At 42.1% G+C, this 285,769-nt stretch overlaps 6 protein-coding genes, 1 long non-coding RNA gene and 2 other non-coding genes across 15 annotated transcripts; 5 read left to right on the top strand and 4 right to left on the bottom strand.

The window, feature by feature from the left end:
- The first annotated feature begins 8,411 nt into the window (after positions 1 to 8,411).
- On the top strand, positions 8,412 to 31,709 carry Noct (nocturnin). The gene is made up of 3 exons (XM_034501383.2): positions 8,412 to 9,165; positions 27,825 to 28,094; positions 29,771 to 31,709. The coding sequence occupies exons 1-3, from the start codon at positions 8,982 to 8,984 to the stop codon at positions 30,604 to 30,606; spliced, it is 1,290 nt and encodes a 429-aa protein (XP_034357274.1). The 5' UTR covers positions 8,412 to 8,981; the 3' UTR covers positions 30,607 to 31,709.
- A 2,567-nt stretch (positions 31,710 to 34,276) lies between these two features.
- Elf2 (E74 like ETS transcription factor 2) lies at positions 34,277 to 119,651 on the bottom strand. 7 transcript variants are annotated; one of them, XM_034500116.2, is made up of 11 exons: positions 119,507 to 119,651; positions 105,424 to 105,510; positions 103,950 to 104,166; positions 86,715 to 86,880; positions 78,699 to 78,801; positions 44,757 to 44,870; positions 42,862 to 42,999; positions 40,241 to 40,327; positions 38,350 to 38,542; positions 36,492 to 36,842; positions 34,277 to 36,000 (listed from the first exon to the last, which is right to left on the bottom strand). In XM_034500116.2, the coding sequence occupies exons 6-11, from the start codon at positions 44,794 to 44,796 to the stop codon at positions 35,382 to 35,384; spliced, it is 1,428 nt and encodes a 475-aa protein (XP_034356007.1). In that variant the 5' UTR covers positions 44,797 to 44,870; positions 78,699 to 78,801; positions 86,715 to 86,880; positions 103,950 to 104,166; positions 105,424 to 105,510; positions 119,507 to 119,651; the 3' UTR covers positions 34,277 to 35,381. The 7 variants fall into 7 exon arrangements, with proteins under 7 accessions (XP_034356007.1, XP_034356006.1, XP_034356002.1 ...); XM_034500115.2 differs by having other exon boundaries at positions 42,862 to 43,035; XM_034500111.2 differs by lacking the exon at positions 78,699 to 78,801.
- Positions 119,652 to 134,690: 15,039 nt separating this feature from the next.
- On the top strand, positions 134,691 to 134,762 carry Trnap-ugg (transfer RNA proline (anticodon UGG)). The gene has a single exon. It is a non-coding gene; the product is annotated as a tRNA-Pro (tRNA).
- Positions 134,763 to 135,713: 951 nt separating this feature from the next.
- Positions 135,714 to 135,785, top strand: Trnap-agg (transfer RNA proline (anticodon AGG)). Its single transcript has one exon. It is a non-coding gene; the product is annotated as a tRNA-Pro (tRNA).
- A 19,408-nt stretch (positions 135,786 to 155,193) lies between these two features.
- On the bottom strand, positions 155,194 to 159,884 carry LOC117706906 (uncharacterized). The gene is made up of 2 exons (XR_004606616.2): positions 158,633 to 159,884; positions 155,194 to 155,535 (listed from the first exon to the last, which is right to left on the bottom strand). It is a non-coding gene; the product is annotated as an uncharacterized LOC117706906 (long non-coding RNA).
- A 179-nt stretch (positions 159,885 to 160,063) lies between these two features.
- Positions 160,064 to 169,250, bottom strand: Mgarp (mitochondria localized glutamic acid rich protein). The gene is made up of 4 exons (XM_034500066.2): positions 167,582 to 169,250; positions 163,563 to 163,666; positions 162,909 to 163,002; positions 160,064 to 160,955 (listed from the first exon to the last, which is right to left on the bottom strand). The coding sequence occupies exons 1-4, from the start codon at positions 167,763 to 167,765 to the stop codon at positions 160,399 to 160,401; spliced, it is 939 nt and encodes a 312-aa protein (XP_034355957.1). The 5' UTR covers positions 167,766 to 169,250; the 3' UTR covers positions 160,064 to 160,398.
- Positions 169,251 to 175,470: 6,220 nt separating this feature from the next.
- Ndufc1 (NADH:ubiquinone oxidoreductase subunit C1) lies at positions 175,471 to 178,563 on the bottom strand. Its single transcript, XM_034500067.2, has 4 exons — positions 178,432 to 178,563; positions 177,720 to 177,823; positions 176,924 to 177,000; positions 175,471 to 175,608 (listed from the first exon to the last, which is right to left on the bottom strand). Exons 1-3 carry the CDS (start codon positions 178,496 to 178,498, stop codon positions 176,941 to 176,943), a joined length of 231 nt encoding a protein of 76 aa, XP_034355958.1. The 5' UTR covers positions 178,499 to 178,563; the 3' UTR covers positions 175,471 to 175,608; positions 176,924 to 176,940.
- A 6,181-nt stretch (positions 178,564 to 184,744) lies between these two features.
- Naa15 (N-alpha-acetyltransferase 15, NatA auxiliary subunit) lies at positions 184,745 to 250,934 on the top strand. The gene is made up of 20 exons (XM_034499872.2): positions 184,745 to 185,151; positions 204,176 to 204,260; positions 206,608 to 206,712; positions 209,123 to 209,280; positions 210,105 to 210,239; positions 211,481 to 211,634; positions 214,539 to 214,658; positions 217,854 to 217,949; positions 218,060 to 218,166; positions 220,632 to 220,704; positions 224,853 to 225,022; positions 226,306 to 226,458; positions 227,376 to 227,504; positions 228,825 to 229,038; positions 232,747 to 232,940; positions 234,997 to 235,105; positions 237,560 to 237,658; positions 245,633 to 245,776; positions 247,039 to 247,136; positions 248,236 to 250,934. Exons 1-20 carry the CDS (start codon positions 185,098 to 185,100, stop codon positions 248,434 to 248,436), a joined length of 2,598 nt encoding a protein of 865 aa, XP_034355763.1. The 5' UTR covers positions 184,745 to 185,097; the 3' UTR covers positions 248,437 to 250,934.
- Positions 250,935 to 260,936: 10,002 nt separating this feature from the next.
- Positions 260,937 to 270,603, top strand: Rab33b (RAB33B, member RAS oncogene family). The gene is made up of 3 exons (XM_034501187.2): positions 260,937 to 261,071; positions 261,272 to 261,539; positions 269,128 to 270,603. The coding sequence occupies exons 2-3, from the start codon at positions 261,291 to 261,293 to the stop codon at positions 269,566 to 269,568; spliced, it is 690 nt and encodes a 229-aa protein (XP_034357078.1). The 5' UTR covers positions 260,937 to 261,071; positions 261,272 to 261,290; the 3' UTR covers positions 269,569 to 270,603.
- The last annotated feature ends 15,166 nt before the right edge of the window (positions 270,604 to 285,769 follow it).

Here is a 285,769-nt window from a genome sequence, read left to right on the forward strand (position 1 = left end):
GGATCCCAGTTTCTTCAGGTCCTCAATGATGTCATCCATGATACATTTTATGAGAATTTGCTTCCCCACGACACCAAGGCAAACAACCTCCATCCTGCCTGGAGCCAAAGTTGCAAGTTCTCCAACATGAAACAGGAAGTAGTAAGAACAAGCCATAGCAGAGGCAGATGCCACTTAAGTCCAGCCAGCCTTCAGCCTATTTTTATTCTGTAGTTTTTGGAGACAGGGTCTTATGTAGGCTATCTTTAAACTTCTGATCTTGTCTCTGCCTCTCCAGTGCTGGGATTACAGTTATACACCAGCATGCTGCCTTAAGAGGCACTGGGGATGGAACCCAGACTTCATGCATGTTAGGCAAGCATTCCGAACGTTTTAAAGAACAATTCTTTCCAGATCGGACAGAGAAGTGCATGAGATGGCTTAAGGGGAAGTATCCTTTAGCAATCCTGGTTACTTAAAGTTAGAGAAGCCGAGATAGGAGATCCAATGGCAACCAACAGAACACATGGGATTCCTAACTTTCAGAGGCTTTCGGGAAGGAGCATCTAAGTTTAGAGGGAGGGATGTCTGAGTGTGGCGGATTGGTACAGGTACTAGAAAGAATAGGAAGCCACAATTTAGGGGCTAACCGTACTGTTCTGCCCTACTCTGTGGCTGCTACAGGCTTTAGCAGTTTAGGGAAGTTACTAAATACGTAGGCTATCAGGTGTGCCCCTAGTAGGGACGACATGTGACCAACTGAGCTAAGTCTGAGCTCTTTTTGTTGTTTAATTTTTAGATAGAGTTTTACTCCATAGCCCACTCCATAGCCCACATTGGCCCAGCCTCAAACTCAGGTCATTTTGCACGTGCCATCACGGTCAGGCTTAAGTTTGTTGACATGGTCTTTTATAGCCCTGGCTGACCTTGACTTGTTGGTGAAGAACTTGTTGGTGAAGAATTTCCATGACTTCTTAATCCTCCTGCCTCTACAGGAGTGAGGGAATGCCAGGCCAGGAGGGTCTTTTTATCCAGAGCCTATCTCCCCTTCCAGATAATCATTTGAATCCGGAGCAGTATCTGTATTTCTTTTTAGACAAACTAATTCATATGCATGGGAGGGGAAGAGGTGAAGTGGAAACTTAAGGGATCTTTGGAGAGTCAGTCATATTGGATGGTGTTTTGCTGGGGCAAATACATGAAGAAGTGTTTTCCTGAAGTGGACACAGGTGAAAGGTTAAGGCAGACTCGTGAAGGAACACACTGGAGCACACATAGGAGAGACGATGTTCTGCTAAAGCAAACACATGAAAGGACACATGATGAAGGATTCTTTGCTAACACGCATGTATTGGTCCACCTTACATTACGTACTTGAGCTGCACGTGTCTGGATTCTGAGGACTTGGACCAATAGGATGCACGTGCTGAGGCAAGGCACGTGGAGGACATGATGTCTGGAGGGTATAAGTAGGACTCCACGGAGTGACAGAGACAGAGCTTGGTTGTGGATCCTGTGTCATTGCTGATCCCAGAGAGGCGAGGCACAGTCGAGAATTTGTCTGGTGTTCCTGTTGGTCCCACCTGCTGACTTGAGCCAAGGCTGAGGCCTGGTTGTCTCTGCTAGGTCGTGCCACCACTGCTGCTAACCTGACTACACTGAACTGGACTGCTGGTGTATCCATGAAGTGGTCATGTGTAGACCGCTGCCTGCTGACCTGTGAACTGAACTGCGGATTTCCAGACAACACAGACAGGAGTTGTTCCAAAGAACCTTTCTTAACAGGTCCACTTCCCCCCTCCCCGCCCCCATCCTTTCCTTTCCACTACCTATGGTGAGTGGAAGGCTCACCAGAGTGAGTAGTGAGGGCTACAAGGGAGGTTAATGCGTTTAAGAACTATCATTAAGGAGAAATGGCTCAGTGGTTAAGAGCACTGACTGCTCTTCCAGAGGTCCTGAGTTCAATTCCCAGCAGCCACATGGTGGCTCACAACCATCTGTAATGGAATCTGATGCCCTCTTCTGGTGTGTCTGAAGAAAGTGACAGTGTACTCATATACATAAGTAAATCTTAAAAAAGAACTATCATGCTGGGCAGTCGTGGCGCACGCCTTTAATCCTAACACTTAAGGGGCAGAGGCAGGCAGATTTCTGAGTTCGAGGCCAGCCTGGTAGCCCCTGGTCTACAGAGTGAGTTCCAGGACATCCAGAACTACACAGAGAAACCCTGTCTCGAAAAACAAAAACAACAACAAAAAAGAACTATCATTAAAGATTTGATGGGAGTGGGTGGGTGGGGGCACACCCTCAAAGACTCAGGAGGAGTGGGGAGGGGATAAGGGGTTTCTGGGGGGGGGTTGGAAATGGGGAGAGGGGATAACATCTGAAATGTAAATAAATAAAATATCCAATTAAAAAATCTAAATAAATAAATAGAATAAAATAATTAAGATTTAAAAAAAATTAAAGTTACAAAGAGAGGCTTTACAGAAAACCTCAGTGAAAAACTACATTATTAATGATTAATGGTAGCACCCATCTTTAGTTGAAGCATTTGGGAGGTAGAGACAGGCAGGTCTTTCTGCCTTCAAAGTCAACTTGGTCTACATCATGAGTTCCAAGCCAGCCAAAAGCTACGGAGCAAGACCCTTCTCAAACAAAACTAACAAGCAAAAAAGATCAGACAAAGGACTGAGAGAAGGGACAAACTAAAAGGAGAAAACAAAACAGAACAAAACAAAAACAAGCAAACAGTCATCATTTCACCTCCCAATTTCTGAGCAAAGTTGTTCTGGACATTTTTTTTTACCTCCTGCCCCAATGCACAGGGTCTCATCGTGTAGCTCCACCTGCTCAGGAATTCAATGTAGGCCTCGGAAGCCTCAAACTCACAGCTGGTATTAAAGGCATAACAACTATCCCTTCCTACACCCACGCTGCTCTGGAACTCAGAGCTTCACACTTGCTCCTGAGCTACACACTCAGCCTCCTATAGCTTGAAATGTCTCCTATTAGTTTTCAGAGTTTGTCTTGCTACATCATGTTTCAAAAAAGCAACGCTGAGCCAGGCTTGGTGGCATGGGCCTTTAATCACCAGCACTCTGGGAGCAGAGGCAGTCAAACCTCGGGTGCTTGGAGGCTAGCCTGGTCTACATAGATAGTTCTAGGTCTGCCGCAAAGCAACTCTGAGCTCTGAAAGTACAACCTGAACTGCCCTCTAAATTTACGTGCTTTAGTCACCACCCCTTCTTAGACTCTCCACACCCTGCTGCAGAACCCAAGGCACTAATTAGCCCAAGGTAAGCCTATGCTTCACCACCCAGCTCTGGCTGTGATGCCCACACTTCTTCCCAGTTTTCCCTATGGACACCCTGTCCTCAAGTCTTATTGACGTTACGTTCTTGCAGTCCTGAAATGTCAGGCCTTCTTTCCTCTTTCTGTTGTTTGTTCTCTTTCTGTGAATATCCTCTCTAGTCCCTTTACACTCCAAACGTACCACACCAGTACAAAAAGCTTCTCCTGCTTCCCCAGTCAGTTAGGTACTTCCTCTTCTGCTTCCGTGATATTGTCTCCATATCTGGATGCTGCACTTATCGGATAAGTAAAACCATTTGTGATAAAATACTACAAAAATAAATACTGTATGTATCCAATGTGTCCTCTACTAAACAAATTTTGTTCATTTTTCACATGCACGATCAGAGGAGGTAGCGCATATTATGTCTAAGCAAATAATTGCTGAAGTGTATGTGCATGTGTGTGTTGCTCTGTGTAAAACTTACCTGTAACACGTTACAGAAGCAAGGAGTCTGCCACTCATCTACTTCCCCGGTCCCTGAATATAGTTTTGAAGTATATGCCTTTTAATTTCTAGCTTTCTGACTGCTTAAAGAAGTTAGTGTTTAATACTACAGTTAGGATATCATCTTCTTTGAAACCCTTTGTGGGAGTGGGTGCTGGGGTATCAAACCTAGTGCCTTGCACATGCGAAATATATGTTTTTCTACTTATACACTTTTGTTTATTGAGACAGGGTCTTACTATGTAGCCTTGGATGGCCTGAACTTGCTAAGTAGACCAGGCTATCTTGAAGTCACAGAGATACACCTACCTCTGCCTGTTCAAGGGCTGTAATTAAAGGTATGCACCACCGTGACAGATCTAAACCTTGATTGCATTGTGAATTTTGTCAACCTAAAAAGACAACTGTCATCTCAAAGGGGATAAGAGATGGCTTTATTCTTGAGCCAACTGTAAGTGATCATGACACAGGAACACAGACTTAGCTTCCCCACGCTTTCCATGTTCTATGGAAACATGGAAATGGACCATGTGTTACCATATGGACCATGTGGTAACAGTCAGTCCAGTGAAGTTTTACAGTAAAAAAAAAAAAAAAAAAAAAAAAAAAGCAAAAAAAAAAAGGCATTGGCAATCAAGCCACTTTTCAAATACAATGGTGAGAATATCTGGTAGGTGGATCACAGAAAGGAAGGGACATTAGAGGCACTGGCTCAGATGTTCTCTGAATGGCATTCTTAGCCTTTTGGCTGTTCTTTGCCAGGAATGTGTCTGTACATTCCAGAGGACATAATGGTCACATAGAGATTAGGTCATAGAAGAAGGTACTAAGAAGGCTGAAACTGACTTGAGGTGATTGGCTCTGGACCTGCATTCCTCCCTCTCCACACCACGGAAGCTCTGGCCAGTCAACCGGGCTTGCAGATGGTTCCTGTAAACTGACGTTCTCTCCAGGAACTTCTGTTCTCGCTATGCCTATTTTGGGGTGTGATATTCAGGGTCTTGTTTATGCTTCAATAGTACTCATTTTCAGAGCATCCTTCCCAATATGTGACTATGAACAGTCACAAACACATGGGCTAGACAAATCAGTACAGGCAGTTGCCTCTCTTCACTCTGGAGGCTGCTGATACAATGGTTTCTTTATGACATGGTGATATGTTAATATATGTACGTGATGTATTCCATCATATCCACACATGCACACTTCCTCTGTTATCTCTCCCCTCCTAATAATTACTCCTTCTCCTGCCATGTTTGTGTGCCTTTGTGGGTTCCATTGAACCTCACTGGGGTTGTTTACAGAAGCAACAGTTGGCTTGTTGCTGGAGCACAGGTGGGTGCCTTGCCAGGATCCTCCTCTGAGGAAAATGTCACTCCCTCCCCCATCAACAACTAACTGCCTTCAGTCCTGAAGGAGGACTGGGACCCCCCCAAATCCCTGCTCCTTCCATGAGAGTTTGAGAGTGTTGACTGGCCCTACCTTCTGTAATTAATCTGTGAGTTCCAAAGTGGAACAACTATGTCATTCAAGGTGAGTTCCCAATGCCCTCTTTTCCCACCCCATCCCCTTTTTTTGAGACAAGGTTTCTCTGTGTAGTCCTGGCTGTCCTGGAGCTTACTCTGTAAGCCAAGTAGTCTCAAATTCACAGATTTGTCTGCCTCTGCCTCCAAAGTGCTAGGATCAAAGGTGTGTGCCACCATGCCTGGCTACTCTTTGTTCTCTTTCCATCTACTAATGTCCCCTGGATGTTGGAGGGCATGCGACAGCTGTCCTGTTTATGACTGGGCTCTCAATAGTCACTTACCCTCTGTACTTTGATTAGTTATGAGTCTCGGAAGTCACCGCTGACTACTGCAAAAAGAACCTTCTCTCAGCAAAGCTGACGGCAGCAGTAACAGGCAGGGACATTGTTATTTAGAAGGGAATTCGAAAGGCACATCATGTCCACTTATCAAAACAGCGGAAGTAGCTTTCCCTCTGGAGTCTACCTCGGGCTTTATAACAGGTTCACAACAGCAGAAATGCATTCCCTCCTATAGGGTGGGCCTCAACGCCAATCAGAAAGTGGTTGGTTACCCCTGTAAGTCCTGACACATTGTACCAAGAGGTCTGGCCAGTTGGTATTGTCACACACAGGGTCCACAGCAGAGGCTGTTGAGGACAAAAACCCCACTCAGCCCTGCTCCAGCAGCCTGTATAATACCTTGTGTGGGCTAACTGGGAGGAACCTTCTAGTCGAATTCCAGCTGGATTTCTCCATGTTCTGTGACTAACACATATGTTGACTTCAGGGTCTTATCATTTATTTCTGGAAGGCAGCCAATAGCAGTGGCAATTGAATGGCTTTAGGAGCTTCCAGAAGCTCTGGGTGTACAGGAGCCCATAGCTGGCACTGGGAGTCCAATAACCTGTGGCTTTGGGGGGGAGGGGGGAGCAGCCGTACCCATGTAGCCGCCCTCAGCCACAAGTAAACTGGGTACACCTGAAAGGGGGGCTGGGAATTGAAGGGGGAAGGAGGGCGAGAAGAGTTGAGGCCAAGACAAAGTTCTCTGATCAAGGCCCCAAGCTTTAATGTTCAGCTCTCAATTTAAAGGGGAAGACCCAACCCACAACCCCTCCTGGTTTCAGATGGCTGGGATAATCCATAGTCCGTTCCAGGTCACGGCCGGCCGGAGACGTCTCAAGGCAAGCCCAGGGGCAGTTCTGCTTCTGTGTTCTGGGCAGCCAAGGTGGGTAACTCCACCTAGATCCTGTCACTTGACCTTGTTGTGGTAAACAAGGTCTCTCAGGCTTGCTCATGGTGGGGGGGAAGGGTACATACCCACACAGGAAACTTCCACTCCAGCTTTTAAATTTTTGTTAATTAGCTCGTTGGAGTATCTAATTTTCTTAAGGCTATCTCATTCATTACAAGTTTAGGCTGACCCTCTCTGATCCCTTTGCCATGCTTTCACTTTCTTGGCTACTAACAAGCTTTGCTTGTAGGAGTAAGAAAGGGAAGGGAAGAGAGAACGTGGTGGTGGTGGTGGTGGTGGTGGTGTGAAGAAATACATATATTATATATTACATATAATATATTATTAATATATTATATTATATATAATAATGTATAGTATTATTATATTATATATAATAATATAATATATTAATAATATATTATATAATATATTATATTTAATATAATATATAATATATAATAATATGTTATATTATATATGATATATTATATATAATCTATGTGGTATATATCTCCATTACCTAAACTGTAAACCAACTGTTACATTTTGTCATATCTGCAAAGCACTTGCTACCTTTTTATGACCCTTCGCCTTGTCTAATGACTCATGTGTGATTGCTGTACAGATAAGAAAACAGCCTCAGACTCTAATGACCAGCTAAGGAGTTCCTGTCCCAGGTGCTGTCATCGGCTTGACAGCTGACTCATCCATATCCTGTGGGTGTTAGATTTTTAAGCCAGGTCTGGAAAACATTTGTTTCTTTTCCATTCCTGTTTAGTCATTTCTTACACAACCTACCTGAGTTGTTTCTTCAACTCATTCTTTCAAAGTGAACACTCCCTGCCGTTCTCTCTCCTGCTTCCTTCCCTCTCCATACCTCCTCAGGTGAGAGTGTGAGTCTTGGGCCTCTCACGCTGTGTAAGTGCTCCACCACCGAACAACATCCCCAGCCCTTCCTGCCCTTTCCTGGGACACATGACATCCAACTGAAACAGCTCTGACCGTATCCTAGCATCCCTGCAACAGATCTGACAAAAATAAAGGTTTTCTCAAGAGGTTGAGATAGTCTGACTCTCAGACTGTTGAAACAATGAATCCCCAAGAAATGGGAATTTCCCTCAGGAAATTCCTGTTGGGAAAAGGAAATGGCCTCAGCTTGAAGGGGAATTTGTCTTTCAGGAAGAGAGTTCACACAATTCTATCTAGTCAGATCGCCTTACAGGATGAGATGGCATCCAATGGTGGGTGAATGGTGGGGGGACCACACTTTGACCCGGACTGCTTAGATGTGCATACCCCTGGCCTTCTATTTAAACTTCAATCTCATTTCGGGATCTCAGAGAGAGGTTAACTCGTTGTCCCTCTTTCTAATGTGGGCATATTAAGTACATCTCCTTTTTCATTTTTGTTCGTTTGTATTCTTGTTATTTTGTTTTTTGTTTGTCTTTTGTTTTTGTTTTGAGACAGAGATTCACTGTGTAGGTCTAGCCGGCCAGAACTCTCCATACCATGCTGAAGGTCCACCGGCCACACTGCCTCCCCAATGCTGGGATTAAAGGCGGTCGCCACAGCTGCCGCACCTACTTTCCACTTTTAATTTGGCCTTTTCTGTGGTCAATTGGATGGATAATCCTCTAAATTCGGTAACAGTCCAAACTACGTCTGGACCATCCCGAGCAGTCCCCCTAACCCCTAATTCCTTTAGCCTTCATTTTCCATAACTAAAGAGCCCCAAAGACTGGAAGGAAGGTGTGACTTCCAGTCCTCCAATCGTGGTCCATCTCCAAGGCCAACTCGAACAGATCTTCTGGCGGTACAGACGCTCTGCGCCCTGTACTTCGTTTCCACATCTCGTGCCGGAAGAGCGGATGCTTGTCGCAGCCGCCACAGAAGTAGCCAGAGCTTCCCGGTGACTAATCTCCATTACCGCCGTGGAGCGTGAAGCAGACGGTCCAGGGAGGACGTTCTCACAGACACGAGCTCGCACACACTCGGCGCTGGAACCAACCCGGGATTCCCAGCCTGTGGGCGCTTCCATTACAGCCGGCGGGAGGGGGCGCCGGATCACGGAACGCCTCTCTAACCAATTCCTACGGCGTCAGCCATCCCCCAGCCTCCACCCAGTGAACGATAAACTGTCGCTCTCTCTAGTTCAGAGGGTTCATTCCCGGCCGGAGCTGTTCCCGTCTGACTTCGCCTGGGTCCTGCGCGCGGATCCTCCCCCCCGCCGCCGCCGCGTGGTAGCGCCCGCCCCGCCGCCGCTCGCCGGTTGCTCCCCGGCGTTAGCCTGCTCGCCTCAGTGAGCCGCCGCTGCCGCCGCCGCGTCTGCCTCGCGGCACAGCTCGCCCGGTCGGCGCCGAGGGACGAGGAGGAAGGAGCACCCCGCAGCGCAGCGGACCCCGAAACCCCACCGCCGCCCGCCCAGCTCGGCCCGGCTCGTCAGCGCGGCGGCGCCCGGCATGTATCAGAGCCCGCGGCGGCTCTGCTCGGCCCTGCTGCTCAGGGACGCCCCCGGCCTGCGCCGCACACTCGTGCCCGGCCCGCGCCGAACGCTCGCCCCGCCGGTGCTCGGATCCCGGCCCGCGTCCCCGCAACTGCAGGCGGCGGCGGCCTCGGGCGCCGCGAGGTCGCGTCCCCGAACAGGTGAGCGGGAGCGCGGAATGAATGGGCGCCTCGGGCTGATCCCCGGCGCTCGCCGCGGCGGCGGGTCCGGAGGGAGCGGACGCCGCTCAGGGGGCCTTGCTTTCCGCCTTCGTGTCTGATCTACCTGAAGCCCCGGGGGCCACGGTGACCCCAGTAGCTAATATTCTTTCGTTTTACACCCTCGGGTGCAGGGCGGTTACGCTTTGATTGCAGACTGCCCGTGGACATCTTCATGAGGGGGGGAAATACCCAAAAATGACATAGTCGTAGGTTAACTGGGCCTACGAGCGCTGAACCTTCTCGAAGCCCTATTAATAATAGGACATGTTAACTCTTTACGTTTATTTATTTATTTATTTATTTATTTATGTTTCGGGGGTGGTGGTCTTCCACTTCGTCTTAAATCCATGCGTGAAGCTGGCAAATCAGCCTTTCATCAAGAGTCAGTTCTGTACATCGTCTTGCTTTTTTTAAGTGTCCCCTTTCTGCCTAGAAGCAGATTTCAACGGTCACAAACTACATACAAATCAAGTACGGCTTTTAAATGAGTACTTTCTCCCTCGAATCTAGCAATTACTTTATGTAGGCTCTCCTTCAAAACCAGCAATTATTCCATAATACTCTTCTAGAAAGTGTAATTTGGTTGTTACCACAAATAGGTTATTGCCATCTAACATACGGATGCTGGAACTATCCTTATTTTACTAGAGCACATTTTGATAGAGTGTTGGATTAATTTAAGGACAGATGCACATTAGGAAGTATAGGTTTCCCGCGGCTGTCTTTTGTTGCTTTTTTTCAAGCCATGGTTGTGGCTCTCCCAGACCTTAACTATGTAGACCAGGCTGGGTTCAAATTTATAGAGATCCACCTGCCTCAGTCTATCGAATGATGGGGTTAAAGGCTGGCTTGCTAGTGGTGCCAAGCTGTGTGAGGCTTTCTTTAACAAGTTATCATCTGAGTCTGGTTGAAGCCAAAACCTTAAGCCATACACAATCACATTATTGGCAGATATTTAGACTGGGGTTTTTTGGTTGGTTGGTTTTAGTTAACCAGTTAAAATGGGTGTGGTGGCATGCGCCTGTAATTCCAGCACTCCGGAGGCTAAGGCTGAAGGATCAACATTTGGAGTGCCCCCAACCCCAGTACCAGAGAGTCTGTTTTGGATGCACTTTTTTGCTGGATGGTGGTGGCACTTTATCCCAGCACTCTGAAGTCAGAGAAGGCAGATCTCTTGATTTTGAGGCCAACCTGGTTTACAGATGAGTTCTAAGATAGCCAGGGCTCTTCAGAGGCACCCTGTCTCAAAAAGGTAGGTAGGAAGGAAGGACTTTTGAAAATCCAGGGTTATGCCCCCACCTCTGGGTCTATAGAACTTTGGTTAGAAATAACTGTTGGGACAGATAGCATCCCAATAACACCAGCAGTAGCTGCTAGTGGTGTTTTCCTATTGCTTGTTTTTAGGAGGAACATTGTTAGGTTTGAAGGTGGAGGTTGGCTAGTGCCAGCTCATTTTAAATTCTCTTCCAACTCCTTCAGAAATTGGATTTGTCATTAAGCACATCTGTGAATGCAGTTAGCCTGTGTAATACAGATCAAGGACAGCTGTGGTAATGGAGTCGAAGTTTACAGTGTGAGGCTTCTGACTGATGTCTAATGCATTCCTTTAAACGTTATTTGAAACCCCTTGGATTTCTGGGTAAAAACTCATAAATGGAAGGACATAGGGTAGGAGAGGGAAGTGGTAGACTGTGGGCTTTAACATGCAACAGGCCCTAGCAACAAAGGAAGAGATTGTGAAGACCCCCATACTCGGGGGAGACCCTTCCTCAAGCCTCCGGAATCGCGACCACCCAAAAATCACAAGAAACCATACCTGGATGCAATCAGCAGAGGTTTATTAGGGGAGGAGCCGGCGGTCAAAAACGACAAGCTCTTTAGCTCCAAGAGCAGGGTTTTTGGCCCCATGTGGTAGGTTAAAGGGTCTTTTATAGCATGGGGTGGGGGAAGGAAGGCATTTTCGCGTGCTTACACATGATTGGTTGTTTTACAAATTTTGAACATAGCACTGGGAAGACCAAGGGAGAGGTAACCAAGAACAGTGGAACATTTCAGAGAATCTAGCCCAAATGATCTAGAGTCATGTGAGATCACTCTGCACACTCATTCTTCCACAAAAATGTGGTTTTCACCATGCTATTGTGTCCTATTCTGCCATTTCAGATTACTATCTTTACTTTTTCCAGCTATAGGGCTATGGCCCTACCTAGGTGATAGCATCTTTATCTGTAGTCAGGAATGCCTTCCTGCCTTGAGCGAGGCTTGGGGAATGTAATCCAGCAAGTGTCCTTCACCTGGAATGTGAAGGCCTGAAATCTTATTTTCAGTTCCGAGTTCTGTAAGGCAAAAAATCTACACATATTTCATAAAATGGCCTTTATAATTTTTCACTCTGCAATTGCAGGATTTTAATGGTACTTAAACTATCTTAGACAGTACAAGGTGTAGACAACTTTCCTGTTTCCTGTATCTTGGGGGAAAGATACAGTCATTGATTTGTCACTCATTCTTACACCATGTCACTCCCCATAGGTGCTTTCATATAGAAGAGTCTGTGGTATAGTATATTGACAACTCTAAGCTGTAGGTTATTCAGAAGAGCTTACTCTCCATAAAGAGATGGGATTTGGGGCTAAGGAGATGATGCAAATGGTGAAGCTGCTACCAAACCTGAAGACCTAAGTTCAGGCCACACTGAGGACTGAGGACCAAGTCCTTCACGGTGTTCCCCGGCATCCACACGAGCCCACACATACATGCAACAAATGGGTATCATTTTTAGATTTTTTTTTAAGAGGTGAAATTTAAGCAGATTTGGTGATTCAGGCTGGAACATTGCTTTTTTTGTTTTATTTTTGAGAGCATCTCAATGTAGCCTTTGCTGTCCTGGAACCCTGCACCCAAGTGCTGGAATTAAAAGTGTTGGCCTGGCCAGGAACAGATCTTGAATTCAAGGCAAGCCTGGGGTGCAGGTTCCAGTACTGTGTTCTGTAGGGGGAGAGGAAGGTCTGTTTAATTAAATGAAACACCTTTTAGTCTCATAGGGACATTTTTGCTGTGACAAGGTGAAGGCAACCTCTAAGGATAACTCTTGATACTTTCAGGGGTGAGAAGGTGACAGCATTCAGAGCTAGACTTGAAAAAGAGAAAATGCTGCCTGTAGTGCTGGCACACCTCTATCCCAGCACTCGGGAGGCAGAGGCAGGCAGGTCTCTGGCCAGCCTGGTCTACAGAGTTCCAGAAACCCAAACTTAAAAAAACCAAAAAGGAGAAAATGGTTAGGGTTGAAGGTGAAACATTTGAGGAAACAAAGTGGAAAGGAGAGGTAAGAAGAACCTCTAAGGCATTAAAGAAGGGCAGAGAAGAAGCGTTGTGCAGAATGGGTAACATTCTCCAAAGTATCTTAGAAACGTTTGATTTCTGTTTAAGAACTCAGAGTCTTAAAAAAAAAAAAAAAAGAACTCAGAGTCTTGAATTTGGTAAATTGAATTTGGTAAATCAAAATACCCAGATTCCACATTATGAAAAAGAAATAATGACTCCAGGTCCCTTTTATTACTTCCTTCTCACTTGATTCACTTTTTAAAAATTTTTTGTGTGCTTCTTATGCCATGGGTGTGGAGTACCTGAGAAGGCCAGAAGAGGGCATCAGATCCTGGGGATGTTTGTCAGGAATGCTCCAGATGGTGGCAGGGTCCTCCTGAAGAGCAGCTGTGCTCTTGACTACTGGGCGTCTCCAGTCCCCGCACCTTCCCTTTTCTTTGTTAGGATTAAACCTAGATCTTTTCTCATGTTAAGCAGGGTGGTAGTGTTCTTTCTTTTGAGAAAAGGATCTCCTGTTACCCAGCCTGGCCTTAAACGGTATGTGGCTATAGATAACCTCAAACTCACTGATTCTTCTCCCTTTGTTATAGAATGCAAGGATTATAGGCATGGGCCACTAGGCCAAGCAAGCTGATTGTCCCTAAAAAGCCCCAACCTTGTTCAGAGGTCTTGAAGAAGCTGAGAGCTGCTCCACCTCGTTTGTGAGGTTGTGAGTGCCCGCACATTCACAATCTAACCTGCATCTTGCAGTTAAGTACTTAGAGGGTGAGCACCTTCAGAGTTATTACATACTATATGGGCATAAAAGGGAACCTTGGGGGCCCATCTCAGCATTTTGCTTTCCTCTTTAAAGCAAAGACAGCAGCCCACAGTAAGGCAACAGTTGCCACAGTTACGGTGCCGCAGGGATGCAGAGTTGTCTGTGGGCTGGGAAATGCTATTCTCCAAATCCTCCTCCTCAGTTAATGAAGAGTTGGCTACATCTCTGCTCTCCACCACTGGAACACGGTGCTTTTTTCTTGGAACAATTTTAAAGGCAAATACCAGCTCAGTAGAAAAGACATCTTTATTTAGTAGTCCCCTTAACTTGTGAGTAAGCTGTTTATGAGAAAGAAGAGATGGGAAAGCTTGTAATTATCAAGCTTCTCCAGAATACATTCTTTTCCTTATGGAGAACTAAGCTGTCATTTTCCTGTAGAGCTCAATGGTAATAGTTAAAATGCAGAGGGAGACTGGGAGTGGTGGTTAGGTTAATAACCAGGGCTCCAGAATGGAAATCAGTGGATGGACATTTGCAAATCTTTTGACCTTGCTTGCTTTGTTTTTTTTGTTTGTTTGTTTGTTTGTTTTGTTTTGTTTTTGTTGTTTTTTGGTTTTGGTTTTTTGGTTTTTTGAGACTGTTTCTCTGTATAGCCCTGGCTTGTCTTGGAACTCAGTCTCTAAACCAGGCTGGCCTCAAACTCAGAAATCCGCCTGCCTCTGCCTCCCAAGTGCTGGGATTAAAGGCGGGCGCCACCACCGCCGGCCTGCTTGCTTTGTCTTAATGCCAGATGCCATCTAGAAGAAATTAACACATCAACTGATAAAGGCATGTCCACAAACTTTAGCAGTATACTCAACCAAGTGTTACAACGTTCCATATGCTAATTACAGCAGGAATTGAGAAGAACTATCCAGATTGGTTTGGCCAGATTGGTTGGGGGAAAGCTTTGAAAGAGTGGGAGGTAAAGGGCACACTTGAGAAGGGGGCAGTAGTGGGGCAGGGAGAACAGTGTCATTAAAAATGCAAATTCACAGATTTGATTTCCTCAAGAGAAACCTGATAAATTCTGTCCAGCAAGTGCCTCTGGTATTTCTGTAGGTATTGGGAATATTCTATAAGCCTGAGCCTGCTTTTCCAATGATGCCCCCCCCTTTTTTTTTAAACCCCTAATTTTATGTTTATGGGTATTTTGCTTGCATATATGTCCGTCTATCCTGTGCATGCCTAGTACCTGAAGAGGTCAGAAGAAAGTAGTAGATTCCCTGGAACTGGAGTCACTGGGTGGATGTAAGCCCTGGGGAAGAGTAGGGAGGACTCTTAACTGCTGAGCCAGCTGCTGCTTATAACTGAGGCGCTACAGAGAGGATTCTGAAAGAATGGGCTTTACTTGAAGGAGAATTAGGCAGTGTCCTGGTGTCTTGGAAAAAGGAGGAAGGGAAACTGACAGCCACGTGTTAGGAGTTACTCTTTACCCATCAGAAGTGGCATGGCCTCAGTGGTTACCACGTACTCCAGGAAATACTCAGAACTTGGGAGTGATGCGCCTGCTGAAACATCTGGTTGGCTAAGATGTCCTGGTTATCTTTGGTTTGTGCTGAGAATTGACCTGGGATCCTCCCTTACACATGCTAAACAAGTCTTGAGACACTGGCTACATCCCTAACCCTTATATTTATTATATATATTTGAATATATACTATATTTTATAGTGGGGGAAAGCAGCCTTTCTGAAGAAAGAAGAAAACTACATGGCCTCAAGTAAGGCTTAAAGCACTCCTAGGATGAGTGAGCATGTCAGATATAGGCTAGAGTGCTCAGGAGAAAGAGAGATAAAGGATGCAGATGTCTCTAAACTTTTTCTCTTTCCACTATCAAAAATTGTCAGGGCCCCACTCTGGTTTTCTAAAGTTTGATACCAATAAGTTGAGCCTGGACATTTTGTATTCTGGCATGCCCAGGTAGATGGTGTAAGGAGACACACTTCACTTAGGGCTTTAGAAGTCTGCCCTAATTTTTTTTATTGATGTATTTATTACACCTTCAAAAATTAGAGATTGGTATTAGATCGTAAGGTTTGTGCAAAGGGGGGCAATTTTGATGTCACTTTCTTCCCCAGGGCTTACATCATGAGAACAGTGTAGCATGAGAAGTCCGTGAAAGGGGGATCAGTGTTCATTTTCTCTGCGCAGAAAGTTTGAGGCCAGCCTGGGAGGCAATAAGATCCTGCCTCAAATAGTAAATAATACAGTAAAGTCAGGGAATGTAACTTGGTGGTAGAACTCTCCATTCAGTCCCCAGTGCCAGCAAGAAGTGGTGTGATCATGGGTCTAGGAAGTCCCTCAGTCCTAGATAGGACTGTTTTCTCAGTCTTCCTGTGTCTCCCATAACTGCCCTTCCTAAACCTAAATCCAGTGCTGGGCTTCTTGGTGGATGCTGCCACTGAACTACATTCCCAATTTCCGTGGCTCTAGTTTGGGAGGGGATTTGGAAAGTGGCAGCTAGGCCTCTCTGTAGAATGAGGAAGCCAGTGGAGACCACTCTTTGCCAAAGGTGCTCTCCTTCCCGCCTCAGAAATACCCTTGAAAAGCGAGCAAGATAGCACAAGCTTGTAGTGCCAGCCCACCCTCCCTCAAGAGGCTAGTGCCAGAGGATTTCAAGTTTGAAGCCTGCCTGGTCTGCACAACAAGGTCTTGTCTCGAAAACAACAGCAAGGAGAATCAAAGGGGAAAATCTTAAGTAAACATGCCCTGGAAGTTTGTTCATGATCTGGTCTGCCTCACTTTGAGGACAGGCCTCTCAAGGCCTAAGTTGCGTGTCCACTTTCTTTATAGAGCTTTATCTGATTCTGTCCTGCAAGCAGTGAGGAGGGCAGGCTGAAACTAGTGTAGCTGTTTGAAATATCTTTTTTATGTATATTGTTTGTTTGCTTATGTGTCTGTACACGCGTGTAGGTTCCTGTGAGGTTATAAGAGGGTATGGGATTACACTGAGCTGGAGTTGTAGGAGATTGTGAGAAAACCAATATGGGTGCCAAGAATTTGCCCTATTGATGGCATAACTTCTGGCGTTCTGATTAATTCTTTAATTTTTTTTTTTTAAGTTTTATTTATGTGTACAAATGTTTTGCCTGCATATATGTATGTACATGTAATACATGTGTGCCTGGTACCTTGGGAAGTCAAGTGTCTGTTCTTCTGCCACAGGAGTTACAGATGCCTGAGAGTCACAGCCTGTGTGCTAGGAACCAAATCCAGGCCCTCTGTAAGAGCCACAACCACTCTTAACCACAGAGACATCTCTCCAGCCCTAAGTTTTTTGGAATGTAGGTGCTTTATTCTCAGAAGATCTTAGGAAGGAAAGAAAGTATATTCCATTTTGCTAACTCGATCTAGAACCAACAGACCCAGTGACTTATTATGGTACACCAGATATAACCAGTTTCCATTTTTAAAAATAATTTACAGATTGTGTTTTATTGTTTGTGACAGGTCTCATCAAATAGCCCAGTGGAATTTACTGTGAAGCCTAGGCTGTCTTCAAACTCAATATGTAGTAAAGATTGAACTTGAACCCCTTGTCATCCTGGCCTCCCCTCCCAAGTGATTACAGGCATGTGCTACCACTCCCAGAAGGCTCTGGAAATTCTTGTATGAAAATTGTCTTTTCTTGTTTTTTAAGCCACAGAAAACTTGGTTGATTTCATCATGTATGTGCAAACTCTGCAGGAGCTGTGTGTGAAAGCAGGTGAGGAGACAGACTTATAGGTCTGTCTTAAGGTCTCTTAAGACCAGATAGGTCTTAACTAAGTAGCCCTGTCTGGCCTGGAACTTACTAGATAGACGAGCCCAGCCTTGAATTCACAGAGATCCAGCTGCATCTGCCTTCCTGGTGCTGAGATTAAAGATACGAACCACCATTTCCAGTAACAGTTACCTTTTAATAAAGGTTAAAACCTGAGTTGGCAAACTCTCTGTAGAACCATCTAGTAACTGCTGAGGCTTCTGGCCCATGTCTAACCCCTGACGTTGCAGTGTATGTGTATCCACGGGCGGTATATAAGATATATACTTTTTATGGACATTGAAATTTGAATTTTGTGGGTTTTTTCACATGTCCTGGAATATTAGTGCTAATATTTTCTCAATACTTATCACTATAGAAGAAACTAATGATGTTTCATAGATTAGCAGCAGCACAATGCAGGGCACCAGTAGATTTGGACCCTGTTCTAGAGAACTCTGAGTTTTCAGCAGAATGTTCTTTTGGGCTTTTTCACAGCTGTAAAAACAGGTCATTTTTAAAAAGCATCTCAGGTCTTATTAATATAGGGATGAGATGGCACCAGACTACTTGTGCTGTGCTTTTCCACATACTTCAGAGTATTATTCTAGAACCCAGCTTAGGGAAGCAGTTGGTCAGTTGCTGAGCAATTGAGCACCAAACATGTTAAAGTAAGTTTAATTTGTTTGCTTTTGAGAGTGTGTACCAGTATGTGTAAAAGGGTTTCTTTAGAGATATTTTCTAATAAGGCTGTCATGACTGAAAACATGGCTCAACCTTTTCTGGAACATGCTTTGGCTGTCTCATCTAGTCTCTGACTTTCTGCCTGCTGTTCATGGATTATGACACTGTGTTTGTATTTTTAGACACATTAGATTGAGAGTCATGACCTTCACTGGCTATCTCCGAAAATGCCACTTGGGTCATGACACTGCTTTCTTTGTACACTCTGTGCTGTACCAGTGTGTGTGCCTTAATGGCAGTGACGTCGACAGATGGAGGAGGTGAAACTTGACCTCTGACTATTCCTGGCACAAAGTCTGGGCTGCCTTGTGTGCCTGGCCTCTTCCCTGCAGTAGTCAGTGCTGCTGGAGATGCTGACACTCAGCAGTCCAAGGTGCAGGCAACTTTCTTCAGGGCCCCAACTCCAGTCTCCTACATCAGTATCCACGTATGGAATGGTGCATATGGGATTGCTGGAAGAGTAATGAGAACACATAATCTGACGTTGTAACAGCCTGCTCTTTAAATGTTAGAGAACTGCTAATCATTCAGATATGCTGGGTGCATCTATCCAGTCTTAGCTATAATTGACTTACGCATAGTGCTAGAGACTGAACTCTGGCTCCTGCTCATACTCCCCTGGACTACATACATAGCATTTAAACTTGCAAAACCGTGGCCTCGTGTGTAAAGTTAAGCTGCAGGCAGCCTGCCAAAGACTATCAGCAAAGTACTTAGCTGATAAAAAATTATTTATTTTGCCATTATGGGTAAATGTTCTACCACCCTATGTCTCCAGCCCTGTTAACATTTTCTAAAGCACCATACTGGGTGTACTATCGCTGTCCCATGCCCAGGACATAGTGGAACACACTGCTAATCCCAGTACTTAGGATGTGAAAGGAGAATTGGTTCAAATATCCAAGGACAACTAAAGTTAAGAAAAGCACGTCCGGTAAAAAAGAAGAAAAGCTATTAGTGTATGTGCATAGACCTTAGACGTGGGTGCTTGAATATTTGATTCCTTCAAAGTATACTAAATATGTAGTATAGTTAACATCCAATTGTCTCATGTCATTTTGTGTGAACTTTCACTTATTTGCACTAAAGGTGGCCACATTTGTTCTGGAACCCATTCTAATAAGCCAATGAGGGAATGAGCTAATTAGCTGTCTTAACCTCTTGAGGTAGTTGAGTGCATGGCCAGCAGATGGCAGCATTGGGCTACTGGTGCAGCATGTTGGTGTGTACTTCCTTGTCCCAGGTTTCCCTAGGCCTAAGTCTGATCAGCTTCCAAATCTCCCTAGGCGTGTGCCTAAGACATTCCTGGACTTGGCTTATTATTTAAGCTGGGTCATGTTTCCAAACTCAAACTGGAAAACATCCACTGACCAGGTAGTTGGGTATGGGTAGTTGCAGGATGACTAGAAGAGAGAACAGGGTGAGGAGCGGTGTCTTCTAACCGCTAGTTTGGGAACTAGGTAGGACCAGTTTGAGTCTTACTATTGAGATTGCCTCCAGTGATCTAATTAGAAATGTAAAGCTGCTTTATTTAAAGTCAGAGTCACAGCCCGGAGCTGTGACAGCTCAGTCCAACACTTACCTAGCAGATACAAAACCCTGGGTTCAGTCTCTAGCTCTGAAGAGAAAGGTCTGGGTAAAGCTAGATATGGTCTTTTATTTAATGTAGTGTGGGACGATGGAGGCTGGGTCTGTGTAACCCCAGCTGATCCAGGACTGTAAGTAAAGACCAGGTTAGCCTGGCACTTGAAGCAATCTTGCCTCTGCTCTTAGTGCTATGATCACAAGTACTAAGGTGTCTATAGAGCTAGTTCCAGGACACCCAAGCCTACACAAAGAAATCCTGTCAACAAAAACAAAGCTCTCTGAATTTCTTTGAGACAACCCAAGTTGGCTTTGAACTCATATCCAGGAATGCAAAATGGGTTGTTGTTGAGCTTATGTTCACTTGTGGAGAGTCGTTTCTTCTGAGGAACAATAATTAGATGATGCACCAAGACAAGAGAGGTGAATTCCATCCACTGCCTCCCTGCCACTTCCCACCCCCTAAACTATATACTGGCTGGTTTGTGTGTCACCTGGACACAAGCTAAAGTCATCAGAGAGGAAGGATCCTCCATTAAGGAAACGCCTCCAGGAGACCCAGCTGGAAGGCATTTTCTCAGTTAGTGATCAGTGGGAGAGGGGCCAGCCCATGGTGGGCCGTGCCACTCCTGGGTTCTTTGAGAAAGCAGGCTGAACAAGCCATGTGAAGTAGACCAGTAAGCAGCACATGACTTTCCATGGTCTCTGCTCCAGGTTCAAGCCCTGCTTGAATTTCCTGTTGTGACTTCCTCCAACGATAGACTGTAATCTGGAAGTGTAAGCTGAATAAACCTTTTCCTCCATAACTTGCTTTTTAGTCACAGCAATAGAAACTAGGACAAAATGTAAACAAAAAATTTAGGCACTGTTTAGATCTAAGTCATTTTTTATCTTTATAATAATCCTTCCTGAACTTATAAAAATATGAGATGTAGCATATAAAATGTAGTTAAATGGTAGTATAAACTAGATTATGTAATGACAGACAGCCATTAGAAAAACGTATTTGTAAAATTGGTTGTTAACTAGTTGAGAAGGTAGGAGAAAGGGCAGGCTTTCGTTAGGATTTGCATAGCCTTGCTTGTAGAGTATTGTGAAGAGTTTTAGGTGCTCCCCAAACTAGCCCACACTCTTGGGTTATATCAGGAATGCTAGGCTTAACACCCGGGAATATTCTTGACTCTCCCCATGAGTGCAGTGAGCCAGGCTGGAGACTCATTGGTTCTTGATGTCAGTTGTGTTTAGGGCTAGGGATATACACACTGCTGTAAGGTGTTATATATGTGCTTAGGCGTTGATGTATTGCAAGGGATGGCTACTGTTGGGCTACTCATTCTGCAGCAGGCTCCTTAAAGTTAAGCTGATTCTTCACTATGTTGGTTGATGACTAAAATGAAAACTGGCATTTTCCTTTCATGGTGAGCCACTTAAGAGCCAGGTGAAACTGTAAAACTTCCCTGTTGTTCACTTTGAATATTCTATATAACTCTGGAAATACATAGCACATGGCTGCTAGAAGTATTTATAGTCCAAAGGAGAAAATGGCAGAGAATACTTTTCAATTCAAATACAAGCAGTGCCATCTGTCAGCCCTTTATGTGTCTTGGAGTGTAGCTCAGTGGTGGGGCACTGGCTTAGTGTGACAAGGCCCGTATTTTATAAACACAATGGTTTGTATTTCATAACAGCCTGTGACATACTTAACCTATATTCAGATGATGATTCCGAGATGCTCTTTTTAATCTTGGAGTTTTCATTTCTCTTGAATTGAAAGTAAAATTACTGTGCCAACCCGATTTTCACTTTTTAAAATAATAAACTGTTCAAAGGAGCAATACCACTTTAAATTTGCACTGTCCATAGGTACTTCAGGCTCTAATTAGTTTGTTAGGGCTCATGCTTTTTGAGTATTGAGCTTAAGAACTCTGCCTAACTCACAGACACAAGATTTCTCCTGCACTTTTCTTAGAAGTTTAATTTTTAGCTGAACAAGGTGCTCAGACGTGTAACAGCCCTTGGGAGCCTAGTACTAGGCAGGTGTGGGCTCCAGTGTAAGGCTTGCCTCTCATTTGAGTTGTTTGTTCTTGTACTGGGGGATTGAACCAAGGGCTTTGGACATGCATGCTAGATACATGCTCCATCACTGAGTTATATTCCCTGCCTGATTAATTTTACTGAGGTGGGGTCTCACTAAATTGCCTTGGCTGGTCTTGAACTTACTGTGTTGGCTACTCAGATATACAACTCACTATCCCCCTGCCTCAACTTCTAGAGTAACTGGAATTACAGTTCTGTGCTAGCAGGCCTTTTCCTCTTGGGTGGGCTGGGGTAATAGTTTTGGGAGAAGTCCACAAAGATAGAGTTGTTCCTGTCACACATGGGAGTGCATGCACTTGACTTAGTCACTGACATGGCTGTGATCATCTGCCCAGTGTAAGGTTTGCCAGGTTCTCCAAGAACCCAGTGTCTCTTTCTTAAATTATTTGGAATTTTCTATAGGACCAGCTGCCCTACATTCCCTCCCATTTGTTTATTTATCTTATTATAGTTTCATCAAGGTTTGTTTTAGCCCTTAGTGTGTGCTTTGTTATTTATTTATGTATTTATTTATTGAGGCAGTTTCTTCATGTAGTCTTGGCTGTTCTGAACCTCACTCTGGTTGGACCAGGCCTCTGAGTGCTGAGCGGCACTCCGGGTCTGTTTGCTAACGTTATATCTGTTCCACTATGGGCTTTGGCCATTGAGGTCTCTTTCAAGTTGGCTCTTGTCTTTGGTTCAGTTATTTGTCCCAGTCATTTTTTTTTCAAGGACTCCAGATTCCACTTGTGAGTTTATTTCTCATTTTCTATTCATGTGTATGTGTCTGTATGAGTGTATGCCACTTGTGTGGAGGTGCCCAAGGAGGCTAAGGGGTGGTATCAGATCATTTGGAACTATTTACAGGTAATCGTGAGCTAGCTGCCTGGTGTGGATACTGGTACTGAACCTTCTTTCCAACCCCAGTTATTTGTTTGCGTTGTTTTGTTTTACTGATTTATTTATTCTACATGTATGGGTATTTTGCCTATATGTTGTATGTGGACCACATGCATACCTGGTGCCCATGGAAGTCAGCAGAGGGTGCTGGATACCCTGGTACTAGAGCTGTGGTTGTGAACATAATAGGTCTGGGAACTGAACCCAGGTCCTTTCCAAGAGCAACAGGTAATCCTAACTGCTAATCAAATCTCCTAACACTACATACCTCACACCCCAGGTTGGTTGGATTTTGAGACTAGCATTAAACACCAAGATACGTGTGCCACAGTGCTATATGCAGTGTGTCTTAGCTTTCAGGAATGTATGTCTGTGAATGAGAGCCTGCACACACGCACACATGTACACACCCTGTATTACATCCATGTTTGTACATCACAGGAAGATAAGCATGAATTCCCACTGCTGTTACATGCTCATGTTACAGCGTCCCTCTCAGTCTCTCTTCCTTTAACTAGCGTGTCCTAACCAGGGACACTTGCACCCACTTACCCGTTTTGTTTGTTTGTTCACAAGCCAGTGATTTTTGGATTGTTAGGTCCTTCCCTCTGAGAAAGGACTTCACCAAGTAGAATGCAGTGTGTGTGACCACAGTTCCTCTTTTTTAATCCCTATACTTTGCTGTTGAACATTGTTTTCCAGAGATAATAACCCCTTTTCCTAGGCTGCTCTGAGAGCTGGTCCGATTCCTTGGTCAAGTACTCTTGAAGTCTCCCAACTGCCAGTTAATATTTAAATTTACATGAATTGAATTCCTTCTTTATAGCTGCCTCTGTGGATTTTGATATGTATAATCATTTTCTTGGTTTTCCTTTCTATTGTTATGATAAAAAACCATGACCAAAGCAACTTATAAAAGAAAGTGTTTAACTGGGATTACAGTTTTCAAAGGGCTAGAGCTCATGATGGTGGAGCAAAGGCACAGGGGCAGAACAGCTGAGTACTCGATCCCAAACCTCAAACAAGAGGCAGATAGAGCACCCTGGGAATGGAGGGGGGGGGTGTTTGTTTTTTGAAACCTCCAAAGCCCTGCCCCAGTGGTATACCCCTCCCAATAACTTCCCACCTAATTCTTCCTGATTCCACCAATTCAAGCCTGGGAGGCTCTGGATGCCATTCTCATTCAAACCCCAACCCTGCATCCACGTTCTCTTACTGCATTGTTCTTCCCTGAGTGCCCTGTCTGCCCTGCCCTAGCAGCCACCACTCCTACAGACTCTAGTTTCCTGTCCTGTGGTTCCTCCAGGGGGTCTCACAGTCAGTCAACTGTAGGACCTGGCTTCTGTCACTTAGAGAATGCGTCTGAGGTATTCCTCTTAGGAGTCACTCATGCTTCTTTCTACTAATAATGTTTTGTTTTATGGACATTCTACTCTTAACTGTTCACATACTGAAGGGCATCATGTTTGTTAGTTACTAAATATGGTAAGTCTATTAAATTAACATCTATAAGCCCTACCAAGCCCCATATCTTTCAGAATAGTCAGCTACACATAAATGATCAAATAATAAAATCCACGGTGAAGCCATCAGGACTGAGTTACGTGTGGGCACTGTTTAATTAACTTTGCTTCCCTGTGCAACAGTGTCCACCACTGTCCTTACCGGAACTTCAGTAGCTTTTATGAATAAAAGCTTAGTTTATTGTATGCTCTTTGTCTTTGTTGAACATCAAAAATAACTTTTTCATATTTTGTCACCATTTTTAGTGTCTTGGGAAGAAAAGCATGTTTTATAAGCTTCCTCAGGCTGTTGTACCAGAAGCCAGAGAGAATGTTCCTTAAAGTTTACAAACTCACCCGCACTCACAAACACAGCATCTCAAAAACATCTCAAAAACAAAATGTTCATACTAGTTGTACATTTTTCTCCTTTTTAGGCAAAATTTTTTCAAAATAGCTTCTTGTATTTCCTCCTCCCCTCTTTCTGACACCAAAAATAAGAAGTGTCTGTTGTCACTAAAGTTTGCTGTGTTACTAATTCCAGATCTTTCTCCCTTCATCTGGCTTCAGATGTCAGCAGTATGGGTGCAGGTCCTCAGTTCCTCATGAAACACCTCTCTCCCCGGGCTTGCCTTTGTGGATTTTTAGCTTTCACAGGCCGTGCCTCACCCCATCCATCTCAGTCAGTGGAGTACCAGGCCTTGCACATTCCAGGCAGACCTGTCTCTGAGCTTCCTGATTCTACAGTTACACTAAGTCTAACCGCTCTCACATGTCAGGCCAGCTCTGCCCTGAGTTAGCCACGCTGGCCGTAAACTTACTTTGTATCCAGACAAACCTAGAACTCTGGATCCTGCTGCATCAGCCTCCCAAGTACCTGGGATTGCATACATGTACCACATGGTGTGTGTGCATGTACCACTGTCCTTCTGTCCTCTCATGTTTCTCTTCTGGCTGTCCGTATTGCCCTACAATATACTGGGGTTTCTGTTTTGCTTTTGAGATAGTGTCTCACTGTGTAACCCTGGCTGGTCTGGAAATAATTGTATACACCAGACTAGCAAACTCAGAAATCTGTCTGCCACTGCCTCCTGAGTGCTGGGATTAAATCAAATAATCAACTCTGAGTTCTGTTTTGCACTTCTCTCCCTCTGTCCAGACTGCCCTTCAGTAGATCCATTGGGCTTATTTTTGTACCACTTGTATCTTTGAAGACCCATCCTGGACCGTCACAGATAAGCAAGATTTCTCTGCTACCCAGATTCCTACCTCACCTCTCCTGTTTTTCTCCTTTGCAGTTTTCACCAAATGTACACTCTGTGGTCCTTTGGTCTTTCCACTACAAGATATGCTGCCTGAGAACAAGGGTTTGGTCTGTTTGTTCACCGGTGTGTCTACAGGAAGCTAGGGTAGCGTCTGATACACAGTGGGCATTTGTGTATCAGATGTATGATGTATGAGATAGATGTTCATTTGCAGATTGGGCTGTGCTTGTATGAGTGAGGCAGGGGTTGATGGAGATTTCTATGATGGGCTCAGTAAGTGGTGTGTATTCACAATGAGTGTTGTATCTCTAAGTCCCTCTTAAGTTATTTTTTGTTTATTTTTGAGATAAAGTCTTACTACATAGCTCTGGCTGCCTAGAACTTGGCCATGTAGACCAACCAGGCTGACCTGGAACTACCAGAGAGCTGCTTGCCTCTGCCTGGAGCACTGGGGTTAAAGTTTTGAGTGTTTCAACCATGCCGGCATTTTAAAAAGACTTTTCTGGGCTTTTTTTTGGCACTTTGAGTCTGGGTCTCAGGTAACTTAACCTCAAATTTACCTTGTATGCTAGTATGTGATAAGCTGGTGTCTTAATTAAGGTTTTACTGCTGTGAACAAACACCATGACCAATACAGGTCTTATAAAGGACACCATTTAATAGGGGCTGGCTTACAGGTTCAGAGGTTCAATCCATTATCATCAAGGCAGGAGCATGGCAGCATCCAGGCAGGCATGATGCAGGAGGAGCTGAGAGTTCAACATCTTCATCTGAAGACTGCTAACAGAACACTCACTTCAGGCAGCTAGGATGATTCCTACTCCAACAAGGCCACACCTCCTAATAGTGCTACTCCCTGGGCCAAGCATATACAAACCATCATGGCTGGCTTTTTTAAATAAGAAATGTAGCCCAAACTGACTGTGCTAACTTAGAAACAGGAGGTTTTTTGTTTTTTGTTTTTTTTGGTTTTTTTATATTTATTTATATGTGTTTTCTGTGTATGTGTGCATGCATGGAAGCCAGAGTACAGTTTCTGGGAATCAGTCCTCTTCTATCATGTGGATTCCAAGGATCAGACTCAGATTGTCAAATTATATGAGAGCAGGGGCTTTTCCCACTGGGCCATCCTGCCAGCCTCTGCTTTTAAGATGGAGTATTCTCTTTATCTGCCCTCCTTTGTGTTGTGTTTGATCTTGATATATCCCTTGTTGAGCGGTGTAGCTTTTGCATGAAGAATTCTTTCTTTAGACTTGAATATCTAGGTGGGGAGGACCAGTTTGAGTTAAGGAAAATTAGCAAAAAGAGGATACTTGGATACACCAGTTGATTTTGATACACAGGGACATTTGTGACCTGCCAGGGCCGTAACTGCTTGTTATCAGCCAGCCAATTTTTTTATAAAGATAACTTGGTCTTTGTCTCTCAAGAGACAGTAAGTTGAGATTGGAGAGATGGCTTAGTAAGTAAGAGTGCACACTGTTACAGAAGACCTAGTTCAGTTCACAGCAGCTGTGTTAGCCAGCTCATAAACCACCAGTAACTGCAGCTCCAGGGGGCCCAGACCCTCTGCCCCCTCAGTTACCTGCACACACTGGTACACTTACAACTAAAATTAAAACTGAGAGGGCAAGATGTCAAATATAGTAGTGAAACCCAGGGTCTTCCGCGACTTTAGGAAAACTAACCACTTTAGTTTCTCATGTTAATTGGTTAAAGATCTTTCTTGGGTGTTAAAAAATGAAGTTAGGAGGCTGGAGAGGTGGCTGAAATAGTAAACTTCCTACTACATAAACAGACATCCAAGCTCAGGTCCCTAGCACCAACATAGAAGTCACATTTATCCATAATACTAGCCTAGGGTGAGCAGAGATCTCGGAGGTGCCCAGAGCTTCCCAGACAGCTAGGCTGACCAGCTGGTGAGTCTAGGCTCAGTGAAAGCCTCTTTAAAGACAAGGTAGAAAGAGATGAGGGAGGACAGCAGCTAATGGCCTTGTGTGAGGACTTGTACACCTGTCTTGTCTGTCTGTTCTGTCGAACGTCAGGGTTTATTCTGGCTTACAGTTCAGAGGGATGCAGGTCAGCAAGCATGGTGACAGTCAGGAAACAACGTATGAGCCGCAGGGGCTGGAAGCCGCCTGATTATTTCTTCACTCCACCCTTCAAAACCATTCTGGCGTTTACTTCTGCTGTTTGTTTTTTGAGACAGGGTCTCTCTGTGTAGGTCCATCTGTTGATTGTCCTGGAACGCCCTTTGTAGCCCAGGCTGGCCTAAAACTCGTAGAGATCTGCCTGCCTTTCCCTCTGTGGGAGTAAAGGCGTGCAGTGTGCACCACAGCTGCCTGGCACAGAAACCCTTCTTAAAGATAAAAACTTGGGGGAAGAATGTGTATTTGTTAAAGAATGCTTGTGTAAGACCGAGTGGGTGTGTAAAGACGAAGAGGTTATTGAGATTACATGAATAAGCTCAGTTTTGCAGAGATTAGTTATATGCAATACTTAAATTACCTGTCCTTGTGAGACGCTGGAGGCCAGAAGCTCCACTACTCTCCCTTAGAGATGGCTTGATGCCTGCAGGCAGTGCTGCCCTGACTCAGCCCTGCAGTGGGATGGTGAAGGTGCTGACTGACAGCTGGCTGTGTCTCTGTGCTTCTCCCGCAGTGAGTTCCATGGGAACCGGCACCAGTCGACTCTACAGCGCTCTCGCCAAGACAGTCAACAGCAGCGCAGCTGCTCAGCACCCGGAGTACTTGGTGTCAGCTGACCCAGAACATCTGGAGCCCATTGATCCTAAGGAACTTCTCGAGGAATGCAGGGCTGTTCTGCACACTCGGCCACCCCGATACCAGAGGGACTTTGTGGCCCTGAGGACAGATTGCTCCAGTAGCCACTCTCCCATTAGAGTCATGCAGTGGAACATCCTGGCCCAAGGTATGTCAGGTGCTGAGCAGTGAGGTCTGCAGCAGCTTCCTTTCTGCTTCTGTGCATTCCCAACCCTCCTGTGTGTGCGGAGGGAGGAGTTATGTATGGGCGGTTTCTGTTCAGCAACTGTGGGATAAGCTTAGGCATTCTGTTGCCAACAGCTTGAGTCTGTGACAGCATTTACAGGCAACAAACTGAATGGGTAGTAGGGGCAGTGTGTGGGGCAGCAGTGGAGATTAGCTGTAGATGGCCTTGGTGACATTGGTACCATGATGACTGCCAGAGTTTGAGGCCAACTTGAGCTGTGGTGTGAGGCCTTGTCTCAAAACAAAACCAGAGAGAGATATGCTTGACCAGTTCCTAGCACTTAAATATTTTTATTTGTGGCAGCTGGCTAGAAGTGACCTACACCTTTAGTGCCAGCCCTCAGGAGGCAGAGGCAGGCGAAGTCTCAGAGTTCCAGGAACAGCCAGGGCTATTCAGAGAAAGAAACACTATCTCAAGGGAAGGGCGGATTAAAGAAATTTGTGGCATTAAAGGGCCCCTTTTATTATACTTGCTGAATTAAAAACTAGGTTTATCAATCATTTTTATGTAGTAATACTGTTTATCTAGTAGTTGAATTGTAAGCAAAGGTATCTTTGCAGGTGAAGGGGGGCTCCATAGTTAAGAGCCAGATGGCTCCAGAGGATGCTCCACCTCTGGCCTCTGCAGGTACCTGTACTCAAGTGCTTACTCCCCTCACCCCAAAGTTAGACATAGTTGTTTTTTTTCTTTTTTGGGGGGGTGGTTTTTGTTGTTGATGTTGTTGTTTTGTTGTTGTTGTTTTTCTGAGACAGGGTTTCTCTGTGTAGTTCTGGCTGACTTAAAACTAGCTCTTTGGACCAGGCTGGACTCGAACTCAGGGATCTGCTAGCCTCTGACTCCAAGTACTGGAATTAAAGGTGTGTGCCCTCCACCACCCGACTCACCAACTTTCTTTTAAAAAAGTATTTGTATTTATTCTTTGGCAATTTCATATATAAATACCATGGATGTTGGCCTGTATCTACCCACACCCACCCTGAGCAGCCGCCCTTTGATTCTGTTCCCTGGAGAATGAGTCCATTCATTCGTAAGGAGAAAAAGCTGCTCATTTGTCCCATTCATTCTGAGTGGTATCTATATATCCATTCATCTGGCTTTCTTATAGTCAGTGTTAAAACTAGTGTTTATTTAAATTGACAAATTTTTAATATCCCCAGGACTGTGAAGAATGGTTTCTCTAAACCTAAAAGCAAGTCTTATGTCCTAGAATACAGCTATATGAAATATTTTTTGTATATAAAAACCCTACTGCTTGCTTCAACAGATGATAGCATGAGGTTATTTTGTCTGGGTGTGTTAGCACAGCTACACAGACCTGCTCCAGCATCAGAGGAAAATGTCAGATTTCCAAGCCTCTTCCCACTAGATTTCTTTTTCTTTCTGTTTTCTCTTTTCCTTTTTAGTCAGGGGCTCAGTATGTAGCCTTAGCTGGCTTGAAGCTCAATTAAATATCCCGCAATGGCCTTGAACTCAGGGAGATCCACCTGTCTCAGCCTTCTCAGTACTGAAATTAAGAATGTACCACCACACCAAGCTTCCACATTTTCTTTGAGGTTATGGTCTGTAGAAGCTGACAGATGTTTGGCTTTTCTTTTCAGCTCTTGGAGAAGGCAAAGACAACTTTGTGCAATGCCCTGTGGAAGCACTCAAATGGGAAGAAAGGAAATGCCTTATCCTGGAGGAAATCTTGGCTTACCAGCCAGATATATTGTGCCTCCAAGAAGTGGACCACTATTTTGACACCTTCCAACCACTCCTTAGTAGACTGGGTTACCAAGGCACATTTTTCCCCAAGCCCTGGTCACCATGTCTAGATGTGGAACACAACAACGGTCCAGATGGCTGTGCCTTATTTTTTCTCCAAAGCCGATTCAAGCTCATCAACAGCACCAATATTAGGCTGACAGCCATGACCCTAAAAACCAATCAGGTGGCCATTGCACAGACCCTGGAGTGCAAGGAATCTGGACGACAGTTCTGCATTGCTGTCACCCACTTAAAAGCACGTACTGGCTGGGAGCGGTTCCGATCAGCTCAGGGCTGTGACCTCCTCCAGAACCTGCAAAACATCACACAGGGAGCAAAGATCCCCCTGATAGTGTGTGGGGACTTCAACGCAGAGCCGACTGAAGAGGTCTACAAACACTTTGCTTCCTCCAGCCTCAACCTCAACAGCGCCTACAAGCTGCTGAGTCCTGACGGACAGTCAGAGCCTCCGTACACAACCTGGAAGATCCGGACCTCAGGGGAGTGTCGACACACACTGGACTACATCTGGTACTCCAGACATGCTCTGAGTGTTACATCCGCTCTGGACCTCCTCACTGAAGAACAGATTGGGCCTAACCGGCTCCCGTCCTTCCATTACCCTTCAGACCACCTGTCACTAGTCTGTGACTTCAGCTTTAACGAGGAGCCTGAGGAGCTTTTATAGACACCATTGTTTTAATCACAAGAGTCAACCAGGGATGTTTTGGGAACTGAAATAGGATAGGAAATTGCCTGGAAAAGGACACTCAGTTTCTGCCACTTACTCTCCATCATTTCCAGCATGCCCTTGAAAAAGAAATTGTACACAAACCTTTCCAGTTAAAACCTGCATTGAAGAGGTGTTTGCACTCCAGTTTGAGCTTGTTTCATCTGTGTACCATCCTCTACCATTTAGGGGCATTAGTAGCATAGGCTTTCTTGGTTTTTAGTTGAGGATATTGTAAAAACCCAGTTTGTGAGCCCTTCGGAATTAAAGTAAGATGTAGGAAGTTTTCTAGGCATCATTTCAAGTTATTTATTTGTGGGATTTTTAAATGTCAGTGGGAAGTGCATGGTAATATTTATTTTTTTATATCTTCATGTAAAATTAAGTGGATTATATAGCATTGTGGACATTTTAGAACCATGCAGGTATAGTCTTAATTCCTTAAAATTTAAAAATGTTTTTATTTGATGATCTAACAGAATGTACACTAAGGAACTATTTAGCCCTGGGGTTTGTGACTTTATATGTGCATTCTTCACAAACCCCGTTTGCTTTGCCTCCAACTCATCCGTTGTGTTTTCAAGGAATTCAGTAGCGTTGAGTTCTTCAGCTTCCACTGTTTCGTCATCGTTTGGTGTTTGTGCCTTTTCTGTCGTGATGACACTGGTGGGCATGGACATTACCCAGCCACGTCTCCTGGAATGTGCTGTTTCCTAGTCGCTCCAGGGACAGTTCCCGAACAGCTGCTAAGAAGATTAGTGAGAAGTTTTATCAAGACGCCAGATGCGATCCCAACATTCACCTGAGACGAGAAAGTCCATGTCTTGGAGGCCAGCTTGGGCCATCTATCAAGACCCTTTCTTGAAAAAAAAATCCCAAAGACAGCCAGATGATTGGGTTCAAATTTTGTAGGAAAAAATGTAAGAGTCAAAAAGATAACCCTTCTCTTTCAATTGTTGAAGCCTCTTCCAAACAAAATAACCTACCAGTGGTAAGATGGTAAATATCGTAATGTGTGAGTTCTCAATATTACTTAAGATTAATAAATGGACTTACAAAGAGTGCTTTTAATAACTTGTCTCCTTAGTGTAAGAGTTACCTGGGAGTTTGTTTGGATCTTGTAATAATATATGGTGTTACACACTATCCATTTATACACCGAATTTTCATCTCAACAGAAGTAACTACACAAGCTTCTGGGTATCTTGGTCCCAAGGATGGAGCCCTCCAAAGTGGCTTGCTTACCCCTGCATTCCACCTCCAGGTCCTCAAGTAATATAGTGGTCAAGTTAGTCTCCCCATTGTACAAGAGCACTTCAGGCTTAATGCAGACACAGATACTTACCAGCGGCCAACAGTACTTTACCACAGGCCTGACTTGGTTATGGGGGACACAATCAAGTCACAGCCTCAGGATTCAAGGCCATTTAGAACTGAGGTGGCTCAGTGGTGGAACACTTTCCTAGCTCATGTAAGGCTCCAAGTTTATCCCCCCAACACCAGGAAAACCACACAACCACCAGCAGGACATGGTAGTGCTCTAGGAGAGTAGAAGTAGGGTGATCAGGAGCTCATGGCCATTCTCAACCACAAAGCAAGTTCAAGGCCAGCCGAGGTTACTTGAAACCCTGTTCTAAAAGCCAAAATAAGAGATAGGGGTTCAACAGAGACTTGCAGTTAGCGGCCCAGCCACTAGGATGCCCTTGTTCCTCACCCTTTGGGCATGTTTGCTTTATCCTTCTTGCTTAACCTTTTTTGATACACTTTGTAGCCCAGGCTGGCCTCTATGAGCATCTGTGAAGCCCAAGATGACCTCAGACTTGTAGCAGTGCTCCTGCCTCAGTGTCCCAGTGCTAGGATTACTATGTGAGCTTCCACACCCAGCTTTGCCCATCATCCTGATTCTCTTAAGACCAGACTTTGTTCTTTGGCTTCCCAACATGCCAGTCCCCAGCCTCAGACCTTTTACCAAGTAAGGCTTCCAATGCCTACTGTGGGAGTATCTGTTTTGATGCTTAACTCCAACTCAGTAAGTAAAAATGAGGTGGAGGAGATGTCATAGGTATGTCTCAATGAGGAAATTTATTGACACTAGCAAAGAGACAGCTGGGCAGGATGCTATTGAATTTAAAGAAATCACAATGGTGTATGTAATGAAATCCACTTTTATTTATTTTGGCACACTAGCTTCCTTTACTCTCAGCATTCCAGAGTCTGAGGTAGGATAACGTGTTTTCTGACAATCTGGGCTACATAGCCAGACCTTATTGGAGGGAAGGCAGACATGCACAAGATGCCATCACCAGGACTTGGAGAATGGCTAGATGTGAATGACCTAAGGTGTCTGAGATAAGCTTACAGATCCCTGGCAGAAGGAAAGGGCTGTTAATACTAAAGGGAATGGGAGTTCAATCCAGCACTCGGAAGAGCTGTGTGATGTGGCAATTAGATAAAATGAGCTCAAAATCCAGTCTGGACCAAGATTTGGTAGGAAAAAAACATGGGCAACTACCTGAAAAACGGCTCTCACAACAAAGTCACTAAAGAAACATTCAGTAGTGGCTGCTTGTGTAGCACACACTAACTCCTTTCACCCCTTCTACATTAGTAAGCCCTAACAAAACCTTGGCCTAAAGTCAAAAATCAGATCTGAAGATAGCCATTCAGGCTGAGAATAAGCCAGAGGCGTGTCATGGGAAACCAAACTGACTTTGGGAAGCAAACTAAGGCAAGATATGATGGGGGAGGGGAGGGTGGAGATAGGGCTCATGGGTTTAGGACTCAGGTTTGATTCCCTGCACCTACATGGCAGCTCTTAACTCCAGTTCCAGGAGCTCCAACTCCTCCTGGCCTCCATGGGCACCTTATACATGTGGTACACAATCATATATGCAGGCACATAAAAGTAAATTATGTGTAAAAATGTATGTAGTATGTGGCATTTGAGATGACTAGGTTAAGGTGCTTGTGACTAAGTCTCATGACTTGAGAATAACTGACTTCTGAACCTTGTCCTCTCCTTCATGCATGTACACACCATAACTTTAAAAACGTTTTCAAAATTGGGTTTCACTTGGAAACTAAGCTATTGGTGAACTTCAGTGAGCACTGTGAGGCTGGCTCCCCACTGAGGAAAAAAAATGGTCTGGTAGAAAACACTGAATGACTGTTAACTGTTGAGCCAGGGAGAGAGATGCTGATGGATAGGAGGCGCCTCTTCCTGAGGCACACAAGGACGGATGCTCAAGTGAGATCCTGACTGGCAGAAACAAATGGTCCGACAGATTGGAGGCGACTCAGTACCTGTGAGGCTAAGACAGACCCAGGGGCCTGCACACGCCAGGCACACCGTTTACCGCTAGTGCTGAAAGTGGTTCACATGTACAAATCCATTACACGTGACCAACTAGAACACGGTATTTGTTAAGTACGTGCCTATAGTTATAAAGAAAGTGGGAATGTGCAGATAGTTGACAAATATTCCTATAATGGGACAAAGGCAAAGCTGGAGTAGCAGTTCTTCAGGTAGTCGTTAAGAAAACATCAGACTTCCGTTGCGTAACTGAAACGACACCCTGGACTGGCTTGAGCATTGTGAAAAATATCACCAGAGACCAAAACCACAAGATAAATTTCACTTCTATATTTCAAAACCTACTTGAATACACTTTGAAACAAGAGTACAACAAAATAGAATATACTTCAAATGTTGAATATACAAACTATTATAGTTCAAATCTGAACACTGGTACTTTCCCTCTTAAATGTCAACTAAAAAAGAAAAAGAGAAAAAAAAAAAGGAGAAAAGGAAAAAGACTGAGAAAGGAAACAAAGGCCAGGTCCTGGAGCTACCTGGCGAGTTCATGCGAGCCTGAATGTCGAATGACAGAAGAACTGATACCGATGTCTGCAGACGGTAGGTAGGGTGACTTGAGCGACGCAGGTGTGGTACAGTAAAGGGCCAGAGCCAACTGTTCATCTCTTCACAATTAAGAAACCGACAGACTTAATCTACCATAGAAAATGTTACATGTAAATTCTATAACAATACTGTGCTAGGTACAAGATTTTTAAAATTTTTCTTTTAATAAAAAAGCTTTACACAAACAAGCCATTAGCTTATTTCAAGAAAGGAAACCGAAAATTAGTCTAAGGCCTTTGTTTTAAAACAGCTTAAGCTATGATATATATATTCAAAATCAAAAAATAAAACAAAACAAACGAACAAAAGCGCACTAGATCTTGCTCTCCTCTCTCTGTGAAGCTTTTGGATCCACGCAGTTCACATTCTAGAATACCTGTATTAGCAGAGTCTTCACATAGCACCAGTTAAGTGAGCACTGCACGAGCACAGTGCTAATTGCTGGTATGCATATAAAATGCATCAAAAAATGCTATTTGTAACAATGACATCACCCATCCCAACCCCGCCCCACTGAAAACTATGTAACCTCTTACAGGTGTTAGTGTTCCAACTCTTAGTGTAACGTGATATTGTAGTGAGCTGCTTGGTCCCTTTCAGTCTTTTTTCTTATTGAGGGTTCAGTTGTTCTTACTTTAAGAGGCAGTTTTCTGTCAGCATCTCGATGTGTAGTTCACTTCCCACTGAAACATGGGATAGGTAATTTATTTCCAGTAAGTCTGATTGCTTTCTTATATGCACAGTTGTTTGAAAGTCCTCCTCTGACTTTTCTTGATGACTTCCCTTGCAAATGTCTGCAATCCCTGGGAGCTTATTTCTCACATGTCACTAGCCCTTCGGTTTTCATAGTCACAGGAAGAGCAATAGCAGAGGGCGCACTGACAACCACTACATGGGTTACTGTCTTGTTCCCATCTGCCCCCTTTTCTTCTACCAGCTGCAAGGTTTTCACATCGTGCTCCTGCTTTTTGGCTTCTGATTTAACCTCCGGCCCTTTTATGACCGCACTGATAACTCGAGGAGGAGTCTGGCCAGAAGCCTGCTGAGCAGGCACGGATAGTCTCATTACAGGTGTACCATGGGCTATTGAAACAGGGGTGAGCGCTCTCACAGCCAGTGGGGTTCCAACAATGTTAATGCTTCCTGATCCAGTCAGATTTGACTTTGTCTGCAGTTGACACTGTGCAAGCTGAGTAGCAGGGATGGTGATAATCTTGGCAGGCTGCATGGTGATTCTGTCTCCATTTTCATTGGAGGCTGGCATCACAGTCGGGACTGTCTGGATGACTACTTTTGGAGAGCTTGCTGTAGCTGGACTGGTGCTGGTTATTAATGGTGTGCCTGCATTGACTGACTGAACTGCCACAGTTGAAATCTTCTGACCCAGTGATGTCATTACCACGGGGACTTGCATTGCCACACGAACTGTCCTGGTAGATTAGAAACAAGTTGGTTATATTTAACACTAAATGGGAAAATGAGTCTCATGTTCAAAAGGAATCACAAATCCTAACACCCGAAACCGGTGTTCCCAACTCTTACAGTTGCACTGAAGTTATAACAAAAAATCTTCCGCTCCCCCAGGGACTGGACCTAGGGTCCGGCATGCTGATCAAGTGTGCACCACTGAGCCACGGCCCTGGCTTTCTGGGCAAGGTCTTGCTAACTTACTGCTAGCTTAGAACCCATACTCTGCAGAACAGGCATGCCTTGAACTTGTGATTCTCCTGCCTCAACGTCCACAGTACTTAGGCCTCCAGGTGTGTGCCACTATAAATAGCTAAAAGTATACTTGAAAAGATCCAGCCCTTGAAAAGTGTTCCTACAGTGCTGTCCGATACAGCTTCAAACAAGGACGGTTCATTTGTTCCAAGGAGCATCCAAACACAAACCCTATGTTACAGTTCACCGTCTCCCTCACCTTGGAGCTGCTGCTGCCGACACAGGTGCTGTGGTGGTAGGAGACCTGGAGGAAGCATCATGAGCAGGGGAAGTGATATTCACAACCCTAGCCACACCCTTCTCTGCTCGGGAGCAGTTCAGAGGAGAGGAGGTTTTCCCCCCTCGGACGGCAGTCGCTGCCTTCAGGAGACTTTCTGCAGATAGTGACACTCGTTCTAAAGACTTGTCATCAGCAGCTGCTGCTAAGTCTTCGGGGCAGGTCTCACTTTTGTCATCATCGATGACCACTATGTTTTTGGGCATGTCCTTGAACTGATATACAAGCCTTTGTCCTTCAACCTTTGCAAGAATTCCCCTTTGGTAGTAGTATCTGTAACAAAAATAAAATGACTAAATTTATCAAATGTACTATCATCTTCTCCAATAAAACCACACACAGCAAACACATAACATTCACTTCTTCCTGTAGACGAGAGCTCCTCACACTTGGACTACACCTAAGATTACAGATTGGTGACAATGAAGTTGGCATGCCATACCACAGGTTAATGCTGTCAATCTGACGAGCTCTAGAAGCACGCAGGGTTGACTAGAGTCAGCGGAAGTAGGAAGAGCCACCATAACTGCGGGCAGCGCTCCATGACTCAGAGTCTCAGACCAACTAGAAAGGGAGGCTAAGTACGGCGCTCACTGCTGCTGTCTGGCTGGGGACGGCCCGAGTCCTACCACTATATGCCCTTCCTTAAACTGCCACTGTCACATCAGTGAGAAGTAGCCAGCACAGCTCTGTGACCTTGGTATGTCCACAAAAGTTGCAGTGTCGATGACTGAACCTAGAGACTCTCTATTGGGGGAAGTGCTACCACCCAGCGTCATCCTGCACCCTGTGGCCTCTTCTCCCATAGACCAGGCCAGCTTCCAACTCTAGACTGACCCTCCTTTCTCCACCTCCCAAGTGATGAGATCATAGTACATTCCACCGTGAATACCTTGTTCTGTCTCTTAAGAAAAGCTTAACGTACAGAGAAACTGTCTCGAAAAACAAAACAAACAAAAAAAGCTTAGCGTAGACACAGAATACTTTATTGGTAATATAAGCAGCTCTGATTTGTTATAAAAAACAATCTGACTTTCTATGGGATAATCAGAAATCTGTGGAATATGTGAACACTGTCACATAACACTAGTAGCTCACGCCCGAAGTAACAGCATTGAGAAGCTGTGAGAATCGATGCAAGTTCAAAGCCAGCTTGTTTACATAAGCTCCAGGCCAGCCTGGGCTACGTAGCAAGACCTGTCTCAAATAAATGAATACTATAATGTGTTCATTGGAGATTTAATGGATTTCTCACACTGACCAAAGTCAACAAATTTTTTTTTTCATTTTCAAGATAAAGTCATTTACATCATTTGCAGGGACTAAAAGTAAATTAACGCTGGAAAATGTATTTCATTTAAGGTTCTTTCAGATCATCATAGCCCAGGCTGGCTTCAAACTTACTATGTAAAAGAGGGTGACTTTGAACTTATCCTTCTCTCTTTAATTTTCAACCACTACAACTGACTGCGAGGCCTGGGCACTACACCCAGTCTTAAGGCCTACAAGGTTAACAATTCCTATTTTGGAACAGTCCTAAATGCAGAGCCACCTCCTGTAAGTAAGGATTTTTCCAACATTGACATTTTAGGCATATAGACCAAACTTCTCTTTTCCTATCTATTTCCAAATCTAGAAAAGTCTTCTAGATTATCTTCAAAGTTTTAGTTACATCAAGGGATCTATTTTCAAGCTTTTCTTTAAACCACTGTAACAACTAACAGACAATCTAAAGAGACAAGTAAGTTCTACTTAGGAACTAGCCTATGGTCATTCTCACCTCAAAGCTCGCCCCATGGTTTCATAGTTCATATCTGGTTTGTTCTTATGCTTTCCCCAGAGCTTCGAGACAGCCTTTGAGTCCACAAGTTTGAATATGCCCTTTTCTCTCTGAGTCCATTTAATATACCTGGGACAAGTATTTTTATCTTGAAGCAGATCTAAAAGAAACTCCCACAGATAGGTTGTGTTTCCTTTAAAAAACAAAGTAAAAACAATGACAGACATTAACTTAAAATTCATCAACATGATTAAAGGCAGATAAAATATTCTTATTTACAACTATCTATGTGCTGATTCTTTCTGAGACAGGTCTGACTATGCAGCCTCTCCAGATCTGAAACTTGCTACATAGATCAAGCTGGCCTCAAATTCAAGAGATCTACCTGCCTCTGCCTCTGCCTCTGCCTCTGCCTCTGCCTCTGCCTCTGCCTCTGCCTCCTGAGAACTGGATTAAAAGTACGTGCCATGCCTGGTTCTTAAGCTGTAAGGCTGTGATGTGATTCTATACTGTCACGTCTCCTGTGCCCAGGTTTCAGGTTTGTTAATGGCAGTGGCTCAGTGCTCTACTCAGGCTGGACAATGTGTGCTCTAGGGATCTACTAGACAGGTAGGTATTCCTGCTGGCTGCGTTCCATCCTCTAGCCTCTCAATCTGCACTGAAAGACAGAATCTAACACGGTAGAAATGTAAAAAGACCAAGGGCAGAAAAGGAAATCAATGTCTGAAACCAGTTCCCGTCCAGATCCAAAAGAAAAGAACAGCGAATTTGCAGTTACTTCTTTTTCCTTCGGATATAACTGATACCAAATTTTTCTGTGGACTTATCAGACAGTTTTCAGTACATTTACATAATAAACTTATTAAAAATAGGACAAACTTAAACATATCAATAAAAAATTTAAGATTATCTGTCTGAAAACATTTACCTATTAACTAGTGACAATTTGTTTATGGGATCATCAGACACATATACCTAATGTTACTGGAAATCATCAAACACAACAAATTAGAAACCAGAGAGGCTGGAAAGATGGCTGAGTAGTTAAAAACACTGAATGCTTCTTGCAGAGGCCCTGGGTTTAATTCTTAGCACTCATAACTGCTTGTAATTCCAGTGTCAGGTCAAAAGAAAGAAAAAGAGAGAGAGAGAGAGAAGGAGGAATGAGGGAGGGAGAGAAGAAGGGAGGGAGGGAGGGAGAGAGAGAGAGAGAGAGGGAGGGAGGGAGGGAGGGAAGGACGGAGGGAGGGAAGGAGGAAGGAAGGGAGAAAGGGAGGGAGGGAGAAGAAGAAAAAGAAAAGAAACACACACCGTTTAAAAAAAAAAAATCAACCAGGTAATGGTGGTGGTGGCCTTTAATCCCAGCACTTGGGAGGCAGAGGCAGGTGGATTTCTGAATTCGGGTCCAGCCTGGTCTACAGAGTGAGTTCTAGGACAGCCAGGGCTACATAGAGAAACCCTGTCTTGAAAAACAGAAAATATGTAGCAGAAGTCCAGAGGCAGCTTAAATAACAGCGCCTGGTGCCAAGACTGACACTGACCAGCCCCAGGACCAGGCCCCAGCTCAGAGATGCCGAGTCTCAGACACTGACTCACACACACTGGCAGATGAGTGAGTGCAGCCTCTTCTAGTCAAGTGGCTAAATGTGAGGAGGAGTGCATATACAACTATCCTCTAAAACATGGTCCCAAAAACAATGGTTTGCACTGCCCTATGGACAGTACCAAATACAATGGCTATCCCACCTCTTTGAGGCATAGCTATTTTGATAAGAGATTCCCATAATGCTGGTCCATCCCTAATTAACAAATACTAAGAGATCGTACTCCCATATAATATGTACATCTACTAGAAATAATCCTGCAAAAATGTCACCTAAAAGATAATTACCTTTTCCTTCTCTGGCTTTCTTCTTGATTCCTAACTCAGGAGACCCATTGGAAACTGGTGACTGCTGGGTCTTTGGTTTACGGCCAACTGAAAAAGTAAGATAAAGAAATCAGAAACTGAAAACAGAGATAAGCAGACTCTTCAAAAAGACATTCCTCACTAAACTAGATACTAATATGCAGATGAAAACTCTTAAGTGCTAAGGTGGTACAATCCTATGAAAAGCCAGAAAGGAAGACTGAAGTCAGCAGGGGCCACCTAGTGAGTTCCAAGGGCAGCCCAGACCTCGGGGCTGGAGGCGTAGCTCAGCACAGGCAGAGAGGTTGCCTAGCATGCATGAAGCGCAGTCCCTCACCCAAGAAGACTCAGAACATATGAAAGCTGCTTGCAAAAGAAGCATTAAACACTTCTAAATTTTTAAATAAAACAGGTGGTAGAAATTTGACTGTACAAAGCAAGTCAAAAACTTCTATAACTTTTATTTTATGGTCAGGGACAGCATCAATCCTCTAAACTTTGGATTGATATCCTGGAACTCACAATGTAAACTGGGCTGGCTTTGTGCTCAGAAATCCCCCTGCCTCTGCCTCCCAGGAGCTGGGAATAAAGGTGTGAGTCACCATACACTGCTGTTAGAACTTCACACATGCACAGACACTGACTCTGTTCATGCTCCCCTCTCCTCCTCCAGTCAGCAACAATCCCACCTATGTGCTGCAGAGGATCTCAGCATCGGAAGCCTCTCTGAGCTCAAATGAACACAGATATTAAACACTGGCTCACACTGGGAGCCAAAGAGTTCTCCAGAATTTTAAGCAAGTGTTGAAATTTCCTTGTCAACTTGCAGATTCACTGTAAAGTTTTTAAAAATAAAATAACACACTTTCCAAGTGATTATGTCTAATAAATGCCTTGGTCATTCTCGTTTGTCCTTATTTCTCCCATGAGGCAGACAGATTAGCAAGGGGGAGTATGAAGTAAGTTACATTGCTTATCAGTACAAACAAGGTTTGGGGCTGGAGAGATGGCTCAGCTCTATGTGCAGTTTCCCTCTGCCCTCCAGCACACACACATCACACAATAAAAAATACCTTTAAAAAAAGGATTCTCTGCTTCAAACATACAGTCACAAATCACACAGATGATGGTATTCTGACTGTCTCCCAAACAGCAGTAACCACAGAATGACGTGAATTTGTACATATTAACTGCACCCAGTAATGGGTTTTCTTATTATGTTCTCAGACATATAGTATGCTTTGATCATAGTCCCCCTTAGACTTCCATGGTCCAGCCTAGCCTAAAATTAATCATCTTCCTGCCTCAACCACCTGATCTGAATAGGAAAGTATGTGTGCACTGTGACATGGAGATATGCTGGCCCTTTCACTGTGGAAATGAGGCTTAGAAATCAGAAATTTTCTTTACCCACTGCTAAGTTTATACTGGCAATCTTAAAATGTTTGTGTTTGTGCAATGTGTATAGGTGTTGTCTGCTTGCATATCTCCGTCTCATTTTTGCAAGTCTGGTACCCAGAAGAGGGCATCAGACTCTATGAAACTGGAGGCAGCTGTGCCTCAGATCAATGGAGCTGTATTTACAGACAGCTATGAACAGTCATGTGGGTGCTGGGAATAGGATCTAAAGACCAACCAGTGCTCTGAACTTCTGTGCCCTCTTTCCAGCCCTCACCCTTGGTCTTTTAAAGAAGAACATCAGAACTTTAATCCTGGCACTTGGGAGGCAGAGGCAGTTAAATCTCTGTGGGAAGTCACAGGAATGAAAAGGGGAAGGGAGAAGGAAGAGAAGAAAACAGAAAATGGTATGAGGAGGAGGTTGTAGCTTGGGGAGGAAGAAAGGACCAAGGGCAAGGGAGGGAGAAAGAGGAAATATAAGGAAGAGAGTCTTTGGCTTAAGAAAAAGATTTGTAGTCCTTGTGATCCTCCAACTTCATCTTCCTCAACAATCCGCCCACCTTTTTTCAACCATAGTCCAGGGCAGGTCAAGCCTATGCCCAGGAGTAGTTGGCCAATACAAAACAGACTTCATAGTTTTTTGTGACCTTGTTACCTTAGTTTTTATTTGTTTGTTTTGTCTTACTGGTTTTTTGTTTTGATTGACAGGTTTTGGAAAGAGAATAAAGTTGGGTTAGTAGAGAGGCAAAAAGAATCTGGGAAGAGTTGCTTGTTTTTCTTAAAACACTATCCACAAAAAGAAGAAAACACTAAGACCATGAATGTTACTTGGTAGCCGTGTGTGTGTGTGTGTGTGTGTGTGTGTGTGTGTGTGTCTGTGTGTGTGTGTGTCTGTGTCTGTGTCTGTGTTTTAATAGGCTATTACAGTGGCAAATGTTTGCATTCATCACAAAACTGGGGAGGCTGAGGTAGGAGAATGACAAATTTAAGGACAGCCTGAGCTATATAGAGATAAGACCTTATCCCAAAATAATTAAAAAAGCACTAGAGGCAGGCAGACCTCAGAGTTTGAAAACAGCCTGGTTAGTTCCAGGACAGTCAGGCCTACACAGAGAAACCCTGTCTTGGAAAACCAAAACCAACCAAACCAACCAACAAAACCATGAGATGGGAAAGATGTATCACAAGTGATACATATACTCAACCTTTTTTCTTTTTCATTGGTTCGTGGCTGTCTGGTGAAGTAGGAATAGGCGAGGCATCCATTGGTTCAGACTCTTCTGTTGACACCTCCACTACAGTCTCTGTAATGACATCTGGCCTCATCGCAGCATGGATAAACTCTGGAGTTGATATACAAGGAGGGACAAACACTTCCACTATAAAAAAAAGTTGAAAAATTATAATTTCCTACCCCTATTACAGTTTCCTATGTGGATGGTTCAATATTAGAAGAGGCGAGGTTTACAAAAGAATTGTTCAAAGTAAGAAAGATGAGAACTTGTGCCTGAAGAAATCAAGTTACTGATTATCCAAAACTATACAAGTAAGTAAGTATTAGGACAATCATCTTGACAGCCAACCTCTTTTTCATACTTTTAGGTACTTAAAAAAAAAAAAAAGTATTTTATGTGTGTGAACATTTTTGGCTGGCGTGTACTTGTGTGCCTAGTGCCTGTGATGGCCAGAGAGGGCATCGGATCATCCTGAACTGGAGTCACCACGTGGATGGGGGCTGAAAACCAAACCTAGGTCCTCTGCTACAGAGTATGCAGTGCTCTCAACCCTGGAACTATCTCTCCAACTCCCTTTAAACTTTAGTTAATCGTAGCAACATTGTACATATTTTCACAGAGAAAATGTGAAAAGAATAGTCCTTTAGTAATTACTTTTGTTGCATATATCTGCCATTATTCATTAACTGAGGAATACAAGGACATGATATAAAATGTAAAAGTTTATAAATATATGTTCAATGCAAAGTACACAGTTATATTTCATTTTAAAATATAAAAAAGAATGACTAATTTTAGGCCATTAAATATCATTTTAAGTCACTAAAATAGTACATACAGATTGTCACCTGGTATTCTATTACATACAATAATGTTGCTTCAGTTTCTATCACATATGCATGAATAATAAGGATACCACACCTTGAAGAATGCATTGGATTCCTAATCCAATTAAAAAGATGGTTGCAGGGCTGGGAAGATAGCTCAGTGTTTAAGAGCACTGGCTGCCCTTCCAGGACTGGAATACAATTCCCAACATCCACATGGCAGCTCACAACCATCTGTAACTCCAGTCCCAGAGGATCCGATCCTTTTCTGGCACCCATGGATATCAGGCATGCACACGGTACACAGACATGTAGGCAGGAAAAGACCTATACACATAAAATAACCTTTTAAAGATGGCTACTCTTAGCAACGTATTCTAAATTCCTGCACACTGAATTAAAATTAGGACAAAATCAAATTAGTACACCACCACTATTAAAATTAGCCTGCCAAAAAATAAAATTATAAAAGCAACCTTATCTCACAAGCTGAAAGGAATATAAAATAAATTAATAAACTCCTTTTCTTCTCTACCATAGGCTCCATGCAATTTTGCCTGTTGATCAGGATGAAGGCCTGGAAGGGTTGTAAGGAGCAGATGGCCCAACTTGTCCAACCCGAAAGGACAACAACTACCTCTGAGTTCCCCCGAATCAAGAAAAGCAACATAACCACAGATAGCATTGAAGGTTTTCAAACCTTCCTATCAGTTACTGATGCCAGGTGTGTATGTACAAACCCTGGCAAGGGCTCCTCTGCCCTAACAGCTTCTTTCTATCTCCATAGTCCATCTGTCCGTCTGTCTGTCTGTCTGTCTTTTTTGGTTTTTTGAGACAGAGTTTTTCCTCTATATAGCCCTGGCTGTCCTGGAACTCACTCTGTAGACCAGGCTGGCCTCAAACTCGAGAGCTCTGCCTGCCTCTGCCTCCCCAGTGCTTGGATCTAAAGGTGTGCACTGCCACCACCACCCAGTTAACATCTTCAATCTAATAGGAAACAGTCACCCAACAATAGAGAAAACTGGACGGCTCACATACCAGGACTTCTGGAATCCCTCAAGCAGGTAGGAGATTCCATGTGAAGCAGGGCTTCAGCAGCTTCAAAGGTCTTATCCGTACAGTGTGCATTACTGCTGTGAACTGATGCTTCCACTGTGAAAAAAGCAAAGTTCTTAAGTAAAAATGAAAACACCAGCAATTAAAAATATATTACTGAATATATATGAACTGATGTCCATGTGAACAACTCTATACAAGCCACTGAGTATTTATTAACTACTTACTAAAATATTTATTATTTATTATAAAGCTAATGTCTATGTTCTCTACAGTGAATGCTGATTTTAAAAGCAACCAATGAGCCAGGAATAAGCCACACACTTTTCATCCCAGTACTTGCAAGGTTAAGGCAGGGACTGGAATTTGGAGCTACTCTGGGGTATACAGCAGACCCTATCTCAAATCCAAAACCCCAACAAAGCTGACAAGAAATTAGCAAGGAGTTCCCAGATCTTTTTAAAAAGGAAAAAAACAAAACAAAACAAAAACAAAAACAAAACACCAAACTTGAAATATGAAGCCTGCATCCATTTTAGACCAAAATTAAAAAAAAAAAAAAAAAAAAAAAAAAAAAAAAAAAAAAACTGAGGGACTTTTCCACAGGGGTTAGGGAACAGAGAGAGAGAGGTTGGGTGAAGAACAATAACCCTATAGGAGGACAATTATGTAATCTGATGTGTTGTCACTAATCTGAGAGTAACATAATAGCCAACAGAAATCAGGAAGAAACACTTTTGTCTAAGCTAGCCTAAGGAATAACTTCAATTTTTATATAGTCCCCTGTGAGCAGACAACCTCCAGACGAGGATTGGTTTTAATGTCACAATACTTTGGAACTTTCCTTATAGTAAACTCATTCTTTTCTGAGACTCACTTCGATAGGTTTCACATAAGAGAAGTACATATGTGGGTAGGTCCATAAAAAGATGGGTGGTTTATATTTCTTTTATGCTGTGCTATCAAATGACTTGTCAAACAGTCAAGTACACAAGAAGAGGTTTGCACTTTCAGGTCTAACAGCTTGAGTTCTTAGTCTCTGCCACTAAGGCAATCCACTCACTCTCTTCTGCCTCAGTTTCCACTTACGGAGCAGGACACTGCCAAAATAGATGTGAAAATCTCATACAGTTCCTGACATGAAATAGGAATTCAGTGTGACTACTGCTCACCCCTTTCAATAGTGTAAGTCCCTTTCAATAAGGGAGCTATCTTAACCCAACTGTGGAATCACAGCTGGGTTTGTTTAGTTCTGAGATGTTGGGGATCATACCCAACACCTCCCATTACTGAGCAAGTGTTCCACCTCTACGCTTCATATCTAGCCCTAGGTTTCCTTAGAGTAAGGCAAATATGCATTTATTTTATGTATCAAACTAAGGACAACCCCATGATCTTAATAGAATTGTCAAGAACTCATTATCTTAGTCATACATTTATTTTACACTCTGACTTAATTATACTGACTGATTTATATGGTTAGATGTTCTGAAACATAAATACTAGATTTTAATTTGACTGATTTTTCTTCCGATGTTCCCCTTAAGGAGCTTGTTGTGAATGTTCATAAAATTTCATAAAACCATGACAAATCCACAAGTATAGACATGAATCTTCTGGCCTGTCTCAGGAAATTTTAATTGTGAAAAGAAAAACGGTTACAGCCTCCAAATTCACCAAATGGCTCAGCCTTAAAACCGAAGTCATTTGGGGAGCATTTGTTTTAAAGCGTCAGGCCTGTTCCAGCACCTGTTACACACCGTCCCCGCTCCCAAGCAAGGTGCTCGGCTCTGCAGCTGCCCTTCCCATTTATGGAAATCTGCTCACAGCTAACTGGATCCGGACAGGCAGCCAAACCTCTAAGTAAATCTATCTTTAGGTGACCCTGCTTACTCTTATCTGCAGCTTCAGGGAGGCAAAGGATTCACTCAGCCCTGCTAGTTCAACTTTTAAAAACTTAGTATTAAGTATAAAAGACACCACCATTCTTAAGACTGTTTTTCAGAGGGGCACCCTGTAAGACTCACACATACTAACAACCCTCGGGAAGCAAACTCTCAGGTTTTAAACATCATCTTGGGAGCCATCCTCTTTAAGGCAGGATTGGTGTTGTAATTTAGCTGTTGTCTTAGGCGCTATTAATAAACTATCCTGGGTAAGCTAATTCCTTATGTAATATTATGAAGATATACTCCAAAAACTGTACTGTACTACAATTAGCTTCAAGTATTTAAAAGTCATAGGGCAATAAAACTACAGATTTTAAAATATAAGTTATAAACAACAAAAATACTTGCCTAACAGTTACACACCGTGTGCCGTAAATTCTTAAGAAGTTTGAGATGCACTGTTAAGTTTGTTAGTACAAACGAATCTTCGTTGTGTTCTGCTTGTTTTTTAAGGCAGAATCTCATGTAGCCAGGATAGCCTGGAACTCTAGACACAGCAGAAATCTTTAACTACCAATCCTCCTGCCTCTGCTCCCTAAGCATGAGATTACAAGGGTCTACTACCACACCCAATTCCAATTAGTTTTTTAAAGCATATTTTCTTGCTTCTACTTCTGACCTCAAACTTAGCATCCCAAATTTAACAAATTATAACCCCAAAATATTTACTATTACTTTAAATACCCACAATTTATAAGTTGCCAACTAGAAAATGAAATACGTTAAGTACAATCAGCCAGTGTCAACCGAGTATTTATCACATGCCCAGTGCTGCGTGGAGCCCGGGGTCTGCATAGCTCTCTGGCCTCCTGCTGCTTCAAGTTCAGAGAGTACCATCAGACTCAATGAGATGTAAAATAATCTCCTGTTACTCTGAAATCTAACAGCTTGTTAAAGAGCAGTGATTTCTATTTTGGGAGCTACTGTGTTCAGTTCAATGCTAAACATAAATAAAAATCTAAAAGCCAAGTGTCTGATAAATTAAAATGTAATGAGAGTTTCCAAGACTATGTTACCCATTTTATAGACCATTTTATAGAGTCTCTTTCTTTATACTTTGTTGACCTAAGTCAACAGGTAATTTTCTAAAACAATCTTTGATAACAGAAACTTAATACCTTTCCATTTCTGTAATTTTTAAAAACTTCAGTGTTTTGTTCAGCTCAGTAATTCAAATGAAATGTAAAAGTACACATTTGTAAAGATAAATACCAATTTAATAGTATACTGCCGACCAAAGTAAGCAAAGTAAGCAGCGTCTGCAAATAAACTCCTTCTCACTGCTTTCTAGACAATGTATGAAATTCATGGTAGAAACTGAACAACTTGATTTAAAAACAGAAACCAACTAATAGGTCAGTTGACCTCACTGGCCCAGTCTCCTTGAAAATGATTTCAATTCTGACCACAACACCATCAATAAATGTGGCCTGTGCTGCCATTTACTGTGGATAAATATGTCCACTCCATGTCCACCTCCATTCAGCTGGTATTTGTATGTGCACTGCTCCAGACTCACTCAACAGCTGTTACAAAATACCAAACTTGGTAATTAAGGCTGACAAGAGGCATACCTCCCAGCTTTGCAAAGAGAATGCTGGCAATGGATCTAGTTCTTAACAGTGTTCTCAAGTCAGAAATAAACTTTACTAGCAATGGAGTTTGAGAGCAATGGAAAAATGAGAAATACTTCATTAGGTGTCAGTGGTTTCTCCTAAACAGTGTCGTAAACTCGTATTTCCTAGGTCACCACAAGTTCTGAGGACTGACCACACCCTCTAATGCCTCCAGACAGAGTAGTGACAGAGGCCCCAAACCACTGCAGTAAAGAAGGGAGACTGGAATCTTTCATCTTCACCATCAACCAATACAGCTTTATAAAATATAACAAGACAATTAAAATAACTTTCTAATCCAAAGTTAGCCAATTAAGTAAAAGCCGTAATTTTAAATTCTCTTATCCACATTTAAAAAGTACAAAAGGGTATTAGTAGCTTTAAAAGGGAAAAAAATTAATACCTTTTGAAATTAACCCTTTTGTTTAGTATATTCAAAATATTGTCATTACATTATAGCGTGTAATCAATATAAAAACTTTCAAAATTAAATTTCTCAGTCAAATCTCAAATATTCAATACCCACAGGTGGCTAGCAATTATACCAAATGACAGCCTAAGCCAATCGTTGGACTTAACTTTTGTCAGAAGACACTTCTGCATTCAAATTATTGAGAATCTTAAAAAGACTTTGAATATATGTTATCTACAGCTAATTATTGTATTGGAAAACTAAAACTTAGCTGGGCACAGTTAATTCACACCTGAAACCCCAATATTCTGGAGTTTTAGGTTAGACAGCCTGGGCTAGCACGAAGAAGCCTTGCCTCAATAAACACAAACTTTGCTTTTTAACTTCAAAAATATTTACTCATTTACAATAACACACAGTTAATTAAATATGCATAAGATAAATAACTAGAATAACTAGACTAACCCAGCGGCTTTACAATTGTATGTGTTACACGTGCATGCATGTATAGGAGTAGAGATTCACGGGGATTGAACCCAGGGCCTCGTCCACATCAGGCAAGCAGTCTACCACTAAGCTATATCCTCAGCGCTTTTTTAGTTTTAGTTTTAGTTTTTAATTTCAGATAGGGTATCACTAAGCTTGCACAGGCTGCCTCTGAATTCACTCCTCAGCCTATATAAGCCATGAATTTGCAAAAAGCCTGCCTCAGTCTCCAGAGTAGCTGGGATTACAGACCTATGCTACTAAATACAGCATGTTTTACATATTCTAGGACTCTTTTTAAATTTTTGTTTCCATGCACTCGTAAAATTCAAAGGCAAATAATATAATGCTATGAAAAACAGTTTAACTTTTTAGATTCCCCTGAAAGCCTCCTGGGGTCTCTAGATCAGTGTGCTGCCTGCCTTTCACTACCATTATTTGTTCCTAAAGAAAACTCTTGACTTTATGCCCTGACATACTTTGTAACTTGCTGACACATAAATCTGAGTACTCATATTGCAATGAATTCAACTGTTAATTTCTTCAACACATTTTCACAATGAATTTTTTCCTATACTGGAGAGCATATACAGAGCCTTACCACTAAATTATACAATCCATCCCCAAATAGGTTTCTTCCTATGTGTATGTATAAAAGTGTGTGAGTGTGAGTGTGAGTGTGTGTCTGTCTGTCTGTCTGTCTGTCTGTCTGTCTAGGTCAGAGGACAACTCCGTTCAATCAGTTCTCTCCATCCACCTTCATCTGGCTCCTAGGGGTCGAACTTAGGTTTCCAGGCCTGCCTGGCAAGTGTGTCTTTACCACAGTCAGCTCGCCAATAACGTGGTTAAGTCTCTGGACAAAAAAAAAAAAAAAAAAAAAAAAAAAAAAACACATATTATAATAATAATAATGCTATTCCTTATCTCTTTCTTTCTCTCTTTCGTTCTCTTTTTTTGCTTTTTGTGATAGAGTTTCTCTGTGTAGACCTGGCTGTCCTGGAACTCACTCTGTATATCAGACTGGTTTTGAATTCAGAGATCTGCCTCCTCTACCTCTGGAGTTCTAGGGTTAAAGGCAAGCACCGCCACCAATACTACCCAGCCAGACTTTTTCCTGTAATTCTACCTTTTGATTGTTTTCAAGAGTGACACAATCACACCCACCTCTGAAATTCTGAACTGCTGTGGAGTGTGCATATGCAAATATCCCAAGTACCTGGGATATAGACAGAGTACCAAGTATACAGATTGTTTTGTCAATCACTCGACTTGTACTGTTTTGGGAAGGTGCCTCAGTTAGTAAAGTGCTTGCTTTGCAAGCAGGAAGATCTCAATTTGATACTTAGCACCCAAATAAAGAGCTGGGTGCTCAAGCCCCAGTGCCCTGCTGGTTGCCAGGCAACTGGAACAGTAATAGTAAGGAGGCAGCGAATGACAGAAGGATCGATCTCAGGGACTTCCTGGACAGCCAATCTAGCTGAATCTGTAGGCTAAATGAGAAATTTTCTCTGGATAAAGTAAGGCAGAGCAATTGAGGAAGATACCTAATGTCAACTTCTGGCCTCTGTATGCACGTGCACATACAGAGACTATCCTGTATTTCCAGAGAAAAATGTCCTCTTCTCAAAAGAAAAAAAAAAAATGTCAGCACTCAGAAGCCAGAGGCAGGTGGATCTCCGTGAGTTTGAGGACAGCCTGAGCCACAAAGCAGGTTGCAGGACAGCCAGGACTATATAGTGAAACCGGTCGTAAGGAAAAAAAGAAAAAGGAGGGAGAGAGGAAGGGGGAGAGGAGAAAAGAAGGAGTAGTAGTCAAGGATTGTACACTGTGGGAAAAGAAAGCAAATACTTTAAACGGAAAATCGTCCCTCAAATCCAGACAGTGTAATATGGTCACATAAATTATTAAGAAAGTAACTGTCAGACATTTATTAATACACACACACACACACCAGAACTAAGCCTCAGGTATTAAACTATATCAAATACTTATGTTTTCAAAGACTGCCTAAAGGCGGTCAAGCTCCAGCATACACATACAGTATACTTCCTAAATTTTCTTTTAAAAGCAAGCCTTACCTTTGCATTAAATGTGCTGAACCACTTGTAATTTTAAAGCATCAAATGTTCTTAGAGATCATCTAGTCATATGCTAAAGAGGTTAAGTGGTTAAGTTAAGGTTAACCAGGACAAAGTTTTATCCATAGCTAACTAACACTTCAGTCCTCAATTCCATGATTCCTTAAGTTTGTGAGTACCTAGTCCTGGCAAGTCTGCCTGCCTCTGCCTCCTCAGTGCTGGGACATCACCATGTCCAACCCAAGTGAAACTTTAGTAAGAATATTAAGTCTTGACTACAAAAATTTTGAATCTTACGATGATACTGATTTGTTATAAAGAAGTTATTTCACCCTTCACTCAAACTCCTAATAGCATAAATGTCAATAACGAAAGGACTACACACATACACGTGTGTGTGTGTGTGTGTGTGTGTGTGTGTGTGTAGGATACTTAAGTTATAAAGAGACAAGATGAAGCAGCATATCCTGTAGTGATATAGCAGTGGCACTACTCGATGATCTATAGTTGCTTAGAATCAAGTGATATTAACATCCTCAACTTAAAGCTTATTCTCCAAGTTGTTCCCAAGTGTCACTCATTTTGCACAATCATCAAGTAATTACTGCAATCATTACAGCTACTTTTTTACTTGCACATTATATAGATTTTTTTTTCATCTGCTTGCTTGTGAAGAGATCATTGCATCCACTTTTTAATAAAATGTACAGACACTGGGGTTGGAGATGCAGCTCAGATGGCTAAGTGCATGTTGAATCCCCTAGCACCACATAAACTGGGAGCAGTAGTATATACCTCTAATACTAGCATTCAGGTGGTGGAGGCAAGGATCAGAAGTTCAAGGCCAGTCTCGAATATATGAAAAGTTTGAGGCCAGTAGTACATGAGACTTATCTCAAAAACATAAACACAGAAAAAAAATTGAAATCATTACTCTCCATTTCCCACTAAAAATTATCAACAATAAAAAACTTAGAACTTTTAATTTATTAAACTAGCTTTGAGTATATCAGCACATCCTTTTCAATTTTCTTCAAAGAATCTGTAAAGATTCTTCAGATTACATGAACACAAAAAAAGAAATAACAGCATGTAGAAGTCTTTCCTGGCACACTGTGATTTTAAAAAACAGTAATTATAAGATTTCTGTAAGCAGTATTCAAAAATCAAGTAAATCTGGAAAATGGCATCTAAGATCTTAGAACACCAGTGTCAGAGGAGGTGTAGCCCTGTGGTAAAGCACTTGCCCAGCATGCTGGCGGCCCTGGTTCAGGTCCCCAGCCCCACAAGCAAGAATGCCTATAAAAATGTAAAAACATTGCTTTTCAATGTGCATTTCCAGCAAATTATCTACAGGCCACATTCAGTTTTACTGGTAATTCCTATCGCTCAGGCAGAGAAAAGAAACCTTTCACTTGTAAAATTAAGGCCTCTTACTTGGCAGTGTTTTTCAAGGTTCTGGCTGCAGAAACTGTGCAGTTCTCTTAAGTATTCACATGCATTGGAAATAACATCTTTACGTTTATTAAGTTTTTGTCTGTAAGTATTTATGAGCACCACATGTGTGTCAATGGAGTTTAGAAGAGGAGTTGTACCCCCAGGAACTGGAGTTACAGGTGGTTGTGAACATGGCTATTGAGAACTGAACCCAGGTCCTCTGCGAGAGCAACTCTGCAAGAGCAACAAGTGGTCTTAACCAATGAGCATTTCTCCTGCCCCAAACAGCTATCTCTTTATACACACTCAAACCACCACTAACCCAACATAAAACCGTACACTAATTCATACTGATCAACGGACTAAATATAACAAGGACCCAAGTGCCATTATGTTTCTGTCCTTCACTAAAAGTTCCTATCCAAAAAGGCATTTAAACACTGCTCAGTAAATTGTGATTTCTCTACTTTTAAAATGTGTAAAATATGCTACAGACTAAACACACTATTCACTGTTATGTTATATAGCAATACAGTTCTGTTAGTCCAGATTTTATTTATATTTAAAGTTCCATTAAATTTAGGAATAAACATATTGATAATTTTTCTTCCAAACCAAACCGAGTCGGTTTTGTCCACCAAACTACCAATTTCAAGATCCCTAAAAACAATAGATGCAAAAAGACTTCAGATCTTCTACAGCACTACTGTTTGGTTACTATTTCTCATCTTCCAATTCCACAGCGATGGAGATGTGAAACAGGACCAGAGAAGGGACTGCATGCGTTTATTATTTCGGTAAGCAACAGTGTTCAAGCAGTGCCACATCGACCTGAGGCCCTCGCTGTGCTGTCTGCTAGCAAGTAAAGCTGCTTTTTCTATGTAACTTAAGTCCGTGCCCTTCCGCTGCAGCAGTGGCGCAGCACATCCCCCACCCCCGCGGCCACTTCCGTGTTTACACTCCTCTTCCCTCCAATTCCATGCGTACATTGTCAGCTTCACTCCCGCCCAATCTTCATTGGCCCGGCTCGGACCCATGGTCCCGCCCCCAGAAATCAACGTTCTTATTTGGAACATCTCAGAGCGCAGATTGGAACCGCGGGCCTGTCAATCGCGCGCGTTCTGTCCTCTCCCAGGCGCTTCCGCTATGGTGGGAGGTTTGGGGGAGGGGAAAGGGGGTAATGCCGAGCCGAGACTTCCCTGGGGCCAGGACGCCCTCCCGCCCGCACGGCTCCTCGCTTTCATCTACTGTTGACCAAAATAAACGTTCCCCTCCGCTGTCCCAAAGCCCCGGGTCGGCTGCACGGAATACACCCGATGTCCTTCTCGTCCCCCCTGAAACACCCGCCCCACGAGGGAAGGAAGGGCAGCAGCCCAGTTTCCCCACCGCCGCCGTTAGCCGGGGCGGGGAGGTGCCGGGTCGGCGTCCCACTCAGCACCGGGAAGTGGCCTCAGGACCGTTACTCCGTCGCTGCTCCGGGAGGGATGAGGCAGGAGGCCGGGCGCGTTTTGGCGGGTAGCGCCGGGGGGCCGCGGCGTCCATGCGGAAGTGGCGGCTGTGTGAAGTGTGAGGCGAGGGCGGCGGGCAGCCAGCGCCCCCGGCCGTGGGCAGGGGCGGCCTCTCGGCCGGACAGCGTGGCAGGCGGCGGGGACAACAGCTCCGCTCACTTCCTGGTTCCCCGGCAACTGGGGTGAAGCGCGCAACTCGCCCGCGCCGACTCCCCAACTTAGCCGCGGCTCCGTGCCCGGCCCCCGCCGCTGCCGCGCTCCCCGGAGCGACAGCCCGGATCCGAGGCAGGTTACTCTCCAAGGTGATCACTTCCTGATTTGTCGCCTCCATTACTTCATTCACTCCCCCCTCTTCGCGGCCGCCCCGCTGCCGGAGACGGACACCGGACCCGGGCGCTGACCGCCCCGGGGGACGCTCCCCGCCCGCCGGGCGCCCCCTCGGCCGCTGCACGGATGCACCGGAGAAAAGTTCCCCTGTGCTTACCGGCCCGGATGAGCAGATCCAGCTGGTTCGTGGGTCCCTCATGCAGAGACGTCGCCATGTTTATCCCGGGGCTGGAACTGCTGCTTCACATTGACTTACACCCTGAGCAGCGGCGACAGGGGAGAAGGCGGAACCCGCGGCCGGAGACACACGCCGTGCGGGCGGCACACACTCACGCACTCGCACACACTCCGACGCCCGGATCCTTGCGCGTCCTCCGACAGGAAGCGGCGGCCGGCCCGCCTCCCGCCGCCGGGCTGAGCAGCCCCACCACCTAACGGCAGGGGCGGCGGCGGCCCCGGCTGGCAACGCGATCCTTCCGCCCCGCGCCCAGACAGGAAGTCCCGGGCGCCGGCAGCCAGCGGCCGCACGGACACCTGAGGCTGGGGAGCCGCAGGCCGCCCTCGGGGACGCGGGCCTCGGCAGGAAGAGGCGCGCTTCACGTTCTGCGGAAGCGAAGTCTGCAAATGTCCCCTCTGGAAAAGAGCCATGAATCAAATTTTTCTTCCTAGAAAAGACCTAATACTTAGTCCCGCAGCTGTGCATGAAGGTGGCTTTTTAACTTATTTTGGCCTTCCCAGCGCTTATGCAACAATCAGTTCAGTTGAAAGAACTGCACTTTTAAAAACTTGTACCTAGAAAATATTCTAGAAACATCACTAGGCAAGTCAGGAGTCTCCCAACTACTTCAAAAACGACTTGGTCCTGTCTTCTCTACAGAAGTCAGAGTACACTAGACAGGTAATTAGTAAACAGAAAAGAGCCGCCGGGCAACCTCGGGGAGACTGAATTAGAGTCGCTCGGTTTGCTGGTCATGAAATTCGTGTGCCCTTACTTGTATTTGGTTGACTTGGACAAATGAACGTATTCGTTCATAGCTTAAAGATATCTTAAGTCATCTTTTAAAAAATCGTTTTCCTTGAAACTGACCTTACAAATACATACTATAACAGGAAAGGAAAATAATGGCCAATTAGTGGCTATAAATTAGTGGAAATATAGGGGACAAGACCTAATTAAATGCCTTGCCTGTTTCAGAATTTCTTAACATAAAAACTGAAACAAAATGTTATTCTGAAACTCTTCGCCACACATTTTATGTAACATGCACCTCCAATAAGTTTTATTCGTTCAATAAAAGTTACTGAATACAAAATAATCATCTATAATGGTAGGGTTACAAACTTTATCTCAACTAACTGTGTATAAATAAAATTTGACAGTAATATAACACGATATGGTTTTATAAGTTTACCCAGCACCTCTGCAGCAACAAATGGGTTTACTTAAGACTGCCATGCAGAGGACAAAAGGGATCGGCTACTGACAGCTCTTATTTTTCATTGCTATCATTTTGAAATAAGAATCTCCCATTGACAGGCAGCATCTTTAACAGTTTCTGTATCAAGAAAGATAAGGAATACCAAAGGGTAATTTGATGACTTTAGGCAGATCATTGAAACTGATAACAAATCAGAATTTCTGCTTCAGTAACACATTTTCCATGTATTCTATTTAGTAGGGAAATGGAAACCAAAGGGGGGTGTGCCATGTGTAAGTGACAAGTCCATGTGACTTGAAAACAATAACATAGATTTCTCAATATAGGACCAGCTTTAAGTCTGACACAACTTTTAGCTTACTATATTTCAGATATATCTGAAGCAATGTGTATGTGTGTAAGCATGTATGTGCTTTGCTGAATGTACACCCTGATTATCTGCATCAATTTATGACTTACATTTTAAGCACCTAGAGAATAGAAGCTGCATATATCCTTGTATAATAATTTAATAATATTTATGCATATGTACAGAGAAAATAATGCAAAGACTAGAAAACACGATATTTCTATACATTCAGAACGTAAGAAAGCAGAATGCTTCCACTGTTAAGGCAAGTCTACCCTGCTTTAAAAACAGGCTTTCAAAAGTCACCAACACTTTCCTGAGAAAAATTACTAGAATGACCTGCTACTACTAGAGTGTATACAAGCACAAACTAGCAATATGGCATTTAATATGTATACCTTTATGAATATACAAACACAGTTGCATTTTTCAAGTCTTCATGATCAAACAGTTATAAGCAGAATTTTAACTATGAACACACAGGCTTATATAATATATACCTTAAATAAACTCATATTCTGCTAATAAAACTATAGAAGGACAATGCTGTATAAGAATTACTTATAAGTCCTCACAGAGAGGAAAAAAAGGTAAAACCAGTCTTCCTGCTAAGTACTTTTACCTTCGTTTTTTATGGATTCTGTCTACATCCCTATACAGCAGATATTACTACTCTAGTCACTGAGTGATGTCCAGTTCTTGCTTAAAAAAATTACAAAAGGGTCAAGATTGACTTGACCAACTACTCTGACGCTAGCACCTTTACTCTTAACCTCTCCCCAGGAGCAAGAGTAAGAACCTACTTATGCCACACAAATTTGCTCATTACAGCTTCCTTTTTATAGCTCCTCCTCAAGGATACGCAGCTTAATCACTCTCTCCCTGGACGTAAATCCTCTCTCCCAACAAACAGACTAAAGCTGAAGTGACTGGTAATGGACCCTAGGAGGAGGCCAGATACTACTGTGTCACAAGCAACTCCAACAAGTCTGCAAAGCCAGACAGTGGGCGGGAATAAAGGTAACCCTCCTACCAGCACCATGTGCAGTGAGCTGTGTGGGAGACAGCTCTAAGCAAGTCTTCAGATGATAACCCAACTAACAAGACCCTGAACCAGGACCATGCATCAAAACCACACACCTCAAAATCTGTGTGGGAGGGCTGGAGAGATGGCTCAGTGGTTAAGAGCACTCACTGCTCTTCCAGAGGTCCTGAGTTCAATTCCCAGCAACCACATGGTGGCTCACAACCATCTGTAATGGGACCTGATGCCCTCTTCTGGTGTGTCTGAAGACAGTGATAGTGTACTCATATACATGAAATAAATAAATCTTTTTTAAAAAATCTGTGTGGGATAGTAAATAGTTGGCTTTTCTATTTTGAGTTTTTTGTTTTGTTTCTCAAGACAGATTTCTCTTTGTGGCCTTGACTGTCCAGGATTCGCTTTGTAGGCCGGGCTGGACTTGAACTCACAGAGATATCCACCTGCTTCTCCCTCCTGTGTACTAGGATTAAACATGCACCACCACACCCGGCAAAAGTTGGCATTTTAAAAATGCAAAATTGGGGGGTAGCTTGTTAATCACTTAAAAGTAATAATGCAAGGGCTGGGTTAATATTATATTCTTCAAATCAATTCTTTGAATCAAGTCTTTATACTGTTGCATGACTATATTCACTTATTTGTGTGAACATACTTGACATTAATGTAATTAAATACATAGTTTGTTTAAAAAAATAAAGACAGGGTTTCTTTTTGTAACCTTGGCTGTCCTGGAACTAGCTCTGTAAACTACGGCCTCCTGAATGCTGGTGTTAAAGGTGTGAGCCACCACCACCAGGCTGCTTTGTAAATTCTACAAGGCATTTCAGTGCATAAATTTACCCAATTGTATTCACCAAATTTCTCTTATTAGACAAGTTGTTTATGCTTTAAATTTTTTAGTGATATCTTTTTATTATTTTAAATTATGACTGTGTATGGCATGTGCTTGTGAGTGCAGGTGCTCAAAGAGTTGGGGGTTACAGGTGGGTGTGAAGCACCTGCCATGGTTGCTGGGAATTGAACCTGGGTTCTGCCAAAGAGCAGTACATGCTCTTAACTGCTGAGCCACCTCTCCAGCCCAGTTCCCTTTCTCTAAAAGGGTTTTTCATTTGTTTTTCAGTGGTGGTGACTGAACCCAGAGCCTCACACATGCTCAGAGAACTCTGCCACTAGCTAGACTTTGGGGGCTATGGGGAGACAAGGTCTTGTGTAACTCTAGCCAGCCACAAACTTGCTTTGTAGTTTAGGATGACCTTGAACTCCTGACTCCACTGAAATTACAGGTATGGGATGGGGGGGTGGGGGGTGAGGGGAGTTGTCAAACTTGGGGGCTTTTTCCTCAAGTGAGTCTTTCACTTTTTTTTCTATTGAGACCAGGTCCTGTCAATGGCCTGGGCTGGCTGGGTAGGCTAGACTGTCTTTTCTGGTCTGTAGAATGGTAACATATTCTAGATTGCAAGACATATGTTTCAGGTATCTTCCGCCAGCTGGTTGTAATATATAACTCAAATTGGTCATCCTATAAAATTTCAAATTTTTTTGTTTTGTTTGTTTGTTTGTTTTTTGGTTTTTCGAGACAGGGTTTCTCTGTGTAGCCATGGCTGTCCTGGAGCTCACTCTCTAGACCAGGCTGGCCTCAAACTCAGAAATCCACCTGCCTCTGCCTCCCAAGTGCTGGGATTAAAGGCATGCGCCACCACTGCCTGGCAAAATTTCAATTTTTGATGTCAAATTATACCTATCTTCCCATTAAGACATATTAAATAATATTTCACATAAGAAGTAAATTACAGAAGAATTAAGAAATATTTAGGAGCCGGGCAGCCTGGTCTACAGAGTGAGTTCCAGGACAGCCAAGGCTATACAGAAAAACCCTGTCTCGAAAAACAAAAAAAACAAACAAAGAAACAAAAAGAAGTATTTAGGAGCTAACAAAGTTGGCTCAGTTGATAAAGAACTGAGTCTATACACTCGCCTGTGTGGTGCACACACACATAAATTTTAAACTTTTAAAGAAATATTCAGAAGTTAATTATAAAATGAAAAACATCAAACTATGTGTGACACAGCTAAACCAGTACTGAACAGTCAGGAAAGTAATTAATAAAAAAGTTATTAATCAATAATCCACAGTGTGTCATGGTGTGCACAGTTAATCCCAGCACTGAAGGACTGAGGCAGGCAGATCTTTGTGAGTTTAAGGCCAGCCTGGTCTACACAATGAGCTCCAGGACAGCCAGGAATATATACAGAGATGCTATCTCAAAAAATTAAAAATAAACTAAGCATTCTATTCAGAAAGATGGAAAAACTGATTAAAAGAAAAAAAGAGGGAAGAAGGCAAGTAGAATAGGTAAAATGAAATAGTTCAACTGCAAACAGGAAGTTCATAAAGCCAAGGGGATTAACTCAGTAAGATCATAGGAGAAAATGTAGTATGGACGATTATACATACATGTGTCATAATATATACATATGTGGATATCGAATACAGAATACTGAATTGATAGCCACTATCCAATAACATGCTTTAGGAAACTTTATGCTAATAAACATGGCACATGAATAAAGTCTGTAAATCACCAGAAAATATACATGTGCTTCAGCTGAATAGTAAACTTCATGAAAAGAAACAGTGTTAAGAAAAAAAAAAAAAAACTTAAAATATTGTCCAAAATCTTCTCTACTCAAAAAACCTCTAGACTTGAATACCTTTCTCATCAATTTTAATTAACATACAAATTTATGCCGGGCGGTGGTGGCGCACGCCTTTAATCCCAGCACTTGGGAGGCAGAGGCAGGCGGATTTCTGAGTTTGAGGCCAGCCTGGTCTACAGAGTGAGTTCCAGGACAGCCAGGGCTACACAGAGAAACCCTGTCTCGAAAAAAACAAACAAACAAACAAACAAAACATACAATTCTTTGCTGAAAACAGGGAAACATAAGTGAGAGCCACCTGTATTTTTGAGGCCAGTGTAATCTTATTCTAAAACTACTTAAGGACAATGTAAGAAAATAAAGCATGCATGAATATACATACAAAACTTAAAGACCTTCCTAAGACAAGGATGAGTAACATTCACTGTAACTGCAATGAGGCTCGCACGTGACCATGTCCACAGAGGGAAACATGACTTAGCACAATGACCGTGTGCCACAGCTGAAATAATTGGTTACATGTATGCTAAGTGACGTGCAAGCATATTAACAACAGTGCTTACTAAGAAATATAGGCAACCGAGACATCTAATAGCATTTAATCAGGATATAAAAATATATAATTGAGTATAAACATAAAAAGTACACTAATCAAATTAAATTGGATGTTTACATGGGAGCTAGACATAAGTATATATAAAAAAGATAAGGACTAAATCCCTTAAACATAAAACAAATGCAAGTTTACAACCTCTATTTATCCTTATGTATATATGTATGTCTGTGTATGTACACATATATAAAGCACATATATGCTTTAATAAATAGTCCGTCTTTACTCCTAATTTTCCACATGTATGTCTAATATAACTACATATGGACATATACATTCTGTTTCTAAACCCTCAAAGTATCTCGCAAAATGCCCTGCAGTACATTTTAAGTCTCCTCCCTCCATTTAATATTTTAGTTTTGGTTTGGTTTTTCAAGACAAGGTTTCTCTGAGCAGCCCTGTCCACCCGCCTCTGCCTCCTGAGTGCTAGGATTAAAGGTGTCCACGACCACCTCAGCCCCTCTTTAGTTTTTAAACACTTGACTCTGTGTGGGGGGGTCTGCTTCTAGGCTCTACTCTGTTCTACAGATCTTATGATAACACTTCATCATTGAAGTCAAAAAGGATATAACTTTGCAAGAAACATGTCAAATGATTTACTTTAAAAAAAAAAAAAAAACAAGCTTTAATTACTTTGTTTTTAAATTTTAGGTGTATGGAGGGAATGTTTTGCTTGAATGTAAATCTACATCACACGCATGCCTGATATCCACAGACCCCAGAAGAGGGTGTTGGATCCCCTGGAACAGGAATTAGAAATTGTTGAGAACCACCATGGGAACGGGGCCCTGGTCCGCTGGCAGTGCTCTTAACTGCTGAGCCATCTCTCCAGCCCCTCTTCTCTCTTCTTACACAGGAGCTCTCTAGCTCCATCTTTGAACTTGCTGTGACCTCTCAAGTACTGAGATTATTGGCACACCCACCCGCTATGCCCATATTTTATATTTTCCACAGCTTCATTTTCTTTTCTCCTTCCTTTCCTTTCCTTCTGGGGTTTAAATAGAGAACCTATGTATACTAAGCACACACCCTTCTTCCTGCCCAGAAATCATTCTTTGTGGACAGATGACAAGTACACAGGCCCTTCTTCTTTTGAAGAATTGTCTAGAGCAGTGGTTCTCAACCTTCCTGATGCTGTGACACTTCAATACAGTTCCTCATGTTGTGGTGACCCTCAACCATAAAGTTATTTTTGTTGCTGCTTCATAGCTGTAATTTTACTTTTATGAATCATAATGTAAATATTTATGAAGACAGAGGTTCACCAAAGGTGTCACTACCCACAGGTTGAGAACCACTGGCCTAGACTTAAAAGGTCTTTTAAAAGGAGCTTGTCAAATTCTTCCAAAAGCAAATCCTCATGGTTTTTGACAAGAAGGAAACTGGGTTTTACATTAGCTGGAGAAAGAAGACTAGATTTATCATACTTAGTTTTCTTATGTGTTTTTAGAATAAAGACTAAAAGAATAAATAATTCAGATCTCCTAGATTTACAGTGAGTGAGTCATCACTGTGGTAAACAGGTCGAGTGTTGTCCTGTCAGATTTATTCCTACATACTTAATGAAGACTGTTCTATTGGTTTGGATTTTACTGTGAGATTATATTTCATTTTCTTAATGATTATTGCTCTTGTATACAGCAATCCTCATACTTTTTCTTTTTTGTATGATGAACCTCCATAGCAACTTTAATGGTAGATATGAGTGAATCAGTGCCTGGCCCAATTGTCAGAAGTGTCACCCAGCAACTGATGGACACAGATGCAGAGAGCCACAGCCAAACTCTAGGCGGAGCCAAGAGAAGCCTGCAGAAGAGGGAGGGGAAGGACTACAGAAGCCAGAGGGGTGGATGACACAAGAACACAGCCAGCAGGATCAACTATGCAGGGCTCATAGGGGCTCACACTGAGGCAACAATCATGGACCCTGTATGGGTCTGAGTTAGGTCCTCTGAGTATGTCATAGTTGTGTAGCGTGGTGTTCTTATGGGACTCCCAATAGTGGGAATGAGGGTGTCTGAATCTTGCCTGCTCTTGGAACCCTTTTCCTCCTGCTGGGTTGCCTTGTTCAGCCTCGATATGAGAGGGTCTGTACCTAGCAGCCTCACTATGATTTCTTATGCCATGTTCAGCTGATATCCCTGGAGGCCTGCTTTTTTTTTTTTTTTTTTTTTTTTTAAGGGGAAACAGAGGAGTGGATCTGGAGGAGAGGGGCAGTGGGACTGGGAGTTGGGAAGGGAGGGGATGTAATGTATGAGGGAATTTTTTTTAAGTATATATTAATAGTCTTTTATATTCTAAATGCTAATCCATTTGCAAAGAATGACATTTGTTTTAATGTGTCTGCATGGTACTAGCAATTGAACTCAGGGCTTTGTGCATACAAGGAAGGAGTTTACAGCTGAGCCATACTCAACACTCTCTATTCTCATCTTTAAAGACTTTCCCTCCTGTGCTGGCTAGTTTTAACATCAAGTTAACATAGGTCAAGAAGAGTGATCAATTGAGAAAATGCCCCTACCAGACTGTCCGGTGGACAGGCCTGTAAGACAGTGTCTTAATTGGTGATTGGTTTGGGAGGGCCCAGATCATTGCAGGTAGTGCCACCAACGAGGTGGTCCTGGAATTGTAAGAAACCAAGCTAAGCCATAGAAAGCAAGCAGTGCTCTGCTTCAGTTCCTGCCCTGCTTGAGTCCTTGTCCTGACTTCCCTCAGTGATGAACATTACCTGGTACTGTAGATGAAATAAGCCCTTCCCTACCCAAGTTGCCTTTGGTCACAGCAAAAGAAACTCCCTTTGTGTTACTGCATTGGCTAGGACCTCCAGTAACACTAACGTGTAAAGATATTACCTGACAAATGATATTTACTGTGTAATGTAAATGGTATTTACTATACTGAGTATGGGCCACCATACTCAATTTACTGTACATTTTTGGTAACAGCCCTTATGAGGTTTCAATTAAGTATTGTCAGTAGACAATACATTTTAACAAATGTGTGTTGGATCTATTGAAACTGTTGCATGTATTTTTCCCTCAGTCTAATCACACAGTGATCTCAGCACTAACAGTTTTTCTAACATCAACTGCCCTTGCAATCTTACTGTGAATTCACTATATTTTAAGATGGACTTCACCTGCCTGTCTTTATTTGGAATAAATGAAGCTATGGTCATGGAAGAGTGTCACCAAATTTTTGTTTCTTTTTATTACATTTTAATTTTTTTATTGTGGGGAGAGGTAGGCACGCACCACCACACATGTGTGGAGGTCAGAGAACAACTGGGGAGACTCATCCCCCTCAAGCTCCGACGGTGTGAGGGAGTGAACATAGGATGTCGGGCTTGACGGCATGTGCTTTTACCCACTCAACACCTCACAGCCCAAAGGTATTCTCTTATTTGTCAATATTTCACACATGTATAAACTGCACTCTAATTATACTTCCTTTCTACTCCTGTTACCCCTCTCCTCCTTAGAAATGCCTTTCCCACATTAATGATGTTTCGTTTTGTGAACCACTGAATTTAATTATCAAGGGCCATCTGTGTGATCATGGGTCTGGAGCTATCCATTGGAGCACGGTGGGCTCACCAATAGGTTCACAACCAAAAGCAAAGACTCTCCCCGCCTAGAATGTTTCGGCATCCAGCAGTTCAGCATGAAGGGGTAGGGACCCTTAAGCCTGTCCCCCACCCGCAACTGTCTGTTGACAGGTATAGTCATGTACAGTGCCTAGTGCAGGTAACTAATCTTCCTAAGTTCAAGACATCTAGCGCTGTGTCGGGCCCACAGTGGCATCTGGCACACAGCCCTTCTCCTTATTTTCCAGCGCTTGCATTCTTCCCACCTCACCTTCTGAGGTGCTTCCTGAGCCTCAGAGGTGGTGATGGAAATGTCTTGTTTGGGGCTGAACACTCATTCATCCTTTATTCTCAGCACCTAAGGCAGCTGTGGGGCTCTATGTTCACCACAGTTCACAGAGAAGAGAAGCTTCTGTCATTGACAGTAAGTGTGGCGTCTGTCTGTGGGTGTGAGCCTACATGCTCGTACGGCACTTAGAGCCCCTTATCAATTTAAAGAGCAGTGCTAAGTTCGCCACTCGGGAGGGCCTGTGACTCCCCAGCCATGTGTTTTTGATGAGGTTTAAAGTTCCATGCATGGTTTCCCATCAGCCTCAAATGCAAGCAGCATTTGATCATTGAAATTGCATCAGCCTCAAATGCAAGCAGAGACAGTGAACACACTTTCCTAGCAGGTTGGTTTGGAAGTTCACAGTATTCATAGCTGTATAAAACTACCAAAGCCTTTCTCTCCTAGCAACCTGCATGGCGCGCTCCAACTCTAAGAAAGCTAGCTAGCAGACAAGATGTTTCTAACTCAGTTCCAATTACTCTCTGGGTTTTGCAACTAAAGTATATAGGTCATCAGCTACAGGGTCTCACCACCTGGTGCAGACAGGTAGTGAACAGGAATGGAGAGAGCCGATCCTGTTCTAGGGACTCTGCGGACTGCCAACCAACCAACAACTCCACAGAGGCACCCACTCCTGACCAGGGACTTTAGTTTGTTTTGTTTTGTTTTGTTTTCAAGACAGAGTTTCCCTGTGTAACCCTGGGTGTCCTGGAACTCACTCTGTAGACCAGGCTGGCCTGGAACTCAGAGATCCGCCTGCCTCTACCTCCCAAGTGCTGGAATTAAATATATGTGCGACCACCAACCAGCTTTGACTTAATGCCTTTTTGTTACTGGAAAGAAGACAAGTTGATTAAAAGAGAAACAAATGAACGTGAAATAGCATCAGAGTTAAACCCAAGTTGCACTCCAAAATGGTGCTGCTAAGATTTTTTTTTTTAAAACTCTGGCATACACTCTTGTTCTTATTCTTCTTAAAATTTTAGAATAATTCATCCTTTTTCTGGTTTGTCTTTGGCTAATGTTGATGTTGTTGTTTGAAGTTTTCACAATTACATGTATTTGACCTTCCGGCTTGCTGTAATCCCAGCACTTAAGATGTGGCAGGCAGGGAAGGTCAGGACTTCAAAGTCAGCCTCTAGTGCACAAAAAGCTTGAGGCCAGCCTAAACTACTTGAAACCCCATCTCAAATAGAACAAATGAAAGAAAAAAACATATAACTGGTTCCTACTGGCTACTGTATCTGGTTTTATTCTGTTAGTACTTTATTAATATTGAAGTATGAAACACGGCTAATACTAATCTTTATTTCCAAAAATTAATTCTTCTTAGATTTATTTTTATATGTATGTATGTTTTGACTATATGTGCATATGTGTGCCATGTACATGCCTGGGTCCTGCTGAGGTCAGACATGACCATCAAATGCTCTGGAACTGGAGTTATGCACGGTTGTGAGTCTCCATCTGTATGCTCCATTTTAAATGCTAAACCATCTTCCCAGCACCACAGAATATACTGAGAGATAGGTTCTATTTTAAGTCTTTTTTAAAATTGTTATATTCACTTTATTGTGTGTGTTGTACATACTCACATGTGTGACCATGCTCAGGCCATGGTGTACCTGTGGAGGGCAGAAGTCAAGTTAAGGGTGTCAATTTGAAGGGGTTCTCTCCTGCCACGTGGGTCCTGGGCACCAAACTAGAATGCAACGTGGTGGTGCAAGTACCTTTATTCCAGTCTTTATTTTTAAAGATTTATATATATCTCTCTCTCTCTCTCTCTCTCTCTCTCTCTCTCTCTCTCTCTCTCTCTCATTTGTTGTTGTTGCTGTATTATTGTTGTTTGGTTTTTTGTTAGTTTGTCTGTCTGTTTGTTTTTCAAGAAAGGGTGTAGCCATGGCTGTCATGGAAAGGGTGTCCTGGAACTTGCTCTGTAGACCAGGCTGGCCTCAAACTCAGAGATCCACCTGCCTCTGCCTCCCTGAGTCCAGGGATAAAGGCATGTGCTGCTACCAACCAGCCAGATTCTTTTTTAAGTTCACGTGTCTATGTGAGTATATGCTGTATGCATGTAGATTTCTGTCAAGGCTAACGGTGTCAGATTCCCTAGAACAGGGGTTACAGGCAACTCTGAGCCACCTGATGTGGAACCATGCTGAAAACGGAACCTGGGTCCTCTGGAAAAGCAGCAAGTGCTCCTAACCATTAGACTGTCTCTGCACACTCCTTCCCCAATACTGTTATTTAATCACAACAACTGTTTTACACCTTGGATTTTCATTTCTGCTTCACAGCTGTTGTTAAATCCAAATAAATTAGTAGTTACATTTCAGAACTCTTTCTTGTCAATGTGTCAAAGAGCCCCTTTGTCTCAATCCAAGATATTAACCCTAAACTCTTTTTATTACTGCCATTTCCTTCAGTTATTATTTTTTGAAATAATTACCCATTTTATAAATTTTATTTTGTTTCTTTTTAATCTGTTATATGTCACCTGTTTCTACTTTTTGGTCTACTTTGCTGAGTTTATTATAAAGAACAGATTGTTTAAGATCACAGTGAATGGCTGATAGAATCTGACAGTTTGGGACTTCTATTATGCTGGCTTATGATTTTGACACCTATCATTTTCCCCATTTGTTGGATGAAAATTAATTTATTCCCTAATCTGACCCCCAGTTTAGGATTTTACAAGCTGTATTTCTTGGATTTGGGTTGGTTTAGATTTGATCTTGTCCCGTAGCCCCCACTGGCTCAAACTCATGATCATCTTAATTTTTTTTACCTCAACCTCCAGACAGTGAGGACCACAGGCACGTGCGACCTCACTGGCTATCGAAGCTACAACTTGTCTTGCTCACACTGTTTGACTTAATCCCTTTTAGCCTTCTCTCTACACCTACTGCAGCAGCTGAAGAACAAGAACTTCACCTGCATGGCTTGTCGGTCCCTAAATAAACCACAAAGCTCTCAGTGCTCTGTCCTGGTTCATGATGTCTTATAAATTAAATAAATAAGTAAATGAATGAATGAATGAATGAATGAATGAATGAATAGCCTATTGTAACTTTATGGAGCCCATCATGAAAACCCAATCAAATATATGCAAACATAATAGAGTTGGGTAAAAGTTCATGAATTCACTAAGTCAACTGTTCCCTCTGAATCCAATGAGTTCCACATCCTGGAGTTCCCCACCTATGAGCTGAAACTACCTGAGGGGTCAGGCCTGAGGGTACTGACCATGACAGCCCTCTTCCCTGTAACAGCAGTTTGCCAGCTGTTAGAATGTACATGATGCCAGGTACAAAGAGTGGCGAAAGCTATTCAGAAAACACTGCTGTTTCATAAGGAACCCAAGTGACAGTGAGGTGTGTTTGTTAAAACAAGATCTCACTGTGTAGCCCAGGCTGGTCTTGAATTCACAATCATCTGTCTCAGCCTCCCAAGTGCTGGGATTACAGGTTCCCCATAGATGTTGTTACTGAGGGAGAGAGAGCTTCTTAGAGCCAATGCATTCAAGAGCTGAGCAGAGTGGCTCTGCCTGTAATCCACACTTGAGAAGTGAAAGGGAGGCAGAGTGAGAAGTTTAAATAATCCTCTACTCTACAGGCTAGCTACTGAGGCTAGCCTGAGCTACATGGGACCCTAGCTCAAAAAGAAAAAGAAAAACAAAAAGCTGCAATTGTTTCCCATCTGCTACTCCAGACAACACAGACCATAAGCACCACCAGATGGCACCAAACCACAGCCAGACTGAATCAATTTGGCTAACTTACAGCGACTCAAATCTCATTCACAGTCTCCACACTTTTCTTTCTCCTCTGCACAAAACCAACAAATTTACACTAACTTCACATTTCCAAAAATCTGAACCATTTCTCATGGTTTGAATTTTTGGAAAGTATTTACTACCTAGTTTATCTCAAAGCTGTAGATACTAGCCTATGAAAAAAATGTCAAAAGAGAAACTGAAAAATGAAAGGCAATCTGTTCCAGGAACAGATTATGTTGGGGCTAAGAAATGGCTCAACCATTAAGGACAATTCCTGCTCTTCCAAAGGACCCCACTTTGGTTCCCAGCACACAAATCCAGTGGCTCACAATCATCTGTGTGCACTCCTAGCTCCAGGAGATCCAATGCTCTCTTCTGGCCTCCAAAGTAACCTTTACACATGTGGCTTACACTCATACACATAAAATAAATACTTAAAAAATTAGCATGTATCATGACCTAATAGAACTTTTAAAGATTGCTTTTTTTAATCTGTGTGTGTGCATAAATTATTTCATGTATGTGAGACGTGTTTTGCCTGCATGTCTGTGCACCAACTTTCAAGCAGTGCATGTGGAGATCAAAGGTGGCACTGGATGCCCTGGAACTGGAGTTAAAATGTTTGAGCCACCATACAAGTGCTGAATCAAACCTGGGTCTGCTGAAAGAACAAGCAAGGATCTTAACCATTGGGCAATGTCTCCAACTCCCAACAGAACACAGATTAATAGAAGCAGTTAAAAGTCAGTATGCATGCCGGGTGGTGGTGGTGCACGCCTTTAATCCCAGCACTTGGGAAGCAGAGGCAGGTGGATTTCTGAGTTCGAGGCCAGCCTGGTCTACAGAGTGAGTTCCAGGACAGCCAGGCTTATACAGAGAAACCCTGTCTCGAAAAACAAACAAACAAAAAAATCCTCAGACCTATTCCTAGCAATATAATAATGAGACTTTGTATGTATTTTGTTGGGGGGTTTGTTATTATTTTTGTTGTTGTTTTTTGGTTTTGTTTGCCCTTATTACTTCTAAATATATGAAAGGAGGCAAATTTCAGTGTCTTCAATCCCCAAAGTAATTCCAGGCAATCGTGCCACATAATCCAAGCACTTGGAAGGCAGAAAACAACAACAAAACAGGTTGGCTTAGCTGTAGAATGCTTGCATCGCATTTGATGGGGCCCGAGTTTAACTCCCAGCCAGCACTGCAAAAATAAATAATATAATCTACTGAATTTCGTCCTATGTACAATTAGAACTCACCTGAATGATTTTAAAGGGAAAAAAGGAGGGAGGAAGGTAAGAGAAAGGTAGGGAGACAGGCACATGGTTTTTTACACACACACATACACACACATTGATGGTAGTTAGGATGTACAGCTTATCTGATTTGACTTACTAGCTTCTCTGACCCTAAAGCAATTACCTGTCAACCATGTTTTCAATAATGAAATTTACTCATTTTTCTTTTCTTTTCTTTTCTTTTCTTTTCTTTTCTTTTCTTTTCTTTTCTTTTCTTTTTTTTAAAGACCTTTGTTCCCCTGTCTCTTTATATAGCCCTGGCTGTCCTGGAACTCAATTTGTAGACCATGCTAGCCTCAAACTCATGGAGATTCTCCTGCTTCTGTCTCCCAAATGCTGCAATTAAAGGCATGCATGCATCCCCATGCCTGGCTTGAATGATGAAATTTAATGTGGCCTACACTAAGATTAAGCATCTCAACTGTAAGGGAACAGGACAGGGCATTTGGCCTCCATTGCTTGAGAACAATGACCCACCAGCTTACTTCTGCCTGTTTCCAAATGTTATCTAAAGAAGACTGTCAGTTGTTACATAATCTGATTTATGACACAAAGCTTTGAAATATACTGAACTTAACATGTTCTCTATATTAAGTTCCAAAATGTAGAAATTGCTTATCTTGTCCGTCACTGTAGCCCACACCTTAAGTAGTACCTGACATAGTAGGTAATCAACTTTATTACTTACTTTGCATGTATTTATTGTATGTTAGAAAAGTGCCCCTGCCACAGACCAAGTGTAGGGGTCAATGTTCAGGGACAGTTCTTTCCTTCTACCATGTGAGTTCCACAGACCAAACTCGCATCTCCAAGTGTGAGGTCAAGCACCTTTAGTCACTGAGCCATTGATCCAACAGCCCTTCTTCAAGAATTAAGGTTAATAATGCATTGTACTCTTTCCAGGACATAAATGAGCTGTAATATCTTTACACACACCACATTACTATTGTAGTAATTGTGTCAGAGGAAGAAAAGACAATGATCACTGGATTTTCAGAGCAACAGCATCTCCCTTGTCAGTCCCTCGACAAGTTCCCAGCAGTCAAGGGAGATTATCAAAACCAACAACATTACTAACACCTAAAGACTTATTAGACTGAAAATCATCAAATCAAACCACAACCATCAAACCAGAAACATGCATGCCAGATATGATGGTGACCAGCTATGGCCCAATGTACTAAGAAGGCTGAGGCAGGAGGATCATTTGATCTTACAAGTTAGAAGCCAGCCTAAGTAACAAACATAACAAGAACCCATCTTGAAAAACAAAAAATTCTATCCCAGCAGTCTGTAATTTTACAAACCCTTCAAATAATTCTAATATATGCTCAGATTTGAAAAGCAATGTTTTTCAAAAGAGATGTTCTGTCATACAGATAGGGGGAAAAAAACCAAATCAATATAAGATTCAATGAAACTAATTAACGTGAAAAACTAGCACAATGCATTTGAGAGGTGGGTTTTTTTCACCACTTAAAGCAGAGCTGGGAGCTGGGTGTTGTAACTTTAGTGCAGAACACTTGCTTAAATGCCTGAGACAGTGCAATGCCAAGTGCTGCAGAGGGAGGGAGGGAGGTAGATGGAGGCTGGAAAGATGGTCAAATGGTTAAAAGTACTTGCCATACAAGTGTGGCAAGTACTTTTACCACCCTCTGACCTCCACACTCGCTTTATGGCACATGTGTGCTCACATACATATCACAGACACACAACAGTAATAAAGGGTTTTTAAATGCCAGGCGGTGGTGGCGCACACCTTTAATCCCAGCACTTGGGAGGCAGAGGCAGGTGGATTTCTGAGTTCGAGGCCAGCCTGAACTACAGAGTGAGCTCCAGGACAGCCAGGGCTACACAGAGAAACCCTGTCTCGAAAAACCAAAAAATAAAAAATAAAAAAGGTTTTTAAATGAAAGAAGAGGGCAGAAGAATGGTTTAGGCAGGGGTTAAAGGTGCAGACCACCAAGCCTGAGCTCCACCCTGGAGCCTGCATGGTAGAAAGAAAGAACTGGAGCCTACAAGTTGTCCTGTTTGGCAAACCACACTGAGAGAGAGAGAGAGAGAGAGAGAGAGAGAGAGAGAGAGAGAGAGAGAGTATGTGTGTGTGTGTCAAAAAAAAAAAACCTGGATCAAGCATCATAAAGATGCATTTAATGTATAATTAATATACGACACAATTAACTTAGTACATATCACATTTTAATGTTTATTTTATGCCTATGACATATTTTTAATGATTATTCTATGTGTATGGGTATTCTGCCTGCATGTGTGTCTGTTCACCACATTCAATGCGTGCTGTTCGTGAGGCAGAAGACCACATTGGATCTCCTGAAGCTGAAGTTACAGATGGCTGTTAGCTACCATGTGGGTGCTGGAAATCCAACACGGATCCTTTGGAAGGGTATGGTCAACACTGCTAAGCCATCTCTCCAGCACCTACAGGACATATTTTAAATGACTGCCAGACCTCTACTTAGTAGAGAAAAGATGAGATACACAGTAGAATACAGCGCCTCTTCCTAATGCTTCAACCCTTTAATCAGTCCCTCATGTTGTGGTGACGCTACAGGCATAATTCACAACTATAATTTTGCTACTACTGTTATGAATCATAACGTAAGTATCTGCTTTACTATGCTCTTAGGCAACCTCAGTGAACTGGTGGAAACCTACAGGTTGAGAACGTCTGATATAGAGGAAGAGGCAGTTAAAATAACAAACCCGGCCAGCAAGACAGCTTGGTAGATAGAGGCACTTAAGACAAAGTCTGAGAACCAGAGTTTCATCTCCCAGATTTACACAGTGGAAAGATAGTCCTCTACCCTCCACACATGCACCATGATGGGGGCATAAGCACTCCCATAAATAGATTTAAAAAATAAATGAATAAACACATGGATGAGAATTAAGAACAATACTCCACTGGCTTCTAAATGAAGTTCAACATGTCTTTTATTGTTATATTTTTTGCTTTCAAAACAGGGTTTCCCTATGTAGTTCTGACCGGTCCTTGAACTCACTCTGTCGACCAGGCTGACCTCGAACTCAGAGATACACCGGCCTCTACCTCCCAAATGCTGGGACTAAAGGTGTGTACCATGACATCCAGCTTGTCCATGTGTGACTTTCTGAGCAATAATAAATGCGTATTTTCACACTATGCTACATTTGTTATAGATATCCTGAAGTGGAAGTTACAGTGAGCGCTACTTTGTAACAACAGCAGTAAAACAGAGCCTACCCAGGAGTTTGAGGCCCATAGTGAGTTCCAGGCCAAACTGAGACAGGTAGTCAAGGTCCTTACATACATACACACATACATTCATGCATACATACATACATACATATACATACATACACACACATACACACACATACATACATACATACATACATACATACATACAAACAAAAACCGTTCACAGAATTCTAAAGAGTAACTAATAAGCATACCCCCAAATGCCAGGACAGGGTGAGAGAGAGAGGAGGTGCAGCAAACACAGAGAGGACAAAATGGACACTGATCTGAAAACAAGCTTGGCTTTCTTAAACAGGTGAATGTCTTCACACCGTGAGAGCCCATGGAACTCATAACTGCTTGCTTAAAGAAGATCCCCGAAAACTCACGAGTGAGTAGGACGGAATAGTCACACTCATTCTTCCAAACACATTAACAGACATAACAGGGCCAATCAGGCAGCAAGCATGAAGCATGCTTCATGTCCCAGTCCTCACAGCTGTTTCAATAACATAGATGCAATGACTGAAAACGAATGAATCACGGCAATTTGTCTTTATTCAAAGAAAAGCTTAATGGGAAACATCTTGTGTGGGGTGCTGGTACCTGCCTGCACTTAAAGGGAGTGCCTTAGTCATTTCCTGTTGCTGTGATAAGACACTGACCAAAACAACATCGTATAGTTTCAGAGGTTAGAGTCTATGACCATCACAGTGGGGAGCACGGCAGCAGGCCTGGCCCTGAAACAGCTGGGCACTCACATCAGACAGAACCACATAGCAGAGAGAGATTCAGAATGGCTAGAGTTGTCTGAAACCTCAAAGCACCCCCAATGACACTCCTTCTCCAACAAAGCCACACCTTCTAATCCTTCCCAAGCAGTATCACCAACTGGGTGCCAAGTATTCCAATGTATGAGCTTACTGAAGTCACTGTAATTCACAGCTCCACAGTGAGCATCCCAAACAAGTCTCGCGTGTGCAGGCACGCACACTACCACACTACCACGCACACTACCACACTACCACCGAGCTACATCTGCCTCCAGTGCTGCTATTCTTTCTAGTGAGCACTGTTTGCACCAGCCACTTCAACTACTAAGAACAAACTTACAGCCAGAGAAATACCACTTTAATAATGGAAGAAAAAGCTACCCCAGTCAGTAAAACTACTTCTTCAGGTGCCAAAATAAAATGAACCTTTTAACCATCAACCAAGAACATACTTAAGTCCTAACTTTAGTCCCAAATAGGGCCTCACACGGCATGTGTAGCCCAGTATCTGTTATGAGCAAAGACAGACATATGTAAGGTAGATGCCACGAACATCTGCATATGCTAACAAAGAAAGTTAACATGCAGTTAAGCCTGAATACAATGACAACTGGCCCTTCATTTTCATAGAACAGTATCCTAGTCAGGAGAAAGAACAAATACACATGCAGGCATGCTAGCTCACACTTCTATAATTACTTTAAACAGGATATATGTCACAAGTCCCTGTTCATTTTGGTACTGCCCTGCTTCAAGTTATCATTTTTATCATATATATATATATATATATATATATATATATACATATTATATATAATATGAATGATATCCCTATAAAAATGACAAGTGGGACACTACATGTACCACCGTTACATTACCTGAGTGAATGATATCAGGTGTCTCATGCAGCTTCTTGTATTTTTTAGCAAGCACTGTTTTTACCACACAGGCACATTGCTTGGCAGCCTTCTTATCGGTTACTTTAAGCTGATGCATATATGGTTACTGTGCTAAATCACTTTTTCCCCATCCTTGTAAGCAATTACAAGTAATTTAGTAAGAAATAAAAGCTCACTTCTTTTTGGCAACTAAAAAAACCATGTAGGATCTCCCACAAGTGCAGCAGTGACTCCACCCCACAGTTACTATGGGACCCACGGTGCAAAAGTAATCAGGAGAATGCACCAGCTGGGTGGTTAGCTTACACCGGTGTCAAGGTTTACAATACCCGTAACAACTCAACTGGCACTTGATAATATTTTTGTTTACGTTTTAAATTTTGTATGCTACTTTTTCTTTAATTCCACCATATGCCAGGCAGTGGTGGCACACACCTTTAATCCCAGCACTCAGGAAGCAGAGGCAGGCTAATCTCTGTGAGTTTGAGGCCAGCCTGGTCTACAGAGCTAGTTCTAGGACAGCCAAGACTACACAGAGAAACCCTGTCTCCCCAAAAAACAAAACAAAACAAAGCAAAACAAAAATCCGTCATAAACATTTTTACATATTTTATTGTAAGCATAACCTTTTCATATATAATTATGCTTGTAGCATATAGGACATACGGCCCCGTTCCCTGACTCTCCGTGATGCCTGTGAAAATGTAAACAAGTACATGGAGAGTATAAAGTGGTGAAAAGCAAGGAAAGCGTCCCCAGATAACTTTCATGTATAGATAATCAGAACCAAAAGAAAAACATTAACTCGGGCTTCCTAGCCCAAACGATTAAAATAATGTTTCTCCATAATCCCTTCAATTCAGCAAACAGAATGGTACTCAATCAGGCAGATGCTGTGTGTCATCCACACTCAGCATGCACATGGAGGACAGTGAGGGCCAATGACGCCTCCTCTTCTGCATGAGCACTGTACTCGGTGCCCAGCTTCTTCACTCCTAAGGAAAGGATGCCTATCCAACTATGTATCTTAATTGCTACAACTTTTACCTCAACCCAGAGTGGAAGGTGGAAGGTGTTTCTTTGTCTGACTCTCTTTTCATTTATAGTACTCAACATTTTGGAAACAACGAAATATATTGTTTTAATTATCTTAAAACTTACAGATGGTTCTTTACTTCCCAAAGCTTCAAAAGCATTTTACTCCCCTTTCTCCCCACACTGAATCTCCTTTGGCAACTCAGAGAAGCCTCGTTCTAGTCCTTTCCATTTCTACCTGGATGATTACTCCAAACCTTTCACAAATAGCTTTCTTGGAGAGGCATTCTCTGATCTCTGTGGGACTCCCATGTTCTCTATTGCCATATATGGCGTTAAACTTGTTTCATCTTTTTCTACAAAGCTGAAGGCCTACTGAGAGCAAAGGTTCTTGTCTGCCACATGAAAAGCCAGCTCTGACCTGGCACACAGCAGGCCCTCAGGGAGTGCAGACAGATTCCCTAAACGGATGCCTGGCCCTGCCTACAAGTATGTTTGGTAAAACATTCTTAGTTATAACCTAGGACACTGCAACCTTCCTTCCTCAGCAAGGCCTGTAAAGCCGTGAGCTGGTCAGAGAAAAGATAAAAGAGACGAGACGGGGGCCCCATTAGGTCCCATTAGGGACCACAGTTAATAAAACTGGTTTGTGCTAGGGATGTTCATGAAAAAGCAGACTTTATCTTCTCGTCACAGAACCAAACATGTTTCATCGTTATTCTTCTTCATCTCCTGCCCACAGTGCTTGTGTCACATAGCATCCTGTTGTGAACTCCAAAAAGTAGGCAATAATTTTTAGAGTGTAGATCATTCTATTAAAGCCTCTCCTCAATTAATTAGAAATATTTGTAACAGATACACTGTTATCTAGAAAAATGTGAAATGTTTAATAGTTTTGTCTTCATGAGCACTCTGTTTTGTGTCTGTGTATGATGTGTAAGTGTCTGTATGTGTATGATGTATGTAATGAATGTATGTGTGCACATTCACATGTGTGCATGTGTACCACACGGTGTGTGGAGTCAGAAGACAACTTCAGGTGTTGGTCTTCATCTTCCATGTTGTTTTCAAGACAGATTCTCTATTGTGGGTTTTTTGTTTCATGAGCCACTTCTCCAGCCCCTCCTTAAACTAGTCTGTCTGTCTGTCTGTCTGTCTGTCTGTCTTTCTTTTTCTTTCTTTGTTTTTACTTTTTCTTTCTTTTTTTGGTTTCAAAACAACGTTTCTCTGTGTAGCCTTGGTTGTCCTAGAACTTGCTCTGTAGACCAAGTTGGTCTCAAACTCACAGAGATCTGCCCTGCCTCTACTTGGTGAGTGCTGAGATAAAAGGTGGATGCCACCACCACCCAGTGTTAGTGTTTCTTCTTTCAAAAACTGAAGAAGGAAGGAAGGAAGGAAGGAAGGAAGGAAGGAAGGAAGGAAGGAAGGAAGGAAGGAAGGAAGGAGAGAGAAAGAAAGGAAGAAAGAAAATCTTCAGTACAAAAGAACTAATATTATAGTTTCTAAAACAAACAACAAAAAATCCTTCCTAGTGACCTATTTTTAACATATTCTTCATTTTCTCTATATAAAACACATGTTGAGGGGCAGTAATGGCATACACCTTTGCTCCCAGCACATGTGAGGCAGAGACAGATGGATCTCTGAGTTTGAGGCCAACCTGCTCTGAGATCCAGGACAGCCAAGGCTACATAGGGAAAAAACAACAACAACAACAACAAAAAAAAAAAAAAAAAAAAAAAACACATACAAACAAACCCACAACTAAAACACTGATGTTTATATAAATAGTACTTTAAATGGTTCAGTTTTATTTTTGCTTATCAATTGGTAGAAAAACTTTTATGATGACCTTTAACTAATGATCCTCCTGCCTCAACCTCACAAGTGCTGGTAGTGCAGGTGTGAGCCATCACACTTAACAAATGTTTGGGGTTTTAGAATCTTGTCTTGAGAGGCAGTGAAGGAGTTTGAAAGCTAAGTAAGCACACATAAGGACTCTCCACTGCAGTCCTCTCCACACTGCAGCCCTCTCCACGCTGCAGCCCTCTCCACGCTGCAGCCCTCTCCACGCTGCAGCCCTCTCCACGCTGCAGCCCTCTCCACGCTGCAGCCCTCTCCACGCTGCAGCCCTCTCCACGCTGCAGCCCTCTCCACACAACAGCCCTCTCTACACTGCAGCCCTCTCCACACTGCAGCCCTCTCCACACTGCAGTCCTCTCCACACTGCAGTCCTCTCCACACTGCAGCCCTCTCTACACAGCAGCCCTCCACACTGCAGCCCTCTCCACACAGCAGCCCTCTCTACACAGCAGCCCTCCACACTGCAGCCTTCTATACTGTGGCTCATCCCCATTTATCACAAACTAGACATTTTAATGTCTAATTCCAAGTAAATGGAAATTGGATATTTGGAGAAGATTCATAATTATAAAATATCGTATTTCACTAATTCTGTGATGCAGGTATTCACACTGTGGAATCTCTGAATTGGGATGTGCCTTAGATAGTCTCTTACTGTGTGTAGTAAACTGGAAGCACCTTCTTCCTCTACTGGTATAAAAGTAATGGTTTTTAACTACTGATGGCCTCTTAGACTAAATGAAACATAGATATTAAAATATTAAAGCTTTTCTCCAATAATGCTTTCTAGATAACTTTAGTCACAGTAATATTATACAGTTAGTTCCAGAAAGAAAACTCAGTACCTTGAGATTTATGTTTTACCAACCCCAAGAAAACAGACAATTGAAAGAAAACATTTTAAAGGACTTAGAAACTGTCTGTATTGGAAGAATATGCAAACAACAACTGCAAGAGAAGAGGTCTTTCTTGAATGCAGCTTCAAGGCCTCAGACCATCCTGGAACTTACCACAGGGTTAGTTACAGGGCAAGGTGAGGAACAATGTGGGAAAGGAAACTGCGCAGATGAAAAAATACTACTTTATTATTTCTTCTTAAAGAGGAATTTTTGTCATTCTTTAAACACAAATATGATAAAGTAGATGAAACAACTGTAATAAAATATAACACCGTAAACATTCTTAATAAATTAAAAGCCAACCTACCAGCATTGTCTTCCTCCTGGCTCAATCTGTCTCACCTTCAGGTGATCCTAGGACTGGGGCTCCTTTCCAGGTCCCCAGTTTCTCAAGTCGATCTTCTACCTCCCTGTGGCAACAATATTTTCTAATTAAAAGAGTCCTTTTGTGCCACAGGGAGGATTTCTGATGGTATAACAAATACGGAAGTTATCACAGCTCATCATAGAGTCAGACTCATCATAAGAGTCCTCAAGACAGAAATCCGGCTTCTGATAGTTCAATAAAGAAATCTGACCTTATTTTTTCAAACTGTGCTTATAAACCTTTACTTTCATTTATTAAAAAGTAACCATTGCTTTCTCATTAAATTACATTAAAAAAATCTTATTCTTCTAAATTTCAACTAACCTTTAAATATAGTTTTTTTGTTGCTCACTAAAACTGTTTTAAATATATTTGTTGTACATTTGTGAGTGGGCATGTGTATGTCAGGACAAGCTATGGAAGTCAGATTGTTAACCTTCAAGGGTCTATTCTTTCACTCCACCATGTGGGTCCCAGGGATCAAACTCAGGTCGTCAGGCTTGTGGTGGCAAGCACCTTTACCCACTGAGCCATCATGCCAGCCCATAAAAACAGATTTTTTAAAGCTTCTTGGTAATTAAGTACGAGGATAACTTTTTATGCCTTGGTGGCTGAATACAAAGCAAAGTCTCTCCATGACTACTCAAAGGAGAGATGCAGGAGCCTTAAAGAGACTGAAGATTAACATATCTACTCGTGATGCATTCAAAGAATAACTAGAAGAAAATAACACGACAACTTCAAACAGCAGCACTCTGCTGAGCACGGCAGCACAGGCAAGTGTTCAAGCTGCATGGGAAGCTGGGGCAGGACTGCCGGGTGCCATGGTTTGGAGCCAACCTGGGCAGCATAAGACATATCAAATAATAATGTTAATTTTTAAAAGATTAATCCATGCCAATACTAAAATTGTATTATTTAGAGCTTTAAAAGTAGCAGTGTGTCTCACTGATAGTGATTACTTTCAGTTTATTCTTTGTAATATTTCCTAATTTTTCCATTGCTCTTACTGTAAAAAAAAAAAAATCAAACTTAGGTATGATCAAAAATTATTGAAAATCAATGGTACATATATATGATTATGTTCAGGTATTTTTGGATGACTTTCAAAATTAGGTCATTCAACAAAGAAATAATGAAGACTATATATAAAATTATTTATATGTGTGTGTGTGTGTGTGTGTGTGTGTATATATATATATATATATATATATATATATATATATACACACACACACATATATAAATTTCCCCTTTTTCTTTCTTTCCTTCATTTACTTGTCTGAAACTGGGTCTGGCTCCATGTAGTCCAGGCTGGACTCAGTCACCATCCTCCTGCCTCAGCTTCCCATGTCCTGAGACTGCAGGCAAGTTTCATCACACCTGGCCATAAAATGGTTCTTCACTAAGATACTACAAACTATAGTGCTTTGTATTTTCTGACTATCTTTCACATGTTCAACACACGCACACACAAAACCCAACAGACACACAGAAAAACCCACCACACACAATTTCAAGGTTACTTTTACCTTCACATACAAGAACATAAGAAAGCAACTGAATCCGGGTAGCATAATGGAAGGTCAGAAGAGTGTGATGTAGAAAATATTAACTATGCAAAGTCTCAGGTACATGGGCCTAGAACAGAGAGTGCTAAGGACATTACAGGTGAGGAAACAGAAGTGGAAACTCTGTATGTTTTGAAAAAGTCCTTGTGAAAGGCAGGAAGGAAGAGAGCAGGGAGAGTAGAGTTTCCACAAAGGATGCACTTCTGGATGACTTGAAGGCCACTGAGCTTGGCAGAAGACTGGCCTTTGAAATCTAGCAAACAAAGAGCAGTACAGTGGCTGACAAGCAAAGTGAGCTGTAGTTGGATGGCTGTCCAATGCAGTGAGTTGCAGGCTGACTGACAAGTGCAGTGAGCTGTAGGCTGACTGACAAGCGCAGTGAGCTGTAGGCTGACTGACAAGTGCAGTGAGCTGTAGGCTGACTGACAAGCGCAGTGAGCTGTAGGCTGACTAAGAAACGCAGTGAGCTGTAGGCTGACTGACAAGTGCAATGAGCTGTAGGCTGACTGACAAGTACAGTGAGTTGTAGGCTGACTGACAAGCACAGTGAGCTGTAGGCTGACTGACAAGCGCAGTGAGCTGTAGGCTGACTGACAAGCGCAGTAAGCCAAGGAAGAATGACAAGGAAAAATGCTTGCTGAAGTATGTGTTTCTTTGGGTTTTTTTTTCTTTTTCTTTTTCCTTTTCTTTTTAAATGTGGAAATGAAAGGAAATACAACAGATGTAAGCAAAGTTAAATGTTCTGACTGAATACACTGTAGACCTGTCAAACTTGGAGACATAAAAAAAGCTGCTAATGAAGTCAAAGGAAGACTTGTTCAAGAATAGTCCTGTAAGCATTTCTTTCATGAGGTCCTTACAGTCTTAAATTCCTATTTTATAACAGTGAAACACTCTGAAAAGTTTAAACATTGCCAAGTGAGTGGTATAGAGGAAGACTGAAGGCAGAGGTAGGCAAGTACTCCTTCCTGCCAAAGAAAGATACTTCGACCCCGTCACCCAGGATGCTCTCTCGTATTTGCTTTTAGAATTCTTCACGCTTTTCAAATTACAAACATTTCTAAAAGTAATTATTTAATTGTATGTCATTTTTTCTTTTTTTTTTTTAAAGCTTTTTTTATTTTTTTATGTAGCAAGAGTACATTGCTGCTGTCTTCAGACATAACAAAAGAGGGCATCAGATCCCATTACAGACAGTTGTGAGCCACCATATGGTTTCTGGGAATTGAACTCAGAATCTTTATGAGAGCAGTCAGTGCTCTTAACCACTGAGTCATCTCTCCAGCCCTGTATGTCATTTTCTTATCCATGCCCACGGGGACATTCTGCAATGCCTTTTCCCTCGGTCTAACAGGCTTCAGTGAAGATGACTCCCAAGTCTGTCTCTATCCTTTGGTCACTGGGCAGCAGTTACACTAGGCAGCTTCCATCCGCCCTAGCTCTTTCCCACTCCAGGAGAGCAGCTGCATCAATGGGGCTGACACAGCTTCAGACTGGGCTTGTTCGGTGGAGAGACTGGGCAGGGACTAGAAAAGGGGAGAGTAGACTAGGAGATATAACCTGGCCCCTCAGCACTGTGGCACTGACATGCGACCGGGTGCATCCTTCACCAAGGTCCCAGCTTTTGCCAAGGTGACTCCTCCACATTTGAGTTAGTTGTCTAGCTTGGCCCTCCCCTGAGCCCTGGAGCCAAGAACAGAAACAGTTCCACTGTAGCGCACTGAGCACTGCCCCCTCCCCCTCTTCCATACTACGCTTTCTTTTACTAAGACTTCCCTTAAGTTAGCCATTTTCTTTGTGATGAAATTTTGGTACTCCTGTGTACATCTGTAAATACCTACATATTTCTTCTTAGATACTTTACCTCAACTCAAAATCAAACCTGATGATAAGATCATCTGCTTCTTAAAACCATCTTTCCTTCATCTCTCCAGGATGTCACCATCTCTTGTTGTTGTGAGTATGCCCGCCCCTCCCTTGTCTGGGATCAGGTTACATTTGACTGGGATGAGTATATGGAGCCCACTGTTCCTATGGCCACTACTTAATTACTCAAGTCACCTTTCAAGTCACAACAGCCGGCTTTCCTGCCTCTTCCCCGACATCCTATCCAAATGGTACTTGTTTATTTACATATGGTATTTGAGACTGAACAGGCCTTGCGCACAATAGATAAACACTTTGCCACCAGGCTACACCCAGCATATATTCAGAATCCGTCCTATATCCAGAGATGTGAGGTCCATGGTAGTGCTTCCTCCCCAAGAGCCTGTAAAAGAGCTGGCAGCTGCTTCATCTGCTTAATTTCTAACTCTTGTCAATAAAACTTACTTCATATCTATATATTTTCAGGTAAACATTAAAAGTCTCTGTAGAGAATCCAATAAGCGCCTCCCTCTCATCATCATGCCCACCTGTCAGCAGACCATGCTACGAAAGTGAATGGTCCTGAGAATTATTTCAAGGCCTTCCCCGGACAAGCCCAGCCCCAGACAAGCCCACCCCCCACAGCCTACTGCTGCTCCCAAAGACTCTGTCATTACTAATCTTTAGCATCCTCACAGGCGCTTGTGATCAAATGAGATGAATACACCTCTGCTAGAAGTTTTACAGTTCTCAGTTTTCCCTACAACATTTAAGAGGATATTAGTATCACCACTAAGCTCAGAGAGAAGAATGGAGATTTCTAAAATGGAAAGATAAGCAAAATAGACCAAAATTATGATCAAAAGGAGAGTCCTGTTACATACAAAATAATGAAGGGCCATGAACCTACCCACTCCAACCTGCTTAACAGTGAGGACAGTGTTTCTGGCACAGACATGTAAGGGTATAGAGGAATAAAAGAAAAACTTCAATGTGACCACCAGACCTGAAAGAACAAGTTCAATTAACTATGATTTTAGGCTGATAAAATATGAATCATAATCCAGGTGTAGTGGCACACTTTAATCCCGAGACTCAGGAGGCAGAGGCAGGAGGATCTCTGTGACCTGGAGGCCAGGTGGTCTTCTAAGACAGCCAGGACTACATAAAGAGATTCTGTCTCAAAACACACACACACACTCACAGAGACAGACAGAGACAGAGGGAGAGAGACAGAGATGGAGAGACAAGAGAATGAATGAATTATAGTTTAAAAGAAGTCTAGAAAATATTTCCAAAACTTGTACAAGGAAATCCTATTCTATATATTTTTTTTTAACTTGTATGTGATCATGATGTGTGTTTGCATATTCTCCTGTGCCGTGGTGCACATCTGGAGGTCAGAGAACAACTGTGTGGAGCCAGGCCTTTCCTTCCAACTCACCACAGGTTCTGGGATCAGAGTGCCAGGCTTGACAAGCCCCAGTGCCCACAAAGCCAACTCAGTGGCTCTTATTCTATAGTCTTAATTCCCTCAAGTCACACAGAAACACGGAGACCTTGCGTTCCTTTCCATTTCCTTTCAGTTGGTTTCTTTTCAAATATCTACGTTTAGAATTTCAGTTACAAACTTTTAATACTACAAGAAATAACCCTCCCATCCTAATCCACAGCAAATGGAAACAGACTCAGCTAAGCCATGGCGACCCTTACCCTCCTGTCCATGCTCTGGAAGAAGTACAATCCACTTAAAGTGTGGGGTTCTTTTTAAAAAAAAAAAAAAAAAAAAAACTCAAGCTCAGATTCTCTAATTTTAAAAAAAAACACTATTTGGGGGAACATGGTGGGTGCATAAAACAAAAATAACCTACGGTCACTAATCTTTGTAAAGTCATTAAAACTCATGATCAAGAAAGCAAATGAGGGCTGGAGAGGTGGCTCAGTGGTTAAGAGCACTGACTGCTCTTCCACTCAGGTCCTGAGTTCAATTCCCAGCAACCACATGGTGGCTCACAACCATCTGTAATGGGATCTGAGGCCCTCTTCTGGTGTGTCTGAAGACAGCGACAGCGTACTCACATAAATAAAAATTTAAGAAAAAAATTTAAAGCAAATGAACATGTAAAGTGATGTTCTGAAGAACCTTTACCATTTTAGAGTAATATAAGTGACTGGACTAGCATTTCCTTCTACTGTTTAAAAAAAATCGATCTAAAGAATAGTATTGAGAGCATGCAGGATAGAGTGGAGCATGTGGGTCATCCCAGCTCTCAGGAGACAGAAGCAACACACCTGTACCAAGTTCAAGGCCTGGGGAGGGTGCCAGGGAGACCCTCAAAATAAGATAGTATTAAATATTAAAATACAACTTGTCAAAAATAATTGCAAGAGCAACTGGTTTTTCTCCATGCCTGGCATCCTAAGCCCAGACTGACCTTTAATCTGCAGCCCCTAGCGTGGCAGCCTCTGGAGTAGTCCGGTTACACACGTGCACCACACCCGGCCCGCCTCCCAGCCTCCAATTCAACATCACAGCCATTAGCATCTCTGTCCTCTGAATGGAATCATCACCCTCAGGACTCCTTAACTGGGTTACATTCATTTCTTATTCAAAATTATTTTAACTGAATGAATTTAAATTAATGAAGAATTAATTATCAATCACACAGTGACATTTGTCAAGCTGCTCTGCCATCGTAGACACTGAGAGCCCTGATGCCACTACGTGTGCAAATCCTATATGGTTGTTTGCATTTTTTCAAGTTTTCAACTTGATACAAAAATCAATCGTTTGAGGGAAAACTCGGGTCTAGACAGATGACTTAATGTGCTTCCTGTTCCTCCAGAAGACCCAGGTTCAAGTCCCAACACTCACATACCAGCTCACAACCATCTGTAATGTGGGCATCCATCAGTTCCAGGGCATCCAATGCCCACTTCTAGCTTCTGCAGGCAAAACAGCCTACACATAAAATTAATACACATAGTAATAAAGACTTAATTTTTTTAAAGAAGAAAAGACATCCTTGGACCAACACTTCTCCCTTCAGCCTGGAAAACGCTTTAAAAAAAAAAAAAAAAAAAAAAAAAAGGTGTCATCCCCTCGAGCAAGGCATCACTCCACACACATCATCAAGTCTTTAGGAAGTGCTTGGCTCCCTGTCATCAGATGAACCAGTCTGCACTTCCCCGGAGTTTTGCTGGCACATCATCCTTGCTTGGAAGAACAAGAGCTCCTAATCTCTAAGTTCAATAAAAGAATGAAACTGGAGAACAACTTGAGACTAACAGCTAGCAGAATTTAAGAGGACACCACTCCACTGGGGTCCTCGGAACCAAAAGATGTCAGACACTGAAAAGCAACTGGGAGAGTTTGCTACATTTGTAAAAATACATCTAAATATATAAGAATTTTCCAGTCCATTAGAAGTCTCAATGTGTAAAAGCACTAATGAACTACTGACTTCCATGAGACTCACATGACCGAAGGAAAACAGAACTGATTCCCCACAAGCTGGCTTCTGAACTACACACATGAAAGGAAGAAAGAAGGAAAGAAGGAAGGAAGGAAGGAAGGAAGGAAGGAAGGAAGGAAGGAAGGAAGGAAAGAAGGAAGGAAGGAAAGAAGGAAGGAAGGAATTAATTAATTTCACTAGGATTGCAAACCTGTAAGAATTTTGCCAAAACATTACCAGATTATGATTTTTTGTTTACTACTATGTAAGTCACTAAAATGATTTAGGGAAATTTTTCTTCATGGTCATAGCAAAACCAAAAAGATTGCCCGAAGAATTACATGAACTAATTCCTAAATGCACACACAGATGACAAAATACACACTAAAGGAAACACCAGGATGTCTAAGAAGAGAAAAAAAGAAGAGGAATCCGACAGGCAAAGATGCTTCAAAAAACGGGGCTGCTCCAGTAGTGCTGATTCAAAGAAGGGCTAAACCAGTTAGAGAGAATACTATCCTCATTTTTTTTAATTAGAAAATAGCATTCTTGTATACTAACCTACTGATTTTTATAAGTAAATAATAACTAGCAAGTATCTATAGTTACAGAAAAATAAAGCAATTTAAGGCTGTTGTATAGTGAAGAATTGTAACATAGACCTCTATTACACTTATGTAAACTCTCTTGAAACAAATATTTTTACACCAATATCCACTCTATGCTAAGTGGCATTTTAAAACTGGTTCTTCAGTAAAAGATTCCTCAACAATAAATAGTAATACTGAAACTTATAAAACAACTTAGGGGCTGGAGAGATGGCTCAGCAGTTAAGAATGCTGGCTGCTCTTCCAAAAGGACCTGGGTTGGGTTTCCAGCACCCACATGGTGGTTCACAACCATCTTTTAACTTGGTCCAGGGGATCCGACACCCTCTTTTAGCTGCCGTGGGCACTGCAGCACACACAGTACAGACACACATGCAGGCAAAACATCTTTACACATAAAATAGCTAACTTGTTAAAGTGTAAGAGCTATGGTAACAAAGACTCTGCGACGTCTACCTGTTTCTGAGTTCTCCGTCTCAACTTCTTGTTCTTCCGCCACATCCTGCATCATGTAAGTCTCGTCGTCATACACCAGCACCTGGGCAGCGTAGCCCTGCTCTAACCTCGCACTGGGGACTGGCTCCACAATCACTGCTGGATATTCAGGGACAGTGTCGCCTCCCTACAAGAGCAAAGTGAAAGAACAATCAAGTTTTTTGTTGGACAATTCTGGGTTTAGTTCTGAATTGGATTCACACAATGTCATTCGGTCCACACAGTGTCTTTCATGTGCTGTGTGTGTGTGTGTGTGTGTGTGTGTGTGTGTGTGTGTGTGTGTGTGTGTGTGTGTGTGTGTATGGATGTATATGGATGTATAAAACAAAGAAATGGAGAGGCTGGCTGTGATCGTCTTCTAAAGTCTTAAGAGACAGATAATCAGGGGTCGTAGGTTAAGAAACAAATTCAAAGCATGCATACTTCATTTTTTTTGTGAAAGCTCACTAAAACAAAGGTCAGAGATTTCATTTTAAGTTTTACACTAAGGACCATAGATACTGCAACAAACAAAAAGAGCCAAGAACAACAAACCCTGGGAAGAAGGAAAGAAAGGTGTGTGAATGGGTATCAGATGGGTTAGCAGACACAGGAAAGTCCCAGCCTAACAGCAAGTCAAGAGTCGAGAAGCAGGATACTGCGCAGTGGCAAGGCCACAGACAGCACCAGACACTTCGAAAAGAACAAGTTAGAACAACAGAGCAATCACAGGAGCTGGAAGAAACACCCTGAGTTAATCAAAGTATAAAACATGTTTCAGACTAGAAGCTTTTGTTTTATTATAGTTCTGGGATCAAACTCACAGCCTTGAGCCATTAAAAAAGCAAATATATAAACTTAAGGAAGAGTTTACGGTACAAGCCAGAGCCAACCCAACACAAGAGGAGACACGAGCAAGTTTTTAGAAGGCTAGGATAATCTCCAGGATGTCTGCTGTACCGAACTTAAAAATCAACAGGTCAGGACTACATCAATCTTGATTGTCAACTTGACTGGACTGAGGGACATGTAAAAGACTATTAATAAGTCTCATCCCTAGCTGTATCTGTAAGGGTGTTTCCAGAAAGTTTGATCATGAGGGCCCTGGCACAGAAAATGGCTTGCCCTACAGTTCGATTCAAACTTTGAATAGACTACATCGGAAAGGTGTGACTTGGGAAGTAGAGCCTAGTCAAGGGAAGAGGGTCACTGCAGGCACACACCCTTGAATAGTAAACACCTCTTGATCCCCTCTCCTGTCTGAAAGTCCTCTGTGTCCTGGTCACCCAGAGACAAACAATTCTGCTCTCAAACCTTTCCACTATGACATTCTACCTCCCCACAGGCCGCTGCTGTCAATGACTGAAAAGGCTGACTACAGAAAATGTACAGGGCCATATGTGAAGTGTCTCCTCTGACGAGTGGCGTTCTTCCTGAGGACACAATGCCGAGGAGAGCCTGGTCCAGACTGCTACCACATTGGCCTTGCATTAATACATGTGTACTCACTCCACCTTGCCCTGATGCCTGAGATGAGTGATCAACCTCACAGAGGGGAAGCCACCATGATCCTATGCACACAAACAACAAACAGAACCCTTTATCTGACCATGTGTCTGCAGAACCAACAGGCCCACGTTGAAGCACTTCCTGCTGACCTCAGGCTGCCCTGTGAAGATACTAACTCGGCCTGGAACTGAGTTCCAGTTTGAATGCTTTACAAAATAAACAATTCACTGCTCGGGAGCATTATCATAGATGCTAAACTATAAAGAAAGGTATAGAAATGACAACGTATGTAATGATGACACTTCTGAAAACAAAGATGGGATACAGGAGAGGGGCACAGTCTACTTCTAAAACACTTGGAATTTTCACTCAACATGGTGATATATAATCCCAGTGCATAACGGTGGGGAAGGATAAGGTCAAAGGCATCGGCACATACACATCGCATTCTAGACCACCCTAGGAAAACAAACAAACAAATTGTCAGCAATTACTCCATCGAACCTGAATGATAGTAATGTACTGGGGGCAGGTTTCTTAGCTTTTACTAGTGTCTGGGTGATGGGGGTTTCTGTGTCATTTTTTGAGACATGGTCATGATATATATCTCAAGTTGGCCTTGAACTCATGATCATACTGCCTCATACTCCCAATGTTATTCTTAAAATACATATATATATTTGTGTGTGCTTCATTGCCTTTAAAACACTTCACCAAGCCGGGCAGTGGTGGCGCACTCCTTTAATCCCAGCACTTGGGAGGCAGAGGCAGGTGGATTTCTGAGTTCGAGGCCAGCCTGGTCTACAGAGTGAGTTCCAGGACAGCCAGGGCTACACAGAGAAACCCTGTCTCGAAAAACCAAAAAACTACTTCACCAAAAATTTAATTTGTGAAATACACTGAAAAATAATTTTAAGGAAATATCCATTGACTAACAATTTCCTGTTTGGGATAGGACAGAATATGAGTCCAGCTTTTTAACTGAACTCCTAAAGAGAGAAGAGAGAAAGAAAGGAAACAGAAAGCGCTGCTCCCAACCGTGTAAACTAACAGCTGTGCCATCTGCACTCCCAGCTGAACCTTACAGCCACCGCAACATCCTCTAAACATACTGAGGAGCATGGACCAGGAACTGAACCTTACAGCCACCGAAACATCCTCTAAACGCACTGAGGAGCATGGACCAGGAACTGAACCTTACAGCCACCGCAGCATCCTCTAAACGCACTGAGGAGCATGGACCAGAAAAGACTCCTCTATTCAGAGTTCTCTATTCACCAGCAAGAGACAGCAACACACTAAGCAGCACTGAGCTTATGCTGACCCAAGCACTGGTTATTTATACAAGGGAGTTAGAATTACTTCCTTCCTCTGAAATTTTTACAGTATTTTTTTCCCTTTCAGAGAACAGGCTCACTATGTTGCCCAGGCTGGTCTCAAACTCCTGAACTTAAGCAATCTTCCTCCAAAGAGCTAGGACTACAGACACATACTTGCCATGGTCCCAACTATACTGTATTTTAGAAGCACCAGATGGCTTTAGACTGTGAACTTCCATCAATTCACGCTAGAGAAAGGAAAAACAAGTTCACACTTGTCATGGCACAAAAAATACTCAAGGACAGAATTCTGCACCACCCCTCTGTCCGAACGCTCCTCCTGTCAGGACTCTAGCCAGCCCCATCCTCTCAGATCCTGCCTAAGTTATTTAACAGTTCCTTTCTTGGACCACTGGGGAGGGGCTTAAATGTGCTTGTATTAGAATTGTAGATAAAAGCTAAGTTTTCACAGATCCTTACTTTTTATGCTTCTCTAAAAGATGCTCTAGTGGGGCCCATGAGCACACTCAGTACTTAGGAGACTGAGGCAGGCAGGTCCCTTGGAACTCCAGGACAGCCAGGGCTACACTGACATAGGCTTCTCTATGTGCCACACACTGGCCTTGAACTATGTGGCCCAGATGACTTCTGTTAAGTCTCAGGAAGTCCATCCGCCCAGGAATGAGCTCCAGCTGAACAACAGGAGGATTTCTGGTGGTCAGATAGCAGCCAGCATTCCACCTTGGGAACTTGTGAAACTGCCAAAGGAGTCCTTTCCCTTATGGCTGACAGAATGAACATATGGCCACTTGTGGTTGCATATCAAAGGCTGCAGTCCCTACTCACAAACACTGTCACCACTTCAAAGTCCACGCTGGCCTCCTGGCCCTTCCCTGCCTGAAGCTATGCACCCTCCCTTATACCTGTTCTCTCCTGCTGTTCACTCCCTCCCTCCACCCCTTGCTAGGCTCTAGTCTCCACCCTCTCCCTGTCTCCTTGTTACACTCTGCTCCCTGCTCTCCACTGTCACTGGCTGTCTCCACTGTCCCCCGCAGCTATTCTCTCTCCTGCTCTTCTGCCTCAAGCCCTGGCCTGTCCAGTCTGCTTCCTTTTCCCTCGGCTCTCCACTCTCTGAGTTACCTCTGGACGCTCACAACAAAAACCTTACCTCTTTGGAGCAGTCATGTCTGTAGTTTCTTTACCCAGGCCCTCACAAAGAACCTCAACTTTGTGGCAATCTACTACTGCCTCAGTACCTCCAGTGCTGGGATTACAGATGAGTTCCAGCAAATCTGGATTACAATTCTGAAACTTCAAATCTCTTACAAATAGTACTCCACCAGTTTTAAAATGTCTACGCCACTGAATTAAGTTATTTTACCTAATAAACAAAAAGTCATACATGCACAGACATACAGAGAGACGCACAAACATGTACAGAGATTTTACATACAACTTTTAAGCCAGGCGGTGATGATGCACACCTTTGAGCCAGCAGATGTCTGAGTTTGAGGCCAGCCTGGTCTACACAATAAGTTCCAGGACAGCCAAGGCTATATAGAAAAACCCTGTCTTGAAATAAACAAACAAACAAAATAAATCTTTAATAGAGCCAAGCACAATATATAATAGGGCACCTAGACTATTATGTAGTCCTGTATGCAGCCCCCTCCCTCCCTTCGCTCCTCTTCCTTCTCCTCCTCCTCGCTTTTCGGATCAGGGTCTGTCTGTGCAGGCCAGGCTAACCACAAACTCAGATATCACCTGCTCTGCCTCCTGAGAGCTGGGACTAAAGGTGAGCACCTCCACTGTCGCCAGCATCTCCTGCTGTCACCCTCCCTCCCACCTCTCCTTCCTTCTACCTTCCGGTTTACCCTCTGACTCCTCCCTAAATACTCACCATTTCTCTAAGCACTGGCTTTCACTTTCACCCTCCTCAGGCAGCCCCCCCCCTTCCTCCTCAATGCCTCCATGCTGGTGCTGACGGTGCTCACCAAGTCTGTCCTTCATCTAGCGCTATGCTCAACTTCCATTTTCAACTTATCACAAATAAAACACTAACATCATGAAACAAACGATCAGTATGTCTTCCTGTTCTCACATTTTGTTTTCCTCTAAATCTGTTTCTTATATTTAGATAATAAGTCAATAATATCTCTTAGGTCTTTGAAATTAACTATGCACAAAGCACATATCTCAGGAAGACTGGGGTTCGACTGGGGTTCTGGCAGCTTCCATTATTCCACAACAGCAGTACTGGTCTTGAGATCTACTTTTGGAGGCACCTTGTCAAATGGTCTATGTCACTTTAATAATGATCCTGTATTGTCTGAAAGGTTAAAACACAAAACAATGATTTTCACACTTGTTATGGGTTGAATTATATCTTCTAAAGTGTAGATGTTTTTAACCATGTCGGTTGTGAGTGTGACCTTATTTGGAAATGGCTCTTGGTAGAGATATACAAGTTAGGATATGATCAGTAGGGCAAGCCCGAGCCCAATCTCACCAGTCTTTACAGGAAAGTGCAATTTGGACACACGGGTGGGGATAGAGGGAAGCCCACTTAAAGACACAGGCGAATTCTATCTCCGCACTGAGGTCGGTGCTACCACAAGCTAATGGGGCATAAGGGAGACTCCCAAATCTCTTGGAAGACAACTCACCAATCAATGCTGGAATTTCAAAAGTCTAGATTCTAGAACCATGAGATTTAAGTTTGTTTTGTGAAGCCACACATTATGGGATTTTTTTTCCTTAATTACAGCCCCATCAAAAACAAAACAACAACAAAAGAACCACCTGCCACCTTTACTAGCTTCGTTCTTACATTACTACACACGAGCTGTGTGTGTGTGTGTGTGTGTGTGTGTGTGTGTGTGTGTGTGTGTGTGTGTGTGGCTTAGTTACCAAACGTAAACCTTCCCAGGGCGTGTCCTCATGTCATTTTGTAGCTTCCACATCTGTCCAAATCCTTTTCCTCTGCTAAAGGCTTTTCATTTTTTAATCCCTGAAAAGGACATTTTCTATTCAAAGTCCTCCTGACACAAGGTGTTTGCCTGACATCAATGCTGTCCATATGCAGCATTCTACCATAAGTACATATCCAAAGTGCCTGCTGGACAGTGAGAGTGTTAGCAAACGCTACACCTCAAGTCCTCAAAGACACCGGTGGTGGTGGCGCACGCCTTTAATCCCAGCACTTGGGAGGCAGAGGCAGGCGGATTTCTGAGTTCGAGGCCAGCCTGGTCTACAGAGTGAGTTCCAGGACAGCCAGGGCTACACAGAGAAACCCTGTCTCTGAAAAAAAAAAAAAAAAAGTCCTCAAAGACATCACATAATGCAGAATTTAGGTTACCTGCTGCTTAGAAAGCAACACGACAGATTCTAACTTAGCAGTTATTCACATACTGAACACATCTGATAGCAACTGACTTCTTGAGTTCTCGCCACCAAATGACGGAGAATTCAGAGTAAGTGTGCTATCTATCTACTGTTTTGAGGAGATATTTATTACTGGAGAAAGGAAGGTGAGAAATAGTTAACACATTCACTATCTTCTCAGGACTTCTCAGCAATTCACTATAGCAAACAGTAAAATAGATGAAACTCCAACTCAGTGGGTCTTGATACAGCCTGCCTAATTCTCTGTAGGCTAGGGTTGCAAGACTTAGCAAAGAAAAACACAGGATATCCAATTATGACTAAATTCAGTTAGCCATACATATATGACCTGTATGTGTGTTAACATATGAACAACCCACATAATGTTCGGGAAGATGTTGCTTATCTGAAGTTCAAGCCTAATCAGCTTTCCTGCAGGGGGGTGCATGTACATGCACAGGTTTCTGTATGCATTCGTGCACATGGAGGCCAGAAGTCCACACTGGGTGCCTTCATCCATCTCCACCTTACTTGTGTTTGTGTATCTGTGTGTGCACATCGTTCACACATGGAGGTCTGAACACAACCTCAGCTATTGGTCCCTGTTTTCACTTTGTTTGACAGGGTTTTTTTTTTTTTTTTTTTTTTTTTTTTGGTCTGGGTATCCTAAGTCTCTGATTCGAATTTCACCTCGGAAACAGAATTAGTCACACCATACTGTGCCAGCTTTAGGTGAGAGCTGAAGATTCAAATTCAGGGTCTCAAGCTTACATGCTAACACCTTACCCACTGACCCAGATCTCCAGCCTCCAACCTCCTCATTTCCTGAGACGGGGTCCCCCACTGAACCTAGAACTAACAGATGCAACAAGGTCCACTTTATCTCTGCTATCTCCCCAGGAGACTGTACTGTTTGTTCTAAGAGTGAAAGCTGCAAGGCAGCAGTATTTTCCTCGAAAAAGGTTTAGACACTTGTCGCTGCCCTCTGTAAATCTAACTTTTATTTCCCAGATATAATTGTAGTCTCCAAGGCTTACTGTCTCTATCTGAGCCTAGTCCTGGAAGCTTCTAGCCTCCATATAATCTAATCTAGCCACAAAATGTTTTCAGCCTCTGAGACTACCTCCTGAATAAGCTCACCCTTTCTAGTTCTTTTTGAACTCTGGCTGGCTGGTTCAACTCAGCTCTTCTGGCTCAAACTCCTCTCCAAGCTGACTGATTCAATCTGGCTTCTCTCAGTTTCTTTCTGAATTGCTCTGCCTGGCCTCATACTAACTTTAGAAATCTAATCTAATCTCCTGACTCCTTCTCTTTGCCTGGCTCATCCTGTGTCTAGCTTGGTCTTTCTGCAACCTGCCTCTGTAAAACTCTCCTAGTAAAGCTGCCTCCTCCTGTTTCTCTGCACTGCCCCCAAGTAGCTTTCCTTTCCTCTCTTCTGAGAGTTGGGTATATTCCTGTCTATCCTACTGTTAAATCTTTCTCTGATTCGTCACTCTGTCACTCAATTAGAATTCACTTTCAACATGGGTGCTTCCTTCTACAAATTAACTTTACCTTCATTTGCGATTAAAAGTGTGTACTAAGAGCTGAGCCACACAACTAGAAACAGCTTTTTCAATAAATAACACAATCTCAGAGTTCACAGTGTGATCAAATATCCTGTAACATCCTTCAAATTAGAAGCCCACAAAGACAAACATTTTTAAAAGCCTATCGGCATTACCACTGAACTTGGTGTAGAAAACATGACATTAAATAGTACACAAGAAGCGCTTACAGTTTCCCGTATTTTCTTTCCGGTGTTAAGTAGGAGTACCTTCACGCCTTAGCAAACTGAAACATGAATCAGACATGGCAGTGCAACATGATCCTAGCACTCACTACACTTGTGAAACGGGCTGGCCTGGAACTGGCCTTGTAAAACAGGGTGGCCTCACACTCAGAGATGCTCCTGCCTCCACCTTCCTAGTGCTGAACGTGAAGAATGAAACACCAAACTCGGCAGTGCATAACAATTTTGTTTTCATATTTGCTTCTAATGGTCTTCATGAAGGTAATATGCTTGTTATAGTATATAATTCCTGGACTTTCATAAACATGTATCTTTGTAACAACAGCCAACAGAGTGTTCAAACAACTTCCCTTGTCCCTCAACAACAGTCCACCCCGCTCACACACAGATCCAGGCAACCATCAACCCACCCCTCCAAATTACCTCTCTCTCTGTTTCTCTGTCTCTCTCTCTCTGTCTCTCTCTCTCTCTCTCTCTCTCTCTCTCTCTCTCTGTCTCTCACACACACACACACACACACACACACACACACACACACACGTGGTCAGAGGACAACTTGAGGGAGCTGATTCTCATCTCCCTTTGTGGGTCCAAGAGACTGAGGTCAGCAAGCACCTTTACCTGCTGAGCCACCTCACTAATCTATGCCTTTTCTATAATTTTACGTGAAAATCTACACACTGTGGGGAGGGGTTGTTAACTTTTGTTTTCATGTATTTTGCCTGTATGTACATCTGTGCACTACCAGTGTGCCTTGTGGAATTAGAAATGGTTGTGAGCCATCGCATGGGTGCTGGGAATTGAACCTGATCTTCTGAAAGACCTCTGAGCCATCTCTCCAGCCGCTATACTGGGGTGTGTGTGTGTGGGTGTGTGTGTGTGTGGGTGTGTGTGTGGGGGGTGTGGGTGTGTGAGATTAATTTTGTGTTGATGTTTACACACAAGCATGAGAATCAGAGTTTGTGTCCCCAGCATCCACGTGGTAACTCTAGTGTTCAGGAGGCAGATGGGATCCTGAGACCAGCTAGCTAGCTAGTCTAGCTGAACTGACAAACTCTATACTCACATGAAAGACCCTGCCTCAATATGTAAAGTGGGGGTCTGCCAAATAAGACAAATAATGATCTACAATTAAATCTAAGTTGTCAAATTCTTTTTTTAAACTGGTTCTTATGGCATTCCCATTAGAAATGTCTGAGCACCCAACTGTCCATCCTCCCCAAAACGGACACCACACTACAGTTAGCCCCAGTGTGTCAGGATCTTTGACCACTTAATGTGCATTTCTTTTCTTCTTTTTAAAGGTTTATTTATTCGTTTATTTTACGTGTATGAGTACTCTCTGTCTTCAGACACACCAGAAGAGGCAATCAGATCCCATTACAGATGATTGTGGGTCACCATGTGTTGCTAGGAATTGAACTCAACCTCTCGAAGAGGAGTCAAGTGCTCTTAACAGCTGAGCCACTTCTCCAGCCCTAATTTGCATTTCCTCAGTGGTAAAAAATGTTGCACCAAGCCAGGCAGTGGTGGCGCACGCCTTTAGTCCCAGCACTTGGGAGGCAGAGGCAGGCAGATTTCTGAGTTCCAGGCCAGCCTGGTCTACAGAGTGAGTTCCAGGACAGCCAGGGCTACACAGAGAAACCCTGTCTCTAAAAAAAAAAAAAAAAAAACAGAAACAAAACAAAAAACAATAAAAATGTTGCACCATTTATTTTTTGTTGTATTTTTTTTGTTTATTGGGCCAGTCGTACAATTATTCAAATTATCTGTTTTTATTTCTTATGTGTGCATCATACAATTATTCAAATTATCTTTTTTTTTTTATTTATTTCTTATGTGTGCACACACACATAGAGCAGGGTCGTTCCCAGAATCTGGAGCTCATGTTCTCTCAGCTAGTCTGGAAGCCGACAGGCAGCAGTTAGCCTCTCTCCTCACCTCCCTATGTGCTAGGCGTGTTAAGTGGGTGCTGGGATCTGAATACCAGTCCTCAGGATTGTACAGCAAGCCTTCCAAGCCACTGGGCCATCTCCCCAGGCCCTGTTCTTCCTATTTTAAAAGGTCACCTTCGTCTTGCTGTTCTTATATTTTCTGAAGATGTCTGAGGCTTCACTCAGGTTGACGTGTATCCTCTGTGGGTTCAAGTGATGGAAGATGGACTCCGTGGCAGAGGAGTCAACTGAAATGCTGTCATATCATTAAAAGTGCCACTCTTGAAAAGCAGTGTGACAGTGATAGAATTGTAAGTGATGAGCCTTGCCTGGCCTGGCCACAGAGTGTTCCTGTCTTGCCAGGTTCCTTGATTATGACACCACCCATCCTGATGCCTTCATCAGAGCTGAAGCTGGTCCTGTGTACTTGAGCCTCCAGAACTGTGAGACAAACCAACTCTTCAGTTTATAAAGTGTGCAGGCTCAGATATCTCACCGCAGTCACTGGGAATGGATAGCACAGGCTTTTGTCGATATATGTATTGTAGTTTTCTTTTTTTTTAATTTATTTCTTAATTTTGGTTTTTGTTATTTTTATTGTTGATTTTTCAAGACAAGGTCTCTCTACACAGCCCTGGGCTGTCCCTAGAACTCAAGAGATGCACCTGCCTCTGTCTCCCGAGGGTTGGGATTCAAGGAATATGCCACCACTGCCCAGCTGCCTTTAAACTCTTTGATGCAACTATTGGAACAGCAGTTGGTTTTGGTTTGTTGAGACAACCTCACTATGTGACCCAGAACTAATGATCCTCTTGCCTTGGCTTCCCAAGGCAAGCATCAGCTATACATGTTTGTTTCTATTGTTTTCACACATATTTGTTTTTTATTTATTGTGTACATGTGGCACATTTAATATCAAAAAACTAGGTTTAATTAGCCAGGCAGTGGTACACACCTTTAATCCCAGAACTCTGGAAGCAGAGACATGTAGATCTTTGAGTTCAAGGCCACCCTAATCTACATAGCTCAAGGCCAGCCAACCAGAGATATGCAAAGAGATTCTGTCTCAAACAAACAAAATGTATATATCTAAGCACATTAGGAAATCTATATCACATGTTAAGTGTTTACAATAAGCTTTACTCTTCAAAAAAAAAAAAATTTGTATTCACCACACACTAACCATTTCTCCAGGTCTCTTCATTTTACATAAAACCAAGTTTCCAAATGGAATCATTAATTTCTGCCTTAAAAATTACTTGTAATATTTTTATAGTGCATGCATATTTGTGACAAAATTTCTCAGCCTTTGTCTCAGGTGGAAAACTCACTTTAAAATTTTTAGTTATTATGACTCTGTGTGTATGCATGTGTGTGTGCACACCTGCTCATGACACAATCTGCAAGAGTTGGTCCTTTCTTTCTACTTTACGGGTTCCAGGAACTAAACATCATCGGGTTTGGGAGCCAACCACCAAGCTACTAGATATGTAACAGGATATAAACAGGAGTTTTACCCTGTCAGCATTTTTTTTTTTTTTTTTTTTTGAAGATTTGACTTTATGTGTACGTGGGTTTTGCCTGCATGTTTGCAGGTGTGTGCCTGGTATCCTGAGATGCCATCCTGGGGTGGCACTGGATCCTGTAGAACTGTAGTTACAGACAGTTGTGAGCCACCACACAGGTGCTAGGACCCATATCCAGGTCATCTTAAAGGCCCTGAGGATCTCTCCAGCACTTTGAAGGTACTCTTGTCCTCTGATCTGTAAGGTTTCAATTCACGTATTGCACACTTGTCTTCGATTTACCTGAAATTCACCTTTGGCTACTCTTAAGACTTTTCCTCTGGGCTGGTGAGATGGCTCAGTGGTTAAGAGCACTGACTGCTCTTCCGGAGGTCATGAGTTCAAATCCCAGTAACCACATGGTGGCTCACAACCATCTGTAGTGAGATCTGATACCCTCTTATGGGGTGTCTGAAGACAGCAGTGTACTTACATATAAATAAATAAATAGTTTTTTTTTAAAAAAAAAAAAAAAAAAAAAAGACTTTTCCTCTGAATTTGGCTTTGAGCAATTTTATTACGATGTTCTTGCTACCTACCTTCTGGTTTATCTTACATAATATTTAGAATTATTGCACCTATAGGTTTATTTATCAAATTTACAAAATATATGGTTGTTATTTCTTTACATCTTTTTTTCTGTTGCTCTCTGCTCTACTCATTCTGAGAGCTAGGCAGGAAGCCAGGGTGTGCGCTCACCTTCACCCAGCACTCAGCATGGACACAAGAGGATGGTGCTCTCAAGGCGGCCCTGCACTCTACAGAGAAACGCCATCTCAGAAAGGAGATGGTCAGCAATGGTACAACCTGCTAGGGTAGGCATAAAGCAAGCTAGGCCGGCACGGCGGGACAAACTGTGCTCTCTGCCCTTCTTGCTTCCTTCCTTTCCTCTGTGCTTGTTAAGATTCTCCCTCCCACTGCTGTCTGCAGATTCTGATGCCTTACTTCTAAAGTAACTACACCATCATTTAACAAACTCTTTGGGTGGTACACATTTCAGTGCTGTATGTTTCATAAAGTTTACATAGATTTTCCATTAATAGATGATACATTTCACTTTCTTGTCTTAAGAGTATTATAGTGAACAGGTACGTATGGATCAAGTTTTTCAGGTAGAGAGCAGAGAACAACACCAGGAATCTTGCCCAGGGTCTTGTACAGGCTAGACACCTACACCCCTACCCCCTGAACCAATTTTTAAGGTTAAAGTCCAACTATCCTTAATTCTAGAGCTGATTTAGCCCTACTATGTAAGATGGGTTTTGTTTTGTTTTGTTTTCAAATAAGATCTATTTATGTGTTTATTTATTTGAGTGCTCAATCTGCTTGTACACGCCAGAAGAAGTCATTAGATCCCATTACAGATGGTTGTGAGCCACCACATCGTTGCTGGGAATTGAACTCAGGATCTCTGGAAGAGCAGCCAATGTTCTTAAACACTGAGCCATTTTTCCAGCCCCCTTATGACTTTTTTTTTAAAAATGAATGTCCTGAACTTTCCACAAGTACCCTTCCACCTGTCTGACTCGGATGCAAGTGTCTCCCAGCAGAACAGTCTGTGCCTTTCTAGCCAGCCTTTGCTTGGCTTCATGGAGTCTGGTAAGCCTCAACTGCTGGGAGTTCCAGCCAGACACAATGGAACCCCAGCAATATGTGCAGCTCTTTTCTGGGAAGGGGGCTTCCCTGCGATTTGGATACTGTATCCCTCATAAGAGCTCTTGTGAGCCTTGGCTAGTTTTGTTCCCTTGATTCCAGCTACTTCCCTGGAGCTCTCTCCAGGCAGCACACCAATGCAGGACGCCCCTTGTTATCATGCGCTCTGTCTGTTTTCCTGTTTGTTTACACTGGCAGTGTAAAGCTGGTCTCCATTATTCCACCACAGTCTTAAGTGGAAAAACTCCCAATCTGTTTCTCTGGAAGCGGATGTCATCTAGAAACTTCTATTCCAAGTTTTTTAAGAATGACTTAACCACACACTAAACATAACTTGTAGCCCAAGTGTAAATTCGCTCACCATGAGCAAACTATCAGCACGGCATCAGTGAGTACAGACCCGGGATGAGAGGATGCAGATGGCTCTCCCTCCCTGCACTCCCGGCATCCTAAAGAAAGAAGCCAACTGCAGGTAACTAATTCCTTTTGTCCCATAGAATTTACTGTCTTTCTATTCCTGCTCTCAACACTATAGAATGCAAAGTAAATGGCGCTCATCCTCCTTACAAATCCTCTGATTTAAATTTCTAAAGTTCAGCTGCTCAGGACTGAATAGTTGGCTCTGTGATTAAGAGCACTTGTTGCTCCTGCAAAGAACCCTGGTTCAATTCCCAGCACCAACATGACAGCTCACAATTGTCTAGTATCTGCATACACACAATAGACAGACAGACAGACAGACAGACAGACAGACAAAAGATTCGTACACCAGATTCATAAAAACCAGATGCTGGAACTGAGGGTGTGGCTCAGTTCCCAAGCATACAGAAAACCCTGAGTTCTATGCCCAGCTCCACACGAGTAGTGGTACACACCTTTATCCCAGCATGCAGAAGTAGAGGTAAGAATCGGGAAGTTAACATCATTCTTGGCTACACAATGAGATCAAGGCCAGACTGATCTACATAAAAACCTGTCTCAAAAAACAAAAGCTAGCATAGGTTCTCAAAAAACAAAAGCTAGCGTAGCGGATTCCAGTATGTGCATACAAATAGCTGTCTAGCCTATACTTTTTAAATTTACATTTATTTAGTTATATGGGGAAACCAGAAGACAGCTCACCAGGTACACATATGGCACACACACATGCAGGCAAGACACTCATGCACATAAAATGTATTCATAAAGCTTTAATGAGGAAGCTTCTCTACCATATTAATAATTTCCTTAATTCTGAACTCTTCCCTCCTATTTGGTGACTGATCTTAAGTACATCAGATCTTATTACATCATTCTATTTGTCTTCAAAATGGTTTTTGTTTTTTTTGTTTGTTTGTTTGTTTGGTTGGTTGGTTGGTTGGTTTGGTTTGGTTGTTGTTTTTTGAGATAGGGTTTCTCTGTGTAGCCCTGGCTGTCCAGGAACTCACTCTGTAGACCAGGCTGGCCTCGAAATAAGAAATCCGCCTGCATCTGCCTCCCAAGTGCTGGGATTAAATGCGTGCGCCACCACCGCCCGGCCTTTTGAAACATCCTAATCTTGTTCAATGTATTAATTTTATAATCAAGAAAAACATGATTTTTCTTTCTTAAAACAGATTTATTTTATGTATGTAAGCACACTGTTGCTCCCTTCAGACCCACCAGAAAAGGGCATCAGATCCCATTACAGATGGTTGTGAGCCACTATGTGGTTGCTGGAAATTGAACTCAGGACCTCTGGAAAAGCAGTCAGTGCTCTTAACCATTGAGCCATCTCTCTAGCTCTGAAAACATTATTTGTAAAGTATCTAATGCTCTACCTTTTGTATGTTTATAATCAGTCTGTGTTGTGGTATGTGTGTGAGGTCAGAGGACCACTGGATGGAGATAGTTCTCTCTTCCGTGCTTTTTTTTTTTTTAAACTGCATGGGTCTTTGCCTGCATGAGTGTCTGGGCACCACATGCAAGCCTGGTGCCACAGGTCAGGGGAGGGCATTGGGTGCCTGGAATTAGAGTTACAGATGGTTGTAAGCTGCCACATGGGTACTAGAAACCAAACCTGGGTCCTCTGCAAGTGCAAGTGCTTTTAACTGGTGAGCCAGCCCTGGCACTACGTTTTAAATCGTACCTTTTTCCTCTGACTCAGGGACCATGATTATAAAGGTCCTTGGCACCTGCCATTCTCAATTGTAGATATTCCCTTATACTGGAAGCACATTACAGGACAACAGCTCACAGGCAAACTCCATCTCTGCATTCTCTTCAGATTACCCTTAGGACATCAAGTATTTCCAACACTAGTGGCTCTTTTCTCTTCCTGGAATTTTTCCCAGTTAGGTATGTCTGTGACCATTTCTCTCTAATAACCCTAAACTGTCACCTCTTCAGAGAACCCTTAATATCAATTAACCACTGTCTCCACCCATCTCTGCCCCAAAACACTTTTAACTGCTCCGTGAAGTACTTTAACCTCAGTGCCTATAAAGTACTTGATCCATATTAAGTAGCTGACATCTGTTAAAAGGACAAACGAAGGGATTGGGACTGGAACAAGAAGTTGTCCCCACACTGGTGCCACAGCACTGTAAATATCTACTGAGCCCGCTGCCTTCTTCCGACCTCCTTCCATAGAGAACAACTCTCCTCTTACACTACATGAATCAATAACTTTCATTGATCTAAAAATGTTTCCCTTCATGATAAGTTCTGACCACGAATCCTTGTGATTCCATGTAAAAGAGGAGAAATTAAAGAAGGCTTCCAGAAATAAATCTTAATAATCCCCTTTTCCTCCATACCATATAATCAATCAAATGTAAATATACTCTGTAAATATACTGTTCATGGCAGCTCTCTTCACATAATAAAACACCAACACTACAAACCTATAGAGCACAGGAAATATACAGAAAGGGAATCTTTTTTTTTTTTTTTTTTTTTTTTTGGTTTTTCCAGAAAGGGTTTCTCTGTGTAACCCTGGCTGTTCTGGAACTCACTCTGTAGACCAGGCTGGCCTTGAACTCAGAAATATGCCTGCCTCTGCCTCCCAAGTGCTAGGATTAAAGTCGTGCACCACCACTGCCAGGCCAGAAAGGGAATCTTAAAGAAAGAAGTTGCCCTGAGAAGCATGTTCTTCTATTGTGGTTGCTTCTTTCAATGGACTCTGCACCCATTTTAGAAGCAGTCTTTAATTACAAAGGAACATGGAGGAGTCTGACAAATGAAAAGTACATCCCGTAAGTCTGCCACAGCAGATCTGGGTCTCAGAGACTGAAAAGACACCAAGCAAGCAAGGAAAACCATCCGGACCCCAGAACTCAACACTGAGTCGTCCCTGTCCTTGGACATGCCACTGTGCCATTACCCCGACACCAACTCCAGCGACAGCTTTCGCAAAGAGACTTCCAAGGTGTCTCTAAGCAAACATCTGCACGTAGCACGTGACAATTCTCAGTCTCTAAGGAGTGGGGGCCAGAAACCCGGACCAGAAAACCTCTTTTCTTCTTTTCCTACCTCTTACTCTTACTCTTCAGTGCTTTCTTTCTATAACAAGAAAATGACCAAATACGCTAAAGATTCAAAAAAATCCTACCTGCGTAAAATTTCAAAACTTCATTTTCTAATTATACAAATAACTGCACATATTAAATTAAATATGACAGATCAATCCTGAATTAGACATAACAGAGTAACAAAAAAATTAAAATTACAAAGAAAGCAAACATAAGCTTCTATGTCTTTAAGACAACTGCAATTTAGGTATTCACATACAATGAATCTCTCATTCTCCATAATCTAAGAAAATGAATACCCTCAGAAACTTAAGTTGTATCTAAGCTAATGTGCCCTCGCCCCCCCCCCAGCCTGCTCCTCCTCCTCACTCACTAACACACACCTCACATCACTCAATGGAACACTTTTCTCGCCATCTCTAAGTTACATGCAAATACACCCATGACCGTTACACGTTTATGCACAGTACATGTCTACTCTCGAATGCCTGTTTCCCTCATTATTTCAAGATCGACTCCTGTGTTGATTTCTATTAGCAAAACAGAGAGAAGATATATTAAATGCCTAACCTCTTGACTCTCGACTCCATTGCTGGAAAGCTCCAGAACAGAAGCTCCACTGTCAACCACTGCCGATGCCATTGCGTGTCCCCGAGGAAGTTCCAATGCTATGGATCAATGTAACTAAGGCTCACAGGTGACGGCCACGGTTATGGGTTTCATTTTCATGTTTCAACTCAACAGACATCCAGAAGTCCAGTCTTCTAAAGATGATTAACCAGAGGGTCTAAAAAGTGAGAAAATGAGGAATTGTTAAAGATATATAGGAACGCTATAATGCATTTTAGTGTTTAATAGTTTAATTAAACAAGATATCAGCTTTTACATGTGTCAAAAGACAGTAAATAACATTCTACTTAAGAACTGAATATTCAAATGCATTAACTTATTGAATAATATTTTACCAAGCTATTGTATACAGTGACTGTTATAGAAGGCATTATGTCAAAACTTCCTTGGGCTTTAGAGATTGATCAGCAGGTAAGAGCACTGACTGCTCTTCCACAGGACCCAGTATCAGTTCCCAGCACCCACATGGCAGCTCACAACTGTCTGTAACTCAATTTCCAAGGGATCCAGCGCCTTCTTCTGGTCTACACACCAGGTACACGCGGTGCACAGACATACATGCAGGCAAAGCACCCATACGCATATTTAATGTTATAACTTCTTTCTTTTATGGAGCTGCAATATTATACCTAATATTATACCTGGAATATTTTCATGGATTTTTTTAAAAATCTGGGCTGGAGAGTGTTGGCTCAGTGGTTAAGAGTACTGAGCTCAGCAGGGCAGTGGTGGCACAATGCTTTTGATCCCAACAACTGGGAGACAGAGGCAAGTGGATCTCTATATGATCAAGGCCAGCCTGGTCTACAGAGCAAGTTCCAGGACATCCAAGGCTACACAAAGAGACCCTGTCTTGAAAAAACAAAATCCCAGACAGTTTTGTGAGCACCATGTGGGTTCTGGGAATTGAACCCAGATCCACTGGAAGAGCAATCAGTGCTTTTAACCATTGAGTCATCTCTCCAGCCCCATAATCTAATACTTTTAAGTCTCCTCCTGCATATTTTAAAAAACAATTTGTTTGTTATTTAATGTGTGTGTATGTGTGTGTGCCTGAGTATATATATAGGTACCATATATGTGCAAATACATGCAGAGGCCAGAAGAGGGAGATACCCTGGACCTGGAGGATAAGCAGTTGCCAGCTGTGGGCAGTGGGTGCTAGGAACCAAACCCAGGTCCTCTGAAAGAACAGCAAGCGCTCTGAGCCACTGGACTATATTTCCAGCCCCTTCTTTTACATCTTAGACAGAAAGTTAAACAGAAGTGTTTATGACTCCGGAAAATTGAGGAAAAGCCCACAATCCCAGCACATCAAAGCTCCCTGCTACTGTAAGTATTCTAAAATCTAAATCATATATATATATATTTTTATATATATATATGTATAAAAACAGAAATAAATTTTACTTACAGTTTGAATGTTAAGTAGTCTAAGCATCCTTCACTGTTTTCACAAGTCCCAAGAGCTAAACTCTAAACCAGCAACTCTCTGGAACTACTAATGGAAAGGAAAGAAGAAAGTATTAACACAACTCTATTAAAAAAAAATTTTTGCTCTAATTAGATATGACTCAGACAGTAAATACTTAATCAAATAAATCATTTCCAAAGGTTGATGGCACACGCTTACACAAATGTAGAATCATTATTTCTAGATGCCCAAGGAATCAAAAACTTTACATACGAAGTAATTTTAAGTTACCACCAAATGATAGTTATTAAGGAAGGTCAGGTCCAGCATGCAGACTGAAGGTCAGATCCAGCACACATTCTAAGCCCCATATTATGGAGTACATTACAATCAGCGAACAGGCTGTTTTATTTTTATGTTTAAAAAGCAGGAGAAGATGCTTCCCCTGGAAATAGTCACAGGAGGTCGTGAGGAACTACGTGTGTGCCAGAGTCAAAGAGGAGGTAATGCCCCTAGCCCCTACCTGCTGAGTTAGCTCTGCAGCCCCAACCAAAAGGGTCACAAGTGGTAGCAATCTAACTCCTTGTGCTGGCTAGTTGTTGGGTTTCTTTTTTTTTTTTTTAAATCCTTTAAAAACTTGATTTTTAATGTAGAAGTGCTCTGTCTGCATGTACAAAAGCCAGAAGAGGACGAGATCCTTTTTTTTAATAGATGGCTGTGAGCCACCATGTGATTGCTGGAAACTGAACTCAGGACCTCTGGAAGAGCAGCCAGTGCTCTTGACCACTGAGCCATCTCACCATCCTGTGCTAGCTAGTTTTATGTCAACTTGACAAAAGCTACAGTCACTGTAGATGAATTGCCTCGATAAGATCTAGGCAGGTTTTTTAGGGTATTTTCTTAATTAGTGATTGACAGGGGAGGACAGCCCCTTGTGGGTGGGGCTATCCTTGGGCAGGTGATGGGAGTTCTATAAGAAAGCAGGCTGAGCAAGCCATGGGAAGCAAGCCAGCAAAGCAGGACTCCTCCAGGCTTCTGTGTCAGCTCCTACCTCCAGGCTCCTGCTCTGTTTCAATTCCTGACTTCCTTCATGATGAACAGCAATATGGAAATGAACAACAAACAAACCCATCCCTCCACAGCTTGTTTTTTGGTCATGGTGTTTTATCACAGCAATAGAAACCCAAACTAAGACACTCCCCTTCAGGAGTATAAGGTCTGAAAAAAATAAAACTACGGTTGGGCGGGCTGACACACACCTTTAACCTAAAATCCAAGAGCCAGAGAGAGGTAGATCTGAGTTTCAGATCAGCCAGGACTATGTATCTCAGACAGACAGACAGACATTGAGCTAAGGGTGGATATGGTGGCACATGCCTATAATCCCAGCATCCAGGAGTGGCCTATTCTAAACAGCTCAGACCCTGTCTCAAAAGCAGTTAAAAAAAAAAAATCAATAGTCAATGAGCCTCATGTAAATTGAACTCAAAGAGAACCACATGGTAGCACATAATATAGTGATACTTAAAAAAAACTACAGACAGGGGCTGGAGAGATGAGGTTCTGAGTTCAATTCCCAGCAACCACATGGTGGCTCACAACCATCTGTAATGAGATCCGATGCCCTCTTCTGGTGTGTCTGAAGACAGCGACCCTGTACTCACGGACATAAAATATATAGATATAGATATAGATATAGATATAGATATAGATATAGATATAGATAGATAGATAGATAGATAGATATAGATATAGATAGATATATATAGATATATAAATAAATGTGCCGGGCGGTGGTGGCGCACGCCTTTAATCCCAACACTTGAGAGGCAGAGGCAGGTAGATTTCTGAGTTCGAGGCCAGCCTGGTCTACAGAGTGAGTTCCAGGATGGCCAGGGCTACACAAAGAAAAACCCTGTCTCAAAAAAACAAAGAAAAAGAAAAAAGAAAAACCAAAAACCTACAGACAGAAAAACCTACAGACAGGGCAGGAAAGATGGCCTCGATTCTGAATGCACTCACTGCTCCTGTATAGGACCAAGATTTAGTTTCCAACACCTACATGGTGAGTCACAAGAATCAACGCCATCTTCTGGCCTTAGCAGGCATTACACATAGGATACTGCTGCAGCATATACATAGAGGCAAACACTGAGACATTGACATTTTAAAATAATAAATCTTCTTTTAAAATCAAAGACAAAGAAACTTAGAAACAAGAGAAAAACGATCTGATTGTCACACGAGCAATTCTCAACAGGATCACCGGGAAACCCTGCGTCAGCAGCATCTGCTGGTCAGAAGACTGGCAAACATATTCAAAGAACTAAAAAAAACAAAACACAAAACACAAAACTATCAACAAAGAACCCTATGTTCTGCAGAAGTGGCCTTCAAAAGCAGAGGTACGAAAACAGCCTCAGAAAAGTCTTAAGAGTTCGTTAAAAGCAGAGGCAGGCTTCAAGGCATGCTTAGATGAGCCCAGAGACAGCGAGAGGCCCTGGGCTCCAGGCTATGTGAGGAAATCAAGGCCAGGATTCAGACAGCAGTGATGTGTTGCTATTAATGGTTTTTATTCACTTTCGTTTCTCTATGTGCTTTAAAAGACTAACAAACTTGCTCAAAACACTTTTTGTCTAAAAGCCAATATATTCATATAAACTTGGTTTAACTACACGTTTTGCTTATTTTATTTAATGAAGAAATCATTTTAAAATTAGTTTATTTGGGGAACACATGCATGAAGGCAAAAATCTTGTGACATCTGAAAGAGATGGAGGACCATAAAGGAGTTTTTGTTCTGCTGGTGCTGGAGATGAACGCAGGGTTCTGTGCACGCACGGCAAGTCACTGAGCCGCATTACCAGTACAGAAGTGGAGTTTTACAGTATTAAAATCACACTACCCAAATTCAAATTAGTGTTCAAACGGAGTGTTACTGCAGGTTGGTAAATGTAATTCCAATAGCAAACAAACAAACAAAAAAAAATAGCTACAGGATAATAACAGGAAATGAGAAATGTAAAGATTCTACTAAAAAAAAAAAATCAATTACATGAAAAAGAAAATGATACCAAAAAATAAAGGCCAAAATTCCTGGTGCTACATAGGAAATATGTAAGAAAGTTACAGAAGTCTCTTTTTCTTATTAATCACTGTTACAGGTTAAAGACGCAGTGAGCACAGAGACAAGTGAAGCTTAAGCTGACATGGCTGCCAGCATTTACCAGCAGAACTAAAGATGAAACTGCTGCCTGGCATTCAGCCTCCTAACCTTTCACGTACGCTCAGACTCTGGAACAGCAGGGCAGAGCCAGAAGTGTGTACAGACAACGCACCGGCTACTGTAACTGTACTAAACATTACAGCTTTATACCTACTGATGTTCGATTTTTAGATAAACTTTAAGAAAGAAATTTCCAGGAGGAAACTTATTTTTCCTGTTACTGTTTCTAAGATCAAACATCATTTACATGAAAGCCTATATAAAACATTTACCCAAACTCTGATTTAAAAGAAAACAAATCCTGCTGTAAGTTAATTCTCTAGCTGGGAATGAAAGCACTACACTACCTTTCCTGTGGCTCTCTGCTCACGTGGAAAAAAACAAACAAACAAACAAACAGATGTTCCTTCTGGCCAGCTGACCTCTGACCTCACACTTCTCCCCTACCTGGGCTTGCTGAACTCCAGCACATGGGCACTCACAGCAGGACGGACAGCATCCCTCCTGAAGGCTCAGGCCCTTCACTTCCCCCTCAGCCACCGTTCCCTTGCACAATCACACTTCACTGGCACACAGGCCCCCTATCATTCCCTATTTAAAATCATAGTTTCATTCACTTGCTGTATTTATCACTCTCTAAAATTACCTTGTTTGGCTTTTTAATGACTGTATCCTCTCCCAAAACATAAAAGTCAAGAGAGCAGTACGACAGCAGCTACTGTGTCTGTTGTATCGTCCAAAAAACCTAAAATACTATTAACGGTTTATTTTATTTTTAGTGACTTATTTGTATGTGTGGAAGTAAGCATCTGTGAGCAGAGACCTGGAGGCCAGAAAGGGGCACTGGACCCCCAGCACCAGCCGCGCCCTAACAAGTGCACTTAGAACCATCCCAACTCAGTGCACTGTCTGTCAGCTGCTTCCGTCTCACTGCACTCTGGCTTGTTCCCAGCGGCAGCACCTAACTCAACACCTAACTCGGGAACCAAGCAACAGCAGGAAGTACAGACAAGCAAGTACCTATCTAGACTTTATTTCCATTTCAAAGACTGAGGAGACTGCAAAATGATTTATCTTCTGTTTTTAGATTTTTTCTATTTATGTGAATGAGTATTTTGCCTGAATACATTTGTGCACCATGTGCATAAGTGCCTGGTGCCCACGAAGGCATCGGATCTCTTGGAACCAGAGTTAATGAAGACTGTGAGCCACCATGTGGATGCTGAGAACTAAACCTGGGTCCACTGCAAGAGTCACAAATGCACTTAACAGCCAAACCTGGGTGAAGGACATGTCTCATCTGCCATGTCTGGCTAGCTGAGTCGGGTCCCCAGGACCTGCACAGCAGCACAGAAGAAGCAATGGCTGTTGTTCTCTGGTCTCCACATCAGTGCACATTTGTCCAATATAAATAAATGTAACTAAAACTTCAGTTGATATTTTGAAAATAGATATGGCTCCTAACTATCAATAACCATTAGTTAATTAAAGTTGCAAACTGTCTAAATAAAAACTATTACATAAAATTCAACAATCAAAAGTAATACATTACTATGCATATCTTGAAATACAAAACTGACAAGCATCTTAAGTAAACATTTTGCCATTCAATAAATGACTTGGATGTTACCTTATATCTAAAGTTGAGAGTGAGAAGGCTCAGAGAGTTAAGACACTTGTTGCCAAGACTGAAACTTCAACTCAATCCTCAGGACCTAAATGGCAGGAGAACTTGCTCAAACCAGGCATGGTGAACTCAGGAGGCAGAGGCAAGTAGATCTCTGTGAGTTCAAAGCCAGCCTAACCTGGTCAACATAGCAAGTTCCAGGCCAGCCAGGACTATATAGTAAGACCCTGATTCAAAGGAGGAAGAGAGAATAAAAAAATAAGTAAAATTCCGTTTCATTTCCAAATAAATAAAATGTAATGTTAAGTATGTTTAAGTAATCAAGGCAGAGTAAGACAGCTATGAATCAAAATTTGGACGATCTCAATGAAGGTTTCAAAGTCGCAAAAATGAATGAAATTAAAATTATAATGCTGAAAAGCAGTACACTAAAATTAAAAATCCATGCCCACATGGTGGTACATGCCTTTAATCCCAGCACTCAGGAAGCAGAAGCAGGCAGATCTCTGTGAGTTTGAGGGCAGTCCTGGTCCTGTGAGTTCCAGGAAATACAGGACTACACAGAGAAGCCTTGTCACAAAAACAAACAAACAAAACAAAACAAAATGCCACCAGCAAAGGAACTGAACAGATGGTTCAGGAATTAACAGCAACTGTTACTATTACCAGGACCCAGGTTAGGGTCCCAGCATACAAATGGTGCCTCACAATTATCCATTTCCAGGGGATGCAATACTATCTTCTGCCTTCCGAGGGCACCAGGCACACACATGGTACACATAAATATCAGGTAAAACATTTATATACATAAATTAAATCTAAAACTAATTGAAAGAAAGTCATCAAGATTTATTAAGTTAGCCAGGGACAGTGTGGTACATGCCTGTAACCCCAACTCCCGTGCTAGGTTAAGGGTTAAGGCACTTTTTGCCAAGATCTACATTCAATCTCCAAATAGTAGGCAGGCATGATCTGGGTGAGTTTGAAGCCAGCCTTGTCTTCAGAGTGAATTCCAAGACAATCGGGGCTTCACAGAGAAACCCTGTCTCGAAAAACCATACTCACACCCATACACACACACACACCAAAAACAAACAAACAAACAAACAAACAAAAAAAAAAAAACCCGAACAAATTCATGAAAGGATGTTAGCCATCAAGAGGGTAGAGTGAGTAAAGTGGCTTGGTGCGGCTTGCTGTCAAAGTGTAGTGTGACCTGAGTTCAATCCCAGGAACACATGTAAAGGCAGAAGGAGAGAATGAGCTCCAAAGTGGTCCCCTGTCCCCCACATGAACACACTAGCATGCTTGCCCCACAACATACACACTAAGCACTGGAGAGATGGCTCAGTGGTTAAGAGCACAGGCTGCTCTCCCAGAGGACTAGGGTTCAATCCCCAGAAACCACATAGCACCTTACAATTGTCTCTTAACTGCAGTTTCAGAGGATCTGACACCCTCACACAGAAATACATTCAGGCAAATCACCAATGCACATAAAAATAAGTCTTAAAAAAAAGAAAAAAGAAAAAAAGAACAGACGCAATAATAAAAGACTGGGACCTCTTGGAATGATCTCAAAGGAATTACTGATCACTGCAGAAAGGACAAAGTGATGGTATACAATAAATATATGTAATTATTATATCTACTCTTAAGCATTTTAAAAACTAAATGAATACAATATACAAAGAAAAAGAGATTCATACTAGGCACATCATAAAAAGCCTGTTAAAAGTCAAAAACAGCCAGGCAGTGGTGGCTCACGCCTTTAATCCCAGCACTTGGGAGGCAGAGGCAGAGGCAGGCAGATTTGAGTTTGAGGCCAGCCTGGTCTACAGAGTGAGTTCCAGGATAGCCAGGGCTACACAGAGAAACCCTGTCTCAAGAAAACAAAACAAACAAACAAACAAACAAGTCAAAAACAAAAAATCTTCAAAGCAGAAAAATAACTTAGGAGAGACCAGGGGAGAGCAGAGTGGCAGAATGAGTATTAAAGGTCCTGAAAGGAGGGGACACCTGAGCCTCAGGAGCTCTGCACCCAGCAAAGCTACTGCTCAAAACTGAAGGAAAACACAAAGATCTCAGAAAAGCGAAGGCTCAAAGACCTGCTCTCCAAGCAACCCTACAGCAGCTCCTTCAGGCTGAACAACTCACACCCATGACCAGAAACGCATGCAAAGAAACAGATAAACCTACACAAAGAGATAAATATGCACGAAACAGATATAATCTTATATAAAGAAATAAATATGTAACAAATATAAAATGCTCTTTTAGAAGACACAAAACTGGGAAAAAAAAAAGGGGGGGGTGGGGCGGTGGGAGTCCTGAAGTGAGTTACAGAGCTGGCAGCACCTGACTGCCCACTCAGCTGCTTGGAGGCTGACTCGAGGGTCACATGCAATAGTTCCGGACTAACACGGGCCCCACACTATGGTCCCATGTCTAGACAACGAAGAAGAAATAAATGCAGAAGACTGCACTGCTGAACCCTAACTACTACTAACTGGCAGGACTGGAGGCGTGTGGCTGGACTGAAGCCATGTTTCTGTTACAATGAGTTGTTCTTGACCTGAAATAGATTTAATAAATTAAAAACTACATTTTGCTGGGTATGCCGACATATACTTGAAGTCCCAGCACCAGCACACTGAGGCAGGAGGATTGGGTTGAATTCAAAGCCAGCCTGGGCTACACAGTGAGCAATAGGCCAGTAAGGAGACCCTTTTTTTATCTTTAAATAAATAAATAAATAACAGGAAAAGAATTCAAATTGCACACTGGGAAGTCTGTTAGGTATAAAAGAGGCAGCAGAGAGTAAGCGAGTTATTTTTAATGGAACATACGAAAAGTAGTAAATCTGCAGGCATAAATCTCTCAGTGACTACACTAGGAACACATGAAACCCTATAATCAAAAGCCAGTTGTGGCATTTTCTTATAGACAGCATTTAACTAGATGCTGTTTACAAGACACGCTTTACACCAATAAAACAAACAGGCTGAAAGAAAAAGGACAAAAAAAGATGCTATTAAAATAGTGAACATGAGGAGAAAGAAAAAGGATACTTTGTAATGATGAAAAGACTGAGTCCGCAGAAGCTAAGACAGCCCTACACGGAGCCTGACCACATGGACCAGCATGGAGTAAGATCAACGGGTCCTCTGATTACGTGTGCTCTGTAACACAGGTGTGTGTGTGTGTGTGTGTGTGTGTGTGTGTGTGTGTGTACACTCGCGCCTGCACACACACACCTTGATTACTGAGCAATGGAGTAGGACCTGCCCGCTGTGGATGGAACCATTTCTCAGGCAAGTAGTTCTAGACAGCATAAAAAAGCTATCCAGGGGGCTGGAGATAGCTCAGCAGTAAGAGTAAAAACTGTTCCTGCTAGGCCATAGTGGCGCACACCTTTTAGTCCCAGCACTTGGGAGGCAGAGGCAGGCGGATTTCTGAATTCGAGGCCAGCCTGGTCTACAGAGTGAGTTCCAGGACAGCTAGGGCTACACAGAGAAACCCTGTCTTGAAAAAAAAAAAAAACAAAAAAGCAAAACAAAACAAAACAAAACACAAACAAACAAACAAACAAACAAACAAACAAAAAAAGGACCTGAGTTTTGTTCCCAGAACCTATGTCAAGTGGCTTCAACTGCCTGCAACACCAACTCCAGGGTACTCTCAATCGGGGACACAGAAAAGGGGAAGGGAAAGGAAGAGGAGGGGGAGGAGGGAGGACTGGATAGACAGACTTAAAAGTAAAATCGTAAAAGAAATCAAGCTAAGTAGGAGCCAGCCAGAAGAACAAGCCAGTGAGCAGCAGTCCACTATGATTTCTGCTTGGAAGCCCTGCCTTGGCTTCCCTCCTTGATGAACTGTAACAGAGTAAGAACAAGCCTGAAATTACTTATCAAAGAGAAAATCCAGGCCAGACACTTTCACTGGTAAATTCTATCAAAAGTAATTCAAGAATCATACCAACCCTTCACAAACCGCACAGAAAACAGGAGGCAAAAATAGTCAACACCTCCCTTAGGGTTTATACTACTTTAGTCCTTAACAGAGGGTGCATCACTTCTTCTTTTGGCTAAAATTCAGATTAAATCAAAATACATATAACAAGAAAAGAAATTTACGCCAATATCCCTTATAAATACAGACATGAATTAAGTCAAATACCACTACAGCAAAGTCTATCAATGTATAATTGTTTACGCTGAGCAAGGGGGTGGGGCTATCCTGGAAGCCTGCTTCATACCTGAAGTCAAATGACATAACACAGCATATTACTGGAATAAAGGTCAAACCATATGTCATCTCATAATGACCAATCCTACTGATTTGTGTAGGACTGAAGGACTTCCCAAGATGCAAGACTTCTGATGCTAAACAAGGCAGGCCCAGGTAGAGTCACAGCTGGTGATGACAAGAGACATGGGAAGAGCATGTGACGGTCCAGTACCCACTCATGAGTAAAAACAACACAACTGTTAGCACCATCTGCTAACACTGTACCTTATGATAAAAAGCTCAATGGACTCTCTCCTTCCTACCAACCTGGAGAGCAGCAGGCAGGTTCATGCCCACTTCTTATCAGCCTTTACTTCCTGGTGGTTCTACTCAAGAAAGGAGAGAAATGAATTCTGATAATGAAAATGCAAAGGCAACTCCATTATAGGATATATGGTGCTGTGTGTAAAAACCACTCAAGTTCACCCAAAATACTGTAAGAATAATTATTTCAGTGAGATACAAGTATACAATACTAATCTGAAAAGAAAAAAAGAAAAATCAATGCAGCTTCTGAATACCACCAACAAAACTGGCACACTGTAAAAGACCATGGGATGGCTCAGGAGTAAGGGCACTTTCTGCCAAACCTGACTCCCTAAGATCCATCCCTAGGACCCGCATCGGGAAGGGACAGAACTCACTCCCAAAAGTTGTCCTCTGGCCTTCACACCCATAGTACGTGCACACACACTAAGAAAACAAACAAATATAAAGAAAAAAATGATGATTCCATTCACAGTACCATCATAAAGAATAAAATAATCAGAAAATAAACTGGAAAAGAAAAACTATAAATCTGGTATAGTCATGTAACTGAGCTAGCCAACAAGCCTTTAAGAAATTCATCTGGGCATTGGTGGGGCACCCTTTTAATCCCAGTACGTGAGAGGCAGACAGATCTCTGAGGCCAGCCTGCTCTACAGAGTAAGTTCGAGGACAGCCAGGGCTACACAGAAAAACCCTGTCTCAAAAAAAATAAACTAAAATAAAGGAAATTCTGCAACGTGGATGAACGCTGAGAACATTATACTACGTGGACTAAGGCAGACACAGACAGCAGGTACACTTATATGAGCGACTGAAAACAGCCAAACTCAGAAGCAGAGAACAGCAGTCTCCAGGAGCTTCCAAGAGCCCAGCTGCCCATCAACAGACATAGTTTCGGTTGCACAAAACGTACAATAAATGTACAAATAGAATAAATTCTAGAGATTTGCTATGTCACATTTGAGTATAAAAACAATACTACTTACTATAGTATACACCTAAATACAGTTTTGTTTTTTTTTTTTTTTAAGTTTAAGGCTTATTCACTCATGTTCAATGTGGTAAGACAGGAATTCACCACAAATTGATGTATTGATTCAAAATAATCTTTACCAAAACTCAAGAGACCTTTTTTTCAGACGCGGAGTCCAGTCCCTAAATTTATCTGTAAATAATAAAAACGGACCAAAAAGTTGACTGAAAGAGACAAATGAACAGGCTGTGGATGTAACTCTGTGGTGGAGGAACAGGCTGTGGATGTAACTCTGTGGTGGAGGAACAGGCTGTGGATGTAACTCTGTGGTGGGGTACTTGCATGGCATGTTTAACTACGACCTTAAGAACCACAGGAGAGGGCCATTACAGTTACCGCCTATCTGAAAAGATAACACTAAGAATCATGAGGAAACTCCAAACTCCAATGAGCAAGCCAGTTCCTATCCACTAACACGACTCTTCATACCCATCCTGAGTGAAAATAACAGACAGAAACAAGCACTGACAAGGGCATGAAGGAAACTAGACTCCTCCAGTCCATGACTGATAAAGATGGTACTCCCACTCGGAGAAACAGTTTGGAAGCTTCTCTGAAAGTTAAACATATAATACAGTAAAGTATATTTCCATGTGCTTACCCAGGAAAAGGAAACCATACATTCACATAAGGGCTTGTAATCAAACCTTCAAGGTGTATCATTTTAAACTGTCTGAAACTGGAAACAATTCAAATACCTATCATAAGGGGTCGGCTGGATATCCATAAAATACCATTTATCAGAATAAAGTCCTGATACATGCTACAGTGTAGAAAAAAAAATCTTTAAAGTGTGCTAAATGAAAGATGTCAAACCTAAAATATGTGTATTACAATTCCATTATGCAGAATAGCCAGAGGGAACAAACATAGGGAAATGAAACAAAATGGCTATTGCCTACAGCTGGGCCTTTAGAGAGTGACAGTTAATTAACCACAAACAGGTTACAGCAAATTTTAGGGGTGGACCAAAAAAAGTATTATAAAGCAAGCCTGGAATATTCTCAATCTTATCCATTTGTTTATAAATACTGGATTAGCCAGGTGGTGGTAGTGCACACTTTAATCCCAGCATTCAGGAGGCAGAGGCATGTGGATCTCTGTGAGTTCAAGGCCAGCGTGGTCTACAGAGTGAGTTGCAGGACAGCCAGGGCTACACAGAGGAGGAAGAGGAAGAAGAAAAGGAGAGGGTGATGGGGGGGAAGAGGAAGAAGAGGAGGAAGAAGAAGAAGAGGAAGAGGAGGAGGAGGAGGAAGAGAAGAAAACCAAAAAATTGGATTATACACTCAAAATGGAGGAACTATTTTTGATATCATGCCAAAAGGCTGATTTCTTTAAAAATATCACTCCAAGGAGAAATGAAAGCATGTTCACACAAAAGCTTACATACAAACATTACAATAGCCAAGGGTAGAAGCTCAAATCCCTATCAACTCATGAATGGATAAATATAAGGAAGCGTATCCATGCAAAGGAGCATTACTCAGCAAAATAACAATAATGTACTGACACATGCTACAACATGCACAAACTTTAAAAACTTTATGCTATGCAAAAGAGGCAATCACAAAAGCCTACATATTGTACACTTGCATATGAAATACACAGACAAGAAAATACATAAGAGATACAAAAGACCAGAAGGATGGGGCAAAATGAGTGACTGCTAACTGGTGTGGGCACTGGGTGGTTGGTGTCGCCTTTGGTAGTACTGGGGATTGAACTCAGAGCCTCCCCCAAGCAAAGCAAGCACTTTGCCTCTGGGCTATGTTGCAGACCCATAGGATCTTTTTTTAGGGGTTAAAAACATGCTTTAAAATTGAGTTCAGTAATTGTGCAACTCAGTGACTATGCCTCAAAAATTGAACTTGTACATTTATACCTGAATGGCATGTGGTTAGTATTTCAATAATACTGCAACCTCTCCCCAGGCCAACCCATGCACACACACACACACACACACACACACACACACACACACACACACAAAGATACACACAACCTGTGAACAGGTAAAACCATCAACCCTGATTTGGTAAACTCACCATTGAAGAAATTTGAGATTTAAAAAAAAAAATCCACAAAGTTTTCAACTCTTTCAAAAACATTTTGCAACTATTTGTGTCTAGGAAGGTACAATGATTAATTTAAGTAATCAAGTTTAAATAGGGAGATAACACTGCCAGGGGGTGGTGGCCTACACCTTGAAACCAAAGCACTCGGGAAGCAGCGGCAGGCTGATCTCCTTGAGTTCGAGGCCACCCTGGTCTACAGTGCAAGTTCCTGAACAATAAAGGCTACACGGAGATTCTACTCTGTCTCGAGAAACAAAAAGCAAGCAAACAAACAACAACAACAGGATAACGTTAAATACTGAAACATGGAAGACACTTCAAATTTCTACATCTTGTATTTACTGGATATATCAACTACAGCCACATGAATTAACTCCGTAAACTGCATTGCCTTCTATAAACCTTACTCCTAAATCCCTTTAAACATAATTCAACAGTTCTCAGTCTAATATGAAGTAATTCAACACTCTGAAGAAACTGTAAACCACAAATATACAATCTTATCTCAGTCAGGCCCGGATGGACATTGTTCTGACGCTGGCACTAGAGAAAGTGGGCAATTTGCCTCTCAACAGAGACTTGGAGAAAAGAAAAGCAAAAGTCTTTAGCTCAAAGGCGCAGTTTTTATTATACTTTCTCACTGCCGGATTAAGCATAAACCACAGAGTAATGTCATGAACACGAAAGATGTTCTACGGTTACAATGACGCGTCCCCCATCTTATTGATAGAGTACTAAGAACTTAAAGAAAGGGTATTCAGCTGAGAACGTGGCTCCCATAAGGACAGCCCACCAAGCTGGCCCGTGGGGGGCATCGGAAGCGGCACAGAGCTCTCACTCTCCGCACAGTGGGTTATTTTTCCGTCCTTTGCTGACAGAGTGAAAATGTCCCACTAGAGCCTTGAGTGGGTCCGGCCGCCGCGCGCAGCGCCGCTGAGGCAGAGTCGGTACCGAGGCGCGCGGGGCGCCCACGACACTCTCCGCGAGGTGCCCTTAGAGCCAGCACCGCGGGCAAGGGACCCGGGAGGAGACACAGGACCAAGGCGCTTCGAAGAGCCCCGGTTTTTGTTGTTGTTGTTTCGTTGCAAACACAGATTGTGATCGCAGCACGGCTCCCCGGGGGACCCGGAGGAGGCGACGGCGGAGGGCCGGCGGAGAGTGAGAATAAAAGAACCGCGGAGTACAACCTGTCGTGTCCGCCCGGGCGGCGGCGAGCAGGCCCGACGGCGACGGAAACTGCCGCCCGGGACGCGCTTCCCCGACTGCCTGGCCGCCGCGCGATGACTGGCGCCGCGAGGTAAACAGCGCGCGCCGCGGTCCCTCGGCGCCACGACCGTTGCCCCGGGCCGCTCCGATGCGGGCTCCCGCCCTGCCCCCAGCTCCGCCGGTGTCACCGCCCCAGCCTCCGGAAAGCCCCTCGGCCGCCGCCGGAGCAAACAACACAGGCGCGGGGCGGGGGCGCCCGGGAGGAGGCGACACTCGGGACGGCCGGGCTGGCTCGCCGCGCCCTCCCTCTCCCTCCCGCTCGCTCCCGCCGGCCTCCGCCGTCCCCGCGCTCTTACCTGCTCTCCCCTCCACGTCGCCGTGTCCCTTGCCCTTCCCCTCAGGGCCGCAGACCGGCCGAGCCGCCGCAGCCGCCCGCCGTTGGCCCGGCGTCCTGCGGGAAGCCGAGGGGGCCTCCCCGGGCCACTGCGCGAGCCGCTCCGCAACACAGGACGAGACAAAACCGCGCTGCGCCCCCAGCGCGCGCCACCCTACGGATCCCCCCAACCGCCGAGGCGACGGCGGCGACACAGCCGGGCGCGGGGAAGCTGCGGCCGGCCCCCGCCCTCCGCACCCGCCTCGGCTCCTCCCCCTCGGCCTCCTGCCGCCGCCACCAGGACACTGGAGTCCGCCTCCCCCACCCGGCCGCTCCGCGCGCTCCTCCCTCCCCGCGCGCCGCCGGGGGAGGCGACACCGCCAGTCACCGCAGCGCCTGTCAAACCGGGCCGGCTATTTATACTCCCCACCGCCCTCGGGCCCCCCGCAGCCCGCCTCCTGCGCTCTCGAATCCCGCCCTCTCCTCCGCGCCCAACTTCGCCCGAACCCGCCTGCTCAGGTGGAGACGCTCGCCACTCGTCCCGCTCCGCGTCCCCGGGGCTTCCCAACTCCCCCCACGTCGCGCGCTGCACTGCGCTGCGGCCGCGGGACGAGCGCGTGGGGACGGCGGGGCCGCGCGTGCACCTGCAGCCCGGCCGGGACGACACGCGCACCTCTTGGGCCACTCTCGGGTCTTCGCTGTCACCCCTCATCCCCTTCCAACTCGGGAATCCCCTCCCAGGACCTCGAGGGACCGCTCTGCACTCGAAAACTACGCGTTAGGGAAGTGAGGGATTGCAAAATAAAACTTGTCAGCCCGGGTGTTCAGAGTCCCCGCGCGTCTCCCGGGCTCGGTGGATGGTGGCGGCGCTGGCGGGCAGAAGCGCGCGGCCCGCCCCGCCCGGCCACTGACGCACGTGGCGCCCCGCCCCGCCCGTTTCGCGGCCCGGGGCGCCGCCCGCTCCGCCTCCCAGCTCGTCCACCCCGGACCCCGCCCCGTTCCCAGAAATTACCACCGCCCAACGGCCCGGCAGCGCGGCGGTTGGTGCCCGCGGTGGCCGGCGGGCGGGCGGCCCAGCGCGCAGCTGCGGAGCGCGGCGGGCGGCCCCCGTTCGGGGGGGGGGGGTCCCGGGGAGCCGCGACCGCCCGCCCCAGCCTTTGTCGCTCCTAGCCCTGTCCGCGGCCGAGAAGTAACTCAAGTCCCGAGATCTTCCGAGCCAGGGTGAAGGAGCGCGTGTGTGTAGAGGAAGAGTATCTTGTTCCAAGTGTCCACGAATTGGAAAAAAAAAAAAAAAAAAAAAGGAGGGGGGGCGAAGCCAGCGGGAACTGCAGGCTTCTGGTTTGCACACTTTCACACAAAGGGGAGCCTCTGAGCAGGGCACTCTCACGCGCTTTCCAGGGCACAAAAGCCAATGACACGGTGCCCGGGATGTCCTGCGTTTGCAGCGGCTCGCTCATGGTCTTTCTTAGGCGCAGCTTTGCATGCCTATGTCTCTTCCCCCAACCACCACCACCATTCCCCGCCGCCGCGGCTTGTATTTGTTTCTTTAACAAAGAACATCGGCTGTCCCGGTGCGCGCGGGGGCCGATCCTGCTGGGCTCAGACTCCTGCAGGCTCCCTGTGGGAGACCCGGCACTTGGAACAGCATATACTGGGTTAATTTCTGGGCTCCAGCCTGACTGTTTTTGATGTTCTACAAAATGTAGATGATGTAAAAACTGGCTAGTTTTTACAAAAAAGAAAAAAGAGAAAGAAAGAAAGAAAGAAAGAAAGAAAGAAAGAAAGAAAGAAAGAAAGAAAGAAAGAAAGAAAGAAAGAAAGACTGAGCGGTGTGATGGCTGTGGAGATGAACGTGGGAACCGTGGAAATGACCCTAGAATGGGACTCAAAGGCTTGCCAGAGGTTGCTGTGTTGTTTTAAGTCCCTGACGAACATTAGAATTTAGCCTCATTTTTAAAAGCTTTACTGCCTAGTTGGAGGTGCTTCTTTCGTATCTTAAAAAGCAACTTTTTTAAAAAAATACATTTTCACTCTGAAATGTATTAAAAATTTGCATTGGCAGAATGGTTAATCAATGATCCTCTTAACTCTAGGAAAGTTTTCGGGATTGGCATCCCTCTGAACTACAAAAATGGAGTCTTGATAACTTTAAGACCTTAATACATAGCAGGGTACTTACTGCACGCACAGCATTCATTATAGAAGATGGTGTTTATCTCCTTTTCTTATAAACTACTGCTTATGAGAGTCACTGCCGGCTTTGACACTTTCTGAATAAGAATACTGAGTCTCTCACATGGCTGGAGCTTGCTTTCTTTAGTTAAGGACAAATGTTACAATGGGGAACTTCCTATTCCTATTAGCTACTTTGAGAAGAAATGTTTTGCCTCATTTCCCGTCTAGAGTAAGATGGAAAGTCCCGGCCAAAGCACTTACTGCTCTCGGCTTTCTTCCCTGTTCTGTGCGAGCTTTTTCCCTTTGAAATGTAGGTCTGGGCTAGAAAGACAGCTCAGCAGCTGAAGAGTACCTACTGATGTTGCAAAGGACTTGGGTTTGATTCCCAGCACCCAAATTACGGCTCACAACCATCTGTAACTCCAGTTCCAGGGCATCCAGTGTCATTTTTTTCAGGCCCCCGTGGGTACAAGGCATGCACATGGTGCTTAGAAACATGTAGGCAAAACACTCATACACATAAACTAGTAAAACTGATTCTTTTAAAAATGTAGATCTTGGGGGCTGGAGAGATGGCTCAGAAGTTAAGATCAGTGGTTGCTCTTCCTGAGTTCAATTGTCAGCAACCACACGGTGGCTTATAGCCATTTCTAAAGCGATTCAAAGCCTTCTTCTGGTGTGTAGACAGTGACAGAGTACTCACATACATAAAATAAATCTTTTTTTTTTTTAAGATTTATTTATTTTATGTAAGTACACTGTTGCTGTCTTCAGACACACCAGAAGAGGTCATCGGATCCCATTATAGATGGTTGTGAGCCACCATGTGGTTGCTGGGAATTGAACTCAGGACCTCTGGAAGAGCAGTCAATGCTCTTAACCACTGAGCCATCTCTCCAGCCCCAAAATAAATCTTTTTTAAAAAGAGTTTTAATGTAGATCAGTCATAACTCAGGAGTAAGAACACTTCTCCACCCTGTTGCTGTTGAATTCAGATAATTGTATTTGCTTCTGGGCAAAACAACATGGACAGAAGTTACAATGTAAAGACTGAAGGTCCTGGCCTCAAGAGGTATTGCGTGTTTCTGCTTGCCTCTCTAGCACTCCTGCCTTAAACAATTTGGAGAACATGTCTGGAGAGTCAGCTGGTCCAAGAAAGATGACACAGGCACACTGGAGGAGAAACCCGCCTGGAACCATTCCTAGTTTATATAGCCAGGGACCTGTATGTTGTGCAACAGTTTCCTCCAAGATTGAAACATTGCATTCTTTAGGGAAGCTCCTTAAGTAGGAAGATAACTTAAAAGAAACTCAGGAAGTCCCTGAAACTGACCATATTTACTAAGCTCCTCCTTGCTATAGTAAGCAGTAAAAACTGGGAATCCCTCTCAGAAGAGCAAAGCCAAACAGCAAAGACGACTCTGATACCAGCCCAATGGCCTAGAAGAAGCAAAAAGCAACTGAACTACCTAGAAGAGGGTTAGATCAACTGAAGCACCAGGTTAGGACACTCTCTAACCTTTTGAGCTGCTTACAGGCTGTGCAGTGTTTTCCAGGTTCCCAGCCTTCCCAAACTGTCATCCATGCTGAGTGGGGTCTTGGTGATGCAGCTGTCTTTGAGTCATTTCTGCTTTCATAAGGAACCTCTCACCCTTACTCCTATAAGTAACCTCAATAAAACTCACAGGTTCACCAAAATGGACTTTGGTGGTATCTGTCCTTGGTCTGTATGGGTCATCTAACTGGGGTGAACAGATAGATGTGTGTATGGAGTCTCCCCAGAAAAAGTTTTGTTCACAACATTCTAGAAAACAAGAGTTTGTTTGTTTGAAGGGGTTCTCCTGGTTGTGCATCTTAGTGTGTCTTAGATTTACATCCAATACAAGATTCTCCTGCCTCACCATTGAAGCCTAAGATTATTATACACATGCCCAGCAACATTATTGCTTTTTGCTCTGCATTTTTGGTATATTTGCTTCCCAGATGAAATGATCTGGTCTCTTGGTCTTAGCCAATATTGTGCAGAATGAGAGTTTCTGAGAGAGCTCGTTGAAAGCAGGCCTTCAGAAAGCATATCCATTCTTTGTAGAGGAAAGCCTAGTAAGAAACCAGAAAGCTTTACCACAAAGTATCTTAAAGACCAGGATCAGGAGGAAAGGTCATCTGATGAAGCCAGAAATCCTAGCAGCAAACTAAAGATCATGTAATAGGTATCTGTGTTATAATTGCATTGCTTTTATTTTTTTATAATTCATAATTATATATATGATCCATCATTGATGTATTGCTATCATTTTTCAAATAGTATAAAATAGATCTTAAGGATCCAGGTCTAGCTGAGTGGTGGTGCACACCTTTCATCCCAACACTTGGGAGGCAGAAACAGGTGGATCTCTGAGTTCAAGGCCAGCCTGGTCAACAGCGTGAGTTTCAAGACAGCCAAGGCTACACAGAGAAATCCTGTCTCAAAAAAAAAAAAAAAAAAAAAAAAGAAAGAAAGAAAGAAAGAAAGAAAGAAAGAAAGAAAGAAAGAAAACTGTAAGCACGCCTTCTTTAATCCTAGCACTGGGAAAGCAGAGGCAGGCAGATCTCTGTGAGTTCAAGGCCAGCCTGTCTAGGCCAGCCAAGGTTACATGGTGAGACCCTGTCTAACACAAAAATATCTGGCATGGTGATGTGTAATTCTAACACAAGTAAAGACTTAGTCTAGGGCTCCTGAGGGCAACCACCTGTGGTTGGCCTCTGATTGGTTCAATGTACACAACTCCAAAAAAAAAAAAAAAAAAGTTAAATCCAAGTCCCTCCATCTTTAACCTTGCTTACTTTCCCAGACATTCCATACCTCTCTTCCTTCACAAATACCCATAACAATAGCTATACCTGGGTCCTCTGCAAGAGGAAAAGGTGCTCTTAACCAATGAGCCATCTCTGCACATATATACATATGCATATATGAAGGCAAATTAAGTATACATGAGATTATGTAATGTGTGTTGGTAGAATATTTTTGTACATCTTTTCTCTGTTTATTTCCCCTCTGTTGTCTTTAATTACACAGAAAGTGTTAGTAAATTTTAGCCTGTCTTCCGTTGGACAAGCTGAGCAAAGGAAGAGGTTTTCCTGCTTTGACATCAGAGTGTTAAACAGGAGAACTCTTCAGGGCCCATTATGGGGGTGGCAGTGACAACCACCATGAAAACACAAGAGGAAACGAAATCCTCAGAGTTGGCCAAGCAATAGTTCCTTTTGCAGGATATTTCCTTTTGGAGGATCAAAGTTATTCTTAACTAAATAAAGCTGTATTACTTACAACCTATCAGTCATCTAAGAACAAGGTATAAGCTACTCTGACCTAGCCTGGGAACCCATACACCATTCACTTCCGACACATCAGTTAGTGACTTGATTCAGTGTGAGAGACCACTACTCGATATTAGTACCAAGAGCTGATAGTGGCCAGGTCCATAAGTGACCGAACCAGTGTCTAAATTTATGTAAAACTCATCTCAGGCTGGCATAGTCATGGTTGTCAATGACTATATGAGATCAACCAGAAAACAAAAACTCTTCTTTGGTCCTTTCTTAAGCAAGTAGTTCTGAGCAACCATCCAAATGAATTCTGGTGTTGACCTACCTTGACTATCTATGGACCAGTATAGCTACCTTCCCACCCTCCCTTCTAAGCTTCTACAGAGAAAATCAGTCATGCTTCTACTCTGGACCTTGCAAAGGAACTCAGTCCCTAAACTCATGTTTTGCTTTAGTTAGTGATTCTCAACCTGTGGGTCAAGACCCCTTTGGAGAGCAAAAGACCCTTTTACAGAGGTTGTCTAACACCATTAGAAAGCACAGATACTTACATTAGGATTTATAACAGTTATGAAGTAGCAACAAGAATAATTTTATGGTTGGGAATCGCCACAACATGAGGAACTGTAATTACATTAGGAGGGTTAAGAACCAGGGGTTTAAGTATTAGTTTGCCTCTTCCTTCCTCTCTTCCTTCCTTCCTTCCTTCCTTCCTCCCTCCCTCTCTAATGTATAAAAGTATTTTGCCTGTATATATGTCTATGTACCAGCTGCATGTCTGTTGCTCAAGAAAGCCAGAAGACCGCATCAGATCCCCTGGGACTGGAGTTACAAACAGTTGTAGGAATTGAACCCAGGTCCTCTGGAAGAGCAGCCAGTTCTCTTAACTGCTGAGCCATCTCTCCAGCTGTTTGTCTTTTATGGGGCAGAACCTTTTAAAAGCTATGTAGCAATGATCAAGTTACAAAAGAACTGTCTTGCCAGGGTAGTGGTGGCCCACACCTTTAATCCCAGCACTTGGGAGGCAGAGGCAGGCAGATTTCTGAGTTCGAGGCCAGCCTGATCTACAGAGGGAGTTCCAGGACAGCCAAGGCTATACAGAGAAACCATGTCTCGAAAAAAACAAAACAAAAAACAAACAAAACAAAAGAGCTGTCTTAGAGAGGCACAAAACCAAATTGATTTGAAGAGGACGAGTTAAATTTTGAAAGTCCAAGGAAGCAAAAAAAAAAAAAAAAAAAAAAAAAAAAAAAAAAAAAAAAAAAAAAAAAAAAAGTTTTACATTTACTTATTGTGTGTGCACCTGTTGTGTTCATACAGATGCCAGGACACACTTAAGGAGGTCAGAGGACAGCTTGAGAGAGTCAATTCCCTCCTTCCACCATGTGAGATCTTCAGATTGAACTGAAGTCATTAGCTTTAACAGGAAATGCCTTTATTAGCAAAGTTATCTCACTGGCCTTAATGAGGTAATTTTTGTTATTTTATGTCATAGCTTTAGCCAACCTAAAATTTCTTATGCAAACCAGGCCTGCTTTCCCCAATTCATAGAGATTTTCCTGCCTCTACCTCCCTAAATGCTAGGATGTGCCACCCCACCTGTCTCCCAATTAACTAATGTTTTCAGATGAAATTTGTACTATCTAATATGATCGGATAGAATAAGCAAAAAGTATAAAGTTTTTAACATACAAAAGAAGTTAGATCCTCATGATTGTATGTCTACATAATGTTTTATACTAAAAGACACTATTGTTTTATAATTCAAGGTAGGTGTGTGTGTGTGTGTGTGTGTGTGTGTATGTGGTGTGTTTATGTGTATCTCCTTCCCCTTTGGTGTTTTGAGACATAATCTTACTCTATGTCCCAGGGCGGCCTGAACTCACAGTTCAGCCCAGGCTTTCTGACCACAAACTCTTGGCAATCCTACTTCAGCCTCCTTCCAGAGTCCTGGGATTAAAGGCTTGTTTTATCTGTTCACGTCAACCACCAAGGACTGTTCTCTGCCTCAGCCTTGACACCAGCATCGTGTTCCACTCTCCCAAACTCATGAGTCGTGCTTCAGGACTCACTTCTACCTTTTCATGCTCTGCCTGACAAACCAGGGTCTACCACAGAGCCAGGCTCCCTGTCTCCAGACACCCCTACACCAGAGCTTGCCAACAGATCCCTCTGCTTTAGCCTGTGGCTTCTGTATCTTGCCCTTCCCTCTCCCCTTCCTGACTGAGCACATGTCCCTTTCTGTATCTGCTGGTAACAATGACTTCATACTAAAGAGAGTGGGGGAGGAGAGGGAGTGTCAGGGAGAGACAAGATAAGCCACTCAACATGGAAGTTAACTGTGCTTCCTGGAGGCCCAGAATCAAGCATGAATAGGAAAAAACAGTTGGAATACATGAGAAGAAGACTTGAGAGTTGTAAAATATTATGAGGGCCAATGAGATGGTTCAGCAGATGAAGGCATTTGCCACCAAACCTAAAGACCTTAGTCCCATATGTCGGCAGGAGAGAACCAAATTGTACTCTGATCTTCATATATACATAGTATCATACACTCCCTTCCCCACACATAGAATAAACGAATGAATGAATGAGTGTATGTGTGTACCTGGTGCCCACAGAAGGAAGAAGGGTGTGCCACATTCTCTGAAATTAGAGTTACAGGAGGTTGTGAGCCACTAGGTGTATGCTGGGAATTGAACCCAGGTCCCATACCAAAGCAACCAATGCTACCATTGTGTAATGATTCTACAGTAGTATTTTCTAGACAGACTAAAAGGATAGCTGATTTTACCTTTGGCATAGATTAAAATTTGTTTTCTGTTACTGTTAGTCTAGAAAAGTTTGTATCAGCATCATAATTTGTAGTCAATAATGTCATATGAACTCTTAGGTTTGTTTTTAATTTAAGGAAACCTTTGTCACACTTCTTTCATATAGAAGTATTTGGGGGCTGGTGAGGTGGCTCGCCAATATCACTGGCTACTCTTTGAGGAGCAGGGTTCAATTCCCAGAACTGATGTCACAGCTCACAGCCGTCTATAACTCCAGCCTTAAGTCTGATGCCCTAATCTGGCCCCGAGGATGCCTGTATGTATACAACATACTCCCATACAGACACACAGTTGGACAGACACACACACACATGCACTTGCATACGCGCGTGCGCACGCACACACAAAATTTTATTAATCTTTTTTGTTTGTTTTGTTTTTCCAGACAGGGTTTCTCTGTGCAGCTCTGGCTGCCCTGGAACTCAAGAGATTAACCTGCCTTTCCCTTCCAAATGCTGGAATTAAAATTATGTGCTGCTGCCCAAAGTCTGACTTTGTTAACCATTGAGTTTTATTGGGGTTACTTACAGAAATTTGGGTGAGGGGTTCCTTACAGGAGCAGAAATGACTCAAAGACACCTGCATCACCACAGCCCACCCCAGCATGGGTGACAACTCACAAAAGCTGGGAACCTGAAGCACACTGCAGGCAGCCCAACAGGTTGGAGGGTGTCCTTTCCTGGTGCCTCAGTTTGTCTGAATCTCTTTCAAATAGCCCAGTTGCCTTCTGCTTCTTCCAGGCAGCTGGACTGGCCTCAGAGTCATTGCAGTTTTATTACTTATTCTGATACAGAGGCCCCTGAATCTGGTCAGTTTCAGGGACTTCCTGAAGCTCTTTTGAGTTGTCTGCCTTCCTGCATTGTCACAGAACATTGGTGCAAAATACCTCAAGCATTGTAGAAGCAGTTTTTCTCACTTCAAATTCCCTCCCAAGAGAAAAAAAAAAAGTCTGTGTGTGATGTTAACTTTTCCTGGGGATGAGTCAACAAATATCTGTTCCTGCCAGTTAGGGAGCCAATTACTGCGGTAATTCCACTAAAGTTCAGCTCCATAACCAATTAGTTTATTGGGCTTTACTTCTCAATGCATGTGTGAGGGTTTACTTAGAGCCTCATGGGTGACCCTAGAACAACTACATCATCAACAAAGTCTCACATTATCATAACGGTGACCTCAGGGGAGTTGTATTCCTGGAAGCTGGCAGGAGGCAGGAGAGCAGTAAATGGCAGTGGGTGGGGCTGTAACAGCTGGAATTCCAGAGGAGAGACCTGTGAACCTCCCTCTCCCAACTAAGGAATGTCAGCAGCTCCTTAACATTGTCACAGGTTTACCTGTCTCCTTTGATGTGCTTATTTCTCTGCCAGGATTACAAGGCAACCTTGTAGTTCAAAATGACAATGGGATGCCAGAGTTAAGCGACAGAAAAAGGCTATATTAGCATAATTTCTAGCACAGACTTTAGGAATGTGCAAGTGGAGAGACAGAAGTCTCGACCCACCGCGGTTAAAATGCCTTACTTTACTAAGTTTATGAAAACACTTGGCCACTTGAGTAGATAAATTTCAAGGGCCCACCCCATTCTTTCCCTAAAGCCATTAGTTTTCAAGGCCCTGAAACTCAGGTTCATTGATCTGAGACTCACCTGTCCCCCAAGAGTTCTCTGGGTCACCGGGCGGTGGTGGTGCACACCTTTAATCCCAGCACTTGGGAGGCAGAGGCAGGCGGATTTCTGAGTTCGAGGCCAGCCTGGTCTACAGAGTGAGTTCCTATATTGCAGCTGTCTTCACACACAACTCACTTTGTAGACCAGGCTGGCCTTGAACTCAGAAATCTGCCTGCCTCTGCCTCCCAAAACAAACTTTGCTCAAAACAAACTTTGTTAAAACATTTTTTTTCTAGATTAGATAAGATTTTCTCATTTTACTTTATGTGTGCATTGCCTGTGTGTGTGTGTGTGTGTGTGTGTGTGTGTGTGTGTGTGTGTGTGTGTATGTGTACCACATTTGTGCTTGGTGCCCACTGAGATCTGAAGATGGCTTTAACTGGAGGTACAGATGGTTGAGAACCACATGGTTGCTGGGTATCAAATCTAGCTCCTTTCTCTCCAAGAGAAGCAAGTGTTCTTAACTGATGCTCCATCTCTCTAGCCTGACTATGTATTTCTTATTTATGGTGCCTGTGTGAATTTTTGAGTGCTACGTGAGTGCAGAGGGCCATAGAGTTTGGAATAGAATATTGAATCTCCTGGAAATGGAGAAGAGAGACCTTTGTTTTCTGCCCTGTCGGTGCTAGAACCAAACCCTGGCCCTCTGTGCTAGCAGTAGGTGCTGTTAACTGCTGAGCCATTGCTCCAGCCCTTTTAAATACCTTGGTGGAAACATTAAGTGTGCACAGAGCAAAGAAATCTCAGCTGTAAACACCAGACGCTATCTGATAACATTCTTAACTTTTAGTTTGGTAGAAGCTTGCATCTGCTAAAAGAACACATTCCAAAAGGTCCTTATCTGTTAGTCACAGGATGTTAGGTCCATCACAGAGGTGAGTTAAAAAGGTCTCTTTAGTCTTTAGAGACTGAAGATAGTCCAAGATGAATAGTCATTAGGTTCTGGACCTGCAACATTCCAACCTCGCTGTATTACTGCAGTTCTAAACAGTCAGTCAGCCTTTGCAGACACGGCTTCTTTCCAAGAGCCGTCACTCATTGCAGGATGCCTTAGTAAGAACTGATTCTGGCACTGAAAACCTCTATGCACAGTCCAAGTCAGCCCCACCCTTCCAGATAAACTTCCAAGACTTCCATCTCGCCCTCCCTTCCTTCTGTCCTCTCCTTTTCTGAGACTCACCATGAGCTCTCACCATATAGCACTGGCTGGCCTTGAACTTAGAGAGAACCTGTCTGCCTCTGCCTCCCAAGTGCTGCTGAGCTGCAGAGATGGTTAAGAGCACTGGCTTCTGTTGCTCAGCACCAGAGCTCAGACCCCCAGGATCTGGGTGGCTGCCTACAATTGGAACTCCAGTTCCAGAGAATGCAGCGCCCTCTGTTGTTCTCTCTGGGCACTTGCATGCATGTGCTACATGGACACATGGATAAAAATAAATCGTTTTTTAAAAAGTGGAATGCTATAACTGACTCATTCTTTCTCTCCTTCCTTCCTTCCTCCCTCCCTCCCTGCCTCCCTCCCTGCCTCCCTCCCTCTCTTCCTTCCTTCTTTCCTTTCTTAATAATTTATTGAGCACAGGAGAGCAATGAGCTGGTAGTAATTAGAGTACCTACATGATACCCCAAAGCTTTTCTTTTTATTATTACAAGTACTATTACTGTTTTTATTATGTATATGGGTCTTTTACCTGTAGGCATATCTGTGCACCACTAGTATGCTTGATGCCCAAGGAGAACAGAAGAAGATATCAGAGTCCCTGGAACTAGAGTTATAGACTGTGTTGAGCCGCCATGTGGGTGCTGGGACTTGAACCAACAGAGCCATCTTTTAGCCCTCGAGAATTTTCTTGATGGAGTCTGGGCACAAATGGCTCCTCATTGGTCACACTTTGAGCCTCTGCACCCAGCTGCCCTTGTGGAGGACAATCTTCCTCCCTTGTCCTGTCTGTCAGAGGTACTTGTTCTATAGAGTCAAATACCTCAAATACTACATCCACAAAGTATTTCTGAGTTCCCAACACATCCCTCAAACTCTCTTGGACTTACCACAGCTTTTGGGTTTTGCTTACCCACCGACACTGTGTTTTAACACAGTTTGTAATTGTTGAAATCAGTAGCCTTAAATCTCAGACTCCAAAGTCAGCAAGCCATGGGGGGGTGGAGTGGGGGTTATGTTCAAAACAATGCCTGGAAATGTCTTAAGAAGGTACTAATTTACTGGCCTATACTCTCCTGCAGGATTGAAGGCATCACTGTCACAGCCCATATGAAAAGTTCTGACTCCAGAGGCCTGGAGAGATAGTTTAGCAGTTAAGAACCCTAACTGTACTTATGGGGTACCTGCGTTGGTTGCCAGCACCCACATGGTGGCTGCAACTGTCTGTAACTCTAGTTCCAGAGGATTCTAGATGCTCTTCTGATCTCTTTAGGCATCAGGCACATACATGGTACACAGATATATATGCAAGAAAAATAGTCATATACTCATACTGTGTGTGTGTGTGTGTGTGTGTGTGTGTGTGTGTGTGTGTGTGTACTGGAGGGACCCTGTTTACTGCAAAATCTTCAAAGCAGAGTCACAAGGTCAATACACCTTAATCCAAGACACAGGATAAGATTGCTGATGCATTTAAATTCTTCTCTCCTTCTCTGAGAGCATGCAACTGAGTCCACGCATCCTAAAAGCATTTATAATGAGATTTTACAGTACATAAAGTAGGTTTAAGGGCCATTAAGATGCAGGCTCTGACGATAAACGAAGTTGTTCCGTTCTCAGCTTCACCACTTACTAAGATGTCTACAACCTTGCTGAGGTACTTAATCATCTGTTTTCTTCCATCTCCACTTATGTCTACAAAAAGGGAATAATAACGAAGCCAAGGTAGTAAGCTTGTTTGGACGATGAAGTTAGCTAATCTGTGAAGTCATAGTACTGACTGTCTAAGCCTGGCCTGTGCCTGTTGTCTTTTGTTGTTAGTAAAGCTGTCTTTACTGTAGATCTGGCTGTAGTCTGGAACACTCACCCTGCAGCCCACTCAGGCTGACCTCAGACTTTCCGTAAGCATCCTGAGTGCCGAGATTCATAGGCCTACACCATGCCTTGCTATGCCCTTTAGATTTGGAGTGTAAGTTAAATGAATTAATGTGTACATATTTTATACACTTCATGCATGTGTTGAAGCCCAGTAGATGTGAGCTGGCATTATTTGCCCTGTCTATGTCTCCGTGTTCTCATCTGCAAAAGAAGGATAGTAATGGGACCTCTCTCATTTGCTTATGAAGGATTGAATAAGGAGTACTACATAGGTCAGGCTGACCTCGAACTCTTGACAGTCTACCCATCTCAGCCTCCTGAATGCTAGGATTACCATAATACCTTTTCAGTTCTCAATAATCCTGATTTAGGGGCGTGTGTGTGTGTGTGTGTGTGTGTGTACGCACATGTATGTGTGAGAGACAGACAGACAGACAGACAGACAGAGACAGGTATCCATGGGTGCCTTCTCCCATGCATAGCATATAAGTCTTCCACAGTCTGTTCTTTTCTCTCTTTCTCTTTCTCTCTTAAGAACAGGCCTGGGTGTGGGGTATGCACGTCTTTGTTGTTTTGTTTGTTTTAAGACTAGGTTTCTCTGTGTAGCACTGGCTGTCTTGGAACTCACTCTGTAGACCTGGCTGGCCTTGAACTCAGAGACCCGCCTACCTCTATGCTGGTATTAAAAGCGAGCCACCATCTCCCCTCTCCACAGTTTGTTTCTATACCTTCTTTTCTGAGACATGGTCTGTCACTCAACCTGACACTTGCTAATTTTGTCTAGGCTGATTGACCATTGAGCCTAGAGGATCCATCTGCCTGTTTCCAGCCCCTGCTGTCAGTACGGGGACAGATGTGTCCTGCTCTGCCTATCATTTATGCAGATGCTGGGGATTGACTGTAAATCTTCATGTTTGTACAGCGGAGCCATCTCTCTAGCCCTCAATGTCCTTTTCTAGGTCAAAAAAAAAAAAAATCAGGTTTGCTTGCTTTCTAATTAGAGCGTATCACCTGTTTTATTATATAATTGTTGCCACCTTTTTATATTTGTTTATTTGTTCGATGGTAGACTGTGACTGTGTACCACAGCCTGTGTGGAGGTCAGTTCCCTTTCACAATAGGAGTCCTGGAAGTCTTACTCCGGCTTGGAGGAAAGCGCCTTTCCCGACTGAGCCATAGCATCTCATGTTCTGGGGGAGATAATGTTTTGTTCAGATAAGCCTGAGGAATGCAGTGCGCGTTCAACAATAGGCAAGCACGGTGAGCTGGTTTCTGCTCTTAACTTCCTTCCTGTGCCAACAGGATGAATGAGAGTCAGGGGCACAGGTGACTAGCCAGGTTTCCTCTGTGGCCTTGGTTTCCCTGGTGGACGCGCCTGCCTCTTGTTCACCAAGCCAGCTTCCAGACACCCTCCACCACCGCGTATGCTACTATGTTACAGGCTGGCCTAGGGGATGACCTTGACGTCCTATGTCCTCCTTGTCCTAACTTTGCAAGTGCCAACATGCCCATCACAAACTACACATATATAATTTCATTTAGAAACTTTTATTATAATAATAATTAGTGTGCGGTGTGTTTGTGTGTATGTGTGTGTGTGTGTGCGTGCGTGCGCGCCCGCGCGAGACAGAGAGCGCGAGAGAGCGAGCTTCAGAGGAAAACTTTCAGGAGTCAGATCGCTTCTTCAACTCTGACTTCTAGGGATTGCGGGCAGTGAGACTTCAGCCTTCACGAGCGCTGAGCAAGTGATTTAAGCAGCTGTCCCTTTTTCCTCACCTTCCCCAAACCTTATATTTTTAATGGTTCTTTTGAATTCTACACAGCTAGGGTAGTTATGGGTCCTTGGTGTACTTTGTTTAGATAGCCATTTATCATTTTGAAACATGGTAAATTCTGCACTTCCCTTTGTGCCCTCTAACATAAGCATACTCAGAAAGTTCAGACAAACGTGTCTGTACTTCACACAGGTAGGCCATTGAGGAACGGAAAAATCGTGGGCTCAGCAGCTCTTTCGTTTATGCAGCCGAACTAACACACCCTGGAAGTCCAGCACGAATTGTTGTAAATACGTTGTAACAACGATGCATTAACACGATTAGAACCGTAGTTCTTTGTTCTCACTGCTGAGGAGGAAGCAAAGCCTACTATGCTCAGCGGCTCGTTGGTCTAGGGGTATGATTCTCGCTTTGGGTGCGAGAGGTCCCGGGTTCAAATCCCGGACGAGCCCAAGTGCTTTTAAATTTTTCTATTACTCTCTTCTCCGTCTTCTCAAAGTAGTTGACAAATTCCTCCTGTTAAGGCCACAGAAAATAAAGACGAGAAGAGCGAAAAATCCTTCCGTGGAGCTAGGCAGAACGGAGGTCTCGGTACCTCACTAGCCAAGCCCTAGGAACTTGTCCACAAAAGAGGGAGGGAACTGGCGGCTTTGATCCGGAGAACCCAGAGACCCAGGTGAAGAAAGCCTGTTTTGGAGAGGGATTCCCAACTCTGTACAGAGGCCCAGGTGTCCTAGAGGTGGCTGGGACACTGCGACTGTCCCGGGGGAGGGAGGAGCATCGCAGGCCCGGCCCAGGGGTGCGATCTGCTGGGTGGTCGAACTACACCATCTGTGTGCACCCTTTCTTCGCGCCCGAGGCCACGGGCTGGCGATGGTTCTCGCACCTGCCTCCGGTCCACACAGATAATCGCAGGCTCTCAATGTGGTTTTGTCACGCTGGCGAACGAGGCACAACACACAAGCGGGAAATGCTACACCAGGCACGCTATACCCCAGGGTGCCGCACCGTAGACTGGTGGCCCTGTCTGAGATTCTAGGGGTGTCGCCCCAAGGAACCTCCACGCAGCCCCGTGGGACCTTTGGAGGACCGTCTGTCCTGCACAGTGACTGTGACCTTCAGAACGCGGGTTTCCACAAGGGCAGTGTGAATCGCCAACCAAGCACCGAGTGGCTCCTTGGGACAAGATCAAGGGAACGCGACACTGGCGGGCCTACGGCTGCTCCTCACTATGCTGATGGTGGAGAGGGACCAGAACAGTGGAGTCCCTCTGTAATTACAGTCTTCGAATTCACCCTAGCAGGGCGGCTCTGAAATTCGACTCTTCTTCCAGCTCAGACTTTCAGGTCCCGCCTCAAGACGCCTCAACGGTCATAAAGTGGACCAGATACTGTAACCTACGTGGCTCGTTGGTCTAGGGGTATGATTCTCGCTTAGGGTGCGAGAGGTCCCGGGTTCAAATCCCGGACGAGCCCATCTTTTCGTTCCATACAACGTAAATCTGTTCCCGGAGATTTTTCTGGCAACAAACTATCTTTTAAGAGAACTAAGACTCTGCCGCCCACCGCTGCTCTTAGAAAGAGTTGAATCTCCAGTCACCGGTGCTTCAGACTTCTGCTTGCACTCCCACCCACAGCACTTGGCTCAGGAGGCCAGAGTTTTAACATTTTTGAAAATTAAATTATGTTTTATTTTATTATTTATTCGGGGTTGGGGCGACGCCGCCACTGGGGAGATCAAAGAACACCTCGAGGAAGTCAGTTTTTCCATTACCACCATATGCGCCCCTGGGGATGGAACTCAGGTGGTCTTCCCAAGGAGCCAGACTTGGTGGAGGGAGCCTGGAACCTGAAGAGAAAAAGTGACATGTTGTAACGACAGAGTGGAGGACTCCATCCAGCCCCACAAAAAAAGTTTATTTAGATTTAGTTATAGCAGTAAAAACAGGCTGGAAAACGCCCATTGGCTGTTAGTTTACTTTTTTATTTTGCTGTTGGAGCTCAAGTGAGCTAGTTAAGCACTACCGACTCTGGCAATTTATTTAATTACATTTGTCTATCTGTCTGTCTGTCTATTGTCTGTCTATCTATCTATCTATCTATCTATCTATCTATCTATCTATCTATCTAGTGTGTGTAAGAATTGGCTTTCTCTTTCCAGCCCACTATATAGAGCCTGGGACTTGGTGGCAAATGCCTCTAACCACAGAGCCATCTCCAAGGCCCTGCTCTGCTTTTGTTTTGCTTGCTTGTTTTGTTTATTTTTAGTTTTGTTTTGAGACAGAGTTTCTCTGTGTAACCCTGGCTGACCTGAAACTTGCTCTGTATAAAAGGCTGGCCTGGAATTTACAGAGATCTGTCCTGCCTCTGTCTCTCCGGTGCTGGGAATCAAAAGTGTGCATTACTACTTAGGCCTTTTTTTTTTGTTTTTTGTTTTTTTATGAATTGAAATATCGTCTGGTACATTTGGGAGTCAGAAAAGTGATTAACTAAGTCATTAATTTCTATTTTCTTGAAGGAAGAAAAAGGCTTTTTAGAATGGAAAGCTTTTGCCCAATAGGCTAGCTATGTAATTTGTGGGGTATGAAATGAAAATACAGGGCCCTTCATAGCTGACATGAGCCAGTTCAAGCCACATTAGAGTATATTAAAGGCAGATTTATTGAAATGCTGCTCTCTGCTGAGTTCACTGGCCCCAAGAATCACCATGGGGAGAGAGGTGGTGGTAGGAGAGAGAGAGAGAGAGAGAGAGAGAGAGAGAGAGAGAGAGAGACTGTGCACAGAGAGAAGGGAAGCAGAAAGAAAAGGAGAGAGGGGAAGAGAGAGAGGGGGAGAGGGAGGGAGGGAGAGAGAGAGAGAAAGAGAGAGAGAGAGAGAGAGAGAGAGAGAGAGAGAGAGAGAGAGAGAGAACCAAAATGTCTGCCTCAGGGGGAAGGGCTGGAAAGTTCAGGGTTGGGGGCAGGGTGTGCTAGGTAAGGACTGAGGGATGCTGGGAGAACCTGGAGGCCAGGTCTGCTTTGGTATGTAAAATATGCACCTAAGCCCCTTGCCCTGGGATCTAAACCCAAACAATAATAATTTAGAAATTAGTAGAAACTTTATGGTTTTTTGGTGAGGTTTGTTTTTTTTGGAGACAGGATTTCTCTGTGTATCCCTGTCTATCCTGGAACTCCCTTTGTAGACCAGGCTGGCCTTGAACTCAGAGATCTGTCTGCCTCTGTCTTCTGAGTGCTTAGAATTAAAGAGTTCCCTTTACTTATTTGTGTGTATCTGCTGGGGTGTGTGTGCAGGTGGCTCCAGAAGTCAGACGAACCTGGCTTGATTCCCTGGAACTGGCTGACCTTACATGTGGTTCTGAGTCACCCCAGTGATGCTACAAACTGAACTCACATCTTCTGCAAGAGAAGAAGCATTGTGAGCAGACTGAGAGCACTGAACCATCTCTCCAGCCGGTTAGATGTTAGGGTTGGTCTGGAGCTGCTATGTATTCTCTTGTTAAACATTGTATCCCAAGACCTGGTTGCCCCAGGATGAGTGAATTCTCCTGTGTTCACATTCACAGCTTTTGTTGTGCTCCCCGTTAATTGGTTAATAAAAAGGCTAAAGCCTGTGATTGGGCAGTAGATAGAGGTAGGTGAGTTTTCAGTTACCTGGGTGGAGGTGGCAAGTAGAGAGGAAAAGAGGAGGAAAAGAGAGGAGGGGGAAGGAGAGGGGAGGAGGGGGGAGGAGGGGGGAGGAGGGGGGAGGAGGGGGCTGTAGAAGAGTTGGACCATGAGCTTGTGGCCAGGAGAAACAGCAAATAACAAGGAACATATGACATATATGACATACAAGTTAGACAGCTCCAAACCTGCCCAATCCAGGCTTAGAGCTTATAAATAAAATACCTGGGTTGTGTGTCTTTTATATAGGCTAATGGAATTTATAATTCCATTTACAATGAGAAGTTTTCAACTACTGCAGAGTAGTAAGCTAGTCACCAAGCCCTTCCAAGCACGAAAACCTTTGCAACTGTGCAGGCAGGCTGCATACCTGAGTCAAGCTGACTCTGCAAGGGAGTGATGTCAAGTTGGCATCTGAAGCAGCATGCCAGTCTTTGGTAAAAATGGTTTGCAGGTGCAGTTTCCTTGCCATTTGTTCCATAGCTATTTCCTCTGGGTTGGATTCCTTACTACATAAAGGAAGGTTAGGGGAGAGTCATAAGACTCAGGAAACAGAAAACCTATAAGGCACAGAAGCTTACAAAACTTAAGCTTCCTGAAGCCCTGTGTTGAGATTACCAAGGAGTAAAGAATCAATGAAGAAATTAAGACCCCTCTGTGAAGCTGTTGGCAACACGTGTTAAGAAAGTCCCATGATGGGGCTGGAGAGATGGTTCTGTGGTTAAGAGCACGGTCGGCTCTTCCAGAGGTTCTGAGTTCAATTGCCAGGAACCACATGGTGGCTCACAACCATCTGTATGGGGATCTGATGCCCTCTTCTGGTGTGTCTGAAGACAACGACACTGTATTCACATACATAAAATAAATAAATCTTTAAGAAAAAAAATTAAAAGCAAGTCCCATGATGAACAGGACATTACTTGTACTGAGATGCTTTTGAGTGACACATCTGCCTGAGGCTCCAACTCTCCTATAACCTTCACCTGTTCTCCTGAATGTAACCCAGAAAAACTCTTAGTTCTAGACTTCGGTGAAATGTTCTCTTCAGTCCATCTTCAGTACCTTGTCTGGGGTAATAGGTAATTGTTTACACATCCTCAGGCAAAGTCAAGTGTGATGGTTTGTATATGCTTAGCCTAGGGAGTGGCACTATCAGGAGGTGTATCTGTGTTGGAGTAGGTGTGTCACTGTGGATGTGAGCTTTAAGACCCTCATCCTAACTGCCTGGAAGTCAGTCTTCTCCTAGTAGTATTCAGATGAAGATGTAGAACTCTCAGCTCCTCTGTACCATGCCTTCCTGGATGATGCATTTTCCCACCTTAACGATAATGGACTAAATTAAACCTCTGAACCTGTGAGCCAGACCCAATTAAATGTTGACTGCATAAGAGTTGCCTTGGTCATGGTGTCTGTTCACAGAAGTAAAACCCTAACTAAGACACCATGCAACACAGTGAGTGTCTAGAGACCAAGAAAACCAAAGAGGAACTTGAGAAAGCTGTTGTAGGTCTCCAGCTATGGGTGATAGGACAGGTGACTGTCTTCCCTTAAGTGGTGTAAGTGGTATGTTTGCTTGATGAGTGAGACCTACTATAAAAGTTCATGGATGCCTCCTGAGTGACTGATGCCTGGAGAACAGATTGAAGTCTCTGAATGCAGCATGTATGGGCCAAGACAGTGGGACGGTAGGTAGCAGTTGCCTGGCCTTTGGTATGGGTGGAAAGGCACGTGACTGAGGCTCAACTGAGGCCCACAAACGTTGCTTGTGTGTGGAAGGAATTAGACTGGAAAGGCACCCCAGTGCTATTCTCTGCATTAGCCTCTTATTTGGGGCAGGAAAATCAGAAGAAAAAAAGCATGTGTTATGGTGGTATTGGCTTTCTGTCTCTTATAGCTCCATGAGATAGAGAGACAGAGAGAGATGCTAAGGAACCCTCCTTGGATTGTAAAACCTTGTCACCTTTTGTGATTTGAGTGTGGAATGTGCTCCTCCCAATAGGCTCATATGTTTGAACATTTGGTCTCCAGCTCGTGATACTGTTTGGGAAGGTTGTGGAACATTTAGGGAGTGGCTTCGTGCGGGGCAGGCCTTGAGGTTTCATGGGCCTCTCTCTGCTTCCCGACTGCAGATGCAGTGTAAGCAGTCAAATGATGCTTTGGCTCCCATGTGTCTCACAGTTTAAGGCTCCATCCTCTCAATACTTCAGCTGCTTCTTGTCAGATGTTTGCTCATAACTACAAACAAACAAACAACAACAACAAAAACCAAACAACAACAACAAAAAACTAGTGCAGAAGTCAAGGGAAGTATCAGACAGCAAAGGGGAAGAGCGTATCGAGCAAGTAATGAAAACTATACCCCTTCGTTCCACCCTTTGTTTCAGAGAGAGGGAAGATACATGATTCATCACTTACAGGGCCCCAAACAATGGCCCTAGACTGAAACTGTGACAATTAGAGACTAGCCAGAGGATTAAAGGGGTGAGAGATAGGAAGTCACGGGTGAAAACCCCTGTACTGTACCGCCTGTCTTAGGGTTATTGCTGTGACAAGAAACCATGAACAAGGCAACTCTTGTAAAAGAAAACACTTAACTGGAGCCAGCTTACTGTTCAGAGGTTCAGTCCATTATCATCATGGAGAAACGCGTGGCCATGTGCAGACAGACTTGGTGCTAAAGAAAAAGCTGAGAGTAAGTTATGTACGAGGTGCTGAGATGTAGATCTGGATCCAAAGGCAGCCAGGAGGAGACTGGATTCCACACTGGGCACAGTTTGAGCATTTAAGACCTCAAAGCCAGCCTTCACAGTGACTGACTTCCTCTCATAAGGCCACACCTCCTCCACGGGCCAAGCATCCACATACATGAACCTATGGTGCCAAACCTATTCAAAACACCACACCCCTTTTATGGACAAAGGGGCAATCTCCAGTATCCCTTTGCTTTTGGTCAAGGCTGCCTGCCACAGAGCCCACATGGTGAGTAGACACTCCATGTAGAATTGCAGGTTTGTTGGCTCAGTGGCTATTGGAGCATTGTGGTAACCCCAAAGTGCCAAGAGCAGTGGCAGAAGTTGATAGTTATGGATCGTGGAATGGAGCAAGGGGAAAGGACTAAGCCTATATCTCAGTTAGGGTTTCCATTGCTGCAGTGAAACATAATAACCAGAAAGCAAGTTGGGAGGACTTATGCTTCCATACACTGTTCATCTTTGAAGGAAGTCAGGACAGGAACCCAAACAGGACAGGATCCTAGAGGCAGGAGCTGAAGCAGAGACCATGGAGGGCTGCTTGTCTTGGTTAAGGTTTCTATTGTTATAAAGAGACCCCATGATTGTGGCAACTCTTATAAAGGAAAACATTTAATTGAGGCTGACTTACAGTTCAGAAATTTAGTGTCATTATTGTCATGGCAGGAAGCATGATGGCGTGTCGGCAGACACAGTGCTGGAGAAGGAGCTGAGAGTTCTACATCTGGATAGGCAGCTAGCAGGAAGGGACAGTGAACCACTAGGCCTTGCTTGAGCTTCTGAAACTTCAAAGCCCACCCATCAGTGACTTACTTCCTCCAACAGGGCCACACCTCCCAATAGTGCCAGTCCCTATGAGTCTATGGGGGCCATTTTTAATCAGACCACCATGGTGCTGTTTACTGACTCATTTCTCATGACCTGCTCAGCCTGCTCTCTTATAAAACCCAGGACCACCGGCCCAAGCATGGAACCACCCACAAAGGGCTGGGCCCTCTTCCATCAACAACTAATAAAGAAAATATCTTACAGCCGGATCATATGGAGGCATTTTTCTCAATTAAGTGTCCCTCCTTCAGATAACTCTCTTCTGTGTGTCAAGTTGGCATAAGGTTACACAGTATGTCCCAGTGATGGCAGCTATCTCTCTCAAAGGGCAAACCCTGTGTGTACTTCTTCTCAGCAAGAGAAGATACTGGGGGTGGACACACTGCTGGTGCATACCCTGCACATCGCCATTGCAGAGTTTCACCTGAGAGTGCAAAATGTAAATAAAGGCCACCATTTATGAATGGGCCAGATGGGAGCCTAGGAAGTTCCTGCCCTGAGTCGACCTACAAATATCAAATTGTACTGACTGCCTGGGAGTCTATGCTGAAATTACAGAAACTTTAAAGGAGCTAGAAAGATTAGAGGTTGCTTGCTCAACCCAAAGGCCTTTCTTCAGCTTGGTGTGTGGTCTGTGAAGACGCCAGACAAGACTTCAGATGTAGAGAGCGAAGTGAGGTAGACCGGACACCGCCCCCCCATCACTGTGCCCAATGCTGCTCTTATGCCAGAATAACAGAATCAAGTAATCGGATCTTTCCATGTAGTGTTGGAGCCTGCTATCACACCTTTTTTCTTCTTTCTCTTTCCTTTTTTCTTCTTCCTCCTTCTCTTCCTTCTTTTTCTTCTTCCTCCTCCTCCTCCTCCTCCTTTTTTTTAATTTATTTTTTATTTTTTTTATTCTCTTGGTTGCTGAATCCCCAGGGAAAATTTACATTCAGAGGAGCCTCTAAGTACTCAAGCAAAATTACCTCCACACACTGTCCATTTGGTAAGGGAAGGAGGCTGGAGACCTTGCTCTCTCCTCCCGCTCTCTCCTCTTTGTGAAAAAGTTTCACGACACTGCTGGAGAAACAGTTGTGGCCTTCAGTTGGATAAACAGCTTTCACTGTTACTGGGGTGCTGTGCCCCACCTGTTGGAACGTTTCCCATTCATCCAGCAGTTGCTGTTCTAGCACTGTGTGCCAGCTTCCCTCCCTTTCTATGACTAGGACTCAAACACTATTAGAACTGTTTGCTCAGGCTGTTTGTTTGTTTGTTTTTTTCCATAGTCCCCTGAACATCTGGTGACTTCTAACACAAAGTGATGCAGCCAACCAATAAGGTTATCTTGAGAGGATCTTAGCTTACTCAGGGACTTCTTGAGTCATCTATTTATTTTGGTACCAACAGCACGTGATACATTTTTACTAAGTTGTTGGGTGTGATGTTGATGTGCCTCTTACTGGACACCCAACTGTTTTTGGTTTTTTTTTTTTTTTTTTTTTTTTTTGGTTTTTCAAGACAGGGTTTCTCTGTATAGCCTTGGCTGTCATGGAACTCACTCAGTAGACCAGGCTGGCCTCGAACTCAGAAATCCGCCTGCCTCTGCCTCCCAAGTGCACTGGACACCCAACTGAAGGCCACGCCTCTTTCTCCAGCAACTCGGAATCAAACTTGCCGAAGGCGGCTCGCACATTTATAGCAGTGTGATGCCGTGTTTGCAAGTCCCATCGCCAATGCCACGCCGGCTGTGTTGGCACCAGTGTTCTTTCAAGCTTCTAAGCCTCCCCCTTAAGTTAACCAAGAGCTAAGAGAGATAAAGAGTTGAGAGGAACACACCATCTGTCTGCAGAAGGAAGGACACCTGGGTGGCTGTTGAAATGCAAATGAACACTGACACCGTGTGGCTGGAGAAAGAAAGCAAGAAATCCAGAAAGCATAGCCAGTGGACTAAGATAAGAGTAGAGTGGATAGTACTAACTCATGAGGTTTACCCTGTGACAATACACATGAACAGTTATCAGTTGTGGGGCTGTATTCGGAGGTCTGACTTTATGGATGGCCCAATGGTGTGGATGCTCTTTCCACCACTGTGGGGCAGCAGATCCTGAAGGAAGTATCTAACAGAGTTCAGCAGGAATCAGTGGTTTTCCACATGGCTGCCCATAGCTCATTGAGGTTTGGAAATGCACTTACCAAACTACGAGCCATCTGCCTCTAGAGATCGCTAGAGGCTCTTATCTACAGCCTGGCCACAGTGAGTTGACACACACACACTGGAAAGTCAGTAAAGCTATCAACAGTCCCATGAAATATTCTGATATTCTGCCAGAATGGTGAAAATAAGTGTGAGGCATGCTACAAATTAGGACACGGAGAGATGATACAGGGTTCGTATGTGTCAGTGAGAATACAGATAGGTGCTCACCTGTGTGGACACTGCCACAAGCACATTGAAAACTGTAAAAGTAACTTACATTCACCTGAGGTAATTATTGTCTCCAAGCCTTAAAGCCTCAGTCTGCTGACCTAGGCCTAGTCTTGGAAGCTTCTAGCCTCTATACAATCTAATCTAGGCCTAGGATGTTTTCAGCCTCTGAGACTTGCTGCTGGATAAGCTCACCCTTTCGGCTTCCTTCTGAACTCTGGCTGGCTGGTTCAACTCAGCTCTTCCGGCTCAAACTCCTTTCCAAGCTGACTAACTCAATCTGGCCTCAGCCAGAGAAGTGAATCAATTCTCTCAGCCCCCTAAATTGCTCTGCTTTGCTTCAAATAAACAGTATTAATGTTCAAACCTTCTAGCTTCTTCTCATTCTCTGACTCATTCTGTCTTCACTTGCAACCTTCTCTGCAAACTGTCTCTGTACTACTGGCCTGGTAAAACTGTGTCTTAGAGTTTCCACTGCTGTGAGGAGACACCATGACCAGGGCATGTCTTATAAAGGCAAACATTTAATTGGGGCTGGCTTACAGGTTCAGAGGTTTAGTCCACTATCATCATAGCAGTAATCACGGCAACATCCAGGCAGGCATGGTGCTAGAGAAGCAGCTGAGAGTTCTGCATCTTGATTAGAAGGCAACCAGTGGAGACTGGCCCCCAGGCAGCTAGGAGGAGGGTCTCAAACCCATCCCACAGTGACTCGCTTCCTTCAACAAGGCTCCACCTATTCCAACAAGTCTACACTTATTCCAAGGCCACACCTTTTAATAGTGTCAATCCCTGGACCAAGTATATTCAAACCACAACAAACTGCCTCCTTCCCCTTTCTCTTGCTCTGTGCTGCTCTCCTCTCCTCTCTACTCTACTGTACCACTCTCCACAAACTCTACTGTATTCCTGTACTGTACAATCCTCTTCCTTTTTGCACTGTCTGTCTCTCCAATAAGTAGCTTCCCTTTCGTCTCCTTGTGAGAGTTGGGTGTATCCTATTCTGTCAAATCTTTCTCTGATTCACCACTTTTTCTGCCACTCAACTAGACTTTCAAACATGGCTGCTTCCTTCTACAAACAAACTTTGCCTTCATTGTTTGGATTAAAGGTGAGCATGAAGGTCGGGTCTATATTCTAGCCAGAGGAATCAAAGGTGTGTGCTAAGGGCTGAGCCACAATCTAACTAGAAACAAGTTCAAATATTCTGTAACAGAAAACTTTTTAATTAATTAATTTGTTGTGAAGCACAATTTAATTAATTAATTTGTTTTTGGTCTTATCCAACTCAGTGTTACACACAGGCACGTCCCAGAGAATTGATAATGATTGGGGCACTCGATTCACAATCACTGGTGCAAGGAACTAAGGGGACCAGGACTAATTGTACTTCCATTTGTTTTACAATTATACCCAAGCAGTATTGACTGAAATAATTACCAGGTTATTAAAATAGAAGTATTGGGGGCCGAATAGATGGCTCAGCAATTAAGGGCATTGGCTGCTCTTTCAGAGGACCTGGGACACTTCATAAAACCAGCCTCATGCAGCTCACAACTGCTTGTAACTCCAGCTCCATGGGTCCAATGCTTTCTTCTGGCCTATGCAGACACCAAATGCACATGGTACACACACACACACACACACACACACACACACACACACTTTTTTAAAAAATGTATTTATTTATTATATATGAATACAATGTAGTTGTCTTCAGACACACCAGAAGAGGACATCAGTTCCCATTACAGATGGTTGTGAGCCACCATGTGATTGCTGGGAATTGAACTCAGGACCTCTGGAAGATCAGACCATGTTCTTAACCACAGACCCATCTTTCCAGCCCCCCATACACATATTAAATAAAGAAATATTTACAAAACACCAACAATTAGAGTTTGAGCAAAGGTATGCTGCACCAGAGGGAAAGAACACTTCTCAGGGCTGGTGAGATGGTTCAGTAGCTTAGAACACTTGTCACTAGTCTTGATGATCTGAGTTTGGCCTCTAGGATCCATATGATGGAAAGAGAGAATTGTCTCTTACAAGTTGTCCTCTGATCTCCACCCTCGTGCATAAAAATAAAGAAATGTCTTGTCTTTTTTGAAGACAAGATCTCACTATGTAGTCCTGGCTAGCCTGAAATTCTCTTTATAGACCAGAATGGCTTCAAACTTACAGATATCCATCTGCCCCTGCCACCTGGATGCTAGGATTAAAGGCATGAGCCCCACTATATCTACCTAATGTCTTTTTTTTTTTTTTTTTTTTTGTGAGGAGGGGCAGGGTCTTACTATATAGCCCTGGGTGGCCTGGAACTAGCTAGGTAGACTAGGCTAGCTTTGAACTGGAGTTCTGCCCGTCTCTGCCTCTCCAATGCTAGGATGAAAGGTATGCAGGATCAGAATGCTCTCTTAACTGTCAAATCATCTCACCACTCCTAGACAGAAGTAGTTTTTAAAAGAAGGCACTTTCAGAAGCTAGAAGGCTACTGAATGAAAAAAAAAAAAAATCCCATATCAAAGTGAATTGCTTCTGTGAGTTGTTGACCCCCGAGGCTCTACGTGCTGCAAAGATTATGGTCACTGATATTGGTTGTGTGCCAGAACTAGATGTTAAGTTCCCATTGCAAAAGACAGTACATGCTTTTGTCGCAGAGTATGGAGAAACGGAGCTGAGACTGAGCTGGAGGCTCCTTCTCCACTGATTGGTTTCCTAGTCCTGGAAGACACTGGCTGCTGAGCAAAGCCGGTTGTTGACAGTCCAGCTCAGTAAGGATCCTGTGTGCTACACCACTGTCTTACATAGGGTTTCTATACCACTATGATAAAAACATCATGACCAAAAAATGATCTGGGAGGAAAGGGTTGATTTCCTCATACAGCTTGTATAGTCCCTCATCCAGGGAAGTCTGGGCAGGAACTGAAACCAGGAGCTGATGCCGAGGTCATGGAGGGTATTGCTTACTGACTTGCATCTCATGGCTTGTGAAGCCTGATTTCTTGCCAGGCACTGGTGGCACACACCTTTAATCCCAGCACTTGGGAAGTAGAGGCGATTCCAGTTCCAGTGGATACAGCGCCCCCTTCTGGTCATCACTGGAATTGTACCTACCTGGTGAACATAGAGACAAGCAGACGCATTATATATACACATACACATACATATACATAAGGTGAAAACAAATCAAATAAAATAAAGGAGGGTAGAAAAAAGAAGAACATCTCTCTCTTTTTTTCATACACTGTTGAATTATTTGTACTGTTTACATGGTGCATGTACACAGCATTTTTGAGGGCTATCAAAGTAGCCTACTAGGTAAAAGTGCCACCAAACCTGATGACATGAATTTTGTCCCTGGGACCCAAATGGTAGATGGAAAGAAAAGACACCCATACGTTGTCCTCTGACCTCCACACAAGCAGGTGGGGCAGGCACCCTCTCCACCCACTCATGTAATACAAAATCTGCTGGGCATCCTGGCTCATGCCTTTAATCTCAGTAGTGGGGAGCCAGAGTCAGGTAGATTTATAAGTTCAAGGCCAACCTGGTCTACAGAGTGAGTTTCAGGACAACCAGGGCTACATTAGGGAGACCCCCATCTTCACGAAATGAAGCAAGCAGACAAAAGTTTTCAAAATCATTTTTAAAAAAGATATTCCTATTTTTGCAGTGAAAAGAAGAAGAAAGCAGTATTTCAGGAGTACTTACAGTTATGACTGGAAAGGGCTGGAAGCTGTGGCCTCAGGCTTCCTGGCTAACCACTGGGAACCACTCCGTTCACTACTGTGAACCCAGAGCAGTGCCCCAGTTCACAGAGGGCCTGCACTAGAATTTGATTCATGTAAGTGCTCTCTTCCAGTCATTAGATGTCTGTCTGCTTACTGTACCTCGCTTAGCTTCTCCTCTGTGTATACATGGAGAGAAGAGTGGAGGGGGGGGGAGGGGAAGGGAGGAAGGAGAGAGAGGGAGACAGAGAGGGAGAGAGAGAAAGAGAGTGAGAGGGGAAATATTTTGATGACTCTTCTTTTTAGCAAAACATCATCAGGTTAGGGCCCTGCCCTGCTTTAGGGCCTCCTGGTTCAATCTTAGTTACTTCCCTGAAGATCTTGTCTCCAATATCATGTAGTCATACTGGGGGTTAGGACTTCAATGTATGAATTTGGGGCTGGGCACAATCCAAACCTTTTGTTGAATTGCATTTAAGGAGTATTATACCAACTTACACTCTGTTTGTTTGTGTTCCTGGTGACTGAGAGCACTTACTTTGCCCTGCCCTGTCACCAATTTTTTGTTCTTCTTCTTCTTCTTCTTCTTTTTTTTTTTTTTTTGGTTTTTCGAGACAGGGTTTCTCTGTGTAGCCCTGGCTGTCCTGGAACTCACTCTGTAGACCAGGCTGGCCTCGAACTCAGAAATCTGCCTGCCTCTGCTTCCCAAGTGCTGGGATCAAAGGCGTGCACCACCACTGCCCGGCACCAATTTTTAACATTCCAATCCCAACAGCAGTAGCAGTAGTGTGACCCTTCCTGTCGTTTTAGGCAGGTCTCACATCCCACATGGGTCTCAGACTCGCTCTCTGATGACCTTAAACTTCTGATCCTCTGCCTCCACCTCCTGAGTGCTGGGATTGCTGGAGATTGGACCCAAGGTTTTGTGCAAGTTGACAAGCACCCTTTATCACCTTAGCTACCTCCCCAGTCAAAAGCCTAAATTATTTTTGAAAAAGGACCTTCTAACTGAGTGACAGAAGTCTTGGCTTGACTGGGTGATTTAGTTGGCTGACTAAAGGTTGGTTTGGTTTGGATTTTGAGACACGCTGTCTCTGTGTTTCCTGGAACTTGATTTGTAGACCAGGCTGGCCTTGGAGTCAGAGATTTATTTGCCTGCTTCAGCTGGGTTTAAAGCTGGGTACATATGTCGATGTTAACTATATCCTAGATTCACATTAATTTCTGCCTCTGGGTTATTTAACACCTTCAATCCTTGGTGCATCCACAGGCCTGGGAGGCACCCAAACCTCACAAACCAGAAATAGCATTTTCTGCATTTGATATGTTGTTTGAACCTTGATGGAAGCAACGCCTTACTGTCCAGTCCCAGAAAGATGGGAATGAATTGCTGAGAATAAACTAGAAAGCATTCAGATGAGCCATGGGGGAACTGGAAAAACAACTGCAGCGTGAGAGTCATCGTGATAGAGGGGCAGAGAGTTCTCCAATACAGATGTCAAAGTTTCCCATGTTTCCCCAGAGTCTCAACTGTAGATGCTGTCTGATCCCAGACAAGTGCCTTAGAAGGCATCGTCTCAGCAGGCAAATCAGGGAATTAATGGCCCTGCCATTGCATATCTCTTTATCAAACAGAAATAGATTGTATATTCCTAACTTCCAGGCAAGAACTATCAGCTAAGAAGGGAGTCTCAATTGAAGGACTACCCTGATCAGATGGGCAGGTGGGCATGTCTGTAAGGAATTGTCCTAATTGTTAAATGATGTGGGAGGGGCCAGCCCACTGTGGGCAGCATCATTCCCCAGGCAGTCGGTCTGTTGCTTTGGACTTACAGCAATACAACACATCACAACACATCGTAGCAAGGGAAACATGCCTTGAAACATGAAGAGCAAGCCTCTTCATGGTGGGAAGAAAAGAGAAGAGTGGGGGCTGGGTTTCACTATCATCTTCAAGTGCACAAACTAACCAAAAGGCCCCATTGTTCAACTCCCACATCCTAACGCTTCTAAGTAGCATCAAGTTAGAGACAAAGCCTGAAGACCATGTATTAGTACATGGGCTTTCAGGATTGTCAGTATCCAAACAATAGCTGTGGGCTCGAGGTATGTGATGGTGCTTCTTTACTCTGCTGGATGGCAGCTCTTAGGCAGCATGAGATCAAGTTAATGACTGATTCTCTGAGCATGCTGTGTTGACAAACTCTGAGGTGGGTGGGTGTGTACAGTGAATTTTTAAAGTTTTATTTTTATGTTAAATATGCAAGTCTTTTGCCCGTTTGCTTGTGTGGCCATGTACCAAGTGCATGCAGTGCCTGTGATGGCCAGAAGAGGGCATTAGATCATCTAAAACTGAAATCATAAACTGTGGGTTCTGGGAAACAAACCCAGGTGCTCTTAGATGCTGAGCTCCTGCTGCCCAAGCACTGGGATTAAAGGCATGCTACCACAGCAAGACTATTTATTTATTTATTTATTTACCATCATCAACATCATACAAACAGTATTTCCAGTGCACAGTCGGTTTTTTAGGATACTGCTCTCATCATAACTTGAGCATACATAAGCAACACTGAGATAAATACTCTCTTGCATAAACATGCTCCCAGGTAAGCATTAGGGGAACCAAGAATGTTAAGCACACAGGTTGTCCCTTCAGAGGAAGAAATGCATAACCTGCTATCTGCCCAGAAGACTGGGAGTAGATGCTGACTAAGCCTGGTGACCTCTGCCCTCTCTGGGTCAATAGAGACTTTTCTGGTACCAGATCATTGGATCATTCTCCAGATCCTTACTGTAATTTCTTTTTCCCCTCAATCTGAAGAACCGATATTTATGGATTTTGCAAGTTTTGATAAAGTCAAATCCGATTTGATTTAGCTTTCTTTGTTCCTCAAAGAGATTTATGTATGCTTTGTTGTGAACATGGAGTGTGTGTGTGTGTGTATGTGTGTGTGTGTGTAGTGAGATAGGATCCGAGTGTTTGAGAAGTCTGCATGAAGCCCTGAGTTTGATCCCCAGTATCAGATAAACCCAGGTATGGAGGAGCTCGGCACTCAGGATGAGGAAAATGGAGGATCAGAAGAAGTTTGTTGTCATCCTCACAGACACAGTGTCTGAGGCCAGCTTGATACATGATATTTTCTTTTTAAAAATATTTATTTATTTATTTATTTATTTATTTATTTATAGAAAAGCCAGCATAAAGCACTTTTATTGCAATAATAAAACTTGAGCCGGGTGGTGGTGGCTCACGCCTTTAATCTCAGCACTTGGGAGGCAGAGGCAGGAGGATTTCTGAGTTCGAAGCCAGCCTGGTCTACAGAGTGAGTTCCAGGACAGCCAGGGGCTACACAGAGAAACCCTGTCTCAAAAAAAACAAACAAACAAAAAAACTTGAATCACATATGTAGTGCAGAGGGCAGGGGACATAAGCTTTTTCTCTCACCAAATCACTACACAGGACAGTAGAGGGTGAGAAGGAACTGAAGGAGGAAAATCCAGGAAGCCAAGGTCAGCAGAGAGAGCCAAGCATCAGAGCCCATGAGATGCTGAAGCTGTGATGGCCAGCATCATTTTCTTAGAGAACGAACACGCAAGGACTTGTCGTGGTGGTGGCTGGGCATCCACTGGGTCAGGGAGTCTACAAACAGCACCTTCAATTTAAACTTTCCATCGAAGTTCTTAAAATTTAGGAAGTGGAGCTTGGATAGTTACAAGATTACAAAAGTCCAGAAAATCCATTAGAAAAATCATAGGATGAAAAACAAATTAAGCCAGGTCATAAAGAAGGCTTCCGAGGTCCCTGCCAACCACGGACAGATATTGTAGTGTCCAACACAGCAGTGAAGGGACCTGCTTTATAAGGCAGCCAGTTTCAGGTAGGAGGACTGTCAGAAGCAAAGGCTCTCTCCTTCCTTCCCCACTTCAGTTTGGGTAGGGCTTTCAGTTTAACAGGACCTTCCTCACTAAAGAAAAATCCTGCCCTCAACATCGTGAATACACTGCCATTCTTTTCAGACACACCAGAAGAGGGCATCAGATCCCATTACAGATGGTTGTGAGCCACCATGTGGTTGCTGGGAATTGAACTCAGGACCTTTGGAAGAGCAGTCAGTGCTCTTAAATGCTAAACCATGTCTCCAGCCCAAAACAGAAAGATTTTTTTGTTTTGTTTTGTTTTTTTTTTTTTTCGAGACAAGGTTTCTCCGTGTAGTCCTGGCTGTCCTGGAACTCACTCTGTAGACCAGGCCGGCCTCGAACTCAGAAATCCGCCTGCCTCTGCCTCCCAAGTGCTGGGATTAAAGGCGAGCGCCACCACTGCCCGGCCAGAAAGATTTTTAAAGAAAAAAAAATTCTTTTAAGAGCTGGAGATCTGACTGTTGCAGTAACTATCTGGCCTCAGATCCTAGCACTGACAACCATCTTAACTCTGGCTCTAGAGAATTCCACAACCTTTTTTGGCCTCCAAGGCATGCACATACATATATTTTTTTAATGGTCTTAAAATTATGGGGCTGATATGGTGTGATGGTTTGAATATGCTTGGCCCAGGGAGTGGAGAAAGAGTCAATGGAGCTATTTATTTACCTTGTCTACTTTTTAAGGTCAGAACATTAAAAATCTCTTTCAGCAATTTAGTCTTGGCCACTAGAGGGAAGCGCGGAACAACAGAAACTTGAGATGTCTTCCAGAGACTTGCCCCGTGTGCTGTAACTAACCGCGGTTAGACTCTTCTGTAATATTAGCATCTTACAGAAGTTCTCTGCTTCTTATCATGAAAGATCGTTTTCAAATGACGTTCATTCATCGTGCCTACACATTCCTTTCTAAACATAATGTTTCATGCTGAACCACAAAAGACGTGGACAGAAGGGATCATAGAGGGTGTGATTTTTGTTTACGTGAAACTTCCAGGGACAACAAAACTGTTCCGACAGAAAGCCGAATAATGAATGACGGTTGGAAGGGCCAGAGGCTCAGGAACTGGGGTTCACAGTACCCGCTTTTGAGGGGATCTCACTGAGAGATGAAAATGTCCTGAAACTGGTTAACAGTGATGGTTGTTTGCACGTGGAACACTGTGAACATAAATGTATAAAAGTCATCGAATTGTGCAATTGACGTGAGTGTGCGTTATGGACCGTAAAACAAGCTCCAGTAAAGTTGATGGGGAGATGCATGGAGCAACACAAGGATTTCTTCTCTGATGCTGGCCTGTAGTCCAGCGGGAGGCACGAAGATAACCCCACGCCACCTCGGCTGTGTTAATACCCGTGAGAACCCATGGGCTTGGACTCCAGATTGGTTTTCACCAGGACCATCCTCTTACCTTGAGGAGATGGCTCTGACCTCACTGCCCTGCCCCACTCTGTGAGCCTGTCGGGACACTTCATGTTCTTCAAAGCACCAACAGCAACACCTAGATGTTCTGAGATAGCCTCTGGGGGCCAAAAGGCAGGGCAGTGAGGTCTGGAAGTCAGTGACCTGCCATCAGCAAAACAGGCCTTACTTTGTTATCTTGATATTTAAAGTTTAATGATTTGCTTTTTTGTGTGTACAGGTGTTTGGCCTGCGGGCCTGTGTCTATGCACCGCTTGCGCGTCTGGTGCCTAAGGAAGTCGGAAGAGGATGTCTGATTTCCTGGAACTGGAGTTACAGACAGTTGTGACCTGCTATGTGGGTGCAGGGAATTGAAACCAGGTCCTCTGGAAGAGCAGCCACTTACTCTTAAGTACTGAGCCATCTTTCCAGCTCCTAGACTTAATGCTTAAAAAAAAAAATGTGCGCGTGGGTGCCTATAGGAGGGATGTAGGCGGATATAGAGGGATGGCTCAGCAACTAACTTTTTCCTTTGGCAAAGACCTCAAGTTCAATTCCACCACCCATGTGTTAGCACATAACCATCTGCAACTGAATTTCAGGAGATCCAGCATCCTATTCTGGCCTCCACAAAATGATATTTGAACATGAAATGTCTCCCGCAAAGCTTATGAGTCTGAATGCTTGGTCTTCACCTAGTGGAGCACTTGGGGAAAATTGTAAATCTGTTTGTAGCTGAGAGAAGTGCATCCTAGGGCCCGGCCTCAAGGTCTTATAGCTCAGGCCCACTTCCTGTTCTTTTTTAAAAATTATTTGATTATTGATTTTCTGCACATTGGTGTTCTGCCTGCTTGGATCCTGTGTGTGAAGGTGTCAGATCCCCTGAAACTGGATGTGAGCTAGGAATTGAACCCCAGTCCTTCAGAAGAACAGCCTTTGCTCTTAACTGCTGAGCCATCCCTCCAGACCTCACTTCCTGTAGTTTGCATGGCTTGCTGACTGCTGATACAATGTGACAAGCTGGCGTGGTGTGGATAGACCGTTGCCCTCAGGGTCTGTAAGGCAAAATAAATCCTCTCTCCCTTACACGGCTTTGGCTAGAATATTTTTATCACAACAACGGAAACTAAGACACAAGTGTATTATTCATCCTAAACCCAGATAGATCTTTCTTTATCCCTACCCCATATTTTACATTCCTGATAATAAAACAGGAAATTACTTCAAGGAAATCCCTGGAATGAAAACAGAGAATGTGTCTAAACCATTCAAAGAAATGTGATTTTTAAAATTTTAATTAAAACGGGGAATGAAATCAAGTACTATCTGATTCTTTTAAAAACCAAATAAGGAAGAAAAAGGAAATATTATTCAGCTGTTCATCATGTCTGGACACCTTGCAGAACTATTATTTGTATCTGGGAGAACAACCAGGCTTCCTCTGACCTCCTGTGTCCCAGGAGACCCACGAGAGGGAAAGCTGACTGCTTCCTCTGGTTTTTATTTTATTTTTTTAAAAAAGGTCACAGTTGGACTTAGACCTGAGTGCTTGGCTTGCTGGGAGAGCATTCCACTACTGAACAGGAGCCCCTGCGCTCTTTGCACGTTTTATTCTGGGTCAGGGTCTCACTAGATTGTGCAGGCCAGCCTTGAACTTAGAATCCTCTGGCCTCAGCCTACTGAGTAACTGGTTGACTAGCCTGTAATATCAGGCCAGCTTCCTTGTTTCTCTCTGATCCGACTGTGGAGCCTGTGTTAGTGTTAGCATGCTTCCAAGTATCAATGCTGTCCAGGCTGACTACACTGTAGTGGTGGCAGGCCTTGCTGGCTTAATCCTTTCTGGATGTGGAGAGAGTGCAATAGGAAGTTGGAGATGCCTCTAATCATATTTTCAGAGTCTCTCTCTCTCTCTCTCTCTCTCTCTCTCTCTCTCTGAATCAGAAAAGGATTCTCTTTATGATTTTTTTTTTTTGAGATGGTCTCACTGTGTTGGCTTGGAACGTAGACCAGACTGGCCTCAAACTATAGAGTTCTGCCTGCCTCTGCCTCCTGAGTGCTGGGATTAAAACTACAGACTATCACATCCAGTCTCCTTGATAATATTTACCAAGTACTAAGATTTTAGACTACGATAGCTAGCGGGACTTGTTCTCATTTTGTAGAACGAATTCTTGCTCAGTGTTAAGGAGATTGAATATGCATAGTTCTTTATTTTTAAGTTATTGTTGTGGATATGGGGTTTGCAGACGTGGAGATCAGAGGATAACGTTCAAGAGTCGGCAGTACCTTCCTTCTTCTTGAGTTCTTGGTCCTCTCCTTAGATTATGTGGGACCCTGGGTGCAAACTCAGCTCATTATCATGAAAGCAACTGCCCTCTGCTGAGCCATCTTGGCAGCCCCTTTATTTTTAACCATGTATCTTTAGCTAGGGATTTCTTTCACAGGAAAAAAAAATTGCAGAGTTGAGGTGATGGCCAGGTTTGAGTCTGAAGAAGGACCCAAGAAACTGCTTCCAGTTAACAGCTGCAAGGAAACAGGAAATTAAGTTTTAGAGAAGCAGGAAATGCTTCCATAACTGAAAACAGTCACTAGGTTAGAAAGGATGAAGACGCCTCAGACATCAGGGTTCATTACTGTTCTCATGAATACCTCTTCTGAAGCTACCACACCACTGGACAAAAACCAAGGTCCTTGCCAAAACTTACGTAAGTTCTCATAGAAACTTTCTTTGACTGACTTTTCTTGAAGGAATTTTAAGAAATATTATGAGGCAGGGCACTAGGCAGTCAGCTTAGGACAGAGCTAGTCACTCTGATATGAAGAGTCAGGTTTGAAAATAGCTGGGAACGTCTCTTGAGGAACAGTGAGGCTTCACTGATTTGAAGCGGCAGATGTATTCACACTGGGATGCGTCTGGCCTGCAGTGGCAGCTCTTATGTAAGCTGATTAGGTTTGAGCTGCTTGGTGGACCGTTCAGAAAGCCTCACAGCACAGCCAAGCCCACACCCTGCATTTGCCCTCTCTGGCTTGTGGAAGAGATGTGAAGGACAGTGGACTATGGGGAAATCAGAGTACTAGATCAATAAATATCATGCTTCTTAAAATCAGTGAAAAATTCCACTTAGAATAACAGACAGGCTTTGTACAGAGAGGGAAAACAGGCTCGCATTCTATAGGCCAAACGTTTGTTTGTTTTATTTTTTATTTTTTTGTTTTTTTGTTTTTTTGTTTTTTTCGAGACAGGGTTTCTCTGTGTAGCCCCTGGCTGTCCTGGAACTCTGTAAACAAGGCTGGCCTCAAACTCAGAAATCCACCTGCCTCTGCCTCCCAAGTGCTGGGATTAAAGGCGTGTGCCACCACCACCCGGCAGGCCAAACATTTGTAGTTGTATTTGAGAACGTATTTAATTGAGTACCTGTAGAATCTGAGGGAAGTTTATATCAGAAGTTATAATTATTTTAGGGAAGTTATAATAACGTATCAGCTTGTTTTCAGAACTCGGGACAAGGGACTGAGGTACATATGCTAAATATCAAAGCAGACCAGCTGTTCTAGTTTGGTTTCTGTCACAGTGATGAAACACTCTGCACAAAAGCAACTGGGGGAGGAAAGGTTTATTTAGCTTGCAGGTTATAGTCCATCACCTAGGGAAGCTGGCTCAAGAACTCAAGGCAGAAACCTGGAGGCAGGAACTGAGGCAGAGCCCAGAATGGGGCTCTCCTTTCTGCTTTCTGGCTTTCTTCAGGCTCACTTTCAGCAGACGTCGACTTCTTCCTTCTCCTTCTCTCTGTTTGGTTTTTTTTTTTTTTTTTTTTTTTTTTTTTTTTTTTTTTTTTTTTTTTTTTTTTTTTTTTTTTGATTTTGTTTGAGACAGGGTTTTTCTGTGTAGTCCTGGTTGTTCTAGAACTCACTCTGTAGACCATGCTGGCCTCGAACTCAGAAATCCACCTGCCTCTGCCTCCCAAGTGCTGGGATTAAAGGCCTGTGCCACCACCTGAACTTTCATGCTCCACATGAGCTTTTTATTACACTGTTCTACTTTTGTTTTAGGTTCTTCTACACTAGGATGTTGAAAAGAGAAGTCTGCATCTAAGATGAAAGAACCTTTTTGTGGCTGAACTATGACACAGACACTAGATGTAGGTGCTGGGAATCAAGTCCAGGTCCTCTGTAAGAACAACGTATACTCTCAACCACTGAGCCAAGTCTCCAGGCCCAGCTACCGAGCCTGCTTGATTGACATCATGATATTAAACATTCCAGCTCTGGATGACTGAGTCACAGAACCAGCCCTGGATACCCTAGTTGTGTGATATCTGCCTCCGTTCTTGAATCATTTTTAATTAGTTTCTGTTCTTTACAGCAGAAACTATCTCAACTAAAACAATGACCAGAAGCCAGGTGGTGGTAGCACAAGCTGTTTATCCCAGCACTTGGGAGGTGGAGCTTGGTCTACAGAGTGAGGTCCAGGACAGCCAGGGCTACATAGAGGAAACCCTGTCTCTGAAACCAAATTAATTGAAAAATCTCTCTCTCTCTCTCTCTCTCTCTCTCTCTCTCTCTCTCTCTCTCTCTCTCCTTTTTTGCTTGTTTGTTTTTTCAGACAGGGTTTCTCTGTATAGCCCTGGCTGTCCTGGAACTCATTCTGTAGACCAGGCTCGCCTCAAACTCAGAAATCTGCCTGCCTCTGCCTCCCAAGTGCTGGGATTAAAGGCATGGGCCACCACTGCTCGGCATGTATGTATCTTCAGTTCCATCTCATGTATGTATGTATGTATGTATGTATGTATGTATGTATATGGGTACTCAGTCTGCGTGTACATCTGCAAACCAGAAGACAACATCAGAGAAATTGTGTGTTGCCACTGTGTGTGCTGGGAATTGAACTCAAGACCTTCAGAAGAACAGTGAGTTCTTTCAGCCACTGAGCCATCTCTCCATCTCCAAATGAGCAACTCTTTTTTTTTTTTTTTTTTTTTGAAGAATTATTTCTTTTGCCGGGCCGTGGTGGCGCACACCTTTAATCCCAGCGCTTGGGAGGCAGAGGCAGGTGGATTTCTGAGATCGAGGCCAGCCTGGTCTACAGAGTTCCAGGACAGCCAAGGCTACACAGAGAAACCCTGTCTCGAAAAACAAAAAAACAAAAACAAAAAACAAGCAAACAAAAAAAGGAATTTATTTCTTTTGTATGAGTATACTGTAGCTGTGTTCAGACCCATGAGAACAGGGCATCGGATCCCATTACAGATGGTTGTGAGTCACCATATGGTCACTGGGAATTGAACTCAGGACCTTTGGAAAAACAGTTTGTGCTCTTCACCACTGAGCCATCTCTCCAGCCTGAGCAACTCTTTAATTCACCCACAGGTCTTAGGTTTCTGGGTCTCATGAAGACTTGATACTGAATCAAATCAGAAGCAAATACAAGGTGTCATTCTGTCCTAGGAGTCATGATTGAGCCTTGCGGTTTCTGCGTCTCTACCTCTCAAATCCCAGGGCCTTAGCTGCTTAGGATTTCACTTTCATCCATCTATTTCCTCCTTACCTGGGGATGCTCACCATCAACCATCTTAGGTAGCATTCCCTAGATGCAGGGTCATCAGTGAGCTTTGTTACTTACTGGAAGAATGCTCTCTGGAGAATGGGGGAGGGAAGCAGGAAAACTCGGAGGCGGAGGCGTTAAGCAGGGCATAATCTCTTCAGGGACCTGCTTCAGTTCCAATCCGACTCAGGTAGAGCTTTGCAGCTGGTCCCAGTTTTTGCTGCTCTGAGTCAGTCGTTGGTTATCTGCTGCCTGGGGTGAGGGCCAACCAGGGAGGGGCTTGGAGAAGGATGTGAATAGTCAGAGCAGCTGGGAGCAAATGTATCCAGTTAAGGGGATCAAAACAGAGCGTCAGCAGTGGCCACATTTAACCCCAGTAATGCCCCAAATCTTGCATAACTCCGTGTTATCTAGGCCATCTCCCCCTACCCCACCCCGCTTCTCTTTTGAAACAAGGTCTTCCTATGTATGTAGCTAAAGCTGACCTTGAACTCAATGATCTTTCATGCCCAGTCTCTGAGTGCTAGGTTAAAATAGGCAAGCATCATCCTGCCTGGCTTCACCACTCCCTTTCCTTTCTGAGACATCTCCAGTTACTCTTCCTCTTTCTTTCTCCATTTCACTCATACTGGCCATCTCAACATTCTGGAACTTTCCAGCATGTACTGGCTGCAGATGAATTGTGCTTTTCTGCTTCCTCATCTGCTTCATCTGTTCATCTTCCTCTACGGAGTCACCAGTCTTTATTAAAAGGCACCTTTGTAAAAAGGTTTGTTCTGGTTGGGTATGGTGGCACACATCTATCAGTCTAGGGTGTGGGACACTGAGGCAGGAGGATTTGAAGTTTAATGCTAGCTTTGGGGCTACATAGTGAGTTTGAGGCAAGGATTATCATAAAATGAAATAAAATAAACCTGCTTTAAATGTCACATCTAAAATGACAATTTCACTTCCAACCAATACTTACAAATTCTACCTAGTCCCTATATATAATTTTCTTCTTTGTTTTATTATCTAATTCCACTCAAAAATATATACTGAGGACTACTTAAAACAGTGGCTGGTAGGCTGAAAGGCACTCTGCGCATGTTTGTTGCATGCGATGCATACGTGCATGAATGATTCCTGGCAGGAAGCCGAAGAGTAAACACTGACCTGAACCAGAAAAGCATGGCATCCTCCCTTACATAACAAGTTAGGGAAAGGGCAGAGCTCTCCAGAGCCCTGTTTTTCCTTCAGTACTAAGCTCGTTTTATTTTTCCTTCAAAACAAAGCTTGTTTTCTTCATGTGAAGATGTATATATGTATCTTAATGTACATACAATACACTGTATTTCTACATGTACATAGTAAGAATAGAACCCCTAGGCTGGGTGTGATCCTGGCTCAGATCTAAAAACCCAGCACGGAGCAAGGCTGCCAGCCCCAGCTATGTAGTGAGCTTCTGCTCCATAGGCATCCATATCCAGATCATAGGCTCCCCTCTCCCAACAAGAAAGACTAGAAACATTTAGGATTTTCTAATTTTATTTAAATGAGTTCACATCAAACCCAATAATCTAGTCTAACATATAATAAAGTAAGAGAAAGGCAAAGCAAAATCAAAGTGACACAGGTTGCTGACAACAATTTCTAAAACGTAAAATTTAAATCCAAACTTAACACTATTTAAGGTCTTAACACAGCCAGATTTTAGAGGGTAGACAACTATTAAGACATGTAAAATACCAATCCCCAATCAGATAGCTATTAGTAAAGACAAATTCTTTAAGGTATATTAAAATATTCTAGAAAGAAGAGCTAAGGTTACTAAAAATACAAAAGCAACTACAGAATTTTGCAGATCAGCCTTGGGGTGATGCTGCTTCCGTTGTGACCTCTGTTTCTTCTTGTGACTCAGGCTGAGCAGAGGGTTCTGAGCCTAAGGGAGAGCTTTCTTCTAGTTCTGCGCTCTCCTTGGAGATCGGGTCCTCAGTAGTGGTACCTTCAGCCTCCTTGCTGGCATCAGCCTCCTCCTTGCTGGTATCAGCCCCTTCGTTGCAAACATCAGCCTGGTCTGGCGCTGCACTCTCCACCTCCGGAGTGGATTCAGGGACACCCTCGGTGGTCTCCACCGGGGAAACTTCGGTGATCTTCAGCTCAGGCTCTGAGGATTCGGATGTCTCCACCAGAGCAACTTCGGATGTCTCCACCAGAGCAACTTCGGATGTCTCCACCAGAGTAACTTCGGATGTCTCCACCAGAGCAACTTCGGCAGGGACCTCAGAGGCCTGAGACTCTTCTGGAGGCACAGCTGCAGCCTCTGGGACTTCCTCAGCATCTACCGATTCAGCTTCCTTTACCGAAATGTCTCCAGTCTCTGAACATGCTTCCTCCGCTTCTGCCACATGCTCCTTATCGCCTTTAAGATTTGGTTCATTAAGCATAGTGTTAATTGGGAGAGCATGGGAGTAAAGTGGGATACTACAATTCATTTTATTTTGTGGGAAGGGAAACTTTTTGAGACAACACTTACTACAGACTAGATTAGCCATGAATCTGCTACATGATCTGAGATGATCTTGAACTCCCGATGCACCCCCCACCCGCTCCATTTCCCAAGTGTTGTGATTACCTTTACCCTCCTGAGCCATCTTGCTGGCTCTAATACAGTTTGCTAGTGTCATGACAAAGAAATTAAAGCTGAATGCCCTGCCCGGTGGTTCCAGCGTCCCAGAGGTGGAGGCAGGTAGATTTTTATGAGTTCAGAGTTCAGCCTGGCCTACATGCTGTGAGATAGCCTCAAAAACAAAACAAAACAAAACAAAACAAAAAAGCAAACCAAGCCAAACCAACTAACCAAACAAACAAACCAAAAATCTCCTAAACCAACTCAAACCCAAACAAACCAATCCCCACAAAAAACAAAATAAACAAACAAACAAAAAACCCGAAAATCAAAACCTGACTCCTGAGCTGCTAATATCCTTCTTCCTAAATAATGATCACAGTATTTGATAATGACTTTGTAATTGAGATAGAAAAAAGGTATCAATTTAAAGTAATTGGCTTGGGGCTGGAGAGAGGTCTCAGTCGTAAGAGCACTGGCTACTCCTATAGAGGACCAGGGTTTGGTACCAGTTCCCACACGGTGGCTCACAACCAACTGTAATTCTGTTCCAGGGGAGCCAGTTCTCTTCTGACTTCTTATGTGTAGCGTAGGGGAGCCGGGGGAAGACTAGGTACACATGTAATATACAAATCTGTGTGTAGGCAAAACACTCACACACATATAATAAATCTTTAAGAAGTTAAAGTGCCGGGCGGTGGTGGCGCACGCCTTTAATCCCAGCACTTGGGAGGCAGAGGCAGGCGGATTTCTGAGTTCGAGGCCAGCCTGGTCTACAGAGTGAGTTCCAGGACAGCCAGGACACAGAGAAACCCTGTCTCGAAACAAACAAACAAACAAACAAACAAACAAACTGTAAGGTTCTGTTCTCACAGTAGACTCAGTACACACCACTGTGAAGTAACTTTGAGAAGGATCCAGTGCTTATCAAAACTGAAAAGAATTAGCTTATAATTAAAACAATAATGAGGGAAATGAGAGTCCACACTGCTGAGAGAGACAGATTCTAAAATGATGTTTGCATGAATGGATGTCTGAGTAGTAGCAATCATATCACCATACAAAGAATTAAAACTGCTTATCAGCAGGACACACAGAAATCTCCTTCATTTATCAGATGCACTCATCCAAAATGAGCGGCTTTCCCTGAAGTGAAAATCCACAACGATAATAGGGGAAAGTATTTTAAAGATGAACTGTTTAAGATGGCTGCATTATGTGGTGAAGGTAACCATGGTATTTTTTAAAATTTTGTCTAATTTTTATGTATGTGAGTACACCATCACAGTCCTCAGGGCATCGGATCCCATTACAGATGGTTGTGAGCTACCATGTGGTTGCTAGAAATTGAACTTGGAACCTCTGGAAAAACAGACAGTCCTCTTAACCACTGAGCCATCTGTCCAGCCCCCGAAGGTAACCATGTTTAAACTTGTTTTCCTAACATCTCTTTGCCATCTAGCAAATTCCCTGGAACAATGTGGGTTACTGCAACTTTCCTTCTCAAGTGAATGCCACACATAGCCAATCTTGATTAAGATACTAAAGAGGTGAAAGGAAGGAAGGAAGGAAGGAAGGAAGGAAGGAAGGAAGGAAGGAATCCCGGCGAGCCAAGTGTGGCAGTCCATGTCTGTAATCCATCACACACGCGGTGGAGGCAGGATGACCACACATTTAGGGTCATCTTGCCTTGGAGTCATGGGACCTTGTCTCTAATAACTAAATAAAATAAGAAAGTTACTTTACCTGGAACTGGTTGTAACTCTGCCTTTGTTTGTTCTTTCGGTTTGGTTGCATGTTCTGTATGTCTGACTTGCTTTGATGTGAAAGCCTTGTAAGTCTGAAAGAAAATGTGCGCTTAGCTTTATTTCTCTCTAAGATTTATCTCATAAATCTCTATGAGATTCTTAGAATTCAAAGAACAGTGGTGGTGCACACCTTTATTCCCAGCAGACTGGGGGCAGAGGCAGGCAGATATGTGTTCTGTGAGTTAAAGGACAGCCTTGTCTACAGAGGAAGTTCCAGGACAGCCAGGGCTACACAGAAACATTCTGCCTCAAAAGAAGGAGGAGAAAGAGGAGGGGAGGAGGAGGAAGGGGAAGAGGAGGAGGAAGAAGAGGAAGAAGATGAAGAAGAGGAGGAGGAGGAGGAAGAGGAAGAGGAAGAAAGGCTCAAAAGAAGCATAAAGAGCAATTTCAGTGCAGCACAGAAGAGAAATTATAATACATAATACTTAATCACTTGATCCAACTCCCCTTTTGGAGATAGAACCCTTTCTCCATAAGGGCCTTGGCTGACCTGGAACTTGGAATGCCGACCAGACTGGCTTTGAACTCAGAGTACAGGCATGAGCTAGGAAGCAAGGCACATGAGTTATTTAACAGGTCTTTAAGCACTTACGTAATATCCACCAGCACTGACTGTCACACCTACAACCAGGTAATAGATCATATTGGAGCCAGATGTCCCAGGGAATTTGCTGGATGACATTCGGCGAAGAGATGCTAGGAAAACAAGTTTAAACACAGTTACTTTTGCCACATAATACAGGCACCCTAAATAGTTACATCTTTTAAGTAGTTTCTCCGACGTCGGAGATGTTCACTTCTGGGAAGGCAGTGTTGAAGGCGGGGGTGGGGGTGGGGGGGGTGCGGGGGTGGGTGGGGGTGGGTGGGGGTGATCTTATCCAACAGCCTCTCGTCGGATTTGAGGGACCCTGGTGAAGCCTGCCATCTTGATGTTGGTAAGGGCAGATGTGGGTGAAGACAAACAGAAGAAGCTCAACACCCAAGTGAGATGCAAAAGAAACACATCCTTCATACACGTCCAACAATTACTTCATCAGAAATAAACACTTCTCCTTTTTTTCGTTCTTTTTTCAGCTGCCCATTTGAGAAAAAAAAGGTAAGGATTGTTTTAAACATGAATTAAGTGCCCTTATACCTAAGGATAAAATTTGCACTTGAGGATGGGGAGAGCGCATGCTGGGAGAGCGCATGCTCAGAACGCGCTAGCCCGGAGCTCTTGCCGCTTAGCTGAGTCCAGTCACACTCCTGTCCCTTCTCTTGTCTCAGCCCTCCTGCATCCTCCTCGTGGATGACAGCCATTCGGCTGGTTTGTGGTGAGACTTTTGTTGGCTTAAACACACATCTGTGATCTGGGGGTGTGCATTTTCTAGTTCCAGCTGCTTAGGAGGCTGCAGAAGGGGAACGGGTGGAATCTGCCTGGATCACAGAATGAAGTCTCACGTCTAAGAATTTATTTAGCATGTATGTAGAGGTCAGAAGACAACTTGTGGGAGCTAATTTTCCTCTCCCACTATGTGGTCCTGGAGATAAAACCTGGGGGTCATCAGGTTTGATGTTGGGCACCAGTACCTGCTGAACCAACTTACTGACCTTAAAACAAACAACCCCACCCAAACCCCACCCTACTTACAGTAGAGAGTGTCTGCTATGCAGGAGGCCTGAGTTCCCTCCCCAACACCAAAACAAAGAAATAAATACAAAAAAAGACCCACCTCACAACCTTTTGACACATGTGTATAACTATAGGTTTCTTATTTGATCCAGGATTTTTTTTTTTTAATACTAGGAGTTAAATCCAAGGTTCCTAACTGCTGAGCAAGCTACACCCCATACACTCCAGAAAGATCGAATTAAATAGGAGGAGATAAAGAAAATTATCAATGATACAAGTAGACTTAAATACAACTTCAGTTGAGTTATTTAAGATAGCAATAAGAGAAATATCCAATAGGAATTTATCAAACGTATTTTAGCAGGTTTATACAATGTGAACAATGTGAAGACTAGGATTTACTTTGTTTGTTTGTTTCTTGAGACAGGGTTTCTTTGTGTCCCTAGCTGGAGAAAAAAAAATCTCTTTTGGATTTATTTGTTTTATAATTTCATGTGTATGACTGCTTTGCCTGCATGTATGAATGTGTAACGCATGCATGTCTGGTGTCCTTGAAGGTCAGAGACCGGCTTCAGGTTCTCGAGTACTGGAGTTACAGACTGTTTTAAGCCATCTTGTGGGTACTGGGAATTGAACCCTGATCTTCTGCAAGAGCAAACAGTGCTCTAAACTGCTCTCCAGAGTATGATTAAATGCAACCACATATTATGTGAAAATACATAGCAGTTCATCCTATAACAGAGGATCTCAGATGTATGGGCTCAAGGTATGTAAGAAAAATGTGCTTGAGAAAGAAAGAAAAAGACCTACAGCTGTTGAATTGCTGGTGCATATCTGTGATTCCAAGACTTGGGAGACTGAGGCAGGGGGATATAAGTGTTTCAGACCAGCTGGACAGCTAGACCTTGTTTCTATAAGGCAAAACCAACAACAACAAAATCTCTAAAACCAAGTAGGCTAACCAAAAATAACGGTACTTACTGAATAGGAAGATTGTAAGTCATTTAGATGTTATATTTTGTCTTTCTGATATTTCTACAATGAACTATTATAAATCTAAATTATTCATTAAAAAGTTACATTTTAATAACCAGAAAAGTTACATTTTACAGTAAAAAGGACAAAACTTAATGATAGCTAAAACATGTCTTTCAAAAAAATAACCACTGAAATAAATTTATTTTTTACTAAGGTAGGAAGTACCAATAATACATCAATTAATGCCCACAAAGGAAGACAAATTTAAGATTTCAGTCAATGTCAGACTGGTGGCCCAGGTTTTTAATCCCAGCAATTGAGAGGCAGAGTTAAGAGGATGTCTGAGTTTGAGGCCAGTCTAGTCTACAGAGTGAGTTCTGGACAGCTAGGGCTACACAGAAAAACCCTGTCTCAAAAATTATTAGTAGAAATTATTCATTAGAAGTAGGCTTGCCTATGGAGCCTTAGATGGACCTTAGACTCAATCCCTAGTACCACAAAAAATTAGATGAAAATTAGAATAAGGTCAGTGTCCTTGCATCCAGGACTGCTAACTGCATATTTATGTTAACACTATCTTTATTTCGATCTAATGGAAGGAATGGGAGTCAGGGGATGTAAAAAAGTATGATACAGATGCATGACTCAAGGGAGTACAGGGGTCTGCAGCCAAGTATCAAGACCTAATCCAGTCTCTGGTACCCACTGCCTCCTGCAAGCTGTCCTCTGAGCACATGAAGGCTCTGACGGGTGCGTGCCTATGCCCGTGCCTGTGGGAAAGGGGGAGGGGGAGTAAGGGAGGGAAAGAGGGAAGGAGGAGGGAGGAAGATGAGAGAGAGAGAGAGAGAGAGAGAGAGAGAGAGAGAGAGAGAGAGAGAGACTTCTGTGGAGGATGACTTCTGAGTCAGTCTCACCTTTTCTTCATCTGAATACCAGAACAGTCCCCATTATAGTCAATTTAAAGTAAATAGCTTCTCCTCACCTCTGCAAGTTGCTCTCTTTATGAGGTATACATACAGAGAGAGGGGAAGGCATCTTAATACTTGTGGGGAGACTTCTTTCAAGCAGCATTTAAAAGAATAGGTGAATAGATCTCCTTCCTGAGATCATCCACCACCAACACAGGCCTAATCAAAGCAGGGTAGACAAGTGTCCAAACCAAACCAAAACACCCTCTGGCTCATGGATTTCCACAGGCACTTTTCTGTCTTTCTCGACCAAATCCTTCCTTTGAACGTTGCCTCAGATGCCTCAAGAAGTGGGGCAAAGTACAGCAAGAATTAACTTTCTAGTGTTCAAGAGCTGTGCCTCAGTGAGTGATGGACAGTGAAGGTGGGTGGCGAGGGTCCTGCAAACCGGCCCAGAACCGCGACACCTGTTAAGCTCCTATATTCCAGGATGCTTTTTTAGAAAATTTCCAAGAGTGCCTCATTTCCTCACGCATTCCCTAATCCGAAGCTAATGGAGTTGTAAGCTTGTCAGCAACATCAGAAGAGTGCCCGGAGGCCGCCCCACTTCGAAGGGATGATCAGGGCCAAAAGAAGCCAGGGTTTAGCACCACCAGTGTTCAGTGAAACCACCCTGCTCCTGGAGCCCACCTGCGAACGTGAACACCCCACGTCCACCTACCCATCCTTTCCTTTACCTCTTTGGAGAAACTAGTGGTTCATTGAATAGTCAACCATGGGACTCTAGGTGTGAGCCAGACCCTCTTCGAAGTGGTCTTTTTCACTCCAGATCTATTGATTATGACCCACAGCCACTGTAGTCCTCACTTAAAAAAATGAAGGAACATTACTTGCCAGAGATCAGGACTTCAAGAAGACTCAGGAAGTCTAATTAGGATTCAGAGGCCATCCTGGAAAAGGTCCTTATTTCCAAAGTTTCCAAAAACTTCGGAGAGCTTGCCCGAGACCCTCCCTCACTGTTCCTTCACTGGCCCAGGGTTCTGCAGCTAGGTGCTGGTGGGTTCGGGGCGCTGGTCCCCAACCTGGATCCATGGAGAAGTGTGGGGCACTCACCGTCCTTCCCTAGCGGCGCTGGACCGGGGGGCGCCCTCCGGGGCAGCGCCAGAGTCTTGGACACAGCCCTGCGGAGATACATCGCCGGATGCGCTGAGAAGCAGCAGCGGAGCAAGCAACCCAGGCTCAGAGGGAGGAGCCTCGGGAGCGCCCCGCCCCGGGTGGGACTCCAGATCCCGTGCATCCCGGCCCCCCAGGGGACGAGGGAAGGAGATCCAGTTAGTCGAGTTAGTCGTTAGCACCTTGGTCCCCTTACCCAGCTCTAGTAGTGTTTTATTCCCGTGTCCCCGAGCAGCCGCTTAATGGCCGCGTATCAGAAGAGGAGAGGGAGCTTAGAAGTCGTTGTTACGTGCCTGACCCGCTCTGTCCCATGGAGTGTATCTCCAGAGCACGCAGGACACGTTTTGAGAAGTGCGCCTGATTCAGGATTAATTCTGCGCAGACAGAATTTATTCTCCAGGTGGAAGACCATTTTATCCTACACACTGTGTTAGCATTCCTAGGAAAAGGTAGCGGGGGGGGGGGGGGGGAACCTAACAGGCGACTTTACAGGCTTATGATTAAAGGAAGGGTAAGGTTTCCCCCTGGCGATGGCTGAGTTCTAAGCCAGCCACTATGTCCGGGACTTTAAATACAGGGTAAAGTGCTTACCTAGTATGGGTTCAAAACCCAACAGTGCATAAAACCAGACGTGGTGCCGCAAGAGGTTATTCCCAGCACTCAGGAGAGAGGGAGGGAGGCAGGAGGCTCAGGAGTTCGAGATCTTTGCCAACATAGCATGTTTGAGGACACCGTAGGCTACATCGACCCTGCCTCAAAAATGAATGAATGAATGAATGAATGAATGAGCCACTGAGGGCATTAGGCAAAAACAAAAACAAAAAAACAAACAAACAAAAAAACCCAATCCACTAACAGGACAATTAAGTAAAGGGTCTTCTGGAGGAGTAGTAAGCGCTCTTAAACACCAAGCCATCTCTTCGGTCTGAATTGTGAATCTTGGTTTCTTGAGACAGGTTTTCACTGTGTAGCTCTGGGTGTCCTGAAAATCTCTCTGTAGACCAGGCCAGTTACTTTCAGGAGCTACACAGAGAAACTCTGCCTCGAGAAACCAGGATCCCTGCCTCTGCCTCTGTGCCTCTGTGCCTCTCTGCCGCGTTGGGATTCAAGGCGTATGCCGTCGCCACCACTACTTGGACCAGAGTTATGAATCTTGTTGACCTGAGTGAAGTGGCTGAGGAGAGATCTGAAGCATAGTAGATGTGAGATATGCTCAGCCTGATGGAAGAGTCAGTGCTGGATCACAATTCCTTTGCTCCTTTCAGTCTGGCAATTGATGATATTTGTTGTCCCTGCCTTGCCAGCTGGGAGAAACAGTACTGTGGCATTGTATACTTCCTGTTTTTCTAAAGTCTCAAGTCTCAAGGCAAAGGAACCTTCTACTCTTGTGAGCTTTGGGGCTTTTTTTTTCTCTCTGTATTTTAACGAGCCGTTTCCCAAACAAACACGCAAAACCTTTGGTTGTCAGATTCACTGAATTTTCAGCTGCTTTCTCCGTCACTCCAGGGCATTTTTATGTTAGTTTCTGCTGTAGCTGACTGAAGGTGCAGACACTTCCCGGCTGCGGGTCAGAATCTTCACTGCCCTTGAGAAAATCCTTGACATTTTTCTGTTCTGTTTAGGAAAACAACGAGGGTCAGAAATAAGCTCAGATGACCTCCAGTTAATCTTTGGTTGTTGATAAAGATAAAAAATTGAAAACAATGTAAGGGTCCAGTGCCAACAACAATTATGATTTCATGGCTTATGTAGATTTTAAGGTCCTTGGGGTCTGGAGACTGGCAAGCCTAATGACCTGAGTTAAATCCCCTGGATTCACATAATGGGAACAAAAGAACCAACTCTCGAAGGAAGGTTGTCTTCTGACCTCTACATACACTTATGGTGAGGCCAAACCTACTCCATTTTGGGACAAGCCTCCATCTTAAAGAAAAAATTTAAAAGCCTTGAGAACTTGACTGGCAGCAAAATCCAAGCTGCATCTACCTCCTAGGAAGGACCCCACACTTGGCCTTGGCCAGAGCTACTCCCTAGCTACTTCATAGCAACAGTGAATCAAAGATTACTCTGGTTGTTTCTGATATACTTTCAGACTGTGATTGCATACTTTCTTGCTTCAGAGCACCCACCTGTCCCTTGCCAGACTGGACACCCCCTCTCCCACCCCCTCTCCCACCTCCTCATTTGCTCCTATTTTCCTAAAAAGACTTGTTCTGCTGAGCGTTTGAGGCTGCTCCTCCTTCCCTTCCCCTGCCCCCTCTCCCCTCTCCCTTCCTTTCCTCTCTCTCCTCTCTCCCTTCCTCTCTTCTCTGTCCTCTCATGGCTCAAGGTCATGACCATTCTGGACACTCCAAAATGTATCTGCCTCTATCTATAGTAAACTCTCTCCTCCACCATACCCAGGAGCAGTCATGTCCTTTTAATTTTTTTTTTTTTCATTCACACCCAAACACAGTGCTCCTCCACACTTAAATAAAAGCACTTTAAAAAAATCATTTTCTAGACTCTGTTGAATGCCAGAAACAGGAGCTGGAGAGATGGTTAGGTGGATGGGAGTGTTTGCTGCTCTCCCAGAGGACCAGAACTTGGTTCCCAGAACTCCCATCAGGTAGTTCACAACTTTACTACCTCCTGCACATATACACACACACAGAGACACAGAAACATTTATTTAAAAGGCTGGAGAGATGGCTCAGGGGTTAAGAGAACTGGCTGCTCTTCCAGAGGACCTGGGTTCAATTTCCAGCATCCACAGAGCAGCTCCCAACTGTCTAATAAGTCTAGTTCCAGGGGATCTGATGCTCAGCAACATACAGACATATGTGCAAGCAAAACATCAATGCACATAAAATAAAAATAATATAAAGAAGCTAGAAACAATTGAAAAGATTTTTGGGGGGAGGAGGCAAAGGATTTTTCTTAACTTTAACTTAATTTTTTTTTAATTTTTTTTTTTTATTTTTTGGAGACAACATCATGCTAAATTCTAGCTAGAGACCAGATATCGGAAACCATGGTATGAGTGGAGCCTTGTCTTCTGTTATCTAGTTTTTGTTGTCTCCCAACAGCCTTTGGGTTGTAAATGCACATAATCATGACCGTGGATCTGAGTTCAAAGTCAGCCTGGTCTACACAGGGAGCTTCAGACCAACCTGAGTTAGAGCTACACAGAAAGACTCTTGTCTCAAAAAAAAAAAAAAAAAAAAAAAGCCTAATTTTAAAAATCATTTGATCTAAGTTCTTTTGGGAATCTAAAATGATTTATTTTTCCCCCAAGAAAGGGTTTCTTTGGCTGTTCTAGAACCCAATTTGTAGGCCAGACTGGCTTCGAACTCATAGAGATCCACCTACTTCTGCCTCCTGAGGGCTGGGATTAAAGGCGTGCACCACCACCACCCAGTTGAATCAGAACCATTCTTGCAGATGCTCTTGATTTAGAGTTGTAAACCCTGGCACAGTTTGCTTGCTCTTTCTCATGTAGGCAGTCTGTCTCTCTCTCTCTCTCTCTCTCTCTCTCTCTCTCTCTCTCTCTCTCTCTCTCTCTCTGTGTGTGTGTGCCTCTGAGGAATCATGCAGATGCACAGTTAACATAACTAATACTGCTTTTTCTTTTTTTCCTGAGGCAGGGTTTCACTGGCTTCAAGTCCACAAGCCCCTGTCATCAGTGTCCTGAGTGCTGGGCTTAGAGTGCTTTCCTTATGGTAAAAGGCTCTATCCCATGGCTTCCTCTAAAGAGACAATAGATAAACTCAAGATCATACAAGGTAAGTGCACTGATAGCCTGGCACACAGTAGATTTTGTATATTAAAATATACTTTATTTTAAACTAAAACTTGCTATTTCCAACATTGTAGGTGTCTCTTGATGTTTTCTGAACATGTTTTCTGTAGAGTTTTCTTTTTTCTTTTGAAATAGGGTTTCTCTGTAGCCTTGGCTATCCTAAAACTTTTTAAATTAGACTGGCCTCAAACTCAGAGAAATCTGCTTGTCTATGCTTCCTGAGTGCTAGGAATAAAGGGATGCACCACCATGGCTCAGCAACAAGTTATTTTATTTTTTAAAGATTTACTTAGGGCTGGTGAGATGGCTCAGTGGTTAAGAGCACTGACGGCTTTTCTTTTTTCTTTTTTTTTCTGGTTTTTCGAGACAGGGTCTGACTGCTTTTCCAGAGGTCCTGAGTTTGATTCCCAGCAACCACATGGTGGCTCACAATCATCCATAATGAAATCTGATGCCCTCTTCTGGTGTGTCTGAAGACATCTACAGTGTACTCATACACATAAAAATAAATAAATCTTTAAAAAAAAAATAAAGAAAAAAGAAAAAGAAGTGACCTGCTCCGTCACATTCTTTCCACCAGGGAATGTTAGCCAGGACCAGGCCACTTTGCAAAGCTCCTCCATTAAAAAAAAAAAAGATTTACTTATTTATTTTATGTGTATACTGTCACAGTCTTCAGACACACCAGAAGAGAGCATCAGATCCCATTACAGATGGTTGTGAACCACCATGTACTTGCTGGGAATTGAACTCAGGACCTCTGGAAGAACAATTATTGCTCTTAACTGTGGAACCATCTCTCCAGTCCCAGCAACAAAGTTTTTTTAAGTGCTTTTTTTTTTTTTTTGGACAAGTGCTAGTAATTTGGAGTTAATTGACTTTTTGGCCTCAATTTCTATGTGATCCCACCAGTTTCTTATAGGTGCTCTAACAAATGAAGCAATGTGAAAACACTATACATTTATTAACTCGAAGTTTTATGGGTGCATCTTACATTCAACAGGAGCATTCACTTTTTTTCGTGATGTTCCTTGGCTCTTGATCTCCTTCCTTCACACTCAGAAATGGTGGAGACAGAGATAAGGAGACGTTTGTGTGACACGTGTAAAGCCCTACATTGATCACTTGTACAAAACCCAAACAGAATAGCAAACACCCCAGCAATAGAGGGTTGGATTTCATACTGCCACTTATAAAAACCCTTGCCATGACACTGGGCTCAAATGGATACTCCAAGGTAATTTCATCCCAAGGATGGACTAATGGTAACTCCAGCTCCACCTGCAATTTTAACTCCCTTTTGTCATGGAGTCTAACATATACGCCTATTCTTTTTTTGTTTTGTTGTTGGGTTTTTTTTTTTCTTTTCTTTTTTTTTTTTTTTGGTTTGAGACAGGATTTCTCTGTGTAGCCCTGGTTGTCCTGGAACTCAGAAATCTGCCTGTCTCTGCCTCCCAAGTGCTGGGATTAAAGGCGTGCGCCACCACTGCCCTATACGCCTATTCTAAGGTAGACATAGTTTGTTGGAGTTGAGAGGACTGAGTTAGCCAGAGCCAGGCTGACTCCATGACAGGCTGCAAACGGGCAGTTTGGGAGACTAGGCCTAAGATTCTGTTTCCCAGAAATGAGAACCTGGATTCTGGAACCTGTGGTCAGCCAACCACAGCTGCAGGTAGCCAATCTAAGAACGCCTTGTCATCTGGCCTAAAGTAAAAACAGGGAGCTAGAATGAGTGAGTGATCCCCCAGGGAAGTCTCCAGAGCTTGAGGAATTGTAGAGTCAGTCAGACCCCTAGAGACGGAGCTAACCAATCAAGGAGGGTAAAGGCGCACATTCTCCTCCCTAGGATTCTGTAGAGGTGAATTTAGCTGCACTGCTTTGGCTCCTGCAGGTGGCACACGTGCACTTCCCCAGGAGCTGTCCGAATTCGAAAATGGAAGACAAAGACACACACACACCAGGTAATTTTAAAATGCCTTGGCTACCTCAAAGGCTGGACACTCCTAAAACTTCCCATTCATTACCCTAGGCCCAATGGGGAAGTGGCCAGTGACCACTTACCCTAAGTCTCACACTGGTTGGCTTTACCCCCTGTAGCTCCTACATCTACCCCCATCCCCACCGGTTCAGGGGATCCTTTTCCCACTTCCTAGCCCTTGCATATCTAAAGGTCCCACTCCGTTTTCCTTTGCCCAGCCATTGGCTGCTGGCATCTTTGTTGATCAATCAAAAGCAACTGGGGACAAGGATCTTCAGGGTTTGGACACGAAGATTCTCTATTAAATCAAAACATTAGAACCAATCTCTAAGAGATTTCCCCTAACTGACAATAAAGGCTGGGCCTGCAAGTCCACTAGCCATCTCCATTCCCAAATGGGGAGACCTCTGCATGCAGGAAATTCAGTTAAATAAACACTCTTTACTGTTGCATAAAATTTGAATCTGGGATATCATTCTTTGACAATTCTTGGACCCTAGCACACTTTATTCTACCACAGATCTTTCCCTGGTTACTGCATTTACATGAGATTGGTCTATAATCTCTCAAGTTTTACCACTCACTCTATCAGGAACCCAAACTGACATAAGGAAAGTTAGTATTATATTTGAATTTTTATAACATTTGTATAACTATTCTCAAATACTGTAATTTTGAATTTATGTCCAGAATGACATCCAAAGACACTGTCCAAAGGAGGCTCAGATAATAAATTGTTTAAAGTGCATCTACTCTCTTTCCTTTTTACAATTTTCATACATGTGATTAACAAGGCTTCATGAACTCTGCTATGTTTTCAGTTTTTTTTTTTTTTTTAAGATGACTTATTTATTTATATGAGTACACTGTCGCTGTCTTCAGACACACCAGAAGAGGGCATCAGATCCCATTATAGATGGTTGTGAGCCATCATGTGGTTGCCGGGAATTGAACTCAGGACCTCTGGAAGAGCAGTCAGTGCCATCTTATAAAGTGAACATTTTTCTATCCCTCTGAGGATTCTAGAGATGCTACTCAGGTTGCCAGGTGAGCGTGTGCTTTCCCCATGAAGCCATCTTGCTAGCCCAATCCCCTCTTTAAAGAACTCTAGTTTCTGTATCTTGATTGAAGTCAATGGAAATGCTTCATGTGGCCATAAATAAGTAGAAAGTCACTATGAGAGGAGGCTGTGCAGTTAGGAGCAGAGGACTGGGGTTCAGTTCCCAGCATCCACATAGAAGCTTATAATTCCATGCCCTCTTCTGATGTTCAAGGTCACCAAGACTGTGAATGGTTTGCATACACACATGTGGGCCAACACACACGTTAAAACACCCAGTCACTTCAATAAAAACCATTCAAATTCAAGATTCTCATAGCAGGACTCATCTTTACTGTCTGACTTACACCTCTTACTGGGGCTCTTCTGTATTTTGAGTAGTAGAGTAGTCTGTCTCTTTGGGATCTAAGTGTTTGGATAAAAAATAAGAGATGGTCGTAGTGACACACTCAGGAGGCAGAGGCAGGGAGATTTCTGTCTGTTCAAGGTCAGTCTACAGTAGACTACACAGCCAGAGATCTATAGTGAGACCCTGCACCAGAAAAAAAGAAAAGAAAACCAAAACCAAAACAAAAAAAAAAAAGGGCTGGAGAGATGGCTCAGGAGTTAAGAGCACTGACTGCTCTTCCAAAGGTCCTGAGTTCAATTCCCAGCAACCGCATGGTGACTCACAACCATCTGTAATGGGATCCGATGCCCTCTTCTAGTGTGTCTGAAGACAGATACAATGTACTCATATAAATAAAAATAAATCTTTAAAAACAATAAAAGAAAGAAAAAGATGACCACAAGGGCTTAGCACTTAGGAGCACTGGCTGCTTTTGTAGAGGACCAAAGTTTGGTTCCCAAGCCCCCTGTCAACCATCCATGGCTACAGCTCTCTCCTTAGACTTCTATGAATAACAAGTGTGCATGGTACACATGCATATATGCAAGCACTCACACATAAAAATAAATAGTTAAAACTTAAAGGGCCCATCAGCAGTGACCAGTGATTCCGTCTCTACATATGAAGAGCACAAGTATTTTTATTTAACAATGCAAAATGTGCTGACTTGACTGATACATATTCACATGTAACTTTTTTCTTATATCCACAACTCTATGGGAATGCAGAGGAATGACTATGATCACCACATGAAGCAGACCTATAAGGAAGAAGAAAAACCCAATCAACCCAAGGTACTGATCAGATAAGTTAAAACTGGGTATCTCTGAATAATTCACCTTAGAGCATCTGAAAAAAATCTAGAAAATATATTCATTAAATAATATTAGTACTTAATTTTAAATTCATAGCAAAAAGATTGAAATAGGCAAAGTGGTATTAACATTAAAAAAAGAAGCAAAAGATTTGGACAACTCTAAAGTGTTAAATTTCAGCGTTCTTAAATAAAGAAAATATGTTTTGATTACTGTGTTTATTATCTAGCAGATATAAGTTACTTTATCAATGTAACCCATGGAAACTGAAATATTTTGTGTGTGTGTATATGTACATGTCTGCATGTTCGTGCACATGTCAGTGGTGTGGTGTGGTGTGGTGTGCAGGAGCACGTGCAGGCCCAAGGCTGATGCTGGGGATCTTTGTCAATGGCTTCCCACCGTATTCACTGAGGCAGGGTTTCTTGACTGGCCCTAGAGCTCACCAATGGCTAATTTAATTAGCCATCTTATTCTGGGAACCCTCTGTTCACTTTCAGAGTTTTGGAATTCCAAGTGGTTGCCATGCCAACTCAGGGTTTACATGGGTTCTGAGCATCTGAGCTCTGGTCCTCATGTTTGTGTAGCAGCTGCTTTAACCACTGAGCTAACTACTCAGTCTAGAAGATAAAAAAAAAACAAACAAAAAACAAAAAACAAAAAACAAACAAACCCTGGGCAGTGGGCGCACGCCTTTAATCCCAGCACTTGGGAGGTAGAGGCAGTCGGATTTCTGAGTTCGAGGCCAGCCTGGTCTACAGAGTGAGTTCCAGGGCTACACAGAGAAACCCTGTCTCGAAAAAAACAAACAAACAAAAAAAGATTTTTTTTTTAATGAGGGATTTCACTTCATCAATGGTACAGAACTTTCAAATAATTTTTAGAAATAAAGCATATATATTACATATATCACATGATATATGTATGTTATGCGTGACACACAAATGCACAAACATACTCACAGTTCTTCTCTTTTAAATCATGGACCACAGAAAATATATTATCTCATTCATCTTAGGTTTTACCTGAATTCCTCAATTGGATGCTAGCTGTCCTGGGGGTCTCTCTACTTAGCCCTGGTTGTCCTGGAACTCATTCCTCAAACCAGGATGGCCTTACAGAGATCGCCTCCCTCTGTCCCTCTAGTGCTGGGACTAAAAAAGGCATACGCCACTACTCCTAGGAGTGAGACCCAGTCTCAGTCACAAACAAATAGATAAATTAACTTCTATAATCTACGTACTCTATAAATATACTTACTGTATTAGTTCCAAAGTTTATTCCAATCCATTTCTTCTTTTGTACTCCAAAATATCTTCATTGTGTTCTCGGATGAGCTGCAAATTAAAGGTTAAAACTAGAAATGTTAGCATCCTGGCAGCTTAAAGGGGAAGGAACCAGGTAAAGATCCTCATGTTTCATAAGAGAAATTGGGTAGGTTAAAACAACTAAAAAGCTAAGAAATTCAAACTCAAAAATTATTAGTGGGATAATTTGTTGACCATAACCTGACATTAAATTTGGGAATGATACAGTAGAATGCATGTGACAGAAGAATTATAAGACATGATACTCTAGCTGTTGAGTGTGTCCCAGGCTGGCTGATCAGTGTATACTATACTTTTCTGTACCTCTGTGTTTGTATGTGTGTATGCAATGTCTATGTACAGTATGCCGTCCTTTCAGTCTTCGAAGCCCGACACTGAGTAAATGACCAACCCCATCCCACACCTCTGTGTATGTTAATTAGAATTAAGAAAGCAGCTGCTTTCTTAGAACCACAGCCTCCTTAATCTGAATAATGTCTAATGCAATGATAATATTCATGGGAATCAAAGACTTAATTTCAATCCTTAATGCAGCAATTAAGCCTTCCATCAGGAAAACCTTTCAAGAATGTGTATATTAACTTGGAGCTGCAGGGATGACTTGGCAGTTAAGAGCATGTACTGCGTGCAAAGGACCCAAATTTGGTTCCTAGGACCAACAACAGGTTGGTTGCAGCTCATAAATGTCTAACTTCGGCTCCAGGGGATCCTAGGAGTAGGGTACTCACATAAACCCACATGAATACCGAGGCGCCCAAGGACAGCCCAACCGTCACCCAGTTAGGTTTGGCATTGACAGGCTCCCGGACATAGAACTTTGACCGTGTTGAAGCTGAAAAAAAAAAGAGAGAGAGAGAATATGTGTTTTATTGATGTCAGCAGGGAAAACCTAATATATACTAGTGTATATAATGAAAATTTCTTTTGAGCTAGAGGTACGCGTAGCTCGGGCTGGCCTTGAATTCCTGATTGCCAGTCTCCGTTTACGCAGGGCAGGGATTCCAGGCAAGCTCCACCTAGCTTTATTGTCATTCATCCTCTATCTGCCCAGCCCCGATTTAAATAAGTCAAGGAAACAGTTCAGAGAACCGAGGTAACCAGCAAAGACAGAAGGTCGTCCTTGGGACTCAGAGCGCCTTCAAAGCTTTGGTTAAAGACTCGCCGGCCCGCATGCAGCCCCGGAAGGGTCTCCCTGTTTGTTGTCTCCCTAGGCACTGAAGAGCCTGGGACAAAAGACCCCAAATCCATTCGCAGAGGTCAGAGGTTAGTTTGGAGGGAAGCTGACGGCTGAAGGCGAGGAGTGGAGAACCCGGCTCGCGCACGGTGAAGGTCACTGAAGGAAGGGCTGGACCGCGACCTCCTCCTCTTACGGAGATTCCACGGTGGTTCGTGCTGGGTGAGGGTAGGCTGAGGGCCGAATGGGCCTGAAAAGACACTCACAGCAGCTTGGCAGCCGGGCGGAGGCCAGCAGCCGCGAAAACGAGCGCAGCACTACGGATGGCGCCATCTTGCCCCGCAGGCTCCGCCTCTTCTCGCTTTGCTCGTTTTGCTGGGCGGGCACTGCCTTCTCCCTGCGCGCGCATCTCCGGCAGGTGGCGCAGAGCGCAGCGCCCCCTGGCAGCAGAAATGGGACTCGCAGGTGGGCCAGAGTCCTAGCTATAGGACAAGGTTCCCAAGAAGCCAGACTCAGGGAAAAACAAAGGGTGCAAAGAGGGCTGGGGCTGGGAAAACAGCTTGTCCATCCCAAGAGTGCTCCTCAGGTTTACCACAGTGTTCGTTTGTCAGCCAAAAACTCGTGTGGCTTACAGTCATTACAACGACTGCAGGATGTGCTGTGATTATTAGTATCAATTAAGAGATGTGCTCAAAGACAAACTTGTCAACTAAGGGAACTTTGTATTTGCAAAGGTTTTTAACAGTTCCTAAAATTCACTTACACTCAAGATCACATTGATTCCTTTCGGTCCTGTGGAGGTTCTGTTATCCACCGGGAAAGAATTCTACATCCTAGTTAAGTGCCTACCACTGAGCTACATAGCTCTCTCTCTCTCTCTCTCTCTCTCTCTCTCTCTCTCTCTCTATATATATATATATATATATATATTATATATATATTATATATTTATATAATTATAATATATATAATATATATTATAATATATATATTATAATATATATATATATTTTAACTTTTTGAGAAAGGGTTTCACTAAGATGCCCATGAACTTGATCCTCTTGCTTCAGCCTCCTGAGGATCTGGGATTATAGACCTTTACCACCAGGCCCTGATAAAATTCTTGTAGCTGTTACATGAAAGTGATCTGACTGGTTCAGATGGCAGAGGCATCCAGTGTGCGGTCCTCAGAACTCGAGATCTAGTGGTCCTGTTCGCTCACCTAACAAGATCGGCTATAATGCTGTGAGCCTATGTAGAACAAGATCCAAACTGTCATGTCTCTCTGTATCAATTGTGTCTACCATGTTTCAACAATATATTTTTTTTAGTTGTTACTTAATCTCTACAATAGTTATATACCTGTAATATAAAGCTTATTCTGTATGGGAGTTGGGAAATTTAGGTGTTATCTGGGAGTACTAAATACCCTGTTGGCTTATTCAAGACACTGTTTTCTTTTCAAATAATTTATTTTTATTTCATGTACATTGCTGTTTTGACTGCACGTATCTCTGTGTGAGAGTGTTAGATCCTCTGGAACAGGAGTTACAGACAGTTGTGAGCTGCCATGTAGGGGCTGGGAATTGAACCTGGGTCCTCTAGGAAGAGCAACTGGTGCTCTTAACCACTGAGCTCTTTCTCCAGCCCCAAGTCACTGTTCTTAAAAAAAGATTTTTTTTTTTTTAAATTAGTAGGCTTATGTTGTGATGTATGCATGTGTGCAGGTGTCTGGAAGGTCAGTGGTATTGTTCACCCTGGTTGATCAACTAGTTTAAACTTTTTTTTTTTTTTTTTTTTTTTTTTTTTTTGGTTTTTTGAGACAGGGTTTCTCTGTGTAGTCCTGGCTGTCCTGTAGTTTAAACATCTTTATTTTTATGTCTCTGTTTGTATCAGCTTGTCAAGTGCATCAGTGCCCTCAAGTGTCCATGGAGGCCAGAAGAGGGTCCCGGATCCCGCTGTGAATTGTCCAGTGTGATCTGTGTGGTAGGAAACAACCCTAGTCCTCTGCAAGAACAACACATATTAACTGCTGAGCCATCTCTCCAGTCCATGACCAGCTGGGGGTTTTTGTTTTTTTTGTTTTTTTAAGATTTATTTATTTTATGTATGTGAGTATACTGTCCTTCAGACACACCAATAGAGGGCAACGGATCCCATTACAGATGGTTGTGAGCCACCATGTGGTTGCTGGAAATCACACTCAGAACCTCTGGAAGAATAGTCAGTGTTCCTAGCTGCTGAGCCATCTCTCTAGCCCTGACCAGCTGTTTTTCTCTAGATTCTTAATACTATCTGGTGTCCAAAGACCATTTAAAAAATGTATAGGTAACATGACACATTCTTTTTCCTTCTTAAAGATTTTCAGTCTTGTGTGTGTGTGGTGGTGGTGAGGGTCTAAGACTGAAGCTCCCATTGAAGATCAGAGGTACTTTTAGATGTACTTTTAGCAATATTATTTTAAGATCTTTTTATTTTACTTAAAGATTTATTTTATGTATGAGTAGCCTATCTGCATGTACACCTGGACTCTATCAGAGGACATGAGATCACGTGATAAATGGCTGTGAGCCACTGTGTGGTTGCTGGGAATTGAACTCAGGACCTCTGGAAGAACAACCAGTGCTCTTAACTGCTGAGCCATCTCTTTGGCTTCTAAAATCTTTCTATTAAAATGAAAAAGCTTTGGCTCAATGTGGTAACTCATATCTAATCCCAGCTCTTGGGTAGCTGAGGCAGGAGTGCCTCAAATTTGAAGGTAGTTTGAGTCCCAGGTCAGCCTAGGCTAGTGTAAAGCCCTATTTTATAAAAGAAAAAAAAAAGGTGTGACTAACGAGTTAACTCAGAGTAAAGGCACTTACTGTCAAGCCTGATGACTCAAGTTCAATTGCCATGTCCCACATGGTGGGAGGAGAGATCAGACTTCCATTAGTTTTCTTCTGATCTCCACATGGGTGTTTGACAAGCATACATGTGCACACAAATATATACTTACACTAAATAAATAAATGCATTTTTAAAAAGCAGGCAAAGAGAAAATAATTGATGGAAGGCAAAAATAATTATATTGTGCTTTGTGGTTCATTTTGAAACTTAAATGATGGCTAAACATGTTACTCAACCATGAGTTACTTTAGTTTGTAACCTAGTTTGAGCCTGCTGGACTAATGCTCAAGTAAGCAAACCGGCCTACTAATGCGCTGAATCAGTGGTTGGCTCTCAGCTCACTGGCTTCTTGTCCACTCAGCAACCTGGCAGTTGTATACGCTTTCTTCACCATCTTGCCAGAGCTTGTCCTGACACAGCTTTTGCTAGTCTCCCACAAGTTGAAACAGAAGCCGCAGCTTGTCGGAGTACACAGAACCAGTAAGCACATCACTAACTTCAGGATGCTGGAAAAGTCCATTGTGTTCTTTTTTGGAACTTTGATCCCTGTGTCTTTTACTAGTGTATATTTTGGGAAGCCATGAAGTATGAGCATACTGCTCTCAGCATGTTAGAGCTCACTGGGCCCCTACAGTTGGAGGAGGCAGCTGTAGATGAAACTCCCATCTTGAAAGGAACCCAGCCAGGAGCTAATAGCTATTATATAGTTTGGTAGATGTCTTTCTTAACATTCATTTAAACCACGCCCTGAATTTAAATGCTAAAATTCCTTTTTGTGACCTAGGTAAGGGGAGATTTGAGGTAACAAGGTTTAGCACTGGATTTTTTTCCATGAAGAAACATGTTACTTAACTGATGTGTTTAAGGGGTGGGTGTGGGGGTGGTGGGTAGGAAGAGCAAGAGTTGGAATGAGAGAAAACAGCAGATACATAAGAAATCCACAGAGCAAATTTAGGACCTGAAGAATGGCTTCTTATATATGCAAGTTTTTATGAAACAAACAAAAACCCAGAAAATTGTTAAATCTGGGTGAAGGGTTTCCTTTCTGATGCTTTTCTATAAATGCATGTACAGACTGGTCTCCCATTGTAGGTAACCTTGAGTGCCGGGCTTATTTCATTCTTGAAGTCCTTCTGCCCTAGCCTCCCCAGCTCTGGGATTACACATGTGCACCGGCACACCCAGCCGAGGAAGCCCTTCAGCCGCTGTGATAGGGAAGGATGTAAGGTCAGCAGCAGCGGCAGTGCCGTATGGCCTTGGTGGTTACTTCCTGGAAGCACACAGAGCTCTCAAAGCATAGCTCACATTCAATTTCTATCTGTTGTAGTGATCACAGTAGGTGTTTTATTATTGACTTCAGGTAACATGTCACTGACTGTGCGGTCAGACTATTATTTACAGGTGCATTTTAACTCAGAAATGAATCAGATCAATGTTGTAATTAGACCAGTGTTCACTGAACTTTAAACTGCTGTCTGGGTCAAGAGAGATGGCTGGACAGTTAAGAGTACTTGCTGCTGTTCCAGAAGACCTAGGTTCCTTTCCCAGCACCCATGATGGATGGCTTACAACCACTTGGGATTCTAGCTCCAAGGTATCTGGTACCTTCTTCTGATCTCTATGGGCACCAGTATTCACATGCATATATATACACACACAAATAAAAAGATCTTTATAACAAACAAAAACTGCCCACCCAAACCTCTGCTATGTAGACTTGGACAGGTAACTATGTAATCTCAGCATTTGGAAAGCAGAGGAGGAGGGTATGGGTTCAAGGTAAGCCTGGGATATTAGGAAACACCAACCAAATTACTATTTAGTGGGAAGGGGATTAAAAGTAGTAGAGGGAGGGGCTGGAGAGATGTCTCAGCAGTTAAAAGCACCAACTCCTCTTCCAGAAGTCCTGAGTTCAAGTCCCAGCAACCACACTGTAGCTCACAACCATCTGTAATGGGATCTGAGGCCCTCTTCAGGTCGGTCTGAAGACAGCAGTAGTATACTCACATACATGACATAATAAATCTAAAAAAAAAGTTATTAAAAAAAAAGTAGTAGAGGGAGACAAGATGATAAGGGCATATGTATTGTGACTATGATTGAAATATATTATGTACATGTATAAAAATAATGAACACCATTGTATTATTAACATGACAATAAAAATTACAATTAAAAATTATTTGTACAATTTGAAAAAGCAAAAATTGTATTTATAATAGTAGAAACACTTATCCGGCATGCACACAGCACCAGGCTAGGTCTTCAGCAGCACACAGCGGCAGAAAAGCTGTTAGTTAGTTGTGTCTTTGTGTGTAATGAATTTTCTTTTAGGTTTATTTATCTTGTATGTATGAGCCTTTTGTCTGTATGTGCATCCTGTGCACACCTGGTCCTGTCAGAGGTGCTGAGCACCCACCCTAGGTTCTCTGCAAGAACAGCAGGGCGTTTATTCTATGAACTATCTTTCCAGCCCCATAATTTTATTTGTTATTCATGTGCTAACATGGAGGTTAGAGAGTAACTTTTTGGAGCCTTTTCACTTTTTCCATCTTTATGTGAGTTCAGGGATCAAACTCAGGTTGTCAGGCTTGCAAAGTAAAGTTCCTTTATCCACTGAACCATCTCACTAACTTAATTTTCCTAAATCTTTAGAGATTAGTGTTCAAGGATACCCCAGGGTTTGCCTGCTATAAGATCATTCTCTTTTTGGTTTTTTTTCCAAGACTCAATTCCAGGCCAGTCAGGAAAACACTGGGAAACCCTGCCTCAAAACAAAACAAAAACAGACTTAAAGGAGCCAAACGTCTGCTCATCCTTATGACTCATGATGCACAGATTACTAGAAGGCCTGCACGAGATAATCAAGGGTGAAACGACTCTTGGGACTCAATGGCATGCCATTTTGTAAAGTTTTATTGTTAACTGTTAATGGGATGTCTGGATCCTCTTCACTCTCGGGCCTGACCTTGCTCAGTGGAGTTCGGCCTCTAAGGATTGAGGGTTTCTGTTAACAGGCAGTTCAACAGATACAACCCTAAGCATGAATTAGAAGCCAACTCCAGGAATCGCTACCCTTAATTCCACCACATCAAGGTGACTTACACAGCCAGTTCCTCAACCCTGCATTATATGACTTCAGCAATGAAATAAATATACACCTCAACCTTCAGAGGCGCCTTTGGCAGTATAAATATGTCACGTCGGATCTGGCCAACAGCGTTCCTGGCTATCTCTAGCAATAGTCAACAAAAATCACTGATAGCCTCGCCAGCTGGGCCATTTCATAGGTCAAGCTCTTAGAGGCTTTTCAAGACGATTAAGCCCTCTTTTTCGGATCGGTTCACAAATTCCCACAGAAGCAAAGGTTTTCTCATCCTACCCTTCGCTCGCTTTCTGTTCACAATTTAGGCACTTGGCCTTGAACCACTACAACTCTTCCTAAAACATTTCCATTTTGGCACTCGGTGCTCAAACTATGATGACACCATCTGGGTGAGTCTACCCCTACGAGTGAAAGGCCGGTCTAGCGAGAAGGGGCAGAGAGGAGGCGGCGGAAGCGTCATTGGCGGCCCTCCCAGGCACAAGACACTGGCAGGACCGGCAGAGCCAACTCAGAATCGGCCGCCCGGGCCTCCGCGTTCCCGGCAGGCTCCGGTGCAGCGAGGGTGGGGAGAGCGGGTCACCGCGCCTGCGCGTTGGAAGGTGTGACCCGGGTGGGAAAGCCCTCCGAGTCCGCCATTTTGGCTGCCTCTGTCGGTCTTTTCAGTTACCACGTGAACCGCCGACGGAGACCCGTGAGGGGGGAGGTGGCGGCAGCGTTAAGTGAGAAAGGGGGAAAAGGAGGAAAAAAAAAAAAAAAAAAAAAAAAAAAGGGAGGAGAAGGGAGTGTCAGGACAGGGCGGCGGGGCGACACCGGAGAGGCCTAGTGGCGGCGGAGTGGCGGATTCAAGGCTGAAGTGAGCTCGGGAACGGCAGTGGCGGCGGGCGGACAAACGGACTGACCGAGCCGGGCGGTGGCGGGAGCCGCGGGAGGAGCCGGAACCATGCCGGCCGTGAGCCTCCCGCCCAAGGAGAACGCGCTCTTCAAGCGGATCTTGGTGAGTGTGAGGCTCCGAGCGGGCGGCGGAGAGCGTCTCGCTGGTAGCCGGGCCTGTCAGTCCCGAGCCTGGGCGGGCGGGCGGGCGGGCGGGCGGGCGGGCACGGGGCCACCCCGCGGGGACCCCACCTTGGTTGTGCTGGCTGGCGGAACGCACTCTTTCGTCTCGCCCCGGTGGCGCCCACCTCCGTCCGCGCGCCGCGTACGGCGTACCGCGTACCCGCGGGCTTCGGAGGCCTCGGTTCCGGACTAGGCCCCGACTCCCCGGCTTCCACACGGCTGCCTTTTACCCTCCTAGAACGAAGGGAGGAGCAGCTTGGCCTTGAGCGGGGCAGCGGGCCGCACGGTCCGGGAGTCGCGGCCCGCTCGGGACAAGGATCCTGCTGGCTGGTCGGGGTGGCACCCTCGGAAGGAACAGGTGGTGTGGCTGAGGCAGGACTCATTCATTGCTTGAACGCGCTTCTCCCTCTACGGCCGGTCCCTCCCTCTTCCTCCCCACCTGGGATTCACCTGTCCCCGCCCGGCGGGGATCACTGACTCTTGAAAGGATGAAACGGTGTAGAAGCGAAGGGGACTCTGTCACCTCTGTCTAGTCACTTGCACACTTGATTCTGCAGCCCCTCGGCCTCTTTTGGGGAGTGGGAAGAGAAACATTTAATTCTTAGTTTGAGAGCAAAACCCCGTCACCCTTCTCCGGAGGTGGGACTCATTTCTAGGGGGCGGTCCGGTAGGAAGTTTGAGTACAGACTTTCCCCCCCCCCTTGCCCTGTGAAGTTTTTAAATCAGTAGTGCAAAAACTTAGCAGGAGATAATAGAAGAACCTTCTAAGATGGATCTTGTTGACACTATCTCAGACTCATTCCCCATGCTTCAGATGTTTGTAGTTTGCACAAAAAAATGCATGTAGTAATACTTGTAGGGGTATTTCTTGGATTGAACCTATTAACATTGTAAACTATGCCCTGCAGTATTGGCGCTGCAATTAATACATTGTAGCACTTCCTGTTGTTAGTGTGAGGGTAGCTTCTTTTAGACAAACTTTTTTGTGTGTGTGTATGAAAGAATTAACTTTATTCGACACACTTGACTTGAATTTTGGAGCATGTGTGTGTATTAGCCTTTTCGATTGCAGTTATAATTTATTTGCTTGACAAAGAAATAAGGACTTTTTTTTTTTTTAAAGCTATTTATGGGCTGGAGAGATGGCTTCAGTGGTTAAAAGCAGTCACTGGCTGTTCTTTTACAGATCCTGAGTTCAGTTCCCAGCAACTACCTGGTGGTTCACAACCATCTATAATGGAATCTGATGCCCTCTTCTGGTGTGCAAGACATTCAGGAAATAGAGCACTCATATACTTATATACATAAAATACATAAATAAATCCTAAATAGTCATTTGTATTGAGGTGATTGATTTTACAGAAATACCCATGTTATCTTATAGAGTAACCGATTTGTGCTGAAAAACTTACTAGACATCACTTCCCATACCACTTATGGCGTTTTGTTTTCAGACCTTTAGAAGTCTAAGTGGATTTGTAGCATAATTTTTTGTTTTCATTATTCTGATACAGCTCTCTCTTTCTGTAGTCAGGCTGGACTGGAACTCTTGGCAGTTTTTCTGCCTCAGCGTCCCAAGTGCTGGGATTACAGATGGGAACTACCACACACTTCTTATGACATAGGTCTAGAATGATTTATTTTTTATTTATGTGTGGGGAGGTTAGAGAGCAACTTCCAGGAATTGGTTCTCTCCTTTCATCATGTGGGGGTTCCTGAGATTAAACTCAGGTCATCAGATTTGGCAGCAAAAGCCAGGCTTAGTATTGTCTGCCTTTAATCTCAACATTTTGGAGGTGGAAGCAGGTGATATTTGTGAGTTCGAGGCCAGCTGGCTGTAATAGGGAGATCCAGGAAAGTCAGCTATATAGTGAGACCCTGTCTTGAAATAAACAAAAACAAAATAGGAACAGATTTGGCAGGAAGTGTTTTTACTCACTAAGCATCTCACCAGCCAAAGAACAGTTGCTGTTAGAATTTCTGTGCTGGAGATCTCACCAGGGCTTTAGCATGTGAAGCAGGTCATCCATCTGAGTTATAGCCAGTTGGGTTATAGCCAGTTATTTTAAGACTAAGTGATGTGTAGGTAGAACTATATAGCATAGTTTTCTTTCAGCAGTTACCCACCCCACTCCCTTGTGCCCCCTTTTCCCTCTTATTCTCCCTTATAATGCTGGAGGTTGAACCCTGTGCTAAATATAAGTAGAGATATGCTCCCAACTCTGTTTATACTGACTGGGGGGTGGGGAGGAAGCCCTGAAAAATCAAGAATACCAAAAGTATACTTATCTGAAACAAAAGAAAGCTGTAGACTTTCACCTTTAGAAATAAAGACATTGCCTTGTATAGTTGTAATATCATTAACAGTTTTTTTTCTTAATATTCAAAATTTCCAGCTGTGTTTTTTTGTTTTGTTTTGTTTTTTTCGAGACAGGGTTTCTCTGTGTAGCTCTGGTTGTCCTGGAACTCACTCTGTAGACCAGGCTGGCCTCGAACTCAGAAATCCTCCTGCCTCTGCCTCCCAAGTGCTGGGATTAAGTTTATAAATTTATAATAAAACAGTGGTGGCACACTCCTTTAATCCAGATGTCTGAGTTCGAGGCCAGCCTGGTCTACAGAGTGAGTTCCAGGACAGCCAGGGCTATACAGAGAAACCCTGTCTCGAAAAACAAAAACAAAACAAAACAAGAACCCCAGATATTCTTTGTATGCTTTACCTACTTTTCCAAATTAGTATCATACAAGTCTTATAGTTGGTTGTAACATTGTTAGTGTTTACCAGTTTTACTCATATTTCCCAGGTTTTACTTGTAGTTGTGTGTTTAGTTCTCTGTGGTACTATTACTCAGGTAGGGTCTGTCCCTACAGTCAAGATCTAAGACAGTTCTATGTAAACTCAAAGGAGCCCTGGGCTGCCCTTTTAGAACTACATCCACTGTGTCCTTCTCATCCTTTCTACTCTCACCTTCTAGTAACCATGACTAATGTGTCTCCTAGTTATGTAATTTAAAAAGAATAGTTACTAAAGAGAATCATAAAGTATATAACATACAGATTGACATTTCTTCTGTGCAGAAGAATTCCCTTGTGGCTCACCCAAGATTTCACTTGTATCAGTAGTCTGTTCTATTTTATTGCAAAGTAATATTCACATTATAGACTTAGTAGGGTTTGTTTAACCATTTATAGAATAACAATTTTTGGTCGTGATGGGATAAAAACCTTTAATTTCATTGCTAAAATCACAGTACAAAAGGATTTATTATTTTAAAGCATTTTATCAACCGTGCATGCGTGTGTTTGTGAATGTTGCAGATGCCTTCCTGCCAAGGCATACATGTATAGGTTAGAGAACAGTTTCAGGAATTGGTTGTCTTTCTACCTTGTGGGTCTCAGATTAAATTCAGGTCTTCAGAGGGCAAGCACCTTAATTCACTGAGCCAATTTGTCAGCCCACTAAAGGATTTATTGTGATACGACATAAACAAGAAAAATATATAAATCACTAAATGGAAGAAAAGCAGATACATTGTTTTTATTGTTGACTGACATTAAGAATGAAGAAAACTTTACTAAGCAAAGTAATAGTTTTGTTTCAAAATTGTGTCTGTTACAGTTTTTATAGTGTTAGCTCTCTTGATTTTTCTTTTCTTTTTTCTTTTTTGAGAAGGGGTACGGGGGTACGGGTAGGGAGTCTTTGTCTCTCACGTAGTTTTGATTGTCCTGCAGCCCACTGTATAGACCAGAGTGGATGAAAATTGTTTGCCACCACTTGATTTTTAAGCTTTTCCTCACCTTTTTTTCTGGTCTGGTAAAAGAAAAGTTGGGCATACTCCAGTGCTAAAACCAAGTGTTGGTAGGTCAGGGACAGCAGTACTCCTTTTGTTGTCCTTTCTTAGTGAACTTACTTACAGAGGATCAGTTTGTACTTCCCAGGAACGTTTAGCCTTAGTTTCAGAATGATGAAATGTTTCTAAGTGTTTTGTCTGGATATATGTTTGTGTACCACATATTTGCAGTGGGTCTCCTGTGACTAGGGTTACAGACCAACCTGTGAGTGCAGGGACTCGAACCCAGGTCCCCTTGGAAGAGCAGCAAGTGCTCTTAACCACTGAGTCATTTCTCCAGCCCTGTGGCTCAGTATGGAAACCTGGTATAAGTATCACTTTGCAAAATTTTGTAATTTCTACAGTGCATTTGCCTGGCTTAGTTTAGTTTGATACCTACAATAACATTTGTTTCATATCTGTCCCTCCTTTCCTCCACAGGGTTGTGTTTTCTGACTAAGCATTGTAATAAATTGATAAAAATATCTGCAAAAATATTTCTTGTCTCTAGTCTATTTAGGGAAAAAGAAGGTAAATTTTTTAAAAAAGAAGGTAAATTTGATGCTATAAATACATGTATATTGTATTGTGTGAGATTTGCTTGATTGCTTACTAGTCTTTCCTTTTAAACTTTCACATTGTTTTAATATAGTTAGAAGATTAAGTCATTAGGAAACTGTGGCTTCAGCATACCTTTGGTGCTATTTGTCCATCCAGATAGTTTGAGAGTTGCCCAGAGTTTTACCCCCCACTCCTACCCCCCTCACAGTTTTTTGAGACATGGTTTCTCTGTGTAGCCCCTGGCTGTCCTGGAACTCTTTCTGTGGTCTGACTTTGAATTCAGAGATCTGCTTGCCTCTGTCTCAGGGGCAAACTGGGATGGAAAGTGTGGGCCACCACCCAGCTTTACCTCACTTTCTTGTGATCTAGGTTTAGGGTAGGAAAGATGTTCTTGAAAGGTGTGGGCAAAACTCATGCCTTTCAGATTTTATAGCTCACTTGGGAAAGTGGGCCGTCCTTAGTGCCTGCAGTCAGATATCAGCATGCTGGTTGTTATCTTGCTGCATCCGTCTCTTTCACTCTTTATCTACTAATGTGAGTTAGGAGAAAATAAAACCCAAGGTGGGAGGACTTAACTACTGTTATTAATTGATGCTTTGAATTTTAGTCTTAGTAGTTTGATGAATTTAGGACAAAATATTTCTTTCTTAGAAAAAGATTAGAATGGTAACAGCTTGGTGTAGTTTGTGATTTCTTTAACAGCTTCCATTTCTGAGGTTGTGCTTTGGATCATTTATAGAGTAGCCTCAGTTTTCTGAGTACTAGATTGTGGGTACGGGCCACCATGCCTTTCTCTTACAGGATACTTTTTGTGAGTTCTTTCTTAATCTCAAAACCTTGCAAGGCAGACCTTTTTTTTTTTTTTTTTTTTTTTTATTACTTATTTATTTTATGTGTGTTGGTGTTTTGCCTGTATGTATGTCTGTATGAAGGGTTCATATCCTGGAGTTATATAGACAGCTGTGAGCCACCGTGTAGGTGCTGGGAATAGAACCTGGCTCTCTCCTGGAAGAGAAACCAGTGCTCTTAACCACTGACCCATCTCTCTGGCCCCAATAGACAGACTTTTAATTTAATTTTTTTTTTTTTTTTTTAATTTTGTGCATGCATGCACACACACATGCTGCAGTGGTGTGGTGGTGATGAGAGCCAGTTTGTGGTAGTTGGTTCTTTGCTTCTACCACGTGGGTACTGGGGATAAAACTCAGTTCATCAGGCTGGGCAGCAGACATCTTTACCTACCGAGCTATCCTGCTGGTGTCATGCAGATATTTTTATTAAGTAAACAGACTGAGGTTACAGTACGGTTCGCAGCTAGAGCTAGGAGTGAGGACCCAGACTTTACTTTTTCAGGGCAATTAAATTATACTTACCTAGTATTTACTATTGGGGGGAGAGATGTGAGGGAAGAGAGAGAAAAAGAAAAAAAGTGTCTTTATAATTAATGATAATTAGTTTTAGTGACAGGTGGAATTCATATTAGGAATTATTAACAAGTAGATTTCCATATACATAGGAAAGGTTCTCTGCCGTTTTTATCTTACATCCCCCCAGGCTGGAGATCAGACATACATGCCAGTCTTAGCTACTTATTTAAGTTTTAGTGTGACATTCCAGTTTTGTAGCTGAGTATAGTTACTTTGAAAGTGGTTTCTTTCTTTTTGAAACTAGTTTTAATACACTTCTGCCTGTACTACATGCATGTAAACAAGGGCTGTTTAAAATTTTTCCACTTGTGACCTCCTTTTGCCTGGGAAAATTTTATACAACTCTGTATGGAAGACATAAAATAGATATTCAGATCAGATACTAACTGATCATAAAGACATTTATTTCATTACAAAACTTATTGAATTAGCATATATTAGTTATGCAAGGTAATGAGTTTCATTAAAATAATTTAAGAAATTTAGCTAAAATTTGTTTTACATTTATTTATTTTGTGTGTTTGGGGTACATATCACAGCCCTCATATGGAGCCAGAGGACATCATTCAGGGAAGGAAGATGAAACCCTTTTCTCCCCAGGTTGCTTCTCGTCATGGTATTTTATCACAGCAGTAGAAACCCTTTCTAAGACAGCTCTGAAGTTTCTGTTGCAAAGACTTCCTACAGTAATGCACTCTAACCTGGAAGTGTGAGCTAAATAAACCCTTTCTCCAAAGTTGCAGCTGTCTTATTTTATTACAGCAATAGGAAATGAAATTAGACATACACCAGTGAGTTGTATGGGCTTACTTAGTTTTACATGAAGAATTCAGTCTCGACTGAATATTTGTTGCAGAATCTCGATTACTGTTAGTGTTTTTCATAGTTGTCCTAAGCGCAAACCAAAAATCATCAAATGATTTTTACAAAAGGTAAAACTCAAGCCAGCAACTCAATAGTTTTACAGATCAACATTTCTAAAAGTATAATCTAAAGTATAGTAATTTATAATTTGATACAATATGCTCAGAAATACAGTCTTTGTTTTCAAGTTATGAGCAGAAAACTGTATGTACTGTAAAAATGCCTGTGAGTCGTAGTGTGTAACTGGTCTTGAATCTTAGATCGAGTGCTCCAGTTATTGCAGTTAGTGCAGTGTTAGTTGGTATTATGCGGCTTGATGGTGCATTCAGCACAATGGGCACACGTTATGTGTTTGGGACCAAGGTTGCTGCAGTGAGCTGTAGAAGTGATGTAAGTGAACTTGGCCAGAAATACCTTGGATTACATGTTTGATTATGAATTACTTTTTGCTTCTTACACATTCAGAAACATTTTTTATTCTATTTGTGTTAATGTTTTGCTAGCATGCATGTATATGCACCAAGTGTGTGCCTGTTCGATTCCCTGGAACTGGGATTATTGATGGTTGTTAGCCACCTTATAGGTTCTGAGAATTTAACCCAGGCAGGTCTTTTGTAAGAGCTACAAGTAAGTGCTCTTAACTGCTGAGCTATCTATCTCTCCAGCCCCAAGACATTTTATTGTTCCTACATTTTAAATTATTTTCCAACTCTCAAGGGTCAGTTATAGCTAATGATACTTAAGTTAGTGTCTTAAAGGGTTGGGACCAGTTTAAGATGGAGTGGGTTAGGCTAGTGAGATGATTTAGTAGTAGGTAAAGGTGCCAGATTTGATGATCAGAGTTTGATTCCCAGAGCACACATGGTGAAAGGAGAGAATAGACTCCAATAACTTGTCCTTTGACTCTCACATGTGTGCTGTGGTTGTGTGCAACACACACAAAATAAATACATGTAAAAAAATGTAAAAAAAAAAACCCTTGTGGATTAAGCTATAAAAAATAGAAATAAAAGTGTATCTACTGTAAGGTCACCTTCTATACATTAACTTTAGGCTGAGAGTGTAGCTTAGTGATAAAGTGCTGGGCTAGTGATTCTTTTCTCCTTAAGACTATATATACTGGCTTGACCCAGGCCTAATGGAACACTAGGAAAACAGGATGGATGATTATAAAATCTAGGACAGCTGAGCTATCTAGTGAGACCCTGTCTACAGAGTAAGAAAAAAAGAGTACAACAGAGTTCTGGGGAGGAAAGAGAGGAGATGGTCATTGAGTCAAGGGACAGTTGGAGAAATAACTTCCAGTGTTCTGTAGAACAGTAATTCAGCTCTGGTTGGCAACAGTTAATTATCTAGCAAATATCTAGCAACACATCTAGCAGAGGGGATTTTTGAATGTTTCCAACACATAGCTATTTGAATTGATGGATGTACTACTAGGTAACCTGATTTGGACATTTTATGTTGTATATGTATTGCAGTATCTCTCTTTTCTGTAAATATGTGAAATCAGTATCTGGGCCTGGTAGTGCGGGCTTATAACCTTAGCCACATTCTAGCACTAGCAAAGCTGAGGCAGGAGGCTAGCAAGTTGAAGGACTGCTTGCTACAGAGTGAATTCAGTAACATAATGAGACCTGTCTCAAGGAGTAAAACAAAAATTGGACAGGCTCTTAGTCTAGCACACAGGAGGCAGAGGCAGGTATATCTCTGAATTGGAGGCCAGCCTTGTCTACATAGTGGGCTCCAGGCCAGCCAAGCCTAGGTATTGAGAACTTGTTTCCACAAAGTCATCACTACCAACAAAAACAAACAAAAGAAACAGAATACTAAATGCAGTTTTGGTATAATGTAAATCATATTCTAATATAAAAATTCATTTTTAAAAGTATAAAAAATTGAGTGAGAATAAAAAATTTTGTCATTATTTGTTTTAAAATTTTTGCTCTAAATTTTTTTTTGGAATGAGATGTGGTATGAAAGAACAAATTTGTTATATTTTCACTTAAATTGACAAAGTGTACATATATTTTAAAATGCTATATTGTTTGAATGAATTTTTAAAAAGTGATCTTTTTTTCATCAGTTAAGAGCACTCGCAGGGGACCTGGATTCAGCTCCCAGCATCTACATGGTAGCTCATGAGCATCCTTAATTGGTATCTTTTGATCTCCAGGGGTACCAGACACTCAATGAAGTGTACATAAATACATACATGTTTTGTATGAGGCAAAGCACTCATACACAGGAAATAAAATAAAAATTTAAAGCAGTTAAAGACAAGACAGGTTAACACATAGAAACATTTGGTTGATTATATGAGGAGGATAGAAAATTAAAAAATAACAGCTACAAGTTCTTTTTTTGTTTTGTTTTGTTTTGTTTTGTTTTTTTGTTGTTGTTGTTGTTTTTATTTTCTGGTTTTTCGAGACAGTTTCTCTGTGTAGCCCTGGCTGTCCTGGAACTCACTCTGTAGACCATGCTCTGCCTCTGCCTCCCAAGTACTGGGATTAAAGGCATGTGCCACCACTGCCAGGTTTTGTTTTGTTTTTTGTTTGTTTGTTTCTGTTTTCTTTTTCTATCTTTCTTTTTTTCTCAGATAGGTTTCTCTGTGTAGCTCTGGTTGTCCTGGAACTCCTCTTGCCCCTGCCTTAGTGCTGGCTAAAGGTGTATACCACCTTAATAGATATGCTGTATTCTTAAAAAGGAGACAAAAGCTTTATAGGAACTAAACTTAACATTTCATTCTGTAGGCATTGCAAAGCCATATAGTCTAGGGTCATTTGTGGGGCTCACATAGATGCAGTATTTGATAATAGAACTGCTATCCCAGCCATTGTGAAACACTGAGTAGAGTTTTCCAGAGAGGAGCAGGACTGGAAGGACTGGAGTGCTACTGATAGGTGAACTCACTGGATGGGTTATTCTTTTTAGTGTGCTATCTTACTGCCTTGACTATTTCCACTTCTGAGAATGATAGAGGATTGTTTCAAATACGTATTTTTGCATTGTGTTTTAGTTGTTTGGACATAAAGATTCCATGAGAGAGCATATGCAAAGAATTGTGTATTAGGAAATTTCTCTTCCAGGAAACTGCACCTAACATTTCTTTTTGGGCCTGTGTTTAGGTGGAGTCTTCTAAATGTTTATGTTACCATTCATAACAGTAGCAAAATTACAGTTATGAAGTAGCAATGAAAATAATTTTATGGTTGGGGTACTAAAGGGTTGCAGCATTAGGAAGGTTGAACTGATTTAAAGGGTAAGACCTCTTATATGTTTATAAAGGTCTACAAGTGATTTTTATACACCTAGAGTGGGGCTACTATAATATAACCATGAATATAAATATGCAAATATGGTAGGGTGGAGTTTTTGTTTTCAGTTTTTTTAATTTTGGGGCTTTTTGAGATGCTGTACCCTATATAGCCCTGGCTGTCTTGGAACTTGCTGTAGACCAGGCTGGCCTCAAACTCACAGAAATATGGCCTGCTTCTGCTTCCCAAATACTGGGATTAAAGGTATCCACCACCTGGCTCAGACAGTCTCATGTTGATGAGAGAAAACTATTAGTAAAGTTTGTTCTTCAAATAATGTCATTTTGTAGTTCTGCTGTTGGTAAGTGCCAGAGGATTTGAGAATGATAGTTCTCAATGTGCATAGTAGAATGTGGAAGGAACTTTATTCAGTGGTTGTGATCTTGGCTTTTAGGGATTTCTCTGGAATAGCAAGTGTACACTTAGATATCTAAACTCTAAGCATGCTTTGCTTGTCATATAAACTTGTATTAAAATTGAGACTTTAAAAAGGCGGGGAAAAGTTCAAGCCATAGTGACACTCATGGCATTCTGGGAAGCAGAGGAAGAATAGAGTTGCAGGTCATCACCCTGGGATAGCTCAAAGTCATTCTAAGATACTTTGTAAGATCCTGTCTCAAAACCCAATGCTTAGGGATGTAACTCAGTGTTAGAGAATTTATTTCACATTTCCATTGTTAGTCTCCTGTACCACTTCCCCATCCTCTGCCAAAACAGAAACAAAACACCAAACCAGAAGCACAAAACCTAGTTTAATTTGTTGTGTATAGTTGCTTTTTCCTTCTTGTTAAGATACGAATTATATTGCTTATTTCTTTTACAATAATTTCTTAACTTTAAGGTCTCATGTAGACCAGTTTGGCCCCAACCTCACAGAAAATCTGCCTGCCTCTGCCTTTTGAGTGCTGTGATTAAAGGCATGTGTCATCATGCCCAGCCCCTTTCAACCATATTTCCTTCTATTTTTTTCTTTTAAATTTATTTGTTCACTTTACATTCCAATCTCAGCTACCCTCCTCCTCCCAGTACACCTTCCTGCAGATCCTCTCCCAATTCCTCTCTCCTTCTCTGAGAAGGGTGAAGCCTCTGGATATAACAACCCCCCCCCACCCCCCAAAAACACATATGTCAAGTCACTGCAGGACTAGGTGTATCCTCTCCAGCTGAGGCCATATAAGCTGGCTAGTTAGGGGAATGGGAACCACAAGCAGGTTCAGGGACAGCCCCTGCTCCAGTTGTTGGGGGTTGAGGGGCAGGGATCCACCTGAAAAACAAGCTGCACATCTACCTATGTGCAGGAGGCCTAGGTCTAGCACCTGCTCACTCTTTGTCCAACCCTATTTTAAAGTACTGCAACCAAAATTGTGCAGAAATAAATGATGCAGCTGGTGTTTATTTTAAATTTTGATATTATTATTAATTTTTTTTTTTTTTTTTTGAGACAAAGTGTAGCCCTGGCTGTCCTGGAACTCACTTTGTAGACCAGGCTGGCCTTGATCCAGAGATTGACCTGCTTTTGCCTCCCAAGTGCTGGGGTTAAAGATGTGTACCACCATTGCCTAGGTTTTTTTTTTTTTTTTTTTTTTTAATTTTATGTATATGAGTGTTTTACCCGAATATATATGTGTGTGTATTATGTGCATGCTTAGTGCTCATAGAAACCAGAAGAGGGCATTGGATTCCCTAGATCTGGAGCTACAGTTTGTTATAAGCTATCATGTAGATGCTGAGAATTGAAAAACTTGGTCTTTTGCAAGAGAAGCCAGTGGTCTTCGCTTCTCTTAGTTTGGTTTTTGAGACAATCTTCTGTAGCTCATGCTGGTCTGGAACTCACCATTTATTTAGCTCAGGTTGGCATCAGATTTGCAGCAGTCCTATTTCATCTTTCCGAGTGCTGCAGTTACGGGTGTATGCCATCATGTCTAAGGACACCGCCAAACCCTCATATCCTATACTGTGATTATCTTTTGTTAGTAATTTGGGATATCTATTAAATTTTCCAAGGAAACTGTAAGAGTGTTTTTGTTTTGATTTTTGAGGTTTTATCTTGTTTAGATAAAGGGGTAATGAAAGCTTGCTTTCATAAAGAGAGCTAGGAGTAGGGGAGCATACTATTAGGATGAATTTTCTACTTCTAGACATGCTGCTGTACCAAGCAAATAAATAGCATCTTTTATTTTCTTCTCTGTGATAATAGGGTCTACGTAAAATGATACTTTGAGAATCAGTGTTTCCCTGTCTTGAAAAAACAAAAAAACAAAAAAACAAAACAAAACAAAAAAACGAGAATCAGTGTTTAAGGACTGGATCAAATGAGTTTTTGCAAACTAATATTTGTTGAAAATCTGTTTTGAGCCAGAATGATAGTTTTTTTTTTTAATTTGTTTTTCTTTTTATATGTTGATGGATCTATACCTTTTAATATTATTCCTTTAAAATATTGTAATGGGGTTGGAGAAATGGTGTTGTGGCTGCTCTTTCAGAGGACATGGGTTGTAATTTCCAGTACCCACATGGCAGCTCATAACTGTCTGTAACTCCTGATCCAGGGAATTTGACATACACAGACATAAATGCAGGGGAAACACACACACACACACACACACACACACACACACACACACACATTACAAATAAATTATTAAAAAGTCATAAGATAGGTAGTACTTAAAATTATATTGTTAAAAGTATCTTTCTGATTGCTTTGTATATAAAGAATTCTATCTGTATAAGGGCATACAAATTCCTAAAAAACACTGCATTGTGCAAAGGTTGTAATAAAAACTAAATGTATAGCATATGGGGCCAATGGGCCTAGGCTGAGCACAGCATCACAAAGATAAGCAAGGTGGTATATGTGTATAATCTCAGTGATCCACTCTGGAAGTTTAGATTAACCTGGGCCACATAGAAAGACCCTATCTCAAAAATCAAGTCCCCAACAAAACAGCAAAGTGAGACTTAATAAAAAGGAAAGCATGTCTGGCTAGAGAGATAGAGATAGTTTGGTGGTTAAGATGCTTATTGCTCTGTCAGGAGATCTGAATTCACACCCAGGCACTCACTACAGGTAGCTAACAAACTACCTGTAACTCTAAGGAACCATATAACAATCATACAAGACTACACACATGAAAATAAAATCTTTTAAAAAGTTAGCACATTTTTATATATGTAAAATAATTAACAGATACATAAATACTATAATGTAAATGGTGCATTCATTCTTTCATTCTTTGGAGGCAGGGTTTCCCTGTGTAACCTTGACTGTTTTGGAACTCACTCTATAGACCAGACTGGATTTGAACTCAGGTCTGCCTGCCTCTGACTTCTGAGTCCTGGCATTAAAGGTGTGCACTACCAATGCTTGGCTGTTTTTTAATTTTTTAAAATTACATTTATCTATTTAGTGAGTGCATATGTCCATCTGTGTGGGTTTACATAATAACTTTTGGGAGTAAGTTTTTTCCTTCCATCATACTGGTCCAACTTAGGCTGTCAGGCATGACCGTGGGTATAAACCACCTGTCCAACCATCTGACTGACTGAAGATTTATTTTCAAATTTTAATAAAGGTAGATCTGAGTCTTCTTCCCAGGGAGTGGGTAGTCTGGATCTCTGCTAAATCCACGAGTGTTAATGAAGATTTGTTTCCTGCGTGTTTGGTGCCTGAGTACCTGTAGTTGTTAGGCTTGTGCTGCTCTGTAGCTGTTCTGGCTTCAGCCTGGTGTGGGCCTTCCCCAATTTAATCTTTTATGAAAGATTCCCGTGGACATTTCTAAAGCTTGTATCTGTCAACTTCTCTGTGATCCTTTCTGGAAAGATTCTAGCTGTTTCAGCACTTTCTTATTCTATAGCTGCTCAGATTGTGAAACTACTAAACTGTTTCTCCATGTCTAATCTGCAGTCTGAAAAATGCTTCAGGCAGAAGCAGAGATTTACCTCATTTCTGAGACAACAGTCCTGGGCTGCTTTTGTCTAACAGCTGCTAACAGATATTTTCATATTTGCTGTATTCTTTTATACTTGGCATGTGTTTGAGTTGATGGCAGTTATTCCTACATATTTCAAAGCAGATGTCTTTTAGAGTATATGAGTGCCAGAGATGAGATTTTATTATCTATTAGAATAGTTCATTCTATTTTATTACCTTATTTTGTTCCATTTTTTTCTATAGCATAGTATTAATATTTAAAATTTTAATCAGATGAGATCTATAATGTAATTTTTAATTTTGAACTAACATAGAAAACAGGATAAATAGAACATATAACATTCATTTCATACTAAGGAAATCCTTATTCCCAATTTTGAAGTTGCAAGAATTCCTGAAACAAAGTGGTTTCTGGGTAAGGAATTGTAAACTCATTTTTAAAATTTAATTTAGTGATTTGTTGTGGAAAACTAAGTATATCAGGTTACTTTTTCTTTTTTTTTTTTCCTTTTTTCCTTTTTTTCTTTCTTTCTTTCTTTCTTTCTTTCTTTTTTTTTTTTTTTTTTTGAGACAGGGTTTCTCTGTGTAGCCTTGGTTGTCCTGAAACTCACTCTGTAGACCAGGCTGGCCTCGAACTCAGAAATCCACCTGCCTCTGCCTCCAAGTGCTGGGACTAAAGGCGTGCGCCACCACTGCCTGGCAGCAGGTTACTTTTTCAATTTGTAAAATATATGATAAGGCGCTCAAGAGATGGTTCAGCAGTTAAGTTCAGATGGTTCTGCTGTTCTTCCAGAAGACCCAGGTTTGAGTCTCAGCACTCACATGGTAGCTTATAACCATTTTAAAATCCAGTTCTAGAGAAATCCATCATCCTCTTCTGGCCTCTGTGGGCACCAGGCATACAAGTGACTGTATAGAGGTATACTTTTGTAGTGACCCCCCCCCCCCCCAGCACACCACACCCAATTGTCCCCAGAGACAGCTTAGAGGCAGGACAGTCTAACTGAGCAGCTGCTGCATGGAAGATGACGCAGTTACCAGACTCAGCAAAGACAACATAGATTGTAACGCTACTTCATTCTTTTTTTCCTTCTTTAAAAAAGTTCTTTGATAATTTCGTATATTAATACAGTGTATTTATATTGTATCCAAGCCCCCAACTCCTCCATCCCCTTCCTAACTACTTCCTGTGGCTATCAGTCTTTTTTATAACTGGCTGAGTCCACTTACTGTTGATCCTGTGCACAGCAACATAGTCTATCATGAGCCTCCCAGTGGTGTTCAGCTGCTGTTCCTCAATTAGATCGTTTGGCTTGATAAATCTCTTCATCTCCATGCTGTAGTGTTGGCTGGCTTGACCTTGGACAATGTGTGCCAGACATCCTTTATTTAATATTTAGCTTCAGTTTAATGGACTGGCTTTGTCTTGCCCAAAACACAGATTATTCTGGAACTGGGAATAAAAGTCTCCCTGCTGAGCACTGAGATCAGTTAAGGTTGTTTGGTTATACTTCCTTTACTTTCCCCTTCTCCCCCTTCCTTCCTCTTCCCTTCCTTCCTTTCCCTCCCATCCCCTTTTTGACTTGTTTGTTTAAGGTTTTTGTTTTGTTCGGTGTTTTTTAGACAAGGCCTCACTATATATCCCTTGGCTGGAATGGACTTCACTATGTGTAATTCATGCTATGCATACTGGCTCAAACTCACAGAAACCCAGCTGCTTCTGCCTCCCAAGTACTAGAGCTATTTGTTTCCATTTTATTTTATTTTATTTTATTTTATTTTATTTTATTTTTTAATTAATTGTGTGTGTATAGTGTGAGTGAGGTGCCTGTGGAAGCCAGATATTGGCTCTCCTTGGGACTGTATTTACAGGTGCTTGTGGGCCACCCAGTATAGATGTTGGGAGCCTAACTCAAGTTCTATGCAAGATCAGTATGAGCTCTTAACCACGGAACCATTTCCCCAGCCTTTCTCTTTTTATTCTTTCTGTAGCTGGAGCTTCCCTATCATCTCCTTTCCTCCTTACTATCTCTGCGTTTTTTTTTTTTTTTTTTTTTTTTTTTTTTTTTTTTTTTTTTTTTTTTTTTTTTAGATTAAAAAAATGTTATATATGTGTTTTACCTGCACATATGTTTGCACCACGTGTGTCTAGTGCTTGCTAGGGTCAGAAGAGGGTGTTGAATCCCTTGGAACAGGAATTAGAGATGGTTATGAGCCATTGTGTGGGTGCTGGAAATTGAACTTCTGCAAGAACAAGTATTTTTTAACCACTGAGCCATATCTTTAGTCTCACCTTTTCTCTTTCTAATATTCCTATTTTGTTTGTCTCTCTTCCTCCTTTCCTTCCTCCTCTTCTTTTTTTAAATTTGGAGACAGGGTTTCTCCCTGTAGCCCTAGTTGTCCTGTAACTCACTCTGTAGACCAGGCTGGCCTCAACTCACAGAGGTCTACTTGCCTCTGCCTCCTGAAAGCTAGGATTAAAGGTGTGTACCACCACCACTAGGCTGGTATTTTATTTTTAATCTGTTGCTCTAATATTAATCATCAATCTTAATCTGCTTGTATCTTTCTTCATTTTTACCTTTAGTTAATGAGTACCTTAGTGTACACTATCCTGTCTTTTGCTTGTAACCTCCTTTCCAAATTATTGGATTTGAAGGGATAAACTTTTATTTTTACTGTATTTTCATAGTAAACTGCCTTTTGTTTATGGTTGTGTCAGAAAATAGTATTGTATTCTCAGAATGACGCTAGAGATCAAGCCTAGTGCATTGACTGAGCTGAGGGCTTAGTTGTGAGCTACACCTCCAGTCTAGTAGGAAGAAACTGTGCCTTACTGTAAACCTTTTGAATATAGCAAATACTTGGACTGAAACAACAATGTAATTAAGTAAAAAATTCAGCTAACCTCAAATCTGACTTCAGAGACATATGAAACATGGAAATTGGAGAGCACCAGTCTTCACAGTTGCTAATTTTATAATAGTATACTCGATGAGAATAAGATGGAATCCTAAATGATTCAAAAGAACAATGATAAGATTAATCAGTGAAGTCAGAGAATACAGGAATACATTTCTGAAGGAGCTCAGAGAACAGAAACAGAGAGATGAATAAAATAACACCAACATAATATGAAAGGGAAATTTAACAGAGGAATACTGAAAATATTGGAAGTTTGGAAGTGAAAAAGTAAATTGAGTAAAAAAAATGTGGAAAGCCTCACTAATAGAGTAAGTGGGTTAAGAATATGAGGGCTTGAGGGTGTGGTGCACACCTTTAATCCCAGTACTTGGGTTGGGAGGCAGAGGTAGGGAGCAGATCTCTGAGTTTGAGGCCAACCTCATCTCCGTAGTGACTTACAGAATAGCCAGGCCACACCGAGAAACCCTGTCTCCAAAAAACAAAGCAAAGCAAAAGAATTTGAGGACTTGAAGACAAGGTAGATGGATCAGAACAGTTAGACAATGGCATAGATAGACTAGAGCACAAAAAGAATGTAGACATGTGGGATACTGTCTGTGCTCCATGGGCACAGAGGAGAGAAGTGCAAGCTAAAGGCTTGGAATAAGATCACAGTAGGAAACTTCTAAAACCCAGGGGAAGAGATGGACATCTAGGTAGGAGACACCCAAACAGAAAAGACCTGAAAAGAGCCTCCTTACAGTAAAATGTAAGCATTCTGAACACACTAAGCATACAGAACAAGAAAAAAGGTGAAAACTGCAAAAGACAGGCTTCAAGGCATATATAAAGACAAATCCATCAGAGTAACAGAAACTCTGAAAATCTAGAGGACACAAACAAGTATATCTCAAAAGTCTGAAAGATAATAACCACTTAGCTAGATTAGTATATCCAACAGAGTCTTCCTTCCATGATTGAAGGACAAAGTGACACTTTGCATAACTGAAACAAACAAAGGGAATTTATGACCACTTTTAGTGGCACCTCAGAAAATATTTAAAGGAATCCTAAACATTGAAGAGAAAGATAAACATATCCTGGAGAACACAAGAATAATAAATAAAGTACAGCTAAAAACCATTAAGCAGATGAAGATTAGGAAAATACCAAATACTACAACAGTAACCCACTGGTAGGTATAAGTACATACTCTGAATGCTAACGGTCTCAATTTTCTTATCATCACATGGTTACAAGACAGAACCCATCTATTTGTTCCAAAAAGAAACCTCGCTGGGGAGGAGGAACTCACTGGGGAGTGTGAAAAGATGGAAAAAGATGTTTGAAGAAATAGAACTAGAAAACAAGCAGATTTCATTCTTCATTTCTGACAGTATATACTTGAAATCAAAATCTTTCCCTTGTGATTTGTTTTCCCCTCTTCTGCACCTTTCCTAACTACATTTTTCTCTCCTCCAGGCCCCCTCTGTGATATGCAATGGTCCGGCCTGTCCCCAACTTTTTTCCTCCCCTTCTCTTTCTGCCCCCATGCCAGTATGCTGTGGTGTATGTAGGCTCCTTTTTTTTTCTTGTCGTTTTGCATGTACTTACTTGGTCTATTACACTTAAAGACTGCCTTGGTTAGAAAAGTGTAATTTTAAACCATAATTCCTGTTTCCTTTTCATCTTTTTATTTGTTTGTTTGGTTTTTTTAAGGAAGGATCTCACTATGCAGACCATGTTCACCCCAAACTCACAGACCTACCTGCTTCTGCCTACTAAGTGCTGGGATTAAGACACAGGTGTGCATCACCACACCTGGTCTGTATTTTCTAAATTATATTTTCACTTTTCCTATTACTCCGTTACTAGGTTTTTGATTTTTCAAATCTGTACCTTATACCTTGTTCTACTTTAAATTTTTGTTGCTGAAGATAGAACCTAGAACTTTGGTTGTTAGGCAAGTGCTCTGCCACCACTCGACTACATCCTCACCCTTATTTGGTAACCATTTAGTGGGACTTATTAAAGTCTGAAAGTAACATTGCTTAGTAGCAAAAAATTTAGTAGTGTACTTGGGATGTTTCTGCATTTATTGGTAAACTGACATACTTTCTTGTTTTGACAGAGATGTTATGAACATAAACAGTATAGAAATGGATTGAAGTTCTGTAAACAAATCCTTTCCAATCCCAAATTTGCAGAGCATGGAGGTAAGAACGAACACTATACATCTAAGCACAAGGCTTTCATGGAGCTGCATCTGGCTTCTCTTAGTTTACTCTGCTATTATTTTCCAGAGTGAACCTTTAAAATCTGTGGGGAGATAAAATTTCATAATGAATTTTTAGTTGAATACCAAGAAAATGATAGCATATTCAATTTAAGTTTTAGTTTCTTTTTTTCTATATTAGCTCTTCTGGAAAGGCAGAAGAACTCACTCAGATCTGATGATTGTTTAAGTTAAAGTGTTAATAAGAAAATTTCACTTTAGAACTTTGTGCTGGAAGAACTTTATTCTTTACCATAAGCTTGCCCAGAAAGTGACCATTTAGTCTCCCTTATTTTTATTGTATCTTAATTAGCTCATCACAACTGAGCCGTGTTTACGATGTTTGTGTTCATAACAGCCAGATGCATAGCTTCTGTCTAAATAAGATGGGTGATTAGATATTTGTAGAACAGTTGGTGAGTATGTGACTAAACTTGTACAGAAATAAGAGGAAAATAGCTTTTTGTGGGTCTGATTTGTACAGATTGGGAAATGACTCACGGTGGTGAACTGACATGTATTGAGGAGGGAGGATTACAGTTCCCTAGCAAGTTTTCACCATTCCCTTACTGCATGTGGTGTGTGTTTGGCCACCCTTGAGAGTTTACATACGCTGCAGTTTGTGAGTGGAAGCAGTGATGCTAAAAATACCTACGTTGATCTCCTTTTTGAAAACCTGTTTTCAGTTGATATCTGAGTAGTAGGTTCTGTTTTGTAACGTATGCATACTGTAATGGAACTTCTAATTTAATCATAGTAGTTTCATTAGCAGAAAATGTCATATCTTATTTATGATGTGAATTTAGAGTAGGTTTTCCTCTCTTCCTTTCTGAAATTTACCCCTTCCTTGTATTTTAACATGACTGAAATGAGGTTGAATAGAAGTATCACAAGTTTACTGAAGATAGTTTTAGACATATAACACCTGAAGACTTTATTTTATTTGTTTATAAGTACAGAGTTCATGCCAGTTTCTAACCTATGGTCCTTCTACCTTTTAAGTGCAAGGGCTATCCGTGTGTGCATCTCAGTCCATATACATCTTTATTCTTTATTTCTGGAGTTCTAAAAATTGATCTTAAAAATTAGGCAAATACAATAAAAATTAGGCAACTAAATCACAATGAGTCTATTTTAACTCTCATAGGAATATGCATTATGAAGTTAGAAAATTTTCTTTTCTGAAAAGTTACTACTTCACACAACATTCTTTTAAACTGGTGATTAGAAATGGTGAGATTTTGACATCTTTAACTGTGTTCTTTATAGTAATCCTAAAGACTCAATAATAAATTTCTGAAAACTAGAAATGTAGGGGATATATAAATAGCAGGGGGTAAAGTACTTGCTAAAGCAAATGTGAGGATCTTAGTTTGAATTCTTCTAAGCCACAGGAAAAGCCAGACAAGGTAGTATGTACACCTGTAATCCTAACACACTTATGGGGAGATGGGACGCAGAGACAAGAGAATCTCCAGAAACTAGTAGCCTAGCTGTCTTGGCATGCATAGCTGTAAATAACAGTGAGGCTTTGCCTTAAGTAAAGTGGAAAGCAAGGACAGAAATCCAAGGTTGTCTTCTGACCCCAACATATGTGCTGGTACATGTAAGTGCCCACCAACACATACAGACATATAGGACACACACACGCACACACGCACACACACAGAGAGAGAAAGAGAGAGAGAGAATATCAGAACTGTAGATAATTTATGTGAATCTTAATAATGAATTGATTTAGTCTTCATATAACTTAGGTTCATAGACACAGAGTCTGTTTTCAAAATAGTGTTTTGTATTTTAAAAGAATAGATATACAGTCATCTCGTGAATTTGACTAATTATGTCAATAGATTGATTATTACTAAGTAGTCTGGCTAGGCAGATATTTGCGCTTTATTTATTTATTTAGAGACAGATTTTTACTATGTTGCCTTGGCTAACCTGGAACTTTTCTAAGTAGGTCATGCAGGCCTCAAACTCACAAGAGGTCTGTCTGCTTCTGCCTTCCATATACTGGAATTAAAGTTAAATGCCACCATGCCTGGTTAGGCTTTTATCTTTTATTTATTCATTAAGGAAAAAAAATTTAAGAGTGTCTCAGAAAATAGGATCTAGAGGTTTTTGCTTACTTGTCTTGTCAGGTTTTGAAAATATTTGAATTCTGTACATACCTAGAAACATCTTGTTAAACTTGAAATGTTTGTACTGTTTGTTTTTGAGATTATAGTTATTTCTTATTGATTACTTTCTTCTACCTTCTTTTTTACTTTGTTATTGAACTATAGAAACCCTGGCTATGAAAGGATTAACGTTGAACTGTTTGGGAAAAAAGGAAGAAGCTTATGAATTGGTTCGCAGAGGCTTGAGAAATGACTTAAAGAGTCATGTGTGTATCCTTTTGAAATGTATTTAAACGTTGAGTGGGCTGTTTTGATATAAGAAAATAAACTGAGTCGTGAAATGTAAATCCCTGTTACTGCGAGGAAATTTTTTTTTCTTAAACTGAAAATAGGGAACTTTTTTTAAAATATGCCCACTGCATTTTAACAATCTGTGTTAGATAAATTTTATCTATGATGTTGGTCTTCCTTTGGGAGGGAGTGTTGCTGTGGCCTGAATACTCATATCCCTTTAAATTCATACATTGAAGCCTCGTAACAGAGTTGTGTTAGCAAATAGGGTTGTTTGAGAAGTGACTAGGGAATGGGGATAGAGCCTTCAGGAAGCTGTACAAAAACCCTCAGGGAACTTGTTAGCCCCTTTGTCATGTGAAGATACAGATAGGATGTGCCATCTATGAAGGAGAGAGCATGACTCACTAGATGATACATACAGAAGTAGTATGAACAGCAAACTTCTCTGAGACAGGTACATGGTGATTTCATTCACTGTGGTGATAACTTTAGAGAGATATATTACGAGGACTGTTAAAGAGCTCTATGTTATATTGAGTAAGAGCATAGGCTGTGAAGCAGAAGTTCAGTATGTTCACTTAGATCTGAAGCTCTCCTCAGCCTTTCTATTACCCAAGTTTCCTTATTTGTGAAATGGGGATTTCCACACTATACTAGTTGTAGTGACTTAATGTTGAAATACATAACATAACGTAATTTGTATTTTGTTCAAGGATTGACAAGGGTTGGATTTGAGTAGAAGTTTATGAGGGAAAAGAAAAAAAATGTACTTTGGTATTTTTCAGTCTCTATCAAAAATAATCCCTGTTTTGTAGGCTAGTAACATTTAAGAGCTGAGTCATTTAATACATTTTCAAGTGTTTAGTGATCTCTTAGGACAGTACAGGTGAAGGAAATCAATAATCTGTTGAAGGAAAATACTAGATACTTATATAGAACATTTTGAGTGTATATAAAACATGGCTTGTTCAAACACGTACCACTAATCTTGAAAACTACAAGAGTGCAAAAAAGAGTGATCAGAGTACTAGAAAGGTAAGCCAGAGAGAGCTCAGCAGTGCAGTTGGAGGTGCCCTTCCATATGGGTGATACAACATTCTGCTCTGAATTTACTACCCACAGTAGATAGAACAAGGTTTGTTGTTGTTGCTGCTGCTGTTTTTTTGTTTTTAAGATTTATTATTATGTATGTGTGAGTCTTTTGCCTACATATCTTTATATATACCACATGCCTGCCCCGTGCCATTGGAGGCCAGAAGAGGATATCAGATCCTTTGGAACTGGAGTTAGCAATGGTATGACCCATCTCTGTAGGTGCTGGGAACCAAACCCAGGCCCTCTATGAATAAGCTCTGAATGCCTGGGCTGCCTTTCCAGTTGTGACAAACTTTTAAAGAAAGTTAAACTCCTTGAAGATGATAGGCTGTTTAGGAAGGAGTATTAAAGACTCTTTACTTTTTGTGGGTTTTAAAAGAGTAATAGGATAGACTAGGAAAGCAAAAGGGTAGTAGGGCTGAGTGGTTGCAGTGGCACTGCAGTAAAACGGCCTTCTTCCTTTATGCTATTCTTAGGACTCTATTCAGGTTTTTTTTTTCCTCTAGTAGAGTTTAAGATCTCTAAATGTTGGAAAGAAAACTCCAATTATTGAGAATTTGTAACAATTACTTGTTTTGATTTTATATGTGACTGACTTTTGGGAACTTTGTGCCACGTAGAAACATTGTCTTTTTTTTTTCCTTAATACTTTATTTACTTTTATTTCATGTACATTGATGTTTGCTTGCATGTGTTTCTATGTTAGGTCTTTGGAGCCTGATTACAGACAGTTGTAAGCTGCCATGTAGTTGCTGGAAATTGAACTGTGGTCCTCTGGAAGAGTAACGAGTGCTCTTAACCACTGAGCCATCTCTCCAGCCACCAACCACTTTCATGAATACTATTTCAGTTCATTACCATTAATTTCCTTTATCGTGTAGATATTCTTATTTACATTTTGTAAATGAGAAGCAAAATAAGACTAATTTGCTTGAGGTTACAGTGTTAAAATAGCAGGTTAGCCCTGATTATCTATGATTTCAAAAGCTCTCCTCTTTTCTGTTTGTTTAATTCTCATTTATCTGTGTATTCTTCCTCAGTGTCCCTATTTACATTAAGAAATTTACAAATGATGTTAGCTTTCCAAGTTTTTTGGGAGATTGTTTGGTAAATATGTATGTAAAACCTGTATCTCTGTGTTGCATCCCTGGCTGACCTTAAACTCTCAGAAGTCTGTCTGTCTGTCTCTGCTTTCTAAGTATTGGGATTGACTAAAGGCATGTGCTACCACATCTGGCTGAGAATAGTATTTCTTGATATACAGGTTATATCCTTAACTAAATTGCTTTAGGTTGGCATGTTTATGGCCTTCTTCAGAGGTCAGACAAGAAGTATGATGAAGCCATTAAGTGCTACAGAAATGCACTGAAATGGGATAAAGACAATCTTCAGATTTTAAGAGATCTTTCCTTACTTCAGATTCAAATGCGAGATCTTGAGGGCTATAGGGTAAGTAAAAGATATTTTTTATTTTTATCATAAGAAAAAAATCTTGTTACTCAGAACTTTGAATATATTCTGAAAAAAAAATTCTTTTCTTTTTTTTTGACTGCCCCCTGCTCCCTTAGTGACTACATCTGTGATTGGAACAGATCTTAAAAACAGATCATTTTGTTGAGGAATAGAGTTGGAGTAATATGTAGAACTGTTACAGAAATATTATTAAAGTTTTAGTTTAAAAATCGCTTTATTAAAAATTAATACTCTAGTCTTTTGTCGTTTTTATTAAAGCAAGTTTTTAAATTTTGTTTTTGATTCTTTATATTCATTGATGTTTTATATATATAGTTCAGTAGTGTCCATTTAACCCATAAATCAGTCTGGGGTTTATTATTTCCTCTATAATCTATTTCTTCATGGTAATGTCTGCCACACTGTTTTCTTTAAATACCTTATTAAATGTTTGCGCTGTACTTACTAAAGAATTTTATTTGTTGCCTTTGTGGGAGAAATCAGGAAATAGGGGTATCTGGCATCAAGCTTTAAAAAAAAAAAAAAACAACCCATAAGATTAGCACTGGAGGCTTCAAAGTATTTCTTTGTCTCTATACAGCTATATAGTATTTGATGTTGAAATTTTTCTAAAATAGTTAGCTGCATTGTATTACATTGTGAATGACTGAAGCAAAGTAATGTGATCTTCTGTTTTCTTAGGGCCCTGAGGATTGAACCCAGGGCCTCCTGTTCTAGTCAATAGATAGGGTATTCGATAGTCAATAGGGGTATTCGATTTGTGAAGCTAAGATAAGTCTTTTTTTCCCCACACTGTGAAGGAAACAAGATACCAGTTGCTTCAGCTTCGACCTGCACAGAGAGCATCATGGATTGGTTATGCTATTGCGTACCATTTATTAGAAGACTATGAAATGGCAGCAAAAATTTTAGAAGAGTTTAGGAAAACACAGCAGGTAATAACAAGACAGTTTATTGTGTCTGATTCTAACTGAAAGAAAGAAGTTTATATACATACCTGAAAATCTCTGTGGTTAATATCTGTGGGCTTGCTTTTTGTTCTTAAATGATTGCGGACAGGCTCTTGTACATACTTCATATGATCCTAAGAATTACTCCAGTTGTTATTACTGACAATGTTATCATGGATTATCAAGATTAGATTAATTCTAAGTTGTAGATAGTATAAATTGTCTTAATTTCTTTTCTTTTAAACAGTTTTTTCAAATTCCATTGTTTGGTTTTGAATCATACTTATCATGTATTAATCACTTCTTTGGGGAGTATATATCTGAAGCAGTATTAAGGAGTTTGTATTTTCTTTATTATTTTGCTGAGCATATAGTAATGCTTTTGGAATGTTCCTGAGTTTGGATTTGTTTTTTCTTTTCCCTCCCTCCCTCCCTCCCTCCCTCCCTCCCTCCCTCCCTCCCTCCCTCCTCCTCCTCTTCTTCTTCCTCCTCCTCCTCCTCCTTTTCTTTCTCTCTCTCTCTCTCTCTCTCTCTCTCTCTCTCTCTCTCTCTCTCTCTCTTTCTCTCTCTCTCTCTCTCTCTCTCTCTCTCTCTCTCTTGTTTTTTTGAGACAGGGTTTCTCTGTGTATCCCTGGCAGTCCTGGAACTCACTCTGTAGACCAGTCTGGCCTCGAACTCAGAAATCCACCTGCCTCCACCTCCCAAGTGCTGGGATTACAGGCATGAGCCACCACAGCCCGGCTGGATTTGTTTTTCTAATTTAGTTAAAGCTGTACTTTTTGTAGAAATCTACAGACTGATGGATTCAGTTCAGCACATCAGTTGGCACATAATTTGCTTGATCCATTCATTACTGTATCGGATGGTATTTGTATCCGTAAACTGGTTTACTCTTTATTTATAAACAGCCAAAGACTGAATCAGCTCATCTCTCAGTAGATTTTGGCCTTTAGCATTTATTGTCTGGTTCAGCTGTTACAGTGACAGGTGTGAAGTCCAGTTCTCTGACTCTACCATTTTGTTCTAGATTTCTTATTTGCATTCTGTTGCTAGCAGTCTCTCTCTTTCCATTTATTTATTGCTGATACTGCTGATACTTATTTAACATTTCTTAAATAGATATTTAGGAGTTTTAAAAGTATTGCTATCAATTGGTCCTTTGAGGGTGTGTAAATAATTTTCTAATACAAAAAAAGATTCTTAGTATTCCTTGTGTCTTCATGCAGACATCTCCTGATAAAGTGGATTATGAATATAGTGAACTCCTTTTATATCAGAATCAAGTTCTTCGGGAAGCAGGTCTTTATAGAGAAGCCTTGGAACATCTTTGTACCTATGAAAAGCAAATTTGTGATAAACTTGCTGTTGAAGAAACCAAAGGTATTTAAAAATATATAGCATTATAACTTAATTAAAGACAGTGGCAGGCTGAAAATTCATAGTTGCTGCTGACAGTCAACACATAAAATTCAGCTTACTGTAGATGCGAAAATGTGTATTATTCATAAACATTTTGAATAATTTGTGATGTGGGAAAATATTTGTTAACCGATGGAGATTGTCAATTGAAGAGAAAAGGCAACAAAAATCATAAAATGATTTAGGTAAAGCATTTTTTTTTTTTTGATTTTTCATTTTTACTTTAAATTTTTAAAGTAAAATTTTTAAAGAAAAATTAAATTTTTCATTGTTTACTTTAAAGGGGTCTGTGTTGTGTCCTCTTGACTGGTCTCAAACTTTGGGCCCAGTGGTCCATATTTTCTAGCTGGGAGTAAATAAGACTACAAGTTTAGGCTAACTACCAGTGTAACCATCCCCTCTGTAAATTACCTTTGTATTGAAAATACAGGGCTAGGGGTGTAGCTCATTGTATAATACTAGCCTACCATGTGTGAGGCCTTGAGTTCCAATTCTAAGTACTGCACACACCCCCCCCCCAATCACGCCAGGATTCTATTAAAATTTTATAAAACAAGATTTACTATCTTAGAGATAACTTGTTAGAAAAAATTACAATGTAAATGCTGCACGTCAGATTTTATCAGTACTGTATATTTATAAATTAGTCCTTACTAAAATACAGAGCTGTATGTAGTGATGCCCTCCTACAGTCCTGCACTGAAGGGTCTACATCAGGGTCAGGAGTTTGAGATCAGTCTGGATTCTAGAATAATAAGATCCTGTGTTTAATGAAAACAAACAAACAAACAGAAAACAAAGCTCAAAACAACAACAAAATCAAACCAAAAGATCTTTTTATGGTTTATCTGCATTTCTTTGAGAAAATAGAAAAGACCATAAATTCTTGGTGGAAAGGAAGAAGATTTGTATTCTTTTGTGTTTTAAGTAAATGTCTCTTAATGCTGCCATTTATTCCTAGGCTGAGAGGAAAAAAAAAAAACTTAATTCTTATTCATTTATTAGTTGATTATTTAGTTAAGCCCACTTTTTTTATGTTATTATAGATTAGCCTTTTCCAGCCTGTTCTGTTGATGTTCTGGCCTGGCTTATGAAGACTGGGTATCTCTTCTATGTAGGGCTCTTTCACTGTTTTACAGAGGTTACTCTTGTTAGAAGAGCAAGTAAAATGTCTGTTAAATGTACCTTGGTTGAGAACCCAATGTCATGTTAGAATTCAAAGTCTTAATTTTTACCACATTCTGAAATACCCTTGACAATATTGCTTAATTCTAAAGATTTAATTGCTTATCACATGTGAAATACTTAGAAGTCACAAGCACATAAGTCTTTAGTAAATAATCATTTTTCGTTACTTGATACAAGCACAGGTTGTAAGACTCGAGTAATTTTTGAAAATAAAACTAGCCAGATGGTGGTGGTGCATGCAGGGGGATCTCAGGTTTCAAGGCCACTCTGGTCTACAGAGTGAATTCCAGGACAGCCATAACTACACAGAGAACTCTGTCTTATAAAAAAAATAAGACCTTTGGCAAATGGAAACTAATTAAGAATATGGAAATTTTAAGTATTGTTTCAAGCTTTTTGTGACTTTGGAAATTATAAATTTGTAATGAAATCACAGTTTCTGCCAGTTCATCTGCATTACTTTCTTCCATGAGAAAGTGCTGGCAAATATGTTTGGAGAGTCCAGGCCTTGAAACTGATAGAATAGACAAAGAATCTTAAGTTTGAGAGTCATTTTAAGAGTTGAAATTGATGCCGTCAAGTGGTGAAGCTCGACTTTAATCTCAGCACTTGGGAGGCAGAGGCAGGCGGATTTCTGAGTTCGGGGTCAGCCTGGTCTACAGAGTGAGTTCCAGGACAGCCAGGGCTACACAGAGAAACCCTGTCTCAAAAAAAAAAAAAAAAAAAAAAAAAACCCAAAGAGTTGAAATTGATAATATCAATCAGGTATATGATTGATTATGCAGTCAGGGAAAGGCAAGCAGAATTGAAGGTACATAGAAAAGGAACTTTCTTTTTTGAAAAAGATTATTTTAATTTTATGTGCATTTGGTTGTATGTATTTCTGAAGGGGTTGGGTCCTCTACAGCTGCAGAGTTACAGACAGTGGTGAGCTGCCATGTGTGTGCTCTTAACATCTGAGCCATCTCTTCAGCCACTAGAATTGCAATTAAGGTTGCATTAGGGAGGCAAGAAGAAAACAAGTTTACTCTTAAAGTAGTTTGTTTATTTGGTTTTTGGAAGAGATTAGAAAGTAAAGACTAGATGCATACATGTGCATGTGAACACATGTGTGAGCATATGTATATACATGTACATATTAAGATGTGGACCCCTCCAGTGTCATTTCTCCTCAGTCACCATCTGCCTTTTTTTTCCCCCTTCTTGAGACTGGGGCTTGCTGATTAGGCTAAGGTGAGCCCCAGGTATTTACTTACAACTAGATAGATGGTTTTGAATGTGGCCAAATTGTGGGCTGCTCTGGTGGAATTATTTTATAGTTGATTTCAAGTGATAATAAGGTTAAGATATTTAGTGGTTCATTAAATTAGATGCTAATGTTCATATGATAGCACAAATAAGGAGCAGGTGATGGTTTGGTAACAGTGTGTTCAGTGAATGTGGGAACTTTGCCTGGAGTTGGGCAGATTCCTGAATAAATTGAGACTTTGAAGTTGATAGCTTTTAAAATTAATGTTAACTTGAATAAAGGAGAAAATAAAATAGCACAATAGGGAAGTTGGGAACTCAAGAGACCACCAGCCACTGTCAAACATTTACTCAGAAGGAGACTTTGAAAGATGATTTTTGAGGGAAAATTCTCCTCAGATGTTTTAATCACCATCTTTTGTTAAATAGGGGAACTTCTGTTGCATTTGTGTCGTTTGGAAGATGCTGCTGATGTTTATAGAGGATTACAAGAGAGGAATCCTGAAAATTGGGCCTATTACAAAGGCTTAGAAAAAGCACTGAAGCCAGGTAGTGTTGTTTAATACTTACTGTTTTCTCTTTTTCTTTTTTTTTTTTTTTTTTAAGATTTATTTATCATGTACAGTTTTCTGCCTGCATATATGCCTGCATATCAGAAGAAGGCACCAGATCTCATTATAGTTGGTTATGAGCCACCATGTGGTTGCTGGGAATTGAACTCAGGACCTCTGGAGGCACAGTCAGTGCTCTTAACCTCTGAGCCATCTCTCCAGCCCAATACTTACTGTTTTCAACCTTTTCTTAATGAGTATTGTATTAACTCCTTGTAAAGTACAGCTAGAAAAGTAGTAGTTAAGGATATATAGAATCTAGAGCCAGGCATGCCTTTAATTAGCACCTGGGAGGTGAGTTCTAGGCTAGCCAGTGATACTTAGTGAGACTTGTGTCTCAAGAAAACCAACCAACCAAAGAAACAGGAATTGGTTCCTAGTCTAGCATGCCATGACCTCTATACTTGTAAGGATGAAATAGGAGAATCTTGAGTTTGAAGCCACCTGGGTTACATAGTAGGTTCAAGACCAGATTTTATATACTGATACCCAGAAATAACAAAACAGCAATACCAATAGATCCAAAATCTAAATGTAAAACTTTACTTCTTAATTATATAGAGGATTGAGTCTAATCCGCAATCTACTTTTACAAGATGAAATTGCAAATGATGAGTAAGCTGGCTCAGTGAGTAAAGGTACTTAGCACCAAGCCTAATGACCTGAGCTTAATACCTAGACCCTCGTGGTGGAAGAAGAGACTTGACTCCTGACCCCTGGACCTGAAGAAGTTTACAGTGGAATGCAAATGCATGTGTGTGTACCCCCCCCCCCCATACATACATCATACTATACTCAAATAATTGTAATAAGTTCACATTTTTATGTTATGTTTGCCTGCATGTATGTATGTATGTATGTATGTATGTATGTATGTATTACCACTTTTAACATGTCTGATACCCATGGACAGAGAAGGCATCAAGTAGCCTTGGACTGGGATTACAGATGACTGTGATCTGTGCTCAAGCCTAAGTTTTCTGGAAGAGCATTTACTGATCTTAACCATGGAGCCATTCTCCAGCCCCATAATTTTTTTTTTTTACTTGAAACAAAAAAAAAAAGAAAAAATGCCAGTCATAGTGATACACACTTTTAATCCCAGTATTTGAGAAGCAGATGCAGACAGATCTCTGTGAGTTTGAGAACATGGTGGTCTACATAGCAAGTTATAGGCCAGCAAGGGTGACATAATTAGACCCTGTCAAAAAATAAAAATAAAAAAAAGAAATGATTAGAAATAACTTCTTTCTTGAAAAAGGTCTTACTATGTTGCCCTGGCTAGCCTCAAATTCAGAGGTTCACCTGCCCTTGCATTCAGAGTACTGATTTTAAAGGTATATACTGCCATACCCAGCCAGAAATAACTTCTGAAAACAAAACAATACAAAATAATAAATACATAGTAGCTTTGCTATAATGGACCTGCCTGTCTCTCTGAGGGAAGAAACAAGCAGAACCTCTGGTCAGCTCTGGCTGTGGCAGGGCAGCTCCTACAGCTATATGAGTGTGGTATGCTAAACACCAAGCATCGTTTTGTTAGACAGACAGCATGTTAATACTTTCATCTTTTAAGTCTTTCTCATAAATGGGGCCAAAAAGCAAGAGTATCACCAGCACTGTATAAAAAAGCTGTACAAAAAGCACTGTATCACCAGCAGCTTTGCATAACCTACATTCATTAAAGTAGAAGCTGACACACAGGGAAGAAAGCAGGTGAAATTAAAAAGAACAAAGAGGAAGAAAGGTATAGAAACATCTAAATTGGAAGCTGGGAAGACTAAACGTGTATTGTTGGGTACAAGTAATTGAGAATTAGTTGTTTCAAATACTAAACATAAAAGCTGGGTGTGGTTTTAATCCTAGCACTGGAGAGGCAGATCAGATGGTTCTCTGAGTTTGAGGTCAGCCTAGTATACAAAGTGAGTACCAGGGCTACACAGAGAAACCTTGAGACAGGTGGGCACAAACAAAAAAATCCACCAAAAACATCAACAACAAAAAACATTAGAAAACTTCACCCTCACAGTCTGGTGTGATTCAGTTCCTGTTAAGGCTGGTATAGCGTGCCATTCTTGATATCCTTGATACATACAAAAGCAACTTTGCTGTTGATTACTTTGTGACAGAGTCTTTCAAAGGAACACCATCCCATCCATCATTCTGTGTTAGATAATGGAGGAATCTAGGATAGGGAATTATAGCCATGAAACAAGTTAGTTATGAGAAAATATTAGTTAGAAATCTGAGAAATGAAAAACCTGCTTACTACTGAGTAATAAACTCCTAGAAAATGAAAAAAGTAAAAATCTTTTAATTGGTACATTATTTTTAAAAATATTGAATATTTGTGTGTGTGTGTGTGTGTGTGTGTGTGTGTGTATGTATGTATGTGTGTTGCCTTTGGATCCCATGAACTCCCTCCAAACCGAGTTACAGGCAGCTGTGAGTTACCTGAAGTAGGCAACACACTGTCTCTTTATTTCTGAAATAAAGAATCTAACATCAATTAGGACAGAGACCACATTAGACAAAGGGAAATTAGAGAGATGGAAGATTAAACTGAGGAATGCCTTTTTGCTGAGAGTAAAAGAAAACAAATTATGGAGACATTGAAATAAGGACACATCCAGAGGTTTTAAATAAACCAGAGAGTTAAAGTGGAGAAGATTAGAACAGAAACAGTGTACAGTAACTCAGGTTTTTACCATGGAGTCTCCAGGTTTTTGACAGTCTACCTAACTTAGAATAGGCTAAAGAAAATCATTTACTTTGTATGGCTAATGGGTATTTAAAATAATGAAGATAGTTGGAAATACTTTTAGGTGATTGCTGATATATTTAATTGGTAAGCTTACACATAATTTTCTTATACAATTTACCCTTTCACTTTTTTGTTTGTTTGAGACAGAGTCTCCCTGTGTAGCTCTGGTTGGCTTGAAATTTGTTTTGTAGACCATGCTGGCCTCAAACTCACAGAGATCCCCCCTGCTTCTGACATATCAAAGGTGTGTGCCATTGCACCCATCCAGTTGTACTTCTAATTTAGAAAAACTTGTAATTGCTAGAAATCTATGTAATTCATAATGACATATAAACAGTTTTTTTCCTCCTCTCTCCCCCTGCCCCCCAGCTAATATGTTAGAACGGCTAAAAATATATGAGGAGGCCTGGACTAAATATCCCAGGGGACTTGTGCCAAGAAGGCTGCCGTTAAACTTTTTATCTGGTAAGTAGAAAAATTGTAAAAGAAAGTGCTATTGTGATTTAAAGATGAATATGTATGTATATGAAGGCTAATGTGTGTGTTAGAGTTTCAACAGAATCTGTCTCTTACAGGAGAGAAGTTTAAGGAGTGTTTGGATAGGTTCCTAAGGATGAATTTCAGCAAGGGTTGTCCACCTGTCTTCAATACCTTGAGATCTTTATACAGAGATAAAGAGAAGGTAAAGTCGATACCCTCTCTACTCAGAGTCTGCCTGGCTGCTGGGCTCACTACTACCAGTTTGTGAACCTGCAGTTAGTCACCTGGCTTACAGTGTGAATGCTTTTGTACCCTTTCCCATTTTAGTCTGGTTGCTCTTTGGTGCTTTAGTGACTTCAGTATTTGCTTTCTATCCTTAACTTCAGCTCACAGCAACTTTTTTCTAATCTCTTTTCATTGTTAGAAGTCAGAATTGATTTTTCTCTCCCTTAAAAGTAAATTTTAACCTTTTAATTGGTCTCCATTTTTATTCAGCAAGAAATATTTTGTCAGAAAAGTCTTTGGTAGCTCAGCAAGTCTTTTTTTCTTTTCTGCTTCATATGTGTGTTTTGCTTCAAGTGCTTTTTAAGAAGGTATTTTAATTTGTATTCATTGCTTCCTTGCAAAAACAATGTCATCAAGATATGTTGGGTTAAAAACGTGAAAGACATTGAAAAGAACTAGGCGGAAGACGTTAAGCATGTATAACACATAATGCACATTTGATTGTCAGATTGTCAGTCTTTTGTTGAAAGCCCAAGATATGGATGGTCTTTATTGATTTCTCCATTGCGTTTTTTTTTTTTTTTTTTTTTTTTTTTTTTGTTACATATAACATATTCTAGTTTTGGAACATTGAGAATTTGATGTTTGTGAAACAGTCATGTATTGTTATAATCTTCTGGTCTTTTCATAGCATCCAACTTAGAGAAAGAGTTTTCTTACTAAGTTTATATACTGTTAGGTTAGATTCTGCATTATGATATTTATTTTATTTCTTTGGATCAAGGACGTTGTTTGGTTTTCCAAGACAGGGTTTCTCTGTGTAGCCCTGGCTGTCCTGGAAGTAACTTTGTAGACCCAGCTGACCTCAAACTCAGACAGAGATCAGGAGATCTGCCTGCCTTTGCCTTCTGAGTGTTAGGGTTAAAGGAACGCACCACTACTGCTGTTCTTTCATTTGTTAATAAATGCAGTATTTCAAAGAGTTTGGAGCTGTCACATTGTATCTTGGGATAAGTGTGTAGCCTGACTTAGGAGAAGAGTACAAGTATACCTGAGTAACCTGGCTGTGCTCACAGTTCACTCATAAGTATACTGCATTAATCTGTGGGCCATTGAAGAGAGTTTCAATAGCAATAATTATCATTGCAGATGAATTAATCAAATTAGTAAATTCTTTTTTAAAAATTTTGTTTCTAGATTTGATGCAGGTATTGCACTGTGTTGTTCAAGCTGGCTAGAATTTCTGAGATCATTTGATTCTCATGCCTTGGAAACTTAGGACTACAGACTATACAGACTAAACTATAGGACTACAGACATTCACCATTGTACTTTGCCTATATTAGGGAATTAATGTATTAAAAGTACTCAATACCTCTGAGGAAGCCAGAAGTGTAGTTAAAATTTAGGAGAAAGTACAACCTGGACAGACAGATATTTTCCTGGACCTTAGGCACCCACTTTGCTGGATTTCAGGGCTAGTGATATTTCTCCTGGATTATGAGAATAGTTCATTTACCAGACACTTAGAAACTGCCCTTTTCACATAGCATTTAATCCTACAGAATCATTTATTTATTCATCTATCTGTCATCTGTCTACCTACCTACCTATCATCTAGCTACCCATCCACTCAACTAATCATCCATCCATCCATCCATCCATCCATCCATCCATCCATCCATCCATCCATGGCTGGGTTTCATTTCTCAAGTTTCAGGCTTGCTACATAGCTGGGGCTGACCTTGTTCAAACGATTCTTGATCCTTCTGCCTTCACGACTTACGTGCTGGCATTACATGCTTGTGCTACCATGCTAGGCCATGGGATTTTATTCTTGATCATAAAGAACAAATGTTAACTATAGATTATGTGTTTTGAGATAAAAATGAATTTAGATGTAAGTTGGCCATAGCATTACCTCTGTCCAACACTCAGCAACTGCTAGTTTAGTTTATACTTTATTTTCTATCAGAGAAAGTAATTTAGCAATGAGGTTTTAGGAGAGTGAGTATTAATGTGTTCCATCATAATTTTTTTTTTTTAATTGTTCTGAGACAGACTTTCTCTGTGTAGCCCTGGATGTTCTGCAACTTGATCTGTATACCAGGCTGCTCTCAAACTCACAAAGATCCACCTGTCTTTATTTACCTCCCTAGTACTGGGATTAAGGGTGTGTACCACCCCACCACCCACCACTTTTAACTGAGAACTTTTAGCTTTTTGTCCTGAGGTTAAAATATTCATAAAGGGTTGGGGATTTTAGCTCAGTGGTCGAGTGCATGAAGGCTCTGGGTTTGTTCCTTAGCTCTGAAAAAAAAATTTATAAAGGGAGGGAAATAATGTTTTGGAATATTTATTTAGTCCTTCATATAAGGAATATATTTTGCACAAGAGCGTAAGTTCCATTTCTATTAAAATGTGCTTGTGTTTGTACTCTAGGTGGCAATTGTAGAAGAACTAGTAGTTGGTTATGAAACATCTCTAAAAAGCTGTCGCCTATTTAACCCCAATGGTAAGTAAATACATTTTATGTCTTTAAAATTTTTAATGGACTATGAAATTATCATTCAGGAGGTTGGTCTTTACTATTTTAGTAGAAAGTATAGTGCATTTAATTTCCTTCTCTATTACCCGTTAATTACACATAATACATGATAATGTTTTACTAAGAATCACATCAATTTCTAGACAGGGTTTCTCTTTGTAGACCAGGCTGACCTCTGCCTCTCAAGGGCTGGGATTAAAAGTGTGTACCACCATGCTTGGATTTCCCTCTGTTCTTAAATCCCAAATTTATATAATAATGTTATTTCATGACTATTTCAACATGTCTAAAGAGAAGTACTTCACTTCAAATATAGTTATACAATCAGTTCAACTTGGTGCCATGGGCATGTAATCCCAGCTACTCAGAGTATTTGAGGTAGGAGAACTGGAAGAAGTTCAAGGCCTCTGGGCAATTTAGTGATATTTTGTCTCAAAATATAGAAAAAGAAAAAGAAAAAGAATGATGCTGATATAGTTCAGTGGTAGAGTATTTTCATAGTGTGTCTTACCAGGCCATGGGGTTCAATCTCAAACATTTTATGCACCCCCCCCCAAAAAAAAGCATGTGCGTGCCTGTGTGTATGTGTATGTATGTGTGTGTGCGCGCACACACAACACCACATACACAAAGCAAAATACTATTATTATGCTTATAAATTAGTACTTTAATGGATTCAAGATTAGCTCAGTCCATAAAGTATTTACTGCTAAGTGTGAGAACCCTCAAGCTTGATTTAAAAAAAAAAAAAAAAAGGAAAGAAAAGAAAGACCAAGGCCTAGTGGCATCTGTTTATGTTCCCAGACTCTATCTTAACAAAACAAGGTAGATCGAAACTGAGAAATGACATACATGTGCACTGGGTTACACATAAACAGGCACATGTATACACAAAAGAAGTCTGTCTTTAATTCTAAATAACCAGTTTACGTTCACACTTTTAGTTGTGTTTGTCTTTTCCTCCCTTCATCCTTCTTTTCTCCTTCCCTTCCTTTTCTTTCTTCCAGATTTATTACTCTGTACTCTAAGATGTTCTTGAACCCATGGTAGTTGTCTTAGTTAGGATTTGTATTGCTGTGATAAATATCGTAATTAGAACCAGGTTGGGGAGGAAAGGGTTTGTTTCAGTTTACAGCTCTCAGGTCACACTTCTTCACCGAGGGAAGTAGGGTAGCAAACTTACCTGAGGGCAGTAACTGAAGCCACAGGCATAGAGGAATGCTGTTGCCAGCCTGTTTCCAGAAGTCTCAGCCTGATTGCTTATGCACCCCAGGACTACCTTCTGGGAGTGGCTGGGAGTGTCAGTACTGACAAGTAAAACTAACTACCTCTGCAGTCTCCTAAGTGCTGGGGTAACAGCATGCCCAGCCCCTATCCCTTTGTTTGAAGATTCAAATAACTCTTTCAGAGTTTGGATGGTGTCTTTTTTTTTTTTCTTTTTTGGTTTTTCGAGACAGGGTTTCTCTGTTTCTCTGTGTAGTCCTGGCTGTCCTGGAACTCACTCTGTAGACCAGTCTGGCCTCCAACTCAGAAATCCTTCTGCCTCTGCCTCCCAAGTGCTGGGATTAAAGGCGTGCGCCACCACTGCCCGGCCCTGGATGGTGTCTTTTATGTCTCTTTTAATTCACGTATCTGTGATTTATTTATTGGAGAATGAATTTTTCTTCGTTTAGGTTTTGCTGAATCTATTGCTTTATATATTATGTTTCTTTCCTTTCAGATTTTTGTAAGTTGATAGATGTAGAAATAGATTGTCTTTTCTGCTTACCATTAGCCACAGCGGCTAATTACTTTTCCCCCTGGAGACAGAGTTTCTTTGTGTAATAGCCTTGACTGTTCTAGATTCACTTTGTAGACCAAGCTGGCCTTGGACTCTCAGTGCTGGAAGGCTAATTATATTTTTAAGAAATAACAAGTCGGTGCTGGAGAGATGGCTCAGTGGTTAAGAGCACTGGCTGCTCTTCCATAGGTCCTGAGTTCAATTCTCAGCAACCACATGGTGGCTCACAACCATCTGTAATGGAACCCAATGCCCTCTTCTGGTGTGTCTGAGGACAGTGATAGTGTACTCATATTAAATAAATAAATAAATCTTAAAAAAAAAAAAAAAAAAGGAAGAAAAAGTCTAGTTCAGTGGCTCTCAGTCCTCCTAATGTTTAACACAGTTCCTCATGCTGTGGAGACTCCCAGCCATACAATTATTTTCATTACTAGTTCACAACTGTCATTTTGTTACTGATACGAATTGTAATGTAAGTATCTGATATGCAGGATATCTGATTTAAGACTCCCATGAATGGATCATTTGACTCACCACTGGTTGAGAATTGCTAGTCTAGTTCTTTAGTTATAGAATAGTTCAAACCCTGTTCAGGAGCTACATATATATAGCTAATGCCTGTCCTATTGAACAGAGCAGGTAGAGAAACGTGTGTTGCTTCAGAACTTTCTAATGGGCCCTCTCTAGCTAATGGTTTGATGAAGGTTGGTAAATTTGGACAGGTTTCTTTTTGTTTGTTTGTTTGTTTTTATTTCACATACTACTTGATTTCTAAAAGTTTGAGCTTGTATGGAAAGACTCAATATTTTGTTTTCTATGTTACACTTTGATTCTTTTCCCAGTTTTCAAAAGATTAGACTGGTTCATTGCATATTTCAAACTTGGCAAATAATTTTATTTAACTAATTTGTTGGGTTTTTGTTTTGTTTTATTGTTTTTTTTTGTTTGTTTGTTTGTTTTCTTTCTTTCTTTCTTTTTTTTTTTGGTTTTTCAAGATAGGGTTTCTCTGTATAGCCTTGGCTGTCCTGGAACTCACTCTGTAGACCAGTCTGGCCTCGAACTCAGAAATTCGCTTGCCTCTGCCTCCCAAGTGCTGGGATTAAAAGTGTGTGCCACCACTGCCCGGCACTAATATGTTATTCATAACAAATATGAATTCAAGTCCTGATTACTTCTAAGTTTAGTCCCTGGATACCACACAGTAGGATTGAATTTTCTCAAGAAAGTTGTTCTGAGACTTCTGCATGTGGACTGTGGCAGTCATACACCCATACACATACACTCAAATAAATAAATATAAATGTTTTAGAAGAAAATAATTTAAGTATGCTTGATATTTTATTTATTTAATTTTACATGGCTCCATCTTTCAAGTGCTGTGATGGTAGGTGATAACTTATTCGCTGACAAGATCTTGAGTGCTTACCTTGTACACTACCACTGAAGATCTGGAATCATTTTTCTCACAGAATTCTGGCTTTCACTAGTGGAATAGCCCATCGTGGGACCTGGGGTGCACATTGCTAGTAAGCTGGCCACATTGTTTCTAGGTCTCAGATTAATTTTAAGAGTACTTTAAAAAAGGCATACCATGGATTCATTGGTTAATTATCATTTTCCTACAAAAGTAAAAATGCTCCATGACTTGAGCAGGACTGTGCAGCCCTTTGTTGCAGATCTATCAGATAGGGAGTAAGTGTGTTCCACTCCTCTTATTTGTCCACTGAGCCACCTTAGTTTTATTAGCGAGAAAAAAAGCAAATAGAATTTGAAAGCAAATAGATCTCTGGTTTTAGAAACTTATATTCAAAGACAATGTTTTTTTTTTGATGTGTGAGTTGTATATTTAAGTTTCACATATATTAAGATTACATCTTGAATGTCTTGAACTAAAATACAGAAGAAATACTTTTTTGTTTGCCTTTACTTTCTTTGGATATAGTTTTAATCCAGTCTATATGCAGCATAATATAATGATCAACGTTCAGCATAATATAAAGATCTAAAAATGTCAGAATATCCAGATCACAAACATACATATTTAAATATATTTAAATTTCTAGGTAATATTACCTAGAAATTCAAATAAACAGTCACACTTTTCTTTATAAAATCTTACTATGTGTAAGGTGTTATGCTTAAGGTGTGCTTAAGAAAACATGCTTTGGTAGGTCTTAATGTACTTAGCTATAGATTACACAATTACTAATTATACAAACTACTTTATAACTGCTTCCCTTATAAATGAAACCAGTCTAGGGGAGGGAATAGTCTCTTAATGTTTATAATATCTAATCTTGGTTTTTTTTTTTTCCTTTCATTTTTCTCCTTCAAGATGATGGAAAAGAGGAACCTCCAACCACTTTACTTTGGGTCCAGTACTATTTGGCACAGCATTATGATAAAATTGGTCAGCCATCAATTGCTCTGGAATATATAAATACTGCTATTGAAAGTACACCAACATTGATAGAACTTTTTCTTGTAAAAGCTAAAATCTATAAGGTAAAAACCATTACCCCCCTTTTCTTTATAAGGTTATACAGCTTCTAGGTAGAGTAAGTAAAATATATGAGAAATATCAGTTTTTTTTTTTTTTTTTGGACTTGTCATAGCCACATTTATTTGCTCATTTATCAATAACTATACAAAATACATAAGACTGTGTGTGCATGTGTGTGTGTACATGTGCACCTATGTATGATTCTGCTGGTAGTTGTTTACTGTAAAGTGTAAAGTATGTATTTTTTGCTAACAGTTGAGTATGATGGTGTATAAGTATCTGATGTTAATAAGTAAAACAATTTTATTTTGAACATACATGTTATCATCTCTTGACTAATTATTGAGCTATGCATGAGAATCTCGTGTTATATGTTCTGAAATCTTAAAGTTGCCTGTTTTCTAATTTTTAATATATTCAGTAATCAAGCCTTTTATATAAGGAGTTATTTATAAACCAATAATATGTATTTTGAAAGAACTTAGCAGAATTAAGTAGCATTTCAAAGCACTTCCTCCCCTTTTGTTGACTATACCGGTATTTATCCAAAGCTTTGCATATACTAGATAGACACTACCACTGAACTGCAGCCACTTCCAAGTTTTGTTTGTTATTACTGTCTTTATTATTACTATTTGAGGCATGGTCTTTATAGTGGCCTGCCCTCAAAAATGGGACTTTTGCCTCAAAAGTGGGACTTCTTTTGCCTCAGCCTCCTAGGTTCTGGGATTACCACTGTGTATCAGCATTTTTTGATCTAGAATTTTACAATCATCTTCTAAAATTATATTTATTTATTTTGAGGTAGATGGCATATGTGTTTTACAGCATATAAGTCAAAGGACAACTTCTGAGTTACCTTTCCCTTTGTTCCATATGGATCTGTAGGTCTGAACAGATCATTAGGCTTGGTGGCAGTTTCTTTTTACATGTTGAGCCATTTTGCTTACTACCCTAAATGTTTTAAAGCCAAGTTTTCCTCATTTTTGTGGCTTTGAGATAAATTAGAATTAGGATAGTGGGGGAATAATGTTCATTAATACCTTTCTGACCTAAGGCTCAGTTTTTCTGGTGGTTTCCAGGAATGTTCCTTCCAACTTTGCCTAGTATTAGAATTAGAAACTCAGGCCACCACATGTGGCTTTTTAAAATATTGGTGCTGGTCTTGTGTCAGAAGACCGCTTTTTCTGTTATTTGTTTAATTTTAATTATTTATAGGTCACAAATTACCTAATACAGTAAAATTACCATATTTAATGGTTAATTTGTTTTTGTACCTTGCAAGCATGCTGGGAATATTAAAGAAGCTGCCAGGTGGATGGATGAAGCCCAGGCCCTGGACACAGCAGACAGATTTATTAATTCCAAGTGTGCAAAATACATGTTAAAAGCCAATCTGATTAAAGAGGCTGAGGAAATGTGTTCCAAGTTTACAAGGGTTTGTATGGCTTATATTTTTTTGAGTATAAACAGGACATAATTGACTTTGTATTTATATATTTGTCTCTTTCAAAGTTAATTCTTTTATGCATATAGATATTGTACCTGCATGTATGTCTGTCAGCCATGTGCAGGTTTGGTCATTGATTTCCTTGAACTGGAATTAAAGACAGTTGGGAGCAGCCATGTCAGTACTGAGAATTGAACCTGAGCCATTTTTCCAGTCCTTAAAGTTTATTATCAATATTACAGTTGTCCAGATATTAAATTACTGTATTAGATAAAGAATAGTCAACGTTAGATAAAGTATTTTTTTTCATATAGTTGGACAGTAGTTTTTAAAAATATATTTAATTTTATATGCATTGGTGCGAGAGTGTGGGTGCTGGTCCTCTAGAAGAGCATCATGTTCTTCAAACCACTGAGCCATCACTCAGGCTCCTAGACAATAGTTTTTAAACCTGGTTTATAGCTGGGTGTGGTGCTTCGGTGCTTTTATCCTCAGCACTTGGGAAGCAGAGGCAGGCAAGTCTACATAGTGAGTCTTGTAGCTGCAGAAGTCAGCCAGGGCCACATAGAGAAACCCTGTCTTGAAACCAAAAAAAGTAAAACTAGCTTGTAACCATTTATGTTGAGTATTTTAGGAGTAAAGGGGACTAGTATTTATTATATCCCATATACTGTTATTATGTTAATCCCTGCCACCCATTTATTGTAGACCTTTTGTGTAGTAGTCATTAGCAAAATTATCTCTAGTGCTTAGAATTTAATTTCATGAATCTGTTTATTGGAAAAAAAAACTCAAAAGTTATTTCAGGAGAATTTTGATTAGTTGACCATTCTTGTTTTTATAATCTTATGGTAAAGTGATGTATTTGGTGTGAATTTTCTGGACCACTATGTGATTTTCATTAGGAAGGAACATCAGCAGTAGAGAACCTGAACGAAATGCAATGTATGTGGTTCCAGACAGAGTGTGCCCAGGCATACAAAGCAATGAACAAATTTGGTGAAGCACTTAAGAAATGTCATGAAATTGAGAGAGTAAGTACCTTATATTTTTGAGCTTCTCAGTTTGTTTGGTTAGATTTTGGGCAAAGTCTATACCCATTTATAATTCATAGTATGTGATTTAATGTTAGTAATACATTTATATTTTATAAAACTGAAAATATTTTTAGTTTACTTTGGTTTGCTGCTGTTCATTCCCTAATACATAAACTCCCATTAATTTTAGAGTTTTGTGGTTTAATTCATGCTATCTACCTTAATAAAGATTTAAGCTTTGAAGCTTTTTCCCAGTGTTTCTGTATGTTCTGCAATTTATTATTTTCTTATAAAGTCATTGTTTTTCAATCTGGGTATGGTAGTATATACTTGTAACAGTACTTGGCAGGTAGAGGCAGAAAGATCTGGATTCAAGACCTATTACTAACAAGTGTTTGAAACTCAGCCTGGGCTTTATAAGATTCTGTATGAACACTGACACTAGTATCCCCAAAGAAAAAATCACTGTTTTATTAGTCTTCTTTACTGTGGATTCATTTCTGTAACTAGTGGGGATATGAATCTATAACTAGATTCATTTCTCTCTCTCTCTCTCTCTCTCTCTCTCTCTCTCTCTCTCTCTCTCTCTCTGTGTGTGTGTGTGTTTTATGTGTGTGTTTATACACAAACATAGCTTTATAATTATGTTGACATTTATAAATCAAATGTAAAATATCACTACTTGGTTGAGCTATGGTGTTGCTGATTTCTCTACTTATTGGCTACTTGATTTTTCATTTACATACAAACAGCATGTTTTATAGAGTTCAGATGTATAAAACTTACCAAATACAAATACTGTGTGCTATATAATCCCTGTTATACATTTTCTAAATAAGATTTCTGTGTGTGGTGTATATGCTAAGTATATAGGGTTGTCATATATACTAATTAGTGGGTGGTTTGTCAGAATAGTTTCAGTTAAGTATGATTAAAAAGGAAATAAGTATAGTCATGAATGTAGTTGAAAGATTCCTTCCTTCCTTCCTTCCTTCCTTCCTTCCTTCCTTCCTTCCTCCCGTTTTTTTTTCAAGACAGGGTTTCTCTGTGTAGTCTTGGCTGTCCTGGAACTCACTCTGTAGACCAGGCTGGCCTCGAACTCAGTATCCTCTTTCTTTTAAATTACTCATTTTCTCTTGTTCTTTGCTAGCCAGTAGCCAACTGTACTTTTTAAGTTTTATATGCCAAATATAAAAAGACGTAATTTTTATGTTTTAATTTTTCATGGTAAAGAAGCAGATAGTTCCAAGGCTTTGTTTTTATTATTTTCTTAGACAGTGCTATACCCCAGTGATAATAAAAAGATAATTTTGTTAGCATTTTATAGAAATCACCGATGACCAGTTTGACTTTCATACGTACTGTATGAGGAAGATCACCCTTCGATCATATGTGGACTTATTAAAACTAGAAGATGTACTTCGGCAGCATCCGTTTTACTTCAAAGCAGCGAGAATTGCTATTGAGATCTATTTGAAGCTTCATGACAACCCTCTTACAGATGAGAACAAAGAACATGAGGCTGATACAGGTAGGTATCCCATTCCAAGATTTATCGTTTGCTCTCTTGTGTTTATAGGAACTTATTTTCATGAATAATAATACAGGCCCCCCAATCCCCAGAGATTTGATTGAGTATTTATATGGGAGGTTTTTAGCCAAGGCTAGAAAAATGAATTTTGTGAATTTCTCTAAGCAACAGAAGGAAAAACTACTTCTATGCTTTCAAAATAAGTTTCTAACATAGACTTAATTTGGTATTTGAGTCTGATTGGAGAGTTTTGTTTGGGTATTTGGGAGGTGACTAAAGGATCCAATTCAGTACCTTTTCTTCAGCAGATACTTTGTTTCTAAGTTACTTCATTAATTTATGGTTAGATATTTGTACCTAACAACGCTTGAATTACCTAAATTTAATATTTAATATTAGATTTATTTGAGGAACTATAGTATTATAACTGCTGGTGATATAATTAGTGTAGTGGAGAAGCTCTACCTTAGTGTGTTCACTCTTTAGCTTGTTACTTTAAAAAAAAAACATTTATTTGGTGAGTGAGAGAGAGAGTGTGTGTGTGTGTGTGTGTGTGTGTGTGTGTGTGTGCGCGTGCGCGCGCGCCTGCTATCTAACCTGGGATTTTAACTTGGCAACACGTGTCCTTACCTACCTCACCAGTTCTAGTTACTCCTTTTTTAGTAGTAATTTGTAATTAATCTAGTAAAAGATACATTTTTGCTTGAACATTAGAACCCAGCATAGAATTAAACTAGAGAAATTGCCTAGGAAAAATGGCTCACACCTGCAGTCAGGATTGTCAGTACTCAGGAAGATGATAGTGAGTTTCAAGGCCAGTCTGGGCTGTAGATTGAAAACCTGTCTTGAAAAAATAGATTTTAAAAGTAAGAAAACTAGAGTAATTGCTGTGATTCATCATTTTCACCAATTTTTAATACCATTTTTATAGCAAAGTATCAAGATTTGTAGGGAGAAGTCATTCCTAGATAGTTACTTAAGAATCCAAAAGTAAAAGTGGTCTTTCATGTGTGTGTTTGTGTATAAATATTTTTTAACTTATGACAACCTTACTGTGGTGAATTGACCTGAGTCCTTTTAATATAATGGCAGGTAATAATATATATGGCACAGCCAAACATGGAGACAAATGCAAGAGAATTTTGAGTTCCAGGCTAGTTTGTAGCATATTCGAGGATAGCCTGCGTTACATAGCAAAGCCCTGTTTCAGAAGAGCCAAAAGTAGTCACTCAATTGGTAGATTTTTTTTTCCCCCTCTGGCATATTTAAGGTCATGTACTACAAAAATAGAGGCCCCCCCCCCCCAAATAATCTGTCAAATCAACACAGTGATCTTGCCTTGATTAAAAACATTTTGAGTCTAGTGAAACCTATTCATTTTTATATCCTCTGTGCTATTTTCATGCTACAATTGTTAGTATGAGAGCTTTACGTAACATTTTAGTATCCTGCCTACTGCAGAAAGAATGTGCTGATCTTAGTGTAGTGCTTTTACATATTTTAAAATTATTTTTGGATTACTTATAGTACCTCCTATGGTGATTCTTTTTTGATAATACTATACCTTTTTTTAAAATTAGGATACTGCAGACAAAGGAAGAGTCTACACATTTTCACTATCATCATAATTTTTATTGGTTTTGGCCTTTTTTTCAGACAGGATTTCACTCAGTAGCCCAGGCTATCTTGAAACTCACTAAATAATCCATCCTAGTCTGCAAAGGGAGATTGTTTGGAGAAAAAGGGGGAAAAAGCCAAATAAATGAATAGCATTTATTTGCAACTGAATAGGTTCCCCTTCTCTCTCTTGATAGTAAAAATATGAGAGTATAAAGGTCTCTTTATTTTATATGGTTTCTTTTCAGTCCCAAATTTGATGTGATTGTGTCCATACAATTTTATCAGCAACATGGTGGGTGTTTCTGTGAATTTTGTTAGATCTAACAAAATTGTTGTCTTCCTGGTGAATGCTACTCTTTGGCACCATTTTTCTGTTTTGTTTTGTTTTTCTGGTTTTTCAAGACAGGGTTTCTCTGTGTAACAGCCATAGCTTTGGAGACCAGGTTGGCCTCAAACTCCACTTTGGAGATCCGCCTGGCTCTAGTGCTGGAATTAAAGGCATTCACCACCACACCTGGCATCTTGCATTTTAATGTCAGACGTTTTGCTTTTGTTGTCAACTCCTTGGTACTTCTTTAGATTCCTTTTTGCATTTTGCTGTTACAGCAGAAAAAAGCAAGTATTAACATTCAAGGCTTTGGTTGGAAAATCATCTTAACTATGTCTCTTAGTTTATTCGTAATTTTTGTAACTCTCTTTGCCAGGTTTCCCACCATGTTCACTTTAAGCCTGTCTTCTTGTTTTCTTTCTCCCCATCTCTTCTTTCTTTTTCCCTTCTTTCCTTCCAACACTGGGGGGCGGGGGAGGAACGGGACAAAGCAAAACATTTATATCAAATCATTCTATTACAGTGTTAATTTATTATGTAAACAGTATTAATGCATACAAAATAAAGTTGGTTTAAAATAAATAAAAAATTAAGAGCAGGGAAGAGTTTGGTTCCTAGCACCCATGATGGATGGCTCACAATTACTCATAATTAATGGCTGCAGGGGAATCTGACATTGTCTTCTGGCCTCAGTAGGTATTGCATTTAAGTACCCCACCCCTTCATGTACACATACTTTAAATAAATAGTTAAATAACTAAAAGCTTAGGCAAGGAAAAGTAGAACCTGGGGGTAGCTCAGCAGTTAAGAGCACTTCTACTCCTGCAAAAGATCAGAGATTGGTTTCTATATCCACTTTGGTTCTAGGAGCGCCAAATCGCTTTTCTGACCTCCAAGGGCACTAGTTATGTACATAGTACACATAACAATAATGTAGGCATTACATCTGGTCTTAGTCATTATTTTATTGCTATGAAGAGACACCATAACCAAGGTAACTATTACAAAAGAATCATTTAGGGAAGCTTGCTTACAGTTTGATTCCATTATCATCATGTTAGGAAGTATGCATGGTACTGAAGAAATGATTGAGATCTATTTTCTGATCCTTAGAGGCTAGCTAAGCTTTTTGGACTTTGGAGTCCTCCCCCAGTGTCTTAGTCAGGGTTTGTATTCCGGCACAAAACATCATGACCAAGAAGCAAGTCGGGGAGGAAAAAGTTTATTCAGCTTATACTTCCACGTTGCTTTTCATCACCAAAGGAAGTTAGGACTGGAACTCAAGCAGGTTAGGAAGCTGGAGCTGATGCAGAGGCCATGGAGGGATGTTACTTATGTGCTTGCTTCCCCTGGCTTGCTCAGCTTGCTTTCATATAGAACCTAGAACCAGGGATGGCACCACCCACAATGGGAACTTTCCCCTCCATCACTAATTGAGAAAATGCCTTACAGCTGTATATTATGGAGACATTTCCTCAACTGAAGCTCCCTTCTCTGTGATTACTCCAGCTTGTGTCAAGTTGACACAAAACCAGCCAGGACACTCAGTCATACACTTCCAACAACAAGGCCATACCTCCTCATCCTCCTCAAATAATTCCACTTTGGTGACTAAGTCTTTAAATATATGTGCCTGTGGGAGTCATTCTTACTCAAACTACCACATACATACCCATAAAATGAGTTTTTGAAAGTTTTTAAGTTGGTTACAATGACTTACTTAGTTAACATGTTTATAATTCTGTTAACACTGCCTACAGCAAACATGTCTGACAAAGAGTTAAAGAAACTACGTAATAAACAAAGAAGAGCTCAAAAGAAAGCCCAGATAGAAGAAGAGAAAAAAAATGCAGAAAAAGAAAAGCAGCAGCGAAATCAGAAAAAGAAAAAGGATGACGACGATGAGGAAATTGGAGGCCCTAAAGAAGAACTTATCCCTGAGAAACTGGCCAAGGTATTTCATAGTCGTGCTTAGCACAAGTGAGTGAGTGCCACAACAGGCTTTGGCATTGAAAACAATGTTTAGTCTGATTTATGTATTTATTTGTTTGTGTGTTTTGTGCAGATGTGTATGTATGTGTGTGGCAATGCATGTGGTTTGACGACAACTTGTGGAATTCAGGCTCACCTAAGGCTACCTATCTAAGACCCTGTCTGGAAAAACTTTAAGTCTTTATTTCCTCAAATCCAGACTCTGACTTGTGGATTTTAACTAGCCCAAACCTAGATACCATCACATGAGTTATTTTGATTAGTAACCTTTCTTTCTTTGTTCACAGGAATCCTATTCCATGGTAATAATAATTGTGTTAAACTGATAGGATAAGCACATTTCTTTAGACTTTTAGCATCATCAGTCACTTGAAATCTAAAATAATTTTCTTTACTGTGTTATGTAAGAATATTAAGATATGAAAAGAAACAATACATTTAGAATTGGGCAAGTAATCAGTACCTTCTTTTAGACATAGCAGTAGGGGTATAAGAAAAAACAATGTGATTTTACTCTAACGTGTATATTTACACATTTTTACAATGTGTAACTACTGGGACAGAACAGTGTTCTCTGAGCTCCCTACAAAGCAGAACTGTGTGCCAGGCCTCCTTTAGAAGGGTTTCCTGAGTCTGGACTGTAGTGTTGCTTTTGTACCAGACATCACAATATGGTCTGATGATTATTAGTAGTCTGGGTTATAGAGTTTTAGAAACGTGTGTTTCTGGGTGCTTTGTTTGTTTGGAAGGAACGTGCTAGAAGGAACTCGTAGATTGTTGCTCACTTCACAGTATAGGAACATAAAACTCTCTTCCTAGTATAAGTACCTTAAAGATGCCCTCTCCAGCAGCATCCATACCTGTCTAGTAGTATGTCAAGCCATCATAATAGTTGCAACATTGAAGTCTTTTAAAAGTAGCTTCCCAATCTGGGTAAATTGCCTAAAGTGTAGGTGTAGATGGGAAATTCAGTGATAACTCAAGATAGCATATGTATAAAATAAAACAAAACCATTAAATCATCAGTAGCTCTACCTATGGAGAAATGGAAGATGGCATGGGTTTACTTAGTAAATTTAATACTTAATGGATAAGTCTGAAGTTTTGTTGGAAGTGTGTGGACTTACTCTAGCCCAAGCTATTCATTCTCAAATTTGCAAGAGTTCTCCTTCCTAAGACTCAAGTGCTAGGATTACAGGTATGAGTCACTATACCTAGCATACAATTTTCAAGTTTAAAAATTGCCTTGAAATCTAATCTTCATGAGACATACTGTATATATAGGAAGGGCTTTTTTTTCCCCTGTGTCCCAGCATAGCAACAAAAATTTTTAATTATTTGTTTCTCCAGTTTATCATGGGGTAGTAATTGGTATTCATGAATTCCTTCATGGACTTCTCATGTTCCTCTTTATACTTCCAGGGGCCCTCAAGCTGTAATGTTCTTTGTACATATGTCTATGAGTATTTTCTTATGTGTTTGTGCACCACAAGAGTGCCTGGTACTGGCAGAGGTAAGAAGAGTGTATTAGGTCCCTTAGAAGTGGAGTTACACATGGTTGTAAGCTACCATTTGAATGCTGGGAACCAAACCTGATTCCTCTGTAAGGACAGCAATTGCTATTAATTACTAGGCCATATGCAAGTCATTTAAAAACTACCCTTGTAGAAGACTAGCACCTGTTTAGTGGCTGACAGCAGTTTGAACTCCAGTCCCAAACCCTTCAGGCCTCCGAGGACATTGCACAAATGTGATGAACAGACACACATACTGACAAAACACCAACATACATAAAAATAATAAGACTTTTAAAAAACCATTGAAGAGAGTTCTAGAGTTGAAAATTGTCTTTGTGTGGATTATGGGAGGTTGAAATTTGATAGTATCTTTCTGAGTAACTGGTAAGTGCCTTTTAAAAAATTTTTTTACTTTTGGCACAAGAAAACAGCATTTTAAATTAAGTTCATATTCTTCAAGAATCTTACTTCCTTTTGTATGATGTCTTTTATTTTTGTTAGGTTGAAACGCCATTGGAAGAAGCTATTAAGTTTTTAACACCGTTGAAGAACTTGGTGAAGAACAAGATAGAAACTCATCTTTTTGCCTTTGAGATTTACTTTAGGAAAGGTAGGATATTAGGGTATAGTAGCCCTAATAAAACTGCTGAGATTTCTTAGGGTTAGTGTCACCCTGATTTCAGTGTTGCATTTCTTGGTAGATGCCAATACAGAATCCTCACAGAGATGCATGCTGTGCACAGAGTGCTGTGGGGAAATGCAGTAATGTATCTGGCCTCTTGAAGAACACAGAGTCCCACAGTAGATGCACACTGGTCCCTAGGATAAAGTCAGATATAGTGATCATCTCATAGGTGACTCAGTGAAATAAACAGGTGACTTTGTGAATAAAGTTACTTAATATAAATAAAAAGCTTAGAATAGTGGGTGACACAGTTAAGCATCAAATAATTTTGTTTGTTTGTTTATTTTTTGTTTTTCGAGACAGGGTTTCTCTGACATCAAATAATTTTTAGCTGTTAGGAGTTGTTACTATAAATAGAAACTAGTTTCTGAGCTGGATCTTACAGAATAGTCTGAAGGAAATAGTGTATACTAAAGACACTACAGTGTTGGTGTCTGTATTGTTTGGAAGGGCCAAGCAGAAGATGAGTTAATGACCTTGTCTTTCACATTTAGAGTGTTCCACATATGTATGTATATAGCAAATAACAAAACTTCATAGCACTGAATTTGTGTAATTCGTTTAGGCAGTTTGTTGGAAAAGTTTATTGAGGTAGAATGAATTGAAGTGAAAAGAAGTTGGTTATTACTAAGATCAGATGAAGACTGTTTTGCCAAAAAGTAATTATTATGTGGCCAGGCATGTGGTTCATACTTGTAGTCTCAGCGGATGTGAAGGTGAGGCTGGAAGGTGCATACAGCCTATGAGTTCAAGGCCAGCATAATACAGATAGATTGTAATGTAACTTTTATTTTGAAATATGATGCAAAACTTAGTATTAGTTGAATGTTTATTTGTTTACTGAGACAAGTCCCTTTGTTAACCCAGTCAGCCTGAAACTCATTCTGCAGATCAGGTTAGACTTGAACTTGGCAGCTGTCCTTCTGCCTTTGCTTCCTGAGTCTGGGTTCACGGGTATATGTCAGCATGCCCAATAATTAAAATATATTTATGAAGGTTAATAATATAGAAGTGGCCAGGCCGGGCAGTGGTGGCGCACGCCTTTAATCTCAGCACTTGGGAGGCAGAGGCAGGCGGATTTCTGAGTGTGAGGCCAGCCTGGTCTACAGAGTGAGTTCCAGGTCAGCCAAGACTATACAGAGAAACCCTGTCTCGGGGGAAAAAAAAAAAAAGAAGTGGCTAGGAAGAAATAGGCTGAAATATAACAGAATGGTTTTTGATAAATTTTTAAGTAGTTAAAATATCTTACACTATTTTTCATAGTTATAACTTTGAAAATAAGTATTAGATAAGTAATTTTCACATGGTTAACAGTTAACTCTACTTTTTTTGGTTCGGGGTGACAGGGTTTCACTGTGAGTTCAGAGAGGTCCTGCCTGCCTTTGTCTCTTGAGTGCTGGGATTAAAGGGGTCTGCTACTCTGCTTTTCTAACCCAGCTCTTTCTAAAAGTAATCTTAGGGGGCCAGCAAGATTGAGTTCCAGTCCTAGAAACCATTTGGAAGAAGGAGAAAACAGACTTCTACAATTGTTCTCTGACCTCCACAAGTAGACACAAAATTAGTCAGTCAATTCTTACAGTCCTAAGTAGCAGCTGCTCCTGTAATCTCAGCAGAAGGCTCATGCTAGTACCCACATAAGTGAAGTTCCCTGTCTAAAATGTAAATAAAGAATGAAAATGTTTCTAGGTAGAATCCCCAAATCCACAGAAGTTACCCTGTGTAAAGAGGGCCTCAACACCTTGCAGTGCTGTCTAGTAGGTACTGATAAGAAGCATGGCAGGAATTTTATTATTTTCTGAATTTGGGGAGAATGGAAACAGGAATTGTTTTAGAAGAAGTTAGGATTTTATACGTAGATATTTGAAGCATGATACCAAATTAGGAAAGTCTCAACAAAGAGATGACTGTCAAGAAGACTCAGTGTAAGTTTCTGTTTAACAGGTGGAGGCACCGCTGAGACTTGGGAAAGGTAAGCAGATGGGAATAGGGATAGTGTAGAGCAATTAGACCGCCTGGGTGGATGCATCCAGAGGTGGCAGCAAGGGAACTGTCAATCATAGACTGCAGGAAAGGAGATACAAGAGTTCTAAGTAATGGAAGGTAGAAAGGAAATGGCTTTTAATTTAGGTTCTCTTGTTTATACGATACTAGTTCATATCACAGAATGTTGTGCAAATTCTGTTGGCAGAATCTCTTCAAGAATGGTATATGAACACAGCTATCATGTAGTCAGTTGGAAGAAAAGTGTTTGCTTCAAAGGTGTTACAGCTCATGCGACTGAGTCTAAATTCACTTTTTGTGTTTGTAAGGTTCTTGGCCTTTCCAGGAAGGACAACTTATTTTATCAAATTATCAAAATATTATTTTTTGTTTTTATAGAAAAGTTTCTTTTGATGCTACAATCAGTAAAGCGGGCATTTGCTATTGATTCTAGTCATCCCTGGCTTCACGAGTGCATGATTCGACTCTTTAATTCTGGTAGGTTTTTATTCTCATACCGTACATAACTTTTCTAGCAGTTTGTAATGGGTATATGGCTGGAGGGTGTCCCACAGGGGCTGAAGATTTTGCTGTTTTCCAGAAGACTTGAGTTTGATTTACAGGACCCACACTAGACAGTCACCCTAACTTCAGCTGTGGGGTAGGGTATCCAACACCAGTGTTTGGCTTCCAGGAGCACCCAAATATCATACTATGTATGATGTACACATACATAAGCAAAAGCAAATAATTTGAAAATTTTTGAAACTATGCTCAGCCATTTTAAAGGTATTGTGTAGTCAGTTAGCTGAGGGGAAAATAGGGTTCTTTTGTAATAAAAGTTTTTATTTTAAGACCTTAAATGCTATGTAGTGCTGGTATAGAATTGTTTGGTTCAAGTATTTGGGAGTCACCTTGGCTCTCTCTGTAATGGGATTGAACATAGAGCCTGTGCATGGCATGCAAAACAACTTTTTGAGCTACAGTCAACCCATCTATAAGTAATTTTGTTACTTTAAAATAATCATCTGACAACCATATCAGTACATTAGTATCAGTGTATAGTAGAAACACAAAATAAACCTTTTTCCAAGCCTTTTTCTCCATCCAGGAGAGAAGTGTTAGAATTATGGATGTGCCTGCTGTACCTGGCTTTTTACCTGGAGTTTCAGGAATTAAGCTCAGGTCCACAGGCTTGTATATGGCTAATACTTTTACTTGCTAAGTAATCTCCCTAGACCTGTTTTTTGCCTTCTTTTTTTATGTGTTTTATATTTTTGAGATAAGTTCTTTTCACATAGTCATGGCTATCCTAGAATTCAATGAACAAACCAGACTGACTTTAAACTCACATGCCTCTGCCTCCTGAGTACTATTATTAAAAACATTCACCATCATGCCCAGCTCCTATATTTTTTGTTTGGTTGTTTGATTGTTTCGTTTTGTTTTCTGAGTCAGGATTCTTCCATGTTACGCTGGCTGTCCTGGAACTCAGAGATCTGCCTGCCTTTGCCTCCCCGGTACTGGAATTAAAGGCATGTGCCAGCACCGTCTTATTTTGTTCTTTTTTTGACAATAATTGTTTAATATTTTGTACTACAGCCTTAGAGTGGGTTTTTACTAATCTCACATAAAATATGAGTATTATCTATCCATTTTAACATTGCCAATTATCCTGGGAAGACATTACTTAGTTTTGTCTCCTGAGAAGCTAATAGCTTGAACTAAATACAGTTTCAGTTTAGGGTGTTAGAGGAACCAAATAAAAGTTCACTAGAAAATAAATTTTTTTTTTTACCTGACCTCTTATTGGTAATTACCTTTCCTTGATTCACAAGATGTATTAGCCTATCATGGAAAGTAATGAAGGTTTTTTGTGTGTATATATATATATTCTGTCTACTAGTCATTAACAATAAGTCATTAGCAATGAGTCATTATGAAATTTTTGTTATTGTTGTTTTAAAGATTTATTAATTAATTTGTTTGTTTGAGATAGTTGTTTCTCTAAGTAATCCTGGCTGTCCTAGAACTCACCAGTTAGACCAACCTAGCCTGGAACACATAGAGATCCTCCTGCCTAGGATTAAAGGCATACACTACTGTGTGACCCAAAATTTATTTATTATATGAATGGTTTACATGCATGCATGTATTTACATTTTATGTATGCCAAGTATAAGTTAGAAGAGGACACCACGAACTGAACCAGGTTTTCGAAAAGACAGCAAGGGCTCTCTACCACTGAGCCATCTTTCTAGCCTCCAAGTAACATTTAAGTTTTACCTTGTTGGTTAGGGTTTTGTTGTTGCTGGTGGTGCCTTTCAGTTTGAGTTTTTTGCTTTTTCCTATTTTGGTGCTTAAAAGGGCAGATAATTGGTACCTTCCTGGGAAACATAGCTACAATGTACATGATTCATTTTTCTGTTTTTCTCATTTCCCCTTTTCCATCCCCCTTTTCTTTTCCGGGTCTTATTGGGTAGTTCTGACTGACCTAGATTGTCCTTTGCTGGCCTTGAACTCACAAAGATCTGCCTGTCTCTGCCTGTGGAGCACCACTATGCCTAGCTTGCCAATTTTAAAAAGTAAATGAGCATCAAAGGGTGTGTGTGTGTGTGTGTGTGTGTGTGTGTGTGTGTGTGTGTGTAGTACTAAGTGAGAATAGTTTTTGCAAATGACTGTTAGTCAGGTTGGAGTTTATTTATGTATTTGGTTTTACATTTTTATTTTATGTGCCAGCACAGTGGTGAACATGTGGAAGTCAGGGGGCAGACAGCCTGTGGGAGCCATGTGTTCTCTGTGAGAATCATTAAGTTGTTAGCTTTGCAACAAGTTCCTTTACCCTCCAGCAGGTCTGGAGATATGGATTTCCACACACACACACACACACACACACACACACACACACACACACACACACATTCTCCCTCCCTCTCTCTGCATTTTAATTTTATAGTGTCCGTGTCCCCCCCCCTCCAGTTTTTCACTCTGAGGGAAATAAATTAAAAACAATGAAAACCATTAACTTACCTTTAAAAGGTAATGAACTCTATACAGTTGCTTTCTGTTTATATATAAAGCATCCTCCATTGTATTTAGCCATACCACAGGACAGAGCCCATGGGAATTACTTTTTATCTTACAGAAGATAGCGTTCATTGCAATTGGCTAGAGTATATTTTAGGAATAATAAAAGGAATAATCTTACTTCTTATCTGCTTTTCCTTCATGAAAAGTTGATAAGTGGTCAGAAATATTTAGAAGTACAACTATAATAAGGGAAAATTAAAGTTTTTAGCAACTGAATTGGGCTACTCAGCTCCATAAAATACATGCTGCTTAACCAGCAAGTAGCAACATATTGGAGAATTATTTGGTTTATAGCTATGTATTGGCTATTTCTATATTTACTTGTTAGTGTTTTTTTTAAATTCAGGACAATAATTTGGGTTTTTTTTGTTTTTTTTTTTATTAGATCTTTCATTTACACTTCAGATGCCATCCCCTTTCCCCATCCCCCCCCCCACCCCCCAGGACAATAATTTGTTAATGAAAAGGCATCCTGAAATCCATTTTTAGCAGCTCATTATATAACTTGAAAATATAAATAGAATAATATATTCTAGAAAGAAATACATAGAAAATGTTGGCATATGTTGCATATATTAAGGGTATGGAATGTGTTAAAGCTGATCAGCAGAGGTTTGTTTGTTTTTTTTAACTTTTAGTTGGTTCTTTGTGAATTTTACATCGTGCATCCCAATCCCACTCATCTCCCTCTCCTCTCATACCCATCCTCCACCCTTGCTACCACCATCCCCCAACAGAGAGAAAAAATCTTGTGGAAGCTATATAACATTTGTCCACACTTTTTTGCTTGCAAATGATTATCTCAGTGAGTAGTGGTATTGCAGTGTGTTTGGTTTGAGGCCTCTGGCTTTGGCTACACTATCAATACTGGAACCTCACTGGGATTCTTCTTGAATATCCTGTTGTTGCCCTTTGTAGTCTCTAGGATCTCTAGGACCAGTCCCTTCATGCAATCCAGCAGTTATCAATGGAGTAGATGTTAGGAGTGGGCCAATTCAGAGCCCTTTATCTGTGCCTGAGAGGTAGCGAACCTGGTCAGCCCAGCAGCTCTCCTACACCCACACTATTGGGCTAGCTCTCCTGTTCTGCCCCAGCTGGCCAATGCTACCACCAGCAGGGGGCAGAGCTAGCTTTCCTGCTCTCATGCCCTTGGTTAGGGCTGGCTCTACTGTGCTGCCCAAGCAATGTGTAGGGCCCATCAGCAGAGTTTTTAACTGAGGGAAACCTGCTTACCGTTTTTAAAACTATAGTAAAATATAGTCAGTATAATATATTGAATACCAGTTAACACAATTTGAGTGACACACAGTAGCTTTTTCTTAAAGCATCTACTTCTTTTTTTTCTCAACTTTAATTTTTTTATTGGATATTTTATTTACATTTCAGATGTAATCCTCTTTCCCCCCCACCCAGGAACCCCCTATCCCACCCCCCTCCTCTTGCTTCTATAAGGATATGCCTCCCCCACCCTCCCACTCCCACCTCCCCACCCATGATTTCCCCCACACTGGGGCGTCTAGCCTTCACTGGACCAAGGACTTCCTCACCCACCTATGCCTGACACTGTCATCCTCCCCTACAAATACAGCTGGAGCCATGTCCCTCCCTATGTGCTCCCAGGCTGGTGGTTTAGACCCTGGGAACTCTGGTTGGTTGGTGTTGTTGCTCTCCCCATGGGGCCACAAACCCTTTCAGCTCCTTCAGTCTTCTCTCTCACTCCTCTATTGGGAACCCCATGATCAGTTCAGTGGTTAGCTGTGAGCATCAGCCTCTGTATATTTCACACTCTGTCAGACCTCTAAGGAGACAGCTATATCAGGCTCCTGTCAGCATGCACTTCCTGGCATCCACATCAGCATCTACCTTTGGTGACTGCAAGGGATGGATACCCAGGTGGGCCAATCTCTGGTCAGCCCCTTCTTCAGTTTCTGCTCCACGCTTTGTCTCCATATTTGCTCCCATGAGTATTTTGTTACCCCTTCTAAGAAGGTCAAAGCACCCACACTTTGGTCTTCCTTATTCATGAGCTTCATGTGGTCTGTGAGTTGTATCTTGGATATTGCGAGCTTTTGGGCTAATATCCAATTATCAGTGATTGCATACCATGTGTGTTCTTTTGTAATTGGGTTACCTCACTCAGGGTGATATTTTTTAGTTCCATCCATTTCCCTAAGAATTTCTCAAATTTATTGTTTTTAATAGCTGAATAATATTTCATTGTGTAAATGTACCACATTTTCTGTATCCATTCCTCTGTTGAAGGATATCTGGGTTCTTTCCAGCTTCTGACTATTATAAATAAGGCTGCTATAAACATAATGGAGCATGTGTTCATGTTATATGTCAGAGCATCTTCTGGGTATATGCCCAGGAGTGGTATAGCTGAGTCCTCAGGTAATGCTATGTCCAGTTTTCTGAGGAACCGCCAGACTGATTTCCAGAGTGATTGTACCAGCTTGCAGTCCCACCAACAATGGAGGAGTGTTCCTCTTTCTCCACATCCTCGCCAGCATCTGCTGTCACCCGAGTTTTTTATCTTAGCCATTCTGACTGGTGTGAGGTGGAATCTCAGGGTTGTTTTGATTTGTATTTCCCTGATGACTAAGGATATTGAACATTTCTTTAGGTACTTTTCAGCTATTTGAGTTTCCTCAGTTGAGAATTCTTTATTTAGTTCTGTACTCCATTTTTTAATAGGGTTATTTGGTTGTCTGGAGTCTAGTTTCTTGAGTTCTTTGTATATATTGGATATTAGCTCTCTATCAGATGTAGGATTGGTAAAGATCTTTTCCCAATTTGTTGGTTGCTGCTTTGGCCTATTGACAGTGTCCTTTGCAATTTTATGAGGTCCCATTTGTCAATTCTTGATCTTAGAGCATAAGCCATTGGTGTTCTGTTCAGGAACTTTTCCCCTGTGCCTAGGTATTCGAGGGTCTTCCCCACCTTCTCTTCTATTAGTTTCAGTGTACCTGGTTTTATGTGAAGGTCCTTTATCCACTTGGACTTGAGCTTTGTACCAGGAGATAAGAATAGATAGATTTGCATTCTTCTTCATGCTGACCTCCAGTTGAACCAGCACCACCTGTTGGAAATGCTGTCCTTTTCCCACTGGATGGTTTTAGCTCCTTTGTCAAAGATCAAGTGACCATAGGTGTGTGGGTTCATTTCTGAATCTTCAGTTCTATTCCATTGATCTTCCTGTCTGTCTCTGTACCAATACCATGCAGTTTTATCACTACTGCTCTGTAGTACAGTTTGAGGTCCCCCAGAAGTTCTTTTATGGTTGAGAATAGTTCTCACTATCCTGGGTTTTTTGTTATTCCAAATGAATTTGCAAATTGCTCTTTCTATCTCTATGAAGAATTGATTTGGAATTTTGATGGGGATTGCATTGAACCTGTAGATTGCTTTAGGCAAGATGGCCAGTTTTTCTATATTAATCCTGCCAATCCATGAGTATGGGGGATCTTTCCGTCTTCTGAGATCTTCTTCGATTTCTTTCTTCAGAGACTTGAAGTTCTTGTCATACAGATCTTTCACTTGCTTGGTTAGATTCACACCAAGGTATTTTAAACTATTTGTGACTTTTGTGAAGGGTGTCATTTCCATAATTTCTTTCTCTGCCTGTTTATCCACCGAGTAGAGGAAGGCTACTGATTTGTTTGAGTTGATTTTATATCCAGCCACTTTGCTGAAGTGGTTTATCAGGTTTAGGAGTTCTCTGGTGGAAGTTTTAGGGTCACTTAAGTATACTATCATATCATTTGCAAATAGTGAAATTTTTACTTCTTCCTTTCCTATTTGTATCCCTTTGACTTCCTTTTGTTTTCTAATTGCCCTGGCTAGGACTTCCAGTACTATATTGAGTAGGTAGGGAGAAAGTGGGCAGCCTTGTCTAGTCCCTGATCTTAGTGGGATTGCTTCAAGTTTCTCTCCATTTAGTTTGATGTTGGCTACTGGCTTGCTGTATATTGCTTTTACTCTGTTTAGGTATGGGCCTTGAATTCCTTACCTTTCCAGTACTTTTACCATGAAGGGATGTTTTGTCAAATGCTTTCTCAGCATCTAGTGAGATAATCATGTGTTTTTTTTTTTCTTTGAGTTTGTTTATATAGTGGATTACATTGATGGATTTCCGAATATTGAACCATCCCTGCATTCCTAGGATGAAGACTACTTGATCATGATGGATGATTGTTTTGATGTGTTCTTGGGTTAGGTTTGCCAGAATTTTATTGAGTATTTTTGCATTGATATTCATAAGGGAGATTGGTGTGAAGTTCCCCTTTTTTTTGGTTGGGTCTTTGTGGGGTTTAGGTATGAGCGTGATTGTGGCTTCATAGAACGAATTGGGTAGTGTTCCTTCTGTTTCTATTTTGTGGAATAGTTTGAAGAGAGTTGGTATTAGGTCTTTCTTGAAGGTCTGATAGAAATCTGCACTAAAACAATCTGGTCTTGGGCTTTTTTTTGGTGGGGAGACTCTTAATGACTGGTGCTATTTCTTTAGGAGTTATGGAACTGTTTAGATGGTTTATCTGCTCCTGATTTAACTTTGGTACCTGGTATCTGTTTAGAAAGTTGTCCATTTCATCCAGATTTTTCAGTTTTGTTGAGTATAGGCTTTTGTAGTAGGATCTGATTTTTTTTTTTTTTTTTTTTTTTTAATTTCCTCAGTTTCTGTTGTTATGTCTCCCTTTTCAGTTCTGATTTTATTAATTTGGATATTGCCTCTGTGCCCTCTGGATAGTCTGGGTAAGGGTTTATCTATCTTGTTGATTTTCTCAAAGAACCAGCTCCTGGTTTTGTTGATACCTTGTATAGTTCTTTGTGTTTGTACTTGGTTGATTTCAGTCCTGAGTTGGATTATTTCCTGCTATCTACTCCTCTTTGGTTTATTTGTTTCTTTTTGTTCTAGAGCTTTCAGTTGTGCTGTTAAGTTGTTAGTGTATGCTCTCTCCAGTTTCTTTTTGTAGGCACTTAGACCTGTGTATGAGTTTTCCTATCAGATCACCAGGGACTAAGGCTGGTGTTTAATAATGACAATGGAAAGCCCACATACATGGGGAAACTGAACAACACTCTCCTCAATGATGACTTGGTCAAGAAGAAAGAAAGAAAGAAATTAAAGACTTTTTAGAATTTAATGAAAATGAGGACACATCATGCCAAAACTAGGTTACTTCTTACACTGTTTAATGTTTATTATAAAGCGAATAGCTCTATCCATATAATTCCTGAAGATTAAGGTCAGGGAACTTGGCCACATTTCATTTTTGCTTTAACTAGTAAAGGTGTCTTACAAAGGCTTATAAGAAGATTAAACTGTTATAAGCTTTATCAGAGTAACTGCTAAAAGAGTTTGTTTTCTAATTTATTCAACAGTGTGTGAAAGTAAAGACTTACCGGAAGCAGTTAGAACAGTGTTAAAACAAGAAATGAATCGTCTTTTTGGGGCAACAAATCCAAAGAACTTTAATGAAACCTTTCTGAAAAGGAATTCTGATTCATTGCCACATAGATTATCAGGTAATCAGTTTTATTTGGTCCTTTTTAGTAGCCTACTTGAACTACTTTAATGCTTTAATGAATCACTGCCAAGGTAAGGTAAATTTTGCTCAAAATGGCAATGTGCACTTTACTTTTAATACTAGGAAAACAGCCCATGTTTATGTGCTTCCTTTATATTTTCAATTTTTGTGGGACAGAATTGTTCCAGTAAAAGCTTATCACTAACGTTACAAACAAATGAGTACAACTGATTGTTCGGTTTTCGATTTGAACAGGTTCTCATTATATAGCCTGGAATTCACTAGTAGAGAACGGTAGCCTCTAATTCATAAAGGTCTGCCTGCTTCTGTCTCCAATTGCTGCTGCCACTAATGGCATCTGCCATCCCACCCAAGAGGTATAACTGAATTAAAGTGGGTTTTATTTCTATTACCCAACCCACCCCAGAGTGAATTAAATTTAATCATTACGATAGTGTGCAAGTCGGGCTTGTGTTCGAATGCTTCCTTTCTTGTGACTGTAAAGCTCACTAGTGTGATTCTGATTTCTCATGCTTATGTGTTTATCTTGGTAAGCTAAATACCTGAAAACTATCATACATTTTAGAAAGCTCGAGGCAAGAAGTATCATTCACTTTGAACAGAAGTCTGGGATTTATTAGTATTCTTTCAAAATATCTGTTTAAAGACAGGTGGTGGTGGTGGTGGTCGTACACCTGTAATCCCAGCACTCTGGAGGCAGAAGTAGCAGATCTCTGTGTGTTTATGGGCAGCTTGGTCGATTTTACAAGTTGTAGGCCAGAGCTACACAGCAAACTGTGTCTCAGACACAACAAAGTGAACCTGGAAAAAGCCTAGAAGCTTTGTATGCAGCTGTGGGAAGGCGAACGGAAACTTTAGTCTCATGCCTTTAAAGTTGGCTTTTCATCTCATGGCTTTTTTCCATAGGAAATTAATGAACCACTTCCCGTTTACTACCAAATTATATTTATTTCAGTAGAAAAATGATTCATAATATCATTGTACCAAGAAATGTATTAGGATATTTGTATTGCTTCATGTCTTTTATTATGCATAGTTACTAACATACTCTATTCCATTGGGTGGATATGCATTTATGTACCTTTTTCCTTTAGACAATCTCAGGTTGTTGTAGTCTCTACAGTGGCTAACAAGTAGTAGTTTGTGCATATATCTTCTACTTTATATCTGAATGAGTAGAGGCCAAGAATTCTGTTGACGGTTCCTAAACTAAGATACCTCCTCTTTCCTTCCACTTAGCTGCCAAAATGGTATATTATTTAGATTCTTCTAGTCAGAAACGAGCAATAGAGCTGGCAACAACACTCGATGGATCCCTCACCAACAGAAACCTTCAGGTAATAGGGCCTATTTATTTATTTATTTATTTATTTATTTATTTATTTATTTTGAACTATGAAAAACGTAACTACTTCTCACTAGGAACAATGGAATAATTTTTGTTGTTTTTGCATAATACTTCCTAAATCATTATCTGTGAAAAAAATTCCCCTTAAATGTTTTGAGGTGCTCTGTGTGTGTGTGTGTGTGTGTTCGTTCGTTCTTGTGCACAAATATATTAGGTGAGGTAGAACTCTACTAGTTTCATCTTTCTAGCCTCAAGATTCCTCAATTTTAATTCGGAGTTAAATAACAGGGTTTAATTTTGTTGTTTTTGTTGGGATGGCCTTTCTGTGTAGCCTTGACTGAACTAGAACTCACTATGTAGATCAGTCTGGCCTTGAACTCATAAAGATCTGCCTGCCTCTGGCTTATAAATGCTGGGATTAAACATGGACTACTATTTCAGGGCTAGTATTTGGTTTTGCTGGCACATTGTTTTCCCAAAAGAAGGAAAGAAAGTAAAATGGCCTATATGCTTAAATTGGCATTGACAATGTAATTTAACATTTATACATAGGGCCAAGCTAGGCTAAGGTAACGCCATTTCATAAGGTTGTGTTGCTGCTCAAAGTACTTCTTTTTAGAGTACTTTTTTTTTTTTTTTTTTTTTTTTTTTTTTTGGTTTTTTTTTTTTTGGTTTTTTTTTTTTGGTTTTTCGAGACAGGGTTTCTCTGTGTAGCCCTGGCTGTCCTGGAACTCACTCTGTAGACCAGGCTGGCCTCAAACTCAGAAATCCGCCTGCCTCTGCCTCCCAAGTGCTGGGATTAAAGGCGTTCGCCACCACCGCCCAGCTAGAGTACTTTTAAAAATACATTTTGTGTCTCATCAAATATTCATATACTTGTCTCTTTCTTTTTGATATTTACCCTCCATTTATGAAGAAATTGTTGAATTGTGCCTTGAAGACACGTGATGAGGTTCATGAGCTTGGAGAAAATGCTTTGTCTTCCTTACAAACCTGTTTTATTCTTATTTTGGAAAGTTAATGTTGAACTGTCTCGTGGTGAGACCTGTTTTCTGCTGAGAGTTCTAACATGAGCTTTCTTTCTTTAGACTTGCATGGAGGTGTTAGAGGCCTTGTGTGATGGTAGCCTAGGAGACTGTAAAGAAGCTGCTGAAGCATATAGAGCAAATTGTCATAAGCTTTTCCCGTATGCTTTGGCTTTCATGCCTCCTGGATATGAAGAGGATATGAAGATCACAGTTAACGGAGATAGTTCTGCAGAAACTGAAGAACTGGCCAATGAAATTTGAACATCATTAAACAAGCAAATGGAATGACTTTGGACCATATCTAGTGTATAATATTTTTGTCACGCACCTGCTGCGTTGCTCTTACTTACACAGAATGAGAGGAGTAAATGTTCTTGCCTTCAAATGGTCTTACATTTTTTTTTATCCTGCTGAAAACTATATATAAAATATCTAACATTACAGGATATAGGTTCAGTTTCTTAAAAAATTACAAGCTGCTAAAATTGAGGGGTTTAAAAGAAAAAAAAATCGTATCCTATTCCTACCTTCCCTTCCCCTGTTTTTAACTAATTTATATAAAATCTGGAGGCTATAACAGCTAACATAGCAGGTGTGTGGCAGAAATATTACTTTAAATTTGTCTTGTGAGATTTTACTATATCTCAGACAGCATAAATGCTGTTTTAGCACTGGATTCTTTCACTGAGCACAAAGAGTTGTTGGGGCTTTAGCATCTGACTGATTTTGTTACGGGGTTGATTATTGACCATAGGAAGTATGCAATGTGAATCACTGTGTACAGAGCCATCTACAACAGATGCTTGACGTTGTAGAGACTGGGACACATAGCTACCAAGCAGATTAAACGAAACCTAGAAGGTGTTCAGTATGTGTGTTGTGTTTCCAAAATTCACTGTACATGATCAGTTTGGTGTTCTTGTACCACAGTTTTTAACCGAAGGAACCAGTTGGAACAATCTCAATTTAACTAAAACTTGAAGAACTAAAATAACAATGCAAACCTTTAGCATTGTTTTGGCCAAACTTGTTAAAACTGTAATGCAAGAACCAAATGCACTGTGATGTGGCACCAACTAATTAGCAAGCATGAATTTTTCACCTGAGAGTGAAAAAAGAAAACTACCATGGCTTGAAGTTAAAGAGCAGAACTCCCGACTACCACTCTATGACTGATCAAGAGACTAATAGCTAAAAACCTCAGCAGGCCTTGTTCACGATATGCAGAAAAGTGCTGCAGTTTAGATACCTCTGGAACTTTTCCACAGTGTCACAGGTTTGTAATACTTGAAGCCCTTCATTTCTAAGAATATATTTCTTGCTCAGTTGTTTCAGGCAAGCCCAAGACTTTGTAATTTTTAAAGGGCCCAAGATTTTTTTTTTTCAATAACAGACCAGCTTCTTTTTCCTGCAGTTACAAAAATGTAATTTCTTTTTTTGTTGTCAAACATAAGGTACCAAATATGATGCAATAAATTGTTTTGAAAAACACTTGTGTGAATATTTCCACTAATCCGAGTTGGGCTTCTGTGAAATACACAGGTGGAAACAGAGGTTGCAAGCCAGAGGCAATGAAAGACACTGTAGGGCTAGTATAGAGGGGGGCTTTTTAGAGCGGGCTAAATGGCGGTGTCAGGGAAGTTCCAGAATTAAGTAGAAAGCTGCTCCTTTGTTCAGATGTCACTGAGGGCTAGGATGGTGGCAGGTCCTATGAATGTAATTCATAATCTGAAAGGAAAACTAAACATGACCATTTTGATTGGGAAAATGAGCCTTAAACTTGTCAAACCTGTACACTGAAAACTAGCCTCAGGCTCAATATTTCTTTATGTTTGCAAGGTCTGAGCAATTAAGTTTAAGTATAACCAATTAAGTGTATATAAAATTGAACTTTTGTAGTATTTTAGTTATAGATAGTACATACACTAAAGGGAATTTTCAAAAGATCAGATCCTTTTATTTCACAGTACATGATCTGCATTCCACATCCCAGTCTAGCAGGTTAGTGATGCAGAGATACTTCCAGTCTGAACTCCAGTGCTTTGCTTTAACAGGCTTTGTCTCAGGAACATCTTAACAGATGGCAAAAACAAAAAGTCAGCAAACGTTAAGAATTTTTCTCCTATGAGTGGCAACTGAAGTTCCTGTTGTTTGGCAAAAACACTAGTGGTATATCCACCACTAATTCAGTGTTGGAAGAGGCACCAGCCATATAGTAGGTGTGCGTGTGTGTGGATTTGTTTAAATTCTACTGTATATCACAGTGAAATCCGTCTGTTTGTCTTGACAATGTTTAAATGATGTAGATTGTCTTAGGATGAATACTCAGAAGTACTCAGAACTCTGACAGATGCCACCGAGAGGAGCCAAATTCCTGTCGTGTATATTGTATTCCAACCCGATTTTACTGGAACTATTGAATAAATCTTTATTTTCTTTCAGGTTTATTTGATAGTGGATACATTGTCTGGTGTCACAGGACCTTGACTGGGTTCACCTAAAACATTGTACTTTACTTTGAGTATATATATCAACTGGATCATTCACATTTACCCCGTTCATATTCAGTTAATTTCCAGTGATACTGTGGGGGAAAACAGGGTTAGATAAACAAGTTGGGAAAATGCAGTGTGATGTTGTAATCTAAACAAGTGCCTTATGTTTATTGCTAAGAACTGGTGTTATCAACCCTTTTAATAAGAAGGGGTCCCTTGGCTTGTATTAATATAGGAAAGTAAAGATCCTTCTGTTTTTCTTCATATTCACTTACTGTCATTTCTCATTGAAAAGCTAAAATCTGACTAGCTTAGTTTACTTAGCTTTAATTAGATAGGTGAGTCATACATTTTCACCATTTTTTTTCTGTATTTATTATGCACAACAATAAAATGATCTCTAATAGCATGACTAAAAGTAGTGCCGATGTTGCTGGAAAGCTTTCTGGGTCTTACGAGGCCCTGTTTTTTTCACCATGATTGTACTGCATGCTCTACTACTCTCAGAGCTGTGAAATGAAGGCTGTGAATGTACGAAGAGCTCAGAAAATCATGTCCAGGATCAGGTGCGTAGTGACAAACTCAAATCCTTTCTAATCAATTGGTAAGACTTTCTGTTGTCGGGCATAGCATCTGTTTGGGGAAAGCTAGAAAGTAGAGTACTGAAAATGCTAGGCATTTGTTATTTTGGATAATTACTGTCCTTGAATTCTGAAAACAGTGATATTAAGAGGATTCAGATCAACCTTTCTGATGGAAGGAGTCTTCCTTTTCTGCATCATGCTCCTGGTTTTTCCATTTAAGAATTCTTAACACCATTTTGCTATGTCTAAGCTTTGCTGAACCCATTGTTAAGTCTAAGACACAAACCCATGAAATGGCTATGTTGCGCCATAGGAAGCAGAAATGATTTCTGTTTCTGCCAATTGAAAATTTAATAACTTGTAGCAATAAAAAGTTTTTGGAAAAGGTTATTATTTATCAAGTTTCACTTTTCCCTTCTGTAGCTATGAGATGGTTTTGGAAAGTCTTTGTGTGTAGGAGGCTCTGAAGAATGTACTTTACAAAGGATGTCTTTTATATACTCTGGTAAATGGAGTAAAATGAGCCCACTTCCCTGCAGAAATACTCAATTAAAAAAAAAAAAATTAAGGTTGCTGTGTGTGAGAGTGCATGCTTATAATCCCAGCACTTGGGAGATGGAATTGAGGGCTGCCCTGGGAAGGCAAAGAAAGCAGGAACGAAACCTATAGAAGTCAAAAAGTCTGCCGCTTGCTTGTGCAGTGGGTTCTTAGGCAACATCATTTTGGGATAATAGCTAGAGGTACAGTATAAATTAGAATTTACTGATGTTATAGCCTCTGTTTTATGTGCCAAAACCAGATGACAGTCTTTGTTTAAAAGCTGCTTATAGCAAACTTAAAGGATGTCACTAGCAGTGTAACAAACTCTTCTGAGGTCTGTGTAACCCCTGCTGGCCTCCCAACACCAGAGGTCAGCCTCCCTATCCCTCCAGTGCTGGGATTAAACACATGCCTATCTATGATGACTTAAAAAACATTATGTGTGCTATGTGTGGGGGGAGTGCATACGTGTAAGTCAGAGGACAACGTACATAGATCAGATCTCACCTTCCACCTCCCACCTTTACCTACCTTTTCCATGTGCTTCAGGAGTCAAACTCGGCCTGCATGGCACCTTCACCTGGTGAGACACTTCACCCTCCCATAAGTGAGACCTTGGACTGTAGTTTAAGAACCTGTATTTCATGTAGGTAGCATATTTCTACATGTTGGAAATCTCATTGTAAAGATGGTCTGGCCTCCCTGAGGACAAACTTTCTTATTTAGGAGTGAGATGATTTTGAGTGTGTTCTGGATCTCATGAGTTGATTTCAATTAATGATGCTTGCTTGTCTTCTGTTTACCTGTACATCACTGACTCAGAGACTCTGCTGTCTCTGGTTTTCCATTGTTTGGTTCTGAATGAATTTACCACTTGTTTACTTTGTAATTTCAGGCTTTTCAGGACACACATGGCTACATTTCTTAAAAACTGGCTTTTCTTAGGAGCTCTACTTATCTGCCCTCAAGTAATCATATTGCTGCTTTGTATCTTTCATAATGATCAAGTCACCATTTCAAGTAGATGGTAACAAGACTATTCACCTGGGTTCTGGAATACCAAAAACTTAATAACCTTCATTACCTTAGTTTTTTAAAAAATGAGATCAATAGACATATTTAGGGACATGTATTCAGCATTACTTGTTCAGAAATTCATTAAAAAGGACCTAAGAATAAGCCAACTGCTTCACTTGTTTTTGTTTTTATAGTTGAAACCAGTCCATTTTGTAGTTTTAAACCGTCCATTAGACATAGCATCTTCTGTTTGACTGCTAGAATTTTGTGAGTGAAATGTCTAACATCAAGTTCATGACTAACATGTTGGCTTAAATTCTTGGAAGTTTTCCCCACCTCCAACCTCCAGACAGTTTCTGTGCATAGCCCTGGCTGGAGCCCTGGCTGTCCTGGAACTCACAGGCTGGTCTTGAACTCACAGAGATCCATCTGCCTCTGCCTACTCAGTGCTGGGATTAAAGGTGTGCACCACCATGCCTGGCTGTAAGTCCATTTTTAATTTTTTAAAATTCTATTTATTGTGTGTATACTTGGAGGTCTAAGGTGACTTGGTTCTCTTTTACCATATATGAGTCCCGGGATTTGAACTCAGACCATCAGGCTTGTGAGACCATCAGACTTGTGGCAGGTGTCTTCACCCATGTAGTAAACCTATGCAGTCTTAGACAAGGATAAGAGCAATGCATAATAGATATTCGAATTCCTGTGTGAATATAATTGCCCCACAGAATGTAGGAAGTAACAATAACTGAATTTAGGTCATCTGCAAACTTCAATTTCCTAAGCTATGGCTATAGAAGATTCATCATCTTGTTTCTATTTGTTGGCCTCATGTAATCATGTCAACATACTACAGATAATCTTATTTATTGATGTTATCAGTATATTTTACACATTAATCTTTGCTCTTATATAGTTTGTCAGAAATGGTGGTGTATCCTACAAAGGATGGTGGCTATCTCTCATTTTTCCCATTGTCTGTTGTGATACTGGTTGGCATTGAATGGGCTCATCTTGAAGCAGCCACTTCCTAGGTACTGCTTAGTGGAACTGACTGACTGCAAAGGATGCCCCTCAGTTTTTAATTCTTCAAAGAATATTAAGGATGTTGGCGACAGACATACTACATACCTAGACGTTTCTTTTAATAGCCTAGCATCTTTAGTCTTTACAAAGACAGTATGCAGGATTGTATGGCTTCTCAACACAATAGTGAATCATTCACAGCCGTCCACTCTAGTCCACAGTTGCACTTCTCTCCATGGAGGAGACAGTTACAGTCCTTAAAACTGTAAACTCAGCACTGATCCTGTATTCAAGTCCTAGAAAACTAAACATCTGTTGCCCAGGCCCACTGGGAGGCGTGATTAAACGATCCGCAGTTAGTATTAATCAGTATTTTAAAAGAAATTCTAAGGTACATCCAAAGTTAAAAGGCACTGTCTCAGTCAGGCATGATGGTGCACTCCTTTAATACTAGTACTGAGGAGGCAGAAGCAGGTAGATTTCTTGAGTTTGAGGATAGCCAGGTGTACACACAGAAGCCTTGTGTCTCAAAACAACAATGAGAAAGTATGAAAGTGTAGATTATGACTTCTCTTACACTAAGTAAATGAGCCCATAATTTTAACTGTTAAGAGCTTTCTAATTGGTTTACCATCTGCAATATTCTGATATTTAAGTCATGTTTACTATACTGAGACACCAATAGAGAACAAAGAAAAAGCCCACCGGTTAGTTTTATGTCATTGAAACAACTTTAAATTTTCCATAGACAACAGCACTTTTTATATAGACAAGGGATAAATCCTTGGACTTTTAAATACCAATCCAGTACTTCTGAAAACAGCTGAGTCTGACCATTTGTTTTCACTACAATATTGCACTGTAAATAAATGAATCCCTACTATGAGTCTTAGTTGTGCCAGAAACTTTGGCAGCAGAGCATTTGGTAAAGGGATTGACAGGCTCCAAAGTCATCGAGTAAACTTACTTGCTGAGGTTGATGAACAAACATTCTGGGTAGGACTCTAAAATCTAGCTAGTATTTTTTTTGTTAATAAAAGGTAGTCTTGTCACCCAGCCTCAGTTGTATCTGGGATGTTTTCTGCTAGTTAGTGCTTACTAAACAAGTAGCAGGATTGAAACTATTCCTTGCCTCTCTAGAGTTTGTATTATTCCTCACCATGGTATACCTGGAGGTCTCCATTTTCAATCTGCCTTCACAGAAGGTCCACCATTAGGTTATTTTCTTTGATCCTGTGACTCAATTGCCAAATAACACCACAGATTCTATAAAGGTTTAGTCCGCAGCAGTATAATGAAATTGTCGAAGCAGCTTGCAGGTAAGTTAGAATCAGGTTACAGACTGACTCAGATGTCTCAGACACTGTACTAAAAATTTCAAGGTCAAACAGCTATAACTTTTAACCTTTTTCTTTTTTAATCACTGCAGTCCAGTGTGGAGTAGACACCCACTTTAAATGAGGTTATTCTAATCAGTATTGCTATTTTCATTATTCCTGATCATCATAGCCTGCTATGGCTCATTGGGCCAATATTTCAGGAAGTAGTTTATAATTCTTTTGTTGATACCCTTCAAATTTTAACTTTTACAAATTATATTTATATAAAATACAAGAATGTTGCTGGGCAGTTGTTTTGAATGCTTTTAATTCCAGCACTCTTTGAGTTCAAGGCCTGCCTGAACAGAGTGAGATCAAAGACAACCAGGGCTACACAGAGAAACTCTATCTTGAAACAAGCAAACAAAACAACCGCCCCCCCCCCAAAGAAAACACAAGAATATCTAAAGAGGAATGGATAATTGAAGTATGTAAGGTTCTGTAGCTAAAATGAGAAAATTAACTAAACTGAATTAAGAATTGCCTTCCATGGAACTGGGGAAATGGCTTTCATGGTAGTCTTGCAAGCATGAGTGCCTGAGTAGCCCTGCACCTACATAAAAACCAGCCTTACTCATAGTTCCAGCATTTGGGAGTCAGAGAGGGGGGGCGGGGTTCTCTGGGGACTGCTGGCCAGATTGCCTGATTCAGTGAGAGACTTTATCTTAAATACTAAGGCTGCTGAGGTAGTTCCAGGTGAAGGCATCAGACATCCAGTCTGATGACCTGGGATTTACATGGTGAAACACCATTGATATCCATATGTATGTTGAGATGTGGCTGCTCACACACATGCACACACGAATGTAATTCAAAAAATAAGATGGCTGGAGAGATGGCTCAGTGGTTAAGAAGGCTGACTGCTCTTCCAGAGGTCCTGAGTTCAGTTCCAGCACTTGGGAGAGAGAAGCAGGCCTGCTCTACATAGCAAGTTCCAGGACAGACAAGGATGTATGAGAACCCCACACCCCCCCCCCCAAAAAAAAATTGAGACTGATAGAGGATACCTGACATTGATCTGTCATCCATCTGGGTGCACATACAGTACACACTCATGAACATGTGTATACACATTGTACATAGATTTTAAACCAAAAGAAAAAATGGTATGTAACCGATACAAAATATCCCAGAAGGAATAATTTGTTCCCAGTTGAAGAAATACATGAAGAAGGGGGATTGTAAAGAGGGAAGGTAGTTGCAGCCAGAAAAAAGTATGAAGAGAGGTTTGGTGGAGAAATTGTGTAGAATTCAGAGCATGCTCCTGAAAGTCTGGTATCCCAACTCCATCTCCCAAGAAAGGATTAAAGGACAAGGGCAGGGATTAAAGTGCATCACCACACCCAGTTTTATGCAGCTCTGCAAATTGAACCCAGGGCTTTGCATATGTTTTGTAGGCACTCTCTCAACTGAGCTACATTCCCAGGCAGAAAAAGTGTCTTGAGTTTTTGAACTTTTACATTTATTCAACTACAAAATGATAGTTGTAACTAAGTGACTTTTAAGAATAACTACTCCTGGTACTAGAGATCAAATGTGCCTCACACATGCTAAACATGTGCTCTACCATTGAGTTACACCTTTAGCTTTGTGTTACTAAAGATGGCTTGTGGAAAAGAGAGCATCCTCCTTGTGTCGCCACCAGAGGGCATCAGTGAATAATAGTTTAACAGCCATTCCCATCTTCCTGCTTTGGAGAAATCTCTTTTTCACTATTTAATCTACTGTAGAAAAAAACAAATTTAGTCATTCATAAATGTTATTATTTGGCATTACGTGGACATAATAGGTATACTGTTTGTTTGAGAGCAACTCCTGCTACAACAAGCAGGTTGACTTTGAACTTGGGATCCTCCTGCCTTATCCTGAGGACTTGGGATCATGGTTCCGTGCCTCCTTACCTGACTGACAAACTTTATCAGCTTTTTTCTTTTGAACCCATGCCTTGTACATGTTAATTATATGTCCTACCACCGTCTTAACATTGCTTACATCATTTTAAAAAATCTTTTCTATTTGATCTAGTTACTTATCCTGGTAAGTCATCCTGTCATATTTTGTACCCCAATTTCCTCCACAAATTCCATTCATTTGGCCAGGTGTGGTGGCACATGCCTTTAATCCCAGCACTTAGGAGCCAGAGGACAATTTCTGTGAGTGCAAACCCAGTCTGGTCTACATATCAAGTTCCAGGATAGCCAAGACTACATAAAGATTCTGTCTCAAAAGAAAATTTTTTTCCCATTAACTTGTTTGTGACATGGTCAGGGTCTGGCTGTATATCTGAGGTTGGACTAAAAGTATGTGGCCCATGCTGGCCTTGAATTTATGAGCCTCCTGCCTCAGTTTCCCAAACACTGTTCTTACAGGCACACACTACCACACCAGGAACCATTGTATAAAACTTTTCAAAAAAGATTTGCTTATTTTTATGTGCTGTACATATGTCTGTGTGAGGGTGTCAGATCCCCTGGAACTGGAGTTACAGACAGTTGTGAGTTGCCATGTGGGTGCTGGGAATTGAATCCAGAGCTTCTGAAGGAGCAGCTAGTGCTCTTAACCACTGAGCCATCTCTCAGCCTCCATTGTATAGAACTTTAATCCCATCTAATCCAGCCTAACTTCTGACTCTCATTTGTTTTGGTCCTTGCAAGTTTTTGTCACCAAGGACCCTGTATCCTTAACTTTTCTAGACATTTCCTGCATCAGTTATTGGAAAATACACTGATCCACTAACAACATGGTTTGCTCAGAATACTTAAAGTCTGCAGCCATGGTTCATGGCTTGAGTCCCTCAGCTCTAGACTCAAGGCAGGCATCTTGCTCACTTCCTCCTTTCTAACAGTCATTCACTACTGTCCTGGTCACAATCAGAAAGGAACAGAGAACAGGATGTCCTGTCGTCTCTATCGACATCCTTGACATCATCCATCAAATTAGCTAACTGGGATCCTGTAGAATTTACTCCTGCCTATTATACCTTCTCATCCTGCTGCTTTCTGTCAAGCCAGAAGCTGTAGAATCTGAGATGTTCTTTATAAGACATCCTGTAGAGAGAACATCTTTGTGTATTGTATGGCTGCATCACCTGTCAATTAAAAAGCCTATGGCCTATGGCTTAGGCAGGAAATAGAAGGTGGGAGAAAAAATTCTGGGAGAAAAAGAGGCAGGGAGATTTACCAGAAAGATGTGATAAGATGGTCGGGCAGCGGTGGCACATGCCTTTAATCCCAGCACTTGGGAGGCAGAGCAGGTGGATTTCTGAGTTGAAGGCCAGCCTGGTCTACAGTGTGAGTTCCAGGACAGCCCAGGCTATACAGAGAAACCCCGTCTCGGAAAAAAACAAAACAAAAAAAGATGTGATAAGATGAACACATGGTATCTGAGCATAGGTAACCAGCCAAATGGAAGAATGTAGGCTAGAATAAATGGGATATTTTAAGTTATATTTAGTCAGTTATATGGCCAAGGTATTTGTAGATATATTTTGAGTCTGAGTCTTATTTCTGAGAGAAGTAACCAGGGCCCAACCACAACAACATCCCATAATGCAACACCAAATGGTTATAAACATTACAGCACCTTGTATTCTGCATGCCTCAGGTCTCCCAGGGAGGCAGAAAGAGCCCAAGGGCCAGGTGTTTCCTGAAATCACACAGTGCACTGAAGAGATTCAGAGATTTTATCCAAGCATTGGTGTCCACTCATTGCCACTCAGGTGAATGTTCATTGTGTTAAGTGTAAGCATTTTTCCTTAGCGGGAAAGAAAGAAAGCCTCTGTCTTAGTTACTCTTCTATTGCTGTAGCAAAACACCATAACCAAGACAATGTATAAAGCAAAGCATTTAATTGGGGGCTTGCCTACATTTTTCAGAGGGTTACTTAGTCCATAATCATCATGGCAGCAGGTGGGCTGAACTTAAATCATGATTCCCTCCCACCTCAGAGTGTACTATCATATCATACAATTCTGCACTTTTCAATGGAACTTCAATAGGACCCAAGTCTCAAAATGTTCAAAATGTCCAGGATGTAAGCCTAATTACTAAGCATACAAAGGATGTGGAAGCTGGGCGGTGGTGGCGCACGCCTTTAATCCCAACACTTGGGAGGCAGAGGCAGGCGGATTTCTGAGTTAGAGGCCAGCCTAGTCTACAGAGTGAGTTCCAGGACAGCCAGAGCTACACAGAGAAACCCTGTCTCCAAAAATAAAAACAAACAAACAAACAAACAAAAAAAAACCAAAAAAAAAAAAAAAAAAAAAAAAAAAGAATGTGGAAAATTCTCCTAGGAAAAATGATGCTAACACTGAATACAGATGGTGAAATTATCTCATGAAGCATTAACCATTTAATGGAAGTTAATTCTCATTGGTCTCCCTCCTACCTGCAGATTCAGGCAAAGGGATCAAACAGCTTTCTTCCTGGGCTGTCTTTTCTACGGATATTTGTATAGCCATCATTTTTGTGTGACAAAAATTACTTTTTCTTCTTGTTCTAGGGGGAATCTTGTTTGGTTTACAGGATGAGAAAAGGCACCATCACTCTTCTGGATGAAGCTGGACAGATTCAGTGACCATTTATGAAATACCAGCTTACTGCAGCATTTCCTGTAATGCTACCACTTACATGAGACAGACATCACCTTGGCCTCACGGCATCACTTGGGGAATGGGGCATACACGATGATCTCTGCCTCTTTGAGAAGGTGCCCTTTCTTTCTCACTTAGGAGTTTCATTGCCAGTTCATCAGCTGGCACTGGAATTTGTTGACTTACAAAGTTAACATGTCAGGTCCTTTAGAGTTGACTCTAAACCATCTACATGTAACCATTAACATTTAGCCCAAGCAGGCCTCAAATTCAGTCTTCCTGTCCCAGCCTTCTCAGTGCTGAGATTATAGGCATGTGGTATTACACTCAGCTTCAGTAGCTTTTTTCTTTTTAAACCAATGGAAAAATTCAGCTAGGCAGTGGTCACACCTGTATTCAGGGGACTGAGACACGATTCCCACAAGTTCAGAGCCAGCCTGGGTACACAGTGGGGTTCTAGGCCAGCTTTAGCTACAATATGAAAACCCTGTTGGGGGCTGGATGGGAAAGAAGGGGGGTAAGGAGATGGCTCAGTGCTTAAAAGTGTTTTCAGGGCAAGTAAGAGGTTCTAAATCTGGATCCCCAGAACCCAGGGTAATGCTGTGAAGGCATGGAAGCCCTCCTGTAATTCCTACCTTGGAAGATGGATATGGAATCCCCAGAGCAAGTTAGCTACCAAGACTAGCTCTATGGGGTGAGCTCTGGGTTTGACTGATTCTGTCTCGTCCTGGAACTCTATGTAGATGAAGAGAATCACAGAGATTTAAGGACTGTGTTGTTCAAACCTGGCCAAAGCATTTTTTTTTTTTTTAAACAAAACAAACTGAGCCGGGCGTGGTAGTGCACTTTTCATCCCAGCACTGGGTAGGTAGAGGCACAGGAGTCTCTAAAGCAAAGGTCAGGCTCAGGGGCTGAGCAGCCTCACACGCTCCCGCCCATGCCGTTCCGCCCCGCTCCGCAGAGGCCCGGAGGAAGCGGTGAGCACGGGCGAAGTGCAGACCCTAGCTCTAAGCCCCAACCCCGGACGCGACCAGCAGGCCACGACGCCACTGCGCTGCCGCCTCTCGCGAGACAGCAGCCTGGCCGCACCTCCTTCCTCTCTGCTGTCTCTCTCTCCGCCCCCAGGAGCTGCGCCGCTTCCTCCAGAGATTGGGAACCTTGGACGTGGCGAGGCGGTAGAAGGCTGGAGCGCCACACATAGAGGTCCCTCAGGCGGACCTTCTGCGCCGCAGTCCAGCCAGGGAGCGCCGACGCCTCTTTCCAGGTACACTGTGCGGGCTGGCGGAGACCTACTGCGCGCGCGCCGGGGCCTTAGCGGGGCGCCACACCTGGGTGGGCAGGGGCAGCTCGCGCACGCGCGCTGCGGTGCCTGCGGGCTGTGGGGAGCGTGGCGTAGTGTATCACTGCTAGGGAGCGCTGTCGCTGGCGTGGCGCCATTCCCTCGACTTCTCTGCTCCGGCTCAGCTCGGGGCGGGGCGGGAGGATGGCTTCGGAGATGGAGTCGTCGCTGGAGGTCAGCTTCGCGTCCAGCTGTGCGGTGTCAGGAGCGTCTGGGTGTTTGCCTCCCGCCCGCTCCCGCATCTTCAAGATCATAGTGATCGGCGATTCGAACGTGGGCAAGACGTGCCTGACTTACCGCTTCTGCGCCGGCCGCTTCCCCGACCGCACCGAGGCCACGATCGGGGTGGACTTCCGAGAGCGAGCAGTGGATATTGATGGAGAGCGCATCAAGGTGAGCCGATGGGGCGGGGGCGCTGTCACTGCAGAGGGCCGCCCCTACTTGGCAAGTGTCCGGACCGCACCCTGGGTCTGGGCAGGAGTGTGCCCCGTGGCGTGGCAAAGTATGTTTGTATATATCTGACTTCTTAGTCAGTGTTCCCCCACCTCTAATGTTCATCAGGTTTACCTGAGACAACTTGTTTTTCAGAAAAGCACGTTCTGATTTGATAAGCTCCCTTATAACGCGCATGCAATGAGTCTGTGGACCACACTTTGAGTGTCAAGGGTGTAGGTGGCAGTTACTCCCAACCCTCCTACCCCCCCATTGCTTGAGTAAAAGTTATGAGCTAGGAGTGGGGGGGGGGCATGACCGAAAGAAACTCAGAAATTTCTCAAGCGTAGAAAACTCCGTTATAAGTTAGACATGGGGGCACACTCCTTAAATCTCAGCACTCAGAGGCAGAGGCAGGCGGATCTCACAGAGACCAGAATCTCTGTGAGTTTGAGATCAGTGTGGTCTACATAAGTAGTTCCAGGATAGCCAGGGTTCTGTTACACAGAGAAACCCTGTCTCAAACAAGCAAGCAAACAAACAAACCCCAAACACCCCAATTTAAAAACAAAACAAAAAAAACCTATTATTTTTAGGAATTTATTTGAGCATTGCACAAATGCTAAGTATTGTGGAAGTAAAACCTGTTGCCTTTGAGGCATTTTCTGTATGATAACCAATTTGTCTAGGGAAAAAAATTCTTATTTTCTCAATGAGATATTTATATGTGATGGTTCTTAAGTGGTTTGCCCAAATCATATCTCTTGATGCAAGAACAGACCCTCTCCTAGGTGGCTTCCGAGACTCAGACTCTGTAATTATAGTAGGGAAGTCCAAGGCAGCCAGGTTGGGATTATGAAGAGTTGGGTTCCTGGACGGCAGAATAAAGATCCTTGGCAAGTCAGGGGCCTCCTGATGCTGTAGACCTTGACACTTTATTGCCAAACCACTAAGGGTTACTTAATACTACTCCTTAAAACATGTGAAATGGAATTGGGCGTGGTGGGGGGGAATGCCCATGCCTTTAACTCTCATATTCTGGAAGATAGAGGCAACTGGATCTCTGTGAGATCAAGGCCAGCCTGGTGTATATAGTTAGACCTAGGACAATCAGGGGGGGACCCTGTCTCAAACAGAACACCCTCCCCCCCCCACACACACACACATGAAACCTGGGACTACTGACTCCCTTAAGCAACTGGTTTTACTCTGCTTTACATTGCAGTCCCCGGCATCAATCTACATGGAACAGGTTTGATTTGCTCCTCCTACCATTCTCCCTTGAGGCACAATGTTTCTATTTCTTTACTCATCCTCCCCACCCTCAAAGAGCTTTCACCCCAGTAACAATAAAAGGAAAATCATCTGAGTTAAGAGATCAACCCTTCTCTGGGCCCCTTTGCTTTTACATTTGTGTTTATTTTATGTGTGGACACACAGGTACGCATGAGCATGTGTGTATGTGAGTGAGGTAAATCTAGACTCTAGAGGTCGGTGTCAGGAGTCTTCCTCAGTTGCTTTCTATATTTTGAGGTAGTCTCTTGATGAATCTGGAGAGCACTGAGTCCATGAGACTGTCTGACTAGGAAGCCCTTCTCCAGGGCTGGGATTGCAGTTGTACAGGTGCTGCGTTGGCAAGCACTTTCTTGACTGATCATGTCCTTAGCCTTGTAAATATTAATCTTCATCTTCTTCAGACTGCCAGTGTCAGCTACACTGTAGTGTAAAGAAAGTAAAGGGAGACATAGGGAATGGGGTGCTTACCAGGGTGCACAAGACCCCATGTTTGATTCCTAGTAGACGCTGAGAAAAGAGATTTGTGTACATGGCAATAAGAGCCTCTGAGTAGAAGATGAATTAGATTAGGCACATGTCTTACGGTCACTACTGCTGCAACAAAACACCATGACCAGAAAGCAAGGTGGGGAGGAAAGGCTTTATATATTTGGTTTACATTTCCACATTGCTGTTCATCACTGAAGGAAGTCAGGACAGGAACTCACATAGGCAGGAACCTGGAGGCAGGAGCTGATGCAGAGACCATGGATGGGTACTACTTACAGGCCTACTTCCCCTGGCTTGCTCAGCCTGCTTCCCTACAGTAGGCTGGGCCCTCCTCCATTGATCACTAATTGAGAAAATGCCTTACAGCTGGCTCTCTTGGAGGCATTTTTCTCAACTTCTCTTTGATGACTCTAGCTTGTGTCAAATTGACATAAACCAAGCCAGTATAGTAAGGAAGCCTGTGGAAGCAGGAAAGCTTCTGGTGTGTGCATATGTTGGGGTAAACAGTTATGGGGAAAGTTGCCCAACTAACCCAGGTGCAAGTGTGAGACAATGAAGCTATGGCTTGACTTTGTCTCCCAAGTTCAGGTGTTGGAAATATAATTCCCAAGCTACTAATAATGAGACTTGGAGGTGGGACATTTGGGAGGTGATTGGATCCTTCAGACTTATGAATGAGTCAATCCTTTTATAGACTAATTAGACTAATCTGTTGACTGGTTAAAGGATTAGTTCATAGATTAGTGAATTAATCTCATTTATGGATTAATAGGTTATTGGGAGTGCTTGCCCACCTATAAAACTGAACCAAATAAAACTTATTCTCTAAGGTATATGGGCTGAGTGTCTGGCTTTTTGTTTTGTTTTGCTTTTGTTTCTCTGAAATTTTTAATGTTTTAATTAATTAATTAATTTAGAGACCATCTTCCTGTGTAGCCCTGGCTGTCCTGGAATGGAACTCTCTTTGCACCATGGCCGGCATCTCACTGAAATCCGTCTGCTTCTGCCTTTAATCTCAGCACTTGGAAGACAGAGGTAGACGGATCTCTGAGTTGTAGGCCTGTCTGGTCTTCACAGTACAGTGGTTCTCTGCCTGTGGGTTGCAACCTTTCTTTGGGTTTGAGGGACCCTTTCTCAGGGGTCACCTAAGACCATCAGAAAACACAGTTATTTACAGTACAATGCATAACAATAGCAAAATTACAGTTAAGAAGTAGCAGTGAGAAGAATTTTCTGGCTGTGGATCACCACAACATGAAGAATTGTATTAAAGGGTCATAGCATTAGGAAGGTTGGGAACCACTGACAAAATGAGTTCCAAGACATCCAGGCCTAACAAAAATAAGGTGGTGGTGGTGGTGGTGGTGGTGGTGGTGGTGGTGGTGGTGGTGGTGAGGGGGTATTAGGAATAGTCCCTTACACCTAGAGTCTGATTTTAAGTCAGTCATTGGCTTAGAATAAAGGATCTACTTACTCTTTTGAAAAAAATCTCACAAGGATATGGTGCCAGGGCTGGGTGTGGTGGTGTCCCAGCACTCATGAAGCAGGGGCAGGCAGATCTGAGATTGAGGTTAGCCTGGTCTACATAGCAAGTTCCAGGCCATCTAGGAAACAGTGAGACCCTGTTTCAAACACACATACACACATACACACACACACACACACACACACACACACACACGCTGGGATTACAGGCAAGCATACCTGGTTGATGCAGTGCTGGGGATTGAGTCCAGGGAGTGTATATGCTAGCAAGCACTGTGGTCTAAACTCTCTCCCCATCCCTGTGTATATATAAAGTCTTTGTAAAACCTTTCCTAAGCAGGGTTTGATGATACATGCCTTTGTTCTCAGCAGGCAGGAAACATGGATAGGATTTATGTGAGTTATAGGCCTGCCAGAGCTACACAATGTGAGGCTGAGCCAGGAGGATAGCCTTGAGTTGAAGGCTAGCCTGACTACTTAGCTGAGGGCCTCTTTGTCTCAAAATAAAACAGAACAAAGAACCAAAACCCGAGCTAGGCGTGGTGACACACTTTTACTCCCAGCTCTCTCAGATCTGTCTGAAAAAGGACTCAGGCTGTGCCTCTGGGCAGTTGAGCTGTACGTCCATAGCCACCACCAGTCTGGTAGCCTTAAAAAGAGTCTTCTTCAATTCTCTGCAAGCCAGAGCTAAGTGAGAACCTGTCTAAACATACACATAAAGAAACCAGAACTCTACTGAGTCTGTACTTGCTAATTGATTTCTAAGTGCTAGGTACATATAATTGAAAGAGAAAATCTTGTTCACAGAGTTTTGGCAGCTGAGTAAAACTTAATTTTTTAAATTAAAATGCATTTGACTTTCAGATTGGCTTTCCCGGTCTTGATGCACGTGCTCCTTTCTGATGTCTAGCTGCACCCCTCTCTCAACAGTCATTTGGCTGTGCCAGATAAACTTGAGTGTAGCCTGATATTCTGAGATTTAATCCAGTTTCCTGTCATCGATCAGCAATCATTACTTAAACATATCAGAAGCTTATGCTTATAGAGAGAAAAGTGAGATTTTGCCGTTTTAAAGACAAGGTAGTAATTTTAACTAAGGAGAAACAAGATATTTTACCCTTAGATCTAATATTTAAAGAGTAATAGTTGATAACATAGATATTTTATTAAGCACAAAGAATGATGACATGATGTGAGGAGTAACAAACTATGAGAGTCAAATACTCTACTTCTTATTTTTATGTGACATGCAATCTAAGAATAATTTTTGTATTATTTCCTGTGCCAGGGGTTGAACCCAAGGCTTCTTCATCCATGCTGCTCAAGCCAGCGTTCTGATCCGTGCCCCGTTCTTATGTGGTTGGAGAAAAGAACTGAGATTTCATGATAAATGAAAATTACATAAAATTCAGAATCCACCAGGTCACCCTGATGTAATCTTTATCGTCTACGTCCTAAATCTAGCTAGCTGCACACTGCAGTTTCCCCTCTACTTCCATCATCGAAACCCTAGAGTCTTCCTGTCAGGACGGGATTGGGGCTGATAGCTGATAGTTCCCAGTCCATGTAGTAGTGGGTAGGAGCTCAGGGCCCAATTGTTCAGTTGTGCAGACAGGTCAGTTGGTAGGTTACCCTGGAAATCCCAAATTCAAATGATTTTTTAAAAAGCCAATGAAAAGAAAGGTGACAAAGGACAAAATCCTAGGAGAACGTTGAAGCTAAAGCCAAAGGCTTCACTAACTGCCTTTTGTTGACGAAGAAGAGGCCATGGGGGCAAGTTAGAGCGACCGGAGGTGATAACTGAGGAGCAGAGGTCATGAGAATGAGGAGAAATGTCCACCTTGAAAGCAAGTTTTTGGGGCTAGAAAGATGGCTCAGTGGTTAAGAGCACCAACTCCTCTTCCAGAGGTCCTGAGTTCAATTCCCAGCAACTACATGGTGGCTCACAACCATCTGTAATGGGATCCGATGCCCTCTTCTGGTGTGTCTAAAGACAGCTACAGTGTACTTATATTCGTAACATAAATAAATTAATTTTTTTAAAAAGCAAGTTTTCATCTATTTCATTGTGTGTGCCATGTGGCCTGGCCCAGAAGAGGATGCTGGGTTCCCCGAAGTAGAGTTATGACTGTTGTGAACCAAATCCCAGTTCTCAACAAGAGCAGCAAATGCACCTATCTGCTGAGCTCTCCAGCCTCTGAATCGTTACATTTTAGAACAGAGTATTGCTCAGTTGCACAGGCTTGTCTCAAACTCTTGATACTCCTGCCCGTCTCCAGAGTAACAGAATCACAGACAGCGTAATGCCTGGTAGAACATTGAATTGTATTTATTTTAAGATGCCTTAATTTAAATTGCATGTATTTAGCTCAGGTGTGCGTGCATGTGCTCGGATGCACACATGCCTGTGGAAGTCAAAGGACAATTTGCGGGAGGTGGTTTTCTCCTTCCACAGTGTGGGTCCTGGGATTGAACTAAGGTTTTTCAGGCAAGGTATCAGGCACCTTTCCATGCCTGAGCCATCTTGCCAGCCCTGAATACAGGATTCAGATACCTTTGTTTGAGACAGATTCTCACTATGTAGCTCTGGCTGTTCTAGAACTCATAAGGATCCACCTGCCTCTGCTTGGATGAAAGGTGTGCGCTGCCATGCCAAGATAGAATTTAGACACCTTTGGAGGGTTCATTAGGATCTTATCTGACAAATTCAGAATCAGTTCCTAGGACCCACCCGTGGTACAAAAGGCATCTTCTCCAAATTTAAAAAAACAGTTTTAAAAAGTGAGTGCAGAGGTGGCAGTTCTGTACTGGCTCCTGTTAGTAGGATGCCAGTTTATCCTTAACTCTACTGTGCTCTCCTTGTGAGGCTGTCTTTACTCTTACACATACCTGTTGTCAGGCAGCAAGGGCAGGATGAGCTGTGACATGTGACATGTTTTAGCTGGTCTACTTGTGTGTGTTTGTGATGCGTGTGCACCTCTGTGTGCAGGTGAGTGTGCAGGCTACAGTTCTTCCTCAGTCATGCTCTGCCTTAGTCTTGGGGACAGGGATTCTCACTGGAAACTGAACAGTCCAGTTAGTCTGGCTGGTCTGCACACCCCCACTGCTAGGGTTACAGGCATGACTGGTGCCCCACCTGCTGTGAGTGCCGGCGACAGAACTCAGTCCTCATATTTGCCCAGCAGACACGTTTTCCCCAGGCCTGAAAGACAGTAGCTTTCCTGGGCTGCCCTCTTTTCTGGGAAGGCTGGTTGTATGCAGTTGACTCCAGTTCTGCTGCTGTGTCTCCCAAAATACTAAGAAAATATGAGAAATCAACATTTATAAATACCTTATATTTCTACCTTCAATAAAATTAGGCTCATGTTAGGAAAAAGGAAGACGACTAAGAAAATGAAGATGCTGGGCATGGTGGTGTGTGCTTCTAATCTGAGTTCTAACTCAGGAGTCAGAGGCAGGTGAATCTCTGAGTTAGGCTAGCCTGGTCTATGTAGAGCGTTCTAGGCCACTGAGGACTATACAGTAAGACCCTACCTTTAAAAGAAAAGAAAAAAAAAAGTAAAATGAAGAAATTTGGATTTAAAGAACTGACAGATTTAAAAGTCAACACTGAGGGCTACATGGAAGGCCAGAGGTCAGAGGTTAGATTCCTGCATCCCACAAAGGCCAGTGGAGAACCAGCTCCTGAGCTGACCTCCACTGCATGTGTTCATCATGGCGTGTGTGCACCTGTACACATGCATGTGCGTGCACACAGGACAAAAACTTAAAAACCACTGAGTACATTTGACTCAGCAGCAGCCTTTCATAGCACTAGGCCACAGGTTGTGTGTGTGTGTGTGTGTGTGTGTGTGTGTATTGTATCCTTTTCCTGTAGTAATCTTTTTTTTTTTTTTTTTTTTTTTGATTTTTTCGAGACAGGGTTTCTCCATGTAGCCCTGGCTGTCCTAGCACTCACTCTGTAGACCAGGCTGGCCTTGAACTCAGAAATCCGCCTGCCTCTGCCTCCCAAGTGCTGGGATTACAGGCGTGCGCCACCACTGCCCGGCTTCCTGTAGCAATCTTTAAAAACACTTTTAAAGCCCATAGTGTTCAGATTTATAATCTGTATTTAGTAGTCACATGTGACCAGACCAGAATCATGAAGTCTAGACCCTGCAGGTAACAGAAAAGGCAAGCTAGAACGTGGAGAGGTGTTGCAGCAGGAACAGGGGTTACGCTGCTCTGTATGTGCCATTGGACTGAGCTTGTCGACTTTGCTTTCTGTTTCCCCCTCTAGATCCAGTTGTGGGACACTGCAGGACAGGAGCGGTTCAGGAAGAGCATGGTGCAGCACTACTACAGGAACGTGCATGCTGTTGTCTTTGTGTATGACATGACCAACATGGCCAGCTTCCACAGCCTGCCATCCTGGATAGAGGAATGCAAACAGCATTTGCTAGCAACTGACATACCTCGGATTCTGGTGGGAAATAAATGTGACTTGAGAAGTGCCATTCAGGTGCCCACAGACTTGGCACAAAAGTTTGCTGACACACACAGTATGCCTTTGTTTGAGACCTCTGCTAAAAACCCCAATGATAACGACCACGTAGAAGCTATATTTATGACGTTGGCCCATAAACTAAAGAGCCACAAACCACTGATGCTTAGCCAGCTGCCTGATAACAGAATTAGCCTGAAACCCGAAACAAAACCTGCGGTGACTTGCTGGTGCTGAGTCACAGGCATGGCCATCACAGGCCTGACTTACCCGAGGAGAAGCTTGTGAAGTGTGACAGTGATCGAGTTCGTAAGAGTAAATCTTAGATGTAATGGATCATCCTGCTGTTATCGTTGTTACGATGCCTTTTGTAGTTTGCATCCTCTTAATCAAGTTTGTCACTGAGACAGCACATGGAAAAGGCCGAGTTACAGCTGAGGTTGAAAGTGAAGCCAAGGCAGGACTACCGGGGCCACCTTTCCAGCTCCAGCCAGATGCAGCAGCTTCAAGTGAGCACGATGGAACTTAAAGGGTCAGACCCGCTCCCCTCGTTGTCCCTGGGGCAGCAAAAGATCGCTGTGTAGTGCACACATGTCGAGCAGAGCTGGGCGAGCTGCTAGTTAGTAGGTGCTTTGCTTTAATTGACTCTGTATCTTTAGCACTAAAAACTAATCAAGAGAATACAAGCGGTTGTAACAGGAGTTTATTTTAGCCATGACATTTAATGGAAATATCAGATATCTACAAAGCTGGTTTCTGGTGCCCTTGTCCTCTTCCCAGTCGGTCGGGTGGCTCAGAGCCGGTGTCAGTCAGCATCCATTTGGCTGCGGCTCTACATGTATTCCTGTAATAGTATTGTTGGATGAGTCTTTTAAATGCCTGAATTTTATGGCCTTGGTATAAAAACTGGTAAAACAAAATGTTCCTTGGTATAAAAAATGAGTTAAATGATGAAAAATATCTTACCTGTTCCTCAATGATGAAAGAAATTGTTTAAAAAGTTTTTTTTGCCCTAAGTACTTATAGTTTGAGTTTATAAGTCTCAGAACAAAGAAAATAGTAGTTCACATATGGAGATGTTAGCAGACCGGTGCATGAGCCGAGCCTGAGTCTGAGCATCCTTGTTGTGACAGCTTGCAACCCTCGGCAATTTTAGAGGAAATGAAGCCAAAATATGTTTTACTTAAATAGTTTCATAATGTGGGAAACAAACATAATCCAACCTAGTTTCAGATTTTTGTTTCATTATTCTGAAGGTCCCAACTGAACAATTCAGTTATGAAAGCAAAATTTTTCTATTTAATAAAGTAAGTGCCGGGCAGTGGTGGCGCACGCCTTTAATCCCAGCACTTGGGAGGCAGAGGCAGGCAGATTTCTGAGTTCGAGGCCAGCCTGGTCTACAGAGTGAGTTCCAGGACAGCCAGGGCTACACAGAGAAACCCTGTCTCGAAAAACCAAAAAAACAAAACAAAACAAAAAAAAAAAAAAACTAAGTGAAAGTAACTTAAGGGATGATTGTTCAATTTAAATATTTATTCAGTAAGTAGTACAATGAAATAAAGATTAGGGCCCAGGTTGGTTTTCTTTGTAGTTAGAAAGATCTTTCTTTCTTTCTTTCTTTTTTTAAATACAAGTTCTCTCTGTGTAGGCTTGACTGGCCTGGGACCAGGGTGATCACAGACTTACAGATACTGACCTGCCTCATCTTCCAGCTGCTGGGGATTAAAGGCTTCTGTCACCAGGACTAGTCCAATACATTTTTCTTAAGTATGCTAGAATTAGAGATTAAAGATTGTCTTCTATCTAAAGCAGTGCTGACCTGTGAACTGTTTTCCTAGTGACACACAATGGTGGTGGTGACAGGCGGCTGTAGACGCTTTTACAGAGGACCGTCTGTTCCTTGTTCTTCAGCACTCTGTACACGGGGGAAGAGCTCCAGTCACATCTATTACTGTTTCAGTACTGTTTTCTCAGTATTGTTAATTAATAATTTTTCTTTTTAAAGTAACTTTTTAAAATGAGCATTTTTTACAATTCTGTGAAAAGCATAATTTTTTCATTTTAGTATTTATTAATCAAAAATATTTACATCTCATTTGTAATGACCTACCACTTTAGTTTTTAGTTTTTTTATTTTAAAAAGATACATATCAGGTGAGCAAGGAGGGTACCTTTAGATGTAGTCCAGAGGGTTGGGAAAGCACTGCATTGACTGCTGACATTACTTCCAAAATCAGGCGGAGCTGGCATCGAGTTTTTGGGATTTTTTTTTTTTAAGCACAAATCACACATTTTGTATATCTGTGAGATTATTTTGGCTGACATTTAATTGGAGGTGTCAAGATATTCTAGAAAAAAAATCTTAATTTATGAACAGCAAAGCAAACTCCTTTGGAGTCTGCTGTGGCTGGCTCATACTGCTTGATTGACAGTGTAGGCTCTTTGATGTTCTCTCAACAAGGTTAGTAGTTTTGCTGTGAAACAGTGTCACTCTTAACACTTCTCCCATAACATACAATAAATTATCTTTGCCATTAAGAAGTGTTTCTTTCTTTTGTTTTCTGGGTTGAATACAAAATTAAAGAACATAGTCCTCCTGTCTATTGTGGTTTTCAGAAAATATGTATAGCCTGTAGTTCATTCATTTGAAAATCCAAAATCTGATATTTATTCCATTTGAAACCTTTCAGATTTGGGATCATTTTGGATTGAGAATTTTTGGATTAGGAATTCTCAACCAGTGAAGTTGATACAGATGACTAAAACCAAACCCAAACTCTAAAACATAAGGCTGTCTCAAGAATACTTTCTTGAGGATTTCTGAGTTCGAGGCCAGCCTGGTCTACAGAGTGAGTTCCAGGACAGCCAGGACTACACAGAGAAACCCTGTCTCTTAAAAAAAAAAAAAAAAAAAAAAAAAAAAAAGAACTGGCACATGCTACTTTACTTGGTTGGTTAAAATAATCTTGTCTGTCCAATGTTTGCCAAATTCCTACTATGTGTAGGCTGTGGAGAAACGCCTCAGTGGTTTATAGTCCGTGTTCTTCCAGAGGACCCGAGTTAAGTTCCCAGCACCCATTTTGGGTGCCTCACAGTCATGTGTAATTAGTTACTCTGAGTGGTCTGATGCCCTCTTCTGGGTCTTACAGGCATCTGCGTGTACATGGTCTCTCTCTCTCTCTCTCTCTCTCTCTCTCTCTCTCTCTCTCTCTCTCTCTCTCTCACACACACACACACACACACACACACACAAACACACACACAAAATGAGGTAAATGCTTGGATATCATGTTAAGGAATAAATCAGACTTCTCTTGGAATAGGTTGACCAAATTTGAACTCTTCACTTCCCTTGGTGTGTTTTTCGTCCACAGTTTGTGATTTCTGACCTGTCTGTAGCCCGTGTGTTGTCTGCGTCTGATCTGCCCCCATTGTTCACCCTGTGTTGCCTGTGTGTTGTGCTTGTTCCTAGCAAAGAGCTTTGCTCTGTATTTATTGATCAGCACAGGAAACATGGTACAGGAAAAATGAGGGCTTCTCTACAGAACTCCTTAACAGGTTTACAAGGGAAGAAACTCCTGATCTTAACTGACCCACAGTAACACTCAAAACCTCACTCATTATCAACTTATATGTACAAGTTCAACATTTATGGCGGCTACTCGTTTTAAGATTGCCTCCAACCTGCTGGCTGCTTTCAGTAAACGATTACCATATATACCTGCATGCACACATGCATGCACACACTATTTTGGCTCATGGAGGGGTACACAATTTGCATTTGACTTACGTTGTAAAATAACTGATTGGAAAATCCAAAGCATATTAAGATTGGTGACATTGTTCCCTTACAGGCAGGTTCATTAAATAGGCTGAGCACAGAGTAGGACAGCAGGTGAAGTACATAAAAAAAACTTACATAATCTCTAGGTAATATTATTAACTTGGGTGCAATGTCCAGCAAAGGTTCAGTCTTTGCAGGCAAGAGATATTTTCCGAAAGCACACCACCATAGGAAAGTAGGAATTCTGTCACAATGAGTGATTGGTTGGATAAACACACACCAGGGGAGGGGACACAGAGTGGAGCTGTGTGGAAGCATCTCAGCAGCAGGGACATCTGGGTTACATTCTGAGGCCCATATGAGGTATTCTCTAAGTCAAGGGAAAGAAGCACCGGGGTGATGGCCCAAGAGGAGCTAGATTCGGTGTGGTTTAGGACTGTCGGGTACAGGTATCAAACAGGCTAAACCAGGCCTGGGAGGTAGTAGGCAGAATGCTACTAGTATGCTCAAAGCCCTGGGTTAGAGTCCCAGCATCACACCAACTGGGCATGGTAAGGTCTCTGTAATCCCAGCACTCTGAAGGCAAGGGCAGGACGGTCAGAATCTAGTGTCATCTTTGGCTATCTAGTGAGTTCAAGGCCAGCCTAGACTACCTGAGACCCTACCTCAAAAATAAAAATTAAAAAGAAAAAAAAAGAACAACTCAGGAGTTTACTGTGGGAACCTGACTTGTCTCTGGCTTGACTCCTTGGACTCGGGAGCTGAGGTGCTGCGCTTTAAAACTTGCTGACTGAGCCGGACACCGAATGTCCTCATTTTCCCTCAAACAACTAGAGTTCTCTATTTTTTCCAGCTCAGTAGGGAGGAAATGGTGGCCACTGATTATTTCCGATGTTGGATGTTGCAACCATGTAGAGAAAAACGAACTGATTGTCAGACCAAGTTGTTATTTCTAGAATGGATTGCTGATTGGCCTGGTCAGTCAGGTACTTGCCCAAGGCCATTATCTTAAATAAACAAAGGCAGTATTTTGGATTTTAGGAGAGAAAGGATTTTGGGGCGGGGGAGGGGGAAGAGGGTAGAAAAGAAGTAGCTGGGAGAAGCTTCACAGTAATGAGGACTTTACATGGGTAACAAATGAGACCATGTTGCAGGGCAGTGACATCACACTTATGTTGGGAATTCTGTGCCAGTGGAAGGTGTGTGGAAATGAGGTCATGGTGACATTCCACTTACTGTGATAGCCTAAAAGACAAAGCTGTAACTGAGACCCTGGCAGAACACTCTGCATACCTATAATCCTAGGAAGTAGAGGCAGGAAGATCAGAATTTGAAGGTCATCCTCACCTACACAATGAGTCTGAGGCCAGCTGGGGTTGAGATTCTGTCTCAAAATGGGATGGATGGATGGATGGATGGATGGATGGATGGATGGATGAATACAAATCTAAAAGGTTGATAGTATTATGCAGTGGTGGGGTACTTGCCTAGGATACTTGAGGCCTAAGGTTCAATACCATGTACCCAACACAATACATACACAAAAAAGAACAGAAAGACTTAGAGGATTTCGAGTAGCTTTCAGAGTCGTTAGGCAAACCCAGGAAAGAAACAGATGTGACAGATACAAGGACAGCAACGTCCAAGAGAAATGTTCACCTGAGCCCTCTGTCAGGACTGCTCTCCTCAGCACCGGTGACATCCAGGATCTGCCATCAACACATCCCCAGAGCTGCTGCAGAAGTACTGAAGGCCTCTAACATCATGGTGGCCAAAGGACCATTCACTTGTCACATCCCCACCTGCATCCCCTCACAACCAGCCTATGCTTTATTATATGGAATATCATGAGGCACAGACCAGCTGACAGCTACACGTGTATATGGATAGAGAAAAATCTCTATTCAGTATTTGAAATTATTGTTTCACTTAGGTTTAGACTACTGAACACAGAAGCCATGCCTTGCCCGTGCCAAGCAGAGACTTTCAGCCTCCTCCATTTGCACCCTCCAGGCCAGCAAACATATTTGTATGTCTCTGCCCACATTTCCAGTCCTTCCACCTAAACGTGTCAATATTTGTCAAGCCAGATGAGTCTTGTTAAGGAGTCATACAAGTCTCAGCCCGGGCGTGTGTGACCCAAGAGACCACTGGAGATCACAGAACTGGGCTGATTGTCCCGTGTTTCCTGTCTACCTTGATGCCTGGAGCTCTGCCTAGCCCCTTGGCCTTGTTTGTATAGTTTCTAATCTCGTTTAAAAATTTTGATCATAGCTATGTGTGTGTGTGTGGGAGCAATGTGGTAGTCAGAGGACAGCCTTGTAGAGTCAGCCCAAGTTCTCTCTTCCCACCTTCATGAAGTCCAGGCTTTGAGCTTAGGTTGCCAGGTTTGCTCAGTACCTGCTGGGCCATAGCACTATCAGTGGGCTCCAGTGTCCTCATCTCCTTTTGAATGACAGGGTATCACTATGTGGCTCAAGCTGCCCTGGAACTCAGAGATCCACCTACCTCTGCCTCCCAAGTGCTGGGATCAAAGGCGTGCGCCACCACGCCCAGCATATCCTCACTTTAGAAAAGAGACTGACAGTAACTCTGGGTTATTGTACAATTAGATGACTTAATATATATGTCATATCTGTTGTTGCCTAGCAAGTTTCCCTGAAGCTGAGTTGATAAATCAATAGTTTATTATTCCTCAGTTGTGGTGGGTGAAGGATAGCAAGCAGTTCAGCTAAGCTCTTCTTGTTTGGGTGTCCAGGACAATGTCATCTGAGGGGTAGTTGGGAAGGGTTGGGCAGCTGAGGTGGGGCAGCTTAAGGTTGGTTCTTCCTGTTGTTTGTATTCTCTCCACCTGGCAGCTTCAAGTTGGGTGGACTTCCTGTACCATAGCTGGAAAACTCCTACAGCAGGTGGCTCAAGATACATCTTCATGGTCCTAGTGTCACTTATAAATAGGTCCAAAAGTCACTCTGAACAGCAGCTGTAACAGCTTCCTCTGGCTTATGTGGATAAGCTCTGTCTGGAATGAGAGGTCTAGCACAAACTACGGCCTTTTAAGATTTCTGCGTGGGATCATGGGCAGTTACTGCTCACAGTGGCCTTGGTCACACCACAGCCAATTAAAAGCCTTGTGATATGGAAAGCTATGCTGTACGTTTGGTGTAAACCAAGACATAAGCTACCTCACCGGTTCTTTTATATATTTCTCTTTCTCTTTTAAAATTGTTTTTTAGGTTACCACCTGAAGTGATGGATTCTTGTGTACACTGCTCTCATTTACACCCCCTGCTACGTCCTTGCTGGTCCCCTTCTCTCTGCCAATTGTCCCTCTTTTGTCCCCTTGTCACATGTATCCATGTATCCTCTCTCTCTCTCTCTCTCTCTCTCTCTCTCTCTCTCTCCTTTCCTTCCAGCACTCTTACGCTTCTTCTTCCCCTGTCTCAGTCCCTTTTGGTTCTTGAACACACACACACACACACACACACACACACACACACACACACACACACACACAGAGAGTGAGCGAGAGAGAGGGAGAGAGAGCCTTATTTTTAATATCCCCTAAGCAGCACAATGATTGCGTCACTCCCAAACCTCCACATTGCTAACGCCTCCCCTCCGATATTCCTGAATTATCACTTACTAAAATCTATATTTCATCTTTGCTACCCCAGACCCAACCAGGGAAGGGGCCCCCGGAGCCACTCTTCCCTGGCTCTCACATGGTTGTATGCTTCCTCTCCCACAGCTCCCAAGCCTGATCCTCCTGCTTCCCTGACATGGCGATTCTAAAAATGTCTTTCCATGGTTCCCTTTCCCAGGAAATCTAAAATCCCACCTCTGGCTACTGGCAACTTTATTTACCAGTTAGAGCCTACTAGGGTCAGGGACCTGCAGCGTCTTACTTGCAGATGTGGGAATATCCGTGTAATTTGGGAATCGAATTAAGATATGCAGTAAATCAAATCCACAACGTATTTGTCTTTCTGAGTCTGGCTTATTCCATTCAACATACTATCATCAGTTCCATACACTGTCCTGCAAATGTCATTTCATTAAAAAAAAAAACACTATCTATCTATCTATCTATCTATCTATCTATCTATCTATCTGTCAATCAATAATATGTCATCTATCTATCATCAATCAATCCTCCTTCTCCTTCTCCCGTTCCCTCCCCTCCCCTTCCCTGCATGGGTATTTTGTCTTACCTGTATGTATGTACCTGGTACCTGGGAAGGCCAGAAAAAGGCACTGGCGCACCTGAAACTGGAGTTACAGATGGCTGTTAGCAGTCATGTGGGTGCTAGGAATTGAACCCTGGATCCTTTGGAAGAGCAGCCAGTGGTCTTAACCAGTGAGCCATCTCTATAGATGCTCATTTTTTCCTTTAAATATTTATTATATCCTTTCTACCCCTCTTCCTTTCAACGTCGTGTCCTCTTATTTTTGTGAGCCAGCGTGTCCATGTTGGGAGCTGAACCCAGGTCCTCTGAAAAGCAACAAGTGCTCTTAACTGCTGAACTGTCTCTCCGCTAAGTCCAGTTACTGCTGTCAATGTGTGCAGGGGCCTCCCCGGGGGCCACATGTAGAGAAAATTCATTCCCCTGGCAGCCATCACTTGCCAGTAGCTCCTCAGCTATGGGTAGGACTGTGCTCGAACTTTCACTGGCTTGACCTTGTGCAGGTCTTGTGCATCCGGTCACAGGTGCTGTGAGCTCCTGTGTGTAACAGCCTTGTCGTGTCTGGAAACCAGTGCTGAAGTAGTCCTCTAGTCCTGGCTCTTATCCACCTCCTTTTCTGAGATGATCCCTGAGTATCAATGGGAGGTCCCATTCAGAGCTGAGCACTTTACAAGTTGAATAAAATCCCATGTCTATAGTCACATATTCTTTATCCAGTCATCTTTTTGGTGGGCATCTAGGTAGCGTCCACTTCTTAGCCATTGATAGTTATTTTTAGAAAATCAAACACTTAGCCAAGTAGTGGTACAAATCTGCTCGCCTTTACTCCCAGCACTCGGGAGGCAGAGGCAGGCGGATCTCTGAGTTCGAGGCCAGCCTGGTCTACAGAGTGAGTTCCAGGACAGCCAGGGTCACAGAAAGAAAGCCCGTCTCAAAAAACAAAAGAGAAAGAAGGAAAGAAAGAAAAAGAAAGAAAGAAAGAAAGAAAGAAAGAAAGAAAGAAAGAAAGAGGGAGGGAAGAGGGAGGGAGGGAGAGAGAGAAAGAGAGAGGAAGGAAGGAAGAAAGGAAGGAAGGAAGGAAGGAAGGAAGGAAGGAAGAAGAGACAGACAGATACTTAAGCTGTCTCTTCCTCAGGAAGGTTTGGTCGGATGTGCTTTTGTTCCCGAAGTCTATAGCAGGTTGAAAACTGCACCCCCTCAGCATTTTAAAAGTTAGAATTTTTTTTTTTTTTATCTTGTTGAAAACCCTTCCAAGTTTAGAGTTGCATTAGACTCTGGCCCCATTTGTTAAAAAGACAAATGTGACACCTAATTAATGTGCAAGAGCAAGCTGGGGGAGATGCCAACCTAGCAAACAAATTAATTCCAGTAAAGGGTTTTGCATAGCTTATAGTGGAACTGAGAGCCCAGGGACAAGGCTAAGCCTGGCCAGGGCTGCTCAGTTGATGGGTGAAAGCGGAGCCTTGAACTCATGAACCTCCAGTCTCTCAGCCTCTGGGATAGAGACAGAAGATCCAGAGAGGCACCGAGCTCTGGTGTGTGCCTGCTCAGTTGTTTCTGCCCTGGAGAGACAGGCTGGCTCTGCAGAGGTCCAGTTAGCTTCTCACAGATGTCTCCTCCACGACCGACCCGCAGACACTGAACGGCTGGAAGTTTTGTAGAAGCGGCTTTTGCCATCTGGCCTTGCTTCCCTCTTCCTTGTCCTCGGGGCCACAGGTCATCTTTCTCACTTCCACCTCGGTTCAGTTTAGGAGCTTGTGGGTAGCAGCTGCCTGGTGGAGGAGGCGGCTCCCTCCGGGCTCTGGCTGGTGCCTATTTTTGCACTGAGCTGCCTTCTAGCTCCTGAGTTCTTCAAGGCTTCTTTAATCATTATTTGACACTAGATCAAGGCGCTTCCAGATGATCTATGAAAATGTAGAAGACTCAGAAGAAAGCAAAATGGATTGGCCCCAAAACATGACTGTGAAAATAAAATGAATATAACAAACTATGCATTTAACTAAATAACCATAGGCTAAAATTTATACTGACATTATTAACTGATAAACGTTTAGTAGCACTGTGCTGGGGATATGTGACTCAGTGGTCGAGCACTTACCTGGCATGTGTGGGGCCGTGCTAGGACCACAAGAAAGCTAGTAGTTATGAAAATAGTGATTATATTTGGAGACAGACAGAGGCACATTATATTATCTCTTTTCAAAAGACTGACAAGCATTCACCATGCTTGCTGCGAAATGTTGACAACAAATTAAAAGGTTTACTTGTAACTCAATCATTTTAGAGGCAAAAGTACTTTAAAAATCAGACTTGCGTGGCAAGTGCCTTTACCCACTGAGCCATCTTGACAGCTCATGGAGGCTAAAAATAGTAAAAAAAAAAAAAAAAAAAAAATCACAATAACATGGGTATGGTACATTGTAATAAAGTTAGATCCTTCTCTCCAAGAACATAGTAAATCCTTCTATTTCTTTAGCTTTTCTTTAGTATCTTCCAATGAGGATTTATAATTTTCTTCTTAAAGGACTGGATTTAGTTGTAAGAATCGTATTTTTGTTGCTTTTTTAAAAAAGGGAATCTGTCTTTAAGGGTTTCGACTTCATTGAGTGTGTATATAGTATGTGTGCGTTGTCCATGTGTCTAAGGAGGTCAGGGATTGACTGGCGTCCTCCTCCATCCCTCACCGTGGCCTTATTCGTCTTTCTTTTGAGATTTATCTATTTAATTCACGTGTATGCTGTTTTGCCTGTATATATGTCTATGTGCCACGCGTGTGCCTGATGCCCTCAGGGATCAGAAAAGGGCATTGGATCCTCTGGAACTGGTGTTACAGATGGCTGCGAGCTACCCTGTGGGTGCTGGGAACTGAACCCAGGTCCTCTACGAGAGCAACAGGTGCACTTAACTGCAGAGCCATCTCTTTAGCCCCATGACTCTTAACTTTCTAATTACTTGTTGCTAATGTCTAGAAGTAGGATTGACTTTAACCCATTGATACAGTACCAAGGGGCTAAACAGAATATTTAGTAATTCTACAATTGTACTCGTCCATTCTTTTTGCTGTTGTATATATAGGTAGTCATATTATCTACAAGTATCAACTGCTTTAAACAGCCTCTCCAGTTCCCATACATTTTAGTTTTTTTTTTTTTTTTTAAATATTTGTATTTTTGAGAAAGGGTCTTCTTGTCTCATCCAGGAGGACCTCAGCTTCTCAATCTCTGCCTCAGCTTCCAGAATGCTGGGATTTCAGGCATGGGCCATGTGTGCACATTGCTTCCTATTCTTTTGTTGTTGTTTTTTTGGTTTGTTCAAGATAGAGTTTCACTATGTAGCCCTGGATGTCCTGGGACTCACTATGTAGACCAGGCTGGCCTTAAACTCACAGAGATCAACTGTCTCTGCTTCCTGAGTGTTGGGGTTAAAGGTATGTGCCACCACGTCCAGCCTGCTATGTACTGATTTGTTACTCTTTGTTTCTTTGTAACAATTGTATTCCTTCTTATTATCATTAGTGTGTGTACACAGTGTGCATGGTGTGTTTTTGTGTGTGGACACAACGCCAGGGAGTGTGTGGAGGTCAGAGGACAGTGTTCCACCAAAGGTCAAAAGAGAGCTGACTCCATAGGGCTGTCCTCTCAAGCTTGCTTTCTAAGACCGGAGCAGATGTTTAGCACAGTAGTTCACAGAATGTTGGCCCCACACTTCCTACTATTTTTCAGTTTTAGCCCATCTCAAATGCTCTCCTGCATCGTGATTGATTGATTGGTTGGTTGATAGATTAATTTTGCGACTCATCTGGCTCCCGACTACCTCTTGCCGGACGTCATCCACTTATTCTGGGTGTCTGCTTGTGTACTCCTGACTCCCGCTGTGCACTAACGTTTAGCCCCACGTTTCCTTCACTGAAGAACAATTGCTACAAGTGGAGATTCCCAGGAGAGACTCACCCATGTGTTCAGTCAATATTGAATGAGACTCTCCAGTGTTTCAGGCACCATACAAAGGGTTAATTCATTGCAGTAAGGCAGCAAATGCTGTACCTCAGTGGTGCTCTGCAGAAGATGCACCGTGAAAAATAACGGAAAACAAACACGGAATGTTAGAGCGAGCCAGTGCAGGATACGCGTGGCCCAGAAGGCATCTCTCACAAGGACATGGTGTTGAGTGCCAAAGGTGGGGAGAAACTGTGTGGGGGACTGGAGAACTACACTGAGGGAGATGAGTGGGTATCACGGTCTGGAGTTAGGAACACATTTAAAAGACAGAAGGCCATAGAACAAAGAGGAAAACAGGGGCTTGGGATGGAGATAAGAGGAGGGACGTTCATCTTGGCAAAACCTTCCTTGGCCCCAGATCTTCAAAGGCACAGAACCTGGATGCTTGGCCAGCATACGACGCATAGTTCCACCTTTGAGGACAGATCTATGAACCATACTTGTAAGACCGATGTTCAGAGCAAGAGACCCAGAGTAGTCACAGTTAGTGAGAAATGTGACTGTCACAGGGACAGAGAGGCTGTGCTAATACATCCAACACTTTTCCCCCAAAGGCAGAAGGACAGCTTAGTGAGCAGGGAATCAGACTGGAGGAGGGCTCTCTGATAGCAGCGTGACAGTTCATGAAACCTGAGCCATTCATTTCCCGGTAGGGATTAGATGCAGTGGGTCCTATCCAAAGAAATTAAAGAAAGGCAGTTGCTCAGCTAGAATTATGACAGGTAATGTTTGCCTCAATGATTCTTGAGCTTGGTAGGTTTATAGTTAATGGCCTTTGGGAATCTTAAAATTGTTTTATGTGTTTTTTTATTCCAGATTTGAAAACATAAAAGCAGGCATTATAATCTAATGAATTCCCCTGTGCTGGTCTCTCAGCTTCCATATATGGCCAGTCTGGTTTTATCTACACTTCAAACTTCTCCCACCCCCTGTATTATCTTGAAGAAAGTTTCAAACAGTGTGATGGCTTTGAAAGATATTTATTCAATCCTATCCGGCTGGTTTGAAGCTCATTCTTCTTGTTCTCTGGTGACGTTAGTTATCACTGCTTGGATCCCGATATGGCCCCCAGAGAACACTTTCAATACAGTCACTGTCATCCTTTCTGCTTACCGTTAACCTTTTTGTAATTACCCAGAAACACTACCATATGCATCAATTACTGGACTCCAATGCAAGGCAAAGCTCCAGGGTTTTTGTGTCCTGTCCAGCCAACTTTATGCAGTTAATGGGTGAGTGGAGAGTTCAAGAGACCTGACATTTGAAAATCTCCTAAGTCAAGTTATTGAACCCACTGAAGTTGGAGGGTGAACTCAGGAATGTTGTCAGTGGTTCATCAGGCTCCTAGGCAGTGTGTGGTCCTGAAAACCCGCACAGAGGACTGTAGAAAACCAGCTTTGTTCTTCTGATGCCCCCACTCCTCTCCCTTTGGCTGGATTTCCTTTCTCTCTGAATCTGAGACTCTTGAGGCTCAAGTCTGGGAAAGTACATGATACTTGAAGCAATGGTTGGCTTCTGTCAGGTTTCTGGCTGTATGCCATGTGCTGGGGTTGTCACTGGCATTACCTAAGAGGTTTTCTTGTGCACACATATGTGCACATGCACAAGCATGTGTTCGCACATGCACTCGGTGGAGTATTATAATTGTAATATATAATTTTATGTTTATTATATAAACATATAAACAAGAGATGATAAATACCTTACTGCTCTTTTAGAAATCAATTTAGTTGCTATGGGGTATGCTACTTCCTTTAGTATACATAACCCACTCAAATGACAAGCTGGAATGTGAATTTTTTTTTTAATTATTTTTTTTTTATGGATTGGCAAGATGGTTCAGCCAGTGAAAGCAGGGATGCAGGGACTGTGACAATCTTGGTTTCATCCCTGGGATCCACAGTGGAAGGAACTGACTTCTACAAGCTAACCTCCACATTCATGTTAAAACACACACACACACACACACACACACACACACACACACACACACACGAGAGAGAGAGAGAGAGACAGAGAGACAGAGAGAGAGAGATTAAAATTTTAAATCACATTTTACTTTATTTTTGTACATGCATGTGTGTACACATGTAGAGGTGAGAGAGGACAGTTTGTTCTCTCCTTCCACCATGTGGGACTGAACACAGGCCCCCAGGCACCACAGCAGCAGTAGGTGCCTTTACCCACTGAGCCATCCCTGACTTAATTTTCATTTCAAGCCTTTTTTTTTTTTTTTTTTTTTTTTTTTTTTTTTTTTTGAGATGGGGGTCTCACTAGGTAGCTCTGGTTGCCCCTGGGACTTGCTATGTAAACTATGCTAGCCTCAAACTCATATACAGATCCTCCTGCCTCCCGCCTCGTGAACGCTGGGACTAAAGGCATGTGCTAGCATCCCTGGCTTATTTCCAGCTCTGTGTAAAGGTGCCCAAGATGTCCCTGAGCCCTTTAAGTGCAGAGAGACTTTTAAAAGCACCTCTGTGCAGGATGGTGGTGGCACACGCCTTTAATCCCAGCACTTGGGAAGTAGAGGCGGGTGGATCTCTGGGTTCTGAGGCCAGCCTGGTCTACAGAGTGACTTCCAGGACACAGAGAAACTCTGTCTTGAAAATCAAACCCCAAACCCCAAACCAAACCAAAACAAAAGAGCTTTTGTCTTTAAATATAAACCAGCTTTGTTCGACACAGTTTACTGTAGGCACCAAATGTGCTATTAGCCCTCTTAAATGTGGGCTGTTAAAACAATTAAAAAGCCATTCAAAGTTCAACCTGGTGATTAAGAAAAGATTAGGTAAAGCTGTTTTTGTCCCTTGTGATGGATGTGCGTGTACTTGAGTGAGTGCACGCACATGTTTGTGTGTGTGTGTGTTTGTGTGTGCGTGCATATGTGTGCGTGGTGTCGGGGCCTCCCACATCTTGAGCACTTGTCCTGCCACTCAGCCACACCCCAAACAGGGCAGACTTCTTTCTCTTTCTTTTTACTCTTCTTCTTCTTCTTTTTTTTTTTTGTTTGTTTTGTTGTTGGGTTTTTTGATTTGTTTTGAGAAGTTCTTGTGTAGCCCAGGCTAGCCTTGATGTACCCCAGGATGACTTGAATTCCTTATTTTCTAGCCTCTGCTTCCCTTCTCAAGTGGTGCGTGCCTGGCCTTTGTGTTTCTTTTGACGACGCATAGGAACTAGGTCTTAGGAAATGATATGAGAATGAATCCTCGCCACCAGAGGGAGCTGAGCCACAGAGAAATTCAAGTCTGGGAAGCAAAAGCTGGTGGTGAAGGCAATTTCCGGCGAGCCCCTGGATAATCAGCAGGTGGGAGGTAACTTTCAGTTTCTCTTCACTTCAGTGGCTCAGACTCCAAGCACAGGGCTCACCCCTCACTCACTGCCCAGCTTCTTCTTTTCTGTTCTGGAGACCCAAACCAAGAGCTTTAAGGACGGGAGGTGAGCGCTCTGTAACGGAGCCGACCCCTAGTCCTGCAGCTTGGCTTTGATGGCAGCCCTTGGCTGCCTCTGGAGCCTTTGCCTGCCCAGGGCAGCTCATTTCCCATAACCACAAACCCTAGACTGGTGCCTTTCACATGCAAACCAGCACAGCCAGGGGCTACGAATCCGGTGACCTGGTGACCTCTGTGCAGTCCTAGGATACCTCCTGTCACTTTCACCCCAGGTCTGAACTCCGAAGGTCCTGCACCCCAGAGCCTATCCAGTCGTGGTGTGCTTCTCCTGACTCAACATCCTTCCTGCATTAGACACAGGCAAATCTCTAGATTCCTCTGTCACCTCCCCAGTCTTGTACATCCCTGTGTAGCCACACAGGATGGGAAAACTGCCATTGACAAAGTGTCTCTTCACTGACACTTGTGTCCTCATCTTCTATCATCATACCTAAATAACAACACATCTTATATTTGTGTGTCTGTCTGTCTGTGTGGTGTATACTGTAAGCTTCCTGAGACCAGAAAAGGGTATTGGTCATTACCACTCTCTGCCTTATTCCTGGGACAGGGTTTCTCAGTGAACCCGGAACTGGGCTGGTGGCCAGCAAGCCCAAAGTGGCCCTCATGTCTTCACCCTGTCACTGCCCCTTCCCCACATCTCTTCAGCCCCAAATCTGCATTTTAGAAGCCTAACCCTATAGTCCAGCAATTGCTATTGTAAAATAACATCCCAAGGAGACCAGGCTCTGCAATTGGCCTGGGCAGCACAGTAGAGCTGGCCCTGATGGTGTGGCTGTAGATGAGCCAGCCGGGAGGGCATGAGAGAGCATGAGAGTGGGAAAGCTGTCTTTGCCCTTGCTGGCGGTGACATTGGATGAGCCAGCTTGGAATAGTGGTCCTTATGGTGTGGTTGTGGGAGAGCCAGCAGGCTAACCAGCTCACATACTTCTCAGGCCCAGATCCAGGGCTTTGAATTCACCCACCCCAACAACTACCCCATGGATAAACTGCTAGAGTGCATGAAGGGGCTGGACCTACAGA

The sequence above is a fragment of the Arvicanthis niloticus genome, chromosome 4, assembly GCF_011762505.2.
Source record: "Arvicanthis niloticus isolate mArvNil1 chromosome 4, mArvNil1.pat.X, whole genome shotgun sequence".
Lineage (NCBI taxonomy): Eukaryota > Metazoa > Chordata > Mammalia > Rodentia > Muridae > Arvicanthis > Arvicanthis niloticus.

What these genes read in the sequence shown, in the direction of transcription:
- Noct (XM_034501383.2), top strand. Translation starts at nt 8,982, where the DNA reads ATGTATCAGAGCCCGCGGCGGCTCTGCTCGGCCCTGCTGCTCAGGGAC. An exon ending in GAGGTCGCGTCCCCGAACAG is followed by an intron (nt 9,166 to 27,824) that starts GTGAGCGGGAGC and finishes CTTCTCCCGCAG; the next exon opens with TGAGTTCCATGGGAACCGGC. An exon ending in GTGGAACATCCTGGCCCAAG is followed by an intron (nt 28,095 to 29,770) that starts GTATGTCAGGTG and finishes TTTTCTTTTCAG; the next exon opens with CTCTTGGAGAAGGCAAAGAC.
- Elf2 (XM_034500109.2), bottom strand. Translation starts at nt 104,021, where the DNA reads ATGGCATCGGCAGTGGTTGACAGTGGAGCTTCTGTTCTGGAGCTTTCC. An exon ending in ATGGAGTCGAGAGTCAAGAG is followed by an intron (nt 86,881 to 103,949) that starts GTTAGGCATTTA and finishes TTGCTCTTGTAG; the next exon opens with GGAGGCGACACTGTCCCTGA. An exon ending in GACGGAGAACTCAGAAACAG is followed by an intron (nt 44,871 to 86,714) that starts GTAGACGTCGCA and finishes CTTTTTTCACAG; the next exon opens with TGGAAGCATCAGTTCACAGC.
- Mgarp (XM_034500066.2), bottom strand. Translation starts at nt 167,765, where the DNA reads ATGCACGGGATCTGGAGTCCCACCCGGGGCGGGGCGCTCCCGAGGCTC. An exon ending in AGCGCCGCTAGGGAAGGACG is followed by an intron (nt 163,667 to 167,581) that starts GTGAGTGCCCCA and finishes TTGTTTTCCTAG; the next exon opens with CATCTCTTCGCCGAATGTCA. An exon ending in TCAGTGCTGGTGGATATTAC is followed by an intron (nt 163,003 to 163,562) that starts GTAAGTGCTTAA and finishes ATTTTCTTTCAG; the next exon opens with ACTTACAAGGCTTTCACATC.
- Ndufc1 (XM_034500067.2), bottom strand. Translation starts at nt 178,498, where the DNA reads ATGGCGCCATCCGTAGTGCTGCGCTCGTTTTCGCGGCTGCTGGCCTCC. An exon ending in CGCCCGGCTGCCAAGCTGCT is followed by an intron (nt 177,824 to 178,431) that starts GTGAGTGTCTTT and finishes TTTTTTTTTCAG; the next exon opens with CTTCAACACGGTCAAAGTTC. An exon ending in CGGTATTCATGTGGGTTTAT is followed by an intron (nt 177,001 to 177,719) that starts GTGAGTACCCTA and finishes TTTAATTTGCAG; the next exon opens with CTCATCCGAGAACACAATGA.
- Naa15 (XM_034499872.2), top strand. Translation starts at nt 185,098, where the DNA reads ATGCCGGCCGTGAGCCTCCCGCCCAAGGAGAACGCGCTCTTCAAGCGG. An exon ending in CGCTCTTCAAGCGGATCTTG is followed by an intron (nt 185,152 to 204,175) that starts GTGAGTGTGAGG and finishes TTGTTTTGACAG; the next exon opens with AGATGTTATGAACATAAACA. An exon ending in GATTCGACTCTTTAATTCTG is followed by an intron (nt 237,659 to 245,632) that starts GTAGGTTTTTAT and finishes TTTATTCAACAG; the next exon opens with TGTGTGAAAGTAAAGACTTA.
- Rab33b (XM_034501187.2), top strand. Translation starts at nt 261,291, where the DNA reads ATGGCTTCGGAGATGGAGTCGTCGCTGGAGGTCAGCTTCGCGTCCAGC. An exon ending in TTGATGGAGAGCGCATCAAG is followed by an intron (nt 261,540 to 269,127) that starts GTGAGCCGATGG and finishes TTCCCCCTCTAG; the next exon opens with ATCCAGTTGTGGGACACTGC.